This window comes from Ambystoma mexicanum, chromosome 5p (genome assembly GCF_040938575.1).
Source record: "Ambystoma mexicanum isolate Mex_15411 chromosome 5p, UKY_AmexF1_1, whole genome shotgun sequence".
Lineage (NCBI taxonomy): Eukaryota > Metazoa > Chordata > Amphibia > Caudata > Ambystomatidae > Ambystoma > Ambystoma mexicanum.
Window position 1 is genome coordinate 755,859,991 of NC_090930.1, and position 288,358 is coordinate 756,148,348.

Genomic DNA, 288,358 nt, shown 5'->3' on the forward strand with positions numbered 1-288,358 from the left:
AGCAGCCGGCCTGATAACACTAATTAAACAAAATGGTAAAATGTCCATGCTTGAATCAACCAATCCTAACCCTTGGATTCAAACAACCATAAATCAATATAACCTAGAAGAAGACCCACCGAAAACGAAAGAGAAGGTTATAGGAATCCTCAACCTATACTGGAAGCCAGCAGCAATAGAAACGGCCTCATTCATAGATACAGTCTCAACAAACATTGACGAGACACGCCTAAAATATCCAAATGCAGACATTATAACATGCGGGGACTTGAATATACACCTGTTCACTAAGGAAGGCACAACCCTTGCAAGACAACAACAAACTACTAAAGCGCATCTCTGGACAAAGGAAACGGAGAAGAAAGAATTAATAGTTATTAATGAAAAAACAAATGAGTTTCTTTTCTCACAGATCGCCGAGCCAGAGTACACTGGGGAGACAACTTCTCTGGTCCCATCTCAATCTTATTTGGAGTTCCCCAGGGTGCCAGTCTCTCACCCATGCTTTTTAACTTATATGTGCATACTCTGTGTGACATCTTGGTGGAAACAGGAGTTTTGTTCACTAACTATGCAGATGATACACAGCTCATAATAGAGCTAGAGGGCTTCCATAGCATAGACAGCGTAAATATCTCACAAATATATATCAAAATCAATGACTGGATGCAATCAAACTGGATGTGTCTCAACGATTCTAAAACGGAACTTATGCTGTTTGGGTCCAGTCGCCTTTTAGCTAAATTGGGGGTGGAGTACAAGTCATTCCAGATTAAGGTGGCCATAATCTCAGTATCTAACCAGGTCAAAACCTTGGGTATGATGATGAACTCTTCCGTTAACTCAGAAGCACAGGACAACTTCCTGCGTAAGAATACAGCCTATCACCTGCGGCTCATGAAGGCCATTAGACCCTTCCTAAATTAAAACAATATGTCCACCATTGCTAGGGCTATCGTGTTATCTAGGCTTGACTATGGTAATGCCCTTCTTATTGTTGCTCTCGCCAAAGACTTGCACAGCTGCCAAGTCATCCAGAATGATGTTGTGAGTCTGGTAAAATATCTCACGAGAAGAGACCATACTACCATGGCCAGAAGATCTCTTCACTGGCTTAGAGTTGAGGGGAGGATTAAGTTTATATCCCTGACTCTCGTGCACAAATGTCTCTTCAGAAAAGCCCCCAGCTATCACAAGATGAGCCGCCTGGTACCCTACACCCCGCAGAGACAGTTGCGCTCGGCTGAAAAGAACCTGCTAGTAGTGCACAAATATAAACTTAAGTCAGCCATGGGTAGATATTTTGTAGTGCAGGCAGCTCAGTTATGGAATTCCCTTCCCACGACCTTGAGAATGGAAGAGAATCATCAGAAATTTCGAAAATTTTTGAAGACCCCCCTCTTCAAGTAATTTCTAACTCTCAGCTATTTAGCTCTTTCGGCTAGACTTTGGAGGCGCCCGTTAGATAGTTTTTGTTTGTCTTGTCAATGCGCCCTGATGCCTGCAGGTTACCGGCGCTATAAATGTTTACATTACAATTGACAAGTCAGCCCCTAAAATGACATGGAAAAGCATGAAAACAAAAGCGATCCTTGACTATATATATGTTTCAAATAATATAGCTACAAATTTGATAAAATGTACCAACACGCCAACAACAACCAGTGACCACAATAGAATTACAATTCTATGGAATGAAAGAATACGAACGAGCGAAAGAATCAAACTCCCAAATCTGGAATTGTATAGCGGAACCACCTGACTAAGAATTGCAGAAACAAAGCTACCTAGTCTGGTGGTCCACGCTAAAACCCTACTAAGACAATAGGAAGCCAATTTGGACTACACAGACATTTTCAAACCATTTATTTTCACATCTAAAACAAACCCGAAGAACAAAGTAGTGCATCAACACGCATACAACACAATAATTGCTTTGAAGAAAAAACAACTAAGGAAGAAGCTGCGATTATTAAAGCACATCTCCTTAATTGTGTCCAGTCAATTGGTCGAAAAAAAACTGGTCGACTGCAATTTGGTCGAAGCAATTTGGTCGAAAACCAAATGGTCGAATTTTTTTTTTTATTTATATATTTATTTTTCGGGTTTTCGTTTAGTAAAAAAAAGGGGTTTTTAGAGAAAAAAGCGGGTTGGGGGGGGCCCCCCAAAAAAATTTAAAAAAAGGGTTAAAATAAAAAAAAAAAAATCGACCATTTGGTTTTCGACCAAATTGATTCGACCATTTGTCTGGTCGACCAATTTTTTTCGACCAAATGTCTGGCAACCCTCCTTAATAACAACAGCAATTGCAACTCGCAAATTAAAACAGCAATACTCTAACTGGATTAAATCCATGAAAGCAGAAATGCGGCAAAAAGATTCCGAGAGCATGCTTAATGCATTAAAGAACCGAAACTCTAGAAATGTATGGGCTTTATTAAATCAAAACGCAAACGAAACAGAAAATATGATACAAAATGTCTCTGAAGAACAATGGGTATCTCACTTCTCCTCTTTATATAAAGCTCTGACTATAACAACCACTCAGACAAGGGATATAAAATGGGACATCTCTTGGGACTATTCAGAGATTCTATCCAAAATTAAAAAATTGAATCCTTCACGAGTCCCAGGCCCAAATGCAACAAGCAATGCCCTCTTAAAACAACAACCAGAAATTTGGGCGGAAATTTGCCAAGAAATATTTAAAGCCATCATGAGACACAATGAGATCCCGCAAACTTGGAAAACAGCTGTCCTTGTCCCAATATACAAAACTGGACTAAGGAACCTAGCGGTAAATTACTGACCTATTGCAATACTAGACCCTCTTGGTAAGGTATTTGCATCACTCGTCCTACAGAAATTAGTGAACTGGGCAAAAGAAAAGGGAAGAATAGACCACAGACAAACTGGTTTTACTAAAAATGTGGGGACAAATATTAACCTCCTAATACTAACAGGCCGATTCATGGAATCAACGTGTGCCGAAAAAACGGCGCACGCGTGCGAAAATGTGCGATTCGCAGTGAAATAGCGAAAATGCAGTGCAAGTGCGATTATCGCAGTGCAAGTGCCATTATCGCACAGAAAACATCGCACATCTATTCATGGAAGTCTGTGCACGCGCAAAATGTGTAATGTGCGCTGAAAACGTGCGCGGCGCACGCTGGCGCACAGGTCATCGAACGCCGTGCGATAAGGCCACAGCGAATTCGCACATAGCGCGGCGCACATAACAAAAGTAGGCATAACACGGGGCGTTACACGCAGAATGGGGAACAACTCGTGAAAATGTGGGCGTCACGGGGGAAGTACAGGAGGCAAGTGCGCAGAACTCCCACACGCTCGCCTACAACACGTATTCATGGAATCGAATAGGGAAAAACAGCGCACGGCCAAAGACACGCACAGGCCCATACATGTCCGCCACACGAAAGCAGGCGGTAGCGTCCCTGCGCAGGAAAAAAATGTGCACCAAAGTTCTACACGCGCGAGAAGTACCACACGCGATCGGGCCTGCGGGAGCGTGTGCGTGTATTCCAGGGGTGCGCGAGAAGGCCCACACGCGATCCGGCCCGGGGGAGCGTGTGCTTGTATTTCAGGGGTGCGCGAGAAGTTCCACACGCGATCGGGCCTGGGGGAGCGTGTGCGTGTATTTCAGGGGTGTGCAAGAAGTCTCACACGCGATTGGCCTGGGTGCGTGCATTTCAGGGGCTCACGGGTGTTTTCACATGCGATTGTCCTGGGCGCGTGTATTTCAGGGGTGCGCGAGAAGTTCCACATGCGATCGGGCCTGGGGGAGCGTGTGCGTGTATTTCAGGGGTGCACGAGAAGTTTCACATGCGATTGGCCTGGGTGCGTGTATTTCAGGGGCTCACAGGTGTTTTCACACGTGATTGTCCTGGGCGCGTGTATTTCAGGGGTGCGCGAGAAGTTCCACATGCGATCGGGCCTGGGGGAGCGTGTGCGTGTATTTCAGGGGTGCGCGAGAAGTCTCACACGCGATTGGCCTGGGTGCGTGTATTTCAGGGGCTTGCGGGTGTTTTCACATGCGATTGTCCTGGGAGCATGTATTTCAGGGGTGCGCGAGAAGTTCCACACGCGATCGGGCCTGGGGGAGCGTGTGCGTGTATTTCAGGGGTGTGCGAGAAGTTCCACACGCGATCAGGCCTGGGGGAGCGGGGTACGTGTATTCCAGGGGCTCGCGGGTGTTTTTACACGTGATCGGGCCTGGGGGAGCGGGGTACGTGTATTTCAGGGGTGCGCGAGAAGTTCCACACGCGATCAGGCCTGGGGGAGCAGGGTACGTGTATTTCAGGGGCTCGTGGGTGTTTTCACACGCGATCGGGCCTGGGGGAGCGGGGTACGTGTATTCCAGGGGCTTGCAGGTGTTTCTACACGCGATCGGGCCTGGGGGAGCGGGGTACGTGTATTTCAGTGTATTTCAGGGGCTCGCGGGTGTTTTCACACACGATCGGGCCTGGGGGAGCGTGTGCGTGTATTTCAGAGGTGCGCGAGAAGTTCCACACGCGATTGGGCTGCGTGCGGGTATATCAGAGGTGCGTGCGAAGTTTTTCACGCGATCGGGCCTGGGGGGAGCGGGGTACCACTCACCGTCTGCCTTGCGTGTAGAAGAACGCGTAGCCAACACCCGCTGTGAAATAATAGCGTGTGAAACCCAACGGATGGAAAACACACGCACCGCACGAAAAGCACGTACAGAGCAGTGTAAAGGCACGCGGGATCTCCAAGCCCTGCCAGGGCAAAGCCCGTGCGCGAAACGTCACAGACGCAATTACGCTGTAAGGTCCTTTGGTCCAATGAATCGCGTAAGCGTGCTGACGTGCTTACGCGCTAAGCCCCTTTCCTCAAATTTCACGCTGACGTGCAGGATTTTCACGTGCCAAATCACTCCGTATCAAGCTGGCCACGCGAAAACACACGGAAGACCACGCCCAGAAGGCCGAATTACTGCCCGCCAGTGCCCCGAGCAGCCTCCCACGTGCCATCTGCTGCTGCCTGCTTGCCTGCCTGCCTGCTGCCACCGTGCCCTGCCATTTGGTGCCTGCACATAAGCCATCTGCAGGGGTCCAGTTGCTGTGTCCACCCCTGCTGGAACAGAAGACTCCCGACTCGGATAACATCGCTCCACAGACCAGCCCCAGGACCCAGTTGCCCACCCACACCTGCCCCTGGGGTTGCCATGTCGGGCACATCAACATCTGGCACCAGTGGCAACCCCCGGCCAGAGGGGCAGAGGGGCACCAGCTTCACTGCCACCGAAGTTGGTGTCATGGTGGAGCAAGTCCTGGGGCAGTATGATGCCCTCTTCGGATCGTCCCGCGCCAACAAGGAAGGACGGGAGAGAATCTGGGCTGACTGTGTGGTTGCCATCAACGCGGAGGGGGTGGCAACCCAAACCATCCAGAAGGTCAAGAAGCGCTGGGATGACTTGAGGTCCAAGACCCTCATAAAGGCCCGGCGCCTCGTGGAGGGGGGCCGGGGCTGCATGAGTTCCATCCAGATGAGGGTCCTGGAATGCGTACACCCAGCGCTGCACGCCCAGGTCCTTGAGAGGGAGACCCGTCTGGAGTTGAGCGGTAAGTGGCCAAGCATTGCTGTGTGAGACAGGGCATGTTGCAGTGTGCTGGTTGTCTGATACTTGCCTGTATGTGTGACATAGGCCATGTACGCATGCATGTGTGCAGGGACCTCATGGTAATGCATGTGCGACCAGTAATGTGTGAACCGCACGGTTGTTGCATGTGTTTAAATGCGACATGGGGAGCCCTATGCAGATTGTACACATGAGAGCATGGCAGTCTCTGTTCCTGGACATGGGTGGGGGTGAGGGATGGGTGCTGATGCCAGGTACATATATGGTATCCATGTCTGTGTGTCTGACCTGCGTGTCTGTGACTTGTGAATGCCATGGATGCATGACACATGTCTGTGACAATTTACAGATTCACTGATGCAGCCTAGTCATCCTTGTATCCACTGTGATTGGGGTGTACGGGGCCAGATGGATGTCACTGAGGTGAAGTGTGTGCATGTGATAGGCATGACCCATGATGCATGTGAGTTCCATTACATTGTATGTTTCGAGAGTCCATTGGGCATGTATGGAAATGTCCATGGAATGCACCATGACTGTCACTGTGTGTGTTTTGCCTGGACTGACAAATGTGTTGTGGAGGGACATGATGGAAGTGTACTTTGACAGTGGCACTCATCTGATATTGCTTCCTATCTAGGCGACCATTGTACAGTACCATGATGCTTGTGTTCTATGTCTCCCTCTATGCAGCGGCTAGTGAAGAAGAGGGCAGAGACGGCGCTGTGGAGCAAGGCGGCGGGGATGCCCCCACGGCTGCAGCGGAAGGGGTGGGTGAGCCCCCACAGGGGTCTGCTACAGCGGAAGATGGTGAGGAGCCATCCAGGTTGGTGGTTTCCACAGAGGAGGAGGAGGCCGCCACTGAGGCGCACATGGGGCCTGGTGGGGGCATCCCTGCTGGTGCAAGTGGTGCAGTCCAGGGGCAGGGGCAGGAGGCAGCACAGGTCACCGTGGAGGGGCCTGTGCATGTCGCTGTCCCTGACCCTGTGGGTGCACCACCATGCACCAGCAGGGATGCCCCGTCCCAGGCCCGTCAGCAGGTAGAGGGGATGTCCATGTCATCTGACTCCCCTCCACCTGCAGACGAGGGGACCCCTGGCCGTATGGAGAAGGTCCTGATTGGGGTCGCGATGAGCACGGCTGTGATTCGTGATGACGTGCGTGCTTCCCAGGAGGAGCATGCACGTCATCACGAAGAGCACCGTGCCGACGTGGCCCAATTGGGATTGTCCATGTTCGGGGGTTTCCTGCATGTGTCGGCCAATCTGGCGGCCCTCTCCTCCTCTGTGGAGACTATACGCCAGTCGTTCTCCTTGCTGTCTTCCGGCCCAGATGCCACCAGGGCCCCCTGTGGACCTGCCCTGACCAATGCAGCCAGCTCGGTGGGGATCCCATCCCTGCCACAGTCGGGAGTCAGAGGTCCAGCAGGGGTGGACACCACAGCAACTGTACCCCAGCAGATGGAGGATGTGCCGGCATCATCAGACAGGGCACGTGCACGACGGCGTCGGTGGATTCCATCAGCCTGGATGCCGTCGTGCTGGCAGAGGCAGTGGCGTCGGATGCAGCAGCGGAGTCAACGTGGGAGGCATCATGGCTCGGGGCCATCAACATCGGAGGGGCAGGCATCGGCCGGAGGGCAGGAGGACCCAGGACGGGAAGTGTCTTCCGTGTGGCAGCGGTTGGGCCAGCATATAGGTGCGGAGCGGCGACGGGCGGAAGAGGCGCGGCTCACAATGGTCAGGGCGGAGAACTCCATGCGGAGGGCCCTGAGGTGGGCCGAGTGCCTCGAGGCAATCCGCAGGGGGTTGGAGGAGGAGACGGCGTCGTCCCTGCGGACCCTCGGGGCCATGGAACAGGACTGCCTCCGGGACATCGAACAGGAGTTCGATGATGCCCTGGCCCGGAACACTACGGAGTGAGCCGCTGGACTTGCCCGCCGCCTTTGTATATAGTTATATAGTTAGTGTTAGGTTTCCTTTAATATTTTTTTTTTATTTGGTTGCGATTGGGCAATGCGCCACATTTTTGTATATAGTTCAGTTTTTAGTTAGTTGTCATAGTTAGGTTTCATTTGGTTGGGCTCATGGACCCGGGATTATCGTGTAAATAGTTCTTCAATGGATTCTTTTATTTTTTGGATTTTTTTCATCGCCATGGAGCAATGGTTTTTGTTTATCATTTACACTTGGATTACTTTTCTGACTGTGACTTTGGCACCATTCATTTTGATTGTGCTGTGTGTTTTTGTTTTTTTCATGGACATTCATCTTCTTTTGGTTGTTTTGCTTTGTGGTTTTTCTCATTTCATTTCCATTCAAGTTGATTTTCAATACATTTTTATTTTCATCCTTCAATGTGTCGTATCATCTCATTGCTTTCATGCATGTCATGTTGGGTGTTTTAACATTCACTTGCAGCCATTGTGTGTGACAGACATGTGTTCATTTGCATTATTTACATTGGGTGTGTAACATGTAATTGCCTTTGATTTGTGGGTGGATGTGATAGTTGGTTGGGCCTTTTGGCAGGGGAGGATGGCCATTACGGACATGATTGGGGATTGTTGGGACACAGGTGCAGGGGGGCATGGATGGGACATGGGCGAGGGCCTGGTGGAGGGTGCCCCTGCACTGCTGGGGGGTGGGTGGGTGGGGAACATGAGTTGGACATGGGTGGGGGCCTGCTGGCAGGTGCCCCACAGTGCTGGGGGGTGGGGGGGTTGGAGACATGAGTTGGACATGGGTGGGGGCCTGCTGGCAGGTGCCCCACAGTGCTGGGGGGTGGGAGACATGAGTTGGACATGGGTGGGGGCCTGCTGGCAGGTGCCCCACAGTGCTGGGGGGTGGGGGTGGTGGGGAACATGAGTTGGACATGGGTGGGGGCCTGCCGGCAGGTGCCCCACAGTGCTGGGGGGTGGGGGGGTGGGAGACATGAGTTGGACATGGGTGGGGGCCTGCTGGCAGGTGCCCCGCAGTGCTGGGGGGGTGGGGGTGATAGACATGGGTGGGGGCCTGGTGGAGGGTGCCCCTGGTGGCTGGGGGTGCAGGGGGACATGCGTTGGTGGGCAGTAGTGCAAGTTGACATGTGGGTTGGCTGGGGGGCATGGCCATGGTGGATGGGGTGCCTGCAGGACATGTGCAGGGTAGGCCCCTGTGGTGTGAGCCACCTGCAGGGGCCGTGGAGGGTGTAGAGGGAACACCTGGGAGGACCCACACGTGCAATTCACGTGTGGTGCTCCCCGCGCACCCCTGTAATACACGTACCCTGATGAAATTGCGTGTGGTGCTCCACGCGCACCCCTGTAATACACGTACCCTGATGGAATGGCGTGTGAAACTTCCCGCGCACCCCTGAAATACACGCACGCAGCCCAATCGCGTGTGAAACTTCCCGCGCACCCCTGAAATACACGCACGCAGCCCAATCGCGTGTGAAACTTCCCGCGCACCCCTGAAATACACGCACGCAGCCCAATCGCGTGTGAAACTTCCTGCGCACCCCTGAAATACACGCACGCAGCCCAATCGCGTGTGAAACTTCCCGCGCACCCCTGAAACACACGCACGCAGCCCAATCGCGTGTGAAACTTCCCGCGCACCCCTGAAATACACGCACGCAGCCCAATCGCGTGTGAAACTTCCCGTGCACCCCTGAAATACACGCACGCAGCCCAATCGCGTGTGAAACTTCCCGCACACCCCTGAAATACACGCACCCAGGCCATTCGCGTGTAGAACTTCTCGCGCACCCCTGAAATACACGCACACGCTCACCCTGGCCCGATCGCGTGTGAATCTTCTCGCGCATTCGTGTTCCCGACACCCGTAATACGCATTCCCCGCTTTTGCCAGTCCGGTAAACTGATACAGTGTTGGCACAGCCCTTTGCAATGGTTTTGCGATCTTGATGGCTTTTCCTTGCGCAAGGGCATTCTTGGGGGCGTAACTGGCGCTGCTGCAGGGTCGCTGCGCCACTCTGCGCCACGTCTGCTTTTGGAGGCGAGAATCCATGAATACGCTGTGCACGGAAATTGATTTTATCGCACGCGGCTGGCGCAGACATTCGCACGGGCACGCTGTGCGCCAGCCGCGTGCAACACTTTTGAGAGGAATTACATGAATCGGCCTGTAAATCTTCTGAAATGAGAAGCTATGAGAGAAAAGACAACGACATTAGCTGTATTTGTCGATCTTGAATTGGCCTTTGATTCAATTAATAGACATAAATTATGGAAGAAATTAACAGCTTGGGACTGCCCGAATGACATTCTACAGCCAATCATCGCACTGTATAAAAATACTTCCATCAAGGTTTGTATCTCGCAAAGAGAAGATTTGACTACCAGAATATGGACAGCAAATGGACTAAAGCAAGGATGCCCACTCCCTGCAACATTGTTTAGTTTATATATTTCAGATCTGCCCGAATACCAAGCTACAATGGAAACAAACCCTCCGAGATTAAATCAAACAAAAGTCAGACATATAATCTACGCAGATGACATAGTATGTTTCGATAAAACAAAAATAGGACTACAGAGGACTATAAATCATCTAATGGACTATGCAAAAGAAAATGACCTTAAAATCAATGGGAAAAAAACAAAAGTTATGTCACTAACACGAAAATACAATAAAAACTAATGACATTCCCTCTGGATGGAAAAACAACTAGAAATAGTGGCAAACAAAATACTTGGGTCTCGTAGTAAATCAATCCGAAATCGAAAAACAGTGGACGGATAAAATGAAAGAGAAAGCCTTATGCCTAGCACGACAAGGCAAGATGCTGCATGGTAAATATGATAACATTCTACGCTAAAAAAATAATGGCAATATTAACATATGGATCAGAGTCCCTGATTAACGCACCACAAGGAATCTGGAATCAGTTAGAAGGTACAATCTGGCGTAAAATACAAGCCCCGCCTGCCTCTTTTCCAGCGCCTCGCACACGGCACGAGCTAGACCTTCAATCCATTGAAGCAGTTAGAAAATGGAACTCCCTTAATTTTTTCAGGAAAACTCAAACAATTGAAAAAATACCAGTGATAGATATACTACGAGACAGAAATCTCGCAACAAATGCAACTGTACTAAAACAATGGAAACAAGCGTGTAGTAAACTATTAGAACGAGAGGACATACAGCTTGACATGTTGCTAAATCAGCCACAGAAAGCTAAACTGGTACTCCAAAGAAATGACTGGATCAAAACAATGGCGATAAAGGCATCAGACAAACTTTCTCTAACAAGTAATATCGACATAAGATCACTGCATCAAATTTCAGAATAGCTGAAGACATTTCCCGTCAAGAACATTATAAATACCTTCCTAAGACTCGGACTGAATATCCTACCAACAAGACAAAGACTCGGAATGAGAAAGCAGATACCTGAGGACTCCATGTTCTGTCAATTCTGTAAATATAAAAATGAACTCGAAACTTTACATCATATAATCATGAAGTGTACAGTACTAACAGAACAAAGGAACCAATGCAGAGATAGATGGTTACACCCTGCTCACTTAGATCCCGAACAAAGATGGACAATGATACTAGCAGGAAACAACACAAACAGGGTAATTCATAGAATTTCGCAGAAAAGTTTCGCAAGCGGCTGGCGCAGAGTGTCCGCGTGCGATTGTCTGCGCCAGACACGTGCGCTAAAACCGATTTCCGCGCACAGCGTATTCATGGATTTTAGGCTCCCAAACCAGCCGTGGCGCAGAGAATCGCAGCGACCCTGCAGCAGCGCCAGTAACGCCCCCAAGAACGCCCTCGCGCAAGGAAAATCCATCAAAATCGCTAAATCATCGCAAAGGGCTGCGCTAACCCTGGACCAGTTCACCGGGCTGGAAAACAGCAAACGCCAAGCGGGGAACGTGTATTTCAGGGGTGCGCGGGAAGTTCCACACGCGTTTGGCCCCGTGCAAGCAGGGTACGTGTATTCCATGGGTGCGCGGGAAGTTCCACACGCGGTTTCAGCAGGGTACGTGTATTCCAGGGGTGCGCGGGAAGTTCCACACGCGATTACAGCAGGGTACGTGTTTTTCAGGGGTGCGCGGGAAGTTCCACACGCGATTGGGCCAGTGCGAGCAGGGTACATGTATTCCATGGGTGCGCGGGAAGTACCACAAGTGATTTCAGCAGGGTATTCCAGGGGTGCGCGGGAAGTTCCACACGCGATTACAGCAGGGTACGTGTATTTCAGGGGTGCGCGGGAAGTTCCACACGCGATTGGCCCAGTGCGAGCAGGGTACGTGTATTCCATGGGTGCGCGGGAAGTTCCACACGCGATTTCAGCAGGGTACGTGTATTCCAGGGGTGCGCGGGAAGTTCCACACGCGATTTCAGCAGGGTACATGTATTCCAGGGGTGCGCGGGAAGTTCCACACGCGATTTCGGAAGGGTACGTATATTTCAGGGGTGCGCGGGAAGTTCCACACGCGATTGGGCCAGTGCGAGCAGGGTACGTGTATTCCATGGGTGTGCGGTAAGTACCACACGCGATTTCAGCAGGGTACGTGTATTCCAGGGGTGCGCGGGAAGTTCCACACGCGATTCCAGCAGGGTACATGTATTTCAGGGGTGCGCGGGAAGTTCCACACGTGATTTCAGCAGGGTAAGTGTATTTCAGGGGTGCGCGGGAAGTTCCACCCGCGATTGGCCCAGTGCGAGCAGGGTATGTGTATTCCATGGGTGCGCGGGAAGTTCCACACGCGATTTCAGCAGGGTACGTGTATTTCAGGGGTGCGCGGGAAGTTCCACACACGATTTCAGCAGGGTATGTGTATTTCAGGGGTTCTGGGGAGTACTACTCGTGAATTGGCCGTGTGGGTCCGCCCAGGTGTACGCTCCACAACATCCACGGCCATGCAGGCAGCCCACACCACGGGGGACTACCCTGCACCCCTGCTCATGTCCCGCAGGCAGCCCATCCACCATGGGCATGCCTCCCAGCCAACCCACATGTCACCTTGCACTACTGATCAACAATGCATGTCTCCCACCACCCCCACCCCCCAGCAGTGCAGGGGCAGCCTCCACCAGGCCCCCACTCATGTCTACCACCACCCCCACCCCCAGCCACCAGGGGCACCCTCCACCAGGCCCCCACTCATGTCTCCCACCACCCCCACCCCCCAGCCACCAGGGGCACCCTCCACCAGGCCCCCACTCATGTCTCCCACCACCCCCACCCCCCAGCAGTGCAGGGGCACCATCCACCAGGCCCCCACTCATGTCTCCCACCACCCCCACCCCCCAGCAGTGCAGGGGCACCCTCCACCAGGCCCCCACTCATGTCTCCCACCACCCCCACCCCCCAGCAGTGCAGGGGCACCCTCCACCAGGCCCCCACTCATGTCTCCCACCACCCCCACCCCCCAGCAGTGCAGGGGCACCCTCCACCAGGCCCCCACTCATGTCTCCCACCACCCCCACCCCCCAGCAGTGCAGGGGCACCCTCCACCAGGCCCACACTCATGTCTCCCACCACCCCCACCACCCAGCCACCAGGGGCACCCTCCACCAGGCCCCCACTCATGTCTCCCACCACCCCCACCCCCCAGCCACCAGGGGCACCCTCCACCAGGCCCCCACCCATGTCTCCCACCACCCCCACCCCCCAGCAGTGCAGGGGCAGCCTCCACCAGGCCCCCACTCATGTCCCCCTGCACCCCCACCCCCCAGCATCCAGGGGCACCCTCCACCAGGCCCCCACCCATGGCCCGTATCACCCCCACCCCCCAGCCACCAGGGGCACCCTCCACCAGGCCCCCACTCATGTCCCCCTGCACCCCCACCCCCCAGCCACCAGGGGCACCCTCCACCAGGCCCCCACCCATGTCCCCTATCACTCCCACCCCCCAGCAGTGCAGGGGCACCCTCCACCAGGCCCCCACTCATGTCTCCCACCACCCCCACCCCCCAGCAGTGCATGGGCACCCTCCACCAGGCCCCCACTCATGTCTCCCACCACCCCCACCCCCCAGCCACCAGGGGCACCCTCCACCAGGCCCCCACCCATGTCTCCCACCACCCCCACCCCCCAGCAGTGCAGGGGCAGCCTCCACCAGGTCCCCACTCATGTCCCCCTGCACCCCCACCCCCCAGCATCCAGGGGCACCCTCCACCAGGCCCCCACCCATGGCCCCTATCACCCCCACCCCCCAGCCACCAGGGGCACCCTCCACCAGGCCCCCACCCATGTCCCCTATCACCCCCACCCCCCAGCAGTGCAGGAGCACCCTCCACCGGGCCCCCACTCATGTCCCCCACCTGCCCACCCCCCAGCAGTGCAGGGGCACCCTCCACCAGGCCCCCACTCATGTCTCCCACCACCCCCACCCCCCAGCAGTGCAGGGGCACCCTCCACCAGGCCCCCACCCATGTCTCCCATCACCCCCACCCCCCAGCCACCAGGGGTAGCCTCCACCAGGCCCCCACTCATGTCTCCCACCACCCCCACCCCCCAGCCACCAGGGGCACCCTCCACCAGGCCCCCACTCATGTCTCCCACCACCCCCACCCACCAGCAGTGCAGGGGCACCCTCCACCAGGCCCCCACTCATGTCTCCCACCACCCCCACCCCAGCAGTGCAGGGGCACCCTCCACCAGGCCCCCACTCATGTCTCCCACCACCCCCACCCCCCAGCCACCAGGGGCACCCTCCACCAGGCCCCCACCCATGTCCCCTATCACCCCCACCCCCCAGCAGTGCAGGGGCACCCTCCACCAGGCCCCCACTCATGTCTCCCACCACCCCCACCCCCCAGCCACCAGGGGCAGCCTCCACCAGGCCCCCACTCATGTCTCCCACTCCCCCACCCCCCAGCCACCAGGGGCACCCTCCACCAGGCCCCCACCCATGTCTCTACCACCCCCATCCCCCAGCAGTGCAGGGGCAGCCTCCACCAGGCCCCCACTCATGTCCCCCTGCACCCCCACCCCCCAGCATCCAGGGGCACCCTCCACCAGGCCCCCACCCATGGCCCCTATCACCCCCTCCCCCCAGCCACCAGGGGCACCCTCCACCAGGCCCCCACCCATGTCCCCTATCACCCCCACCCCCCAGCAGTGCAGGGGCACCCTCCACCAGGCCCCCACTCATGTCTCCCACCACCCCCACCCCCCAGCAGTGCAGGGGCACCCTCCACCAGGCCCCCACTCATGTCTCCCACCGCCCCCACCCCCCAGCAGTGCAGGGGCACCCTCCACCAGGCCCCCACCCATGTCTCCCACCACCCCCAGCCACCAGGGGCAGCCTGCACCAGGCCCCCACTCATGTCTCCCACCACCCCCACCCCCCAGCCACCAGGGGCACCCTCCACCAGGCCCCCACTCATGTCTCCCACCACCCCCACCCCCCAGCAGTGCAGGGGCACCCTCCACCAGGCCCCCACTCATGTCTCCCACCACCCCCACCCCCCAGCAGTGAAGGGGCACCCTCCACCAGGCCCCCACTCATGTCTCCCACCACCCCCACCCCCCACCCACCAGGGGCACCCTCCACCAGGCCCCCACCCATGTCTCCTATCACCCCCACCCCCCAGCAGTGCAGGGGCACCCTCCACCAGGCCCCCACCCATGTCTCTACCACCCCCACCCCCCAGCAGTGCAGGGGCAGCCTCCACCAGGCCCCCACTCATGTCCCCCTGCACCCCCACCCCCCAGCATCCAGGGGCACCCTCCACCAGGCCCCCACCCATGGCCCCTATCACCCCCTCCCCCCAGCCACCAGGGGCACCCTCCACCAGGCCCCCACCCATGTCCCCTATCACCCCCACCCCCCAGCAGTGCAGGGGCACCCTCCACCAGGCCCCCACTCATGTCTCCGACCACCCCCACCCCCCAGCAGTGCAGGGGCACCCTCCACCAGGCCCCCACCCATGTCTCCCACCACCCCCAGCCACCAGGGGCAGCCTCCACCAGGCCCCCACTCATGTCTCCCACCACCCCCACCCCCCAGCCACCAGGGGCACCCTCCACCAGGCCCCCACTCATGTCTCCCACCACCCCCACCCCCCAGCAGTGCAGGGGCACCCTCCACCAGGCCCCCACTCATGTCTCCCACCACCCCCACCCCCCAGCAGTGCAGGGGCACCCTCCACCAGGCCCCCACTCATGTCTCCCACCACCCCCACCCCCCACCCACCAGGGGCACCGTCCACCAGGCCCCCACCCATGTCTCCTATCACCCCCACCCCCCAGCAGTGCAGGGGCACCCTCCACCAGGCCCCCACTCATGTCTCCCACCACCCCCACCCCCAGCCACCAGGGGCACCCTCCACCAGGCCCCCACTCATGTCTCCCACCACCCCCACCCCCCAGACACCAGGGGCACCCTCCACCAGGCCCCCACTCATGTCTCCCACCACCCCCACCCCCCAGCAGTGCAGGGGCACCCTCCACCAGGCCCCCACTCACGTCTCCCACCACCCCCACCCCCCAGCAGTGCAGGGGCACCCTCCACCAGGCCCCCACTCATGTCTCCCACCACCCCCATCCCCAGCAGTGCAGGGGCACCCTCCAACAGGCCCCCACCCATGTCTCCCACCACCCCCACCCCCCAGCCACCAGGGGCTGCCTCCACCAGGCCCCCACTCATGTCTCCCACCACCCCCACCCCCCATCCACCAGGGGCAGCCTCCACCAGGCCCCCACTCATGTCTCCCACCACCCCCACTCCCCAGCCACCAGGGGCACCATCCACCAGGCCCCCACCCATGTCTCCCACCACCCCCACCCCCCAGCAGTGCAGGGGCAGCCTCCACCAGGCCCCCACTCATGTCCCCCTGCACCCCCACCCCCCAGCATCCAGGGGCACCCTCCACCAGGCCCCCACCCATGGCCCCTATCACCCCCACCCCCCAGCCACCAGGGGCACCCTCCACCAGGCCCCCACCCATGTCCCCTATCACCCCCACCCCCCAGCAGTGCAGGGGCACCCTCCACCAGGCCCCCACTCATGTCTCCCACCACCCCCACCCCCCAGCAGTGCAGGGGCACCCTCCACCAGGCCCCCACTCATGTCTCCCACCACCCCCACCCCAGCAGTGCAGGGGCACCCTCCACCAGGCCCCCACTCATGTCTCCCACCACCCCCACCCCCCAGCCACCAGGGGCACCCTCCACCAGGCCCCCACCCATGTCCCCTATCACCCCCACCCCCCAGCAGTGCAGGGGCACCCTCCACCAGGCCCCCACTCATGTCTCCCACCACCCCCACCCCCCAGCCACCAGGGGCAGCCTCCACCAGGCCCCCACTCATGTCTCCCACTCCACCACCCCCCAGCCACCAGGGGCACCCTCCACCAGGCCCCCACCCATGTCTCTACCACCCCCACCCCCCAGCAGTGCAGGGGCATCCTCCACCAGGCCCCCACTCATGTCCCCCTGCACCCCCACCCCCCAGCATCCAGGGGCACCCTCCACCAGGCCCCCACCCATGGCCCCTATCACCCCCTCCCCCCAGCCACCAGGGGCACCCTCCACCAGGCCCCCACCCATGTCCCCTATCACCCCCACCCCCCAGCAGTGCAGGGGCACCCTCCACCAGGCCCCCACTCATGTCTCCCACCACCCCCATCCCCCAGCAGTGCAGGGGCACCCTCCACCAGGCCCCCACTCATGTCTCCCACCACCCCCACCCCCCAGCAGTGCAGGGGCACCCTCCACCAGGCCCCCACCCATGTCTCCCACCACCCCCACCCCCCAGCCACCAGGGGCAGCCTCCACCAGGCCCTCACTCATGTCTCCCACCACCCCCACCCCCAGCCACCAGGGGCACCCTCCACCAGGCCCCCACTCATGTCTCCCACCACCCCCACCCCCCAGCAGTGCAGGGGCACCCTCCACCAGGCCCCCACTCATGTCTCCCACCACCCCCACCCCCCAGCAGTGCAGGGGCACCCTCCACCAGGCCCCCACTCATGTCTCCCACCACCCCCACCCCCCACCCACCAGGGGCACCCTCCACCAGGCCCCCACCCATGTCCCCTATCACCCCCACCCCCCAGCAGTGCAGGGGCACCCTCCACCAGGCCCCCACTCATGTCTCCCACCACCCCCACCCCCCAGCCACCAGGGGCACCCTCCACCAGGCCCCCACTCATGTCTCCCACCACCCCCACCCCCCAGCAGTGCAGGGGCACCCTCCACCAGGCCCCCACTCATGTCTCCCACCACCCCCACCCCCAGCAGTGCAGGGGCACCCTCCACCAGGCCCCCGCTCACGTCTCCCACCACCCCCACCCCCCAGCAGTGCAGGGGCACCCTCCACCAGGCCCCCACTCATGTCTCCCACCACCCCCAACCCCAGCAGTGCAGGGGCACCCTCCACCAGGCCCCCACCCATGTCTCCCACCACCCCCACCCCCCAGCCACCAGGGGCTGCCTCCACCAGGCCCCCACTCATGTCTCCCACCACCCCCACCCCCCAGCCACCAGGGGCACCGTCCACCAGGCCCCCACTCATGTCTCCCACCACCCCCACCCCCCAGCAGTGCAGGGGCACCCTCCACCAGGCCCCCACCCATGGCCCCTATCACCCCCACCCCCCAGCCACCAGGGGCACCCTCCACCAGGCCCCCACCCATGGCCCCTATCACTCCCACCCCCCAGCCACCAGGGGCACCCTCCACCAGGCCCCCACTCATGTCTCCCACCACCCCCACTCCCCAGCAGTGCAGGGGCACCCTCCACCAGGCCCCCACTCATGTCTCCCACCACCCCCACCCCCCAGGGGCACCCTCCACCAGGCCCCCACTCATGTCTCCCACCACCCCCACCCCCCAGCAGTGCAGGGGCACCCTCCACCAGGCCCCCACTCATGTCTCCCACCAACCCCACCCCCCAGCAGTGCAGGGGCACCCTCCACCAGGCCCCCACTCATGTCTCCCACCACCCCCACCCCCCACCCACCAGGGGCACCCTCCACCAGGCCCCCACCCATGTCTCCTATCACCCCCACCCCCCAGCAGTGCAGGGGCACCCTCCACCAGGCCCCCACTCATGTCTCCCACCACCCCCACCCCCCAGCCACCAGGGGCACCCTCCACCAGGCCCCCACTCATGTCTCCCACCACCCCCACCCCCCAGACACCAGGGGCACCCTCCACCAGGCCCCCACTCATGTCTCCCACCACCCCCACCCCCCAGCAGTGCAGGGGCACCCTCCACCAGGCCCCCACTCACGTCTCCCACCACCCCCACCCCCCAGCAGTGCAGGGGCACCCTCCACCAGGCCCCCACTCATGTCTCCCACCACCCCCACCCCCCAGCAGTGCAGGGGCACCCTCCACCAGGTCCCCACCCATGTCTCCCACCACCCCCACCCCCCAGCCACCAGGGGCTGCCTCCACCAGGCCCCCACTCATGTCTCCCACCACCCCCACCCCCCATCCACCAGGGGCAGCCTCCACCAGGCCCCCACTCATGTCTCCCACCACCCCCACCCCCCAGCCACCAGGGGCACCATCCACCAGGCCCCCACCCATGTCTCCCACCACCCCCACCCCCCAGCAGTGCAGGGGCAGCCTCCACCAGGCCCCCACTCATGTCCCCCTGCACCCCCACCCCCCAGCATCCAGGGGCACCCTCCACCAGGCCCCCACCCATGGCCCCTATCACCCCCACCCCCCAGCCACCAGGGGCACCCTCCACCAGGCCCCCACCCATGTCCCCTATCACCCCCACCCCCCAGCAGTGCAGGGGCACCCTCCACCAGGCCCCCACTCATGTCTCCCACCACCCCCACCCCCCAGCAGTGCAGGGGCACCCTCCACCAGGCCCCCACTCATGTCTCCCACCACCCCCACCCCAGCAGTGCAGGGGCACCCTCCACCAGGCCCCCACTCATGTCTCCCACCACCCCCACCCCCCAGCCACCAGGGGCACCCTCCACCAGGCCCCCACCCATGTCCCCTATCACCCCCACCCCCCAGCAGTGCAGGGGCACCCTCCACCAGGCCCCCACTCATGTCTCCCACCACCCCCACCCCCCAGCCACCAGGGGCAGCCTCCACCAGGCCCCCACTCATGTCTCCCACTCCCCCACCCCCCAGCCACCAGGGGCACCCTCCACCAGGCCCCCACCCATGTCTCTACCACCCCCACCCCCCAGCAGTGCAGGGGCAGCCTCCACCAGGCCCCCACTCATGTCCCCCTGCACCCCCACCCCCCAGCATCCAGGGGCACCCTCCACAAGGCCCCCACCCATGGCCCCTATCACCCCCTCCCCCCAGCCACCAGGGGCACCCTCCACCAGGCCCCCACCCATGTCCCCTATCGCCCCCACCCCCCAGCAGTGCAGGGGCACCCTCCACCAGGCCCCCACTCATGTCTCCCACCACCCCCATCCCCCAGCAGTGCAGGGGCACCCTCCACCAGGCCCCCACTCATGTCTCCCACCACCCCCACCCCCCAGCAGTGCAGGGGCACCCTCCACCAGGCCCCCACCCATGTCTCCCACCACCCCCACCCCCCAGCCACCAGGGGCAGCCTCCACCAGGCCCTCACTCATGTCTCCCACCACCCCCACCCCCCAGCCTCCAGGGGCACCCTCCACCAGGCCCCCACTCATGTCTCCCACCACCCCCACCCCCCAGCAGTGCAGGGGCACCCTCCACCAGGCCCCCACCCATGGCCCCTATCACCCCCACCCCCCAGCCACCAGGGGCACCCTCCACCAGGCCCCCACCCATGGCCCCTATCACTCCCACCCCCCAGCCACCAGGGGCACCCTCCACCAGGCCCCCACTCATGTCTCCCACCACCCCCACTCCCCAGCAGTGCAGGGGCACCCTCCACCAGGCCCCCACTCATGTCTCCCACCACCCCCACCCCCCAGGGGCACCCTCCACCAGGCCCCCACTCATGTCTCCCACCACCCCCACCCCCCAGCAGTGCAGGGGCACCCTCCACCAGGCCCCCACTCATGTCTCCCACCAACCCCACCCCCCAGCAGTGCAGGGGCACCCTCCACCAGGCCCCCACTCATGTCTCCCACCACCCCCACCCCCCACCCACCAGGGGCACCCTCCACCAGGCCCCCACCCATGTCTCCTATCACCCCCACCCCCCAGCAGTGCAGGGGCACCCTCCACCAGGCCCCCACTCATGTCTCCCACCACCCCCACCCCCCAGCCACCAGGGGCACCCTCCACCAGGCCCCCACTCATGTCTCCCACCACCCCCACCCCCCAGACACCAGGGGCACCCTCCACCAGGCCCCCACTCATGTCTCCCACCACCCCCACCCCCCAGCAGTGCAGGGGCACCCTCCACCAGGCCCCCACTCACGTCTCCCACCACCCCCACCCCCCAGCAGTGCAGGGGCACCCTCCACCAGGCCCCCACTCATGTCTCCCACCACCCCCACCCCCCAGCAGTGCAGGGGCACCCTCCACCAGGTCCCCACCCATGTCTCCCACCACCCCCACCCCCCAGCCACCAGGGGCTGCCTCCACCAGGCCCCCACTCATGTCTCCCACCACCCCCACCCCCCATCCACCAGGGGCAGCCTCCACCAGGCCCCCACTCATGTCTCCCACCACCCCCACCCCCCAGCCACCAGGGGCACCATCCACCAGGCCCCCACCCATGTCTCCCACCACCCCCACCCCCCAGCAGTGCAGGGGCAGCCTCCACCAGGCCCCCACTCATGTCCCCCTGCACCCCCACCCCCCAGCATCCAGGGGCACCCTCCACCAGGCCCCCACCCATGGCCCCTATCACCCCCACCCCCCAGCCACCAGGGGCACCCTCCACCAGGCCCCCACCCATGTCCCCTATCACCCCCACCCCCCAGCAGTGCAGGGGCACCCTCCACCAGGCCCCCACTCATGTCTCCCACCACCCCCACCCCCCAGCAGTGCAGGGGCACCCTCCACCAGGCCCCCACTCATGTCTCCCACCACCCCCACCCCAGCAGTGCAGGGGCACCCTCCACCAGGCCCCCACTCATGTCTCCCACCACCCCCACCCCCCAGCCACCAGGGGCACCCTCCACCAGGCCCCCACCCATGTCCCCTATCACCCCCACCCCCCAGCAGTGCAGGGGCACCCTCCACCAGGCCCCCACTCATGTCTCCCACCACCCCCACCCCCCAGCCACCAGGGGCAGCCTCCACCAGGCCCCCACTCATGTCTCCCACTCCCCCACCCCCCAGCCACCAGGGGCACCCTCCACCAGGCCCCCACCCATGTCTCTACCACCCCCACCCCCCAGCAGTGCAGGGGCAGCCTCCACCAGGCCCCCACTCATGTCCCCCTGCACCCCCACCCCCCAGCATCCAGGGGCACCCTCCACAAGGCCCCCACCCATGGCCCCTATCACCCCCTCCCCCCAGCCACCAGGGGCACCCTCCACCAGGCCCCCACCCATGTCCCCTATCGCCCCCACCCCCCAGCAGTGCAGGGGCACCCTCCACCAGGCCCCCACTCATGTCTCCCACCACCCCCATCCCCCAGCAGTGCAGGGGCACCCTCCACCAGGCCCCCACTCATGTCTCCCACCACCCCCACCCCCCAGCAGTGCAGGGGCACCCTCCACCAGGCCCCCACCCATGTCTCCCACCACCCCCACCCCCCAGCCACCAGGGGCAGCCTCCACCAGGCCCTCACTCATGTCTCCCACCACCCCCACCCCCCAGCCTCCAGGGGCACCCTCCACCAGGCCCCCACTCATGTCTCCCACCACCCCCACCCCCCAGCAGTGCAGGGGCACCCTCCACCAGGCCCCCGCTCATGTCTCCCACCACCCCCACCCCCCAGCAGTGCAGGGGCACCCTCCACCAGGCCCCCACTCATGTCTCCCACCACCCCCACCCACCAGGGGCACCCTCCACCAGGCCCCCACCCATGTCCCCTATCACCCCCACCCCCCAGCAGTGCAGGGGCACCCTCCACCAGGCCCCCACTCATGTCTCCCACCGCCCCCACCCCCCAGCAGTGCAGGTGCACCCTCCACCAGGCCCCCACTCACGTCTCCCACCACCCCCACCCCCCAGCAGTGCAGGGGCACCCTCCACCAGGCCCCCACTCATGTCTCCCACCAACCCCACCCCCCAGCAGTGCAGGGGCACCCTCCACCAGGCCCCCACCCATGTCTCCCACCACCCCCACCCCCCAGCCACCAGGGGCTGCCTCCACCAGGCCCCCACTCATGTCTCCCACCACCCCCACCCCCCAGCCACCAGGGGCACCGTCCACCAGGCCCCCATCCATGTCTCCCACCACCCCCACCCCCCAGCAGTGCAGGGGCAGCCTCCACCAGGCCCCCACTCATGTCCCCCTGCACCCCCACCCCCCAGCATCCAGGGGCACCCTCCACCAGGCCCCCACCCATGGCCCCTATCACCCCCACCCCCCAGCCACCAGGGGCACCCTCCACCAGGCCCCCACCCATGTCCCCTATCACCCCCACCCCCCAGCAGTGCAGGGGCACCCTCCACCAGGCCCCCACTCATGTCTCCCACCACCCCCACTCCCCAGCAGTGCAGGGGCACCCTCCACCAGGCCCCCACTCATGTCTCCCACCCCCCAGCAGTGCAGGGGCACCCTCCACCAGGCCCCCACGCATGTCTCCCACCACCCCCACCCCCCAGCCACCAGGGACAGCCTCCACCAGGCCCCCACTCATGTCTCCCACCACCCCCACCCCCTCAGCCACCAGGGGCACCCTCAACCAGGCCCCCACTCATGTCTCCCACCAACCCCACCCCCCAGCAGTGCAGGGGCACCCTCCACCAGGCCCCCTCTCATGTCTCCCACCACCCCCACCCCCCAGCAGTGCAAGGGCACCCTCCACCAGGCCCCCACTCATGTCTCCCACCACCCCCACCCCCCAGCCACCAGGGGCACCCTCCACCAGGCCCCCACCCATGTCCCCTATCACCCCCACCCCCCAGCAGTGCAAGGGCACCCTCCACCAGGCCCCCACTCATGTCTCCCACCACCCCCACCCCCCAGCCACCAGGGGCAGCCTCCACCAGGCCCCCACTCATGTCTCCCACCACCCTCACCACCCAGCCACCAGGGGCACCCTCCACCAGGCCCCCACCCATGTCTCCCACCACCCCCACCCCCCAGTCACCAGGGGCACCCTCCACCAGGCCCCCACTCATGTCCCCCTGCACCACCACCCCCCCCACCATGGGCAGCCTCCACCAGGTCCTCACAATCCCCAATCATGTGCGTTATGGTCAGCCTCCACAGCCAAAAAGCCCTACCAAGTAACCCATTCACCCACATGGAAATGGAAATTACACGTTACACCCCCAATGTTCATAAAGCTAATGAACCCATGTCCGTCACACACAATGTTGCAATTGAATGGGAAAACACCCAACATGACATGCATGAAACCAATGAGATGATACCACACAGTGAAGTATGAAAACAAAATTGTATTAAAAAAAATAAGAATGCAAAAGAAGTGAAACAAACTACAATGGCAATGAAAAAAAGATAAGCTGCATGTCCGTTTTAAAAAATAAAAACACCAAATCCTAATCCAAAAAAATGTTGTCCAAAGTCAAATGAAAAATAAAATCAATCCAATGAAGAACTATGTACAAAACTTCCAAGGGTCCATGAGCCCAACTGAACAAAGGAAACCTACAAAAAACCCTAACTAAAATGCAACTATATACAAAAAGTTGAGCAGTGTCCGTCGGCTCCAAATCATAAGAACAAACAAATGAAACCTAAAACTAAAGAACTATATACAAAGGCGGCGGGCAAGTCCAGCGGCTCACTCCGTGGTGTTCCGGGCCAGGGCATCATCGAACTCCTGTACGATGTCCCGGAGGCGGTCCTGTTCCATGGCCCCGAGGGTCCGCAGGGACGACGCCGTGTCCTCCTCCAACCCCCTGCGGATTGCCTCGAGGCCCTCGGCCCGCCTCAGGGCCCTCCGCATGGAGTTCTCCGCCCTGACCATTGTGAGCCGCGCCTCTTCCGCCCGCCGCCGCTCCGCATCTATGGCGTGGCCCAAATGCTGCCACACGGAAGACACTCTCTGTCCTGGGTCCTCCTGCCCTCCGGCCGATGCCTGCCCCTCCGATGTCGAAGGCCCTGAGCCTTCATGGCTCCCACCATGTTGCTGCTGCTGCTCTGCCTCTGCCCGTGCACTGCCTCCTGCTGCCTGCACATCCTCCGCCGGCTGGGGTGCAGTCGTAGATGTGGCCACCCCTGCTGGACGTCCGACTCCCGACTGTGGCAGGGATGCCTCCTCCACCAGCCTGGCCGCACCGTCAGAGGCAGCTCCACAGGGCACCCAGGTGACTGATGGGTGGGAAGATGGCACAGAGGACGACTGGCGCGTATGGGTCCAGTTCAGGAGGGGGTCGGAGCAAGCCCCATCAGACGGAGGAATCCGGCCTGGGTGACCTGTCCCAGCAGGCTGACGTGGTCAACGAGCCATTCGAGATGACGTGCAGTCTCTCCATGAAAAGACTGCAGGTCACCTCGCATGGCCCGTTGACGCAACACCACACCAGCCAGGACAGGCTCAACCCAGACCTGGATAGCCACGTCCGCAGGCAGAGGAAGGCCAGTTGACGTCAGCTCATCCCCTGCCTGAAAACGGGTCTGGACGTAGGCATCCCTGCTGGTGCAAGATGATGCAGGGACAGGATCGGGGACAGGATTGCACACAGGCACCTCCGCGGCGGCCTGTGCTGCCTCCTGTCCCTGGTCCTGCACTGCACCACTAGCACCAGTGGGATCCCCACCTCCAGACCCCGTCTCTGGTGCTTGCACGGCCTCCTCCTCCACCAAACCCCCCACCAACCTGGATGACTCCGTGCCATCTTCCCCTGTTGGGCCCTTTGGGGTACCAGCTGCCCCTTCTGCTGCCGAGGAGTCCAACTCCAACCTCCGCCTCTTGGACCTCCCCCCGGCAGCTGCGGCCTGGGACGCGGCAGCGGACTCCTCACTCCCCGACGAGATGACAACACGGGAGAGGAGACGGGCCTTGCGTCTCCGGCTGGCGGTGGGATCCACGCCGCTGTGCTCCACAGCACCTTCTCCGCCCTCTTCATCAGTTGACGCTGCAGACAGGGAGAAACAAAACACAGGCATCAGGGCACTGTACAATGGACACATACACACATGACAGTTGCACATGAGTGGCATTGGCAAACCTCAGACATGTCATCACAATCCCCAACACACATGTCATTACAACTCGCACACATGAGCCATACCACAGCCATATCGCAACTGCCACCACCATCCCTACACATACAACAGCATGAGCAGCCAAAGGTGAGCCCAACATCACATGCAACACAGGAAGTGCACCACACATGTACACACACCACCACACTTGCATGCATGTGTACACCTCTGCCAAGTGTCGCACTGTTCAGACGGGCATCCATGTCACATCTGCCAATCAGGCTTGCACATACCGCTGTCACATGCATCCATGTTGCATCACTGTTGCACCCTTGTCAAATACACACACATGCACATGTACACAGTGCTGATACATGCAGCCGAAAACAACATACATGCGTTACATCACGGACATGTCTACTTACATACACATTCATCCAAACATGTATGCCCACACAACTGCATTTGGCATGCAAGCCTACACACACAAGCACCATCCATGTCTCACACATTACAGCCCTCGCATGTGTCAGCCCCACGGCCCTGTACACCCCCAGCCATACTCGATCCCATACAAACAGATGTGCAACCTGCACACTACCGAATAATCACCACACGCACTGCTCACAATCAGGATGCATGTACACTCACCGCTCGACTCCAGACGGGTCTGCTTCTCTAGGACCTGGACGTGGAGCGCTGGGGATATGCGTTCCAGGACCCTCATCTGTTCTTCCGACAAGTGGCCCCGGCGCCCCTTGGCATCCGCTGCCTTCAAGAGGCGCCGGGCCTTGTTCAGGGTCCTGGACCTGAAGTCCTCCCAGCGCTTCCTGACATGTTGTAAGTCGCGGGCTGCCACCCCCTCCGCGTTGATGGCAGTCACGATGTCAGTCCAAATCCGAGTCCGTCCTTCCTTGTCGGCGCGGGAACTTCCGAAGAGGGCATCATACTGCCCCAGGACTTGCTCCACCAGGACACCAACTTCGGTGGCACTGAAGCTGGTGCCCCTCTGCCTCTCTGGCCGGGGGTTGTCAGTGGTCACAGATGGTGTTTGCCCCGACATGACAACCCCAGAGGCAGGAGTGGGTGGGCAACTGGGTCCTGGGGCTGGGCTGTGGAGCGATGGAATCCCAGTCGGGAGTCTTCGGTTCCAGCAGGGGTGGTCACAGCAACAGCACCCCTGGCTGATGTGCAGGCAGCAAATGGCAGTGCACGTGGGCAGCAGGCAGTCAGGCAGCAGCAGATGACAGTTGGGAGCGTGCTCGGGGCTCTGGGGGGCAGTAGTTCGGCCTTCTGGGCAGGAGCGTGGTCTTCCGTGTGCATACGCGTGGCCAGCTTGATACGGAGTGATTTGGCACGTGAAAAATCTGCACGTCAGCGTGTAATTTGAGGAAAGGCCCTTAACGCGTAAGCGCGTCTGCACGCATACGCATTTTCATTGGACAGAAGGCCCCTCAAGCGCAAGCGCCCCTGTGACGTGACGCGTACAGACGTGCATGCGCATTTCAGCGCGCGTGAAAAACTGCACGTCCACGTGTAATACGAGGAAAGGGCCATGCACGTATGCACGGCAGCACGCATATGCGATGTCATTGGACCAAAGGCCCTTAGCGCGCAAAGGCGTCGCCAGCGTATGCGCGTCTATGAAGTCATGTGCACGTTGAATTGGGCACACGTTTGAAAATGTTGCGTGTTAAAAAAATGAAAGACACGTCCGAGTGTCAAAGCGTGTAATTGGTGGGAATGGGCCTAGCGCGTACACGCGGCAGTGACAAAGCGTGTAATTGGTGGAAATGGCCCTAGCGCGTACACGCCGCGTAAGTGACGCTGGACGTGTGGGCCTGTATAAATGGTACGTGTAGAACACCATTTCCTTGTATGTGCTTTTCGTGGAGAGCGAGTGGGTGAATTCTGTACTTCTTGTCGTTTCACACGCGATTTACTTCATGGCGTTTCAAGTTCGTATTCCCTGTTACCTCTGACAGCTTTTTCTCTTTTTTCTCTTTTACTGGTTTACCTGGGCCTGTTCCCTCAAACAGTGTTCCCTTCTACTGTTGTCCTGTCTCCTCAGACAGCGTACAAATCTTCTTTTGGCGGGGGTGTTGCCAACCAAACGCGCTCCTTTTTCACGCTCTTTTACCTGGCAGACGGTGAGTCACGCACGTATCTAACATCTGTGCTTGCCCCGTGTGTAGCCTACCCCTTCAGCGGTCATTCTAGGCTGCGTGTGACACGCATACGTTCATTCTTGTGTTACTGGGTGCCACAGCGTAGTGCAGGTTTTTCTTTCTGCACACGTGGTCTAGGAGGGGTTGCGTGCACGTCATCTCCCTTTTTTGGGGCTCCTGTGCGTAGCGTGACCCGTCATCTTTCCCCAGGGGTTACATTCAGCCTTGCTAGAGCACTAGGGTACAATTACCATCTGGTACCCAACCCCTTTGACCCCCAATTGCCCAGGACAATAGTTTACAGCCACTCCCATACGCACATTAACATCAGTGCCATGGCTGGGAGGCGAGGATTCCGTAAGGGTGGCAAAGGTGGAAGAGCCACAAGTGGTGGCCGTGGTGGATCCGGTAGGGGACGTGGTCGTTACTTGCAGGGTGAGCCTGTCCCCCCAAGTGTGGAGGACCAGTCAAGGGCACCCATAACCCCCCCCTCCCATTGAGGCTGATGTGGCTGACACCATCCATGCTCAGCCCTTGTTGGACCAGCCCATTGTGGCACCAGACCTGGCTGACTCCATGGCTGACTTCCAGGTCAGCAGGCCTATGACACGTGCGCTGGTGCACGTTGATGTCATCATGCCACGTGCATCTGGGGCAGCAAGGTCATCTGCTGCCCCAAGTAGGCAGGGCGGAGAGGCTGCAGGGGCAGCTGCGGCTCCATCCACCCCAGCTCTCACACACCCAGCCAGGACAGTGTCGGTCCTAGTCCATCCTGCTGACATTTCCCCTGACACCATTACACTTGAGCCAATGCCTGCACCAACTCCCATGCTGAGTGTGCAATCCCACACTCCTGATACAGAGTCCACCAGGGCTCCTGCCCCTAGTGTCCAGAGCGGCGCAGGACACTCAGGATCACCACCACCTTCCAAGCGGAAGAGGAAGAGTGCTCGTCCGGCACAGGCTGATGCCCCAGACATGGCTACACAGTCCGGCCCGTCGAGGAAGCCCAGCTTCACGGATGACGAACTGAATGCACTTGTCGAGTATGTGTCCGCACATGATAACGATATGGTCATTGTTGCAGGATCCAAGACCACACCTGCACAACGCCAGGCACACTGGCAGACCGTTGCGGACATCGTAAGTGCCCTTGGAATCGTGAGGCGCACAGCCAATGATTGCTATAAGCGCTGGAATGACCTAAAGCGCAGGGCAAAGAGTAAGCTGGCCTCAAGTCATGCCGCAACTCTAGTGACTGGAGGTGGGTCTCCAGTAGTAGACATGGAACTCACTCCACATGAGTCAGTCGCTGGGACCTACGTCACGGAGGAACAGATCCAAGGCGTGGGAGATCTGCCTGATTACGAGGCATTGTCCGGTGAGTGCACATGCATGTGTGTGTCATCCATGTGCATGGTGTGTGTGTGAGGGCTTCTGTTTGTGTGCCAGGTGAGAGTGTGTGCGCCTGAGTCGTATGGGTCAGCCATGTGCTTCATGCAATACATCCTGCGCAGCTGCATTTGGCCATAGCAGTATCCCTTCTGCCAACAGTAGACATCTAGCCCAACTGCACGCCAGTTGCCCTTGAAGTGTCACCTTGCCACAACATTGTTGCTTATTTTTCACTGTTCATTCAGTCAGATTGTTTGCATTCCACCACTTTTACTAGGCATTTCGCAGTCCTCTAGTCACATGTCTGACATGGCTATGGTAAAGTGGAGTGACTTTGTTACCTGGATATCATTTGTTCACACATGTCCCTGTGCAATTGGACCATTTTGGACTGGCAGCTCCAGGTGAAAAATCTGACCTGTTTGAATTAGAAAAGCTATTACATGCGGGAACTGGACTGAATGAATAGGTGCTGCCCTCCTCTCCATCTTCACTCAATAGCAATGGTACATGCCATCTGTGTGATGGCATGTGTGTTTCACCTGGCAATCACAGGCCAATGTGTGATGCCACTGCCAGGCAGCATGCAGAAAATGTGTTCATCTTCCATCTTGGTGTCATCAATGTGTGCCATTTGCCTCCCCTTCATACGCAGTGAGGGTGCATGCATGGGAGGGTTTTAGTCATGTCGGACATGTGTCAATCAAGTACTGGTTCTCTTGCTTCTCAGCGCTCATTGTGTGCCATGGTGCTAATGCCTGATTCCATTTCTTTGTTTTTATGTCTTTGCAGGGGAAGACGCACCTGATACTGCTGGGTTTGTGGAGATGGTGCAGACCCAGGAGGGGTCAGAGGGCCGACCAACCACCAGTGAGGGACGTGGTGTGGTGGTGGGTGAGAACCCACAAGTGCTGCAGGTCGTGCTCTCAAGGGGTGTCTCTGGCTGCACCTCCCCCGAGCTGTACTCAGGTGTTGATTCGGATGATGAGACCTACGTGCCGTCGCAGGTGAGTGTTCCAGGGAGGGATTCTGTTCTGTCTCACCCACCTGCACCAGGGTCAGAACCCTCAATGGGGATGTCAGTGTTGGCAGCTACGCCTTTGGTGGTTACGGATGCAGGGTCACACTCCGCGAGATCTGATCCTGTTCCTGGGCCAGCAGATCAGAGGGGGAATGCAGTCCTGTAGCCTCAGGCAGTGCCGGCACAGCAAGGCGCAGTTCGCCTTGCCCCAGACAGGTGTGGTGTCCGCCGACGTGGTGGCCGTACGCCACCTGGCAATACCGCATGGGAGCAATCCATTTACGGTATGGCAACCCAACAGGCAGCATCATCTGAGATGATGGCTCAGGCCATGGATAGGGTGGCCACTTCCATTGTCCCCCCTTGAAAGGCTGATGGAGCGACTACAGCAGGCAACCGACTCCATCTGCCAGTCACACAGGGAGGACATGTTGGCGTCCAACAGGGACAGGCGGGCGGCACTGGCGACTCTGCAGGAGGCCATCTCCATAGAGTCCCAGGGCCACAGGGAAGCCCTGAGGCAGGAGCTCCTTCACCTCAGGACGACTCTTGTTGAGCTTGAGGCTTCAACACACCAAAGGACAGAACAGCAGCTGAAGTGTCTCACCCGTACGCTCTCAGCTGAGATGCAGGCAACGAGGGCGGAGGTCCGGGCATCCCGTGAGTTGTTGCATGGGGACCTCCGCACACTCATCCTCCAGAACGAGACCTACCACACCCGCATGCTTGCAGCCATGGAGGAGCAGACTAGGGCCTTGCGTGGGCTGCCTCGCATAGTGCAACCACCTCCGGATGCAGCTGCACAGGGTGATAATAGCGACAGCAATGATACTCCCACAATAGGGTAGCCGTGTGGGCCATGAGCCCATGGAGGTGTTTTTTTTTCCCAGGATCCACACAGGTGGGTTTTGGTGTGCACCCTGTCCTCGGACCTCCTGGGTGGCCTCCCAACCCCCCCGGGCCCATCAATGGCCATTTTTTATTTTTTTTTATTTTTATTTTTATTTTTATTTTTAATTCTTTTTTCCCCAATTTTTTTGGGACAATTTGTTGCCTTCCGTGGTTCCTGTGGGCATACGCTGCATTGTGGCTGGGCACATGCAGGCTTGTCATGTATTTGGTTCAGATGCTTGGGTTTGAGTCACACACACCCCTCCTGCTTCCCGTTTCCATGGGCTTGCAAATGGTGTGCCCAAGTGACATTGACGTACATGGTGACATTGGACTCCCACTACATGTGTGGGTAGTCTAGTCAATACTGTGTATACATTCCTAGTGCATATTGCTGTTGTGTTGTACACTGCATGTTGCATTGATGTGTAACTCATCATCTGTGTCTACCTCCCAATTTGCAGGTCCCTTCCTCATGTCTACACAAGGCCCTCTAGTTTGGAGATGGGGTCCATGTTGGCAGCAGTGCACCTACAACTCTACATGGCGCCAACACTGCACAGTTGGTAGTGGTGGGAGTGCAGGCATTTCCAGGTGGTGAGACTACTAATTTATTACATTTGTGATGTCATGTTAATGGTAGTACCTGCTCAAGTTTGTTGTTGGTCCTGCATTACTATGAGCATTTCAGGTGTTGCAAGTTTCAATTAGGGACACTGTACATTGTGACACTAGTGTCATGTTGTGGGGATTACTTTGTTTACCTGCAAATAGCATGACATGGCACGGTGTGTCGTGTGGCGGTGTTGGGGATGGGTTGGCTGACATGGCACTGTCCTCTTGTTGCATTTTGCAAGTGGGTATTCATTTTAGCTGCTTGTATGTGTTTCTTCACAAAACTGCATTGGTGATGTCTGTGTGGGTAGGGATGCACACATTGTAACACTTCCAGGTGAACAATCTCAGGCTGATATGGTTTTCACGGTTGATTCTCCAGACATTCAGGATCAGTGTCAGGTTGAGTCATCATTGATTGTCAGATGGAATGTACCAGGGCAGTGTGCACTCCACAGGGGTGTGATTTCTATGTGAAGTAATTAGCCACTAGCTGTGTACGGGCTGCCTCCCCCCGTGCCCTTTCCCCTCCCATGCGCAGCGGCTGTGTATGTGGTTGGGGATGTGGGGCCACCACCATGTCCACGGCCAGGCCCCGGCGTGTTGCAATGTTGTGCAGGACACATGCTGCCACTATGATCCTGCACACTACTGGGGGAGCGTACAACAGCTGCCCGCCAGAACGGTCAAGGGAGTGAAAGCGTGACTTTAGCACTCCAAATGTGCGCTCCACTATGCCCCGGGTTGTAATGTGGGCTGTGTTATATCTTACCTGGGGTGGCGTGGTGGGGTTCCGAATTGGCGTCATCATGTGGGGGCTGAGAGGGTAGGCACTGTCCCCTGTGGAGGTGGTGATTGGTATCATTGGTGGGGTTGTGACCTTGCTCAGTATCTGACATGCATGCATGTGCAGTGGCATTCATACTCACCAAGCAGCCATGTATCGCCATGCCGCCCAGCTTCTAGGTCCCGGCTTAGGGTGGACATTTGGTAAATGAAGCTGTCGTGGGTGGACCCGGGATAGTTGGCATATACTGAGGTGATGATTCCCTTGGCATTACATACTACCTGCACGTTGATGGAATGCCAGTGCTTGCGGTTCCTATAGATGTGCTCTGATGCCCTGGGGGGACGTAGAGCCACATGGGTGCAGTCGATGGCACCTAGCACTTTGGGGAATCGTGCCACACCGTAAAAATCCAGGGCGGCAGCATGCCTTTCTGCAGGTGTTATGGGCAGGTATATGTGCCTGCGGACTGATGGGCGTGCAGTGATGATGTTCAAGACCTGGTGTAGGCAGCGTGACTGGGTGGCCTGTGATACCCCACCCACTATGGCACTTGTCCGCTGAAATGATCCAGTGGCTAAGAAGTGCAGTACATTGAGGACCTTCTCCAGGGGGCTGAGTGCTTGGGAGCACAGGGTGGGTGATGTGAAGTCATCCTCCCACTCACTCACCAGGTCCAGTATTATGTGTGGTGGAAACCTGTACCTCCCATACACCTGGTCATCAGGCATCCCGAAAAGGCTGGTTCTGGGTGTGAATATTCTGGCCCTGACTATCCTCCTCCTCCTCCTTTGGTAGCCCACGCCCACTGCTGCTAGGAACGGTATGTTCATCCTGGGTCTGAGCTTGTTATTTTGTTAGCGCGCAAATGTATGCGTTGCGCGTGTTGTAGGCGAGCGTGTGACCCGCGCACCCCTGAAATCCAGTACCCAGTCCAATAGCGTGTGGAAATTCCCGCGCACCCCGGGATACAGGTACGCTGACGTACTTGCGTGTGTAAGTGCCCGCGCACCCCTGTTATACACGTACATAGGCCAATCGCGTGTACGCGCACTTTTGTCCAATTACACGCGATGACACTCTGACGTGCTGTCCATTTACACGCGATGACACTCTGACGTGCAGTCTTTCCACGTGTGCTCTGTCATCACGTGCTGTGTGGGAAACACCCGTGCAGGTCACGTCACAGACGCGCTTACGCGCTGAGGGCCTTTGGTCCAATAGAATCGCGTATGCGTGCTGACGCGCTTACGCGCTAAGGGCCTTTCCTCGAATTTCACGCTGACGTGCAGGATTTTCACGTGCCAAATCACTCCGTATCAAGCTGGCCACGCGAAAACACACGGAAGACCACGCTCCTGCCCAGAAGGCCGAATTACTGCCCCCCAGTGCCCCGAGCAGCCTCCCACGTGCCATCTGCTGCTGCCTGCCTGCCTGCTGCCACCGTGCCCTGCCATTTGGTGCCTGCACATCAGCCATCTGCAGGGGTCCAGTTGCTGTGTCCACCCCTGCTGGAACTGAAGACTCCCGACTGGGATTACCTCGCTCCACAGCCCAGCCCCAGGACCCAGTTGCCCACCCACACCTGCCTCTGGGGTTGCCATGTCGGGCACTTCCACATCTGGCACCAGTGGCAACCCCAGGCCAGAGGGGCAGAGGTGCACCAGCTTCACTGCCACCGAAGTTGGTGTCCTGGTGGAGCATGTCCTGGGGCAGTATGATGCCCTCTTTGGATCGTCCCGCGCCAGCAAGGAAGGACGAGAGAGGATCTGGGCCGACTGTGTGGTTGCCATCAACACGGAGGGGGTGGCAACCTGCGACGTCCAGAAGATCAAGAAGCGCTGGGAGGACTTGAGGTCCAGGACCCTCGTGAAGGCCCGGCGCCTCGTGGACGGGGGCCGGGGCCGTATGAGTTCCATCCAGATGAGGGTCCTGGAACGCGTACGCCCAGCGCTCCACGCCCAGATCCTTGAGTGGGAGACCCGTCTGGAGTTGAGCGGTAAGTGTCCAAGCATTGCTGTGTGAGACAGGGCATGTTGCGGTGTGCTGGTTCTCTGATACTTGCCTGTATGTGTGACATAGGCCATGTATGCATGTATGTGTGCAGGGACATCATGGTAATGCATGTGCGACCAGTGATGTGTGAACCACATGGTTGTTGCATGTGTTTAAACGCCACATGGGGAGCCCTATGCAGATTTTAGACATGAGAGCATGCCAGTCTCTGTTCCTGGACATGGGTGGGGGTGAGGGATGGGTGCTGATGGCAGGTACATATATGGTAGCCATGTCTGTGTGCCTGACCTGCGTGTCTGTGTCTTGTGCATGCCATGGATGCATGACACATGTGTGTGACAATGCACAGATTCACTGATGCAGCCTAATTACCCTTGTATCCGCCGTGTTTGGGGTGTATGGGGCCAGATGGATGTGACTGAGGTGAAGTGTGTGCATGTGATAGGCATGACCCATGATGCATGTGAGTTCCATATCATTGTATGTTTCAAGAGTCCATTGGACATGTATGGAAATGTCCATGGCATGCACCATGCCTGTTACTGTGTGTGTTTTGCCTGGACTGACCCATGTGTTGTGGAGGGACATGATGGAAGTGTACTTTGACAGTGGTACTCATCTACTATTGCTTCCTGTCTAGGGGACCATTGTACAGTACCCTGATGCTTGTGTTCTTTGTCTCCCTCTACGCAGCGGCTAGTGAAGAAGAGGGCGGAGATGGCGCTGTGGAGCAAGGCGGCGGGGATGCCCCCACGGCTGTAGCGGAAGGGGTGGGTGAGCCCCCACAGGGGCCTGCTACGGTGGAAGACGGTGAGGAGCCATCCAGGTTGGTGGTTTCCACAGAGGAAGAGGAGGCCGCCACAGGGGCACACATGGGGCCTGGTGGGGGCATCCCTGCTGGTGCAAGTGGTGCAGTCCAGGGCCAGGGGCAGGAGGCAGCACAGGTCACCGTGGAGGGGCCTGTGCATGTCGCTGTCCCTGACCCTGTGAGTGCACCACCATGCACCAGCAGGGTTGCCCCGTCCCAGGCCCGTCCGCAGGTAGAGGGGATGTCTATATCACCTGACTCCCCTCCACCTGCGGACGAGGGGACCCGTGTCCGTATGGAGAAGGTCCTGATTGGGGTTGCGATGCGCGCGGGTGCAATTCGTGATGACGTGCGTGCTTCCCGGGAGGAGCATGCACATCATCACGAAGAGCACCGTGCCGACGTGGCCCAATTGGGATCTTCCATGTTAGGGGGTTTCCTGCATGTGTCGGCCAATCTGGCGGCCCTCTCCTCCTCTGTGGAGGCTATACGCCAGTCGTTCTCCTTGCCGTCTTCCAGCCCAGAGGCCACCAGGGCCCCCTGTGGACCTGCCCTGACCTATGCAGCCAGCTCGGTGGGGATCCCATCCCTGCCACAGTCGGGAGTCGGAGGTCAAGCAGGGGTGGACACCACAGCAACTGTACCCCAGCAGATGGAGGATGTGCCGGCATCATCAGGCAGGGCACGTGCACGACGGCGTCGGTGGATTCCATCAGCCTGGATGCCGTCGTGCTGGTAGAGGCAGTTGCGTCGGAGGCAGCAGCAGAGTCAACGTGGGAGGCATCATGGCTCGGGGCCATCAACATCGGAAGGGCAGGCATCGGCCGGAGGGCAGGAGGACCCAGGACAGGAAGTGTCTTCCGTGTGGCTGCGGTTGGGCCAGCAGATAGGTGCGGAGCGGCGGCAGGCGGAAGAGGAGCGGCTCACGATGGTCAGGGCGGAGAACTCCATGCGGAGGGCCCTGAGGCGGGCCGAGTGCCTTGAGGCAATCCGCAGGGGGTTGGAGGAGCAGATGGCGTCGTCCCTGCGGACCCTCGGGCCATGGAACAGGACCGCCTCCGGGACATAGACGAGGAGTTTGATGATGCCCTGGCCCGGAACACTACGGAGTGAGCCGCTGGACTTGCCCGCCGCCTTTGTATATAGTTCTTTGGTTTTAGGTTTCATTTGTTTATTCTTATGATTTGGAGTCGACGGACACAGCTCCACTTTTTGTATATAGTTGCTTTTTTGTTAGGGTTTTTAGTAGGTTTCCTTTGTTCAGTTGGGCTCATGGACATTTGGATATTTTGTACATAGTTCTTCATTGGATTGTTTTATTTTTTAATTTTATTTTTTCTTCTCCATGGAGCAATGGTGTTTGGATTTTATTTTTTTTTCTGTCGATTGATTTCATTTTTAATGTGACTTTGAAGTACATTTTTTTTGGATTTGGTGTTTTTCATTTTTTGGGACGGACATGCACCTTTTCTTTTTTTCATTGGCATTGTAGTTTGTTTCATTTCATTTGCATTCATATTTTTTTAATACATTTTTGTTTTCATACTTCACTGTGTGGTATCATCTCATTGGTTTCATGCATGTCATGTTGTGTGTTTTCAAATTCATTTGCAACCATTGTGTGTGACAGACATGGGTTCATTTGCTTTATGTACGTTGGGGGTGTAACAGGTAATTTTCATTTCCATGTGGGTGAATGGGTTACTTGGTAGGGCCTTTTGGCTGTGGAGGCTGACCATTACGCACATGGTTGGTGATTGTGAGGACCTGGGTGCAGGGGGACATGAGTGGGGGCCTGGTGGAGGCTGCCCATGGTGGCTGGGGGGTGGGGGTGGGTGGGAGACATGAGTGGGGGCCTGGTGGGGGCTGCCCATGGTGGCTGGGGGGTGGGGGTGGGTGGGAGACATGAGTGGGGGCCTGGTGGGGGCTGCCCATGGTGGCTGGGGTGGGGGTGGTGGTAGACATGAGTGGGGGCCTGGTGGAGGCTGCCCCTGGTGGCTGGGGGGTGGGGGTGGTGGGAGAAATGAGTGGGGGCCTGGTGGAGGGTGCCCGTGGTGGCTGGGGGGTGGGGGTGGTGGGAGACATGAGTGGGGGCCTGGTGGAGGCTGCCCCTGCACTGCTGGGGGGTGGGGGTGGTGGAAGACATGAGTGGGGGCCTGGTGGAGGGTGCCCCCGGTGGCTGGAGGGTGGAGGTGATAGGGGACATGAGTGGGGGCCTGCTGGGGGCTGCCCATGGTGGCTGGGGGGTGGGGGTGGGTGGGAGACATGAGTGGGGGCCTGGTGGGGGCTGCCCATGGTGGCTGGGGGGTGGGGGTGGTGGTAGACATGAGTGGGGGCCTGGTGGAGGGTGCCCCAGGTGGCTGGGGGGTGGGGGTGATAGGGGACATGTGTGGGGGCCTGGTGGGGGCTGCCCATGGTGGCTGGGGGGTGGGGGTGGGTGGGAGACATGAGTGGGGGCCTGGTGGGGGCTGCCCATGGTGGCTGGGGGGTGGGGGTGGGTGGGAGACATGAGTGGGGGCCTGGTGGGGGCTGCTCCTGGTGGCTGGGGGGTGGGGGTGGTGGTAGACATGAGTGGGGGCCTGGTGGAGGGTGCCCCTGGTGGCTGGAGGGTGGGGGTGATAGGGGACATGAGTGGGGGCCTGGTGGGGGCTGCCCATGGTGGCTGGGGGGTGGATGGGAGACATGAGTGGGGGCCTGGTGGAGGCTGCCCCTGGTGGCTGGGGGATGGGGGTGATAGGGGCCATGAGTGGGGGCCTGGTGGAGGGTGCCCCTGGATGCTGGGGGGTGGGGGTGCAGGGGGACATGAGTGGGGGCCTGGTGGAGGGTGCCCCTGGTGGCTGGGGGGTGGGGGTGGTGGGAGACAAGAGTGGGGGCCTGGTGGAGGGTGCCCCTGCACTGCTGGGGGGTGGGGTGGTGGGAGACATGAGTGGGGGCCTGGTGGAGGGTGCCCCTGGTGGCTGGGGGGTGGGGGTGGTGGGAGACATGAGTGGGGGCCTGGTGGAGGGTGCCCCTGGTGGCTGGGGGGTGGGGGTACAGGGGGACATGAGTGGGGGCCTGGTGGAGGGTGGCCCTGCACTGCTGGGGGGTGGGGGTGGTGGGAGACATGAGTGGGGGCCTGGTGGAGGGTGCCCCTGGTGGCTGGGGGGTGGGGGTGTTGGGAGACATGAGTAGGGGCCTGGTGGAGGGTGCCCCTGGAGGCTGGGGGGTGGGGGTGGTGGTAGACATGAGTGGGGGCCTGGTGGAGGCTGTCCCTGCACTGCTGGGGGGTGGGTGTGGTGGGAGACATGAGTGGGGGCCTGGTGGAGGGTGCCCCTGCACTGCTGGGGGGTGGGGGTGGTGGTAGACATGAGTGGGGGCCTGGTGGAGGCTGCCCCTGCACTGCTGGGGGGTGGGGGTGGTGGGAGACATGAGTGGGGGCCTGGTGGAGGCTGCCCCTGGTGGCGGGGGGGGTGGGGTGATAGGGGCCATGAGTGGGGGCCTGGTGGAGGGTGCCCCTGGATGCTGGGGGGTGGGGGTGCAGGGCGACATGAGTGGGGGCCTGGTGGAGGGTGCCCCTGCACTGCTGGGGGGTGGGGGTGATAGGTGACATGAGTGGGGGCCTGGTGGGGGCTGCCCATGGTGGCTGGGGGGTGGGGGTGGGTGGGAGACATGAGTGGGGGCCTGGTGGGGGCTGCCCATGGTGGCTGGGGGGTGGGGGTGGGTGGGAGACATGAGTGGGGGCCTGGTGGGGGCTGCCCATGGTGGCTGGGGGGTGGGGGGGGGTGGTAGACATGAGTGGGGGCCTGGTGGAGGCTGCCCCTGGTGGCTGGGGGGTGGGGGTGGTGGGAGACATGAGTGGGGGCCTGGTGGGGGCTGCCCATGGTGGCTGGGGGGTGGGGGTGAGGCCGGGAGACATGAGTGGGGGCCTGGTGGGGGCTGCCCATGGTGGCTGGGGGGTGGGGGTGGTGATAGACATGAGTGGGGGCCTGGTGGAGGCTGCCCCTGGTGGCTGGGGGGTGGGGGTGGTGGGAGACATGAGTGGGGGTCTGGTGGAGGGTGCCCCTGGTGGCTGGGGGGTGGGGGTGGTGGGAGACATGAGTGGGGGCCTGGTGGAGGTTGCCCCTGCACTGCTGGGGGGTGGGGGTGGTGGGTGACATTAGTGGGGGCCTGGTGGGGGCTGCCCATGGTGGCTGGGGGGTGGGGGTGGGTGGGAGACATGAGTGGGGGCCTGGTGGGGGCTCCCCATGGTGGCTGGGGGTGGGGGTGGTGGGAGACATGGGTGGGGGCCTCTTGGAGGCTGCCCCTGGTGGCGGGGGGGTGGGGGTGATAGGGGCCATGAGTGGGGGCCTGGTGGAGGGTGCCCCTGGATGCTGGGGGGTGGGGGTGATAGGGGCCATGAGTGGGGGCCTGGTGGAAGGTGCCCCTGGATGCTGGGGGGTGGGGGTGCAGGGGGACATGAGTGGTGGCCTGGTGGAGGCTGCCCCTGCACTGCTGGGGGGTGGGGGTGGTGGGAGACATGGGTGGGGGCCTGGTGGAGGGTTCCCCTGGTGGCTGGGTGGTGGGGTGGTGGGAGACATGAGTGGGGGCCTGGTGGAGGCTGCCCCTGGTGGCTGGGTGGTGGGGGTGGTGGGAGACATGAGTGGGGGCCTGGTGGAGGCTGCCCCTGGTGGCTGGGGGGTGGGGGTGGTGGGAGACATGAGTGGGGGCCTGGTGGAGGGTGCCCCTGGTGGCTGGGTGGTATGGGTGGTGGGAGACATGAGTGTTGGCCTGGTGGAGGGTGCCCCTGCACTGCTGGGGGGTGGGGGTGGTGGGAGACATGAGTGGGGGCCTGGTGGAGGGTGCCCCTGCACTGCTGGGGGGTGGGGGTGGTGGGAGACATGAGTGGGAGTCTGGTGGAGAGTGCCCCTGCACTGCTGGGGGGTGGGGGAGGTGGGAGACATGAGTGGGGGCCTGGTGGATGGTGCCCCTGGTGGCTGGGGGGTGGGGGTGGTGGGAGACATGAGTGGGGGCCTGGTGGAGGGTGCCCCTGGTGGCTGGGGGGTGGGGGTGGTGGGAGACATGAGTGGGGGCCTGGCGGAGGCTGCCCCTGCACTGCTGGGGGGTGGGGGTGGTGGGAGACATGAGTGGGGGCCTGGTGGAGGGTGCCCCTGGTGGCTGGGGGGTGGGGGTGATAGGGGACATGAGTGGGGGCCTGGTGGGGGCTGCCCATGGTGGCTGGGGGGTGTGGGTGGGTGGGAGACATGAGTGGGGCCTGGTGGGGGCTGCCCATGGTGGCCGGGGGGTGGGGGTGGGTGGGAGACATGAGTAGGGGCCTGGTGGGGGCTGCCCCTGGTGGCTGGGGGGTGGGGGTGGTGGTAGACATGAGTGGGGGCCTGGTGGAGGGTGCCCCTGGTGGCTGGGGGGTGGGGGTGATAGGGGACATGAGTGGGGGCCTGGTGGGGGCTGCCCATGGTGGCGGGGGGTGGGGGTGATAGGGGCCATGAGTGTGGGCCTGGTGGAGGGTGCCCCTGGATGCTGGGGGGGGTGGGAGTGCAGGGGGACATGAGTGGGGGCCTGGTGGAGGGTGCCTCTGCACTGCTGGGGGGTGGGGGTGCAGGGGGACATGAGTGGGGGCCTGGTGGAAGGTGCCTCTGCACTGCTGGGGGGTGGGAGTGATAGGGGACATGAGTGGGGGCCTGGTGGGGGCTGCCCATGGTTGCTGGGGGGTGCGGGTGGGTGGGAGACATGAGTGGGGGCCTGGTGGAGGCTGCCCATGGTGGCTGGGGGGTGGGGGTGGGTGGGAGACATGAGTGGGGGCCTGGTGGGGGCTGCCCATCGTGGCTGGGGGGTGGGGGTGGTGGGAGACATGAGTGGGGGCCTGGTGGCGGGTGCCCCTGGTGGCTGGGGGGTGGGGGTGATAGGGGACATGAGTGGGGGCCTGGTGGGGGCTGCCCATGGTGGTGGGGGGGTGGGGGTGATAGGGGCCATGAGTGGGTGTCTGGTGGAGGTTGCCCCTGGATGCTGGGGGGTGGGGGTGCAGGGGGACATGAGTGGGGCCTGGTGGAGGGTGCCCCTGCACTGCTGGGGGGTGGGGGTGATAGGGGACATGAGTGGGGGCCTGGTGGGGGCTGCCCATGGTGGCTGGGGGTTGGGGGTGGGTGGGAGACATGAGTAGGGGCCTGGTGGGGGCTGCCCATGGTGGCTGGGGGGTGGGGGTGGTGGGAGACATGAGTGGGGGCCTGGTGGAGGGTGCCCCTGGATGCTGGGGGGTGGGGGTGCTGGGTGACATGAGCAGGTGTGCAGGGTAGTCCCCTGTGGTGTGTGCTGCCTGCAGGGGCCGTGGAGGGTGTACAGGGAATACCTGGGAGCACACAGCCAAATTGCATGTAGAATTTCCCGCGCACAACTGAAATCCACATACCCTGACAAATCGCGTGTGGAACTTCCCGCGCACACCTGAAATCCACTTACCCGGCCAAATCGCGTGTGGGACTTCCCGCGCACCCCTGAAATCCACGTACCCTGACAAATCACGTGTGGAACTTCCCGCGCACCCCTGAAATCCACGTACCCGGCCAAATCGCGTGTGGTACTTCCCGCGCACCCCTGAAATCCACGTACACGGCCAAATCACGTGTGGAACTTCCCGCGCACCACTGAAATCCACGTACCCTGACAAATCACGTGTGGAACTTCCCGCGCACCCCTGAAATCCACGTACCCGGCCAAATCGCGTGTGGAACTTCCCGAGCACCACTGGAATCCACGTACACGGCCAAATCGCGTGTGGAACTCCCCGCACACCCCTGTAATCCACGTACCCTGACAAATCGCGTGTGGAACTTCCCGCAAACCCCTGGAATTCACATGCCCTGCCAATTCGCGTGTGAGACTTCCCGCGCACCCCGGTATACACGCACACGTATTTTTTGTCAGCGGGTGTCCGTGTTTGTGGGTACCCCTTTGCACGTCATTTGTCCTGGAGGGCCACAGTATGGGACATTCATCATGGCAGTATATAGGTGCTATTTTCTCCCGCACCTTTTGGCACACATTTCTTACAGGCGCAGAGACGCTACCGCCTGCTTTCTTGTGGCGGTCGTGTTTGTGCCTGTGCGCTGGTTTGAGCGTGCGCTTTTTTGCCCTATTCTATTCCATGAATACGTGTTGTAGGCGAGCGTGTGGGCGTTCTGTGCACTTGTACCCTGTACTTCCCCCGTGACGCCCACATTTTGGCAAGTTGTTCCCCATTCCGAGTGTTACGCCCCGTGTTCCACCTACTTTTGTTGCGTGCGCCGCGCTATGTGCGATTTTCGCTGTGGCCTGTGCGATTTTCGCTGTGACCTGGCGCACGCAGTTAGATGGCCTGTGCGCTAACGTGCGCCGCGCACTTTATTATCGCACATCCGATGGTTTTCTCGCGCACGGCCTTCCATGAATCGATGTGTGCTGCTTTTCGTGCGATTTTCGCAATTGCACTGCGATTTTCGCTATTCCACTGCGATTCGCACGTTTTTGGCCACTTGCGCCGCGCTAATTATTCCATGAATCGGCCTGAAAATGTATTACTACAATCATCAAATTCTGGGAAGCAATTACCGACAAAGTTCCCGAAATCGAACAATAAGAAGATGGTCCCCTTCTAGAGAAAAAGGAAGACCAATAATAGTATCTAAGAAGATCTAAACAATGGAGCAGCATCTACTGCATTTTGTGATTCTTGTTTTTTCTTCTGTACTCTGTTTGTTTTGCCCTGTAGAATTCTTCTTTTTAAAAAGTATATGTAGATGTCTAAAAACATTTTAATAAAAAAAAAAAATGATCTTAATATTCTAAAAGTGTTAAAGCCTTTTTAAACATGGAAATATAGGGCCTAATCACGAGTTTGGTGGCAATGCCATGATAATAATGCCGAACTCAGTTACTGTTACCACCACTCGGTCACAAGGCATTACATTAGAAATGTGGTATGGAAGTGTAAATCCCTATTTTTGGAGTTCATAGAACTCCATGAGGATTTTCAACAGATTTACAGCAAGTGATAACACTGCACTGTAAACCTGCCAAGTTTTGGAGGTAACTTGGAGATCGACTTACCTCTATCATGTTGCCAGATGTAAATGCACAACTTTAACCCCAAACCTGTAGTACTGGGGTGCAGAAATATAGCCTTAAAGTGGTGGTTGGGTCTTATTGAAATATACAACACATGCTGTTTGTCAATGAGAAATAAATGTATTGTTGTGTGAATGAATCTCAATGGTAAAAGGTAGCATCTAATTGCACATTAATGGTAATACGTGTTCATTTTTTTGATTCAAACGAAAAGGGTAAAATAAGAAGAAAATATGTCTCTTGTATTAAGTGTATATGAAAGAAAATGAGCAAGGTCATGGGGTACCTGACTGATAAACGAGAAAAGACCCCACTCCTATCGGGGTATCACTCACTCTTGACAAAGAAGAATCTGGAAAGAATAAATAAAGTACTGCAGTTGGATTTTAATGAAACTGCAGTATAGGTTGATAAATACACTTGACTGGGCACACAGTCAGTGACCGCGGACGCCGACGCTTCGTGTAGCAGCCTTCCTGTCAGACACCGCCGGAATGGCCATCTAAAGGATCTCACTGGTCCTACAGTGTACTAAAGACACTGCTTTGAGCTGACTTTCAGCGCACCGAAGTCCCGACTCCACAAGATACTCCCGTGTTTGGAATATCCTGTCCTGATGAAGGCCATACCATCAGAGGTTAACCTTGCTCATCCTTCTGGCCGAAACACAGTCGTGTAGACCGTTATATTGTTTTTTGTTGTTCTTGTTCAACTCTACTTTGTTCAGACGTGCTCTTGTTGATTGCCAAATGTTATCACTTCGCTAAATCCACTGGCATCCTTCCCAAGGATCCTTCAGTGGATGTGTATGCATTGTTAATACGCGGCAACTAATCAGCATTTGCTTCATATCATAGTGGTTATTGTACCATATTTGTGGAAATACCTTTGTATCTTGTGTAGAACCCAGTCAAGTGTATTTATCAACCTATACTGCAGTTTCATTAAAATCCAACTGCAGTACTTTATTTATTCTTTCCAGATTCTTCTGTGTCAAGAGTGAGTGATACCCCTGATAGGAGTGGGGTCTTTTCTCGTTTATCAGTCAGACACCCCATGAACTTGCTCATTTTTTTCATATATGCTATTACCAACCTGGGCAGAGCAAGGCATTAACCAGGTGCCCTTTTGTTTAACTCTTGTATTAAGTGGAAAATATTTTCTATGAAAAGATATTTATGTAAAAAATAAGACTTTTATATTCAACACTGGATGAGCAATTTAATAAAACATGTTGTAACCTTTTTTGATACATAACACTATAGTAAATGTGTATGTTTATTATAACCAGAGGTCATAGATGAGGAATGGATGATGTATGTGGTTGATTCCTTTTTTGAAAATAATGTACTAAGTCTGTCCCTAGAGAGTGGAATCAATGGGTTACTGCAATTGAATCCGTTTTTTATTAGATTGAGGTAATGGAATTACTGCCATGTGACCAATGGTTTTACTGAACCACTGTACTCGTAATGAGGCCCTTTAGCGTTTTTTAACTGTGTCCATTTCCCACTTTATTTTCTGTTTTTATCTTCTGGCCTCTTTTTTGTTACAGTACATTTCTGAGATATTTTCTCTATTGTGTGGTTTAATGTCTACATGATAATTAATAATAATTAACTGATGAGGCTGGGTGTGGGAGTAAAAGAAACATCATTTCTTTTGCACGGCTTTCATTGCATATCGGGATGGCATGAGATTTCCCAGAGGGTATTTCATCACTTTTGTGTGGGTGAATTATTGTACAGTGTCACACACGACCACACAATTTGGTAAATGTGCTGATTCATGAATTTATTTGATTAAAAAAAACAAAAGAACTGTGTTTTAAGGAGATGGGAGGGCGGCCCATAGTGATGCAGGCACTGGGCAGGCATAGTGGACGCATGGGCACGCATCTATCTATCTCACTCTCAAACAAATTCAAAGTGGCACACTTGAATGAGCTACCTGACCAGACAACTGACTATTAAGAGTGGCAATGTGGTTGATTCCAAAATGACCGCCGACACAAGGTAGTCGTGTCGAAAGCTGCTCCCTAGCCCATGTTCGGTTTCTGGCAACCCCACCACCCCCAGAGACTGTAAAGGCGGAGAATAGGAGGAGTTTACCCCCCCCCGAACGGACAGGCATCCTCCGGGAAGGAGATATCACAGCAGAAGAGCAGGCAGATACGAAGCACAAGAAGCTGACCTTAGACAGCCGTGCAACGTAGGAGGGAGAATGCGGAGTGGACAGATAGGAAGAGGCAGCACCCCAGTGGGAGTGTAACGAGGACCCAGGGGCCCCTGACAGGGCCCCTGAGTAGTGAGAGCACCGGAAGGAGGAAACGCACCAGCCCCGGCAGGAAAAGAGCCGCGGGACCCAGGCGAACAGGGAGCAAGTGCCAGGGCGGTGCTCCCCGCAGAGAGGAAGAAGTCCAGACGTGGTGGGGCCAGGCGGGGAACTTGACGGACCTAACGTCCAAGCAAGGAAGGAAAGAGAACCAATACCCAGAGGACCCGAGAACGGCCGCCAGAACCAGGAGAATGAAACCCAAGGAGCAGGCAGAGACTCCGGAGCAGCAGGGAGACGGAGGCGAGAGGTCGGCCTCACCGGGAGAAGAGAAGGAGCGCCTACCCATGTGGAGCGGGGGCAACCCAGACGAGGAGGAGAAGGTCTGAGGGACAAAATCGAGAATGCTGGATTGAGGGACGTTTGGAGAGCAGTAGAGGGACAAAAGGAAGGTTACACATTCCTATCAGGGGTGCACTGTACGCAATCCAGGATTGATTACATTTGGGTATTGCCCCGACTAGTGCGGAGGGTAGAAGAGGTGGAATTGGGACCCCTGGGGATAGCGGACCACAAGGTGGTGTCAATGCAACTAAGGAGAAGGCATGTAAATCGGGGGTATGGAAATGGAGGCTCTCAGAGGAGCTACTGAGGGACCCAGTGATGGGGGAGGAAATAGAGGGGAATATCAAGACGTATTTTGAGCTCAATAGGAAGCACCAGGTGGGACGCCTTCAAGGCAACCATGTGAGGGGAGTTTACAGCCTTAAAGACACGAAGAGAGAGGGAGTTGTAGTCCCTAGAGGCACAACTCTTGGGAGAAGTGGAGGAAGCGCACTGGAAGGTGGAGGACTCACCCTCAAGGAAAACGCTTAGAGTATACAGAAGTGCGGTTGGGCATCTGGAGGTTTGTGCAATGTTGTTTGTGAGGCAGAAATATTATACCAAAGGGAACAAAGCAGACACACTCCTGTGGAGGCTCAGGGACACAACACAATAGTAGCCATAAATGGCGAAGGGGGAGAGTGCCTATCCCGTACGGAAGTGATCCAGGAACGGATGGCCAGGAACGGATGGCCAGGTATTATGGCACCCTCTACACATCACAGAACCCGCAGACCCAGAGGCAAATCTACTTCCTAGGAAACATACACCTAACCAGGATATCCACACAGGAACAGGAGGAGGTAGGGCAGAAAATAACAGAGGAGTAGGTGAGGATCACAATTAGGCAGATGCCCCCGAACAAGGCCCCGGCCCCGGACGGGTACACGGCCGCCTTCTATAAATGGTATGTCCACATATTAAGCCCCATATTGGCACATCTATTCAACACTTTTAGGAAAACCGGACACATAACAACATTCATGGAGGAAGCAAAAATGACCCTCATACCCAAGGACAACAAGGACCCCACGGATTGCACATTATATAGGCATATCGCCCTCATAAACATAGACACCAAAATATTCTCACCAAAATATTAGCAAAAGGCTTGGAAGGCTATTTTCCCTTATTGATTCATCAAGACCGGACAGGGTTTGTCCTTGGCAGAGAAACAGCAGACAACATTAGAAGAGTGGCACACTTGCTCGAGAAGACACTGAAAACATCCACCCACCAGTCCTCCTAGCATTAGATGCTGAGAAGGCTTTTGACCGGGTGTAGTGGCCGTTTCTTTTCAGGGTGATGGAGAGAATGGGCTTAGGAGGAGACTTTCTTAAAATGGTACAAGCTAACTACAAGAACCCAAGGACGTGCCTCTTGGTGAATGAATCCATGTCCCGTCCTATCGCCCTGGGTAGAGGGACCAAGCAGGGGTGCCGCTCTTGTACATGCTGTATTTGGAGCCCCTTTTACAGACAATATGGGAGGATGGGGAGATTCAGGGTATCACATTTGGGGCCACTCAACATAAAATTGCAGCGTTTGCCGACGACATGTTATTATCTCTCACTAAATCCAAGGAGTCGTTAGAAGCCTATAGACACCTATTGGCGACGTAGGGGGAAGTATAGGGGCTGAAGATCAACCAGACTAAGTCTGAACTTCTAAACCTCTCGCTGGGCAGGGAGGAAGCCAGGGAATTGAAAATAACATCACCTTTTAGTTGGAGCCCTGGGTGGATCAAATACCTAGGTGTCAATATTAAGCCATCCATACCGGAGTGGTATGTCGCCAACTACCCTCCCGCACTAGGCGTAATAAGGAAGGAATATAGGAAATGGAGGAATCTCAGGGTCTCATGGATGGGCAGAATTGCAGCACTGAAAATGGTCATGCTCCCGCAGCTGCTATACTTGTTTCAGGCAATCCCACTGGCGGTACCCCCAGGCTTTTTTAAGGAACTAGGTAAGGCAACCATGGACTCTATTTGGGAGGGAAAGAGGCCACGAATTAGCAGCCACCTTCTGATGGTGCCAATAAAGCAGGGAGTTTTCGGTTATCCCTTCCAAACCAGTCTACAGCAGACCCTATTTTTAAGGTTTTTGGTCACAAAGCAACTTGCTTTGATTCTCTCCCGACATTGTCTAACTGTCTACTACACTGTTTTTGACTAATATGAAGCAATACTTAGCCAAACTGTGCGGAGGAGAAATCATACCACACAATTGCTCATGTGTGTTGTAAACACACTACACAAACTTCTTATGTGTGTTTTTGAATTCTGAATGTATCTCTACAAGACACTCTAGAACTCGGCTTTCTACTCACCTGAAAGTGTGCTATTCACTGTCTGCCTGTTACAAATGTACATGCACCTTTTGAAAGTTAAATGTACAGAACACTTGAATAACCTGTGATTGATTTAACACAAAGTGTTTGTTTATTTGTTTACTTGGTGATTTGTTCATTTGCTTATTTGCTTTCCATTTTAATACCTACATGTGTGGCCTAATTAAAATAAAGGCAACAGTAGTTTCTCTCCAGTAGTTGGATCATTACCTCTTTTTAGTAACGCATACTTGACAAGATGTATTACTACTAAACCTTGGAGGTTTTTTGAATAATCACTGCAACAAATCATTGCAGTTTGCAAACACTTGAGGACAGGACCACCCCCTCGTACAAAAGAAAGCAGGGAGGACTAGCACTTCCCAACTTTCAGCAATATTATGAGGCAGAAAAGCTGAGGGTGATACAGGAATGGTTTTCGCAGAACGAGGAGAAACACTGGACCCAAATGGACAGGGAGGTAGCCCAGCATTATTTGAGAGGTCCTGTGGCTCCCGCGTCATCTAAGGCCAAAACATATCTACATGAGTGCGATCACTAAGGCACTAGCAGACACATGGGACAAAGTGGTAAAAAAGCAGGGAATCACAACGTTCCCGACACCATTCACCCCAATTTTTCAACACAAAGAGTTCACACCGTGATTAGAGAGGTGGGCCGTCGAGAGGTGGAGAGAGGGGGGGCTGCAGGACGATCAGGGACATTTTCCAGGAGAATAGAGTAAAATCCTTCAAAAAATGAAAGCAAGACTTTGGGCTGGGGGAAGGGGAGATACTTAGATACTACCAGTTGAGACACTGGGTAATGAATGGTAAAATTAGGGCAGCGGCAACCCACCAAGTCAACCCTTTTTAGAGGTTCCTATTGACAAACGATGGAACCAAGGGGCTCATTTTGAATTTACCGCAGAGCACATCTGGTGGGAATGTCCCAAGATAAAACCATTCTGGAAGGAGATTCACCAGGCTCAGGTACAAGTTTTCCGGGAGGGAGCTGTAGGGGATCCCAAGCTGGTCCTGTTAGGAGTGAGAGGTACGGGAATAGAGGTGGAAGGAGGGGGATGAGACGGGGCAAGAGTGGTGATAACGCTGGCAGCAATGGCCCTCATAGCTCAGAGATGGAAAGAGTTGAATATCCCGACAGAGCAGGACTGGCTACGGAAGGTATGGGAGCTGATAGCACTAGAATGGGACTCATATGCCATGAACAATAACCAAGGGTAATTTGCAATGGAATGTGGGGAAACGCTGGGGTTCCTGAAGGCAGCCTACAGGATCCAATGGTGCCCACAACAAATGAAACTTCTGGACTTGAAGTAACAGCCCCCGTGAGGGTCACACCACTTCCAAACGAGGAAAGCATGCTGTCGGCCAGAGGGACGGGCAGGGGGGAGGGAGGGGAGTGGTAGGAAGGGGGAAATTTACCATGTTGTAAAACAATAAAAAGATGTTTAAAACAAGAAAGAAAAGAGTGGCAATGTTTGGGACACATTGTATGATTCTGCTGGTGCAGGAAGCCAACCTCTGATGCATGGTGTACAACATTGATTTTAGAAGTGACAAATAACTTCCCAAAGGTTCTGCACTCTAAAAGTGTAAACTGACTGCACACACTAACCATAGAAGACAAGGAATCGACGCCACAGGCAGGTGTTGAACTTACAGAGTGTATATAATGTAGCGTGAGTGGGAAAAAGCCTGAGTAAGGAATGTATGTGAAATGGCTCTGTGGGTGAAAGAAGGGCGTGTTCTAGGATAGGGTGGAGGAGTAGTAGTCAGAGATACAATAGTGTATAGGGAGGAGTGGTAGGAATGTGGGTGGAAGGGTTGAAGAAGTGTGGAAGGAGGAGCAAGAATAGTGTGGGAGTAATACTAGGAGTAGTGCGGGAGGATTAATAGTAGTTTTGGAGCAGTAGTAGTTTTGAATCCCTTTCAGTCTGGCTTTAGGCCTTCACATGGAACTGAAACAGCTATTTGCCAGTCTAGAATGACATCTTGAAATCTGCCGATGAGGGTTCCCTCACCATGTTAGTGCTGCTCGACTTGTCAGCAGCTTTCAACACGGTAGACTGTAAAATACTATTATATAGACTATCCAGTGTTGCCCATGTGTAGAAGAACTCCCTGAACTGGTTCACATCATTCCTAACCAATATGTCAAGATTGGACCTTACTATTCTAGTTCCAGACCGGTCACCTACTGGGTTCTGTGAGAAACCAAAGGGTGTCTAACCTGCTAGTCCCAGGGGATCTGTTTCTCAGGTGGCCAGGGCATGACCACCGCCTTTGGATCCAGACTGTCGGGGTGGGCCATTGCGGGAGGATCACCTGGGTGAGTGGTCTTCCTCCCTTTCCCGTACCCATGATCCTCCGTATTTCATAGGATTCTCCAATATCCCAACTCCCCCCCCTTTCCACACAAACACTGCGCCGAGGAAGAGGGCGACTGAGAGTAACAATGCTAACTCTTACACTTTGCATTGGACATGTCCCGCTAATTGGGTCAGGCGAAGTCAGGCACTTGACTCTTAAGTGCATACATCTGAAACCAATTAGCTCTCCTCACACGGATAAAAGGCAGAACGTAGAAACACAATCTGAGCAAGGTGGAACACGAGTACAAGCAGAACTTCCGGGCAAAGGCAAACCTACTGGAGCAGAACAGCAGACCAAGGGACGGGAGCCGTGGGTGGAGAATCCCAAGAGTTCCCTGCAAGAGGTTGTTGCCTACAAAAACCAGCGAACGGCACGTGGAGAAAGCTGAGTCCCAAACAAGACAGCTGCATTGTGTTTCAAGGATGCCAGAGACCCTCCCGTGTGAACGTCAGACTTGGGGGGGGGGTGAGCTCAAGCCGGTGGTACTAACCTTGACTCGAGAATCAAAGCAGCACAGAACAGAAAAGAAACACACACAGCGGGTGAGTTGGCAAGCGACATGAGAGAACAGTGTGTGCTAAAGAAAGATTGAAGTAGCAACATATTTTTGCACAATTGAAGGCTGCATGCGTGTGTATGAGACGCGAATAAAGGCAGACCTGCGAATGCACCTTGTAGAAATGATAGCTGTAAAGTCAGCGATACTGACTAAAGGAGTGATCCGGCAAAAGGAAGTAGCCCACTCAAAAGTCTCAGTGAAAAGTGAGAAGTTTGTAGCGATAAAGTGAATGAACTGTAAAAGCGAGGTGATTGAAATTGACCCTGAGAAAAGGTGTGAGTAAAAAGGTGAACGTTGACTTAGGTGCATAATATAGTGAACTACCCAGACCACAAAGCACTGGGGAAAATTATATAGGAGCATGAGTTGCAAGCTGAAAAGTCAAAGTGATCCTGCAGAGGTCTGAAGAAAAAGCCATGTACATTCGTAAGTCTTCGACATCAGGAAACGGTCCGAGCCCATCAGAAGGAGACCGAAGGTATAATAAGTTAGGGTAGGGGAATCCCTAAAGGAGGTGAATGAACCTTGGGGAAGGATACCCTTGCAAGTGTTTTGTCTGAGCCGAACTGAGGGAGACCGATGCATACGATATAGGGCAGGCATTAGGTTTTTATTAGTTTAGGCCATTTTGATATGTCGGACTCAACTAGGACTGTTTTATTTATTATTTGATGGTTGAGACTACTCCCATCTTAGCTATGGGGCAAAGTGGGGGTTTCTCCAACCCCATTGAAACTTTAATAAAGGTTTTACAAATTGTACCTTTTGCGTCAGTGTCATACCATGCCTCCCTTACTGTTCTACAGGGCTCGGCCCTATCCCCAATTTTGTTTAGTATATATTATATATTTTCAAACCCTCATTGTGATTTTTTTTTCTAATTTTTTTATTGTTTAATCAACATAAGATTTTTACAATATGGTGTTTCGGTCATTTTATTTTCTGAGTTAGTTTGAATCACATGTTTCGTTTGAGTTTATTGTTTGTATAATGTTGCAGCAGCATTTCCGATAAGTCATTGTTTTCTTTTCAGAAAATTGTCCACAATGTGTTCTAGAATTTTTGCTGTGGCGATTTGCCAGCTGATTCTATCGCCTCCTATGAGCCGACACCATCAGGTTTCTTCCTCTAACAGTGTGTCCGTTCCTATCACATGAGATAGGTAGCATTGTCTTATTACACTTGTCGCCCGACAAACCATCAGAAGATGACACATTTTTTCTTGTGGTTGAGGTGATATGTCGTGACAGAATTGGCAACTTGATGATTATGCAAGACTTCTAATATGCAAAATTTCATTGGTTTAGGCGTGCTGTTAGTATCAAATTACGTGCCCATCTGTTTGGGAATTTCTTCATGTAATTTTGCAATTCGTTCAGTTTTGTTTGTGTTGATGGGTAAGTGTGAGGTCAATTTTTGTTTGGCTGCTATTTCGGTCGTCTTTGCCCAGTCTAATTCCTTGATATTGCGCAGTACTCTACATGGATTATGTATAAATTCTTCTTCATCTGAGGCAATGGTATCAAGTAAGAGTTTGTTTTCCTTTTGCCAGGTTGTCAACATCTCACATTTGCCAATGTCCATCTCACGCTTAATCATTTTGAAGATTTTGTTACTGTCAACCGTTCTGCACTTCCTGTATAGCATTATTGAGTTGCAACTCACGGTGCACTCCAGGGATTGAAGACTCAATTCCCGCCTTATTGCGACTCCTGATGTTGAGTTCAGCAGCTTAAGGACCAGTCTCCAGAATGAAGCTTCTAGTTTAGGCCAGAGGTTCTTAGGAATGGTCGGAATGGCTTCCGTGCCATACGTCACCGCGGGCACCACCTTCATTTTGTAGAAATGAATTGTCAGAGTTAACGAAAATGTACCGAATTTTCTATCTATTGCTTTTGCCTGAGCTGCTAGTTTTTTGATCTTTTCGTAGAGAACTGATTGCGTGATGTTTTCATGTTTAGAACTGTCCAATTGTACTCCTAGGTATTTGAAGTTTTGGACTATCTCAATTTTTGTTTCTCCCAGATGACATTTTGTGTCTTCGGTTTTCTTTTTGTTTTTGTGCAGAATCATGACTTTGGTTTTTTCTTTGTTAATTTCAAGAAAGTCTGTGAACATCTGTGTAGTGTAGAAGACCATTAAGTTGCCGCTGCAGTCCGATTGGTGTCTGATCGAATAATGTTAGATCGTCAGCATAGAGAAGTCATCCAATCGTTGTATTTCCAGTTTTTGGAGGGAATGCACGAATCGACTCTGCACTCTCTTGGAGGTCCCCAATAAAGGCCAGAAATAAAGATGAGGCCAATGGGCATCCCTGTTTGACTCCACGTGTGGTAGGGATTTCTGCCGACAAGTCTCCTTCCCGACTAAGGTGCACCCTCACCAAGGTGTTGTGATGTAGGGCCTGAATTGGAGCTAAGATATCTTCTGGACAGTTGCAATCTTTCGATACCGTTGAACGCTTCAGTGAAATCTACGAACACAACGAAAAGACGTTGTCTGTGTTTTAAGGCTTTACTTTTCAAAATGCTGAATGTCAAGATGTTTCCGGTTGTTCCAGCGTTTTTCTTAAAGCCTGCTTGCAGATGATCGTTGCAGTTTGCTGAGGCGGCCCAGGTTTGAAATTAGGGAAATCCGTAGACCTTTCCCATAGCATCAAGCAAGGCTATTGGCTGGAAGTTCTGGGGGTCTTTTATGTCCCCTTTTTTATAGATTGGAATTATCGTCGCTGTTGTCCATGATGTAGGCAAGGATCTTGTGTCTGCACATTGCCAGAAGATTGCACTCAGCAAGTCAGCCCATTCTCTGGTGTGCGCCTTAAGTTCAAAGTTAGTAATACCGTCGGGTCCAGGAGCCCTAGAATTTTTCAACTTTTTGACTACCTCCAAGATGTCTTCTTTGTTTTCAAGGTTAATCCAGTTTGTGATGTTGTATTGAAAATCTTCGGTGTCCTCAGTCGTGACGGATTTAAACACTTAGGCAAAATGATTATCCCAAGTGTTCGGGTTGATGTTATTTGGCATTGACTTTTCCAGTGGAGCGTCAATGGCTCTCAATAGGGACCAGAAGTCTCTCGCGTTGTGCGTGATTAGAGCTTTTGTGATGTCTTCTGCATCCATCTGATATAGTTTGTTTCAATGGGATCTTGCCCGTGCCTTGTACTGTTTTCAGGTCTTTGGCTTTTGCATTTTCTTCTGGTGTTAGTTGATTATTTTTTGCTATCCTCATGGCTCTTCTGTATTCGTGTCTCCTTTAAACTAGTTCTTTGTGGTAAACATGGTTTTTTTATAGTTCCTGCGGCTTTCTGGCGTGTTTTTGGTTGATTATATGCCGCTAACCGTGGTTGGTAGTCAACTGCTTTGATTTGTTAAAACTGAGACTTTGCTTTATATTTTAATGTCAAGTCCTTGATTGCTGTTTCACTCAGTTTGAGCCGCGATCCTTGAACATTGGTCTCAATTTGAGGGCCTGTTCGAAGGTTTCTCTTGCCTGGAATTAGCCAGCATGCCTCCAGTCGATTGTGGTCACTGGCGATTGAGCGCTGAAGGTTAAACGAGACTGTGGCATGTAACAACCACTGGGAGACAAAAATGTAATTAATTGTTGCAACCGAGTCTGCTCGCTCCCAATTTGGTATTCTGTTTGGTTGTTGGAAGGCGTCATCAAGATTGTGCAGATCTCGTGATTGGGTCAAGTTGAGCCATGCTTTACCTCGCTGTTCTGCCGGAGCGTACTGATTTTTTGTTCGGCTTCTTTTTTGAGTTTTGCAGACTGCGTTTAGGTCACTGCATATCAGTAAGAAGGTCACCAATAGCGTAGCCATTGACTCGTCAATTAGTTCTTCACACAATGAAATGAATGTTTCTTCACTGATGGCAGCTGGGTTCCAGTAGGTGTTAACGATTACTGCTGTATTTATTTAATGCATCATTTTTGTTATTTTCTTGTTTCCAGGTGATGGTCACTGCCAAGATTGATAGGTTTGCAATTAGTGTTGTTTCTATGGATATCCCCCATCCGTTGCGACATGCAATCATGAGGCCTGAAGTGGGTCGTCCTAGGTGTCCTTTGGCTGCGGGGGCCAGTATAATTTGGTAACCTTCCATGGTCGGTGGCTGTATTACCCAGGTCTCCTGGAGACATATGATGTCGTATTCACCCAGGTTTACCTCTCCCGGGACAGTCAGATGGGAGTGTCCTTGTGTGTTCCACGAGCATAATTTCACTTTGCAGAAATAATCCGCTTCTTGTTGAGTCGACGTTGTCTTGTGATCTCTGTTTACGGATTGCTATTTTCTTCGATGCATTGTGAGCGCTTTTGGTAGCCAAGCCCAGATTCCTTGTTTATTGTCTGTGTTATTATTTGGTTCTTGTTGAGTTGACTGTTCTGTACTGTTTGAGTGATGGTTCTTGTTGCTACACTCTTTGTTCTTTTTATACTCTGTTCTCTTTTTCTTCGATTGGTATGTGAGATATTGATTGCATTCGTACTTTTTGCCTTTGTGGCTTGGTCTTGGGTATTTTTTTGTACAGTTGACGTGTTAGTGGTCTCCGCGTTGTTGTCACGCTTTTCCGTGGTGTGCTCTTTTTTATGTCTTTTTGTTATCTTGGTCCTCTCATTTTTGTCATAATCGTTCTCACATTCTGTGTATTTGTCGCTATCCACGTTAGACCTGTTTGTCTCTTTCTTTCCTGTGTGACCATCTTCATTCGTTGTGTCTTCCAAATTGTAGCCAAGACTGTGGATTTCGTATTTGCTTTTCAGGATCAATTTGTATATTGTAGATGATCCAATGTGTAAAAGTGTTGCCGCTCTGCGGTGGTCATGCCAAGGTTCAACAATGAACAGGTCTTCAGAGTTTATGGCCTTCAATTTAGAAATTTGGTGATGTATCGACAGTACTGATCTTCTGTTTAATATGAGATCATTCTTATTACTGGCTCTCTGTTCCATTCTAACTGTCCATCTTATTTCTTTTCTTTTTGCACTTAGTTTATCATAAACCTCTGTTCTTGATCTGTAGTGAATTTTCTGTGCCACTCTCGGCAGTTCTTGTCTAGACCTCTTTTCTGTTTTTGACCCTTTTCTCCATTCTGAGCCAGTTTTCCCATTCCTTTCCACTGTGATTTTCCCTTCGTCATTGGGTTGGTGTTGTTTTTCGTTTGTTTCTTGCTGCAGGTGATTTGTTTGCGCTTGGTTCTTTTTATTCCGGCTATGGTTCGTTTTATTAGTTAGCCGTTTGCATTTTTCTTCCAAAGTTTTGAAATCTCTTTCGTGAATTGCATTTGTTTTTTTTTCCTTTCAAGATTGGAATTACTTCAATGTCCGGTGAATGCGTTTGATTCTTGTCTTGTGATCTTGCCTCAGGTGTCTTAGTTTGCAGTGCTTCGTTGTCCGAGTACACGCTGATGTTCATTAGTGTGTCATCAATGAAAAACTCTGCTTCTGATTTTGGAGAATCGGATCTTGATGGTTTTTTTGCGATTCTCATTTGGTTTGATCTGCTGATCCTTACTAGTTGTTGTGTTTCGATCAGCATTTGTTTTTGATGTTCTTGTCATTGATGGTTTAACCTGAGTATTGGGCTTGCTTCCCGATTGATCATTGTCCTCATACATTGATGTTTTAATGTTTCCTACAGCTGTCTTCCTCTTTGGATTCATTTTTTCAAATATTGAATATGCCGGCTCGTGCTCCTCCATATCGTTCTTGCTGGTTGCTGCTTTTTTGTCTAAAACTAGTACCACCGTGGGAGTGTTGGTTGAGGCCCCCATTTTGTCATTTCCCATGCTTTCAATGCAGGCTCTTGTGGCCTTTGGATCTGGCACAGGTGGCGTTTTGCTGTCAATGGTTAAGTCGATGGAGGCTTTCGTTTGTGAACCTGAGTCTTTGGTTTCAGGAGCAGTGAAAAAAGTTTTTTTTGTGCACGGCTTGCTTTGCCATTTTTGCTGTGATTCTGTCCATCAGGTGAGTCGCAAATTTGTCGTTGTGTTTTCATAAGTGTTGCTTTCTTCCTTAGCGGAAATATAGCCTTCTAAATGCGTCACTTTGGACAGGATCAAGGCTCGGATGGTTAGTTGGTCTTTCACTGTATCGTTGATCGCCTCATAGAGTTTACAAAAGGGAGCAAGGGCTATTGTTATTGCAGACATAATGCTTAACATGTCCATCTTTTTTGTCAGTGTTTCAGGGATAGTGGACGTGGTCTGCGTAGTGAGCACCTTTCCTGGAGTGTGTGTCAGATTGCTGGCTCTTCTTCTCTGCGTTTGGAACTGATTAGTGGCACTGTGCACCTTATAGGTTGAGTTATTGGCAGGAAGCTCCAGGGAATTCCTCCTCTTGCCTTGGGTCTTGGCTTGTGATTCTAGTTCTTCCAATATTGATCTTCCACTAGGTGCCTCTGTGACTGTGGGACTTTTCTCTGCAGATGGGTCCTCCTCTGACAAAATTGTTGAGGAGGCCACCTTGTTGCAGTTTTCCTTCTCGGGGTATTGTCCTGTGTTTAACTGCTTGTCATAGAGTGACTGGGATCTGCCCGCCTGCAAGTTGGTAGTTCACTTACGATTGCTGGTTGTTGGTCTTGTAATTCTACTCCGGGAATGGAAATGGCCTTTTTAGCTTCAGATGGCGTGTATTTTGTGATTTTCTTGGCGCCTACAGAGCCGGCCTCAGCATTGTTCGTTGTCTTTGGCGAATTCTGCTGTGGCAGTATATCTGGGCAGATTTCATTGGCAGTCTCGATATTATGAAAATGTACTATGTTTTTTGCTGGCCATGTATCTACCAGTCTCACGTCTTAATGTTTGTGCGGATGTCTGCAACTCTAGCGCGCCCAGTTGTTCATAGGTTGTAACTGGGCCACTATCAAGCTTGCGTTGTTTTGTGCATGGAAAGTTTTCCTTCACCGCTGCAAGCATTTCGACATTTGAGAGTTCTCTAAAGTCCTTGTTCTTTGTGGACAGTTGGGCTTGAAAGAAGTCGGTTAGAATCCGCATTGCAATGGGCTTTTTAGAGCCTGCGGACAGCGTGGTGGTATTTGCTGCGCATTTTTAATTTTGAAGTTGTGACCTTTTGCAAGCACTGTCTCGTTCATCATGAGTAAGGCCATGATCGTGTTTCTCACTGTCCTCCCTGGATCTCTTTTTTGTATTTTGTGTTAATGTGGAGTCTGATGAGGGCAGATCATGTAAACTCAAGACTCCAGCTGAACTTTTCTGTGTGTTACCTGTTTCTTGTACGTTCAAGCCGTTTATACCGGCGTGCACCTGTGCAGTTATTGTGAGACAGGCCGCCTGACCGCCTGTCTGAACAAGTCTATTCTCAGCCTGCTCTGCTTCGGCTACAGGCGCCACGTGACCTCTTATCTCTGATGCATGCTCGAGGCTGTTACCGCCGCCCGCCCCTCGCTCTATCTCCTCTTCAGGAGCGAAGCGCAGAACTGCCAGCGGACCCCCTGCCGCGCCCCTCCAACGTTCGCCGGCAGAATCCCTGCAACTGGCTCACCACCTACCTTGCCAACCGCCGCGCCAGCTTGATCCGCCCTCCCTCCGGAGGACGCCAGTAAGGCGGACACAGCGTCGCAAAGTTGTGGGGCCAGAGCTAGTGCGCATGAGTCTCGTTGCGCCGGCAATATAGACAGGGATCTCGCTTGTGTAGCCTGTGTGTTAGTTAGAATTCCTTCTCCATTGGCAGGTGAGGTTTGACACTGTGGTTTCCCCCCATCCGGTCTCAGACGAGAACTTCTAAGACATTGCCCGTCCTCCTCTTCATGACCTAGACTGGAGGACACATTTCTTGGAGCCTTTGTTGACATTGTCTCTGATCAGATGGATGGTTGTGAGAGGTGCGTGGGTATGTGAAATTGGTCGATCCCCGCTCTTCTATACTGTATCAGGGTTTTGGACTCTCATTCAAATCATACAGCTTACCGTTTTGCTGTTTTATTCAGTCAGGTACGGCAGTCAGTGTTGGCGATCTGCACGAGCTGTTGTGTTCTTGTGAAGTGCTTCTGGTCGTCTTCAGGGCTCTGACCTCTAGCACCCTCCCGCACCCGACGGACCACGACAGACCAATTTTCGCCCACTTTCCACGCTGGAAATGCTGTTTAGTAGTCTCTGCTGTACTCAGTAGAGCTGAGCATCTGCCTCTGTGTCAGGCCAACCGGCAGCCGTCCACGCCGAACAGCCAAACAGCAGCAGCCCTTTTCGCTCCAGGGCTTATCGCCGCAAGGGCTGAGGGCTGTCTGATTTATGGTGGTATGCTGTGAGCGTGAGCGTGCTCTGTCAGCTGATCAGCAGATCCAGGGATTTGAGTGAGTTAAAGGAGCCACTCCTGCTGAGGCTTCCGTGCAGTAAAAGTTCCAAGTAGAAAAACAATGCTGTTCAGCTTTCCCAGCTTTCCATCCAGCACACGCAGTTTACAGCCAAACAGCAGCAGCCCTTTTCGCTCCAGGGCTTATCCTTACTGTGACTTCTTAGCAATGCTCCGCCTTTTCATCGTACGTGGGTGCAGCTACACTACCAGTGTATGCAGGTGACACGCAGATATATGTGCATGTTACGAATTCCCTTGAATCACTTCAGTCTGTTGCTGATTGTGCATTGGAAGTTAGAAACTGGATGCAGGCAAACAAACTACAGCTAAATCCCTTCAAAACCGAGGTTATTCTTCAGGGCCCCAAAAACATCTTGAACACCCAATCCAAACTACCTGCTCGCCCTATGCTGTTTGATCAGCCAACTTCTTTTGCCAGCCAGATAAGGAATCTGGGATGTATTTGGCAATCAAACATCGACTTTGGCCAACATGTAGGAGAGACCATCAAGACTAGCTACTTTTTGCCTTCATTTCCTACAACCTATTCTTCATTTCCTGCCAAAAGATGATCGACCCGTAGTTGTGGGCTATATGATTAAAACTAAATTAAACTATGGCAGTTCCATCCTGGCCAGTATTTCGTCAACACGCACGGCTTCAAAAAGCACAAAATGCCACCTTGAGGCTCCTTTTTCAGATTCTGATATACTCACCCATTTTCCCATACCAAAGAAAACTCCACTGGCTACAAGTTCCACAAAGAATCCCATTCAAGACTCTTGGCCATGTTATTATTTTTATTTATTTTATTTATTTATTTTTTACATTTATAAAGCGCACAAAGCAGCCCTTGGGCACCATGGCACTGTTACAGGCAGAGCTTTCCTTATTTACATGAAGAAAAACAAAAATGAGGAAGACATAAGACATAAGGTTTGCGGTTACAGTGAACCAATACAATACCAGTGACATTGGGGGGAGTGAACATAAACAGGGACAGAAAAGTGAGGTATGCCTTAAGGAGGGGGCTGATATGGAGTTAGCAGAGAGTCAAGTGAGGGAATTTAATGGTTATGGGAATTTGGTAGCTTTAACAATATTAAGTGCCGACTTGCTCCTGCTTACCTTACGGCGAAAGTTATCCTTCGTTCATCCTGTGCCCTAGGTTCTTCTGACCAACATCACTTAGTAGTGCCTGTTCCTCATTTTGTCCATAGAGGGGCCAGATGCTTTTCAGTTCTGGGTCCCCGCCTATGGAACTATCTCCCTCTCAAACTCTATCTATCCCTGTTTCAATTTACTTATCTGTACAATATGTGCCTAGTAGCAGTTTAGTCTGCCTGGTTCTCCCTCTACTGGAGATATGTACTTGACAAATAACTAATAACGAACAGTAGAGTGGGAGGCGTAGGAGGAGGGTTAACATCCAACGGTGGAGTGCAGAGTGGAGGAGTGAAACAACAGAGAGACAGAAGTGTAGTGTTGAATAGTCAGGGAAACAGATATAGAGTAGGAACAAAGTGAATCATACGGAGGATTTGCAAGGGACGATCCCATTCCCTAGTAGAGCACTAAACTGTGGTGAGAGTAGAGAAAGTTAGAAAATCCCAGAAGGAGGTAGTGCCCTTGCATTTGGGTCAAATGTTGTTAGTCTAAGCAGAACCTAGGCAGTGTGGTCAGCATATGATAGCACTAACTGGGGTTACGGATGCCTGGGTTAGGGAGAACATTTGTGGGCAGACGTGAGAGAGGAACAGCACAACAGCCACTTCTCAAACCCCTTTTCCAGCTGGTGCCTTTGAATAAACAACCTGTATACCTGTGGCGCTGCCCGATGACAGGCCTGCGCGGCGGCGTGACGTTTCACGCCGCCGCGCTAAGCATAAATAAAGGGGGCGTTCCCGGCCGCAGGAGAGCGACCGGGAAGCCCGAACACGAAGGACTGGTGTCTGTTGACTCCTTCATGTGGCGGGGGCTTACGGGACCGCGTGGGGGCTCCGACCCGCCCCCAACAGTGGCGACGAGCGGTGAGGGAGACCCGGGCCCGGTGGTGTAATCTACGGATGATTAATTTTTCAAAACGAAGCAGAACGGATTTTCGTTTCGTCTCATGCCGGGTCGCGGGACGCACACGCGGCCGGCGGCCATTTTGTTTAGAGGCCGTGAAACTTCACGAGGCTCCGGTTTGGAGCGTGGAGTTACGACCGGCCTAATTTTTGGACGCATTAATAGCAGGAGGTATACCCTGCGCGCCCATGTCTGATTTGTGGATTTTAACCTGATTTTGGGTCTTTTACGTCGTGTGAAAGCCAGGAGAGGACTGATATGACAGGGCCAATCCACTACTTTTGGCTCAATTTTTGGAACTTCTAAGTCCATTTTGGATAGCGGCAAGGTGGATCCACGGTGTTCTTTGTCCCCTTCATTATCAGAGTGCCGTGGGTTTTTTCTTCTTTGTCCTCTTCATCATCAAGCTTGGCTGCTCTGGATAACTGTGTCTTTTGGACATCCACTGGTGCCTCATCCGGATATCTCCCCGTGTTGGAACTGTGTGTGTACCCGGGAAGGAGGGGTGAGTCGCACTGTGTCGGTGGGTGTCTGAGTTGCGGCCCTCAGGACAGGAGGTGGGGGTGCCTGTGCGCTCAAGCCCATGGGCGACTCTGAGGATTCGGACAGTGGTGGTGCAGCAGCGTCCCTCCCCCGCGATCGTGGCCAGGCAGTGGCTCAACAACAGGCCGCCCTACCTCCGGTGATTCAAGTCCTTGCAGGACAGCCACCTGGACAACCGGGTTTTCCCATTATGGCTCAAGCAAGAGCACCCGAGGCCCATGCCGCCTTGCAGCCGATTCCGTAATTCGATGCGTCGGGCCCACCCTCGAGCATGGGGCCCCGATGGAGAAGATGGGTGAGTCGCCTCAACATGTATTTCATGGCTGCTCAGGTGACGGATGATGACAGCAGAATTGCCACCATGCTGTATTCGGCAGGGCCGACAGTCCAGGAGATATTTGAATCGCTTGCTCCTATCAACAACTCTTATGATGCGGCCAAGGCGGCCCTCCTCGCACACTTCCTTCCCCTTGCAAACGTGGACTATGAGAGGTTCGTCATGCTCTCGGCGAAGCAGAAGGAGGAGGAGACGCTGGACACTTTTTATGGTCGCCTATGCCGCCTCTCCCTCGGCTGTGCATGGGGGGATGCAGACGACATGATACGCACCATGCTAATCCAGGCATGCTCCTCCGGCAAGTTCAGGAGGCAAGTCCTGAGAGAGCCGGGCCTCACGCTGCCCCGCATTCTGGAGCTGGGCAGGTGCCACGAGGTAGCAGAGGCACGAGCCAACAAGATGGAAGCTGGGTCTCGGTCAGTGAGGTCGGAGGAGGTGTGTGTCGTGTGGCGGGGTGGCCGAGGAGTGAGACGCCCGGGTGGAGGAACCCGAGACAGGGCTGGAAGAGCCGGGGAGTCGTGCCAGAAGTGTGGGTATGACCTCCCTCACATGGCAGAATGCCCGGCGGCTGGAAAAACCTGTGGGAGGTGTGGACTGGCTGATCATTTCTCGAGAGTATGTCGGGCAGCCATGCCGGTGATGGTGCCGAGAGGTCAGGCACGGACATGGGCTCCGCGCCAGAGCCAACAGCCCAGTATTGCCCAGGTAGAACAAGGGGAAGTTGAGTCCCATCCGGAAGGAGCCGAGGAGGAAGACGAGGAGAACATCTTTTTCGTCTCAAGCGTGGGAGTACTCAAAGGAAGAAGCCGGAGACAGCCGAGATGTATGGTCGAGATCAACCACTCCCCAGTCCCAGTGCTCGTTGACACAGGCGCCTCTGTCAATGTGATGGCCAGAGGGCATTATGACTCCTTCAAACCCCTTCCAGGTCTGGTCGCACCGAAGGCCCGCATATTTGCTTTTGGTGGTCAGGAACCGCTACCGCTCGACGGTGCCTTCGTGGCAGACGTGGAACATGCTGGCTCACAAATCAAGGCCCGATTTTATGTGACCCCGGTGAGCAGCAATACCCTGCTCAGTTGCGCAGCTGCGGAGGCCTTAGGTATCGTCAGCTTTGCATACTCTGTCCACCTGGAGGACATTAATGATCTCCTCGACAAATATGCTGCACTCTTCAGTGGGATCGGAAAGATGATCGGGGAACCAGTTCGATTACACATCGATGAGTCAGTACAGCCCATCGCATTGAAACACCGACGAGTACCTTTTCATTTAAGGGAGCAGGTCGATAAGGAGCTGGACAATTTGGTAAGCCTGGATATCATCGAAAAGGTTGAGGGCCCAACCCCCTGGGTGTCCCCGATCGTGGTGGCCAGAAAGCCCAAGCAACCTGACTCGGTACGCATTTGCGTGGACATGAGGCTCCCCAACAAGGCGATCAAAAGGGAGCGCCATCTTACTCCAACGATCGATGATATCATTGCTGATGTTCAAGGGGCTTGAGTGTTCTCGAAGCTGGACCTCCGAGCCGGGTATCACCAGGTCGTCCTTCATCCAGAGTCCCGGTACATAACAACATTTACCACCCACCGGGGACTTTATCGATACAAGCGGTTGAGTTTTGGAGTATCGTCTGCCGCTGAAGTGTTCCAAAACATCATCAGGGGCGCCCTAGCAGATCTAGAGGGCGTCCTCAACATCAGCGATGATATTCTGGTGTTTGCCAAAACCGAAGTGGATCACATGAAGAGGCTCGAGAACACTCTGAAACGACTTCAATCATTGGGCCTCACCCTGCACAGGGAGAAGTGTGAGTTCATGCGCCCCTCTATTGAATTCTTTGGTTTCATATTCAAGGAGGGGGGAGTGTCGCCAGACCCGAAGAAGGTGCAGGACATCAAAGCGGCATAGGCCCCCGAGTCAGTGACGGACGTGAGGAGCTTCCTGGGGATGGTAACGTATTGCGTGCGGTTCATCCCAAACTTAGCCTCAAGATCCTAACCACTCCGGTCGCTGACCAAGAAGGAGTCACCATGGCATTGGGGCCCTCTTGAACAGGCCGCCTTTGAGGACATTAAGGGTGCCCTCACAACGGGAGATACTATGGCGTTTTTCGACCCCGCCTTGGAATCGGAGATTGTGGTTGATGCGAGTCCGTTCGAGTTGGGGGCAGTGCTGACTCAAGTGGACCGCAGCGGGACTATTCGACCTGTGGCATATGCGAGCAAAGCGCTCACCGAAACGGAACAGAGGTACTCCCAGATCGAGCGGGAGGCCCTGGCAGTGCTGTGGGGCTGCAAACATTTCCGGCTCTATGTCTTGGGACGTCCAGTGACGGTGGTGACTGATCACAAACCGCTGCTTCCGATTCTTGTGGGCTCATCGTCAAAGCCACCAGCTAGAATTGAGAGGTGGATGCTCGCCCTCCTCGAGTACTCAGTCACCCTGGTATATAGGCCGGGGGCCAACAATGCCGCGGACTACCTGTCTCGTCATCCGGGAGTAGGTGGGGGAGATGGACATGACACCTGCGGAGAAGAGGCGGACAGTTATGTACGAATGGTCGTGGAGGCGGCAACGCCAAATGCGATGTCCCTAGAGGAGTTGGAAGCTGCTGCGGCCGAGGACGAGTGTTTTCGAATCTTGAAGGACACAATGCACAACGGGTCCTGGAAATCCGTCCTCGGAGCCGTGTCCGGGCGCACCCAGGAAGCCAAAACAGCTCTGGAGCAGTTGTGGAAGGTGAAGGAGGAGTTGTCGTTCTCCGACTCAGGGCTGTTACTACGGGGTGACCGTATCGTCATTCCACGGTCAAAGGTGAGCGATGTGATCAGTCTCGCCCATCATGGACATCAGGGCCCTGCTAAGACCAAGGCCCGGCCCCGCTCGAAAGTCTGGTTTCCGGAGTTGGAGAAAAGGGTGGACGACTTCGTGGCGGCCTGCGTATGGTGTCAGGCGGCCTCTCCTCTGCAACGAGAACCTGCAATTGAGGCAATGCCCCGTGGCACGAGGCCCTGGGAGATCGTCCACGCTGACTTTGGCTCAACATCAGTGGGCACTCACTTCCTGGTGATAGTCGATGAACACTCGAGATACCCGGAGGTTGAGTTCGTCGAATCGGTGGCTTTTGAGCATGTGGTGGTGGCCATGGAGAAGATATTTGCGGCCCATGGTTTCCCCCACACTCTATGCTCTGATAACGGATCGCCCTTCCAAAGTGAGCGGTTCTCCGAGTTGATGGAGAGCTGCGGAATACAACACAGGAAGATCTCCCCCCCTGTGGCCCCGCGCAAACGGGGACGCTGAGAGACTGATGAGGACCCTGAATAAAACATTCCGAATTGCTCAGGGGCAGGGGCAATCCTTACAACGCGCCCTCTATCAGTTTCTGCGGGTGTTACGCACCACCCCACATGCCGCCACGGGAGTGGCACCCGCAGAGGCGTTATTCAAGAGGTGCCCCAGGGGACTGCTGCCGGAAGTGGGGAAGAAAGAACCAGGGGTCATCGATAGTCCGCGGGTGGAGGCTGAAAGACGAGTCCAAACGGAACAGGAGAACCTGCGCAGGGGTCTCCGACCTCAAAGACTGGAACCGGGAGATGAGGTCCTTATCCGTAATCGACACCCTCACGGGAAGCTATCGCTCCCCTATGAACCGGAGCCATTGGATGTAGTGGCAGTGAAAGGATCCATGGTGACGGCCTCGGATGGACGGTCGGCTGTCACCCGAAACGTGAGTTTCTTCAAGAAACTGGGTGATTCACGAACTGAGACCCCACCCGAACCTGATCCACCAGACATGCCTGCTGACGGAGGTCTCTGGGACGAAGGACCCGAATCCCCAGTCCGGGGAGACGCGGCAGAAGGACGTCACGTGCCGGAGGTAGGCCGGAGGTACCCCCAGAGGGCTGGGCGAGGGAAACCTGCCTACCTCAGCGAATATGTTGTGGGACGTTTGATTAGTGAACTGGGGTGATAAGATCTGGGTGGATGACATTAAAGGGGTTTTTGTTGTGGGTGTGCAGTAGTGTTTATGTTAGATGTGTGGTTTTCCTGGTTAATAAAGTTACTGTTAATCTATGTTCGTGTTCCTCCCGGAAAAGTAGGAGTGTGGCGCTGCCCGATGATGGGCCTACGCGGCGGCGTGACGTTTCACGCCGCCGCGCTAGGCATAAATAAAGGGGGCGTTCCCGGCCGCAGGAGAGCGACCGGGAAGCCCGAACAAGAAGGACTGGTGTCTGTTGACTCCTTCATGTGGCGGGGGCTTACGGGACCGCGTGGGGGCTCCGACCCGCCCCCAACAATACCCTGTGCTATATCTATATTCAAACCCCCTGCACTGCTTCAAAGAATCTGAATGTTTTTTGTACCATCTGTGACAACAAGCATTCAGCATCCTGTGTGTTTGGTGACCTTTTTACGTTTCTTCTTCATTATTATGTTGATGCAGGGTCATTGTCTGTAGGTTGTAGGTAAATATATAGCCTTTGAATTAACAACCAAATCCCTTTTCCAGCTGGTGCCTTCCAATTAACAACCTGTATACCCTGTGCTATATCTATATTCAAACTCTCTGCACTGCTTCAAAGAATCAGAGCGGTTTCTGTACAATCTGTGACAACAAGCATTCAGCATCCTGTGCGTTTGGTGACCTTTTTACGTGTCTTCTTCATTATTATGTTGATGCATGGTCAAGACATTTTAGAACACCAATCACTTCCCTTTTCTCCTCGGTTGTGATATATTTATTAAAAGCTGCCATCCCAGTCTCCTTGCAAAGCCAAAATTACTCACATCAATCATAGCACACAACAGCACGCCTGTATAGCTCATACTGCTCGCCTAGCAATGGAAAAGGTATGTTAAGGCCTGATGGGCTGATATGTATAAGAAGATAACACTGTTGTCATTGTTGTCTGTAGGTTGTAGGTTAATTTACAGCCATTGACTACTATTTGTTCCATACAAACACACTGTAGAGGTGGGAAAGGTGGGAATACTTCGATCAATGTGTCACCTTCAATGCTTATTTAATCAATTTCTATCTAAAATTAATGCATCAATACTTTTGTCTTGGACTTTATTTCTATTTCCAACATAATTCTAACCGTGAATCAGGTCCTATGTCTCTATTTTAAACTAATGCAGTCAGACAATTCTACTTTGGTTTAAAAAATAAGGGAGGCAACAATTTGTTGGTCCTTGAAATCTTTGTCTATGTTCTTGGAGGACTGTGAATGTTCCTTAATAGAGATCGAGTTCTGATAAGCAACACAGGCCGCCTATGTACCCACCTTCTGACAGCAGCCAAAACCGCGCTAGCCAGACTTAGGAAAAATCAAGAGGGCCCCTAAATCCCACTATGGTGGACAAAGTGCTGGGACATTGTAGTAGCCGAAAAGATCACAGATCCGATCAGGGAACTTGAAACCATTCCATAACGCATGGGCCCCATTCATGGACTAGCAGTAAAATTCCCAGCTCTCACTCGAAGGCCCCCAATGACCCGCTGGCTGGAATGAGCCAGGTGACTATAAGGTATTACCGCACTGACTGTTCATACCTCCATGAGCCTGCACTCTACCACAGACCTGAACCCCTAACATGAGACTTCCCTAAGAGTGTGCTAACTGTCGTATTTCATATGTATACATGCAATGTCTGATGTCTTTGTTATTCTAAAATGCTAATAAAATGTTGAGTTGAAAAAAAACAAGAGATTGAGATGACTCACGAATCGGATCCATCTATTGTAAAGAAAAGATTGTCTGCTAAAGACAGAAGTGATTCCTTGGATCATCTTAAGAACTTGGTCTTATTTAAAGGATACGTTTATCATATGGAATTGTCTTGATCTTCTCTTGCTCCCAACCGTATACATTTTTTAAAAATATATATTTCGCAGACTTTACTCAGGTAACATGTCACTGCACAACATTGTTCCACCATAACATATTATATATTTAACGGCCCTGCACCCTCAACCCTCCCATTTCCCAACAGCCCACCCTAACCCCAACTAAACGGTATCTTAACCACGGATTATAGTCTTCCTGGGCTTGCAGGAGTTTCTTGCACCAATTCACAATTTTAAGCATCTGGTCTCTTTGCTTTCTTATCCGACTCCCTTAAGTCTATCCCTTCCTGCACCTTAACTGGCGTCACCAGAATTTCAAGGAGGTTTCTCATCCGGTGAGACAGAATTTCAGGGAAGTGTGTCTTCCGGTGTGCTGAACAGTGCATGTACCAAAGCATTCCAGGTTATTACATCCTCTGAGGGCTCCATTCTTCCCATTTGGATGGCTCCATACCACACAGCCGCCTATCCTATGGACCACCTCCTAAGATCCTTCCACCCTCTGTTCATACATGGACTGTCTCTTGACTTCCATGACATGGTAAGCCTTCTTTTTGCTAATATCCAGACAAGGTCTATCAGTCTTCTCTCTGATTTGGTTGTTTTGGGGCGTGCGTATATGCCAAGGAGGCAAGATTCTGGTGTCCATGTGCATCTAGTTATACCCCTTTTCTTAGTCTAAGTTCCATTTCCCAACCATATGTACTCAAGACCACCTTGTCGCTCTTTTCGGGTAAGGTTGCTCAGATTAAGGCTAAACTGTTATCCAAGCCTTGAGGTTTTGATCCTTGCATTGGTCTGGAGTGTCGCACATGTAGGCTATTTAAAACCAATCAAATCAAATCTTTGTCCCATTTAATTGTATATTGTAATGCCCTCCAGCTCATTTCATTTTGGTTGCTTTTTGTCTCGGCAATCAGTTTTTCTTCCAGGGAATCTATGGTCACGATTAATGAGCAATTCTTATCTATCTTACTCTACTGCTCTTGAACCCTTTTTTAGCTGAAATCAGTGATCACATGGGGACATCCCAGCATTAGTGAAATCATTTTTGGAGTATGATTGATTAATTGGGGATCTACCACGAGGAAAAATTGTGAAATTAATATGTATGAATTAATATTGTGTTTGTCTTTTCATATCTACTTTTATTGTTATTTATGTATTTAACTACACAGGTTTAGGAATTTGTTCATTTTGTGAAAGATTTCTATGGAAATCATAACACAATAGCATAGAGGTTTGAAATAAAATGTTGTTGAGTGGCTTCTTCCGTGAACTGTTCAAGTCCTCATATGTGTGAGTTCAAAATCTAACGCTACTGGATGTTCCTCATTCTACAGGATGGAGAAAGGTCGGCTACCATACATGGAGACCAATAGGGCAACATCCAGTAGCGTTAGATTTTGAACGTACATGTGTGAGGACTTGAACAGTTATGCGGTTTTACGCCTGCAGGCTTAAGTGCATAATAGAGATATAAATAAATATGGCAGACTACACTCACAACAATACTGAAGAAATACGCCCATTGCACACAGACAGGCAGATCATGTCCCTGAGGATGGACACCGCCCGAAATGCATTGCACCTAATTGCATGCTTTCTGCCTGGGCTAGAACTTTTGTATTTGTGTTTATTTTCTAAAAACATATCTCTTATGAATATAAAGGAATGAGACACTAATGACTTGAGTATTATATTTAATGAAATAATGCATGTGTTTACTTGTGGGGTCCTTGCAAGTACCCGACCAACCAATCAGGAGCCAGTGCTGATTTCAACTTGGCCCTCAGTGCAAAGGGGGCATTTTTGGCTACAGGAATACAGAATAGAATTTCAACACTCTAACATTTACAGTAACATATGTGGTGCTCACTCATCCTTATATCTTGACTTTGTTCAACCAACCGATCACACTGGTTAATATATACGGACCTACCAAGTATAGTCCTGGGTTTTACTCTCAGGTACAGACAACATGCGCACCTTATTATGTGTTATTTTTACTTTTCATGGTGGCGATTTTAACCAAGTTTGGTGACCCACTATCGACAAATGCCTAGCCTCATCATCCATCAAAAGGTGTTCTTGTTTTTGTGTGACCATAGGCTGATTTGAAATACTTAGACGTACTGAGATCTCTCCAACCGAATATGACTGACTTTACCTTACAGTATGTGGTTCATTCCAAAACAGATAATGCATAGCATGCGCCACCCTACCTATTGGTCTAAATGACCATGGAGGTTTGTCCTGAAAGGTGATTTCTGTCTCCCGCACAAGGACAGGAGCCCTCCCAAGCTGGAGACTAAACTTAACATTGCTTGAATAGCACAACAATATTGAAAGACTAACTGATGTACTGCAACATTTTTGCAACACCGTTAGAGACGGGCATGCTACCTTTACTACCTTTAAGGACACTTTTAAGGCTTTTCAGTGAGGATCATGCATGCCTACATGCTCTTCTAAACTGTGCATGCTGAAACAGGATGAAACACGTATCGTGTGGGAGATAAAGGATTCAAAACAGACCCACAAAATAGCATGTTATTATACTCAAACTTGTATACTCCCTAGAATAAGCAATTACCAGTAGGAGATTATAACTGCTAGAGAAAAGGAATATTTTTATTTTGCGAGATGATCACAGAAGTTCTATACTGAAGGAGACAGACTGCTTAAAATCATGGCTTTTGCCCTGAAACACAACAAGTTAGGGTATTTTAACAGATCAGAAATACTGAGAGGAAGTTAGTTTCTAGAGAAAAGGAAATCATTCTTCTAATATAGCAGCAGAATAACGCACTGGAGCAGCAGACTTTGCACGGACACGCACAGAGGCACCCTCTTTTTGTGTACTTTTGGCATGGCACTGGTGCACCCAATACACACAGCCACTGCACAGACGTGATTGCAGCCAGCACATAAAGTAGCAGGCACTTTGATGTGACAGGCATGGCCAAAACGAGGTGAGCAGGAAGAGCCAACGGTTATCCTAAATGTGGTGCACACCATGGAATTGTTGCTAAATGCTAATAAAAGGAGATATTTAGCAGCAACGACACAGGAACCATCGCCCACTCCACCAGAGAGAAGCCAGTACAAGGGACTAAAATCCAGTAATAATAGAAGGAAATACCACTGTCCCCAAAAGAGATCAGTGCGGTAAAATCCATTATCAACCTATAGAGGCAGATCAAAGGAACAGGAAAAGAGACAGGAGTGGGCAAAGGCAAAGTGTTTTTCTGTGTCCCACGGGACCCGCACATCCAAAGTCGGCTAAGCACAACTCCAGTCTGTGCTTGCTCCACCTCCATGACTCAAATCTACAGGCTTCCTGGCTCTGACAACTTGCACATTGACCTTAAACGTAATCTAGATTCAAATTTAGATGATTACTAAAGCAAAATGTAATAAATTAAAAAAGCAAGAAGGGTAACATCCTTTTAAACTTAAAAGCCTGATGTGTGTCCATATTTGGCATTGGAAAACATCAGATATGTTAACTTTTTATGAATGAACAGTAGTTGCAGGACTCTGGCTACTTTCCAATCACAGCTGCATGGCTGCTCAGGTTGCAAGCAATCCCTCATTGTCAGTTCAGCAAAGTTGATGCGGTCAAGACAGCGCTGTAACCACCTTAAGAGCTATAAATGTCCAAAGGAAAGCCAGAGGGGTGACAATGCATAGATTGCAGTGACAGGGCGTGGAGGGGTAATAGGGTAAATACATTTTCAAAATAATTGTGCAATATAATTTACATAAGAGGTGTTTGGTAAGATGAATTTCAGTACCTGGTGAGGAGACAGGGCAATTCCCCATTAAAATTTCCTGGTGGAGTATTTAACTATCCAGTAAGTACGCTCAGCAAGGTAAGTGTCTGTCTGCAACCTGAGGTCATAGGTTCGGTTCTCGGCAGGACTGACTCACCTTTTCATCGTTCTGAGGGTATGAAAATGAGTACCATTAAAGCAGGGTGAATCCAGCATTATGTGGCATGTAACAACCTGATTCTATTGTTTATTACTATAATAAAATCAGTGGCCAATATGTTCTCAATGTTTATTGTATGCATCAATTTTGTGCTGTGACCACAACAGCTTTCTTGAGAAAAGTCCTATATTTGCAGAAGCAACAGAAATGTCAGTATCAAAGTTATCCGAATACAATTAAACACAGGCAGTTTTTACTAGTAAAATATTCATGTAAAAACTGAGTTTGAATGCATACGTTTTGTAAAAATAATACTTGTTTTTGAAAGTTCTTGCATTCCAATCAAACATTCTCTGGGCTCATTTAAAGTCAGATGGTAGTCTTGAATGATGTGACTGATACACTTTATGACCAGTTGCAGAGGTACAATGATCTGCTTGCCATTCGTGAAGTGACATCAGATCTTACACAAAATGGGTATGTTCAATTTGTAAAAATGCAAGAAATCACCATTTTGAATAAAATGAGTTTAAAATATGGTATAGCCATTTGATGAAAACATGACCACATGATGTATCACGTGACAGTTGTATTCCCACTGTAGTTGCTACTTTACGCAAAGGACATTCATTTGTCTTTAAAAACATCTCCTAACAAAGAATGCTGCCCATTTATTGATGAAAGCAGGAGGGTGAGTGGAAAGTGCTAAGGACTGCAAATAAATAGCTTTAAAATAAGAACACACACAAATCCCAGCAGGTCGAGGTACAATCAGTTATTTATGGCCTTGGTTTGCAGAGTGAATGGAAGGCAGGCAATCATTATTCAAGAAGAACTATTTAGCACATGGCGTCATTCCTCCCCTCCAATGTAGATTTTGGGCACCATTGACAATAAATAACAATGTTTAACACACACTGGGCCCGATTTACAAAAATGTTTTCAATGGGGCCTTTGCATGTAAAAATATTTTTGTAAATAAGTCACATGATGTGGTTTAAGTTGTTTAGTCACTGATATGGCATTTTGATTAATTTACACTGCCATTTTTCCAGCAGGCGTGCAACATATTTACCACGTTCTCTGTCTTAGTATTCCAATATGGGTTTATTCCACTATGCTTGCATTGCTCTACATTACATGACATGTTTTCACATCAAAAACACAGGACCACAAATACCAGAATGTAATGAGATCTTTTGACATCTGATATGGGAGAACTTGCGACATCTTTAAAGTGAGCTATGGAATCTACCATTAAAAGACTTGACGAGCCACCACACAGGGCATATGTGATAATGCCCTATGATGTTAGGCTTTGTTAGACACATATATGTTGGTTGTTATTCATTACGCATTATTCATTATGCAAATCAAATGTGAAGTCATACGAAAATGTAAACAGGTTTTTCTACCTATGAAAGAGACAGACATGGGCAGAGTCGGAACATTACAAGTAGCCAATTAGTGGCTCTGTGATTTCGTATCTGTGCATTGCATATGCATAGCTCTGTGAATTCAATACATAAAAAAGGAGCAGGGATGTCTGAGATGTTCCTCTCAAGCTATCCATTTTTCCTGCTGCAGGTATATTCACGCATGTTTTGTGATCACTGCTTTAGTCTTTCTTGTGCTGCTTGTGGGTTAAAGGATAACTGCAATGGCAATTCACAGAGACATAACTAGGAGGCTGAAACACTGCACTAAGCATGAAAATAACACAATTGGCGGGTGGGATATTAATGACCAGAACAAATTATTACAGTTTGGATTTGTTACTCATTTACGCAGGAATATACTCAGCCATATTACAAGTTTGGCTGCATTTCGGCAATAAATCTGCTGAAATACCGCCAAACTCTATTGCTGTTACCTTCACTTGTTCCTGCGGATTTACATCAGGATTACAAGTGTGGTGTAAATCCCCATTTTTGGAGCCCGTAGACCGTGGGGATTTTGGCAGGCTTACCATGATCAGTAATTCAGCTGCAGTGATTCTCCGAATTTTTACAGGAAAGGTGCAAGATTTACCGACAGATTTTTGCTGGTGGTAAATCCTCCACTTTTTCTCCAAACTCGGAATTCGTCAATGCGCTAATGATGGCTGTAATTCTTTTTTGAATTTTTTTATTTTATTTGTGTGTATAGTTCCATGAATTTTTACACAATATCAAAGTATACAAAAAATAAATGTTAATTTTTCCGATCTTTCATAATCAAGAATCAGTTCATTGAGGGTCGCTTTTGTGCATACATATACGGTAATTTATAGTCACAGTTCATAGGAATAATTGGGCTCACCACTGTTTACTAGACACCTAATTTAACAGGCCTATCTAGTTTGCCACTGCCTAAAACTCCCTTCCAAACCCAAAAAAAAGCTATTTGTACTGAGTTGTGATCTGAATTGAGACAATATGACCAGAAAAAGTCGCTTTTGATTGTATCATAATTAAGCCACTAAGGAACCAAACAGGGTCAAATATACAATGGGCCAAATTCTTGATATTCCGTCAGAATATGGTGGGCAGTTTCAATTTGGCCCAATTGTTTACAAAGGCGGCATATCCTCGCCTCACGAGGAATGGCGAGTTCAAGTCCCACAATTGCCAAACCTGGAAGTTTCTTTATTCTCAGAAGTAATACAAATGTGCGCAGTGTGGGGGAGGGACATAATTTCAAATAGCCCTGTGCTTCTTTGTATCTATAGACTATATACGGCATCTCTTCTTACTGCCAAAAAAGGGGTGGTTTACCGCACTGACAAACTCGTGAGTGCCACTGTGCCTGCAAGAGAATGCATGAACTGCATGCCAAAACCTACTGGCGGATTAACAAACAAATAATAGCCTCACACATATATTCTGCCATCAAAACATTCAAAATATTCATACAAGAAATATAGACTGGAGAGTATTGGGTCACTGGTAGCACACACATCTATCTTGTTCAACTTAAAAAGGAACAAAATAGGATTTAAAATTGCTGCAGTGCTATAAAAAAGGTTTGTGATTAGTAAGTTCACAATATGACAGATCCCATCATGGTACGTCTGGGAGCACTTTATACAACTAATGTATTAATTGCAGAAAACACAGAGCTGGACTTTCACTGGAACACTGAACGAATAGCACCTAATGCACATACCTCAAGCAAAATACCAAAAAAAGTGAAATTGGTATTTTATTTTCCATAAATATATAGTTCTTGCCCAGGGATTATAATACAAATAAATAAATGTGTAATTTCAGGATACATCACAGATTCCAAACTTTGTATATATTTTACTAAACTGATCGAATGTTTGTTTGTTTGTTTATTATTTATAATGCGCCGAAAAGCCTGAGGGTAACAAGGCGCAGCAGATACAAGAATTTGCAAGACTTAGTTACAGACAGTAAAATATATACAAGTATGAACACAGTAATAATAGCAATAAGCGTTAAATATAAACATATGTACAATTAACAGTTGTGTATCCAGAGTGACCAAGTGAAGGTGGGAGACAAGAGGTCCTAGATGATAGCTGTCTTAAGCCAAGACATCAGCTTTGAGCGGAAGTTTTGGTAGGGTAGGTCCATTCTAAGAGTGGGTGGTAGGGAGTTCCATAGCTTGGCCGCTTTCACTGGGAAGCTATTGCCACCTATAGTTGATCGTTTGTAAGACGGGACGGAGAGGCAGTCTCTGTATGCTATCCTAGTCAGTCTCATGGATGTTAGTCTATGAAATCTGTTGATCAGAGAGGTAGGGGCCGCATTGTTAAGGGACTTATGGGTTAGTGAGGCAGTTTTTAAGGAAATTTTGTCTATGATGGGAATCCAATTTTGTTGCTTGCTATGTATTGTAATGTGGTCTCTTCTTGAGATGCCCAAGGCCGCTCTGAGTGTGTTGTTCTGGAGAGTTTGTAGCTTGCCAGTGACGGCCTTGGAGGACCCAAGATAGAGGGCGTTACAGTAGTCCAAGCGGGAGAGTATAAGGGCTCTGGCCAGGGTCAGACAGCTAGCCTCGGATAGAAAAGGTTTGGCTGTCCGGATCAATTTACAAGTATAGGACGTGGAGGAGGCTAGTGAGTTCACTTGTCTGCTAAAATTGAAATTAGAGTCCAAGTAAAAGCCCAGTGTTTTGACTTCGTGTCCAACCCTGATGGTATTACCATCAATTATAAATGATGAGTATGCCAGGCTCAGTTTCTTTAGGCTAGCTTTGGTGCCCAGTGTGATGAGTTCCGTTTTATCATCATTCAGGCATAGACCGTGAGTGGCCATCCATGCCTGGATGATGATGTAAACCCTATTCACCAAGGCCAAATCCTTTGCATAATCTCCAGAAAGTGGAAGGAGGATCTGGGTATCATCTGCATAATTAGTGTAGGTGATACCGAGATGATCCAGATCGTCGAAAAGGGGCTTGGTAAATATGTTGTACAGTGTAGGGGAGACACAGGAACCTTGAGGCACACCGCAGGTGATCGGTATGGGGTCTGCCGCGTCTGTCGGCGAAAAGACCCTCATGGTTCTGCCATCAAGGAAGGATCTGATCCATGTAATGGCCTCGGGGGAGAAATGGGCAGCCGTGTGGAGGTGGGTGCAGAGGACCGAGTGATCGACCAAGTCGAATGCTGCGGATAGGTCAAGGAGGAGGAGTAAAGCTGCTTGACCATTGTCTTTGAGCAGATCAATCTGTGTTTTAAGGTCGATGAGAGCTGTCTCGGTCCCATGTTGGGGTCGGAAGCCTGATTGTCTGGCTCCTAGCAAGTGGTGATCCTCCAGGTGCTTCTGTATTTGTACATAGGCGACCTTGTCCAGAATTTTCAGAAGGAATGGTACCGTTGTTATAGGCCTATAGTTAGTAGGTATTGCTGGGTCAAGAGTGTTTTTTTTTAGTAGGGGTAGTACCCAGGATTGTTTTAAATTAGTTGGGATGGAACCGGTGGAGAAGGAAGCGTTGATTAGCTTAGTGATAAATGGGGAAAGGTCACGGGCAGCATCTTTTATGAGCGGTGCTGGGCATAAGTCTCCCTGGCAGTTAGAAGGCTTTAATGACAGGATGATTTTTTCCACTTCGAGTATGGTCACTTTGGTAAAGTTAAATCGTGAATATTCACTTGTGGTCCGCTTCTCAGGTGGCTTAGACAGGGCAGGATTGTTCAAGGAGGCTTTTTTACAGGATATTTTATTTTGTAGCGTGGCGATTTTGTTGGCTAGGGCATATTGGATGTCGGTACACCAGTTCTTGTCTTTTATGCAGGTGTCTATAGGAGCTATGGGGGTTTCTACTTCTTTTAGAATCGAGAATAGTTCCTTTGTGTTTGAGCTGGCTTGGGAGATGCGAGAGTCAAAGGAGGTACGTTTTACAAGGAAGATTTCTTTTTTGTACAGGGCCGCTAGTTTGGTGAATTTAATTTTGTTGGCTGCTGATGGGTCTTTTTTCCAGATAGATTCGCAGTGTCTTTTTTGTTGTCTTAAGTTTTTAAGGAAAGGTGTGTACCAGTTGTTAAGGTGGGTTTTGGACTTGCTTGGCCTGAGTTTGAGAGAGGCAATTGAGTCCAGGGAGGTAGACATGATTTTATTATATTCCTCAACCAAGGTTTCAGGGTCCAAGTTGTCAGGGAGTGAGTTAAGTGTGGGGAGTAGGTTGGGGATAAGTCTCTCCACAGTGATACTCTTTTTGTTTCTCGTAAGAGTAGATGGTGCCCTGCACGGTAATATGTGTGGAGGTCTAGTAGTGGACAACACAAACGATACCAGGTAGTGGTCAGTCCAGGCTAGGGGTGAGATGTCAGTGACGTTGGCTAGGCAATTGTAGTCGGCTACCCAGTCTAGTATTCTGCCCTTGTCATGGGTAGGTTTTAGGCTTCTTTGAGTAAATCCTAATTCGGTGAGGGTGTTCAACGTGGTGATGGCGGCTTGGTCTTCAGGGTCATTAAAGCCCATATTGAAGTCTCCGAGGGTGAGGATCTGTGTGGCGTTTTTTAAGTTAGTGGATAGGATAGTGTTAAGATCCTCATCGAAGGTGCCTAAAGGACCTGGGCGGCGATAGATCAAATGGACGTTAAGGGTTTGAGTATTTGTGATGGGGATTTTAGCTGAAAGTAGTTCGCAGGATGTGGCATTGGTGGGGGTAGCTAATCTTATTGGAAGGCTACATTTGTGAATGATGGCAACACCGCCTCCTCTGGAATTGGGTCGGTCTTGTCTCAGGATGGTGTAGTTCTCTGGGATTGCTAGCATCAGCATAGGTCCTGCTGCCGGGTGGAGCCAGGTCTCTGTGATGGCAAGGAGGTCCAGGTCTTCACTGATAAGTAGGTCTGCGATTTCAGTTGCGTGAGCTACTAGTGATCTGGCGTTAATTAAAGCTCCCTTGATTTGGGGGCTCACTAGAGGTGCAGTAGGGGCCGACAGTTTCTGAGGGGGTTTAGTGTTTTTCTGGATGATGGGAGTAGTAGGGTCTTTAGTGGGATAGCTCAGAGATATTTTGGGTCTGTAGTTGTCAAGGCTAGTGAGAGTGGATTTGGATCTTTTATTAGTAGGCATGGAGCGGGCGAGTGGCTCGTAAATTTTGGCTAGTCTAGCTCTGAGTTTTGTGTTCCTGACTACAGTGGGGCACGGGAGGCTGATCATAATTGCTAGAGGAGCCTCAGTTGTTGTTGGCGGTAAATTGATTGAGGAATTGAAATTAGGTGAGGTTGTGTACATGGTAGTAGGGAGTTGAGGTGGCATGTTGGATAGTATAATGGTAATTAAGAAGAATAGGGGGCTGGCAAGGTAGTTACTAAGCAGGGGAGGCATGCTAGTTAGTGGCAGGAGTGCGTGAAAGCGACCTTAAGGCACAGCACAATTTTAGAATGGTCTGAAAGCGGCCTTAAAGGCACCACACAATTTTAAATGGTCTGAGAGCGACCTTAGGCACAACACAATTTTAGATGGTCTGAAAGCGACCTTAAGGCACAACACAATTTTAAATGTCTGACAGCGATCTTAAGGCACAACACAATTTTAGATGGTCTGAAAGCGACCTTAAGGCACAACACAATTTTAAATGTCTGACAGCGATCTTAAGGCACAACACAATTTTAGAATGGTCTGAAAGTGACCTTAAAGGCACCACACAATTTTAAATGGTCTGAAAGCGACCTTAAGGCACAACATGCTAGTATGCACAGAGCTGTATCTGGATTTGAGCAGCAAGGTAAACTACCGTGTACATGGCCACATCTAAATTCAAATCAGTGCGGGCAGCACAAAGCAGCACAGTTAAACTAGTGTGCGCATGACAGTATCTAGAATTGGCCAGCCAGGCAAGCTGTAGTATGATGATGAGTTAGTACAGGCATCACAGTAAAGCTAAAGTGTATGGGGCCCCATTTGGGTTTGGTTAGCAAGAAGTACTCAGTTAGATGGTGCACAAGAAAGGCAGCAATGCCTGAATTAGTTTAAAAGTGCATTGCAGGAGGTGATGATATGGTGCAAAAGTCATCTACTGCAGAAATTATGTAATTTTGTTGCAGGGACTAAGCAGGTAGAGTCAGTCTAATGCAGTAAACTGTATTACAGAGTTACCTTGGTGGTCATGTGTGGGAGAAGCAGGGGTTCTGGCAGACGGCAGAGTAGGCAGGTAACAGGCATGGAAACAGGAGATGGCCTTGGTAGCTGTGGGCCTTGGGTGAAGTGGGCCGGCTTCGCCTGCCGCCGCCCAATAGTAGGACAAGTAGGCTGGGGCAGCCAATCAGGAGGCTTGCTCGAGCCTCAATAGGCAGTGCAGGTACACATCAGGAAACGGTCGGCCATTTTGAAGCTGTGGAGTGCCTCATGTGCTTCAATGGCGATTTTCTTGTAAAGGACAGCCAAATGGCTGTAAACAGGCAACGGATTTCCCTGGCTTTGCTTGGGAAATGATTCGCTTCTGCTGCTCAGGCGGATGCAATATATTAAAATAAAATGCGGTCGAGGCGGCGCTATGGAGCGGCGCTTACCAGAATTTGGGCAATAGGCTGGAGGGCTTGTTGCAGGATGCCCGCTGCTCCTGCAGGTCGGGATCCGGTCCTAGGAGCTCCAGCTCCTGTGCTGTGTTGCAGGGCACGAGTCCAGGCATGGAAACAGGAGATGGCCTTGGTAGCTGTGGGCCTTGGGTGAAGTGGGCCGGCTTGTGCAGGGTGAAAACACACAAGCAAAACAGTAGACAGGCCGTTGCTCAGACAGAAAGGCTGCCACTGGGTGAGAAGCAGAGGATCAGGAGTTGTATTTCAACATGCTGACTCAGAATACAAAACATAATTGGTGATTAGACAAAGCGCCATTTTAGTGATGGGAGTCACGTGGGCAAGTGAATAAAGAGGCATGAAAAGACAGCCAAGGGCAGTTCCCGCTCAGACAGCAGAGCCAACGTGTCCGTGTCTGTTCATTGCGCGCCTGCCTGCGCCGCGCTCCACAAGACCTGCAGGCCCGGCCCCCGACCACGGGCCGCACATCACACTGGCGACCAGGTGGAAGATGCATGACTACCCAACACGGCCCCCCCACCCAGCTGGTCAAGACAGACCTGCACGCAACATGCTCCAGGCACATCTACGGCCCGCTGACCAGTGTCACGCCCTTCCCCAGAGGTGCCTGAGCAGTTGCAACACGTCGGCTGATGACGGAGCCAAGGCGAGTCATAACGCTCCGTCGCCGGACCCCAGGGATCCCCAGGGCCTGCTGATTGGAACCGCGCCCTTCCAGCCAGGTGCCTGGGCGTCGGCGGAGAGATGTCAGAAAAAAAAGATACAATTCAACACACAAAGTAAGTGTGCCAGCAGCGCTGCATGGGCTTAAGCGACATCCCCACTGCTCTGTTCCCATGTCATCCTGCCGCCCACGGGCCCAATATCAAGGCCCAGCAAGCATGTGGGACACACAAGCACATTAAAGCCCTGCAAGCGGCAACACACACAGATAAAGCACCGGGGGACCACCATGAGCCCAAGAATATGCCCCGGGCCACGTGTTCATGCGGTGATAGCAAGACACAGTGGTCGAGCTACAAAAAGGCCCTCAGAAGCACTCCAAAGCCTGGACAACACAGTGGGCACACCCACAGCAGGCGGCCAGCTCACGACTCGAAGCTTATGGAGCTTTCACTCACACCATACACACAGCCAGGGACACGCAAGAGAGCCCCAGCCCAAGAACATCAATAGTGCACAAGCAAGGAGGCACAGCAAGCATAATCCAGACACCCCGGAACATGGCGGACGGCCCCACAGCAACACCACAGAGATAACAAGGCCAAAATCCCCACACCAGCACATGGCTAGACACCACGCAGGGGACCTTCATGCAACCTTTTCAACCCTTCGTGCCCCGCCCAGGACTCTGCTGGGAGCTATGGATCCAGCAGTTTGAGTTGAGAATCCTGACACGAGATATCACCAGCGAGGAGAAGAGAGCATTCATCATGCTCAATTTGGCCACCATGGCCCTTCAACTATTTAATGCACTCCCGAACCGGGGCACAGTAGACGACTACGAGACAGCAAAAGGTGTCATCACCAAGATGTTCAAACCCAAAGTCAGCCCTGACTTTGAAAGGTTCAAAATGAGCCAAGCCAGACAGCGCCCCAGGAAAACATCGACGACTTCCACAGCCGACTGCAGGAGATGGGCCTCAGCTGTGACTTCCCGAACTAAGATTTTGCAGTGAGACAACAAGTAATACATGGACTATCCTCAGACAAGCTCTGACGATCCACCCTATCGGAGACAGACCTGCCACTAGACATCATCCTGTCCATGGGATGACTGCAGGAAAGGACCGACGAACACGTGTCAAAGATGGAGCAAATAATCAGCCGTTTGCCGCTGGACACCGAAACACCACACAACAGCATGACTACATTCAACGCCCTACAGCAGCACAGACCCCGACAAGGACAGCCAGCCACCCGGCCGAAGGCCTGCCTTTGGTGCGGCAGACAGCAGCATAGAGGTGAACCCTGCCCGGCATACAGCACAACACCCCACAAATGCGGGAAGGTAAACCATTATGCATTGGTGTGTCTGAGTTCCCAAAGAGCCAGGGATCACTCGCCCCGGAACAACACCCTGGACTGGAAGGATGACGCAATACCTCGCAACACGCCACCAGGCCACTCAAGAGAGCATGACCGCCATCAGTGGAGACAAAAGAGAAATGCCAGAGATACCAAAAAGGACGGGCCTGGCCGATTGAGCGAAGACGACCAATCAAGCAAGGAACAATCCCCAGGCCTCACCAACAGACACCGTAACCCACAGAGGGAGAAAATACACATGATATCCACTGTCAAATGAACACACAGGAAAAACTCCAACGACAACAGGTCACGCCGGAGCTGCACTGTAGCAGTGGGTGAGATCCCCATGAGGATGATGATGGACACAGGGGCCACAGTAAACGTAATGCCCACCACCAGGTTTGACAAGCTTGAGCCAAGACCCCTCCTACGGCGACAACCCGTACTACTGTATGCATATAGCTGCAAAAGCCCCTCCCAGACTGCTCTCACACACCACGGGAAGAGCTGCAAATCTATCATCTGTGTTGTGAACGCAGGTATCGAAACCCTGCTCAGCTGCCCCACAGCAGGGCGACTAGAACTCATAGTTCAGATTTGCAATCCAGTACAAGGAAATAGATCACCTGCTGGCAAAACACTGCAAGCTGCTTGACACGTCACATGCCTAAAAGGAAGATCCGTTAAGCTCCACATCGACCCGACGATAGAGTCACGGGCAGTACACCGGAGAGTCCCCTTCCACATGAGGGCAGCGCTTGAAGCGGAACTGAGCAAGTTGGAAGACCTCCGGATCATAGAGAAGACAACTGGCCCTACCCCATGGGTATCACCCATGGTGGTAACAGCAAATCACAAGCAGCCACAGGAAGTGCGCACATGCATCGACATGCGCCTACCGAATGCAGCCATAGGCAGTGAAAGGCACATACACCCACAATTGACGAACTAATTGTTGACCTGACAGGCGCCACCATCTTTAGCAAGTTAGACCTACGATCAGGCTACCATCAAATTCTCCTGGCAAAGGAGTCACGCTATATCACAACGTTTTCATCGCACCTGGGGCTGAGGAGATACCGTCGTCTTAACGGCATATTGTCAGCCACCGACGTTTTTCAACATGAGATCCGAAAGGTGCTCCAGGACCTGCCAGGAGTCACGAATGTCAGTAATGACATCCTAGTGTACGGCAAGACCAAAAAATAACACAACGACCGGCTAGCAGCCACCCTCCAGTGACTTGAAGAGTCAGGCCTAACATTACACGAGGAAAGGTGTGAATTTGGGAAGTCCATACTGAGCTTTTTCGGCTATGTCTTCAACGAAAGAGGAGTGTCACCAGACACAGGCAAAGTAGAAGACATCAAAAATGCACAAGCCCTGACTACAGCCACAGAAGTCAGGTGTTTCCTCGGTATGGCGACATACTGCGGGCAATTCATCCCCGACCTGGCCACCATTGCCAACCCCTCTGAGAACTCACAAAAACAAAGTCAACCTGGGAATGGGGAGAGGCCCAAGAAAAAGCCTTCCAGAGAATTAAAAACTCGCTATCCAGCGATGCAAACATGGCATTCTGGGGAGGGGCCCAAGAAAAAGCCTTCCAGAGAATCAAAGACTTGCTATCCAGCGATGCCACCATAGCATTCTTCGACACAAAGCGCACAACAGAGCTACTGGTAGATGCCAGCCCAGTAGAACTTGGAGCAGTGCTCACCCAAACAAACAGGGATGGAACCATTGTCCCTATCGCATTTGCGAGCCGGCACTCACCCCGACCAAGCAGAACTACGCACATATCGAAAAGGAGGCTCTAGCCATCATATGGGGCTGCAAGCACTTCCATGTGTACCTCCTGGGGTACCCAGTGAAAGTGTTAACAGAGCACAAGCCGCTAGTCCCCATATTCAAAGGCTCAGTATCACATCGACCAGCCAGGATTGAGCACTGGATGCTTCAACTGCAACAATGTGACCTAGAGGTACAATACCGGGCCAGAGCCAACAACCCAGCAGACTTCCTGTCACGGCACCCCCGGCCCGCCACCACCATAGAACAAGAGGCAGCCAAAAAGACAGAAGAGCATGTCTGTCAGGTCATAGCTTGTGCCTAGCCAAGAACCATGTAGATTGACAAAATCATGGAGGAGACAAGCAAAGAACCCTGCTTACAACTGACAAGAAAGGCAGTTCTATCCGGCTAATGGAAAACGTTTCTAACTGCCGTCACCCAGAAGACGCTCCAAGCCCAGGGAGATGATACAAGCCCTTTTTGGCATCCGTCACAAGTTGTCCATATCACTGGAAGTACTCAACCTCAAATGCCATTTCATAGTGCTGCCAGTCAGTCTCCATGAGCGGGCCCTCAAGCTAGCACACGAAGGCTACCAAGGGATCGTAAAAAAAAACAAGCATTCCTCAAATCGCGCGTATGGATGCCACAAGTGCAGCAGAAGGTAGTGGCCCTAGTTGAAACCTGCACAGCCTGCCCAGCGACACGTCGGCCAGGACCCCCTGAACCCTTGGCATACACCCGAAGAAGCAAGTGCTGCTGGGATGCCATAAGCATTGACTTCTGCGCCAACGAAACATACCTCCTAGTAGCCATTGACGAATACTCCCGGTACCCAGAGGTCGAACCAGTTGCCTCACCGGACGCGGCTTCAGTCACCACCGCGCTGGAGAAGATGTTCGCAATACATGGCATACCTTTCTCAATGAAAAGTGACAAAGGCCCTCCGTTCACAAGCAAAGAATTCAAACAATTTATTGACAGCACCACCACATCACCCCATACTGGCACCAGACCAATGGCGACGCTGAAAGATTTATGGCGTCCATCAACAAATCAGTAAGAATCGCAAAAGACAAGGGACGACCATGGCTGCCCAAACTTTACAGATTTCTCCGGACATACCGGCAGGCCCCGCACTCAGCTACCCAAGTCAGCCCAGCGGCCTTAATGTTTTGAGACCCCATTCAAACAGGACTGCCCCTGCATCACTCATGGAGAACCCCGGCAGTAGACCTGGAACAAGTTGAACGCCGAAGACAGGAACACAACACCTGAGAAGATAAGACCCGACGGGTCATCCCAAGTGACCACTAAGTAGGAGATACAGCCCTTGTAAGAAACAGATAACAAAAAGGAAAGATGTCCCTCCAGTTCGAGTCACAACCCTGGACCATCACACACCGTGAACACTGTGTAGTCACTGCCACGAGAGGGCTAAAGACTGTGACCCGTAATGTGTTGCACTTCCGTCAGACCCCTCCAAGTCCAGGGAGAACCAGGAGGAACGCCGCCCGGCAGCAGAAAAGTCACTACCTAAAGGGAGGCGAGAAGACAGACCACCCAGGGACATACTAACAGAGGACAAAGACCACAGTCAACACCAAACCTCTCACCCCACAGCGAGAAAGAGAAGAATGTTACTCACTCCAGAAGCGATTATTACCTTCCACACGACTTCAGGGGTACGTCCTGAATGGTATCTACACCCAAGCGAAAGAGAGACACTCCCGAACTGATGAGCACCCAGTGGAGAGGAGAACCACCGGAAAAGAAAGAAAAACCCATTGTTACATTACCCTGTTGTATGTTTGTTTTCCTCTAAAATTGGAAAAGGTTGTGATGTCCATGTGATCTGAGTCACGTGGGGAAGTGAATAAAGAGGTGTGAAAAGCCTGCCAAGGGCAGTTCCCGCTCTGACAGCAGAGTTAACGTGTCCGTGTCTATTCATTGCGTGCCTGCCCGTGCCGCGCTCCGCGAGCCCTGCAGGCCAGGCCCCCGGCCACGGGCCGCACATCACAAATAGCACCAGAAATCTCCAGAAATTAAATGGTCCTCGGTTTTGCAAGATCTGAAGAGGAGGGCCCAAGAGATCCTCATCCTTTTTGAGGAAACATTGGTCCTTAATCCTATGAAAACCAAGAAACCCCATTTAACAACAGACTGGATTGGGACAATAGACCAAATGAGGGCATAGTCTGTTTCAGCCTCCTTCTCTCCATGCAACAAGAAGATGGGCTATCTCCTAAAATACTTGTTGAAATTCCCTGATAGCAGGATGAGGGGGAATTTCTGGAGAGTTTGCCTCAAAATGATTCGAATAGGATCAGTTGTCGCTCGTTGGGGGTCCAAGGACAGCATAAAATTGTTATGAATGTGTGGACCCAAAAAAACAGACAATCGAGCACCTATTAAAATGTGGTAGAGGGATGTGGGAGGCCAGACAAAAATATCTTATGCATTTCACTGCCTCAATTGACTGTATGCCCTCTTTGATGTTTTGGGAAAGAATGATCGCGAGTCATCAAACAGCTTTGACAATCAATGTATTAAGAGTTCTCCAACACTCAGAGTTCTGTCAGTCCGGATCTTGTTAAAGCTATACTCTGAAGACTTGGTTAAGTGTAAATATGATGTAATGAATTCTAAATATTTTTGAATTAACTATTGAATGCATACATTGTATTTTAATTAACTGTGTTTGTGAAAAACCTAAATATGGTTGTATCACAATAAAAACATGTTTTTAAAAGAGATATTGTTAAACGACCACTTACTGGGCTTGCAGCTACACCTTTTAAAAGTGCAATAAAAAACTAAAAATACAGCACTGCTAAAATACAAGGCAGAAGGTTCAAGTAAAAGCAAATGTGGTGTCACATTTATAACCAAATATTTTGTTATTGCCCATAAATTGCTGAGTAAACCTGCAGTCAGGTGCTTGGAGTTTTCTAAAAGAGAGATCCAGTTTTTAAGTGATCTTTTACTTTTCTATCAACATAAAAAAAGAAAAGATGTTGTAATTTAGTCTTGTCTTGTATGTCACTGGCCTGGAGTGCTTGATGTCAGAATGTTGATGCATGAATGCAGCTCAGGAGAATGTTGGGTGGATCTGTGAGTGAATGCTCTGAGTGTGTCAGTTGGCGGCCTGAGCTGGAGTGTGAAGGATGGCCGGTGGGTCTGCTCTGTAACTAGGTCCTGTCTTCTGACTACTGTGCCACTGTATATACCTACAAGAGAAACTGGATTGATGTACATTTATACCTATGTAAATAAAGCTACCTACAACAAACCCAATGACTCCACAGCAGGTCTGTGTCTCGAGTCCCAGCTTTATTACCACCAAATATATTTCATAACAATGGTGACGAGGAAATCTGGTAATTAAAAGAAAAATACAGGAGAAGGACAGATGGAGTGAAGCTGCAGCAACAGGAGAATAAGTAAGGAGAGCTGTGGGGGGTGGGAGGGAGCAGCCACTAGGGAGATCCATCGTTCCCCCGTGACTTTGATAAATCCATCCTGCCCAGTTGAAAAAGTGAAATTGTTGCAGAGGATTCCCTGGGAGGGAGGCCCCCACCAACATACATGCCTCAGGGATCCCCACATTAAAGGAAGAATATATGCTTTAGCGTGAGTCAAGAACCAGCTTCTGTATCAACTAATCAACGTGTCTGAATTTGTAAGGGGGGAGCACATGTCATGCCTTTAAAAAAAAAAAAGGGCAAAGTGACTTACTAGATATGGCCTCCAGTGGGAGCTGCAACGTCTGTTGGTAAAATCCTGCATTTGTAATGGGAGGCGTGTTTCCCCAGCTGGATGTCAGTTTAAAAGGGAGAACTAAAATAGGAAAAAAAGATGCCAGTGCAGCTCGGCGCCTGAATGTGTTTTGTTTTCAACTGAAATCATTTACAGAATGCTCAGTATGCGGTGGTGGTGAAATGGATGCTTACTGTGATTTAGAGCACTGTTTCCGAGTGACAGTTGATTTCAGAGGCCCTGTGTTGGTCCGACCTGTCCGTTGTCATTGTATAAATGACCACCCCCCGACTCTCCTTCCCTACCTCTCTCCCCCCAAATCCCCTGCCCCCTGCCTCCTCTCTGAAAGCCCTTCTCCTCCACTCTCCCCCTGACTCTCCTTCCCTACCTCTCTCCCCACAAACCCCCTGCCCCCCATTCCCCTCCCCACTTCTTCCCCTCCCCTCCCTCCTTCCCCCTCCACCCCTGACCTCAAATCAGACCCTGAAACCACCAGGGGGTGTTGGAGGTCACCAGGGGGCTCCCCCCCTTCCCTTCCCCTCCCTCCTTCCCCTTCCCTCTCCTCCCGCTGACCTCAAATCAGACATTGAAACCCTCCTCACCTACCTCCTCTTCCCTCCCCTCCCCCCTCTTCCCCTCCTTTTAAGTAAATTGTTCTACATACTGTATCATTGGTTTGTCTCATGTTTGTATATATGCTTCTTTCTTTGTTGAACCTTGTTGTTATACTGTAAAGCGCTTTGGAGTAAAGCGCTATATAAACTCAATAAACATAACAACATAAATGATGATGACGTGTATGGAATTGGTGATGAACGGAATGCAGACGGCGTAAGCTTCTGGAGCAGTCGGTTTTGTCCTGCAACTAATGATGAGGCTATTGGAGTTAAGGACCTTTAGAATATGTGCAAACGTGACGTGCAGCGTCATGAGGGAATGAAGAAATAAAAATAAAATAAGAAAACATTTCATCCTTTGAACTGTAAAGGATCTACGTCAGAGCGGAACCATTTCCAGTGTTTACTTTGTGCGCATATAAACACTGCTTGCGTATAAAAAGAGTCAATCATCACAGTGAATTAATGTTTTCTACAGGTGGCGGTTAAGAAAGTTACTTTCGGTTTTGGAAGTATATTAGCGGACATCTGTAAAACGAGCCTCATTAGGCTGAGGACAAAAGTGATTTGACTTTTAACATATGGAAGTTTGAATTTTATGAGTGCAGCTGTGACAATTAACAGAAGTGATGTTTTTACTTGCAAACATTTACAATAATGTTTTTGGTTGAGGTGATATGAGTGTCAATGCATTGAATTGTGTCGAAGTATGCCATCAGTAAAAGGCATATTATTATGGTTAAATGCAAAAGAAAGATGATAATGTGTATGCATATAATTGGTGTTATGCAAAGTTTTTTCATGTAATTATAAGAAGAATGGTGCTGTGCTGCATATGTTTGAGGTACATTAGGATTGTGCTAGCCCTGATGCTTAAGGATAGAATCAGATTAAAAAAGCAAAGCAGCCAAACCCTCTCCCACCCCATTGCATTCACCAGCAGGAAGTCCCACTCCTTCCAACTTCCCTTATTAGATCACTTCCATGGTTACAAAAATATATGTCAATCACCACTTTGTTGAGAATGATACACTGCCACCTGGTTGCAAATGCTGTTAATTACACTTTAAATTCACAACAGTTTTGAAATCACTTAGTAAAAATGTTAACGAATAAAATGCCACAATGGAAACAGAACTTTTGATACAAAACCTTTGTCACTTATGTTAATATTCTAAAAGTGCTAAAGCATTTGTAAACATCACAATGGAAATATGGGCCTATAATCACAGGTTTTGTGGCAATCCCATGGTAAATTTGTTGAATTACTACCAAACTCAGTTACTGTTACCACTACTCGGTCCCAAGCCATTACATTGGAAATGTGGTATGGCAGTGTAATTCCCTATTTTTGGAGTTCACAGAATTCCATGGGGATTTTCAACAGATTTAGAGAGTGATAACACTGTTCTGTAAATCTGCCAAGTTTGGAGATCGACTTACATTTAGCATGTTGCCCCACTTCAACCCCAAACCTGTAGTACGGCGGTGCAGAAATGTGGCCGTAAAGTGGTGGTAATGGAATTACTGCCAAGTTACCAATGGTTTTACCGAACCACTGTACTCGTAATAAGACCATATAGCGTTTTTTAACTGTGTCCATTTCCTACTTTATTTTCTCTGTTTTTATCTTCTGGCCTCTTTTTCCTTACAGTGCATTTCTAAGATATTTTCTCTATAGTGTGGTTTAATTTCTACATACTTAACTGATGAGGCTGGGAGTGGAAGTAAAAGAAACATCATTTCTTTTGCATGGCTTTCATGACCAGAGTTGCATATGGTGATGGCAGGAGATTTCCCAGAGGGTATTTGCCCGCTTTTGTGTGGATGCACTAATGTACAGTGTCACACACGACCACACAATGTATCTCTCTCACTCTCAAACAAATTCAAAGTGGCACACTTGAAAGATCTGCCTACCCAGACAACTGACTATTAAGAGTGGCAATGTCTGGGCCACATTCGATGAATCTGCTCATGCAGGAAGCCAACCTCTGAGGCATGGTGTAGAACACTGATTTTAGAAGTGACAATTAACTACCCAAAGGTTCTGCACTCTAAAAGTGTACACTGACTGCACACACAAACCAGGGAGTGAGCGGCATGTGACCATAAGCGAATGCCGAAGGCCAAGGTTGAGCAGACCACTGCAAGTAGCCGGAACGGGACAAATGAGGGACGAACGGCATATCTTGAAAGCGGGGAGGCCTTGAAATATCATACATCCCGCAATGGGGATAAATCGCTCGCATCCCAGCTGGAAGTAACCCTTCAATGGACTATCAGAGACTGGGTCGCAGACCGGACAACTGGTGGGAACCAGGCAAAGAAGGGCCCGACAATGTATTTAATAGATCGGGTAGGCGGTTGCTCAATGTATGGAATACTGTCCCTTGCTGTTTGATTCCTTGACGATTAACTGTGTTGTATACTGTTTAAGAAAAATAATAAAAACAATTTCAAAAAATGTAGTGTGACGGGAAGAGACAGAGTAAGGAAGAAATGTGAAATGGATGTGTGGTTGAAAAAAGGGTGTGTTCTCAGAGAGGGTGGGGGAGTAGTAGTCAAGAGATGTAGTGGTGTATAGGGGTTCCATGTGATAAAATCGCGGCAAAAAATGTTGTGGTTACAAAATATCGCAGCAAAAAAGCTGTGGTTTTTGCGCTGCAATGCATGTAAAGGCTGCAGGGGACACCCCCGCAATCCCCAGACCCATTATACCATTTAAAGGGAACGGGGGACACCCCAGCAATTCCCGCTCCCCTTAAATGGTATAATGGGGCACACCTTTACCAGGTCAAACCATGGCATTTTTACCGTGATTCTTTTTTACCGCAACATTTTTGCCGCGATTTTATTACCTGATACCTGTATAGGGAGGATTGGTAGCAATGTGAGTGGAAGGGTAGGAGTAGTGTGTAGGAGTAGTGTGGGAGGAGGAGCAGGAGTAGCGTGGGTGGAAGAATATAGTAGTTTTGCATCCCTTTCAGTCTGCCTTTAGGCCTTCACATGGAACTAAAACTGCTATTTTACCAGTCTGTCATGACATCCTGAAATCTCCTGATGAGGTTTCCCTCGCCATGTTAGTGCTGCTCGACTTGTCGGCAGCTTTCGACATGGTAGACTTTGAAATACTGCTATCTAGACTATCCAGTTTTGCCCATGTGTACAAGAACTCCTTAAACTGGTTCACATCATTCCTAACCAATAGGTCCCAACAGGTCAAGATTGCACCTTACTATTCTGGTTCCAGACCGGTCACCTGCTGGGTTCTGTGAGAAACCAAAGGTTGTCTCACCTGCTAGTCACTCTCTCAGGTGGCCAGGGCACGCCATCGACTTTGGATCAAGACCATGGGAGTGGACCAGTGCGGGAGGATCCCCTGGGCAAGGGGTCTTCGGAGAGTGGGGGTGAGACAGCCGGTGGCGAGACAAGGTATTCCTCCCTTTCCCGTACCCATGATCCCTCTTATTTCATAGGATTCTCAAATATCCCAACTCCCCCGCCCCCTTTCCACGCAAACACTAAGGAAGAGGGCAACTGAGAATAACAATGCTAACTCTTGTACATCGCATTGGACATGTCCTGCTAATTGGGTCAGGCAAAGTCAAGTCAGGCACTTGACTCTAAGTGCATACATCTGATACCAATTAGCTCTCCTCACACGGATAAAAGGCAGAACGCAGAAACATACTCTGAGCAAGGTGGAACACGAGTAAGAACAGAAATTCTGGTGCAAAGGCAAACATACTGGAGCAGAACAATGCACGAAGGGACGAGAGCCTTAAGTGGAGATTCCTAGGAGTTCCTGGCAGGAAGTTGTTGCCTCCAAAAGGCAGTGAACGGCACGTGGAAAAGACTGAGTCCCAAACAAGAAATCTGCATTGTGTTTCAAGGATACCAGGGACCCTCCCGGGTGAACGGCAGAGTTGGGGAGGCGAGGTCAAGCCTGTGGTACTAACATTGACTCGAGAATCAAAGCAGCACAGAACACAAAAGAAACACAAAAGAAACACACACCGCCGGTGAGTTGGCAAGTCGACGTGAGAGACCGGTGTGTGCTAAAGAAAGATTGAAGTAGTAACATATTATTGCACAATTGAAGTCTGCACATGTGTGGATGAGACGCAATGAAATGCAGGCCTGCGAATGAATCTTGAAGTAACAATAGCTGTAAAGTCAGCAATACTGTGATCGGCGAAAGGAAGTAGCCCACTCGAAAGTCTCTGTGAAAGGTGAAAAGTTTGTAGCAATAAAGTGAATGAACTGTAAAAGCGAGGTGATTGAAATTGACCCTGAGAAAAGGGGAAAGTAAAAAGGTGAACATTGAACTTTGGTGCATAATACAGTGAACTACCCAGACAAGGAAGCACTGGGGCAAATGATATAGGAGTGTGAGTTGAAGGGGTCCTACGGAGGTCTGAAGAAAAAGCCACGCACATTTGAAAGTCTTCAACATCAGGAAACGGTCTGAGTCCAACAGAGGGAGACCAAAGGTGTAATAAGTTAGGGGAAGGGAACACCTAAAGGAGGTGAATGAAGCTTGGGGAAGGGAACCCCTGCAAGTGTTTTGTTTTAATGCGAAAGGTCTGAGCCTGACTGAGGGAGACCAACATGAACATTTGACTGTAAGAGGTCTGAGCCCGATTGAGGGAGACTCATGTGAACTTTTGCTTTAAGAGGTCTGAGCCCGGCAGAGGGGGACTGACATGAACTGTTTGGTTAACTGTGTTTAAAAATTGGAAAGCAGAACTTTAACGTGGAAGGCAAAGTGTGCCTCGATACACGTCTTGAATTGCCTTAATGTTAAGAGCCTGAATCAGCCTGAATCAGAGTGTGTCATCTTGCCTAAATGGACAGCCCTACTACTTGCTGTGCAACGTGGGGAGGAGAGCTGACTCAGCCACATTTATTCTTTACATCTGAACACTAATTTTCCTTTGCATACATATTCTCCTTTTCACGCTTTCGTATAAGCTATAGGACAGGCATTCATTTTTTGTTAGTATAGGCCATTTTGATTTGACAGACTCAACTAGGACTGTTTTATTTATTATGTGATGGTTGAGACTGCTCTCATCTTAGCATTAGGGCAAAGAAGGAGTTTCTCCAACCCCATTGAAATTTCAATAAAGGTTTTACAAATTGTATGTTTTGTGTCATGTGGAGAGTGGAGGAGTGAAACAACAGAGTGATCGAGGTGTCATGTAGAATAGTCAGGGAAAAGGAGATAGAGTAGGAGTAGGAACAAGGTAAATCATACAGAGCTTTTGCAAGGGACAATCCCATTCCCTAGTAGAACACTACCCTGTGGTGTGGCCTGCGAGCATGTGAGGAAGATGTGTCGCTGCGGAGCTCTCCTGCCAGATCCTTTTAAAGATCCTGATTTTGACATGCAGAAGGTGAAATGCCGGCGTGAGGTGCCTGAGATAGAGCGGCAACAGGCATTTGGGCAGAAGCGGGGCAAAATCAAGTTAAAACGGCACGCGGCGGAGGAGAGGAGTGGAGGTGGGGTGATCTAAAATGGCAGAGATCGCAGCGGAGCAGTGAAGAAGGAGACCCGGAGTGACAGCATCATGAGTAGTAGAGAAAGTTGGAAAATCAAAGGAGGCAGCGAGCTTGCTTTTAGTTCAAATTCTGTTTGTTTAAGCCAGAACCTAGACATTGTGGTCAGCATATGATAGCACTAACTGGGGTTACGGATGCCTTGGTTAGGGAGAAGATTTGTGGGCAGACGTGAAAGAGGAACAGCACAAGAACCACTTCTCAAACCCCTTTTCCCGCTGGTGCCTTCAAATTAACAACCTATACACCCTGTGCTGTATCTATATTCAAACCCCCTGCTTCAAAGACTCAGAGTGGTTTCTGTACCGTCTGTGACAACAAGCATTCACCATCCTGTGTGTTTGGTGACCTTTTTTCTGCTTCATTATTATGTTGATACATGGTCATGACATTTTATAACACCAATCACTTGCCTATTCTCCTCGGTGGTGATATATTTACTAAAAGCTGCCATCCCAGTCTCCTTGCAAGGCCAAAATTATGCACTTCAACCATAGCACACAATAGCACGCCTGTATAGCTAATACTGCTCGCCTAGCAATGGAAAACATGTGTCAAGGCCTGATGGGCTGATACGTATAAGAAGATAACACTGTTGTCATTGTTGTCTGTAGGTGAATATACAGCCAGTGACTGACATTTTTTCCATAAAAATACACTGTAGAGAGGTGGGAATACTTTGATCAATGTGTCACCTGCAATGCTTATATAATCATTTTCTATTTAAAATTAATACATCAAGGGCCTCATTACACGGATGGCGGTGGACCAAGGTGCTTTTAGCACTTTGGTCCATGCTGGTAAAATACCGGCACCGCCTTGGTGGAAAGGGGAATTACCGCCCTATTCCAAGGTTGGTGGGGCGGTAATTCCCCCTTCCCCCATTGTCCTTCCCCATTCCCATTTTTGCCCCATAGGGCTCTATGGGAATGGGGAAGGCGCTAATTAGCTCCCTGGTCCCTTTGTGGGTTGGTTTTTAACGGCTGCAAAAAGCAGGCGTTAAATTCCCCAACCCGCAAATGGACCTCGTAGTAAGGTGGTAAGGGTAAACCCTTACCGCCTACCTTGTAATGAGGCCCCAAGACTTTTGTCTTGGACTTTATTTCTACTCAGTTCTATTTTCTTCCTCCCGATAGTATGTACTTTTAAAAAAAATATATATTTAGTAGACTTTTCTCAAGCAACACGTCACTGCACAACATTGCTCCACCATAACATATTATATATTCAACGACCCCCGGGGCGTGGCCTGCGAGCATGTGAGGAAGATGTGTCGCTGCGGAGCTCTCCTGCCAGATCCTTTTAAAGATCCTGATTTTGACATGCAGAAGGTGAAATGCCGGCGTGAGGTACCTGACATAGAGCGGCAACAGGCATTTGGGCAGAAGCGGGGCAAAATCAAGTTAAAACGGCACGCGGCGGAGGAGAGGAGTGGAGGTGGGGCGATCTAAAATGGCAGAGATCGCAGCGGAGCAGTGAAGAAGGAGACCCGGAGTGAAAGCATCATGCAGCCGTGAGGGAGCAGGGCAACATAACTGCAGCTGGTCCGTCTCCGGTCCTGAGATGCACAGTGAGAGCGTGGCTGCAAAGCGGCGAGCGGGGGTTGGAGTCGACCCCTGAATTGTGAAGCAGATCAGGTCTGGCACGTCAGCGGTCTTGTGGGAACCCGGGCCCCCAGCAGTGAACAACAAAGAAGCCCGGACCTCTACTATGGTGGGCGGCGGCCCCATAACGTAGAACTAAGGGCAATCCCCCCACACGGCCGTGGCACCCGAACCGCAGCCCGACTAACATAAGGCATCCCAAACACGAGCAGACTGCAGGCAGCACACGCAGCTTCCCTCCGGTGAGCTGCATTTGCACGGAGAGGGGCCGCCAGGAACACAGGTCACCAGCTGAGCACCCCTAGCACAGTGGAAGCAAAAACACACACTCCAGCACACAGTGGGCATCACAGAGCACAGACTAGCCCGAGACAACCCGCGACTTTGTTCCCCATGAAGCATCACAAATCACAGAGACATCCATACGCGCAAGCATGCTGACATCTCAGATATAACGGTGCCCCACAGCTTGCACTGTGGGGGAGGGCCTGCATGCACTCATGAGCCCAGATTACTCACGGCAAGGGCTGTTGTGTGCAACTAAAAGCGTATCAGGCCACGGCAAAGCCTAAACCAATCACCCCAGAAGAGACCGACTCTTGTAGGGGCACAGAGCGACACGAAGTGCTGGAAGAAAGTGGGGACAGTCGCTAAGGACTACATGAGACAAGCAAGGAACAACCAACCCGCTGAGAAACCCGCACTGCGCCAATCCTACCTAAGCAGCAACAAACACAGCAGCATTAACCAGGCACATCCAAAAAACTAAGTGCCAAGAGCCACTGGGGACATACAACTGACACAAAGCAGCCCATATCCAACCATCATATGCCGGACGGACAGAGAAAAGTGGTAACACACCAGAAAAGTACTCCGGGGCCTCCTAGACAGGCCACGATGGACAATTATGCCAGGAATGCAGACCCACTGGGGGACCCTCAACAAGGGGAAAAACCACCTGAAGATGCCGTAGTGGAAACACAGCAGACATCAGACCAACAGGCGGTCCTGGAAGCTGTTGCAGCCATGCGCGCCTCAATGGAGACACACATAGGGGAAATCAAATGTGACGTGGGCCTGCTACGCCAAGACCTATGAAACCTGGCCGGCAGAGTAGGTGTAATGGAGAAGACGCTCACGCAGACAGTAACCAAAACCAAAAATCTGGAGAGCACTGTAAAAGAACTGACCTCCCAAGTGAAAACGCTTCAGGAACATGCCGAAGATGCGGAAGGCAAGGCGCGCCGGAGCAACATCTGAATTCTGGGCCTCTCGGAAGGTGCATAAGGAAGAGACCCAACAGAATTCTTGGAGAATCTACTCCTCCAAGAAATAGGTCCAGGCAACCTGTTTCAAGGCTTCACAATAGAGAGAGCTCACAGGGCTCTCACAAGGAACCCCCCGCCAGGGGCCCCACCAAGGCCCATCATAGCGAAAGTGCTCAATTTCCAGGACAAAGAAAAGATCCTCACATTCTCAAGGCTTGGCAGCACAATCCAAAGAAACTCGTCGACCCTAGCCATCTACCCGGATTATAAGATACAAGTTCAGAGGAAGAGGGCACAATACATACCCACGAAAGAGAGATTGCGACAACAGAACCTAAAGTACATGCTCCTCTACCCGGCCAAAATGAAAATACTCTACAACGGCAAGTCCTGGTTTTTTGATACCCCCGAAGAAGTCAACTCCTGGATGGATGATCACAATCTAGGCCATCTACCAGATAAGAAAATGAACAAACCAGAGAGGAACAATACACAAAATTGAGGCACCTTCCCTCACCAATTCACCTGATCGCCGGCAGCACAAACAGTAAACACGGCAGGACCTGACTCCGTGACCGAGTTCAGTTGAACAGAACAAGAATCAACTATCCACGAGCAAACCAGAAAACGGGCGCACAGCAGATGCATGCGCCTGGTGATGCTCCCAGTCGATCCTGCGGGAGATAGACATCTCACCAAGTTGATATGAACTAAGGACAAATCTGTGTCCACCCACCGATAACCCTTGTCTACGGGCAAAGGTGGTTGTTATGTCCACCTTGCGTCCCGCTACGTGGTGACGCAAGGCGCCCAAATAAAGGCCCTGCCCCTGCGCCGCGGAGGCAGTTCAGGGGCAGGACAGCAACACTAAAGGTGTCCGTGTCTTTACTTTTAATTTTAAAAACATGTTGTCATTCCTCCTACATATTCCATGATCCACGTGCAACGTCGGATTGGCTCTGCCGCATGGCCACACGGAACCAGAGTTACCCTGCACCACGCAGTGGAAGTTTGAATGGGGAGAAGGCGATCCACCACGCCCAGCACGTGGAAACACGCAAGGAAAGTCGAGGACTCCCACAGGGGCACACCAAGGTGAGACATCGATCCCCACACGTGCGCAGTTGGCTTTTCAAACATGGCACAGGCACATCCACCCCCAGGCCTGGTACGCCATCCAGACTAGCCGCAAACCTGTCGTTGTCCACGCCGCAAGCTCGCCCACAAGGGGGCTCATCAGTGACCCCTACACTGACCCATCATCAGTTGGCCCAAGATGGCAATTGTGGCTAGATAGGTTTGAGATGGCAATGGAGTGTAAAGACATTACCACTGCGAGGAAAATTAGGTCGCACCTATTGCTGAATGTGGGGGATGAGGTATTACGCATTTTCAATTCACTAACCATCAATGACGGCCTTGATCCCTATCAGCAAATGAAAGACGCCCTAACGGCCCATTTTCTGCCCCAGCTCAATCCAGATTACGAGACATTCATATTCTGCACAACCATCCAGCTTGAAGAGGAGACGTTGGACGCCTACCATACCAGGCTCCGGAAGCTTGCAATCTCGTGCGAGTTCACGGACATAGAGAAGGAGATCAGGCGACAACTCATGAACTGAATCCATTCCGAAAAACTAAGGAGAATGGTGCTGAGCGAGAAGGGCCTTTCCCTGACCCGAATCCTTGAACTGGGCCGACAGAGGGAACTAGCACACGCCAGGGCAGCACACATGGGCACGACCCTCCAGAAACTACAGCCGGCCCTCACATCGGCCACCATGGCCCAGATCACGAATCGCCAGCCTACAAGGGATGAGACTGGTGGAGACTACACACACCCCAGATGGCAGCCCCGAAACCCAGGACCCACGGAATGTGGGTGGTGCGGAGGGCCTCGCCACGGAAAGCGCAACTGCCCGGCTCAGGGCACCACATGCAGCTCATGTGGCAGGAAAGACCACTATGCCAAAGTATGCAGGTCGTCAGGCATGCAACAGCAGACACCGCAAGCATCCCAGGACAGGAGTGAGGGAAAGAAAAAGAAACAGGCCAGCGCCCGGCGGATCGAAACCACAAACTCCTCCAAAGAGGAAGAAGGTGATGACACAGCACATGCCCAACAGGAATCTGCGAATGAGCAGTGGAAGAAAGGAAGGAAAGTTTACCTGGTGTTAGCCCTCAACTACGGAAACAACCGCACCAAAGAGGAAGTTAAGAAGACAAAAATGCCAGGTAGCGATCCAGAGCCAAACCGTTCTAATGACCATAGACACCAGAGCCTCTGTAAACGTGATGCCACTGAACACATTCAAGACACTACAGCCCCAACCTGGCATGAAAACAACTGACACGCTACTATTTCCATACGGGTGTAAGACCCCACTGCCCATAGTAGGCAGGTTCCGAACCACCATCAGCCACGGAGAAAAGTCACTGCAATCGAAAATCTACGTGGTAAATGCGGGCATCGAATGCCTCCTGAGTGGAGATGCAGCAGAGGACCTAGGGCTGGAAAACTTCATTTGCGAAGTGACCGACCCACAAGAAGTCGAGAACGTGTTGGAGAGATACCCAAACCTACTCAAGGGAATAGGATGCCTAAAGGGAAAATCGATCAGGCTACACATCGATGAGTCAGTCCAACCGAGAGCAGTGCGACACAGAAGGACACCGTTCTGCAGCCAAGTGGAAAAGGAGCTAAGGGCACTGGAGAAAGCGGGCATCATCGAGGAAGTGACGGGGCCCACGCCATGAGTCTCTCCCATGGTTGTTACAAAGAAGCCAAAACAACCCGGGAAGGTCAGGATATGCATAGACATGAGGCTACCCAACGCAGCAATCAAGCGGGAGCGCCACATCACCCCAACCCTGGATGAGATAGTGGCAGACCTCACTGGGTCCAAGATTTTCTCAAAGGTCGACCTGAATGCCGGCTAACACCAGCTGAAGCTACACCGGGACTCCCGGTACATAACTACATTTTCAACTCACATTGGCCTACGCAGGTACAAGTGCCTGAGCTTTGGAATCTCCTCAGCTGCCGAGGTCTTCCAGCAAACAATACAGGAGGTGATCCGAGACATACCATGAGTATTAAACGTCAGCGACGACATTCTGATTCATGCCAACAACAAAGAGGAACACATGAGAAGACTACACATGTTGCTCAGCAGGTTAGAGAGCGCAGGCCTGACAATACATAAAGAAAAATGTGAATTCCTGAAGGACGAAATATCATTCTTTGGGTACACGTTCAATGGCACAGGCATCTCAGCGGACCCCCAAAAAGTGGCAGACATCCAAGCTGCTACACCCCCCACCACGCCAATGGAAGTGCGCAGTTTTGTAGGAATGGCCACCTACTGTGGGAGGTTCATCCCAAATATGGCCACGCTCTCGGAACCCCTTTGAGAACTCACAAAAGCCAGAATGAAGTGGGAGTGGGGACCTGCCTGCCAAGAGGTGTTTGAGCACATTAAAGCATCACTATCAGCTGACACTACAATGGCCTACTACGACCTAGCACTTCCAACTGAACTGTACGTGGACGCCAGCCCCGTGGGCTTTGGGCAATTCTCATACAGGTGACAAAAACGGGTGAGCAAATGCTGATTGCCTATGTCTCCAGGTCGTTGACACCAACGGAGCAGCGATAGTCCCACATCGAAAAAGAGGCGATAGCCGTACTGTGGGGTTGCCGCCATTTCCACCTGTATCTGTACGGCCGGAAATTCAAAACCTACACAGATCACAAACCACTGCTCCCCATCTTCACGGGCACCTCTTCTCACCCCCCCTGCCCGGATTGCCAAGTGGTTGTTGCACCTCCAACAATATGACTTCGAACTGGCGTACAAGCCAGGCAGTGGCAATCCGGCAGACTTCCTGTCAAGACACCCAAGAGCGGCAACTCCAAAGGAAATCCACGTAGCAGAGGAGACGGAAGAGCACATCTGCCAGGTGATACACACCATGATGCCTCGAACGATCAGTCTAGAGTACATAGTAGAGGCCACGCAAAGGGAACCTATGCTGCAATCTGATAAAGAACACGATCATCTCAGGGGAATGGAGGTCGTTCCTACGGAACATCCACAATAAAACAGCAGAAGCCAAAGAATTCCTCACGGGGATCTTCGCGATCCGGCAAGACCTATCCATCACGGAAGAGGGACTCATCCTACGAGGAACCCGAATCACAGGACAAAGTCATAGCGTTGGCACATGAAGGCCACCAGGGAATAGTACGGACCACAGCTCGTATAAGGCACCGGGTGTGGTTCCCCCAGATTGATGGAAAAGTCGAGCGGCTGGTCAGCACCTGCGTCCCATGCCAAATAATAGGGCCTCCGGCCACTCCAGAGCCCATCCAATCGGCGGTGCGAGGGTCCGCCAGATGGGACGCCATAAGCATAGACTTCTGCAAAATACAGGAAGGCATCCACCTACTGGTGGCGATTGATGACCACTCCAGGTACCCAGAGGTCGAGATTGTCAACTCCACGGCAGCAGAGGTCGTCATACCCGCGATCGAGAAAATGTTCACAACACATTGATTACCAAGAACAATCAAGAGCGACAATGGCCCACCTTTCACAGGGGAAGAATTCAAAAAATACCTCAATGAACTCAACATCCGATATCACCACATAACGCTGCGATGGCCGCAGGCAAACAGCGATGTGGAACGCTTCATGCGGACAATTAACAAGGTGCTACGCCTGTCACGTGTGAACGCCAGCCCATGGAAGGTGGACTTATACCGATTCCTATGGAATTACAGGGTTACACCCCACAGCACGACAGGAATACCGCCGGCAGACCTAATGTGCGGCACAGTTATCAACTCCTCCATAGCACATCACCCGAGCAGGTGCCCAGACACGTTCAACCACGAGCGCACCGAAACAAGGAGGACAGGAGCAACAAGAGGCGTGCCAGGCAGTCCGACCACCAAGTCAGTGATCAAGTGGTCATGGTGAGAAATCCGTCCAAATCCAAACTGGACACCCGCTATGGCGCAGTGCCATGGACAATAAGTGAATGCCATGGCACCATGATAACTGCAAAAAAGGGGCAAAGACAAGTAACGAGAATTGCGTCATGGTTCAAAGCAGTGCCAAGGAATTTGTGGACAGATGGCGAATGTCCCCCAGAAGAAGATGAGAATCCGCTGAGGGACGAGGGACAGGAAAACCCACGCGATGGAGAAAGCATGGACGAAGGAGCCGAGGAACCGTGGAGCGAATCAGAACCGGGTGAGCAGGACAATGAAGGTGAGCAACCCGAGGTGACACAAGGGGCCATACCGTGGGGAGGACGATATGGTTTAAGAGCCAACACCCGGCCCCCAGCCAGACTCAGAGACTATGGGCCTCATTACACGGTAGGCGGTAAACCATGGTGCTATTAGCACCATGGTTGCCGCCGGTACCATACCGGTACCACCATGGAGGAAAGGGGAATTACCACCCCATTCCAAGGTTGGCGGAGCGGCAATTCCCGCCTTTCTCCATGGCCCTTCCCCATTCCCATTTTTGCCCCATGGGCCATAATGGGGTAGGAGCTAATTACGGTACTGCAAATTGCGGTACCGTAATTAGCACCAAGGTCCCTTTGCGGGTCCCAACTTTAACGGCTGGTCTACACCAGCCGTTAAGGTCGGGTCCCGCAAAGGGACCTCGTAGTAAGGCGGTAAGGGTTAACGGTCACCGGTACCCTTACCGGTGACCGTTAACCCTTACCGCCTTCCGTGTAATGAGGCCCTATGAGTGGTAGAAAAACCCCTACAAGTGACTTAATAAAAAAGGGGACAGCCCGTTGGCTGAGATATGTGTATTTGTTTATTGTTGAATTATAATAAAGGAGGAATGTTATGTCCGCCTTGCGTCCCGCTACGCGGTGACGCAAGGCGCCCAAATAAAGGCCCCGTGCCGCGGAGGCAGTTCCGGGGCAGGACAGCAACACTAAGGGTGTCCGTGTCTTTACTGCTCCTGACGGAGCCGCGCAGCGAGGCCCACCCACGCGGGCCTACTTCTCCCTGCTTCCCACCGACGCATCGGCAGGAATCGGGGGCCCAACAGTGGTGAAGCCTCGACGGAATCACACCGATGGGCAAACAGTCACAGAACAAAAGAAGCCGTTCACAAATCACTAATACATTTGAATGGGGACCACACGCTGAACCCCCCCCCCGGCTGAGAAACAGGGAGGAGAACATCCAGAGAATAAAGAGAAAGGGACCATATGAGAACCACGAATTCCACACCACCAAACAGGTGGCCAGGCGCATAGCAAGAAGAAGTACCGACCTATCATGGAAATCCAAAGTCAGGGAGAAGTTGGAGAAGTTTAGAGTTTAGAAAGTCCACTTTTAATGGCAGAAACCCTGAGAATAGCCACGTGGAATGTACGAGGCTTGAATAACTTTGTCAAGAGCATGCGAATCCTGTCCTACCTGCCCTACTGCAGGAGACCCACTTTACACCAAACAAACAAAAGACTGTCCTCAGTAAATGGAAAGGGAAGGGGTTTGGCTCAGCCTACTCCAATTATGCCAGGGGTGTTCTCATATGGGTAGCACCGGGGACAGGATTCCGACCACTCCATAGCTATGCAGATAAGGAGGGACGGGTTCATAGACAAATTAGAATTTTGTATCATAAATACCTATGCACCCAATCACAATGCTGCTGCTTTCTATCGCTCACTGTACCCTATTCTAGCCCCATACAGAGACGCACATTGGATCTGGGGGGGGGGCTTTAATTGCGTCCTAGATCCCGCAATGGACAGATCGAACCACACAAAGGTATCCCACTCACCCTCGACACAGGCCTTGCTATCACTAACCAGGGACCTGAATTTACAAGAGACATGGAGATGGCTGAATTGCACTAGTCGTGAATACTCATTCTACTCTGGATTACACAACTCCTACACGAGAATAGATTACATCTTCACAGGCAGGGAACATCTTGGAAACGTGATAGGGGTAGGGGCAACCTATGAAGGAAGAACATTATCGGATCACTCCCCCATGATACTGCAATGGGTCCTCACAGACTGCCCCAAGCCTATCCCTACCAGGAAGCTTAGAGCAGAAGCATTACGAGACACAGCCTTTCGGGAACAGCTGAGGTCTCAATCAGAACTGTACTTTGAATTAAATTCAGGCAGCGCAACAGACACCAGGGTTTAGTGGGAGGCATACAAAGTGGTCATAAGGGGCGCGGCAATAGCCACGGTGGGGGGCACCCAGAAAACCCTAGAAAACCAGATCTCTGCGATAGAGACAAAGATTAGAGACCTAGAACAAAGTGAAAACCGAGGAACAGACACCGAAAAGGCCCTTATGCAACTCCGACTACAATGCATGGAGCAGTGGGAAAAATTGGGAGATCGTAGCTTTCGGAGATACACAGAAAAGATACATGGTCAAGGAGATAAACCTGGCAGATTACTGGCCTGGTTGGTCAAAGGTCTGGAAGGAAAAGCAGAGATTGGAGAAATCATAGATGACACAGGACAACTGAGGAGGTCGCAGAGTGAAATTAACTGAATCTTCGAGAACTTTTATGCCAAACTGTATGAAGATACCTCCCACACCAATAAAGTTGAAATCCTTGAGACCCTAGAGGATATTGGGCTGCCGACTCTTGCTGCAGAGCAGCGGGACATGCTTGACAGCCCCCTCACACTAGTGGAAATTCAAGAGGTCATAACCTCACTACCCACGGGCAAAGTGCCCCGCTGCGATGGACTACCCTCTGAATTTTATAAGGAATATGCAGACATAATGGCACCACGGCTACTGCAACAGGCATATGAAAAGGGCACCCTACCGGAATCAATGAAGCAGGCACTCATAATACCCCTTCTGAAGCCTGGCAAAGACCACACAGCATGCAAATCTTATCGACCCATAGGACTGATCAACCAAGACATGAAGATGCTCACTGCAATCCTAGCAGATCGCCTAAAGAGAGTGGTCACCACGCTTATCCATCCGGATCAGATGGGCTTTGTACCGGGGAGGGCCACGACCACCAACTTTCGACGCCTACAGGAGATCATTGCGGACACAAACACCAGAACTGACAACTGGGCGGTAGCTGCCCTTGATGCCATAAAGGTATTTGACTCTGTAAAATGGGAGTGGCTGTTTCCTACACTAGAGCAGTACGGGATAGGCCCCGGGTTCATGAGGTGGATCAAGATGCTGTACACGACACCAACAGCCCGAGTGCGAACTGGGAAACACATCTCAGGCCCATTCCGGATCTCACGTGGGACTAAGCAGCGATGCCCACTTTCACCTCTTCTCTACATTGTGCGCTAGAACCCCTAGCCATATACATGAGGGACATGTTCCGAGACAAAGGGTTGCTTATCAATGGAGTCACACACATCATATCCATCTATGCAGACGACATTCTCTTATACATACAAAACCCAGAAGACAAGCTGGGATCATACCTTAAGGTGCTAGACAACTTTGCACGCCTCTCCGGGATAGCCATCAGCAGAGAAAATCATGCCTGTTTCCTCTTGCAGGGTGGGCGGGACACACAGTGGAACAACTCCCATGCCTAGAACTAAAATGGAACAGGCGCACGTTTCGCTACTTAGGTGTGAACATTCACCACTCCCGAGAAGATACACACAAAGCTTATACACAACGTGCCAATATAGACACCTCCATTCAATTCTGGGAGAAGCTGCCCTTGTCAGTAGCGGGCCGAATATCCCTCGTAAGATGATTGTACTACCTAGACTACTGTACCACCATTGCAGAAACAGCGGTCTGGCAGGAAGCATTGCGCAACGGAAGAAGAGAGAGCTCCATTGACATGATGACATGGAATTCGATACTACAGGACATGTTTGTCTCCCCTGTTGACAAATCTCCATAAATCAAAAATCCTGGTACAAATCTGTGCAACAAAGGAAGCATAGGACACTGGAACCACGTCGCCACCAGATGGATGCTGACATGAAAAACACCCAGAGCAGGAAAAACTGGACGATGAATAAACCTGTGACAGTTGAAGTAGCATGTCCAAGTTAGGACAAGTTTCACTAACGCTGGGTTTGGGGGAGGTGGGCGGGAAAGTTGGAGGACGTTAAGACATGCAATATGGTTATGGTATGGTGATTCATTAAACTGTAAAACTAATAAACATGTTTAAAAAAAAAAATATATATATATATATATCCCCCACAACGCTCCCATTTCCCAACATCCCGCCCTAACCCCAACTAAACGGTATCTTAAACAAAGCTTATAATCTGCCTGGGTTTGCAGGATTTTTCTTGCACCCGTTCACAATTTTAGCATCGGGTCGCTTTCTAATACGACTCCCTTAAGTCTATCCCTTCCTGCACCTTAACTGGCGTAAGCATGATTTCACAGAGGTTTGTCATTCAAAGAGCTGAACAGTGCATTTATCAAAGCATTCCAGGTCATTACATCCTCTGATGTTTCTGTTCTTCCTATTTGGATGGCTCTATACCACACAACCGCCTCTGCTATGGAACTCCTCCTAAGATCCTTCCACCCTCTATTTATACATGGACCGTCTCTTTACTTTCATGCCATGGCAAGCCTTCTTTTTGCTAATAAACAGGCCAGGTCTATCAATCTACTCTCTGATTTGGTTGTTTTGAGGCATGCGAATATGCCAAGAAGGGAAGCTTTTGGTGTCCATGTGTGTCTAGTTATACCCCCCTTTCTTAGTCTAAGTTCCATTTCCCAAACATATGTACTTAAAATCCCTTGTTGCTCTTTTAGGGTAAGGTTGCTCCGATTTAGGCTGAACTACTATCACAGCCTTGAGGTTTTGATCCTTGCATTGGTCTGGAGTGTCGCACATGTAGGCTATGTAAACCAATGAAATCAAATCTTTGTCCCATTTAATTGTATATTGTAATGCCCTCCAGCTTCACTGAACACTTCATTTTGGTCGCTTTTTGTCTCAGCGATCAGTCTTTCTTCCAGAGAATCTATGGTCACGATTAATGAGCTCTTGTTATCTATCTTATTCTACTGCTCTTTTAGCCTTTTTTAGCTGAAATCAATGATCTCAAGGGGACATCCCAGCATTAGTGAAAACATTTTTGGAATATGAATGATTAATTGGGGATCTACCACGAGAGAAGATTGTGCAAATAATATGTATGAATTAATATTGTGTTTGTCTTTTCAAATCTACTTTTATGGTTATTTATGTATTTAACTACACTTTTTTTAATTAGTTCATTTTGTGAAAGATTTCTATGGAAATCATAACACAAAAAAGGTTTGAAATAAAATGAAATAAACAGTTGTGAGTGGCGTCTGCCGTGAACTGTTCAAGCCCTCATCTGTGCGAGTTCAAAATCTAACGCTACTGGATGTTCATCATTCTCCGGTTTGGCTTCCATAGATGGAGAGCAATAGGGCAGCATGTAGTAGCGTTAGATTTTGAACATAGACGTATGAGGTCTTGAACAGTCTGCAGGCTTAAGTGCATATTAGATGAATAAATAAATAAAAATGGCAGACTATACTCACAACAGTACTGATATGCCCATTGAACACAGACAGGCAGATCATGGTCCCTGAGGATGGACAGCGCCCAAAATGCATTGGACCTAATTGCTTTCTGCCTGTGATAGAAAAATTGTATTTATGTTTATTATGAATTATTTTCTAAAAACATATCTCTTGTGAATGTAAAGGTATGAGACACTAAGCACTTCAGTATTATATTCCATGAAATAATGCATTTATTTATTTGTGGGGTCCTTCCAAGTACCTGACCAACCAGTCAGGACCCAGTGCTGATTTCAACTTGGCCCTCAGTGCAAAGGGGGCATTTTTGGCTACAGGACCACAGAATAGAATTTCAACACTCTAACATTTTCAGTGAAATATGTGGTGCTCTCTCAGTCCTTATATCTTGACTTTGTTCAACCAACCCATCACACTGGTTAATACGTATTTACCTACCAAGGATAGTCCAGGGTTTTACTCTCAGGTCCAGACAACATGCACACCTTATTATGTGTCATTTTTACATTTCCTGGTGGCGATTTTAAACAAGTTCGGTGACCCACTATCGACAAATTCCTGGCCTCATTATCCATCAAAAGGTGTGCTCTTTTTGGTGTGACCATAGGCTGATTTGAAATGCTTAGCCATATGGAGAACTCTACAACCAAATATGACTGACTTTACCTTTTACTTCCACCCGCATAGAACATACCCACAATTAGCTATGTGGTTAATTCCAAAATGGATAATGCATAGCATGTGCCACCCTACCTATTGGTCTAAATGATCATGCACCCTTTGTCCCCAAAGTTGATTTCTGTCTCCCGCACAAGGACAGGGGCCCTCCCAACATGGAGACTAAACTTAACATTGCTTGAATAGAACAACAATATTGAAAGGCTAACTGATGTACTGCAACATTTTTGGGACACCAACGTTAGAGACGGGCATGCTACCTTTGTAGGCAGTGCTGCGGAGGGCGCACCCTGCAGCTCAAAAGCGCGGACAAGTAACCTGGGGGGGGCAAGGAGGCCACAGAGGGATGGGAAGACCACATGCTGCAGATGCATGGTCAGCCCCATACCCTTCCCCTCTCACCCAGCTACAAAGAGACAGACAGGAAGAGGGCCATAGCAGGGGGATAAAGCACATTACAAGAGGTGCTAACTGCTGTTGGCGCCGCCGGCCGGGGGTGTGGAAAGCTGCCCCCCCACACACACATGAAGTGCCTAGGGCTAATCTAACAAGATATAAGGAGCGGCCTGAGCAGCAAGAAACACAAAATCCGTGGTGCCCTGCACGGAGCACCACAAGTCATCTGCATACGCAGAAGACTTTTTCTTTTTGAAACATTGGCCTGTTTCACATTTGCGCTTTTATCAGCGTGTAAAAGAATGTGAGCTTTGCCTCGCTCTGTTGTTTTTCCATTTGAGTACAGGCGAGAGATTTGCTTTTAAAACAGGATTGTGAGCTATGCTGTCCTCTGTTTACCCACATTCTATCCGTGGGATAAGAAACACGTTTTTCTTTCACCTTACTGCCCATTATATATTACATTTTCTTTTACCTTACTCCGCATTATATATTTGGAGTAAGAAGCACGATTGCTTTTAGCTTACTGAGCGTCAGTCTCATAAGCCGCAATCCAACCAGACCATGCTTGATCGTGCCAGCAGAGGAGTAACAGCAGGGAACGCGACGGCAGCAGAGAGAAGCCAACGAAGGAAGCTGTCAGAGAGCCGAAAGAAGCGGAACAAAAACTAACTTACCAAAGGACCAGCAAAATCAGGGAGCCGCTTGCCGAAAGGTCGGGTGGCAGTGGGCGGAGCCAAGCTCACGGAGAGAAAGAGCCGGCCAGGGTTGACAAGGAACGCAGAGCGTGAAGCGACGGTGAGCATGAAAACATTTTTTCCAAGGTAACGAGGCATTTCAAAACCTTGCTAGCTAAGCAGGAAAGAGTGGGTTGGGGACATACAGGATCTCAAAAGCCGCGCTACTGTAAGGGAAAACGTTTTTCACATGGAACAAACCACAAAGACAGCATTAATTAATAAGCAAGTGTTGTTTGAAGGCTGGAGATGACACGCAGAAACAGTGTGGGGGAAAATAGATTTGTTAGCAACAGAATTTTTGAAGCAATAAAACGATGTGTGGAGTCTAGTATACTTTCTCGCATAAACAATGAGCAACACGCTGGTCTTGGAGGCAAGACCACTCAGAGCAATGTACAACACACAGGTCTTGGAAGCAAGACCATGCAGAGCAACGTGTGAAGCTATAGGACGAACCTAATATATTTCTTGCATAAACAAAGTGCAACACGCTGGTCTTGGAAGCAAGACCACGCAGAGCAATGAAATTAGAAGCAATAAGAAAAGCCTAGTACAGAAAAGAAAACGAAAAGGGCATCCCAAAAGAAGTCAAAACTAATGCAATGGGCTGACAAGGCCGAGCACTTACATGGCTCATAGGTAACGAAGCGCCTGGAAAGTGAAGCACAAATTACTTATAGCAGCACTGCGCACGCAGTGCAGAAGGCGTGAAGATTTCGTTTAACAGTGCCATGCAAAAGCATCCGGGCAGTGAAGGTAGAAGATGTTGTGAATAAGTTATATAGAAGAAAAGGGCTCTCAGAAACAACCCAGTTTATAGCAATTATAAATGAACAGACGCACAAAAGGCGCGCTAACAAAAGGCAGAAGAAACAGCATAAGAGGCCTGGCTCGGGTAACCCACCATAAATTTAAAGTGGTACTCCCAATGATGAAGTCAGTGCATGGACCTCCAAGGTAACAGGCGCCATCATAGTGCGCAGTGCAGACAGACAGTCTGACTGACAAGGTGCAGCATGCAAAAGAAGGCTGCAGCAACTCTTTTGACAGAAGTCGTTGTAAACAATAGCGAAAAGAAGATTGAAAGTAGGATGGGCAAAGGCAGGAGGCATGTGCAGGCTACCATAGAGAGTGATGGGCAAATAACGACACCCCCTCGCCCCCACAGTGCAAACTGGAGAAGTTCGTTTTGGACCAATGACACAAGGAAAATGCTAACACGACATATAAGTACAAATAACTACAGGCATTTAAGAGCATGCAAACAAGAGTTTGAAGGGTTTTTTCAGATAGGACAACTTACAAAGAACAGAAAATATGAACAAACATCCCCCGACAAACAGCATCGTTAACAGGGCAACAAGACTTCAGGCAACGGAAAGCATAATTCGCACGGATTAGCAGTCAGAAGTGCAAACCAATGGAGGCACGGGGGAGTGAAACAAGACGAAATACATTGCCAATGAGCGAGGGGCGGAAGATGACAATAAGCATTTCGCAAACATAGTGCACGCTGAGGAAATAAACAGCAGAGTTATGCAACGCAAGTACGAACGAGAGAAGATATGTCGGTCACAGCACTGCGCACGCAGGGCAAGAGTCGACGGCAGAGAGAGGAAAGCAGTGGAAGGAAGCTGCAGAACAAATCAGGCTAATAAATCAGGGGAGATTGTCGGTTACCAGGAGCGGCGAACTCACAGCTAATCCGAACCAGCCAGTCATACGCCTACATTAATACTTGGAATGCAGTACAAAGAGTTGGGCTGCAGTGATGGTGAACAGCATTTTCTACCAAAAACCATAACAGAAGGCAGCTACAGCATCCGCAACAAGAGAACAAACACGAGCCAAAGGTTTTCCAAACTAACAGGGGAACAAAAAACCACAGAGGAATCCAGTCAGACAATGGAGTGCAAATAAAGGGAGAACCCGAAAGAAGGGGCCTACATTTCACACAGCACTTCCGAAACGGAACACAGCAAAAATAAATGTCTGCGTACGCAGAATAAGGAAAAGAGCCATACAAACGGGGTTAGAACACTGCACATTGTGTTTGTTCAATTAAGGAGAACCTGATAGAAGGGGGACCCAGTTCACACAACACTCCATAAGGAGCACAGAAAAAGTAGGCGGGATGCACAGAATTCCATATGTAGTACAACAGGGGCACCGAACGATGCAGTGGCAGTCCGACAAGGGAAAATGAAAACCAGCATGACACCCGGCAGTCATAAGGCGTTGGTGAGCCAAGAGGGTAACTAACCAATTATAATAGGGGCCCAAGCCCACCAAAAAACACAGATTTTTCTTTACATCCCGATCTACGGGTACAAGTCCAGGTGGGCCCGGGAGAAAGGGTTTCTCCTCAACAGGGTACTAAAGCATCTTTACAAGCTCTGCCCCCGCACACACAAGATAAACAGGAAGAGGGTTAATGGCCAACAAAGGGCACAATAAGGTGCAGTTTGGCTGCCGGTGCTGACCAGCCAGGGGCAATAGAAAGCCCCCACAAATATACAGGTTTAGTCCGGGGCGAAGGTACGGGCGAAGGGAGCCAAAGGGAAACGGGAAAGCAAGTCACCAGTTCTCCACAGGTAGTACCGCAAGGAGGTAGAGAACTGGCCCAGGGATAGTTAAGAGAGGCCGATAGATATCATAATAACAGGTACTAAGGGATAGTAGTGGAAGCAGGTCAGATAGTGCAGCGAGACACAGGCAAGACGGAACTCAGCTTTTCATTCCTGTTTAATAATAAGCAGCACACAGATACTGGGAGTTTTTCATAGCGCAAGATAAAATACAAATTATTATGGGTTTAGGCGCAAGCTTACCCAGATGACAAAATGTAATAAATGTGCACAACCCAGCAGCTTAAGAAAGTGGCACAAGGGGAGGTGGTCACACCGCACATAAACAAGCAGGGGTTGGGTCTAAACAGGAAATCGAGTCACTTACCACCAAGCAGCCAAATAGGGCAGTGGCAAAGATAGACTTAAACAACATAGACGTTATGACGAAAACCCAAGGAAACAGCGTTAGAGCAGAAATGATAGGAAGCTAAATGGGTGAAGAAGTACTGTAAAGACTACACCAAGATTAAAAGGGACACGCAGACATCTATATATTGTGATGAAAACACAAAAGGCGTAGCGATTATAATTAACCCTCATCGGGAACATTGCACAAATGCGCAACAGTGGAAGTGTTCCTTCCAAAATCTGTGGTCAAGAGAGACGAGAATGGGTATGCCAAACAAACCTGCCCACTACAAGTAAAAGCTGGACAACAGCAGATGGGGGTGGGAATTTGTTCCAACCCCAACGCTGACAGGAATAAGCAGGGCGCTTAAGATAGGACGCAGAAGCACTGTAGGGTAGGAAAATACCCCAAAAACTACACATTTCAGAGTGGAAGGGGATAGCTCAGAGGCAACATGGTTGCCCGAAAACACAGTGATGGGGCATAACATAGGCACGTCGCCGAGCTTACGCTCAGAAACCATTCATGGGTAGTTAGGCGCATTATAACTAAACAGTAATTATACAAATAAGAAGTTAGGGACTACTACCATGACAACTACCATGAAAGAGAAAAATTAGTAAAGAGACCACACATAACGGTAGCTAGAAGTTTAGCGGAATAAGGTCCAACCGAAACCCTCAAGACACCGATAAAGTCTGACGGAGAGCTTTAGGAAATACTACGCAAGGGGAAAAACAAGTAAAGAGTCACTTCACAGACGATGACAAGTCAGATAAAGGTATCTAGAAGTTTAGTAGAATAAGGGCAGCAAAAGTATGCAAGATACCGTCATAATACCTGCAGAAGATCTTTAAGAAATAGGTATGGCAACAACAGGCCAATGCCGGACGGCCGAGGGCCAAAGGCTACATGTAGCAGGGACCCTGAAAACGGGGTTATAGTAACAGGGGGCTTGCTGAGACGGCATTGGTAAACACCACCCAGCGCAATATAACAAGTTGCTGAAAACGGTACTACTAAAAGCTAAGATTAGTGTGATGGGGGATCGCCAAGAAGACATTGGAAAACAGCACCCAACGCAATACAGTAAGTGGCTGAAAACAGTAATACAAAAATTAATAGAAGGTTAGAAATAGTACAAAGTCAAACTGGGGCAGACCGAACCCGCTGCACACGTATAATGGGCGCACGGAAAGGGTACAGAAAAGTTGTAAAGCCCGCAGAACGGCGATAGGACCCTGTTTTAGTGGTTTAGAAGGGGAACTACAATAAGTTTAATGCATAGAGGGTTCCCAGAACCGTATGAAACAGAAACGGTTAGAGCAAGATTTGCCATGGCATATGGGGAGACATGGGATAGCCAATTTTAAACAAACAGGATGTCAATAAAAAGCAGACACCCGAGCAGGTGCAAAAGAGAGCTCAGCATATATGGGTTAAGACCACACAAAACTATAGACATAGCAAACAGCAAGAGCGATAAAAAGGGGGGGGGACAATTGCTCCACCAAGGGCGGCATGCACTCCCGCTTGAGCAATACCAGGTAATGACAAAACCCTGATAATGGGGCAGTTACCGGACAAGGGAATGGACGAGTTTCATTCAGAATTGGCAGACAGTCTGACCGCAGGTAGAGGTAGATGAGCAACTTTTGGGGGGAACCTGGAAGGCTGGTAACCCATCCAGGTGTGGCAGCACGGGCCAGGGGGCACAAACCTGGACCTCGTGCCAAAAAGTGTATATTACGTATGATATGGTTATTATTATTATGACTATTATATTGCGTAATATTACATAATGTACAATAAAAAACCACAGCCTTTTTATTGCCAATGCTTACACAATGTTTCAGTGATCATTGGGCAAAACACAATATGGGTAACAGTTGGCAACATTTTGGCTCCACTGGTAATTGGCAGCGATGCTGAGGGGGCACCCAGCAGCTCAAAAGCACAGGAAAGTCACCTGGGGGCAAGGAGGCCACAGGGGGATGGGCAGAACACATTCTGCAGACGCATGGTCAGCCCCATACCCCTCCCCTCTCACCCAGCTATAAAGAGACAGGCAGGAAGAGGGCCATAGCAGGGGGATAAAGCACATTACCATGTGCTACACCCACACAAGAGAGAACTGGAAGGCAGGAAGTAATAGTAGGCGACCCAATGGTCACCATGGGGTGCTAACTGCTGTCGGCGCCAGCCGGCTCGGGGTGCCGTAAGCCACCCCCACACACATGCAGTGCCTAGGGCTAATCTAAAAGGATATTAGGAGCTGCCTGGGCAGCAAGAGACACATCCCTTGGTGCTCTGCACGGAGCACCACAAGCCATCTGTGTACGCAGAAGACTTTTTCTTTTCCCAAGCACCCACCCACCCAAGAAAAGAAGGAGAAAAGGGGAGAAGAAAAGAAATACAGGGCAACGAACAGGGCCCATGTTGTCGCGGGAAGAGGAAGGCGGCACGGGCCAGGGGGCACAACCCTGGACCTCGTGCCCAAAAGTGTACATTATGTATGATATGGTTATTATTATTATGATTATTATGTTGCGTAATATTAAGTAATGTACAATCAAAAACCACAGCCTTTTATTGACAACACTTACACAATGCTTCAGTGATCATTGGGAAAAACACAACATGGGTAACAGTCGCCAACATCTTGGCTCCACTGGTTACTACCTTTAAGAACACTTTTAAGGCTTTTCTGCGAGGATCATGCATGCCTTATAAACTGTTCATGCTGAAACAGGATGAAACAGGATGAACCATGTATCATGTGGGAGATAAAGGATTTAAAACAGACCCACAAAATAGCACGTTGTTATACTCAAACTTGTCTACTCCCTAGAATTAGCAATTACCAGTAGGAGATTATAACTGCTAGAGACAAGGAATATGTTTATTTTGGTAGACAATCACAGCAGTTCTGTGCTAAAGGAGACAGACTGCTTAAAATCATGGCTTTTCCCCTGAACCACATCAAGCTATGATATTTTAACAGATAACAAACACTGAGAGGAAGTTAAATGTCTAGAGGAAAGGCAATCATAGTTCTAATATAGGAGCAGAATAACGCCCTGGAGCAGCAGACTTTGCAAGGACACACACAGAGCCAACCTCTTTTTGTGTACTTTTGTGTACTTTGTGCACTGGTGCACCCATTACACACATCCACTGCACAGATAAGTAGCAGGCAGTGTGATGTGATGGCACGGCCAAAAGGAGGTGCAGATGAAGCGGCAATCGTTATCCTAAATGTGCCGCTCCCCTTGGAATTGTCGCTAAATCCTAATTAAAGGAGATATTTAGCAGCAATGGCACAGGAGCCATGGCACATTCCACCATAGAGAAGCAAGTACAAGGGACTAAAATCCTGTAATAATAGAAGGAAATAACACTCTCCCCAAAAGAGGTCAGTGGGGTAATATCCATTATCAACCAATAGATGCAGATCAAAGTACCAGGAAAGAGACAGGAGTGGGCAAAGGTGAAGTGTAGTTCTGGGTCCCACGTGGCCCGCACATGCAAAGTCGGCTAAGCACAACTCCAGTCTGCGCTTGCTCCACCTCCATGCCTCAAATCCATGGACTTCCTGGCTCATACAACTTGCACATTGACTCTAAACGTAATCTAGATTCAAATATATATGATTACTAAAGCAAACCTTCATAATTTAAAAAAGCAAGAAAGGTAACATCCTTTTCAACTTAAAAGCCTGATGTGTGTCCATATTTGGCTTAGTTGCAGGCTACTTTCCAATCACAGCTGCATTGCTGCTCAGGTTGCATGCAATCCCTCATTGTCAGCTTAGCAAAGCTGATGCGGTCAAGACAGCGCAGTAACCAACATTAATAGCTATAAATTCCCAAAGGAAAGCCAGAGGGGTGACAATGCATAGATTGCAGTGACAGGGTTTGGACGAGTAATAGGGTAAATATGTCTTCAAAATAATTGTGCAATATAATTTACATAAGAGGTGTTTGGTAAGATAAATTTCAGTACCTGGTGAGGACACAGGGTAATTCCCCATTGGAATACCTTGATGAAGTATTTAACTATTGTGCAAATACGCTCAGCAAGATATGTCTGTCTGCAACTTGAGGTCATAGGTTTGGTTCTCGGAAGGAATGACTCACCCTTTCATCATTCTGAGGGTATGAAAATGAGTACCATTAAATGGGGTCATTAACAGAGATTAGTAAAGTGCTTAGAAGCCGGGGGAATCCAGCATGATGTGGCATGTAACACCCTGATACTATTCTTTATTACTATAATAAAATCAGTGACTAATATGTTCTCAATGTTTATTGTATGCATCGATTTTGTGCTGTGACCACAACAGCTTTTTGAGAAAAGTCCTATACTTGCAGAAGCAACACAAATGTCAGTATCAAAGTTATCAGAATACACTTGAACGCAAGCAGTTTAAATGCATACCTTTTGTGAAAATAATATTTGTTTTTGAAAGTACTTGCGTTCCAATCAAACATTCTCATAGCGACTGATGCACTTAATGCCCAGTTGCAGCGGTTCAATTCTCTGCTTGCCATTCGTGAAGTGCCATTTTACACATTTTATCAATGTGGAGATTAACACATTTTACACAAAATGGGTATTTTCAATTTGTAAAAATGCAAGGAATCACCATTTTGAAAAAAAATAGTTTAAAATATGGTATAGCCATTTGATGAAGACATGATCACATGATGTATCACGTGACAGTTGTATTCCCACTGCAGTTGCTACTTTACACAAAGGACATTCCTAGCCCCAGCATGCTGTCCATTTATTGATGAAAGCAAGAGGGTGAGTGGAAAGTGCTAAGGACTGCAAATAAATAGCTTTAAAATAAGCACACACACACATCCCAGCAGGTCGAAGTACATATAGTTTTTTATGGCCTTGGTTTGCAGAGTGAATGGACATCAGGCAATCATTATCCAATGTAGATTTTTGGCACAATCTACAACAAATGACAATGGGGGTCATTACGAGTTGGGCGGTAAGTAGCGGTCATTACCGGCATGGAGCAACTACCGTGTCCGTGCTGGCAATAGACCGTTAAAAGCGGCCTATTATGAGTACACGGGCACAAGCTTTGCGCCATGCCGGTAATGACCCCACCGCCATGCCGTAAAAGGGCTAAAAATCTCCCTTTCCGGCATAGTACGAAGTGCAAATAGCTCCACCGGCATCCAAGCCATCGGCATTAGCGGTGACCGCTAATAGCAGTCACCTCTAATAGCGGTGACCGCTAATGAGCGGAACCGGAAGTAGCGTCATGGCACAGGAACGGGAAAGAGCACGGCGGACATCTTTAAAAACACAATCCATTGCCTTCCATCACAACCAGGAGCCATCTGACCCCCAGAACTCTGCCACACCTCCACCACTACCTGCTGCATCTTACCATGCCGAAAGCAGTTAAAAAAGCACAGATCGCCTGCGCAAGGAGCACTTCTCCCGAGAGGAGTTGACCATGCTGGCGGAGACACTGCAAGAACATGCAGATGTGGTGTTCTCCACCGACATGTCCCGACCTGCACTGCAGCGCAAGAAGCAGATTTGGGCAGAGGTTGCTCAGAAAGTAAGTGTCGCTGGGACCACACCCCGCACTCCTAAGGATGTCCGTTGTGGTGTCACCAGTCTCGTTGCGTTTAGAGGACGAGTCATCTGTCTGTTGCCATTAATTAGTGGGCTGTGACCCACGGGAAGTTAAGGGGCGGGGTTACCGCCCGACCGTTAGTTCGAGATACGCAGTTGATGAATAAAGACTTGTTGCACCCCAGCTCTGTGTCGGCTCATCTTTAGTGATGTGTTGCATGAGTGGCATGACAGCGTGAGGCGGTCCACGTACCAGAACATCACATTGGCGACGAACCGGACACGAAGTACCACCGTGCCTGCCATCTCGGGCCCACTGTGTATCACTCGGCGCCGCTGGTTGCGCTGGGCCCCATCCTGCTGGGATCATCCAGAGAGGTGGGTGGAACGTGAAGGCGTCCTCACACTGTGCTCACCACCCGAGGCTTCGGCACACATACCTCCGGCGGGTGGAGCAAACTGTAAAAGCTCCCGTGCAGTGATCCATCCAGGCGGTGGAGAGTGAACGTCCCCCGCCAACGGCAACGAAGCAAAGAAACCCGACCTGTGCACGCGTGTGCACGGCGGAGCACTGGCAGGTGGAGCAGCAACTCCCTGCTCACATTCCGGGCGGTTGAGAAGCACTGGCCTCCCGCCGACAGCAACGACAAAAGAATCATTCAGGAGACGAGCGGTGGAGGCCTCACAGTCTTCGCTGACACGCGGCACAGTGCCCCCATCTTTTTGGCGCGAAACGTCGCAAAACACAGAGCGGAAAGAAGTTCACGAGTCACCAACATCTAGTGCAGCGCCCTTAACCAGCTCCACTTTCATCCAAACCCGACGAAACTTCTCTCCAGCACATTTAGCAAAAAGAAAGGCACGAGTGGCGACAGCTCATGAGCGGCTTGGAAGGAGAGTCACTAACCGTTCCAGTGACTCCAGCCAGACCAGAACACCGGAAAATGACAGACAGCCTTCTAGCTCAACTACCAGCAAATTTCAATCTCACAGACACCGGCACCCTTGGATCTAGATGGAAAAGGTGGCTGAGGGACTTTGAAGTGTGCCTAAAAGCAGCTGGCCCACTGGAGGATGAACAGAAGCTCAACCTCTTAAACAATGCGGTAGGGTCAAACGTGCGAGACATCCCAGAAGAAATACCTGAGAACAACATAGATACATACACCAAATTGAAGACAACGCTCACTGAGTACTTCACACCCCACACCAATGTGGACTACGAACGACACGTTTTCCACACCACAAAGCAAAACAAAGGGGAAACCATTGATGCGTTCGTCATGAGACTACGATCAAAAATGAAACACTGTGATTTCAACAATTACTCCAATGACGAGGCCCTCAGGTCACAAATCATAGTGGGCTGCGAGAGCGCTGACTTCCGCAAACGACTACTGCAACAGCCACGCAACCTAGAGGAAATTCTACGCCTGGCGCGATCAGATGCTGCTCTCGCGGCTCAAGTAGAGGGCCTGGACGACATAAAGATCACCCATGGAAAACACGAAAGCCTCCACAGACTAGAAGGGACTGCAAGAAACAACAGTGACCCCTTTTGCTACCGGTGTGGACACAAATGCCCTCACGAAAGAACATGCCCAGCAATGGTTCAGACCTGCTCCGCGTGTGGCGGTGAAAACCATTATAAGGCCGTATGCTTCATATTCCGCAGCAAAATGAGAGGGGCAGGAAGAAGTAACAAACCCACAACAGAACCGGAACAAAACCAGCTGCCACATCACCACCGGACCACGCACTAGCCCCAAGATCAAACGCGCCACAGACACTACGAAGAGCCACTGGTAAGGAGACAAGACAAGGATTGGAAGGACAACACGACCACACCTTCCAAGACAAGGAGAAGATCCCGGAGGTACATACGATGTCTCATCGAGCAGTCACAATCTGACAGTGTGTCAAGCGCTTCATCGGACAAGAGAGGCCGCCGACCCGAAAAACAACAAGAAACATCGCAGAAAAAGGGATACCTATATGCCCTCGGAAACAACACGGCAAAAGAACATAGCCCAATACTCAGGATACAGGTCAACCAAACAGCAGCCGAATTTCTGATAGACACAAGGGCAACCGTAAATGTAATCAGCGAGGAAGTCTATGAAAGTATACCAAACGCCCCCCACATCCAGCCAGCACGAGCACTCATCTACCCATACTGCTCAAAGACCCCCCTAGCATGCAAAGGATTCTTCATTGCGTTGTGCCGATACAAAGAACATGAAAAAAAACATCCCCATGCACGTGTTAGAAGCGGCCACCGAGAGCGGATGCATACTGAGCTATCAGGCAGCCATAAAAATGGGACTCATCCACATATTATATCGCCTCATGGTACACAAATATCTAGACCCAACGGCAAGCATTGACCAAGTCTTCCCGTCACTATTCAAAGACCTTGGCAAGTTGAAGGACAAACAGATCGAGCTCCACATCGACACCAGCGTCCCACCCATAGCACAACACTACCGGGGAATCCCCATCAACATCCAAAAGCAAGTTGAAAATGAACTGACCAAACTACTGGATGCAGACATCATTGAGCACGCCGAAGGCCCCACCCCATGGGTCTCCCCCATAGGACCCGTACCTAAAAGAGACTCCTCTGACATTCGAATATGTGTGGACATGAGGAGACCAAATGAAGCCATTCTGAGGGAACGTCACCAAGCCCCACGAATTACAGATATGGTACACATCCTGAACGGGGCGACCGTGTTCTCCAAACTCGACCTAAACAAAGGGTACCACCAGTTAGAACTCTGCAAGAGGTCCCGATATATAACAACGTTCGCAACCCACCTAGGGCTCTTCCGATACAAGCGGTTAAGCTTCGGGGTGTCCTCCGCGGCGGAAATTTTTCAAGCAGAAATTCACAACGTCATCAAGCACGTGCCAAATTGCTTGAACTACAGCGACGACATACTGGTCTTCGGCCAGAATCAAGAACAACACGATGACATGCTAATGAGAGTATGTATGGCGCTAGAAGACGCACGGCTCACACTAAACAAGGAAAAATGCGAGTTCCGCAAGAGAACACTTTGTTTTTTTGGTCACATATTTTCCGAGAAGGGCATGACACCAGACCCATAGAAAGTCAGCACGCTCCGAGAAGCGGAGCCACCCACCACCACCTCAGACCTCAGATCATTCTTAGGACTCGCAAGTTACTGCACAAGATACATACGAGACTTTGCCTCTATCAGTGAACCTCTCAGAGCTCTCACCAAGCTCAACACAGAATTCGTCTGGTCACCTCAATGCCAAAAGGCTTTCCAGATCATCAAGGACCGCATTTCCAATGCCAGGAACATGGCATATTTCGACCCCAAGAAAACAACGGAACTCATTGTTGATGCCAGTCCGTGTGGCCTAGGTGCCATCCTGACGCAACTGGGTGACAAAGAAGAGAGCGAAAAGCACATAGTATCATACGCCAGTCGAAGCCTCTCCAAAACTGAACAAGCCTACTCTCAGGCGGAGAAGGAAGGTTTGGCAGTGGTCTGGGCCTGTGAACATTTTCACGTGTTCCTGTATGGAAAACCTTTTGTGGTTGTAACGGACCATCAGGCTCTCACTTTTCTATATGGCAACCCTCAGGCAAAAATGCTGCCCAGAATAGCCCGATGGGCACTTCGACTACAAGATTACCAATTCACCATCACACACAGACCAGGGAAAGAACAAAACCCTGCAGACTTCCTCTCACGGCACCCAAAGGAAACATGCGGGCCAGAACCCTCCATCGCTGACCAGTTAGCTCGAGAATCCAACACCGACCAAGGAATATAAACCATACGGAGGTGCCTAGAAACGGGACGATGGAAACACGCTAAACAAATCCGAGAATCGATGAATGATGACACTAAACAAGACATCACCTGCTTTCTGGCTGTGAAGGAAGAACTGGCAAAATCAGATGAAGGGCTACTGTTGAAAGGCACCAAGCTCGTAATTCCGCGGAGCCTGCGACGGAAAGTACTAGAGCTGGCCCATGAAGGACACCGAGGGATAGTGTCTACCAAGAGGATGCTAAGGCAAAAACTATGGTTCCCCCAATTAGACACCTCAGTGGAAGAACTACTGCAAGACTGCACTACGTGTGCCCTAGTAAAGCCCCACACATCACCTGAACCCTTGGACATGACTGCACTGCCAGAAAGCACTTGGGAGGAAATAGCTGTCGACCACTTCGGACCCATGGAAGGGGGAAAATACATATTGGTGGCGGGGGACGAATACTCGAGATATCCCGACCTGCAGATAGGCCCGTCCACATCGGCTCATCACACCATCCCAGCCCTAGATCGAATGTTCGCAACCTACGGGGTGCCCAAGGTAGTAAAGTCCGATAACGGACCTCCGTTCACTGGACAAGACTTTCAAAGATTTGCGGAATACATGGGTTTCTGCCACAGGAAAGTAACACCCCTGTGGCCACAAGCAAACGGGACAGTCGAAAGGTTCATGAACAATGTTAAACGCACGACTCAGATTGCACGCATCACAGGAGAACGTGTCCAGAAGCTGTTATACCAACAAGATTACAGAAACACCCCACATAGCACCACCGGGAAAACACCATCAGAGGTGATGTTCGGGCGAACAATTAGGACACGACTACCACACATAGCGGTTGAGGAGGATCAATATAAAAGGGACACCGAAATGAGACACAGAGACAAACTCATGAAAGAGCACATGAAGAGGGCTGCTGACGCCACTCGCAGGGCCAAGGAGAATGACCTGACACCAGGAGACCTGGTTGTGGTCCGCCAACCCCAACAGCACAAAAACAGGGCACCATTCAGCGAAGAACCTCTCATCATCGTCAAAAGGAAGGGATCACTCATCACCGCAGAAGGAGACAGCAGATCTGTAACACGAAACTCATCTCACTTCAGGCGAGTGCCCGGAATCCCACCCTCAGGTGACATGAGCAGGGATGGCACCTTCTCTCAATGGGACGCTCCCTATGAAGGAGACAGAGAAGACTCTGAAGGTGACCCGGCGTCAGGAGCCGAGACTGGCTCACCAGCGAGACTGGAATGTCGACCCCAGAGAACAAGGAAGAAACCACATCGTCTCATTGAAGAGATGAACTGAAAGCAGGACTAAATGTTTAGTGGCGGGAGGGTGTGGTGTCGCCAGTCTTGTTGCGTTTAGAGGACGAGTCCTCTGTCTGTTGCCATTGATTAGTGGGCTGTGACCCATGGGAAGTTAAGGGGCGGGGTTACCGCCCGACCGTTAGTTCGAGATACGCAGTTGATGAATAAAGACGTGTTGCACCCCAGCTCTGTGTCGGCTCATCTTTAGTGATGTGTTGCATGAGTGACATGACAGCGTGAGGCAGTCCACGTACCAGAACATCACATCCGTAAGCGCTGGGACGATCTAAGTTTACACGTGCGGAGCACCCTCTCTGCCAAACACAACCTGGGGATGGCGACAGGCGGAGGTGCGGATTCCCCCATCAAGTTGCAACCATGGGAGGAGATCTGCACCAGCACCATAGGGACGGAGGCAATTGAGGGAGTGGGGGACATGGAGCGAGGAGCCCCGTCATCGGCTGATGCAGGTAGGTGTCCCAAATGAAACAATGCTAATACCAACACGATGATGTCCACCTGAACTGACAGTGCAATGATGTAGAGCAGGGTCCACCAGACACATTTGTACAAGACTGCCTACAGGCAGTGCACAGCATCATCTTGTCCACATGCATAATGCACCCCATATGTGTTTCAACCCAGACGCTTCCATGCATCACCCACCCAAAAGCCAAGCAACCCATATGTCACTCCCCCAATATCAATCAACTGCCATTCAATATGAATACAGCTACCCCAATGCATGCCTGATGCCTGAAGACCCATCACTAACCCTCTCCCTCTATTGATCCCCCACAGGCACGCATTCAGACAGTCGTGACGAGGACACTAGGGAGGATGATGCCACACCACAAAAGAAGGCCAGGGGCAAGGAGGGAGAACACCGCCCCTCGACTTCATGGGGTAGAGGCCAACCTGCACCACTGCGGAAGGGCAAAAAAAAAACAGAGGCTGCAGCACCAATGTGCACTACGGCCACCACAACAGCACCCACACCAGCCACCAGCACCCAGGAGCCAGTGGCAGAAGGCACTGCATCGGCTGCCAGCAGCACAGTGGGGGAGACAGCTGCGACAGCAGCGGTGTCAGACGAAAGAGGCAGATGTTCAGCCGCATGGCGCAACTACCGCCACAGGCCCCCTGCATTCACCACAGCCCCTGCACAACAGCAGCATGCACGGGCTGTCTCCTGGGGATTCATGGCCTGCCAGTTTTAGCCCCACGCCAACTGTGCATGAGGAACAAACCATGTTGGAAACCCCTCACACATCCACCACTGTTCCAACCAGCCAAGAGGGGATCAGGGCTATTCAGAATCGCCAGGAGGAGCTGACAGGGCTGTTGACACAGCACATCAGGGAATGTAGCCGGGCAAGGGATGACATTAGGGAATGTGCTGCATCCCTGAAAACAGCAATTGAGACCACCTCGAAGGACATTTGCGGCGAATTGGCAGCAGTGCAGCAGGTCCTCTCCGAAATGCTGGCAGCAATGCAGGCCATGCTTCCGCCACAGTTGCCAGAACAACCTGGGATATCTTCCAATGCAAGCTCAACTAGGACCAGCCCCGTGCGTAGGTCTGGCCGGAACCTGCGCAGATTGGACAGGGGTGCACCTGGTGCTAGAAGAGGGAGACGGTTGTAGGTACAGCCAGGCATACTGTTCCGATGTGGACTAATGGTGCACACCAGTGCACACCATGTGTGGGGAAGTCAAGGGGGGAGGAGGTGGGGGGAGAGGGCGTGTGGGGGAGTTGAGGGGGGAGGGAGGAGAGGGCATGTGGGGGAGTTGAGGGGCAGGGGGGAGAGGGCATGTGGGGGAGTTGAAGGGGGTGGGGGAAGAGGGTGTGTGGGGTGGAGGGCTTGTGCACTTTGTTATATTTCTTTAATACACCTGTTGGGAAATCATAATTCACATGTGCGGACATTGCTTATTGTGTACGTGTGCTTTATTGGTAAACAGTCTACAGTGTCCTTGTCCCTGACACACCCAGTGCCCTGAGTGCCACCTCCATGTCACACTCCCTGTCCGTGTGCTAGAAACATTGGTTGATCAGAGTCTGATGCATGGCACGTCCCTCGTGTGCATCGCTGCCTCTCTGAAGTGCAGCCCCATCTCCACCCTCCTCATCCTCATCGTCAGGTGGTTGCAGTTCAGCGTCAGGGGGCAGAGGCACATTCCGTCTGATGCACATATTGTGTAGCATGACACATGCCATGACGATCTTGGCCACCTTCTCATGGCCGTACAGGAGTGCGCCACCAGACCTGCTGAGGCAGCGAAACCGTGCCTTCAAGAGGCCAAATGTCTGCTCAATCACCACACGGGTACGTGTATGCACACGATTGTAGTCCTCCTCATGCCTGTTCTGTGGGTCCCGGACTGGGGTAAGGAGCCACCTCTTTAAGGGATAGCCTGCATGTGGGCAACAATGTATATGTGTAAGTCATCACATCATATGGGACCTGTATCAATGACACCATAGCATGCATTTATTTCCTGATTGCAACCACATGTCCATGCATGAATGGAGACACACAATGTGACTGCTATGTGCGTATTCCTCTTATGGACAGGTGTGCGTGCCATCGTCTAGTGGGCGCAGGGGGGTCATATTCCTTGTGAGTGCTCATGCACTCTGTTAGTCCAGGTTGTTCCCATGATCTGGCTGATGAACAGTCATTTGTATGCTTTCATCCTGTCACCGTTGATGGCAGCCTCATGATGATCTCACTATGCACAACAAATGGTGACATGCAGTTTTGTTGGACCTCTGTGTCAGTGTAGTGGTGTATTAATGTATTTGGCCCTCATGTGACTCCTTTGTATGCAGTAATGGAGGACTGTCCTTTCTCCTTTTTCCTTTTTCCTTTCTGTTGATGGTATTTGGTGCTGTGTATTGGCTATACTAATTGCTTGTAGCTGCATTGTGTTGCGAGGGATACGGTCTATTTGAGTACAGTGCACATGTTGATGGCTATAGAATGGTTGTAACACTGCATCATTTACATTGTAGGGCAGCTTACATCTTGCATTATGTGGTCAGGTGTCAGGTCCGGTCTGGCCTGCTTTGGGGTATGAGCATGGTCCATTCTCTCAGGCACTCGCAGCCAGGTGAAGTTTGCATCTCCCCCCCCCCCATCTCAGCCAGGTGAAGTATGCATCTCCCCCCCCCCGCATCTCAGCCAGGTGAAGTATGCATCTCTCCCCCTCATCTGAGCCATGTGAAGTATGCATCTCCCCCCCATCTCAGCCAGGTGAAGTATGCATCCCTCCGCCCCCGATCTCAGCCAGGTGAAGTATGCATCTCTCCCCAATCACCTACCCACATCGCATTTCCATGAGCCTAACATGCAACTCACCGGGAAGCCAGGATCTATGCCCTGCATGTCGCTCCATGTAGCGTGGTGTCGTGGGGTTCTACATGACCATTGAATCATGGGTTGATCTGGGGAATCGGGCACAACAATGTGTGATGATCTTGTTTGAGTCACATACCATTTGCATGTTGATGCAGTGGTATAACTTACGGTTGCGGTACGCTACCTCCATGGCATGTGGGACCACCAATTCCACAAGCGTGCAGTCGATAGCGCCAATGCAACCAGGGATGCCGGCCAGTGAATGGAAACCAACCTTGGTGTTTGAGATCTCCTGGGCTGTCCGTGGTAAGAAAATGTGGTCGCCTGTGTGCTTCAGGAGGGCATCAAGCACTTGGTTCAGCGTACGTGAGAATAATGGTTGTGATATGCCATACATGTGCCCCACTGTGTGCTGTTAGGTGCCTGTGGCCAGGAAGTGGAGCACAGACACTACCTTCAGTAGGGGTGGGATGGCGGTGCATATTTCAATCTGGCTGACAATGTCATCACGTATCATGTCCACAATGGTGGTGATGGTGTCCCGGGTTCAGATGGTACAGGGTGTGGATCTGCTCAGGGGTTAGGTTGTATGGACTGGCTCTGATGCGAGGGATTGGGGGCTGCCTGCGTGGTACCACTGGCTGCACTGGTGGGGCATGATGGGCCTGCCTAACCCTCATTCTCCTCCTGCGTCTCCTTTGTGCTGCTTGTTGTTGTTGTTGTTGTTGTTGTTATTGTTGTTGTTGTTGTAGCTGGAGTTCCACTGCAATTATGTCCTCCAGCCCCAGCATTGCTAGTAGTATGGGAATCATTTTGGTGTGTGACTTGGTCTGGGAAGGGGTGCGGTGTGCTCCTTTTTTGCTGGCCTAGTCTATATTTCCTCCACCTGTGCTGATTGTGTGCACCTGTGGCAGTTGGGAACACTGCACATGGCCGTTTACGGGTGGTCTGCGATACCGGTTTTTGCTCCATGCCGGTAAGGTACTTTTCAGCCTTCAGTAGGCCATTATTTGCATGGCCGCCTGACTTGTGATGTCCTCCTGTTTACGCCATGCCGGTATTGTTGACACGAAGGGTCGCGTGCCCGCGCCCATGCCGCTATTAGAGGCACCGTTAATTACGATGCCGCTAATAGCGGATTGGCGGGTCATGATCGTCCGGAGCGGTAAGCGATGCCGGTAATCCTTTACCGGCATCGTTATTCACTTACCGCCCGGGTCGTAATGAGGCCCAATGTTTAACACACACTGGGCCCGATTTAGAAAAATGTTTTCAATGGGACTTTTGCATGCAATAACATTTTTGTAAATCAGGCACATTATGTGGGTGTAGGTTGCTTAGTCACTGATAGGGCATTTTTCCAGCAGGCGTGCAACATATATATATGTTCTCTATATTAGTATTCCAATATGGGTTTATTTCAGTATAACCCCACTATGCTGGCATTGCTCTACATTACATGGCATGTTTTCACATCATAAACACAAGACCACAACTACCAGAATGTAATGAGATGCTTTGACATCTGACACGAGAGAACTTGTGACATCTGTAAAGTGAGCTATGGGTTCTACCATTAAAAGACTTGAAGAGCCACCACAGAAGGACATGTGTCATATGCCCTATGCTTTTAGGCTTTGTTAGACACATATATGTAGCTTGTTATTCATTATGCATGATGCATTATGCAAATCAAAAGTGAAGTCACACGAAAACGTAAACAGGTTTTTCTACCTATGAAAGAGGCAGACATGGGCAGAGTAGGAACATACCAAGTAGCCAATTGGTGGCTCTGTAATTTAACTGTGCATTTCATAGCTCTGTACAATCAATACATAAAAAGCAGCAGGGATATGTCCGAGATGTTCCTATTAGGCAGAATCACATGCAGTACCCTTTTGAGAACACTACACACAATTAAGACTACAGTTGTAAGAACAATCTCACCTTTGGTACAAGCCTGTACTACACAGTTATGTGGTAGTAGTGGCTGAGCAGCCAGACTTCTCTCAAGAGGGATGTGAGCAGTACAAGATGTTACACAAAGGACTTGCAATCACAGTAGTTCAAGCAAACCCTTACTCAAGGTTTCTTGGTAAAAGAATATACATTTATTTACACATTTAGTTAGAAAACATTCCACTAGTAAGAAGCAGCTTAATATCACACTATAATACACAACCAATACGTTTCTGACCAAGTTTGGCTCCCCTGAAGTGGGAGCAAAATGGCACTTCAGTAACTTTCAAAAGGGGTAGAAAGACAAAGGATATAAGAATCAAAACACAATTACTTTCAGAGGCAGGGCAAATAATCTCAGTTCACTACAAGAGGCAATTCAATTCAATAGGCCTGGGCCAAAGTCAATGGTTCAGTGTCTTGGATAGGATAGCACAGTCTGGTAGTAAACGGTTAAGACTTTGCCAATGTTCTTAGAAGTAGTTTGCTAGAGAAAGAGTTATATGTCGGGTTAGGAGCGAACAAGACTCCAAAGTTGGGAAACTTTCACAAACTTTCACCGCGGCAGAAAGGATTTCCACACCGCGTTTGCACAGTACCTTATGAATGAAGAAAAGCTGTAGCTGAGGCAGTTGTTCCTGGCAGTTCCTGTAGATCTCGCTGATCCAGCTTCAGTCGAGGGGACAAGAAGGAGGACGTCGGGAGGTTCCTGCAATGCCCAGTGAAGAAGCCACAAGCTTGGCTAAACGTCGGTTTAAGTTGTGAGTGCCTTAAAGTCCACAAACTGGTATCCTTCTCACTGGCTATCCGATTTTCAACAGTACTCTGAAGAAAATTCGACCAGTATGAAGGCGGTGTCCACGTGGCTTGCGAGTTGGTTGTTCCCACCAGCTCAAGGGAAGAAGTCGTCCTTGAAGGGGCTTCTCTGTCGAGGGAGTTTCAGGCAATTCGGACCTGCAGCAGGGCTTCACCAGGCAAACCAACGGTCCAGGAGTTGCAGCAGTCGTCTTCCTTCAGCTCGTCTTCGGTTCTTTCGTTCCAGTGGTCGACTATGCTTCCAAGTCCCAGAGACTTGCTTTTAAACTGTTTTCTCCCATTCATTCCAGCCTAGCTGTCACTCGCCCAGCAGGGTAGCTGTCCTTGCCGGACAGTCAGCCAGCCAATCACACCGGAGTGAATTCAGGTTTCCTAGGAGACTAAGCACAGGGAGTTTCGGGCACCTCCCTCACATCCTGTCCAACCCAGACACTCAGGCACCAGAGGAGGGCTTCAGCACTAAAGCCCACCAAAGGCCATCGAACAAAGGGTCCAAGTCTGGTTTGGCACTAAGAGATAAACACTAGAAGGACCTTTCCTAAAAGAAACGGCAAAAAAAGATGACAGAGTCAGTTTTTGCAGAGGGGTCTTGGGCGCCATATTGAAAAAGATGGCTAACCCGATTTTTAGCTACCGGTGTTCGTGGTCGGATAAAATCATGGTAGTTTGTTCTAAAACCACTGACTTCAGCCATTTCAAGAGGAAAGGATAATATTTGACTGTTACATGAGTGTTTAGACACAGGGTATGCTAGGCAACCCCTCTGGCACTCTATAGGAAGATAATTTGTGCTGGGTCTATGAATTTAAAAAGACTAGCAAAATCAATTTAACTTTACATGCACTGGGAGACAGTAGTCAATCCCAGAGAAGGAATTTAGACCTTGGGAAGACATCCCTGTGCCACTGCAATGAAGGTGCTGTGTGACACACAAGAAAAAGATGATGCCTATGGAGTTTGTCTAAAAACTTCATATCCAAAGAACACAAAAGTAAAACACATAAAAATACATGAAAGAGTGGGAAAAAAAGGCTCACACTGCAGGTAAAAATTGAAGTCCTAGAAATCCAGCAAAGTTGCTGGGGGTCTCAAAAGGTAAGGGAAATTAGCACATTCTTGAGAATTCTCCCTAACACTCGTCCCCCCCCCAGACTAAGGGACAGGAGGATTTAATCCACTCCTGGATGAATCTCCTTACTCCAGTCGGTCAAACATCCTGGAGAGAGCATTTCGGTGGTGACACCCAGACCTGTGTTCAATGGAAAAATCAAACCCTTGCAGGCTGATTGACCATCTCAGTAGTTTAGGGATTTTCCCTTTCATTTGCATCAACCATCTCAAGGGTTGGTGGTCAGTCTCAATCACAAATGTAGATCCATACAAGTATGGTCTAAACTTCTTCAGTGACCACACAATAGCAAAACATTCTCTTTCAATGGTTGACCACCTTGATTCAGGTTCCTTCAGCTTCCTGCTGATGAAGCAAATGGGGTGCTCCCTACCTTTCTCATCCAGCTGACTCAGAACTGCATCTATACCTGTATTGGAAGCATCTGTTTGCACAATGAAGGTTTGGTTGTAGTCAGGAGCTCTTAAGACTGGAGCTTGACAAAAGGCTTTCTTAAGGCCTTCAAATGCTTGAGTGCACTCCTCATTCCACCTGACCTTTTTGGAAATTTGGGTGAGGAGATCAAGCTATGGTCCCATAGTTCTCTATGAAGTTCCTATAGTAAACAGTGAGGCCTAGGGAGGCTCTGACTAGGGTTTGAGTAGTAGGGGTGGCCCAGCTTTGTACAGATTGTACCTTGCTAGGCAATTGCCTGATTTCACCTCCTCCTACCTTGTGTCCAAGGTAGACCACTTTACTCTGACCAATTTAACACTTACTTGCCCTTATGTTCAGATGGGCCTGCTCAAGAGCCTGCAAAACATATCCTAAGTGGTCAACATGTTCTTTCCAAGTAGGGCTGAACACTGCAATGTCATCCAAGTATGCCATGCAGAAGTCCTCCATCCCATTCAGAACTTGATTAACCATCCTTTGGAAAGTTGCAGGTGCATTCTTTAGTCCAAAAGGCATTACCTTAATCTGGTAGAGGCCTGCTGGGGTGGAGAATGCAGTTTTCTCCTTGACGTGGTCGGTCAGTGCTATTTGCCAATAGCCTGAAGTGAGATCAAATGTAGTGAGGTACTTGGCTGAACCAAGTTTGTCTACCAGTTCATGTGTCCTTAGTAAAGGATGGGCATCAGTCTTTGTGACTGCATTAAGAGCTCTATAGTCCACACAGAATCTCAACTCCTTGGATCCTGCCTTTGGCATTAGTACAACTGGACTAGACCATGGACTGGTAGAGGGTTCTTTTACCCTGAGATCAAGCATCTTGTTGACCTCTTCCTTTATGTGGGTTCTTACATGATCTGACATCCTGTAACATCTGCTTTTAACAGGTAAACAGTCACCAGTGAGAATATCATGCTGGCCCCAAGGGGTCAAGCCTAGTGAAAGTGAAAACATGGAGGCAAACTGATTTAACAGAAACTTGCACTCTGTCAGGTAGAGGTTCACTCTCCTCCTCCTCTTGAGCTGAAGCTAGAAGCAAAGCTCCCACTTCTGGTTTTGAGACATAAGCTTTTAGACAGTATGTGTGAAAGACTCCTGGAGCCTCCTCAGGATTGCCTAAGTCCACCAGATAGTTGGCCTCTCCAAGTTTGCCCACAACCTTGAAGGGTCCTATCCATTTGTCCTGGAAGGCCCTCTGCCCTGTAGGTACCATAACTAAAACCTGCTGGCCTTGAGTACACTCAACCATGTTGGTCTTCTGGTCATGCCAATGCTTCACCTGAGCCTGACCTGCTTTTAAGTTAACTGATGCTTCTGCCATCATGTGTGACCTTCTCCTCCAGAGAACTATCACATATTTAGTGACTCTCACTGGCTTGGGGGAATGAGCACTCTCCAACACTTCCTTAATTATGGCCAAGGGAACTCTAACTGGATGGTAATAGAGAAGCTCAAAGGGACTAAATCCAACTCCCTCCTGAGGGACTTCTCTATAAGCAAATAGAAGGCATGGCAGTAGAAGGTCCCACTTTCTTCTAAAGGGCTCCTCTAAAGCACCTATCATGCTCTTCATTGTACAGTTAAACCTCTCTACCAATCCATTCATCTGTGGATGGTAGGCAGTTGAGAACTTGTAAGTCACTCCACAGTTTTTCCACATGGCCTGCATGTAGTGGGACATACAATTGGATCCCCTGTCAGAGATGACACCCTTGGGAAAACCTACCCTGGTAAAAATACCAAGTAGGGCCTTAGCAACAGCCTGAGCTGTACTAGTCCTCATAGGTATTGCTTCAGGATACCTATTAGCATGGTCTACTACATCAGGATGAACCTGTTGCATGAAGAAATTTGAGGGTCTAAGGGACCAAGAATGTTGATTCCTACCCTCTCAAAAGGGACTCCCACCACCACCACTGGGAGAGGCACCAAGAGTGTCACATTCTTGGCTCCACTCTTGCCAGATGTCTGACAAGTGTGACAGCTCCTACAGAATGTATCTACATCAGACCCCAATTTAGGCGAGTAGAAATAAAGAGAAAGCCTTAGTCTTCTTGAAACTCAAGTGACCAGCCAGAGGAATCTCACGGGCTAACTGTAGGAACTGTTGTCTGCTTTCCAGGGCCACTACAAGTCTTCTGTAGTCCCCTGGGATAGACCCAGTTGGTTCACTGTAGAAGAGGCCATCTTCCCAGTATAACCTATGCTTCCCTGGCTCTTGCCCTTCCAGCTGGGAAGCTGCCTGTTGGCGAAGACCTTCAAGAGTAGGACATTCTCTTTGACCTCTGCTGAAGTCTGCCCTACAGGGTCCACCTTCTGCCAGTAAAGACTGCAGCTCAGGATGGTCTGCAGGATCCAGATCTCCAACAGGAGTAAGGTCCTCTTCCAGCTCTGATTCCTCAGCAGCTAATTCAACCACACTAGGTTGTTCCTCACACTCAGCCTCAGCTGGCGGAGGAGTCACAGGTGTGACTTTGGACAGTCCTCTCGGGGATGTCCTTGTAGGTAGCACAGGAACCTCTTTGAGGTTTTAGGTTTCCCCTTTTCCTCCTTTTTCTTAGAAATGTCAGTCAGTACGTCCTGTGGGCTGGGGGTTATAGTTTCCTCTATACTTTCCCCTTGAGAGGCTCTTAAGGTACTCTCTATGGCCTTTCTTGTCTGCTCCTGTTTCCTTTTACTGGGAAGCCTGGGTTTCTTGATACAACTCCAAGAGTTTTTAAGTCATTCCCCAACAGGACTCTCCCAGGTACGTCACTCTGCACACTAACAGGTATCTTGACCGTCATGTCATTGCACTGGATGAGAGCTGGTAACTGTGGAAGCATTTGGACAAGGCATCCAGCAAGCTTAGTGAGGTGCTTGGGTGCCTTAGCAACATCCTCTAACTTGAAAAAAAGATTCATCCACTACAGTAATGCTGGCCCCAGTGTCTCTGATGGCAGTGGTCTCCTGACCATTTACAAGAACACTGTCTTTGCAATACTCTTTAGTATTGTCTGGGATGGAATTTTAGACATCTAAGTTCCGGTATTCCCACAGACCCAGGGACACTAAAGAAACACTGGCTGGGACTTTCATGGGTTCCTGAGCCAGTAGGTGAAGGTTTCCACTTGCCATTTGTACTTCTTCCTCTGGGGAGAAGGCAAAGCAGACCGTGTGGAACCCTGAAGGTTTACCCTTACATCTGGGATCCCCTTTCACATGGTCAGTTGATCCACACGTATAACATTTACCAAATGTCTTTATGAATGAGGGTTTGGTATGACCTCCCTCTGGTTTAGCACCAGAGGTTTCACTAGCCTGATTCGGTTTCCCAGGGGGCTTACCATTCTTATGTTTGTGGCCCTCTTTTGGATTGGAGGTTTTGGAATTCTCTTTGTTATCTTTCTTGTGCTGCTTTCCCTCATCCTTCTTCTGGGTTGCCCCAGAATCCTTGTGAGTAGCCCTGTTGGCAACCCACAAGTCAGCAGCCTTTGCTAACTTCTTTGGATCAATTTCCTTAGGGTCAGCCAAGTGCTGTCTCAGCTCAGTAGAGCAGGCATCATAGATAGATTCTAACATGAACAGATTTCTCATACCTTCATAACTCTGTAACCCTTAACCCAACCATCTAAGTCTTTCAAACATTCACACACCCAGGTAGCCCAAGGGGTACCATCATGCTTTTTGAGGGTTATAAACCTCTTAAGGTACTGGGAAGGAGTTTTCCCAAACCTAGCTATTAAAGCTGGTTTCACACTTTCATACTCCATTCTGTCTACTTCTCCCATCTCCATTACAACATCAGATGCAACTGGGGGTAGCCTAGACAAAAGCCAAGGAATCAGCTGATTGCCTGTAATTTCCTGAATCCCATGGTTATATTCAAAGGTTGCCAACCAATCCAAAATATCAATCCAAAATATCAAGCTTAACCTCATACATACTTACTGCATCTTTGGGCATGCGAGGCCTCTTAGGACTGGAAGACCTAGAAGACTCTGGGAGAGAACCATTCTCAAGAGACTATTTCTTCATTTCAAGAGCATGTTGTAATTCCATTTCCCTTAGTTTAAGTTATTGATGTTTACTTTCAGTTTGGGCTTGGATTCTTTTGAATTCTAACTCAAGTTTCATCTTCTCAAGAGAGACACATTTCTGGACTCAGTATTGGACCTGATAGGGCCCCTGTGGCAAAAGGTTGAGGCCTAAGAGCAGGTAGAGGTACAGTAGATTGGGAATTTATCCTATTTCCCTAAGTTGTGTCATTTTTACATTTGAGTACCCCAGGAGCAGTGTGACAATCAATGGGCTAATAAAAAACTGTCTATCCCATTAGATGACACATGGTTCGGTTTGAAGAGAAAAATTGACTCTCTTCACTTTCCTGGGTTGACTCTCTTTTCCTTTCCCTGGTTTTACTGGTAGTCTCTTCCGATTTAAGCCAATCGGGAAGAGAGTGGGTTGGGACTCTCAAGGTTGAAAGTATTACATATCATAGAAGTGGTAATTTTACTCTTATTCTGTTACTAGTAGACAGGCTTTGTAACACCGCAACCTAGTCAAGAGTGCACTTTAGGCAGGGATAGCACCCTTGTTTCGCTCTATCCTTCTGTCTTCAGCCACAACCTTGTTCTATTCGCCTTATGAATAGATCTGAGTCCACCCCACAGTAAAATAAATAAAACCTTCTCTTTGGGTTTTCAGGTGGTTGCTAGTAGCTTTTACACAGTTGTGTGTTGCCTAACCTTTTGTGTGAATAGAGGTACAGTAGGGCCTACATCTTGAGACTCTTCTGTCTCTTCTAACTCATCAATAACATTTCAGTTGGACTCTAAAACATTACCATCCTCATCATCATTACCACATTTTCATCAGACGTAGGTACAGCAGACCTATCTCTTTGACTTTGACATTCCAACAACTTTTCTATCCATTCATTATTTTTGCCTTTAACAGTGAGGTTCCTAGATTTACACATTTCTCTCAGTTGATCAACTGTTAAAATGACTAGGGTCTCCTGTCTGTAGCTATCCATATCAGGTATAATAAAACAATTGCTTTCCTATTGGTGCTTAGCCTTGTGAGGGTTATTTGAACAAAGGCAAGAGCAGCACTCTCAATGTAACAACTATACTTTATCCTCACCACTTGCCACCAGTGTTAGGCAGAATTACATGCTGTACCCCTTTGGGAACACTACACACAATTAAGACTACATGTGTAAGCACAATCTCACCTTTGGTACAAGCCTGTAGTACACAGTTATGTGGTAGCAGTGGCTGAGCAGCCAGACTTATCTCAAGAGGGATGTGAGCAGTACAAGATGTTACACAAAGGACTTGCAATCGCAGTAGTTCAAGCAAACACTCAAGGTTTCTTGGTAAAAGAATATACATTTATTTACACATTTAGTTAGAAAACATTCCACTAGTAAGAGGCAGTTCAATATCACACTACAATACACTACAGTACACAACCAATAAGTTTCTGAACAAGTTAGGCTCCCCTGAAGTGAGAGCAAAATGGCACTTCCGTAATTTTCAAAAGGGGTAAAAAGACAATGGTTATAAGAATCAAAACACAAATACTTTCAGAGGAAGGGCAAATAATCTCAGTTCACTACAAAGAGCCAATTCAATTCAATAGGCCTGGGCCAAAGTCAATGGTTCAGTGTCTTGGATAGGATAGCACAGTTCTGCTAGTAAATGGTTACGTCTTTGCCAATGTTCTTAGAAGTAGTTTGCCAGAAAAAGAGTTACATGTCGGGTTAGGAGCCAACTAGACTCCAAAGTTTGGAAACTCTCACAAACTTTCACCGCGGCAGAAAGGATTTCCACACCGCGTTTGCACAGTACTTTATGGATGAAGAAAAGCTGTAGCTGAGGCAGTTGTTCCTGGTAGTTCCTGCAGATCTCATTGTTCCTGAGCTTCAGTCGTGGGGACAAGAAGGAGGACGTCGGGAGGTTCTTGCACTGCCCAGGGAAGAAGCCACAAGCTTGGCTAAACATTGGTTTTACGGTGTGACTGCCTTAAAGTCCACAAACGGGTATCCTTCTCACTGGCTATCCAGTTTTCAACAGCACTCTGAAGAAAATTCGACCAGTATGGAGACGGTGTCCAGGTGGCTTGCGAGTTGGTTGTTCCCACCAGCTCAAGAGAAGAAGTCGTCCTTGAAGGGGCTTCGCTGTTGAGGGAGTTTCAGGCTATTCGGACTGGCAGCAGGGCTTCACAGGTTAAACCAACGGTCCAGGAGTTACAGCAGTCATCTTCCTTCAGCTTGTCTTCGGTTCATTCGTTCCAGTGGTCGACTCTGCTTCCAAGTCCCAGAGACCTGCTTTTAAACCGTTTTCTCCCATTCATTTCAGCCTAGCTGTCACTCACCCAGCAGGGTGGCTGTCCTTGCCGGACAGTCAGCCAGCCAATCACGCCAGAGTGCATTCAGGTCTCCTAGGAGACTAAGCACATGGAGTTTCGCGCACCTCCCTCACATCATGTCCACCCCAGACACTCAGGCGCCAGAAGAGGGCTTCAGCACTGAAGCCCGCCAAGGGCCATCGAACGAAGGCACCAAACCTGGTTTGGCGCGCAGTGATAAACACTAGAAGGAACTTTCCTAAAAGAAACAGCAAAAAAAGATGACCAAAGCCTGTTTTTGCAGAGGGGTCTTGGGCGTCATATTGAAAAACATGGCTCACCGATTTTTAGCTACCGGTGTTCGCGGTCGGGAAAAATCAAGGTAGTTTGTTCTAAAGCCACTGCTACCAGCCATTTCAAGAGGAAAGGGTAACATTTGACTGTTACATTTGTGTTTAGACACAGGGGATGCTAGGCAACCCCTCCAGCACTCTATAGGAAGATAAGTTTGTGTTGGGTCTATGAATTTAAAAAGACTAGCAAAGTCAATTTAACTTTACATGCACTGGGAGACAGTAGTCAGTCCCAGAGAAGATATTTAAACCCTGGGAAGTCTGAAAGACATCCCTCTGCCATTGCACTGAAGGTACTGTGTGACACATAAGAAAAAGATGATGCCTATGAAGTTTGTCTAAAAACTCCATATCCAAGAACACAAAAGTAAAACACAACAAAATACACGAAAGAGTGGGAAAAAAAAGGCTCACACTCTTTCCAGGTAAAAACTAAAGTCCTAGAAATCCAGCAAAGCTACTGGGGGTCTCAAAAGGCATGGAAAATTAGCACATTCTTTAGAATTCTCACTAACAGTTCCTCTCTCGCTATACATTTTTCCTGCTGCAGGTATATTCACGCATGTTTTGTGATCACTGCTTTATTCTTTTTTGTGCTGCTTGTGGGTTAAAGGATAACTGCAATGGCAATTCACAGAGACATAACTAGGAGACTGAAACACTGCACTAAACATGAACATAACAGAATTGGCAGGTGGGATATTAATGACCAGAACAAATTATTACAGTTTGGATTTGTTACTCATTTACAGAAGAATATACTCGGCCATTCAACAGGTTTGGCTGTATTTCGGCAATGTATCCGCCAGAATATTGCCAAACTCTATTACTGTTACCATCACTTGTTCCTGCGGATTTACATCAGGATTACAAGTGTGGTGTAAATCCCCATTTTTGGAGCCCGTAGTACCCTGTGGGGATTTTGGCAGGCTTAGCATGAGCAGTAATTCAGCTGCAGGATTTCTGGCAATTTTTAGAGTAAAAGTGGAGGATTTATAATTCTTTTTTTAAAAAATTGTTAAATTCATTTGTGTGTGTAAAATTCAATGACTTTTTACACAATACCAAAACATACAAAAAATAAATGTTAATTTTTCCGCTCTTCCATAGTATATTCATAAAAAACATAAATTAACAATTTCATAATCAAGAATAAAAACAATATAAAATAACATCAGTTCATTGAGGGTGGCTTTTGTGCATACATATACGGTAATTTATAGTCACAGTTCATATGAATAATTGGGCTCACCACTGTTTACTAGACACCTAATTTAACAGGCCTATTTAGTTTGCCACTGGCTAAAACTCCCTTCCAAATCCAAAAGAGTGCAATTTGTACCGATTTGTTATTTGAATTGAGACATGACCAGAAACAGTTGCTTTTGATTGCATCATAATTAAGCCACTAAGGGACCAAGCAGGACCAAGCAGTTTCATATACAATGGGCCAAATTCTTGACATTCTGTCAGAACATGGTGGACAGTTTCAATTTTGCCCAATTTGTTAAAAAGGCGTCATAGAGTTCAGGTTCCACAATAGCCAAAACTGGAAGTTTGTTTAATCTCAGAAGTAATAAAAATGTGTGCAGAGTCGGGGAGGAACATGATTTCAAATAGCCCTGTAGTTCTTAGTATTTATAGACGATATAGGGCATCTCTTCTTACTGCCAAAAAAGGGGTGGTTTACCGCACTGGCAAACTTGTGAGTGCCACTGTGCCTGCAAGAGAATGCATGAACTGCATGTCAAAAACTACTTGCGGAATAACAAACAAATAATGGCCTCACACATATTTTCTGCCATCAAAACATTCAAAATATTCATACAAGAAATATAGATGAGAGTAGTGGGTCACTGGTATCACACACATATATCTTGTTCAACTTAAATAAGAACAAAACAGGATTTAAAATTGCTGCAGTGCTATAAAAAAGGTTTGTGATTAGTAAGTAAACAATATGACAGATCCCATCATGGTACATCTGGGAGCCCTTCAGACTACTAATGTATTACTTAATGAATAGCACCTAATGCACATAACTACAACTGAAGCAAAATACCAAAAAGCTGAAATTGGTATTTTATTTTCCCGTGAATATATAGTTCTTGCCCATGGATTATAATACAAATAAAATAATGTCTAATTTCAAGATACATCACAGATTCCAAACTTTGTATATATTTTACTAAAGGGATCAAATGTGCAGGGTGAACACACAAAAGCAAAAAGCCACTCAGACACTGGGCGAGAAGCAGGAGTTTTCTTTCTACACGCTGACTGAGAATACAAAACATGATTGGTGATAAGACAAAGCATTATTTTATTTATAGCACCAGAAATCTCCAGAAATGAAAAATTGTTAAACAAGCGCTTAAAGGGCTTGCAGCTACAACTCTGCTCATTCAGGGTAAAATGTATGCCCAAATCCAGATACATACAAAAGCTAAATGTTAGACATATTGTATGTAATACCACACACCTTACACTTCACATCCAGTAAATGAAAAGATCACAGAAGAGTAGGGTGTTGTATCCTTATTCCCACCTTCCTACTTAAGCTGTAACCAATAAAGAAGCATTTACCTTTTATAACCCTGGCTCCCTGGAGGTTCCTGTGTGTGCTGCTTGTAGCGACAAGGATATAAGAACCTGAGAAGGTGAGACAGTGAAGGAGAAGTGGAGGAGAAGCCTTATGACAGCACCCGTCAGGAGAAACGCTGGGCTGGTGAGTTACTGCTGGAGAAGGAAGTTGGTGCCGACTGTGGAGATGGCCGTGTGTCAAGATGTGCGTCCCGTGGACGCTGCGTACCTGTGTTTCCTGAAGGCTTGCGTGCTGGGGTCGCCAGGACGTTGATCGTAGAACGAAGGATGACAAGGTAACGCCAAGAACCGGCCCAGATCCCGTCCTGATTTGCAGGATTGAAAAAGGGTCCGTTTCCTGACGCCACAGATGGACACCTCCCTGGATTTACGTGGCGCCGGAACAGTGCGAGCACTGATCAGGGAAGGTCAGTAGATGTTTACAGCAAACTTGAGTGCGTTGTTATTTCTGCAGAGACTCTCTCGAAGATGGTGGAAGAGGACTGCCAAGATCGTGGAGTGGCAGCAACTGCAGGAAGCAGAAAAGGCAGAGTAAGGCACCGATGAGGCACTGGTACCCAAGCACAAGGCAGAGAAGAAAGCAGGCAAGGGAAGGTGGGCACGTTGGAGGGAAAAAGAGGCAGGTAGGGACCAGGAACACAGACCAGGAGCTGACCAACCCAACCCAGGGAAGCCAGACCACCAACCAGGGAACCAAACCAACAGGACAGGAAGGCAGGGGAACAGGAAGGAAACAAGAAGGTAAACGGAGTAACCAAGTAGAACAAGGTAATCCAGTAGCGAGCGGGAGGTCAGGACCAAACCGCGTTGAGACGCGGCGAGTACAAGACCAGGAAGTTCTTTTATAGTGACTCGGCGTGGAAGCGAGGCTTGACCCGCAATCCGAGTCGGCGCATGCGCGGAACCAAGATATTCCTAGAAACGAGGCTTGAACCACAAGCCCGTTCCCTGCCGTTTCCGTGTAAGAGCGCATGCACCCCAAATGAGCGAAGACGATACCGCGGGTATAACCGCCAGGCATCTCCCCGCCCACAAGGATACGGACGTTTCCGTTCCCGGGTGAGTGTCCTAACACCATGCTCCCTCCCAGAAAGACCAGGGGCCCCCGGTTTACAAGGATGGCGCAAATAGAACTCTCGCACCAAACGAGGAGCATGGACATTCCCAACAGGTTCCCAAGTGCGGTCACAAGCCGAATACCCCACCCAATCCACCAAGAACTGCAATTGACCCCGATGGAAACGAGAGTCACAGATTTCCCGGACCTCATATTCAGGAACACCCTGTACCTCAATGGCCGCAGGACGGGAGCCCGAACGTCCATAGGGGTCATCCAGATAAGGTTTAAACAAGGAGACATGAAAAACGGGATGCACCCGCCAAGATGGGGGCAGTTCCAGTTTGAATGCCACCGGGGAAATCTGTTTAGCAATTCGAAAGGGCCCTAGGAAACGGGGAGCAAGTTTCATGGGTAAGTTGCGAACAGGTAAGTTCTTGGAAGAAAGCCACACCTTCCCTCCAACCCCAAATGCAGGTTCAGGGGTACGCCTCCTATCTGCCTGAGCCTTCATGTCCTTACGTGCCTTAGCCAGGGTACCAGTCGCCTGAGTATGCAGTCTTCGGATCTCCTGAATCAGCTGATCAGCAGAGGGAACCGTGCTTGGTCGTACAGGAGCAAATGGAAAAAGTCTTGGATTGAGTCCATAGGAACAAAGAAAGGGGCTTAATCCCGTAGCAGAATGGATAGAGTTATTATAAGCCACCTCAGCTAAGTCCAAATGCAACGCCCAGTTGGTCTGAGAGGCGTTGGAAAAGCAGCGCAAGTACTGTTCCAACATCTGATTGGTCCGCTCCGTCTGTCCGTTGGATTGCGGATGATAGCCGGAACTGAGTGCCCGATGTATGCCCAGGTGACGACACAGCTGCTTCCAGAAAGATGAGATGAACTGGGAACCACGGTCCGAGATGATCTTATCGGGTAGTCCATGTAACCGATAAATGTCGTGCAGAAATGCTCGGGCCATGGAACTTGCAGAGGGAATTTTCACAAAGGGAACAAAATGAGCCATCTTGGAGAAACAGTCAACCACTACCATTATGCATGTGAAGCCTTCGGAAGGTGGTAGTTCCACTATAAAATCCGTGGCTATGGTATGCCAAGGATATGGTGGTGTCTCGGTTGGTTGGAGTAGACCGAGCGGCTTCCTTCTGGGTATCTTTACTTGGGCACATACCGGACAACATTCCACGTATTGTTTAATCTGTTTAGCCAATCCTGGCCACCAAAACTGTCTGGCAACAAGCTCTTGAGTTGCATGTATGCCCCGATGGCCCCCAACCTTCGAATCGTGGAATGCTTGCAAAATGGCCGTCCGAAGAGAGTCGGTAGGTACATACAGTCTCCCACTGAAGAAGAGCAAGCCCTCGTTTTCACTAACTTGGGGTAATTTCAATAGTTCAGTTCTGTAGGGGTCTGCCAATGTTTCTTGTAAGAATGTATCCAGACAATGAGACACGGAAAACAAAAAATGTTCTGGGGCTATCAGTAACTGATTCTGGCTGTCTTGCTTGATGTCTTCGAAAGAGCGAGACAATGCGTCTGCTTTCAGATTTCGAGCACTGGGTATATATGTGATTGTGAAATCATAATGTGAAAAGAAAAAAGCCCAACGGGCCTGACGGGAATTGCGACATTGAAGAGATCGTAGGTACTGTAAATTTCTATGGTCGGTACGGACCTCCACAGGAAATCGGCCTCCCAAAAGGTGATGGCGCCATTCTTCAAAAGCTAATTTGATAGCTAAAAGTTCTTTCTCGATCACTGCATAATTCCGTTCGCTTGACGTTAATTTTCGGGAAAAATAAGCCACTGGGAATTCAACATCAGATTGCGGGTCCTTCTGTAGCAGAACAGATCCAACGGCGAAACTCGATGCATCTGCTTCCACAATGAATGGTCTACTGTCGTCGGGATGATGTAGAATGGGAGATGTGCTGAAAGCTTCCTTGAGACGGTCAAACGCCTTAGTAGCTTCTTCATTCCACTTAAACAATGTCTTATTGCTGGTTAAGCTGGTCAAAGGAACTGTGAGATTCGAGAAACCTGGTATAAAGCGCCTATAGAAATTGGCGAATCCAAGGAATCGCTGAAGAGCCTTCACATCATTAGGTTGTTGCCATTCTTGAATTGCCCGCAACTTGGTTGGATCCATTTGTATGCCAGAACGGTCAATCACGTACCCAAGAAACTCGATCTTGTCTTGATTGAAGAGGCATTTCTCAGACTTGGCGTATAAATGGTTCTGACGTAAACGACTGAGAACTTCTTTGACATGTAAAATGTGTTCCTTCTTATCTCTTGAAAAAATCAATATATCATCCAGATATACCCATACTGAAATTCCGAATAAATCTGAAAATACATCATCCATCAAACGCTGGAAAACGGCTGGGGCATTGCATAGTCCGAAAGGCATTACACGATATTCATAGTGCCCCAAAGGTGTCTTAAAAGCCGTTTTCCACTCATCGCCTGTCTTGATTCGTACCAGATGGTATGCCCCTCTTAAATCCAACTTAGAAAATATACAGGCAGAGTGCAAGGATTCCAGGATGTCACGTATGAGAGGCAACGGATATCTGTCCTTCCGAGTAAGATCATTTAACTGCCGATAATCCACACAGGGACGTAAAGTGCCCTCCTTTTTCTTGACGAAAAACAGCGGAAATCCTGCAGGGGACTTGGAAGGAGTGATATAACCTTTCTGAAGACAGTCGTTTAAGTATTCTTGTAAGGCTGTTCTCTCTTGTGGAGATAAGGAGTATACTCGTCCATGTGGAATCACAGAATTAGGCAACAGATCAATGGCACAATCAAAACTTCTATGTGGAGGCAGAGGAATGTCCCCTGGTTCCGAAAACACAGTAGAGTAGTCCGCATATTCAGATGGTACAGTAGATATCTGGCATACATGAGATATTCCATTCACCTCTGTCTGTGTGGCAGTTGTGGATGTCCCAACAGATAACCCAGAAGAGGAACAATCCAGTAAACAACGATCTGAATTAAATGTCAGTGTACGGGTTACCCAATCAACCTTAGGGTTGTGATACAACAACCAAGGTAAACCCAACACGATCGGATAAGATGGTGACTTAATAACATCCAGAGATATCTTTTCCTGATGTTCATTGATCCACAACTGCAGAACTCCGGTGTGATGTTGAATGGGACCAAAAGACAAAGGCGTACCATCAATGACCTCAATCGGTGTAGCTTGATCTTTCTTAAGTAGAGGTATCTGGTTCTTCTTGACGAACTCAACATCGATATAATTGCCAGATGCTCCGCAATCTAGAAGACCCAAGATTGAAGTCGACTTGTCCTGCCACAGTACTTTAATTTGGAGTACCAAAAGGGGTGCGGGCGACATGGGCAGTAAGAAACCATCGGTATCCGGAAGGACTGGTTTAAATGGTGGGCCTGTCATTGCCTTCCTTATACATGACAGGCCTATTAGTTTTCCGACTTCTTGAGTGGTCGTAACTGACAGGTACCCAAATAGTGCCCGGAGGCACCACAATACAGGCATAAGTTCAAGTCCCTTCTTCGTTTCTTCTCCATCGCGGACAAAGGCCCTCTGAGCGCCCCCAATTGCATGGGTTCCGGACCCGTCTCAGATCTACTTGAAGCACCGGCAGGTAATGGAAAAGACCTGGAGTACGTCCTCTCCAACCGACGTCTCTCTCCCTTCCGTTCAGCCAAACGGTGATCGATTCGAAGAACCTGTTCCTGTAATACCTGTAGGGTATCTGGTTCTGGAATATGAAGAAGTTCATCCTTATACTCCTCCCTCAGGCCTCGCCGAAAAAGCGTCTTTTGTGTTACTTCAGGCCATTGAGAATCCGCCGCCAATTGACGGAACCGACCGATGTATGTGATCAGATCACTTGAACCCTGCTTCAAATCCATCAATTGATTCTGTGCAGTAGCGGCCAAATTAGGCGACTGGAACACTTCCAAGAACGCTTTCTCAAAGGCAGCAAAATCACTCAGAACGGGACTGTTTGAAGATACCAAAGGAGCTGCCCATGCTAGCGCATTTCCGGTTAGATTCCCTAGGATATACCCAATCTTCGCTTTCTCATCAGTGAAATGGGAAGACCGGAACAAAAAATGAATCCTGCAATGATTACAAAATTCGGCCACTTTTCTAGAATCGCCATCAAACTTCATGGGTGTCGTCTGTGCCAAGGCAGAATCAGCCTGAGTTGTGGTGCCAGTCCTAAGCACCATCATCTGACGTAGTGTCTCGTTTTCTAGGCGAAGTGCTGTCATCTCAGCCCTTAAAGATCTGATTTCATCTCTAAGATCAGAGGATTCCTCCATATCTGGGTCCGAATCAGTTAGGCGTCTCAATCTGTCAAGATGTGCGTCCCGTGGACGCTGCGTACCTGTGTTTCCTGAAGGCTTGCGTGCTGGGGTCGCCAGGACGTTGATCGTAGAACGAAGGATGACAAGGTAACGCCAAGAACCGGCCCAGATCCCGTCCTGATTTGCAGGATTGAAAAAGGGTCCGTTTCCTGACGCCACGGATGGACACCTCCCTGGATTTACGTGGCGCCGGAACAGTGCGAGCACTGATCAGGGAAGGTCAGTAGATGTTTACAGCAAACTTGAGTGCGTTGTTATTTCTGCAGAGACTCTCTCGAAGATGGTGGAAGAGGACTGCCAAGATCGTGGAGTGGCAGCAACTGCAGGAAGCAGAAAAGGCAGAGTAAGGCACCGATGAGGCACTGGTACCCAAGCACAAGGCAGAGAAGAAAGCAGGCAAGGGAAGGTGGGCACGTTGGAGGGAAAAAGAGGCAGGTAGGGACCAGGAACACAGACCAGGAGCTGACCAACCCAACCCAGGGAAGCCAGACCACCAACCAGGGAACCAGACCAACAGGACAGGAAGGCAGGGGAACAGGAAGGAAACAAGAAGGTAAACGGAGTAACCAAGTAGAACAAGGTAATCCAGTAGCGAGCGGGAGGTCAGGACCAAACCGCATTGAGACGCGGCGAGTACAAGACCAGGAAGTTCTTTTATAGTGACTCGGCGTGGAAGCGAGGCTTGACCCGCAATCCGAGTCGGCGCATGCGCGGAATCAAGATATTCCTAGAAACGAGGCTTGAACCACAAGCCCGTTCCCTGCCGTTTCCGTGTAAGAGCGCATGCACCCCAAATGAGCGAAGACGATACCGCGGGTATAACCGCCAGGCATCTCCCCGCCCACAAGGATACGGACGTTTCCGTTCCCGGGTGAGTGTCCTAACACCGTGTCAATGGTGAGACTGTTGCAGGAGGCCATGGCACCAGAAAGCATGTGAAAGCAGCTAGTGGCCCATCCATGTGCAGGAAGAGTATCGGTCCCTGATGGGTATATGGGGGCTGTGTGGCAGAAGGAATTTGCCACTATTGAACAGCTGGCGTATTGCTGAAGATCCGAGCACTGTTGCACTAACATGGAGTGGAGGCTCTTTGGACTTGTGTTCCCTGAGAAAGAACAATTCACATGGAGGTACTGAAAAAAAAGAAGAAAATTGCAACTGGGTGTCTTTTGGAGGGTCCCTGTGGGGCCTTGGGTGGCGCGCGCCCATTGTGCTCCCTGCGTTCCAGCCGTGTCGTTGACTGGAACGCATAAAACGCCATTGTTCCGGTGCCTGGAGCTCTGGAGCTGTTTTAGACATGGGAGGTTGCATTGGAGGAAAGGCCGTGAAGTCGTGGGCCAAGGCCAACGTGATGACAGACATGAAGCAGCGGACAGATTGCGGACTGCCTAATAAGCTGGGAAGCTGCGAGGTACTGTAATAATTTTGCTCATCTCTGCGGCATCTATGGGAAACATGGTACTTGATATTTTTGCCTGGCACTTCAGGAACAGCTGGAGTTGTGTTTTACGGAGCAGAGCACACCACGTGTTGCCAGAGATAATTCAGAGCACAGGGCAGATGAAGTTGAATTGTGATAAATGCTCTAATAGACAGTGCCTGGGCGCAGACGGCACATTAACTCGCAGAGCTCAGGGCTTTGATGTTGATTTGTGATTGGAGTGGTGGACGTAAGAGATTACTTCCTGCTGCAACATTATGGAAACAAAGCCTTTTGGGAATGGGAAAATTTGATTTGGTAGCAGGTGTCGGTTTTCGGTAATATTGAGGCGTGTTAATGTCTGTTGACATGTTTATCAGTTAGAAGAACGTTTATATTTAAATTCTGCAAGGTGGCGTACAAAATGGGGAAAATAATGCATTTTAAAGTTAATTGTTTGAAACACATGCCGAATTATGGGTTTGGGAGGTGAATTTAAGTATTGGGATGCAATGTTAGCATGTATGAGTGCCAGTGAGCAGCATGTGTTGTAGGTGAATGCATTTTGGGGAAATGCACAGTAGAGTTAGAATTTCATATATTAGTAATGACAATTAATGAAACGTTTTGGGAGAGCACAATTATGTAAAGAATTTTTTAAAAAAAATTGAAATGTCCACAGAATTAGATGATGCAATTTTGCAGGGATGTTCTTTGATGAATTTAATTTGCGCCCAGCATGGTGATTGATCACCACCATGGCTGGTAGTGCAACACACCCCTGATGTAGTTTATAGTGTGCATTTGTGAGTAGTGCGTGATGTGTGTTGTGGACTGTGTGTTGGAGTTTTGCGTATGTGAGTGCGAGTGTAGTTGTAGCTGTGTTGTGGTGCATAGAGGCGCACAGGAGGTAGTAGAGATGTAGTTGTATTTATGTAGCATGTGGTGTAGTAGTAGTACACAAGTGACCCATTTGAGTGTGGTTATTTGAATTTTGCACGTGTGTTGGAGTTACATGCATGTTAATGGGTTTTGCGTCCACCCTGTGGGCAGGTGTGGTTGCCGGTTGTAGTTTAAAAACCTTCGGAGGAACTCATTTTGAGGAGGTAGGACACTTTATTCTGAGTGCTCCTAGGAGTTAAACCTTTTGCTTTACGGTAGTGGTGTAGTCGCCAGGGCATTGGGCCCATGTTGTTGACACTGATGCGTTGTAGGTTATCGCACATGCACATTTGGTTTCCTCACGGTTCAGGTTAGAAATGTTTTTTGGGAGTGAAGTTCACACTCCTGGGAGGTTCTTCTATGGTGCCAGGCAATGCTTTGTAGGGGAGTAGTAGAATTTGTAGGCTTGCCAGTTGATTTTGTCTATAAAAAAAAATTATTTTCAGGGTGGCACACAGAGTTAGTGTTTTGAGTGTGGTGTGTTGGGAAATCTCTGGACTAGGCCGGTGTGAACCAACCGGTGTGAACCATACTAGCAGTTGTTTAAAGATGTGTTCTAAAAGTTTGGAGAGTTTAGTAATGCACATATTTTATTTCCATCTTTTATGTGCGTCTAGACTATTTGTTTGCAAATACATGGTTTTGCAATGCACACATTTTTTTCATCTATTGTGTGTTTTGGAGTTTTTCGGGAATTTTCAGCAAGATATATTTTTCATCTTTTCAGCATTTGCACATGAATTTTCCCTGTTTTCGCATGGTTGTGTCTGTGCACCTTTTTAGCACACCACGGCCCTCATTACGACCCTGGCGGAGATCGTGGTGCAATATGCACCATGGAGCACGGCGGAAAGCTGCCGATACCGCCATGGGGGTTGGCGGATTTACCGCCCCATTCCGACCTTGGCGGGGCGGTAAATCCCCATTCCCCATTTTACCCTTCCCCATTCCCATTTTTGCCCCATAGGGTATAATGGGAGTGGGAAAGGCGTTAATTACGCCACCGTAAAATACGGTGGCGTAATTAACAACAAGGTCCCGTAGCGCCATGGATTTCTCCGCCCGGAAAAACCAGGCGGAAACCGCTCCATGGCGCTACGGGAACTCGTAGTAGGGCGGAAGGGTCCGCCGCGAATACCGCTGGCGTAAACCCACTCCGCCAGGGTCGTAATGAGGGCCCACGTCTTTTGTGGTTGTGTAGTGTTTTATTTGTGACCTCTGTATTGTTAGTGGCTGTCCTATCATGTTCTTGCTTATTTTATGTGGAGAGAGGTGGTGGTGCTGTTTGGTGGTGAGATGGTTGGTGTTTAGAGTTATTTACTAGGTTAGCGATTGTCAGACCTTTTAGTTGTTTTCCATGTGTTGTATTGATTTTGGATGTAGGTAGGTGTTGCCCGCTGTGCAGTTGACGGTAGTGTCCTGCAATAGGGGTGAGGTTGTGCCTGGAAGTGGCTGGTTCAGGGTTTGGGTGTGGCAGGCCCTTACGGAAGGAAGTAGGTTTTGTTTTGAGGGTTTTGGTTTGTTAGTGGGATTTGCTCAGAGAGAGCAGATTGTGCTTGGGGGTGGCAGCCCCAAGTTCCTGGGGTGAAGACCAGGATTAAAGGTGTTTGGTTTTCTCGAGGGTTATTTTCTTTGCACATTAGATAGTTTTTCCTTGTGGTTTGTAAGGAGGGGATGGTGTTGTATCCCAGTAACTCTGTATGGTTTACATCTGGTATGAGAGCTGTGGGTCTGTGAGTGGAGCTTGGAATGCTGTGTGAGGCATGGAAGGTGGTGAGTGAGAGGGTTCCAGGTTTGACCGTTGGGCACTTGCAGGGAGAGAGCCAAGGGCAGAGGCAGCATGCTATTGATCTCCTTATTCTCACCTTCCTACTTAAGCTGTAACCAATAAAGAAGCATTTACCCTTTATAACCCTGGCTCCCTGGTGGTTCCTCTGTGTCCTGCTTGTAGTTGATACCACCAGAAGATACATCATAGGGCATGTATGATTTTAAAAGTACTATGAAAAACTAAAAATACAGCACTTCTAAAATACAGGGCAGAAGGTTCAAATTAAAAACAAACAAATTGTCACGTTCATAACCAAATCTTTTGTCGTTGCTCATAAATTGCTGAGTAAAACGGCAGTTAGGTGATTGGAATGTTTCTAAAAGAGAGATCCAGTTTTTAAGTGAGCTTTTCCTTATCGATCGACATTAAAAAAGAAAAGATGCTTAAGGATTGAATCAGATTAACAAAGCAAAGCAGCCAAACCCTCTCTCAGCCCATTCCATTCACCAGCAGGAAGTCCCACCCCTTCCAACTTCCCTTATTACATCAATTCCCTGGTTACAAAAATGCATGTCAATCTTCACTTTGTTGAGAATGAGATACACTGCCACCTTGTGGCAAATGCTGTTAAACTTTACATTCACTACAGTTTTTAAATCTCTTTTTAGAAATATTAACAAATAAAATGGCACTATGGAAACTGACTTTTGATGCAAAACCTTTTTTGCTTATCTTAATATTCTAAAAGTGCTAAAGCATTTGTAAACATCACAATGGAAATATAGGGCCTAATCATGAGTTTGGTGTCAATGCCATGGTAAATTTGTTGAATTACTGCCAAACTCAGTTACTGTTACCACTATTCGGTCCCAAGGCATTACATTGGAAATGTGGTATGGCAGTGTAAATCCCTATTTTTGGAGTTCATTGGATTCCATAGGGATTTCAACAGATTCATAGCGAGTGATAACACTGCACTGTACATCTGCCAGGTTTTGGAGGTAATTTGGAGATCGACTTACCTCTAGCATGTTGCCAGATGTAAATGCACCACTTTAACCCCAAACCTGTAGTACGCGGTGCAGAAATGTGGCCTTAAAGTGGTGGTAATGGAATTACTGCCATGTTACCAATGGTTTTACTGAACCACTGTACTCGTAATGAGGGACTATAGCGTTATTTAACTGTGTCCATGTTATGTTGTGAGTTGCTCTTGTTTTGTCTCACTGGCCTTGAATGCATGCTTATAGAATGTTGGTGTATGGATGATGACAGCTCAGGGGAATGCTGAGTGAGCGTGATGTATGAGTGTTCCAGAAATGTCAGTTGGGGGCCTGAGCTGGATCGATGAGGATGGCTGGTGGGTGGCTTCTGTATCACTGGATGTTTACCTTAATCTACTTCCCATGTACTATGTAAATACCCCACAAGTAACTGGAGTTGTGTATATATGTACTTATGTACAATAAAGACACTTGGAATACCATCATGGCTCCACAGCTGGTCTGTGCGTGGAAGTGCACATCAATCCAGGGTATTTACTACAGTCCATTTCCCACTTTATTTTCTGTTTTTATCTTCTGGCCTCTTTTTTGTTACAGTGCATTTCTGAGATATTTTCTCTATTGTGTGGTTTAATGTCTACATACTTAACTGATGAGGCTGGGAGTGGGAGTAAAAGAAACATAATTTCTTTTGCATGGCTTTCATGGCCAGAGTTGCATATCGTGATGGCACGAGATTTCCCAGAGGATTTTTGGCTGCTTTTGTGTGGGTGCACTAACGTACAGTGTCACACACGACCACACAATTTGGTAAATATGTGGATTCATGAATTTATTAGATTAAAAAAATGAAAAAACTGTGTTTGAAGGAGATGGGAGGGCGGGACACAGTGATGCAGGTGATGGGCAGGCATAGTGGATGCATGGGCACGCATGTATCTCTCTCACTCTCAAACAAAATTCAAAGTGGCACACTTGAATGAGCTGCCTGACCAGACAACTGACTATTAAGAGTGGCAATGTGGTTGATTCCAAAATGTCCACCGACACAAGGTAGTCGTGTCGACAGCAGCTCCCTAGCCTGCGTTCCGTTTCTGGCAACCCCACCACACCCAGAGACAGTAAAAGCAGAGAAAGGGAGGCGTTTACCCCCCAGAATGGACAGATATCCTCCGGGAATGTGATATAACCACAGAAGAGCAGGCGGATACGAAGCACAAGAAGCCGTCCTGAGGTAGCCGTGCAATGTTGGAGGGAGAACGTGGAGTGGAGAGAAAGGAAGGGGCGGCACACCAGCAGGAGTGTAACCAGGACCCAGGGGCCCCCAACACGGCCCTAGAGAAGTGAGAGCACCGGAGGGAGGCAACGCACTGGAGGGAGGCAACGCACCGGCCCCGGCAGGAAAGGAGCCACGGGACCCAGTCAAACAGGGAGGAAGAGTCAGGGCGGTGCACCCCGCAGAGTGGAAGAAGTCCGGGCGTGGCGGGGCCAGACCGGGACCTTAGTGGACCTGACGTCTGAGCAAGGAGGGAAGGAGGACCAAGGCCCAGAGGACCCGAGAACGGCTGCCAGAGCCAGGAGAGTGAAACCCGAGGGGAAGGCAGAGACTCCAGAGCAGCAGGGAGCCGGAGGCGGCAGGTCGGCCTCACCGGGAGAAGAGGAGGAGCGCCTACCCAAGTGGAGAGGAGGCAACCCCGAGGAGGAGAAGAGCCCCGGCCCCCAAACGGAGGAGGAGAAGAAGAAAGACTCCACAAAGGTGGGTCCCTGGGAGGTGAGAAAGCAGCTCGAATTGAGGATCAGATGCAGGCCCTCCGGGAGGGGAAACCCCCCAGCTGGAGCCACGCACAGTGGGGCACACAGGAGCACACAAAGGAGCGGGTAGCCCACACTAGGATGCCAGGGAGCAAAGGCGGGCCCCTGCATACAGAACCAGATCCATAAAGCTAAATCAGTCCCCTCACACGGAGCGGGAGCACCAGGACAGCGAGCAGGAAAGGCGAGGCACTGAACTATCCAAGAAAAGATGGGGTAGCAGTGGCAAAGAGGCACGGGCAACAAAGAGGCTGAGGATCTACCACAGGAGTGGAGGGGAGCAGACCTAGAGGATGGGGCAAGATGCAGCGAGCGTCCCCCCGAGAGGGGCAGACAAGATCTACGTGGCAACAGGCGACCCCCTACAGTGAGCTCATGCCCAGGCCACCCAAGGAGTCTGAGGGATAGGAGACGGTGAAAACACAGTGCAAGTCTGTAACAGGAGAGCAGGAAGGCCCGGAGCCTAGGGGCAGTAACCCTCACGCAAAGAGCATGAGGGAGAAAAGGGATCCCAAAACGCCACCAGGTGAACTCAAGCCCGGACGGGGCTAATGGCACGTCAACACGCCAGCACACCCTGAAATCTGCAAAGAGGAAGGAGGCCTAAACCTCCTGAAAGATGCAGACCAAAGCGCTTGGGCGGCTGGGGTAAAGGAACCATCCAAAACCGACTCGGGGACAACAGCAGGTTAGCCGGAGAGGACCCAGCAAACAGGGAGAAGACAGAGGCGCCTGTGGCGGGTGACACTGCAGAGGGGGGACAAGGTAGGGCACCATAGGAAACAGACAACCTCAGAGCCCCACAGAGAAGAGCGGGAATGAAGCCCACAGGGCGACAGCGAAGAGTTCAGCCCCCACTAAGGCCAAGGGGACAGAGCATCAGGCATTTTGAGGAAGGGGATGCAAAAGCACAGGACTCAATGACTTCAAAGGCGAAAGCCCGCCTGGCAAAAGCATGCACAACTGGTGGAGAGACCCCGGGCACCCTCCCCACTCTGTGGCCAGTGCAGGAAGCGAGAGCAGGGCAAGAGAGCCACAGACCATCAGAGGGAACGGACGGACGCTGAGACGGAAGAGGCCAGCACATTAATGACAAAACAAGATTTTCGTGCTGAAATGCAAGCGCTACAGACTACCTAAATTCAGCACTAGGGGAAATGAGGCACGAGATGGGCCAACTAGGGGAACAAACTGACCTGCTAGAAAGGGGGCTCCAGGAGGTTGACAAGGAGGCCACAGCGAACAGCGAACAGCGAGGCCATAGAACGCCTCAATGTAGCCACGCAGAATCTGGAGCTAAAGCTGGAGGACCTAGAAAACAGGTGAAGGAGAATTAACATCAGAATAAAGCGACTCCCGGAATCAGTAATCAGTAATGGATGAGCATGCTTTAAAATAAAGCCCACCAAGAATTTAGAAAAGGGGTGGTGGCTGAAAAGTCTTAACAACGGGCACAGGGACATGGAGTAGAAAATATGATGGAACCAGAGGGGGGACAAGGTAGGGCACCATAGGAAACAGACAACCTCAGATCTCCACAGAGAAGAGCGGGAAGGAAGCCCACAGGGCGACAGCAAAGAGTTCAACCCCCACTAAGGCCAAGGGGACAGAGCATCAGGCATTTTGAGGAAGGGGATGCAAAAGCACAGGACCCAATGACTTCAAAGGCGAAAGCCCGCCTGGCAAAAGCATGCACAACTGGTGGAGAGACCCCAGCACCCTCCCCACTCTGTGGCCAGTGCAGGAAGCGAGAGCAGGGCAAGGGAGGCACAGACCATCAGAGGGAACGGACGGACGCTGAGACGGAAGAGGCCAGCACATTAATGACAAAACAAGATTTTCGTGCTGAAATGCAAGCGCTACAGACTACCTAAATTCAGCACTAGGGGAAATGAGGCACGAGATGGGCCAACTAGGGGAACAAACTGACCTGCTAGAAAGGGGGCTCCAGGAGGTTGACAAGGAGGCCACAGCGAACAGCGAGGCCATAGAACGCCTCAATGTAGCCACGCAGAATCTGGAGCTCCAGCTGGAGGACCTAGAAAACAGGTGAAGGAGAATTAACATCAGAATAAAGCGACTCCCGGAGTCAGTAATCAGTAATGGATGAGCATGCTTTAAAATAAAGCCCATCAAGAATTTAGAAAAGGGGTGGTGGCTGAAAAGTCTTTACAACGGGCACGGGGACATGGAGTAGAAAATATGATGGAACTAGAGGGGGGACAAGGTAGGGCACCATAGGAAACAGACAACCTCAGATCCCCACAGAGAAGAGCGGGAAGGAAGCCCACAGGGCGACAGCAAAGAGTTCAACCCCCACTAAGGCCAAGGGGACAGAGCATCAGGCATTTTGAGTAAGGGGATGCAAAAGCACAGGACCCAATGACTTCAAAGGCGAAAGCCCGCCTGGCAAAAGCATGCACAACTGGTGGAGAGACCCCGGCACCCTCCCCACTCTGTGGCCAGTGCAGGAAGCGAGAGCAGGGCAAGGGAGGCACAGACCATCAGAGGGAACGGACGGACGCTGAGACGGAAGAGGCCAGCACATTAATGACAAAGCAAGATTTTCGTGCTGAAATGCAAGCGCTACAGACTACCTAAATTCAGAACTAGGGGAAATGAGGCACGAGATGGGCCAACTAGGGGAACGAACTGACCTGCTAGAAAGGGGGCTCCACGAGGTTGACAAGGAGGCCACAGCGAACAGCGAGGCCATAGAACGCCTCAATGTAGCCACGCAGAATCTGGAGCTCCAGCTGGAGGACCTAGAAAACAGGTGAAGGAGAAGTAACATCAGAATAAAGCGACTCCCGGAATTAGTAATCAGTAATGGATGAGCATGCTTTAAAATAAAGCCCATCAAGAATTTAGAAAAGGGTGGTGGTTGAAAAGTCTTAACAATGGGCAAGGGGACAGGGAGTAGAAAACATGATGGAACCAGTAAGGGCGGAGGAACCCAGGCGGAGGAACCCGAGGGGAGGCAAGGGGGATCCAGAAGTCGAGGGGGCATGGGGACCCATCCCGAAGTTGGGGTTTGGGATTGGAGGGTGGGGGAAGAGGAGGGGCAGGGGAGGGCAGCAAGGGGCCTGCAGAGTTAGTGTTGAAGGAAGGAGGGACCAGGGAAAGGGGAGGTGGTGGACCACGAGGCCGAAAATAGGAGACACGGGCAAAAAAAACAGGAAAGGCCAGAAAGGGAGGGGGCAACACAAGAGAGAAAAGGTTCAGAACTGCAGGGGGGTAACCAAAGGCATTGAACGGACCGCAGCAGGTTCAAGTGGATGACACATAATGTGAGAGGGCTCAATTGCCCTCTCAAACGAAAGAAGCTAGAGAGATTCACAAAGGTAACAAGTCCGGACGTCTTAACATTACAGGAGACCCATCTCCTGAAAAAGGACCATGGGCGATTTAGGATTAGAGGCTTCTCCCAGATTATCCACGCGTCGGGCCAGCCAACGAGGGCCCGACGTGTTGGCCGGTATAGACTTCAGAATAGAGGACACACAAAGGGACAAAGGAGAATTCATGGAAACGGAGTACACTGTAGTATCAGCATATGCATCAAACACAGGTCAAGAATGCATTCTAGGCGAGCTCCTAAATGTTGTGGAAGAGTTTGCAAAGGGATACATAATGCTAACGGTGGACCTCAATCTAGTTTAGCACAAAAAGAGGAACAGGCTTATCAGGGAGAAAAATTTGAGAACGTTTGAGAACGTGGAACTGAGGGATGTTTGGAGAGCAGTAAAGGGACAAAATGAAGGTTGAACATTCATATCAGGTGTGCACTGTACGCAATTCAGGATTGATTACATTTGGGTGACGGCCCGACAAATGGGGACGGCCCGACAAATGGGGAGGGTAGAATAGGTAGAAGTGGGATCCCTGGGGATAGCGGACCACAAGGTGGTGTCAATGCAACTAAGGGGCAAGGCGTGCAAATCGGGGGTATGGAAATGGAGCCTCCCAGGGGAGCTACTGAGGGACCTAGTGAAGGGGGAGGAAATAGAGGGGAAAATCAAGACGTTTTTGGAGCTCAGAGAGAAAGCACCAGGTGGGATGACACCAAGGCAACCATGAGAGTGGAGTTCATAGCCTTAAATGCACGAAGAGAGGGGGAGTTGAAGTCCCTAGAGGCACAACTCTTGGGAGAAGTGGAGGAATCAAGCCAGACGGCCACAGTCTCACCCTCAGCGATTGGGCATCTGGAGGTCCGCAGAACCAAGAAAGCTTAAAGTGCGATGTTATTTGTGAGGCAGAAATATTATGCCAAAGTGAACAAAGCAGACACACTTCTGGGGAGGCTCAGGGACAGAACACAATAGTAGCCATAAAGGACGAAGGCGGAGACATCCAGGAACAGATGGCCAGGTACTATGGCACCCTCTACACATCACAGAACCCTCAGACCCAGAGGCAAATCAACTTCATAAGAAACATTCACCTACCCAAGATATCGACACCGGCACAGGAGGAGGTAGGGCGAGCAATAAAAGAGGAGGCGGTGAGGATCACAATTAGGCAGATGGCCCCGAACAAGGCCCCGGGCCCGGGCAGTTACACGGCCGCCTTCTATAAAAGGTATATGCACATATTAAGCCCCATATTGGCACATCTATTCAACACTTTTAGGACAACCGGACACATAACAACATTCAAGGACCCCACGGATTGCACATCATATAGGCCCATCGCCCAATATTTAACAAAATATTAGTGAAAAGATTGGAAGGCTATTTTCCCTTATTGATTCATCAAGACCAGGAAGGTTTTGTCCATGGCAGACAAACAGCAGAGAACATTAGAAGAGTAGCACACTTGGTGGAGAAGGCACGGAAAACGTCCAAACCGGCGGTCCTCCCAGCATTAGATGCTGAGAAGGCTTTTGACTGAGTGAGTGGCCGTTACAAACTACAACAATTCGAGGACCAGCTCTTGGTGAATGGGTCCATGTCCCATCCTATTGCCCTGGGCAGAGGGACCAAGCAGGGATGCCCGCTCTCGCCGCTTTAGTACGTGCTGTATTTGCGTCCCCTTTCATAGACAATAAGGGAGGAGGGGGAGATTCAGGGTATCATATTTGGGGCCACTCAACATGAAGTCACGGCGTTCGTTGACAACATGTTATTATCTCTCACTAAACCCAAGGAGTCGTTAGAAGCCTGTAGACACCTATTGGCGACGTTCTTGGAAGTATCGGGGCTGAAGCTCAACCTACTTCTAAACCTCTCGCTGGGCAGGGAGTAAGTCAGGGAATTGAAAATAGCGTCACCTTTTCGTTGAAGCCCCGTTGGGGGATCAAATATCTAGGGGTCAATAGTAAGCCATCCATACCGGAGTGGTACATCGCCAACTACCCACCCGCACTAGACGTAAATAGACGTAATAAGGAAGGAATATAGGAAATGAAGGTATCTCTGGGTCTCATGGATGGGCAGAATGGCAGCATTGAAAATGGTCACGCTCCACGGCTGCTATACTTGTTTCAGGCAATCCCACTGGCGGTACCCACAGACTTTTTTAAGGAACTAAGGAAGGCAACCAGGGACTCTATTTGGGAGGGAAAGAGGCCACAAATTAGCTGCCACCTTCTGATGGCGCCAATAAAGCAGGGAGGACTAGCGCTTTTGGAATTTGCTGGAAAGTCGCTGTTTAGCTGGGGAGAACACTTGGAGCTGCAAGAGTTAACATGAAGTAATTGGAAGCCACACCCATTACTCCCAGAAGCCCTACTTAATCAGCGAGCGTGCGCCTTTGCGAGCGCGTGCTTTTGGAAGTCGCTGTAAAGTCGCTGTTTAGCTGGGGAGAACACTTGGAGCTGCAAGAGTTAGCATGGTACGGAGCAGTGCAACCCAGCGTTTCCTGAAAAGAAACTAGATACTAAGCAGACTTTCCATTGTGAACTTTTAAGTAAAAAAGTATACTAGAATTTAACTATCCTTATATTCATTTTATTTTAGAAGTAATTGGAAGCCACACCCATTACTCCCAGAAGCCCTACTTAACCAGCGAGTGCGTACTTTTGCGCGCATGCTTTTGGAAGTCACTGTTTAGCTGTTCAGCCGTTTCAGTGGCTTCAGGGGGTAGGGGCAGTAAAGTATTTCCCTTTCGGTCGGTCATTCTGATCGCCTTTATTCACTTAACGAACTTGAGCTGTTACTGACACCGACATGCCTTGGAAGTTGTCTTGGAAGGAAGTGAGTGACTCTAGCCCTGTTGCTAGCCCTGTGGCTTTATATGAAAACGTGCCTGGACGCTCGAAATGTCACGACATGAGAAAGTGCTAAAGTAATGTGGTGCTAATGTATTATTGAGCCGTCAGCAAGTAGGCAAGTAAGATACACGGAACTCAGCACTTGAAGACAAAAGAGTGTCCTGGTATTGCAGTCAGTGCTTTACACCGTTCTGTGAGGGGTTGTGATGTGTAAAGCGTTATGTTGCTAAGCAGCACATAGCGTAACGAGGAGATTTGGCAATTGGGATACTTGTAGATTGGCAAATTGGTATTTAGCATACCAACCAGTACTCTGGTATTAGAAACTTTATATATGTCTAAATGTGCAGTCCTATAAGCAAAGGTGCGTTCTGCCAGTCGTGAATAGGTCATTAAGTGATAGGGGGTCATTCCGAGTTGGGCGGTAAAGGAAAAACGATGCCGGTAAAGGATTACCGGCATCGTTTCCCTTTACGGCCCATTCTGACCCACCAGACCGTTATTTACAGCAGCGTAAATTACGAGGCTGTAAATAGCGGTTCAGTGGCGCGCGCCTGACACTCCATACCGAAAATAGCGCCATGGCGTAAACCGGAGCTGATCCAAAGTAAAGCGGACATGGAAAAAACGGCCTCCACAAGGCCGCAAAGTACCTTACCGCCATGGAGTAAATACCGGCATCGCCGAGAAGGTGTTAAGAACCATGAGCAGTGCTTCAAAGAGGCACAGGTGCACTCAATCAGCACAGGTGGAGGCAATGGAGTCTGTCACAGCACAAAAGGAGCACACCCACACACCACACCCCCTCCCACACCAAGATGATACCAATTGTAGCAGCATTCCTGGAGCTGGAGGCCCTGCTTGCAAGGCAGCAACTACAACAACAGCAACAACAACAACCACAGCCCCCACCACAGAGGATACACAGGAGGAGAAGGAGGGTGAGACAGGCCCAGCATGCCCTACCGGTGCAGGCACCATTACCACACCGGCAGCCCCCAATCTCCCGCATCAGAGCCACCCCCTTCAACCTCACACCAGAGCAGATCCACACCCTGTACCGGCTTGACCGGGACATCATTACCATCATAGTGGACCTGATACATGACGAGATAGTGAGCCGCATAGAAATATGCACTGCCATCCCCCCTCTACTGAAGGTAGTGTCTGTGCTCCACTTCCTTGCCACAGGCACCTACCAGCATACAGTGGGGCACATGCATGGCATTTCACAGCCCATATTTTCCCGGATACTCAACCAAGTGCTGGATGCCCTCCTCAACCACACAAGGGACTACATATCCCTACCACGGACTCCCCAGGAGATATATGACACGAAAGTTGCCTTCCATGCACTGGCAGGCATGCCAAATTGCATAGGTGCCCTCAACTGCACCCACGTCGAATTGGTGGTCCTGCATGCCATGGAGGTGCCGTATCGTAACCGCAAGCAATACCACTCCATCAACGTCCAGATGGTGTGTAATGCCAGTAAAGTCATCACACATTGCAATGCCTGATACCCCGGATCAACTCATGACTCCTTGGTCCTGCGGAACTCAACACTACCACGCTACATGGAGAGACATGCTGGATGACGTACCTGGCTACTTGGTGAGTAACCTGAATGGGCCATGGCAGTGCATTGGGGCTGTGAGTAGGTTGTCTGCATACTCCACCTGTGTAGGAAAGGGGGGGAGATGCATACTCCACCTGTGTGGGAAAGGGGGGGGGGGAGATGCATACTCCACCTGTGTGGGAAAGGGGAGGGAGATGCATACTCCACCTGTGTGGGAATGTTCACGCCAGTGCACGATGTGCACCTCACAGAACACTGTGCCCTAAGACAAGTGACACGGCACATGACCACTTAACCACACAGTGCTGAATCCGAGGCGACACCTAACACTACATGACCAACAGGAAACCTGGCCAAATACCACAACACATGCACCACTCATCGGCGGCCCATACACACCGTAAGGGCATCCTGCACCATGCAGTGCAATAGCACCATGTCGCTGACTCCTGCATCACAACACACAGGACAGTCATCCCTGGGAGTGCATAGAAGTGAGTCTAACAGGGATCCCACAGCGTGTCACTGGTCCGGCACCCCCATAGGATTGCTGCAAGTCACCATGGTAGGGATCAGTGCAGAATGACGAGTATGCTACCAACTACAGCCAACACCCCCCTGTCACCAAATCTCACGCATGAGATCAATGAATGCAGTCCAACACTGCTGCATGCATATACGATGCACATGCAACAAGACGTGAGTGCACACCATGACCCATCAGGAAGAAGCCCTCCATCATTCCATTGCACAGGACACATACCCGGGCCAGTAATGGGGTGACTGTATCCTGGGACATGTGTGCATGGCCAGTAATGACCTGCTGCCATGTAAGACTAGTACAGTTCTGCACCATGAATGTACAAACACTTACCTTCATTCCACTCTCATGCAGGTGATGCCGGCTACCCTTTGAAGCCGTGGCTCATGACCTCGGTCCGCAACCCACAGAACAGGCACGAGGAGGACTACAATAGATCCCATACCCGTACACGGGTGGTGATAGAGCAGACCTTCGGCCTGTTGAAGGCACGATTTTGGTGCCTCAGCCGGTCGGGTGGGGCACTCATCTACAGCCACGAGAAGGTGTCCAAGATCACCATGGCATGTGTAATGCTGCACAACATGTGCATCCGTCGGAACGTGCCAATGCCCCCTGACGTGGAACTGCCACCACCAGATGATGATGAGGGGGAAGAGGAAGGAATGGCAGGACAGCATCACGGTGCCGATGCACAGGAGGGACGTTCTGTGCGGCAATCATTGATTGGACAATATTTCTGACTCACAAGTCCGCTGAGGGTGTGAGGATGACAGGACATTGGGCACTGGGTGTGGGGATACATGTACACCATGCACTGTGAGACATTAAAGGACACATGCACAATGATCAATGTCCACTCTGTTTCTTAGGGATGATCAACCAGTGTATTGAGTAATAATGTTCAAATGTGTACAACAAAACCTCCACCCTCACCCCCCTCCCCCCCAACTCCCACACACACCCTCACCCCCCTCCCAGTCCCCCCCAACTCCCACACACACCCTCACCCCTCTCCCCCTCACCCCCAACTCCCACACACACCCTCACCCCCTCCACCTCCCCCCACAACAACCCCACAATAGTCCCATTGGTACAACATAGTCAACATGTGTGTGCCAGCATGGTCAACGTGCACTCCCAGAGCCAGGGGGATCCATGTCGTGGCGGCGCAATGTACGCAGTGAGCGTCGGACCGGGCTGGTCTGCGTGCACGAGCTTTGGGAGGGTGGGTCCACCCGCTCGGGCTGTGATGTGGGGTGTGCTGCCTCCAGGGCATCTGCGATCCGGCCCAGCACCTCGCAGAGCCGGTTTGTGTTCGCCGTGATGACCTCGCCCAGAGCCTGAAGGTCATTGTGCCACTCCAACCTAGAATCACGATTGTCCCTGATGAACTCCTCAATGAGGCCTGTGAGGTGCTGGGAGGGCAATACATCCGTGGCCGATGTGGCCGATGTGCTTGGCAGGCTTGGTATTGGGCCTGCAGGCCTTTCCAGAGTGTCTGCAGGGGAAGTGGATTCAGGACAGGCAGGTTGTAATCCTTGCCCTGTGAGCCCTGGGGTGTCACTCTCCCCGGAGTCGCTGTGTGCCACCTGGCTGTATGATGGTGTGTCAGGGGTATGGGCAATGTCATTGGTATCCTCCGCGTTGGCTCCGGAAATTGATGGTGGACTGTCTGGAACATCGAGGAGGCACATGGCTACATGCTCCCCAGCCACACTGGATTTCTCTGAGTGCAGCGTGGGGCACGTGTCCAGCGGCACTGCAGGCATGGGTAGGGGTGCAGGTGGGGGTTGTGCACCCTCCATGGGGGTTGCAGGAGCAGGTGGTGTGGCTTGTGTTTTTCTCCTGCTTGCAGGTATACATTGGCCCCTGCCTCTGCCCCTGGAGGTACTGGCCCGGGGTGCTTTCCTGGTCCTCGCTATCAAGCCCGCTGCCTGTGGGGGGGAAGAGAGAGACGGCATGAGCAATGATTTGGGTGTCAGCATTAGTACATGCCTATGGTATCACAATGGGATTGCAGCGTTTTGTGGACATTTGGGTGGTGAGTGGGACAGTGATCTGGGCTTGGATGCTAAATGCATGCAGATGTCTGGGTCACACATGTTGGCGGCGTACTGTGATGACTCACATTCACAGTGTTTACAATCACTGTCCCGTGTGCCTCTTTGTGTGGTATGGGCCATATGGGTTACAGCCTTGCACCTGACATCAGACTGGGTCCCACTTGTTACGGCATGATTTCATTGGGGGGGGGGTTTGCCCAACCATGACGTGACACCTTGCCCAGCCCTTGGCAGTGACTTACATTACGAATGCATGTTCTGTCTTGAATCATGACACTCACCTCCATCAGCGGATGACGCTGCACCGCACTCCATTTCGCCAACCCCTTCTATGGCTTCTGTGCCCATCATGGCCGCGCACGTTTCCTCCCACGGCATAATTTTGATGGGGGAACCTGGCCCTCCTCCTGTCTCCAGGGCCTGACTTCAGTTTGCCGAGAGGATGGCCCGCACCCGGAGACGGAGGTCATCCCACCGTTTCCGGCAATCCTTGGTGGTGCGGGGGGTGTTTCCTACGGCGCTCACCCTCTGTGCTACCAAGGCCCAGATCTCTTTCTTCCTGACGACGGTGGGCCTACGCATATCACTGCTGAATACAGTGTCCGCATGTTCATGCAGGGTGTCTACCAGTATCTGGAGCTCATCCTGGGTAAAGCGCTCCTTTCTTATGCATGCGGCCCCCTTTTTTAGTGCTTTAGGCATGATGCTGGTCTCGAATGCCAATTTCTCTCTTCGGTATATGCCTCCGGGTCCTGTATGGAGAGGATGGCAATGAATTGTGATTTTAAAGATGGCCGCCGTGCTCCTTCCCGTTCCTGTGCGGTGACGTTTTTTCCGGTTCCGTTCTTTACCGGTGACCGTAAATAGCGGGGACCGCTATTTACGGTCACCGCTGATTACTCCATGTCGGTAGTGTTATGTACGGTGCATTTGTTGGCGGTAAGGGCTTTGGGGGCACTTTTGCGGCATGGCGGTAACGTTCATTACCGGCATGGCGGTAAGCGCGTGCTCGCAAAGTCAGAATAGGCCGATTTTTACAGTCTAGTGCCAGCACGGAAACGCTCTTAACGCCATGCCGGTATTCCCCTATTCTTACCGCCCAACTCGGAATGACCCCCATAGTAATTAAAGTAATCACAGCAATAACAACAGACTGAGACATACCCCTAAATAGTGCTGGCCACTGCTTGTTCCTTGTCTTCTGACTTGTGCTGCTGCCGCTAACCACTAGCTACATAGTATCCTTTAGCACACCTGTTATTTCCCAAATAACTGGGTAAACATTGTTCTCATGATTTGTAGCGTGGTGTTAGGTGACCGCTATTGTCAACCTCTGGTCTTATGGCGAATTCAGGTCTGTCTGGTATTTCGTCTACCAGGTATATTGTATATTTTATATGTAATAAATTAGAGAAATAGACACAAGTAAAAAATAAATAAATAACAACACACAAAAATATACAATTATAAATGTACCTTTTACTCTATCATGAAGTGTCAAGCCATGGGTGAGACAAAGGGGGAGGTTAGCCCGCATAAGGTGTTGCGTGGAAGGCGTATATGTCTCCCAAAAATTATTACTAACACCAAAACATTCGGTATATCCTGTAAACAGTTAACAGTATATTTTCCCCAAACAATAGTACCGGATGGGCAACTTTACAATAAGTCTGCGAGAGAATTGGTAGTCGACCTGACAAAAGAATTGGGTTGTGTAAGTTCCAAATTACTAGACGATGTAATGTTTGTTTTTTTAAAGTTCCAGACCAGTGAGTTGAATGATCATTATGAGCCCCAAGAATGTGTGAAAGATCATCCATGTAATAAATCCGAGGATATAATATCTAGTAGTAATGGTGGACTATTAAATTAGCAAATGGCGTATGACAAAGATTGTACAACTACCAGATAACAAGAGGTAGAGTGTGGCAAGTCAGTCTCTTTGGTAGATGGAAGTACATACAAAGTACAGGCGATGGTACATAAAGCGAGACAGAGTGCCATCCACCACACCAAAAACTGCCTTGATGTGGGCAGCAGTGATCTAGAGGAATCAGACATAGAATACCTCAGTAACATAATGGAGTTATCGGCTTCCGAAGTGACATCCACCCCAGGAATTGTGAAGGGAATGTCCGCACAGTTTGGTAGCCTTTCTATGAACACTCTTCCTAATGTTAACCTAATGTGTAAAGTAAATCAAACTGATAGACATAGTGATTCAATGTTTGGTACATCAGTGTTTGGTTTTTCGGCAACAATGTGAAGAATGAGCAGGTTATATCTAAAGCCATTGCTGATCAAAGTGATAGAACAGATGAAAGTGCTAATGACAAAAGCATGTCTCCTGATGATATGTTCAATGCATTTGAGAATCTGTTGAAAACATTGATAGCCAAATGTGAACGTTTGGAGCAAAAAATTGACAAAAATTGGTGTGCTATTGTTACATACAAATTCTAACCTGATTCAGAAGACCATCTGAAATCGTAGTATGTGTACATTCCCGAGTAGATTTGGAGGGCAAACTGTATCAGCATCAGATATGGTGGTTGAGCTAGACCCTGCAGGCTTGAATGAATCTTAAGTAATAAGCTTCAGACAAAAAAAGGTTAAAAAAGCAAAAAGTACATGTAAAACGTAATTGATCATCAACAAAACAAGCCTTCATGTATAGTAATATGGTAAAACTATGCAAATATACAAAAACCACCAAGATTGTGCCAAATTTAATGGTGAATTCCAAAGACGGCATACAACCAGGTGGGACAATGCATCAAATTTCCGCATGTTGGCTATGTTGAAAATACCATCAAAAATATTTGCACGTGTATTGTTGATCGAAATTAATACGTGGATTACTGCGAAAAAAATTCTGCCTCCAAATCAGATAGATTTCCGGGCAAAATCCAGTACAACACACAACCTTTTTTTAATAGCATCTGCGATAGAGCATGCTAGAGCTAATAGAGAATTAAACTTTATATGGTGCCTATAGCGACTTCTCAGCTGCCTTCGATACGGTCCAGAGAAACTGTCTTTGGCGTAAGCTGAGTAATTGGAACATACCACAAGGTCTCTTGAAAATATGGAGGCTTTTGTACAATGATACTAATGTCAGGATCCGCCTCAATGCTAAGGAGCGATTGTCAGGACTAATGCCCACAAGTATCGGAGTAAAACAGGGCTGCATAGTCACTGCCATCTTATTCAATCTGTACTTGGCAGACATGCAGGAAGCGTTTGCTAATACTCTGGCAAATCCCATTAAAATAAGCTCAGTCATCATGGGTTGGTTGGCATACGCCGATGACCTGTTGATCCTGGACTATCCACTGAAAGGCCTGCAGAATATGCTAGACCCATTGGCTATATATTCCAGAGACAATGGGCTAGGCATAAATATATCAAAAAGTAAAATAATGTTTTTTCCTGTAAACAAATCCTCAAAGAAATACGAGTGGAAAATAAATAACATCACGTTAGACCAAGTAACAACTTTTAAATATCTCGGTATCATCATTGACGAGAGATTGAGTAGAGAAGCACATTGGGCAGCTGTTAAAGACCGCTGTATGCTGGCAAATAATGAACTGAGTGTATTAATTGGGAAAAATGTAGGTTACTCTGCCATGGCAATACTGACGTTGTACACAGCTAAGTGAGGGCTATTTTAAAGTATGCCATTGAAATTTGGAGACATAAGTATGGTAAACGTTTAGTGGCCTTTGAGACCAAAATTTTACGCCAGCTATTGCGACTCCCTCAGAGTGTCAATCGAATATATTTATCTAGAACTGGAATTAACAGGTATAAATGCAGCCTACATAAGCCAATTAGTAGTATTCTTTTATGACTTGTGCACTCTTCAAACTGAGATGATCTTAGCACCCTATGTTCAAGCACTTATGAGTTTAGAGAGAAGGCAGTCCCATGGGTTAATTCGTACCCTGCAACTCCTTTATAGGCAATGGACAGTGGCTGACTCAACTCAAAACATATAGCCAAGAGACATATATGAACGCACTTGCAGTTAAGACTAATAGTACTTTGTATTGTGCTATTAGGGCTATGCGCAGGCATACACCTGAGTATCTTAAGGCTTACCCTAGCGTGAGAACATTTTGCACGTATCTAATAATGAAATTTAACGTCTCAGAAGCGCTAGAGACAAAGGGTGCAATAGGCCTCAGTCGCGCTAAATGATGTTGCCGATTATGCGGCATTAACGTGATGGAATCACTTCAACATCTGATTATTAATTGCATAAGTTTGAAATCCCTTTGTTTTAAATATATTAAATCTTATTGTAATACTGTTGACATGAATATTTTAGATGCCATATGGGAGACTTTCCTTATAGGCGATGATATCAGTTTGATATATTTTATAGTGTCATTTTATTTGAACATGTTTGAGATTTTTAAATGTTTTGTATAGTGTTAATACAAATCCTTTTTTAGTCATGGTATTTATGCTATTTGAACCGAATTTTAAACATGTAATGTAATCAGATGTAATGTGGTAAATATTGGCTAAAAGTATATCAATAAAATCTTGAAATCTTGAATTCCAAAAACGGCATACAACCAGGTGATATACAACCTGTAGTAGTGCATGCCGTTAATAGTGGTAGGCAAAATGGCACTAACCCGGCAGTGTCAGATGCACAGCAGGAAATCACAAATTTATCAACTTAAGGGGTCCATATGTTATTATCAGGTATGACCCCAGAAAAAGACGCCCGTGGTAAATCCCTGGCCCATTCGAAGACCCAAAGTACTCTACTACACCTATGGCCTGCACAAAATAACACCTCTGTAACTATACCTGTAAGAAATGACGATAATGTCAAGGCATCAGATAATAGTATCCAGGTAAAAGCTCCTCACATGTCCTTAGTATGTAAAGAGGATAATCAGAAGCCAATAAATAGAATTTTGATCCTTTGTATATTATATTCTGTAGTACCTCTAAGAACTATTACTACACGCAACATAAAGATTGTCGATCAGGTGGAAGTAGCCAATGAGTATATCACTAATGTCTGGTTTACCTGAGAAACCACCTTCGGATATGTGATGAACTATGAATTTGACCTGCTAAAACTGGGTTATTTATGTCAAGTGGTGTGAATACAGACTATTAAGCAACGTCCACAAAAGCATCTGAACATTTGCCCACAAGTCAGTATTCCACGGGTCACACCAGTGGGTCTTTTTACAGTGGGTCGGGATGATGGATTTGGTAATGGTACCACTGGTAACAAGAAAGTAATAGATGTAACTATGAATGTGACACCATCAGTAAATATAAGTAGAGAAAACAGGCTTGATATACAAGATTCAACCAACATTGGGTATTGGCAGTGGCTTCCTTTAGCCTTTAAGTCTCACTTTACCTCGGAGCATCGATTATGTCAACCGCCTTTATACCTGGAACACCAGGGGACATGCTCATCTATTTTATACTGAAGGCTTAGTAACTGAACTAGATAAACTATTATTTTGGCCACTACAGGAGACCTGGTGCACCGATAATATTCAATTTGATGGGCGTTGCACAAATCAGCAACTAGCAGAGAAGGGGCCTAAAGGGAGACCCAAAGGTGGATTAATGATATTGGTAAAGTCGCAGTGGGTAGTAACTATGAAAGGCAAATCCACCGCTTATGTATTGGCTGCAATGCTATCCTGCCAAAAGGTAGAGATATTACTAGTAAATGTCTACGACCCGCCGAACATGAAGGCTACCAAAGAAAACATCAAAGTGGTAGACAATATCCTCAATCTTTACGGGCATAAATACCCAGTGTGGACTGTGGGTGATCTAAACGCAAAAATTGGCATAGTAGATAGCAGCCATGACTATTTGAATAAGTATAAGTCAAAAACTATCACTCAGGGGGAAACGAATAAACAAGGTAAAGAATGGGGTAAGATGATGTTAAAACATGGTCTTTCTATGTTGAATGGGCGTACTATGAGTGATGCCAAACCAGCGTACACACGGGTTGATGGACGATCCGTCTCTACAATCGGCTATGTAATTGCCAATACTAGTGGTCATACATACATACTTGACATGGGCATTGTTAGTCGAGATGAGAGTGACCATTTCCCATTATGTGCACTCCTGGCCCTTCCTAAAGAGAGTAAATCTGCTCTGAACTATGATAAGAATGGGCAGATATATATATATGAAGGAGAAAATCGCATTATGTGGCACACAACTAATTTAGACAAAGCAAACATGTTGGCAACTCAGAGACTACCTGTGTTCATAACTGAGGGTCGCCCGGTTTATAATAACAGTAATAATGGGATTATTCCCAAGTTCAGTGCAATGGTGGGAGCTATCAGCGAACTTGTGCAGGAGAGAAGGACATACAAATCTCTTCTGGAACAATCTAATAATGTGAGGCATGGCAGAATTGGTAAAGATAAGTGTATTAGCAAAGCAAAAAAGATCCTGCAGAATGAAATTGCGTTTGCAACTTCCTGGGGTCTTATTGGGTTTCCCTCGAGACTTGTATAAAATCCATCAAAAACTCTTACAGACGCTGGCTTCGAGATCATTTGTTTAGCAGTGAAGTCGAGCGTTGGAAAGAAATTGCTCGTCTTGCACAGTCACGCAACTCGACAGGCATATGGGAAGTGATCCGCAGTGCTAGGAAGAGGGAGCTAACCATAAATTGCTTCACAGAAAAAGTATGGACCTCCCACGTAGCATCTACACTAGGAAGCAAAGAATGCAATGGCAAGACTTTTCCATTAACCCCTAATAGATGGCATTGCAAGGCTTCAGATTCTAATGTTACTGAGATCATTGCACACTTAAACAACTCACTGGCTGCTGGCCTGAATGGGGTGTGCAATAATCTATTCAAATTGGCCCCTGAATTGAGGGCTACTGCCCTGCTTATGCTCTTTAAAGAGATAGGCGTGCTTGGTGTGATACCAAAATCTTGGAATGTTAGCCACATTCTTACAGTTTATAAGAAAGGGGCATGGAATGATTCTGGTAACTTTAGAATGCTAGCAATGCTAGATATTCCATCTAAAATATTCGCACAGGTCTTTTTATTAGAGCTAAACGAGTGGATTAATGCTAACAATATACTGCCAATAAATCAAATTGGGTTTAGGAAAAGGTCAAGCACCACATATAACCTGGTCCTATTGACCTCAGCGATTGAATATGCCTGGAAAAGGAGAGAGTCGAGCGTATACTGCTCTTTCATAGACTTCACTGCAGCATTCGACTCGGTCCTTAGGAATCGCCTTTGGAAGAAGTTAAGTGAATGGAACATCCTGCTGGGCTTGTTAAAAATGTTAATGCTCTTGTATTCTGACACTTCGGTAGCATTAGATTAGATGCAAAAGGAAAACTGTCTGGCCTGATACCTACATATTGCAGTGTTAAACAGGGCTGTATGGTTGCAGCTACCCTTTTTAATTTATATTTAGCAGATATGCAACAGGCATTTGTGTTACCATCCACGTACCCCATAAAAGTTGGCACTACCTTGATAGGCTGGTTGGCGTATGCCGACAATAGGATGTTGTTGGATTGCACCCCTGCAGGCCTACAGAAGATGCTGAACGCACTAGCTGACTATTCTAAATTAAACGGGCTCACGATAAATATTAGTAAAAGTAAAGTAATAATCTTCCCAGTGAAAAAATCCAAACAAAATGATAAGGTTTGGTTTAAGAATGATGAAAACCTTGAACAAGTTCACCATTATAATTATCTTGTCATCATAGTAGACGACAAACTAAGATGCGAGAGACAATGGCTTTCAATTAGTGAAAAATGTAAAGTATCGGCCAGTGCATGTGATCAGTGCCTTTATTTGGAGAAACAATGGCTATCCAGCATACACTATCTTAATGTTGTATACAGCAAAAATTCGAACAATGCTCATGTATGCCATTGAAATCTGGGGACACAAACATGTCACAAACATGAGGAAACATGAAGCTATGCTGTTGCGCAAGCTAATGCGGTTACCAAAATGTATACCCACTGAATATTTATATCTTGAGTTCGACGTGAAGTGCATTGAGTTTGAATTTATTAGAAGACTTGTAATGTGTTATGCGAATCTTACCAACTTAGAAAACGATGCAATTGTTGTTTCATACATGGAGGCTTTTGAGCAAATGGAGAATAGTAAATCAATGGGTACACTTGGCAAAACTCAAACTACGTACACAAAATGGGCTTTTGGCTTTGTCCAAAATCCAGCATATAATGTTCATCGACAGTTCAAAGGTAGGCTAAAGAAGAAGTTGGCTGTAGTCTGTCACGAGTGTTGTATTATAGAACTAGCCACGAAATCCCACAGTGGCTATTACTGCCAATATAGGCTTCAACGTGAATCAAAACCAAAATATATTATGGCCTATCCTAGCCTCAAAATATTTCGTTTTTATCTGTTGATGAAATTTAATAAAAGTGAAGCTCTAGAAACAAAAGGTGCGCAATTTGGTTTACCTAGATCTATGCGCATGTGCCGTTTATGCAGCAATGAGACAACAGAGTCTCTTGAACACTTGATGTTATACTGTGATAGTATGTTGGAACTGCGATTTAAATATCTTAAATCTTTTGATAATACGTTAGATATAAATAATCTTTCCAATATATGGCAACATTTCATGAATGCCGATGATTGCCACATTATTTATTATATGGTTTTATTCTATTTACAAATTGTGGATATTTTTAATTGTTTTTAGCTATCCTCCTCGACTAATATTGTGTTAATCATAGAGAACTTTAGAATGAATTTATAGTGGTGTTCACTCTGTATTATAGTAAATTTTACGGTTACTAGAAATATTAACCATTGGTCTGTGTATTATCCGAAGAGTATTTTAAAAGATGATGATATTTAGGGAAATTAAAGTTTTTAAATTGTGATTCTTAATATTGGTAATACTGTGGAGGCTGTAATAATGTATTATGCAATTGTAATTTTTTAGATTTTGTGTTGTCATTGTTTTGTAATATCTGTTGTATATAGACAGCCTTCTGGCTATAAGTATATTAATAAAAAACCTGAAAACCTGATAAAGCAGGGAGGACTAGCGCTTCCCAACTTTCAGCAATATTATGAGGCAGCACAGATGAGGGTGATACAGGAATGGTTTTTGCAGAACGAGGAGAAACCCTGAACCCAAATGGGCAGGGCGGTAGCCCAAAATGATTTGAGAGAGGTCCTGTGGCTCCCGCGTCACTTAAGGTCAAAACATATCTACATGAGCAAGATCACTAAGGCACTAGCGGACACATAGGACAAAATGGTCACCATTCACCCCAATTTTTCACAACAAAGAGTTCACACAGGGATTAGAGAGGGGGGCCTTCGAGAGGTGGAGCGAGGGAGGCTGCAGGACGATCAGGGACATCTTCTGGGAGAATAGAGTTAAATCCTTTCTAGAATGCAAGCAAGACTTTGGGCTGAGGGAAGGGGAGAAACCTAGATACTACAAGTTGAAACACTGGGTAATGAATGGTGAAATTAGGGCAGCGGCAACCCGCCAAGTCACCCTTTTGAGAGGTTCCAATTGACAAACGATTGAACGAACGGGCTCATTTCGAATTTATACAGGCTGCTGGACGGGGCCCCTGGCCAGTGAGTATGGCCATACATGACCAGATGGGACCAGATGGTGGGTAAAGAGATCACAAGGGAGGAATGGGAAAGGCTTTGGAGAAGGATCCCTAGGGTGACAAAGGCAGTACAGCTCCGGGAAGCATGTTACAAATACATATTCGGAAAGCACTACACCCCATCCCATCTACACAGCATCTACCCAGAGGTATCCAAGAACTGCTGGAAGGGATGTGGGGAGGAGGGTACCGCAGAGCACATTTGTTGGGAATGTCTCAAGATAAAACCATTCTGGAAGGAGATTCACCAGGTACAAGTCTTCAGGGAGGGGGCTGTAGGGGATCCCAAGCTGGTCCTGTTAGGAGTGAGAAGTACGGGAATAGAGGGGGATAGAGGACATGAGACAAGGCACGAGTGGTGTTAACGCTGGAAGCAATGGCCCTCATATCTCAGAGATGGAAAGGGCTGAATATCCTGATGGAGCAGGACTGGCTACGGAAGGTATGGGAGCTGATAGCGCTAGAATGGGCCTCATATGCCATGAACAATAACCTAGGGAAACCCCTGGCCTTCCTGAAGGGAGACTACAGGATCCAATGGTGCCCACAACAATTGAAACTTCTGTACTTGAACTAACAGACCCTGTGAGGGTCACACCACTTCCGAACGAGGACAGCACGCTGCTGGCCAGAGGGGCGGGCGGGGGGGAGGAAAGGGGTAACTTTACCATGTTGTAAAACAATAAAAAGATGTTTAAAAAAAGAAATAAAAGAGTGGCAATGTTTAGGACACATTTTATGATTCTGCTGGTGCAGGAAGCCAACCTCTGAAGCATGGTGCACAACACTGATTTTAGAAGTGAAAATTAACTGCCGAAGGTTCTGCACTCTAAAAGTGTACACTGACTGTACACACTAACCATAACAGACAAGGAACCGACGCCACAGGCAGGTGTTGAATTTACAGAGCTTATATCATGTAGTGTGAGAGGGGAAGAGACTGAGTAAGGAATGAATGTGAACTAGCTGTGTGGGTGAAAGAAGGGTGTCTTTCAGCAGAGGGTTGAAGAATAGTAGTTAGAGATGTAGTAGTGTATAGGGAGGAGTGGTAGCAATGTGGGTGGAAGGGTTTGAGTAGTGTGATGTGGAAGGAGGAGCAAGAGTAGCATGGGAGGAAGAATCGGAGTAGTGTGGGAGGATTAATAGTAGTTTTGGAGCAGTAGTAGTTTTGCATCCCTTTCTGTCTGGCTTTAGGCCTTCACATGGAACTGAAACAGCTATTTTACCAGTCTGTCATAACATCTTGAAATCTGCTGATGAGGGTTCCCTCACCATGTTAGTGCTGCTCGACTTGTCAGCAGCTTTCGACACGGTAGACTTTGAAATACTGCTATCTAGACGATCCAGTTTTGCCCATGTGTACAAGAACTCCTTAAACTGGTTCACATCATTCCTAACCAATAGGTCCCAACAGGTCAATATTGGATCTTACTATTCTAGTTCCAGACTGGTCACATGCTGGGTTCTGTCAGAAACCAAAGGGTGTCTCACCTGCTAGTCCACAGAGATCTCTCTCTCAGGTGGCCAGGGTACGGCCATCGCCTTAGGATCCAGACCCTGGGGGTGGGCCAGTGCGGTAGGATCACCTGGGTGAGGGGTCTCCCTCCCTTTCCCGTACCCATGATCCCTCCTATTTCATAGGATTCTCCAATATCCCAACTCCCCTCACCCTCTTTCCACACAAACACTGGGCAGAGGAAGAGGGGGACTGAGAGTAACAATGCTAATTCGTACACATCGCATTTGACATGTGCCGCTAATTGGGTCAGGCGAAGTCAGACACTTGACTATAAGTGCATACATCTGATAGCAATTAGCTCTCCTCACACGGATAAAAGGCGGAACGTAGAAACACACTCTGAGCAAGGTGAAGTACAAGTAGGAACAGAACTTCCATGGCAAAGGCAAACCTACTGGTGCAGATCAATGGACCAAGGGACGAGAGCCGTGGGTGGAGAAACCCAGGAGTTCCCTGCAGGAGGTTGTTGCCTACAAAAAGCAGTGAACGGCATGTGGAGAAGGCTGAGTCCCAACTAAGACACCTGCATTGTGTTTCAAGGACGCCAGCAACCCTCCCGGGGGAACGTCAGAGTTGGGGAGGTGAGGTCAAGCCTGTGGTACTAACCTTGACTCGAGAATCAAAGCAGCACAGAACAGAAAAGAAACACACAGTCGGTGAGTTGGCAAGCAACGTGAGAGACCGGTGTGTGCTAAAGAAAGATTGAAGTAGCAACATATTTTTGCACAATTGAAGGCTGCATGCGTGTGGATGAGATGCGAAGAAAGGCAGACCTGCAAATTAACCTTGTAGTAATGACAGCTGTAAAGTCAGCAATACTGAGTAACGGAGTGGTCCAGCAAAAGGAAGCAGCCCACTCAAAAGTCTCTGTGAAAGGTGAAAAGTTTGTAGCGATACAGTGAATGAACTGTAAAAGCGAGGTGATTGAAAATGACCCTGAGAAAAGGAGAGAGTGAAAAGGTGAAAGTTGAACTTAGGTGCATAATAAAGTGAACTACCGAGACCAGGAAGCACTGGGGCAAATGATATAGGAGCGTGAGTTGCAAGCTGAAAAGTCAAAGTGGACCTGCAGAGGTCTTAAGAAAAAGCCACGCACATTCTAAAGTCTTCAACATCAGGAAACGGTCCGAGCCCAACAGAGGGAGACCGAAGGTGTAATAAGTTAGTTCAAGGGAACCCCTAAAGGAGGTGAATGAAGCTTAGGGAAGAGAACCCCATCAAGTGTTTTGTTTTGATGTGAAAGGTCTGAGCCCGACTGAGGGAGACCGGCATGAAGTTTTGGCTGTAACAGGTCTGAGAACGACTGAGGGAGACCGATGTGAACTTTTGCTTTAAGAGCTCTGAGCCCGACAGAGGGGGACTGACGTAAACTGTTTGGTTAATTGTGTTTAAAAATTGGAAACCAAAACTTTGACGTGGAAGGCCAGGGGGGCCTCGATCCACGTCTTGAACTGCCTTTGTGTTAAGAACCTGAGCCAGAGTGTGTCATCTTGCCTACAGGGCCCGCCTTACTACGTGCAGTCCAGCAACGCCACATTTACATACGCCGACTCATGGAATTAATGTGCGCTGAAAATTTCTGCACAAGCGTGCGAATCACAGCGCAAGTAAGAAAATCGCATCGAAACCCACGCACATCGATTCATGGATGTGCGCTGAAATCCTGTGTGGCGCACGTGGGAGCATACTTCATCAAACAGCACGCGCTACGCGCACAGCGAAAGCGCACATAGCGCGGCGCACACAACAAAAGTAGGCGTAAAACGGGGCGTAACACGCAGAATGGAGAACAACGCATGAAAATGTGGGTGTTACGGGGGAAGTACAGGAGGAAAATGCATGGAACGCCCACACGCGCGGCTACAACACGTATTCATGGAATCGAACAGGGCTAACGTGTGCGTCAAAAAAGACGCGCTAATCAGGAAACACGTACGCCAGCAGGAAGCAGGCGTACGTGGACCTGCGCATCATAAAAGTGCGCGCAAACAACAAACAAGCTCAGACGCTACGATGAATATACCGTTCCTCGCAGCAGTGGTCGTGGGATACCGCAGGAGGAGGAGGAAGATAGTCAGGGCCAGAATTTTTACACCAAGGACTAGCCTTTTTGGGATGCCTGATGACCAGGTGTATGGGAGGTACAGGTTTCTACCTCACATAATACTCGACCTGGTGAGTGAGTGGGAGGATGACCTCACATCACCCACCCTGTGCTCAATGTACTGCACTTCTTGGCTACTGGGTCATTTCAGCGGACAAGTGCCATAGTGGGGGGTATCAAAGGCCACGCAGTCACGCTGCCTACACCAGGTCTTGGCCATCATGACTGCACGGCCATCAGTCCGCAGGCACATATACCTGTCCAGAACACCTGCAGAAAGACAGGCTGTTGTCCAGATTTTTACAGGGTGGCACACTTACCCAAAGTGCTAGGTGCCATTGATTGCACCCATGTGGCTCTACATCCTCCCAGGGCATCAGAGCACATCTATAGAAACCGCAAGCACTGGCATTCCATCAACGTGCAGGTAGTATGTGATGCCAAGGGAATCATCACCTTAGTATATGCCAACTATCCCGGGTTCACCCATGACATTTTCATATACAGAATGTGAACCCTAAACCGGGACCTAGAAGCTGGGTGGCATGGCGATACATGGCTGCTTGGAGAGTATAAATGCCACTGCACATGCATGCATGTCAGATGCTGAGTAATGTCACAACCCCACTAATGATCCCCCAGTAGTGTGCAGGATCATAGTGGCAGCATGTGTCCTGCACAACGTTGCAACACACCGGGGCCTGCCGGTGGACATGGTGGTGCCCCCACATCCCCAACCACATGCACGGCCACTGCGCATTGGAGGGGAAAGGGCATGTGGTGAGGCAGCCCATACGCAGCTGGTGGCTAATTACTTCACCTAAAATCACACCCCTGTGGAGTGCACGCAGCCCTGACACATACCAGCTGACAATCAATGATGATGACATAAGGGACAGTCAACTGTCACAACCATACCAGCCTGAGATTGGTCACCTGGAAGTGTTACATTGTGTGCATCCCTACCTACCGAAAGACAACCAATGCTGTGTCATTAAAAGACATACATTCATGCTGCATGAATGACTACCCCCTAGCAAAATACAACATGAAAATAGCGCCATGTCACCCAACCCCTCCCCATCTCTGCCACCCAACACACCATGGCATGTCATGCAATGTGAAAGGAAACAAAGCAATGCACAAGACCTGACACACAAGTGTCACAAAGTGCACTGTCCCAAATGGAAACAGCCCACAGACAATATGCTCCCAGTAATCAATAACAAACAGCACACATGACCAAATACTTACCACCAACACAACACAGCATGAAACATTGCAAAAACATGACAGTACAAAGTCAAAGTAGTGGTAGTCTTACATCCTGAATAAGCCATCACATCGACCCCTTCCAACTGGAGAGTGTTGCTGCCACGCAAATGTGTCAGTGTACTGCATACAACATGAACTCCATCTGCAAAGGAGACGGCCTTGTGAAGACATGAAGAAGGTACCTGTGAATTTTGAGGAAGACATGGATGCATAAGCACATATCAATACACCATGCAGTGTTCAATACAACAACAATACCCACTAGGGATGTCCACACAGTATTGACTACAGACTGCCCACAAAGCTCATGGGAGCCCAATGTAATCATGTACGTCACTGTCACTTGGACACACCCTTTGCAAGCCCATGGAAATGGGAAGCAGGAGGGGTGTGTGTGTCACAAACCCAAGCATCTAACCCAAACTCAGGACAAGCCTGCATGTGCCCAGCCGGAATACACAGTGGATGCCCACGGGAGCCACACAAGGCAACACACTGTAAAAAAAAAAAAGAAAAAATTTAAAAATGGTCATGTGGGGGGTGGGGGGGCACCCAGGAGGTTCAAGGACAGGGTGCACACCAACACCCACCTGCGTGGATGTTGCAAGAAAAAAAAATACCTCCATGGGCTCATGGCCTGCACGGCTATGCCATTGTGGGAGAACTGCTGTCGGTCTCTTCACCCTCTGCTGCTGCATCAGGAGGTGCTGGTGCTATGGGAGGCAGCCCACGCAAAGCCCTAGTATGGTCCTCCATAGCAGCAAGCATGCGGGTCTGGAAGGTCTGATTCTGGAGGATGATAGAGCGGAGATCCCCATGCAGCACCTCACCGGTTGCCTGCATTTCTGCATGCATGGCCTCGCATGATGCCCGGATCTCCTCACGAGTTGCCTGCAGCTCAGCTGAGAGCAAACGTGTGAGCTGCTCCAGCTGCTGTTCTGCCCTAAAATTTCGGGAAGCCTCAAGTTCAATCAGAGTCTCCCTGACGTTATGGTGTTCTACCCTCAAGACTTCCCTGTGGCCCTGTGACTCTATTGATATGGCTTCGCGCAGAGTCTCCAGTGCCGCCCGTCGGTCCCTGTTGGACATCAACATGTCTTCCCTGTGTGATTGGCAAATGGAGTCTGTTGCCTGCTGTTGTTGCTCCATCTGCCTGAGGCTGCAGGACTGCATTCCCCCTCTGATCTGCTGGCCCAGGAACAGGATCAGATGTTGTGGAGTGTGACCCTGCATCCGTAACCGCCAAAGGCGGACCTACCAACACTAACATCCCCATAGTGGGTTCTACCCCTGGTGCAGGTGGGTTGGAGGACAGAACAGAATCCCTGCCAGAAGCACTCACCTGCGGCAGCACATAAGTCTCAACATCCGATTCAGCACCTGAATAGAGGTCTGGGGAGGTGCACCCAGAGACACCCCTGGACAGTATGGTCTGCAGTAACAAAGGGTTTTCACCCACCACCACACCACATCCTCCACTGGTGCCCGGTCGTAGCTGAGATCCCTCCTGGGTCTGCACCATCTCCTCAACCTCACCAGCATCAAGTGCATCATCACCTGCAAAACATGAAATACATCAAATGGAAACAGGCATGAGCACCATAGCACACACATAGGCCTGACAAGACAGAGATCCTGTACATGATTTACACATGTCCCACATGACTATAACCCTGGCATGCATGCACTGTCAATGAGTTGGAAGGGGAGGCAAAAAGCAGACACTGAGGACACCAAGATGGAAAAGCAACACACTTGCTGCATGGTGGGTAGCACTGGCATAACACATTAGCCTGTGAGTGGCATGTCCAATACACATACATGACACATGCCAGCACACAGATGGCATGTAGCATAGGTATGGTACATTAGACAACTACAGTGATATGTCAGTGAATGAGTACTGTCACCCATCCATGTGAGATGGACATGATGAGATGAAAAATCCTTAATAGTTTGGCAAAATATGCATGTGCCACACACTGCAACACATCCAGTGTACAATAATACAGTGGTTGTAGGCAGATGTACACATCAATGGTTGGTCACTTTAACATGACAGGAAACAACTATCATGTTCCACATGCAAACAGGCCCTAACAATAAATGTGAGCAGGCCAATACTCTCTCGGCCTGAATGGTCTAATCATTCACATAACCAGGTAACAAATGTGGCCCAATTTGTGGTGTAATCAATGACAGAAGCATGACACATATGTGGCATTAGGGCTGAAAAATGCGTAGCAAAAATGGGAGAATTGAAACAATCAGCCTGAATGAACACTGAAAAAATCTGAACAATGTTGTTCCAAGATGACAGTTCAAGGGCAACTGCAGTAATGTGGCACTAATTGGCTACTGTGGGCAGAAGGGATACTGTCATACCCAAATCCAAGGCACGTGAATGTATTGGAGGAAGCACATGGGTGGCCCATACCACTCTGGAGTACACACCCTCAACTGGCACTCAATCAGATCCCGTCACCCAAACAACATACACATGGATTACACACACATGCATGGGCCCTCACCGGACAATGTCTCGTAATCAGGTAGGTCTCCCACGCCTTGGATCTGTTCCTCTGTGACAAAGGTTCCAGCAACAGACTCATGTTCAGTGAGTTGGTTGTCCACCGCCAGTCACCAGAGTAGAGGCATGATTTGAGGCCAGCTTGTTCTTTGCTCTGCGTTTCAGGTCATTCCACCCCTTGTAGCAATCATCAGCTGTGCGCTTCACAAATCCAAGGGCACTAATGTGGTCCGCAATGGTCTGCCAGTGTGCCCTACGTTGACCAGGTGTGGTCTTGCACCCTGCAGTCACCACCATTTTGTGGCTATGTGCCGACACATAGGCCACAAGTGCATTAAGTTTGGCGTCATTAAAGCTAGGCTTCCTTGACGTGCCGGAGTGTGTGGCCGTATCTGGGGTCTCAGCCTGTAGTGCCAGAGCACCCTTCTTCTTTTTCAAAGGTGGTGCAGATCCTGAGTGGCTTAAGTCGCTCTGGTCAGTAGGGGCAGAAGCGCCGGTGGACTGTGTACTAGGAGTGTGCGAAGGCACAATGGCCATAGGTCTTATTGCAGGCATTGGCTGCAGGGTGATGTTGGCTGGGGCAACATCGGTTTGATGGACCTGGACCGACACTGTCCCGGCTGGGAGACTCAGAGCCGGGGTGGATAGAGCTGCAGCTCCCCCTGTAGCCTCCCCACCCTGCCTACTTGGCGCAGCAGATGACATTGCTGCCCCAGATCCACGTGGCCTGGTGACACCAACTTGCACCGCCACACGTGGCTTAGACTTGCTGACCTGGAAGTCAGCCTGGGAGTCTTCCTGTGCCGGTTCAGGTGCCACAATGGGCCGGTCCAACAAGGGCTGAGCTTGGATGGTGTCAGCTACGTTTCCCACAACCATGGGGGGGTGGGGCATGGGTGTCACTGATTGGTCCTCCACACATGAGGGTCTAGGGGCACCCTGCAAATCCTGGCCACGTCCCCTACCATGCCCACCACGCCCACCTTTTGAAGGTTGGCTACCTTTGCCTCCCTTACCGCTTGGTCGCCTCCCAACCATGGCACTGATGTTGTTGTGCATATGGGAGTAGCAGTAAACTATTGTCCTGGGCAATTGGGGGTGAAAGGGGTAGGGTACTAGATGGAATTCGTACCCTAGTGCTCTAGCAAGGCTGTCTGTGACCCCTGGGGGAAGATGATGGGTCACACAACGCACAGGCACCCCGAAAACAAAAATGAACATGCACGCAACCCCTCGTAGACCACGTGCGTGGAAAAATGAACCCGCACTACGCTGTGGCACCCAGAAACACAAAAATAAGCGTACACATAATACACGCAGCCTACAATGACCTCTGAAGGGGTACGCGACACACAGGGCAAGCACAGTTGGTAAATACGTGCGCGACTCACCGTATGCTTGGAAAAAGAATGTGAAAAAGACACACGTGTGCGTGTTGGCAACACCCCCGCCAAAAGAAGAATTGTACGCTGTCTGAGGAAACAGGACAAAAGAAGAAGTGAACGCTGTTTGAGGAAACAGGCACAACAAAAAAATAGAATGCTGTCAGAGGTAACAGGAAGTACGAACTTGAAATGCTGTGAAGTAATCGCATGTGAACAGACAAGAAGTACAAAATTCACCCACTCGCTCTCCACGAAAAGCACGTACAAGTAAATGGCGTCCTACACGTACCTTTTAAACCAGCCCACACGTACAACGTCACTTACGTGTGTATGCGCTAAGGCCCTTTCCTCCAATTACACGAGCTGACACTCGGACGTGCAGTTTCTGCACGTGTACGATGAACATACACCCGTGTTGAGGGAAACGCCCTTGCGCGTCACGTCACAGATGCGCTTACGCGCTAAAGGGCCTTTGGTCCAATGAATTCACGTATCTGCAGCGTATTCACGTGCTGATTCACTATGCACCCGTCACGAGGGAAACACCCGCGCATGTAACGTCACAGAAGCGCTTACGCGCTAAGGCCCTTTCCTCGAATTACATGCAGATGTGCAATTTTTTCACATGCCAAATCACTCCGTATCAAGCTGGCCACGCAACAACACACGGAAGACCACGCTCCTGCACAGAAGGCCGATTTAATTCCCCCAAGAGCCCCGAGCACGCTCCCACCTGCCTGCCTGCTGCCCACGTGCCGTGCTATTTGCTGCCTGCAAATCAGCCATCTGCAGGGGTGCAGTTGTTGTGACCACCCCTGCTGGAACTGAAGACTCCCAACTGGGATACCATCGCTCCACAGCCCAGCCCCAGGACCCAGTTGCCCACCCACACCTGCCTCTGGGGTTGCCATGTCGGGCACAACACCATCTGGCACCACTGGCAACCCCCAGCCAGAGAGGCAGAGGACCACCAGCTTCAGTGCAAGGGAAGTTGGTGTCCTGGTGGAGCAAGTCCTGGGGCAGTATGATGCCCTCTTTGGAAGTTCTCGTGCCGGCTATGAAGGACGGACCAGGATCTGGATGGACATCGTGACTGCCATCAACGAGGATTGCAGTCCGCGACATCAAACATGTCAAGAATCGCTGGGAGGACTTCATGTCCAGGACCCTCAACAAGGCCCGGCGCCTCTTGAAGGCAGCGGATGCCAAGGGGCGCCAGGGCCACCTGTCCGACCACCAAATGAGGGTCCTGGAACGCATAAGCCCAGCGCTCCACGTCCAGGTCCTTGAGAGGCAGACCCGTCTGGAGTTGAGCAGTAAGTGTGCATGCATACTGGTTGGACGCTGTGCATGTCGTGGTGTGCCAGTAGTGTGCAGGTTGCAAATGTGTTTCTGTAGGGCCATGTATGGATGTGTATGTACAGAGGCGTGAGGCTGACACATGCGAGTCCTCTCATGTGTGAAACACATGGATGGTGTATGTGTGGGTAATCATGCAGGCCAAATGCAGATGTGGGAGCACACATGTTTGAATTACTGTGTATGTATGTTGGCATGGTTGTGGTGTCACACATGGATGTTGGTTCCAGCTGCATGTATCTGCACTCTGTACATGTGTATGTGTGTGTATTTGACAAGTGTGCAACTGTGATGCAACATGGATGCATGTGGCACTGACATGTAGAAGGCTGAATGCCAGATGTGACATGGATGGCGATCTCATCACTCTGACAGTTGGTGGACATGTACACATGCATGTAAGTGTGTTGGTGCGTGTGCATGTGTTGTGTACTCCCCGTGTTTCATGTGACATCAGGCTCACCTTCGGATGCTGATGCTGTTGTATGTGTATGGATGGTGCTGCCTGGTGCAATATTGCTGTGGAATTGCTCAGGTGTGTGAGTAGAAATGACATGTGTGTTAGGGAGTGTGATGCCATGTCTGAAGTTTGACACTGCCACTCATGTACAACTGTCATGTGTGTATCAGTCCATTGTACAGTGCCCTGATGCCTGTGTTCTATCTCTCCCTGTCTGCAGCGTCAACTGATGAAGAGTGCCGGAGAGGGTGCTGTGGAGCAAAGCGGCAGGGATCGCACCACCAGCCGGAGACGCAAGGCCCGGCTCCCCTCCCAGATTGTCATCTCTTCATAGAGTGAGGAGTCTGGTGCCGCGTCCCAGGCCGCAGCTGCCGAGGGTAGGTCCAAGAGGCAGAGGTTGGAGATGGACTCCTTGGCAGCAGAAGGGGCAGCTGAGACCCCACAGGGTCCGACGGAGGAAGACGGCAGGGAGTCATCCAGGTTGGTGGGGGGTTTGGAGGAGGGGGAGGCCGTGGAAGGGACACACACAGGGTCTGGAGGTGGGGATTCCACTGGTGCCAGTGGTGCAGTGCAGGGGCAGGGACAGGAGGCAGCACAGGCCGCCGCAGAGGTGCCTGTGTGTTATCCTGTCCCTGATCTTGTGACTGCATCATCTGGCACCAGCAGGGATGCCTATGTCCAGACCCGTTTTCAGGGAGGGGATGGGTGCACAACAACTGGCCTTCCTCTCCCTGCGGGCGTGGCTATGCGGGACTGGGTTGAGCCTGTCCTGGCTGGGATAGCGTTGCATCAACGGGGCATGCAAGGTGACCTGCAGTTTTTTCGTGAAGACACTGCACGTCATCTCGGATGCCTCTTTGACCACGTTTACCTACTGGGACGGGTCACCAGTGCTGGATTCCTCCGTGTGCTGGACCTTCTTGCGACCCCCTCCTCACCTGAACCCCCTACGCGCCAGTCATCTTCCATGCCCTCTTCCCACCCATGTATCACCTGGGTACCCTGTGGAGCTGCCTCTGGCCCAGCGGCCAGGCTGGTGGAGGACACATCCCTGCCACAGTCGGGAGTCGGACATCCAGCCGGGGTGGCCACCACGACACTTGCACCCCAGCCGGAAGCCAGGGCGCAGGCGCAGCAGCAACATGGTGGGAGCAATGATGGCTCGGGGCCTTCAACATCGGAGGGGCAGGCATCGGCCAGAGGGCAGGAGGACGCAGGAATGCAAGTGTCTTCCGTGTGGCAGCGGTTGGGCCACGCCATAGATGTGGAGCGGCAGTGGGTGGAAGAGGCACGGCTCACAATGGTCAGGGCGGAGAACTCCATGCGGAGGACACTGAGGCGGGTCGAGTGACTCGAGGCAATACGCAGGGAGTTGGAAGTCAACATGTCATCGTTCCTGCGAACCCTCTGGGCCATGGAAGAGGACCGCCTCCAGGACATTGAGCGGGAGTTCGATGATGCCCTGGCCCGAGACATCAAAAAGTGAGCCGTCGGACTAGCCCGCTGCCATTGTAAATAGTTAGATAGTGTTAGGTTTCATTTTGGTTTTCATTTTTTTGGGGACGCTTGGACAATACCCCACATTTTTGTATATAGTTCTTCATTAGTTAGTGTATTTTTGTAGGTTTTATTTGGACAGTTGGGCTCATGGACCCAGGATTTCATCCTTGTAAATAGTTGGAGTGTGGATTTGTCGGCATTTTCTTTTTTGATTTTTCCATGGAGCAATGGATTTTACTTTTTCATTTCTGTTTGGATTTGCTTTGTTGGAAGGAGACTTTGGAGACATTTTTGATTTCATATATTTTGGATTCGGATTTCCTTTTTTTATCATTATGTGACATTCTGCATCGTTTTCCTTATGTCCATTATTTGTTCTTTGAATTTCTTTCACCACATTTTTTGTTCAATACATTTTTTCCCGTACTTCAATGTGTGGTATTCTCTCATTGGTTTCATGCATGTCACGGTGTGGGTTTTCACATTCACTGGCATCCATTGTGTGTGTGTGACGGACATGTGTTGATGTACATACATGCCATTTGGGTTGTTTCATGTAATGGGCATTTCAATGTGGGGTGCTTGGTTGGTCATTTGGGCAGGGGTGGCGTGCCGTGGGATTTTGGTGACCATGAGGGCCATGATTGTGGGTCATGTTGACGTGTTGGGGGGAACATGAGTGGGGGCCTGCTGGCAGGTGCCCCTCACTGCTGGGGGGTGGGGGTGCAGGGGGACATGAGTGGGGGCCTGCTGGCAGGTGCCCCTCACTGCTGGGGGGTGAGGGTGCAGGGGAACATGAGTGGGGGCCTGCTGGCAGGTGCCCCTCAATGCTGGGGGGTGAGGGTGCAGGGGGACATGAGTGGGGGCCTGCTGGCAGGTGCCCCTCAATGCTGGGGGATGGGGTGCAGGGGGACATGAGTGGGACATGAGTGGGGGCCTGCTGGCAGGTGCCCCTCACTTCTGGGGGGTGGGGGTGCAGGGGGACATGAGTGGGGGCCTGCTGGCAGATGCAACTCAATGCTGGGGGGTGGGGGTGCAGGGGGACATGAGTGGGACATGAGTGGGGGCCTGCTGGCAAGCGCCCCTCAATGCTGGGGGATGGGGGTGCAGGGGGACATGAGGGACATGAGTGGGGGCCTGCTGACAGGTGCCCCTCAATGCTAGGGGGTGGGGGTGCTGGGGGACATGAGTGGGACATGAGTGGGGGCCTGCTGGCAGGTGCCCCTCACTGCTGGGGGGTGGGGGTGCAGGGGGACATGAGTGGGGGCCTGCTGGCAGGTGCACCTCAATGCTGGGGGGTGGGGGTGCTGGGGGACATGAGTGGGACATGAGTGGGGCCTGCTGGCAGGTGCCCCTCACTGCTGGGGGTGGGGGTGCAGGGGGACATGAGTGGGGGCCTGCTGGCAGGTGCCCCTCACTGCTGGGGGGTGCGGGTGCAGGGGGACATGAGTGGGGGCCTGCTGGCAGGTGCCCCTCAATGCTGGGGGGTGGGGGTACATGGGGACATGAGTGGGACATGAGTGGGGGCCTGCTGGCAGGTGCCCCTCACTGCTGGGAGGTGGGGGTGCAGGGGGACATGAGTGGGGGCCTGCTGGCAGGTGCAACTCAATGCTGGGTAGTGGGGGTGCAGGGGGACATGAGTGGGACATGAGTGGGGGCCTGCTGGCAGGTGCCCCTCACTGCTGGGGCGTAGGGGTGCAGGGGGACATGAGTGGGACATAAGGGGGCCTGTTGGCGGGTGCCCCTCACTGCTGGGGAGTGGGGGTGCAGGGGGACATGAGTGGGGGCCTGCTGGCAGGTGCCCCTCAATGCTGGGGGGTGGGGGCCTGCTGGCAGGTGCCCCTCACTGCCGGGGGGTGGGGGTGCAGGGGGACATGAGTGGGGGCCTGCTGGCAGGTGCCCCTCAATGCCGGGGGGGGTGCAGGGGGACATGAGTGGGGGCCTGCTGGCAGGTGCCCCTCACTGCTGAGTGGTGGGGGTGCAGGGGGACATTAGGGTGGGCCTGCTGGCAGGTGCCCCTCACTGCTGGGGGGTGTGGGTGCTGGGGGACATGAGTTGGTGATCATATTGCAAGGTGACATGTGGCTTGGCTGGGGGGCATGCCCATGGTGGATGGGCTGCCTGCGGGACATGACCAGGGGTGCAGGGTAGTCCTGGTGTGGGCAGCCTGCAGGGGCCGTGGAGGGAGTAGAGGGGACACCTGGGAGGACCCACACTGCCAATTCACGTGTGGGACTCCCCGCGCACCCCACTGGATACACGTACCCCGCTCTGACAGCGAAATCGCGTGTGAAACTTCACACGCACCCCAGTAATACACGTACCCCGCTCACACAGGGCCAATCGCGTGTGAAACTCCCCGCGAAGCCCAGTAATACACATACCCTGTTCGCACAGGGCCAATTGCGTGTGAAACTTACCGCGAACGCCAGTAATACACTTACCCCGCTCGCACAGGGCCAATCGCGTGTGAAACTTCCCACGAACCCCAGTAATACACGTACCCTGCTCGCACAGGGCCAATCGCGTGTGAAACTCCCCGCAAACCCCATGTACCCCGCTCGCACAGGGCCAATCGCGTGTGAAACTTTCCGCGAACCCCAGTAATACACGTACCCCGCTCGCACAGGGCCAATCACGTGTGAAACTTCCCGCGAACCCCAGTAATACACGGACCCCGCTCGCACAGGGCAAATCGCGTGTGAAACTTCCTGCGCACCCCAGTAATACACGTACCCCGCTCGCACAGGGCCAATCGCGTGTGAAACTTCACGCGCACCCCAGTAATACACGTACCACGTTCTCACAGGGCCAATCGCGTGTGAAACTTCCCGTGCACCCCAGTAATACACGTACCCCGCTCGCACAGGGCCAATCGCGTGTGAAACTCCCCGCGCCGGGGTGTACATGTATTCGGAGGGGTGCGCAGGGAGATTTACATGCGTTTTCGTGGTTGGGGGGCTGTATGCTGGTCCAATGGCCTGTGCGCTGTGTACGGGATTTGTGCGCTGTGCATGTCGCACTGCGAGGGTTTGGGGGCGTAACTGGTGCTGCTGCAGGATCGCTGCGCCACTCTGCGCCACGGCTGGTTTTGGATGTTCAAATCCATGAATACGCTGTGTGCGGAAATTGATTTTGGCGCACGCGGCTGGCGCAGACTGTCGCTGGCACAGACTGTCGCACGCGCACACTGTGCGCACACTGTGCGCCAGCCGCGTGCACCACTTGTGCGCTGGATTCTATGAATTACCCCCTAATTCTTTATATTTGAAAACTGACTTTCCTTTGCATACATATTCTCCTTTTTACACCTTTTGTATAAGATATAGGGCAGGGCAGGGCAGGTACCTTTTGTGTCAGTGTCATACTTGTGATACCATGCCTCACTTACAGTTCTACAGGACTCGGCCCTATCCCCAATTTTGTTTAGTATATATTGCCAACCCCTCATTGTGATTTTTTCAAAATTCAAGCTACACTACCAGTTGTATGCAGATGACACGCAGATATATGTGAGTGTAACGAATTCCCTTGAATAACCTCAGTCTGATTGTGCATTGGAAGTTAGAAACTGGATGCAGGCGAACAAACTACAGCTAAATCCCTCCAAAACTGAGGTTATTCTTCAGGGCCCCAAAAACATCTTGAGCAGCCAATCCAAACTAGCCGCTTGCCCTATGCTGTTTGATCAGCCATCCATTTTGACAGCTAGATAAGGAATCTGGGATGTATTTGGCAATCAAACATCTACTTTGGCCAACATGTAGGAGAGACCATCAAGACTATATACTTTCGCCTTCATCTCCTACAACCTATTCTTCATTTCCTGCCAAAATATGATCGACACGGAGTTGTGGGCTCTATTATTAAAACTAAATTAAACTATGGCAGTTCCATCCTGGCCTATATTTCGTCAACTCACACAGCTTCAAAAAGCACAAAATGCCACCTTGAGGCTCCTTTTTCAGATTCTGAAATACTCACTCATTTTCCATACCAAAGAAAACTCCACTGGCTACAGGGCCAACAAAGAATATCCTTCAAGACTCTTGGCCATGTTATTATTTTTATTTATTTATTTTATTTATTTATTTTTTAAATTTATAAAGCGCACAAAGCAGCTCTTGCGCATCGTGGCGCTGTTACAGGCAGAGCTTTCCTTACTTACATGAAGAAAAACAAAAATGAGGAAGACAAAAGACATAAGGTTCACGGTTACAGTGAACCAATACAATACCAGTGACATTGGGGGCAGTGAACATAAACAGGGACAGAAAAGTGAGATATACTTAAGGAGGGGGGTAATATGGAGTCAGCAGAGAGCCAAGTGGGGAAATTCAATGGTTATGGGGAGTTGGCAGCTGTAACAATATTAAGTGCTGACTTGATCATGCTTACCTTACTTCACAATTTATCCTTATGGTTCACCCTGTGCCCTAAGTTCTTCTGACCAACATCACTTGGTAGTGCCTGTTCCTCATTTTGTCCATACAGGTGCCAGATGCTTTTCAGTTCTGGGTCCACGCCTATGGTACTATCTCCCTCTTAAACTCTATCTCTGTTTCAATTTACATATCTGTCCGATCTGTGCTAGAAGCAGTTTAGTCTGCCCGGTTCTTCCTCTAATGAAGATATGCACTTGACAAATAACAAATAACAAACAGTAGAGGGGGAGGAGTAGGAGAAGGGTTAACATCCAAGGGTGGAGGTGGAGAGTGGAGGAGTAAAACAACAGAGAGACAGATGTGTAGTGTAGAATAGTCAGGGAAAAGGAGAAAGAGTAGGAACAAAGTGAATCATACAGAGCATTTGTAAGGGACGACCCCATTCCCTAGTGGAACACTAACCTGTGGTGAGAGTAGAGAAAGTTAGAAAATCCCAAAAGGAGGCAGTGAGCTTGCATTTAGGGCAAATTGTGTTTGTTTAAGCCAGAACATAGACAGTTTGGTCAGCATATGATAGCGCAAACTGGGGTTACGGATGCCTGGGTTAGGGAGAAGATTTGTGGGCAGACGTGAGAGAGGAACAGCCACTTCTCAAACCCCTTTTCCAGCTGGTGCCTTTGAATAAACAACCTGTATACCCTGTGCTATATCTATATTCCAACTCCCTGCACTGCTTCAATAAATCAGAGGGTTTTTTGTACCATCTGTGAAAACAAGCATTCAGCATCCTGCGTGTTTGGTGACCTTTTTACGTTTCTTCTTCATTATTATGTTGATGCAGGGTCATGACATTTTCGAACACCAATCACTTGCCTCTTCTCCTCGGTTGTGATATGTTTATTAAAAGCTGCCATCCCAGTCTCCTTGCAAGGCCAAAATTACTCACATCAATCACAGTACACAACAACACGCCTGTATAGCTCATACTGCTCGTCTAGCAATGGAAAAGGTGTGTCAAGGCCTGATGGGCTGATATGTATAAGAAGATAACACTGTTGTCTGTAGTTTGTAGGTAAATATACAGCCAGTGACTACTATTTGTTCCATACAAATACACTGTAGAGAGGTGGGAGTACTTTGATCAATGTGTCACCTTCAATGCTTATATATTCAATTTCTATTTAAAATGAATACATCAATACTTTTTTCTTGGACTTTATTTCTACTCAATTCTATTTCCAATATAATTCTAACTGTGAATCAGGTCCTATGTCTCTATTTTAAATGAATGCAGTCAGACAATTCTACTTTGGTTTCAAAAATAAGGGAGGCAACAAATTGTTGGTCCTTGACATTTTTGTCTATCTTCTTGGAGGACTGTGAATGTTCCTTAAAAAAAGATTGAGATGAATCACGAGGGAGGTTTGTCATCTGGTGAGCTGAACAGTGCATGTACCAAAGCATTCCAGGCCATTACATCCTCTGAGGTTTCTGTTCTTCCTATTTGGATGGCTCTATACCACACAGCCGCCCCTGCTATGGAACATCTCCTAAGATCCTTCCACCCTCTGTTTATACATTTACCGTCTCCTGACTTCCATGCCATTGCAAGCCTTCTTTTTGCTAATATCCAAACCAGGTCTATCAATCTACTTTCTGATTTGGTTGTTTTGGGGCGTGCATATTTGCCAAGAAGGCAAGATTCTGGTGTCCATGTGTATCTAGTTACACCCCCTTTTCTTAGTCTAAGTTCCATTTCCCAACCGTATGTACTTAAGACCCCTTGTCGCTCTTTTAGGGTAAGGTTGCTCAGATTAAGGCTGAACTGTTATCCCATCCTTGAGGTTTTGATCCTTGCATTGGTCTAGAGCACTGTTTCCTCTAAGCTGTGCACATGTGCGCTTGCCCAGCTTCCTTCTGGGTGCCGCTCAGTTGAATTTTAGCAGCGCACACAGACAATTTCCCACCTTTTCAGAAATTAATATGGTACAAGCCACAGCAGTTACCTGGCATATGCTTTCTCTCAAAATAAAGCTAAATTGTACTAACTAGTCTTGATATTCTGGTCCAGCCTATTTACATTACCCTGCTATGCAAGCATGGCCCTAAAAACCTGAAATACTCCCAAAACTAGTAGAATCAATGTTGAGAGCGGGGAAAGTAGCCCTGGCCCAAAACTGGAAATACAAGGTCACACCATCAACCAATCAACTGATGACGAAATTATGGGACATCTATACATATGAAAAACTGGTGGCGATGGTCAATGACTGCGTTGAGACATTCACCCTTGAATGGGGTACCTTTATGTTGAAATGAGGGTCCGAAAGTACAGGCCTGTGACGGGTTCCCGGTGTAAGAAAGAGTGCCTGCACTCAAGCCCCCACCAGGGGAACTTGAATTTAGGAGTCAATTAGTAGAACCCTTGCCTAGAAACCTGTGTGCCAACTGTGCCTAACTGTGCATTTATGTTCTTCTGTCACCTGGTTTGGTTGACCTGTAGTTTTTTTATTTTTTCTACTGATTGTATGAGGTGAGGGGTAGTGGGTAAGAGGGTGGGGATCGGGTAAAGATGTGGTTTTCTCTCATGTTGACCTATTGTGCTTGTACATCTTCTCAAAATGCTAATAAACATCAACGTTTTTTAAAAAACTGAAATAGACTACACCATCAAACAAGAAAAAGTAGCTCTTTGAACATACTAAGATATGCCTGCACACATTAATCAAAGAACCTTCCCTCCCCACCCATGACTCCTATACTTGACTACCACACTTGTACCTTATGACTCCAACTTCCGCCCATGCCCATATTTAGATATTACTGAACAATCTTGAATCTGCCTAATGTGGCTACTGTGGCTCTGCAAAAGGTTACCAGACTTGTACCTACATCCACCTGTCTTATGTTTTCTGTAATATTAACAACAATCAAGCACCACAATTTCTGTTACTCATGATCCTTAGTAAAAGTATCATCCACACTATGTAACTGAACTGTCAGCTCAAATATTGGATAGTGACTGTCAGTAACCAGGCTACTTGGATGTGAAACCTCATCCCATGCTTCCTATGCTTTTGTACATATGTCACATGCAGGCTTTGAATTAGTACCTTTGCAACGCAATATAAAACTCAAATACTCATTTGCCTTTTAAGGATTTAAGTAGGCAAATGTCATGCTCAGTGTCTCCTACTTTAGCACTACTAGCATTACCCTATAGGTGAAGGGCAAGATTGCATTATCATTTACTTGGCCTCCAAGAGACAATTGGTATGGACTATTTCTGGCATTACTCGTACATAGTATCAGAAAAACGGATATTCAGACAGCTAAAATGCTTTTCGCACAATCTGCATCCTTTCCAGGTTTTCAGACTTGCATTGAGCATAGACCATAACAAATGATATGGTAACTCGCTGCTATAGAAAAACGTTTTTGTCTGAGCACTTGTATAATCCTACAGAAGAATATTAGGGCAGGGTATGTTGTAAACAATCTTGCATGCACTGCACAATACTTGTGAATGTGCAGAATTGTTACATTTTGTTAAACTGCACATAATATCAACGTGAGGCTTTAAATATGTTTTGCTTGCAAAATATTGTGGTTATGCAAATATCCCAGTGAGTGTTTTACTGCTGCAATTCCTCACTTTTTACAAAGCCCTGTCAACCAGTATTGAAGCCAGGAGCCGTGGAGAGGTACGGGCGGAAGGGGGTTTGGAGAGGAGGGGCACAGGAGGATGAAGAAGAAATCAGCAACTTTCAAAAACCAAGTCAGACGTTTCGGCAGTATAGTACAGTGAAGGAAATGTGTTTGCTAAACTAAAGGAAACTCTAGTAACCGTCTAGGAAATGGCACCTTATGTTTCTTTCTGCTCAGCTATTGAGGGCTTACCAATATAACCATGTGTCCTGCGTTTATTGCCTTGAGCATCCCCATGCATCTTGTTTAACTGATAACTGTGAATTGCAGAAGAGGGGTCCCTAGTTACAAAAGAAGGCACTCAATCTGATTGACCTCTGAGCATTGCTGCTATTAACTTAAACTGCAAATATATGTAATTTTCTTCAACAGCCCCATAAGAAACTAGTGAATTTTGTGTAGGCGTTGGTGAGTAAGGAAGGGTGTGCAACACTATAGGCTGTATTATGTACTCTGTTATTTCAATTCCTATATCAGGGTTACAAGCAGGGCTCTGAGAAGATGTTACTCCATACTTGGTGTTAGGATGTGCTGTAACATTCTGATCAGCAGCCCCTCCACATCGTTTAGTGGGAGGTCCACCTTTGCGGTCCCAGGGGCAGGAAGTGACGTTGGGCTAGGGAGGGGGGCGGATGCGTGGGGGAGGCAATTTTTGTTAACACACAGTCATTAAAGTAAGACATGTCTTCGGAGCCCTGTGTCCCGCATATCATTGTATGCATGAATGAGTGTGCAAGCTGTGTGACTGAGAGTTCCACACTTGGAATCGTGGAATCAAATGATTTTTCATTGAGTAACAAAGTAACTAGCTTTCTCAGTATGGATACTTTATGCTTCTTAAACGTTCTTTCCCCTTAAAATGCCTCTTGAGATTGGGCAGTAATATTATTAGTGTTCCTTCCTATGCAACTGCCATGCTGGTCCCTGACTAGAAATTATCAATGGAGCTTTGCATGTAGAAGCAGGTGGTAGACTCCTTTATGTTCATTGTTTTGCATCTTTGTTGAGCACATTTTCTTGTTTTGGTTCCATGTCTTAAAATTGCTGCAAAAATACAGTCAATACAAAATATTGTTGCAAAAATGCTGTGCTTTTTTGTCCCACAATCATGTAAAGGATGCAGGGGACACCCACGGAACCCCAGGACCCATTATACCATTTAAGGGTTGCGGGGGAAAACCCTGCAACCTCAGCTCCCCTCAAATGGTATAATGGGGTACACCTTTACCGGGTCAAACCACAGCCTTTTTGCCGCAATTCTTTTTACCGCCGACATTTTTGCCGCAATTTTATTACCTGATACCCCTGTTTTTGTGGAGCAAAAACTGATGGTGTATATATGCCTCTTAGCTGAATGGCTGATTTTCAGTAAGTGTTGTCACAGCTCTGTTCACAGAACAATATAATGTTGATGGTTGGCAGAGGAACAAGAATTTCTGATCCTAATATTCTGTGGAGCTGTTATTTTGATTTAGTTATCATCCTTACAATAATTATGAGAGGCACGTTCTCCTGGCTCTTTAATTACTTAATTTAAGTGGCACATAAACTCCTATTGAAATGCTTTCGGACACATTCCTTTTAGTTGTCGTTATTGCTTTTGTAAACATTGTATCCTGTACGAATCTTTTGACAGTCACCTCAGTTACAACAAGTGATATTTGTTTTTTATAATACATATGAGGGTTTTACCAATGACAGACACAATTCTGCATTGTCGGTGAGCAGTGTCAACAAATGAATAGCCACAAGTAAACCAATTGTTTATACTGAGCATACAATGCTTTTTGTACACTTATTTTTCTCTGCATAGGAGTACTTTTGTGAGGTTCTGTGGCAGACCTTCAAGTCTTGAACTGGTTGATGAACTCTCTTTATAATCACATATGAAATGTTTGTTTTTGTGTAGCCTATGTTTGAGAAAAGTGTTTAGGAAGCACCTTTTACACTTTTTTATAAAGGATTACAGTGGTTGGGTGGGGAAATTCTCTTCCAAACATTGTTTCGGAGATTATAGCTCACTAACTGTGCATGCTCACAAAGTGGCTTACCTCATTAGTTGCGCACATGGAAAATAATGTGTGCACGAAAGCCAACCATTTCCTCACTTAGGGAAAATAATTACAGGGAACATTGGTCTGGAGTGTCGCATTAGTAGGCTATGTAAATCCAATCAAATCAAATCTTTGTCCCATTTAATTTTATATTGTAATGCCCTCCAGCTCCAGCGAACACTTCATTTTGGTCGCTTTTTGTCTTGGAGATCAGTCTTTCTTCCAGAGAATCTATGGTCGCGATTAATGAGCACTTGTTATCTATCTATCTATCTTACTCTACTGCTCGTTTAGCCTTTTTTAGCTGAAATCAATGATGTCAGCATTAGTGAAATCATTTTTGGCGTATGATTGATTAATTGGGGATCTAGCACAAGGGATAGTTGTACAATTAATGTGTATGAATTAATATTGTGTTTGTCTTTTCAAATCTACTTTTATGGTTATTTATGTATTTAACTACACTGTTTTGTGAATTAGTTCATTTTGTGAAAGATTTCTATGGAAATCATAACACAAAAAAGATTTGAAATAAAATAAAATAAACTGTTGTGAGTGGTGTCTGCCGTGAACTGTTCAAGCCCTCCAGGATGGAGAAAGGTTGGCTACCATACATGGAGAGCAATAGGGCAACATGTAATATCGTTAGATTTTGAACGTACACGTATGAGGACTTCAACAGCCTGCAGACTTAAGTGCATGATAGATGAATAAATAAATAAATACAAATGGCAAACTACACTCACAACACTGCCCGAGATGCATTGGACCTAATTGCATGCTTCCTGCCTGTGCTAGAAAATGTGTATTTGTGTTTATTATGAATTATTTTCTAAAAACGTATCACTTATGAATATAAAGGCATGAGACACTAATGCCTTGAGTATTATATTCCATGAAATAATGCATGTATTACTTGTGGTGTCCTTCCAAATACCTGACCAACCAGCCCGGAGCCAGTGCTGACTTCAACTTGGCCCTCAGTGCAAAGGGGGCCTTTTTGGCTACAGGACCACATAATAGAATATCATTTCAACACTCTAACATTTATAGTAACATATGTGGTGCTCACTACTCCTTATATCTTGACTTTGGACAACCAACCCATCACACTGGTTAATATATATGGACCTACCAAGTATAGTCCCGGGTTTTACTCAGGTGCAGAAACACGCACACCTTATCATGTGTAATTTTTACATTTCCTGGTGGTGATTTTAACCAAGTTCGGTGAACCACTATCGACAAATGCCTGGCCTCATCATCCATCAAAAGGTGTTCTCGTTTTGGTGTGACCATAGGCTGATTTGAAATACTTAGACGTATGGAGATCTCTCCAACCGAATATGACTGACTTTACCTTTTACTTCCACCTGCATAAAACGTACTCACGATTAGCTATGTGGTTCATTCCGAAATAGATAATGCATAGCACACACCTCCCTACCTATTGGTCAAAATGACAATGTACTGTTTGTCCCCAAAGTTGATTTCTGTTTCCTGCACAAGGACAGGGGCCCCGCCAACCTGGAGGCTAAACTTAACATTGCTTGAATAGCACAACAATATTGAAAGACTAACTGGTGTACTGCAACATTTTTGCGACACTGGAATTAGAGACGGGCATGCTACCTTTACTACCTTTAAGGACACTTTTACGGCTTTTCTGTGAGGTTCATGCATGCCTACATGCTCTTCTAAACTGTGCATGCTAAAACAGGATGAAACACGTATCATGTGGGAGATAAAGGATTTAATAGCACGTCATTATACTCAAAATTGTATACTACCTAGAATAAGCAATTGCCAGTAGAAGATTATAACTGCTAGAGACAAAGAATATTTTTATTTTGTTAGCCAATCACAGCAGTCCTATGCTGAAGGAGACAGACTGCTTAAAATCATGGCTTTTGCCCAGAAACACAACAAGCTAGGGTATTTTAACATATAAGAAATACTGAGAGGAAGTTAGTGTTTAGAGAAAAGGAAATCATTCTTCTAATATAGGAGCAGAATAACGCACTGGAGCAGCAGACTTTGCAAGGACACGCACAGAGGCACCCAGTTTTTGTGTACTTTTGGCACGGCACTGGTGCACACATTACACACAGCCACTGCACAGATGTGATTGCAGCAAGCACATCAAGTAGCAGGCAGTGTGATGTGACAGGCACGGCCAAAAGGAGGTGCACTGTTATCCTAAATGTGACACACACCATGGAATTGTCCCTAAATCCTAATAAAAGGAGATATTGTTCATTGGGGAGTAGGGGGTGGGCAGGAGGGGGAAGGGAACTGGAGTTGGAAAGGGATCCCGGATCCTAACCTCCCAAGAAACCAAGACTCTAGCAACACAGACATCCATATACAAGGCAGAAATACATTTCAATGGGCGGGCACACAGAAACATTGGGGAGGTAAAGTTCCTGAAGACATGGGCAGCTAACTCCAATAGTGAACTTCATGGGGTTGGATAAAGAAAGTGAAATCCGAATTGTCACGTGGAATATCCAGGGCCTCAAATTTTCCTGGAAGCGTAGATCAGTAGAAAGCGGACTCAACATTCTGGCAGGGGACATAGTAATTCTCAAGGAGACACATTTCCTATCCACGGATGAGAATCGAATTAGATTCAAAAGGTTTAAAAAGGTGTACTTCACCACCTTGGGAGAGAAAAAGAGGGCGGTACCCATTTTACTCAGTAATGAAATCCCATTAACGAATATCACGGTAAAAAGAGACCCTGAGGGCAGGTATGGCCTATTGAAAGGACACCTCCTAGAACAACCGATCACGATAGCCGGGATATACAGCCAAAACACAGCCCAAAACAAATTCTTACTAGAGCTAATCCCAATTCTGCTGACTTTCACAAAAGGTTACCCCCTCATTGGGGGAGACTTTAATATGGTCCCAGACCCACTGAAAGCCAAAACCCTTCCCCCATCAAAGTCAGACTTCGCCCGGGCCTTATGCCTAGCCAAACTCCTTAGGGAGACGGGGAGAGTAGATGATTGGAGACTGGAGAATATGGAGTCTAAAGACAGCACCTTTTACTCCAATGCACATGAAGGCTTCTCGAGGATTGACTTACTCCTGGTCACGAGCACCCTGTTCCCCTGTCTCGGGAAAATAGAAATACACAGGCGCCGATTCATGGAATAATTTGCGCGGCGCAAGTGGGCAAAAACGTGCGATTCGCAGTGGAATAGCGAAAATCGCAGTGCAAGTGCGAAAATCGCACGAAAAGCAGCGCACATCGATTCATGGAAGTCCGTGCGCGAGAAAACCAGCGGATGTGCGATAAAAAAGTGCGCGGCGCACGTTGGCGCACAGGCCATCAAACAGCGTGCGCCAGGTCACAGCGAAAATCACACAGGCCAGAGCGAAAATCGCACATAGCGCGGCGCACGCAACAAAAGTAGGCGGAACACGGGCGTAACACTCGGAATGGGGAACAACTTGCCAAAACGTGGGCGTCACGGGGGAAGTACAGGGCACAAGTGCGCGGAACGCCCACACGCTAGCCTACAACACGTATTCATGGAATAGAATAGGGCAAAAACGCGCACGCTCAAACCAGCGCACAGGCACAAACACGACCGCCACAAGAAAGCAGGCGGTAGCGTCTCTGCGGCTGTAAGAAATGTGCGCCAAAAGGTGCGCCAACAAATAGCACCTATATACTGCCATGATGAATGTCCTATACTGTGGCCCTCCAGGACAAATGACGTGCAAAGGGGTACCCACAAACACGGACCCGCTGACAAAAAATACGTGTGCGTGTATACCGGGGTGCGTGGGAAGTCTCACACGCGATTTGGCCGGGTACGTGGATTTCAGGGGTGCGCGGGAAGTTCCACACGCGAATGGGCCACTGCGAGCAGGGTACGTGTATTACATGGGTGCGCGGGAAGTTCCACACGCGATTCCATCAGGGTACGTGTATTTCAGGGGTGCGCGGGAAGTTCCACACGCGAATGGGCCAGTGCGAGCAGGGTACGTGTATTACATGGGTGCGCGGGAAGTTCCACACGCGATAGTCCCAGTGCGAGCAGGGTACGTGTATTTCAGGGGTGCGCGGGAAGTTACACACGCGATAGTCCCAGTGTGAGCAGGGTACGTGTATTTCAGGGGTGCGCGGGAAGTTCCACACGCGATTCCATCAGGGTACGTGTATTTCAGGGGTGCGCGGGAAGTTCCACACGCGAATTCTGCAGGGTATGTGCATTTCAGGGGTGCGCGGGAAGTTCCACACGCGAATGGGCCAGTGCGAGCAGGGTACGTGTATTACATGGGTGCGCGGGAAGTTCCACACGCGATTCCATCAGGGTACGTGTATTTCAGGGGTGCGCGGGAAGTTCCACACGCGAATGGGCCAGTGCGAGCAGGGTACGTGTATTACATGGGTGCGCGGGAAGTTCCACACGCGATAGTCCCAGTGCGAGCAGGGTACGTGTATTTCAGGGGTGCGCGGGAAGTTACACACGCGATAGTCCCAGTGCGAGCAGGGTACGTGTATTTCAGAGGTGCGCGGGAAGTTCCACACGCGATTCCATCAGGGTACGTGTATTTCAGGGGTGCGCGGGAAGTTCCACACGCGAATTCTGCAGGGTATGTGCATTTCAGGGGTGCGCGGGAAGTTCCACACGCGAATGGGCCAGTGCGAGCAGGGTACGTGTATTACATGGGTGCGCGGGAAGTTCCACACGCGATTCCATCAGGGTACGTGTATTTCAGGGGTGCGCGGGAAGTTCCACACGCGAATGGGCCAGTGCGAGCAGGGTACGTGTATTACATGGGTGCGCGGGAAGTTCCACACGCGATAGTCCCAGGGCGAGCAGCGTACGTGTATTTCAGGGGTGCGCGGGAAGTTACACACGCGATAGTCCCAGTGCGAGCAGGGTACGTGTATTTCAGGGGTGCGCGGGAAGTTCCACACGCGATTCCATCAGGGTACGTGCATTTCAGGGCTGCGCGGGAAGTTCCACACGCGAATGGGCCAGTGCGAGCAGGGTACGTGTATTACATGGGTGCGCGGGAAGTTGCACACGCTGTTCCATCAGGGTACGTGTATTTCAGGGGTTCTGGGGAGTACTACACGTGAATTGGCCTTGTGGGTCCTCCCAGGTGTACGCTCCACAACCTCCATGGCCCCTGCAGGCAGCCCACACCACGGGGGACTACCCTGCACCCCTGCTCATGTCCCGCAGGCAGCACATCCACCATGGGCATGCCCCCAGCCAACCCACATGTCACCTTGCACTACTGATCAACAATGCATGTCTCCCACCACCCCCACCCCCCAGCAGTGCAGGGTCACCCTCCACCAGGCCCCCACTCATGTCCCCCTGCACCCCCACCCCCCAGCATCCAGGGTCACCCTCCACCAGGCCCCCACTCATGTCTCCCACCACCCCCACCCCCCAGCAGTGCAGGGGCAGCTTCCACCAGGCCCCCACTCATGTCTCCCACCACCCCCACCCCCCGGCAGTGCAGGGTCACCCTCCACCAGGACCCCACTCATGTCCCCCTGCACCCCCACCCCCCAGCATCCAGGGTCACCCTCCACCAGGCCCCCACTCATGTCTCCCACAACCCCCACCCCCCGGCAGTGCAGGGTCAACCTCCACCAGGCCCCCACTCATGTCTCCCACCACCACCCCCACCCCCCGGCAGTGCAGGGTCACCCTCCACCAGGCCCACACTCATGTCCCCCTGCACCCCCACCCCCCAGCATCCAGGGTCACCCTCCACCAGGCCCCCACTCATGTCTCCCACCACCCCCACCCCCCTGCCACCATGGGCAGCCCCCACCAGGCCCCCACTCATGTCTCCCACCACCCCCACCCCCTGGCAGTGCAGGGTCACCCTCCACCAGGCCCCCACTCATGTCTCCCACCACCCCCACCCCCCGGCAGTGCAGGGTCACCCTCCACCAGGTGCTCACAATCCCCAATCATGTGCGTAATGGACAGCCTCCACATCCAAAAAGCCCTACCAAGTAACCCATTCACCCACATGGAAATGGAAATCACATGTCACACCCCCAATGTTCATGAAGCTAATGAACCCATGTCCGTCACACACAATGGTTGCAATATAATGGGAAAACACACAACATGACATGCATGAAACCAATGAGATGACACCGCACAGTGAAGTATGCTAACTAAATTGTATTAAAAAAAATTAAGAATGCAAAAGAAAGAAAAATAACTACAATGTGAATGAGAACAAAAAACATGCATGTCCGTATAAAAAACTACCAAGTGTCCATGAGCCCAACTGAACAAAGGAAACCTACTAAAAAAAACTACCTAAAAATCAACTATATACAAAAAGTGGAGCAGTGTCCGTCGACTCCAAATCATAATTCGAAAGAAAGGAAACCTAAAACTAAATAACTATATACAAAGGCGGCAGGCTAGTCCAGCGGCTCACTCCGTGGTGTCCCGGGCCAGGGCATCATCGAACTCCTGTTCGATGTCCCGGAGGCGGTCCAGTTCCATGGCCCTGAGGGTCCGCAGGGATGACGCTGTGTCCTCCTCCAACCCCCTGCGGATTGCCTCGAGGAACTCGGCCCGCCTCAGGGCCCTCCGCATGGAGTTCTCCGCCCTGACCATTGTGAGCCGCGCCTCTTCCGCCCGCCGCCGCTCCGCACCTATGGTGTGGCCCAACCGCTGCCACACGGAAGACACTCTCTGTCCTGGGTCCCCCTGCCCTCCGGCCGATGGCCGCCCCTCCGATGTTGAAAGCCCCGAGCCTTCATGGCTCCCAACATGTTGCTGCTGCTGCTGCTCTGCCTCTGCCGGTGCACTGCCTCCTGCTGCCTGCACATCCTCCGCCGGCTGGGGTGCACTTGTTGATGTGGCCACCCCTGCTGGACCTCCGACTCCCGACTGTGGCAGGGATGCCTCCTCCACCAGCCTGGCTGCACCGTCAGAGGCAGCTCCACAGGGCACCCAGGTGACTGATGGGTGGGAAGATGGCACAGAGGACGACTGGCGCGTAGGGGGTCCAGTTGAGGAGGGGGTCGGAGCAAGCCCCATCAGACGGAGGAATCCGGCCTGGGTGACCTGTCCCAGCAGGCTGACGTGGTCAACGAGCCATTCGAGATGACGTGCAGTCTCTCCATGAAAAGACTGCAGTTCACCTTGCATGGCCCGTTGACGCAACGCCACACCAGCCAGGACAGGCTCAACCTGGACCTGGATGGCCACGTCCGCAGGCAGAGGAAGGGCAGTTGACGTTAGCTCATCCCCTGCCTGAAAACGGGTCTGGACGTAGGCATCCCTGCTGGTGCAAGATGATGCAGGGACAGGATCGGGGACAGGATTGCACACAGGCACCTCCGCGGCCGCCTGTGCTGCCTCCTGTCCCTGGTCCTGCACTGCACCACTAGCACCAGTGGGATCCCCACCTCCAGACCCCGTCTCTGGTGCTTGCGCGGCCCCCTCCTCCACCAAACCCCCCACCAACCTGGATGACTCCGTGCCATCTTCCCCTGTTGGGCCCTGTGGGGTCCCAGCTGCCCCTTCTGCTGCTGAGGAGTCCAACTGCAACCTCCGCCTCTTGGACCTCCCCCCGGCAGCTGCGGCCTGGGACGTGGCACCGGACTCCTCACTCCCCGACGAGATGACAACACGGGAGGGGAGCCGGGCCTTGCGTCTCCGGCTGGCGGTCGGATCCCCGCCGCTGTGCTCCACAGCACCTTCTCCGCCCTCTTCATCAGTTGACGCTGCAGACAGGGAGAAACAAAACACAGGCATCAGGGCACTGTACAATGGACACATACACGCATGACAGTTGCACATGAGTGGCATTGGCAAACCTCAGACATGTCATCAAAATCCCCAACACACATGTCATTGCAACTGGCACATATGAGCCATACCACAGCCATTTTGCAACTGCCACCCCCATCCCTACACATACAACAGCATCAGCAGCCAAAGGGGAGCCAGACATCACATGCAACACAGGAAGTGCACCACACATGTACACACACCACCACACTTGCATGCTTGTCTACACCTCTGCCAAGTGTCGCACTGTTCAGACGGGCATCCATGTCACATCTGCCAATCAGGCTTCCACATACCGCTGTCACATGCATCCATGTAGCATCACTGTTGCACCCTTGACAAATACACACACATGCACATGTACACAGTGCTCATACATGCAGCCGAAAATAACATACATGCCTGACATCACGGACATGTCTACTTACATACACATTCATCCAAACATGTGTGCACGCACAACTGCATTTGCCATGCAAGCCCACACACACAAGCACCATCCACGTCTCACACATTACAGCCCTCGCATGTGTCAGCCCCACGGCCCTGTACACCCCCACCCATACTCCACCCCATACAAACAGATCTGCAACCGGCACAATGGCGAATGATCACCACACGCCCTGCTCACAACCAGGATGCATGTACACTCACCGCTCGACTCCAGACGGCTCTGCTTCTCTAGGACCTGGACGTGGAGCGCTGGGGATATGCGTTCCAGGACCCCCATCTGTTCTTCCGACAAGTGGCCCCGGCGCCCCTTGGCATCCGCTGCCTTCAAGAGGCGCCGGGCCTTGTTCAGGGTCCTGGACCTGAAGTCCTCCCAGCGCTTCCTGACATGTTGTAAGTCCCGGACTGCCACCCCCTCCGCGTTGATGGCAGTCACGATGTCAGTCCAGATCCGAGTCCGTCCTTCCTTGTCGGCGCGGGAACTTCCAAAGAGGGCATCATACTGCCCCAGGACTTGCTCCACCAGGACACCAACTTCGGTGGCACTGAAGCTGGTGCCCCTCTGCCTCTCTGGCCGGGGGTTGTCAGTGGTCACAGATGTTGTATGCCCCGACATGACAACCCCAGAGGCAGGAGTGGGTGGGCAACTGGGTCCTGGGGCTGGGCTGTGGAGCGATGGTATTCCAGTCGGGAGTCTTCGGTTCCAGCAGGGGTGGTCACAGCAACAGCACCCCTGGCTGATGTGCAGGCAGCAAATGGCAGTGCACGTGAGCAGCAGGCAGTCAGGCAGCAGCAGATGGCAGGTGGGAGCGTGCTCGGGGCTCTGGGGGGCAGTAGTTCGACCTTCTGGGCAGGACCGTGGTCTTCCGTGTGCTTACGCGTGGCCAGCTTGGTACGGAGTGAATTGGCACGTGAAAATCCTGCACGTCAGCGTGAAAACCGAGGAAAGGCCCTTAGCGCGTAAGCGCGTCAGCACGCATACGCGAATCCATTGGACCAAACGCACTCAGCGTGTCAGCACGCATACGCGAATCCATTGGACCAAAGGCCCTAAGCGCGTAAGCGCGTCTGTGACGTGACCCGCACGGGTGTTTCCCACACACCACGTGATGACAGAGCACACGTGGAAAGACTGCACGTCAGAGTCTCATCGCGTGTAATTGGACAGCACTTCAGAGTCTCATCGCGTGTAATTGGACAAAAGTGCGTGTACACGCGATTGGCCTATGTACGTGTATATGAGGTGTGCGCGGACACTTACACACGCAAGTACGTCAGCGCACCTGTATCCCGGTGTGCGCGCCAATTTCCACACGCTATTGTACTGGGCACTGGACTGGAGGGGTACGCGGGTCACACGCTCGCCTACAACACGCGCAACGCATTAATTTGCGCGCTAACAAAATAACTAGCTCAGACCCAGGATGAACATACCGTTCCTAGCAGCAGTGGGCGTGGCCTACCAAAGGAGGAGGAGGAGGATAGTCAGGGCCAGAATATTCACACCCAGAACCAGCCTTTTCTGGATGCCTGATGACCAGGTGCATGGGAGGTACAGGTTTCCACCACACATCATACTGGACCTGGTGAGTGAGTGGGAGGACGACCTCACATCACCCACCCTGTGCTCCCAAGCACTCAGCCCCCTGGAGAAGGTCCTCAATGTACTGCACTTCTTAGCCACTGGATCATTTCAGCGGACAAGTGCCATTGTGGGTGGTGTATCACAGGCCACCCAGTCACGGTGCCTACACCAGGTCTTGAACATCATCACTGCACGCCCATCAGTCCGCAGGCACATATACCTGCCCAGAACACCTGCAGAAAGGCATGCTGCCGCCCTGGATTTCTACGCTGTGGCACGATTCCCCAAAGTGCTAGGTGCCATTGACTGCACCCATGTGGCTCTACGTCCCCCCAGGGCATCTGAGCACATCTATAGGAACCGCAAGCACTGGCATTCCATCAACGTGCAGGTAGTATGTAATGCCAAGGGAATCATCACCTCACTATATGCCAACTATCCTGGGTCAACCCACGACAGCTTCATTTACCGAATGTCCACCCTAAGCCGGGACCTAGAAGCTGGCCGGCATGGCGATACATGGCTGCTTGGTGAGTATGAACGCCACTGCACATGCATGCATGTCAGATACTGAGCAAGGTCACAACCCCACCAATGATACCAATCACCACCTCCACAGGGGACAGTGCCTACCCTCTCAGCCCCCACATGATGACGCCAATTCGGAACCCCACCACGCCACCCCAGGTAAGATATAACGCAGCCCACATTACAACCCGGGGCATATTGGAGTGCACATTTGGAGTGCTGAAGTCACGCTTTCGCTCCCTTGACCGTTCTGGCGGTCAGCTGTTGTACGCTCCCCCAGTAGTGTGCAGGATCATAGTGGCAGCATGTGTCCTGCACAACGTTGCAACACGCCGGGGCCTGGCCGTGGACATGGTGGTGCCCCCCCATCCCCAACCACATGCACAGCCGCTGCGCATGGGAGGGGAAAGGGCACGGGGGGAGGCAGCCCGTACACAGCTAGTGGCTAATTACTTCACATAGAAATCACACCCCTGTGGAGTGCACACTGCCCTGGCACATTCCATCTGACAATCAATGATGACTCAACCTGACACTGATCCTGAATGTCTGGAGAAAGAACCGTGAAAACCATATCAGCCTGAGATTGTTCACCTGGAAGTGTCACAATGTGTGCATCCCTACCCACACTGACACCACCAATGCAGTTTTGTGAAGTTACAAATTCAAGCAGCTGAAATGAATACCCACTTGCAAAATGCAACAAGAGGAGAGTGCCATGTCAGCCAACCCAACCCCAGCATCGCCACACGACACACCGTGCCATGTCATGCTATTTGCACATACACAAATTAATCACCACAACATGACACTAGTGTCACAATGTACGGTGTCCCTATTAGAAACTTGCAACACCTGAAATGCTCACAGTAATGCCGGACCAACAACAAACTTGAGCACGTACTACCATTAACATGACATCACTAATGTATAATATTATGAGTCTCACCACCTGGAAATGCCTGCACTCCCACCACTACCAACTGTGCAGTGTTGGCGCCTGTAGAGTTGTAGGTGCACTGCTGCCAACATGGACCACATCTCCAGACTAGAGGTCCTTGTGTAGACATGAGGAAGGGACCTGCAAATTTGGAGGTAGACACAGAAGATGAGTTACACATCAATGCAACATGCAGTGTACAACACAACAGCAGTATGCACTAGGAATTTATACACAGTATTGACTACAGACTGCCCACACAGCTCATGGGAGTCCAACGTCACTGTGTAATTCACTGTCACTTGGGCACACCCTTTGCAAGCCCATGGAAACGGGAAGCAGGAGGGGTGTGTGTGACTCAAACCCAAGCATCTGAACCAAATACATTACAAGCCTGCATGTGCCCAGCCACAATGCAGCGTATGCCCACAGGAACCACGGAAGCCAACAAATTGTCCCAAAAAAATTGGGAATAAAAGAAATAAAAATTAAAATAAAAAAAAATTAAAATAAAAATAAAAAATGGCCATTGAAGGGCCCGGGGGGGTTGGGGAGGCCACCCAGGAGGTCCGAGGACAGGATGCACACCAGAACCCACCTGCGTGGATCCTGGGAAAAAAAAACACCTCCATGGGCTCATGGCCCACACGGCTACCCTATTGTGGGAGTATCACTGCTGTCGCTATTATCACCCTGTGCAGCTGCATCCGGAGGTGGTTGCACTATGGGAGGCAGCCCACGCAAGGCCCTAGTCTGCTCCTCCATGGCTGCAAGCATGCGGGTGTGGTAGGTCTGGTTCTGGAGGATGAGTGTGCGGAGGTCCCCATGCAACAACTCACGGGATGCCCGGACCTCCGCCCTCGTTGCCTGCATCTCAGCTGAGAGCGTACGGGTGAGACGCTCCAGCTGCTGTTCTGTCCTTTGGTGTGTAGAAGCCTCAAGCTCAACAAGAGTCGTCCTGAGGTGAAGGAGCTCCTGCCTCAGGGCTTCCCTGTGGCCCTGGGACTCAATGGAGATGGCCTCCTGCAGAGTCGCCAGTGCCGCCCGCCTGTCCCTGTTGGACCCCAACATGTCCTCCCTGTGTGACTGGCAGATGGAGTCGGTTGCCTGCTCTAGTCGCTCCATCAGCCTTTCAGGGGGGACAATGGAAGTGGCCACCCTATCCATGGCCTGAGCCATCATCTCGGATGATGCTGCCTGTTGGGTTGCCATACCGTAAATGGATTGCTCCCATGCGGTATTGCCAGGTGCCGTACGGCCACCACGTCGGCGGGCACCACACCTGTCTGGGGCAAGGCGAACTGCGCCTTGCTGTGCCGGCACTGCCTGAGGCTGCAGGACTGCATTCCCCCTCTGATCTGCTGGCCCAGTAACAGGATCAGATGTCGCGGAGTGTGACCCTGCATCCGTAACCACCAAAGGCATAGCTGCCAACATTGACATCCCCATTGAGGGTTCTGACCCTGGTGCAGGTGGGTGAGACAGAACAGAATCCCTCCCTGGAACACTCACCTGCGACGGCACGTAGGTCTCATCCGAATCAACACCTGAGTACAGCTCGGGGGAGGTGCAGCCAGAGACACCCCTTGAGAGCAGGACCTGCAGCACTTGTGGGTTCTCACCCACCACCACACCACGTCCCTCACTGGTGGTTGGTCGGCCCTCGGGCCCCTCCTGGGTCAGCACCATCTCCACAACCCCAGCAGTATCAGGTGCGTCTTCCCCTGCAAAGACATAAAAACAAAGAAATGGAAACAGGCATTAGCACCATGGCACACAATGAGGGCTGAGAAGCAAGAGAAACAGTACTTGTTTGACACATGTCCCACATGACTAAAACCCTCCCATGCATGCAGCCTCACTGCGTATGAAGGGCAGGCAAATGGCACACACTGATGACACCAAGATTGGAGATGAACACATTTTCTGCATGCTGCCTGGCAGTGGCATCACACATTGGCCTGTGATTGGCAGGTGAAACACACATGCCATCAGACAGATGGCATGTACCATTGCTATTGAGTGAAGATGGAGAGGAGGGCAGCACCTATGCATACTGTCCAGTTCCCGCATGTAATAGCATTTCTAATTCTAACAGGTCAGATTCTTCACCTGGAGCTGCCAGTCCGAAATGGTGCAATTGCACAGGGACATGTTTGAACAAATGATATCCAGGTAACTAAGTCACTCAACTTTACCATAGCCATGTCAGACATGTGACTAGAGGACTGCGACATGCCTAGTAAAAGTGGTGGAATGGTAAATATCTGACTAAATGAACAGTGCTAAATTTTGCAACAATGTTGTGGCAAGGTGACACTTCAAGGGCAACTGGCATGCAGTTGGACTACATGTCTACTGTTGGCAGAAGGGATACAGCTATGGCCAAATGCAGCTGCGCTGGATGTATTGCATGAAGCACATGGATGACCCATACGACTCAGGCGCACACACTCTCACCTGGCACACAAGCAGAAGCCCTCACACACACCATGCACATGGATGACACACACATGCATGTGCACTCACCGGACAATGCCTCGTAATCAGGGAGATCTCCCACGCCTTGGATCTGTTCCTCCGTGACTTAGGTCCCAGCGACTGACTCATGTGGAGTGAGTTCCATGTCTACAACTGGAGACCCACCTCCAGTCACTAGAGTTGCGGCATGACTTGAGGCCAGCTTACTCTTTGCCCTGCGCTTTAGGTCATTCCAGCGCTTATAGCAATCATTGGCTGTGCGCCTCACGATTCCAAGGGCACTTACGATGTCCGCAACGGTCTGCCAGTGTGCCTGCCGTTGTGCAGGTGTGGTCTTGGATCCTGCAACAATGACCATCTCGTTATCATGTCCGGACACATACTCGACAAGTGCATTCAGTTCGTCATCCGTGAAGCTGGGCTTCCTGGACGGGCCGGACTGTGTAGCCGTGTCTGGGGCATCAGCCTGTGCCGGACGAGCACTCTTCCTCTTCCGCTTGGAAGGTGGTGGTGATCCTGAGTGTCCTGCGCCGCTCTGGACACTAGGGGCAGGAGCCCTGGTGGACTCTGTATCAGGAGTGTGGGATTGCACACTCAGCATGGGAGTTGGTGCAGGCATTGGCTCTAGTGTGATGGTGTCAGGGGGAATATCAGCAGCATGGACTAGGACCAACACTGTCCTGGCTGGGTGTGTGAGGGCTGGGGTGGATGGAGCCGCAGCTGCCCCTGCAGCCTCTCCGCCCTGCCTACTTGGTGCAGCAGATGACCTTGCTGCCCCAGATGCACGTGGCATGGTGACATCAACGTGCACCAGCGCACGTGTCATAGGCCTGCTGACCTGGAAGTCAGCCATGGAGTCAGCCAGGTCTGGTGCCACAATGGGCTGGTCCAACAAGGGCTGAGCATGGATGGTGTCAGCCACATCAGCCTCAACGGGAGGGGGGGGGATTATGGGTGCCCTTGACTGGTCCTCCACACATGGGGGGACAGGCTCACCCTGCAAGTAACGACCACGTCCCCTACCGGATCCACCACGGCCACCACTTGTGGCTCTTCCACCTTTGCCACCCTTACAGAATCCTCGCCTCCCAACCATGGCACTGATGTTGATGTGCGTATGGGAGTGGCTGTCAAATATTGTCCTGGGCAATTGGGGGTCAAAGGAGTTGGGTACCAGATGGTAATTGTACCCTAGTCCTCTTGCAAGGCTGATTGTAACCCCTGGGGAAAGATGACGGGTCACGCTACGCACAGGAGCCCCAAAAAAGGGAGATTACGTGCACGCAACCCCTCCTAGACCACATGTGCAGAAAGAAAAACCTGCACTACGCTGTGGCACCCAGTAACACAAGAATGAACGTATGCGTGTCACACGCAGCCTAGAATGACATCTGAAGGGGTAGGCTACACACGGGGCAAGCACAGATGTTAGATACGTGCGTGACTCACCGTCTGCCAGGTAAAAGAGCGTGAAAAAGGAGCGCGTTTGGTTGGCAACACCCCCGCCAAAAGAAGATTTGTACGCTGTCTGAGGAGACAGGACAACAGTAGAAGGGAACACTGTTTGAGGGAACAGGCCCAGGTAAACCAGTAAAAGAGAAAAAAGAGAAATATCTGTCAGAGGTAACAGGGAATACGAACTTGAAACGCCGTGAAGTAAATCGCGTGTGAACCGACAAGAAGTACAGAATTCACCCACTCGCTCTCCACGAAAAGCACGTACAAGGAAATGGTGTTCTACGCGTACCTTTTATACAGGCCCACACGTTCAACGTCACTTACCGGCGTGTACGCGCTAGGGCCATTTGCACCAATTACACGCTTTGTGACTTATGCGTGTACGGCCATTTCCACCAATTACACGCTTTGTGACTTATGCGTGTACGGCCATTTCCACCAATTACACGCTTTGTAACTTATGCGTGTACGGCCATTTCCACCAATTACACGCTTTGTGACTTATGCGTGTACGGCCATTTCCACCAATCACACGCGATGAGACTCTGACGTGCAGTCTTTCCACGTGTGCTCTGTCATCACGTGCTGTGTGGGAAACACCCGTGCGGGTCACATCACAGACGCGCTTACGCGCTGAGGGCCTTTGGTCCAATAGAATCGCGTATGCGTGCTGACGCGCTTACGCGCTAAGGGCCTTTCCTCGGTTTTCACGCTGACGTGCAGGATTTTCACGTACCAAATCACTCCGTACCAAGCTGGCCACGCGTAAGCACACGGAAGACCACGGTCCTGCCCAGAAGGCCGAACTACTGCCCCCCAGAGCCCCGAGCACGCTCCCACCTGCTATCTGCTGCTGCCTGACTGCCTGCTGCCCACGTGCACTGCCATTTGCTGCCTGCACATCAGCCAGGGGTGCTGTTGCTGTGACCACACCTGCTGGAACAGAAGACTCCCGACTGGAATTCCATCGCTCCACAGCCCAGCCCCAGGACCCAGTTGCCCACCCACTCCTGCCTCTGGGGTTGTCATGTCGGGGCAAACACCATCTGTGACCACTGACAACCCCCGGCCAGAGAGGCAGAGGGGCACCAGCTTCAGTGCCACCGAAGTTGGTGTCCTGGTGGAGCAAGTCCTGGGGCAGTATGATGCCCTCTTTGGAAGTTCCCGCGCCGACAAGGAAGGACGGACTCGGATCTGGACTGACATCGTGACTGCCATCAACGCGGAGGGAGTGGCAGTCCAGGATTTACAACATGTCAGGAAGCGCTGGGAGGACTTCAGGTCCAGGACCCTGAACAAGGCCCGGCGCCTCTTGAAGGCAGCAGATGCCAAGGGGTGCCGGGGCCACTTGTCGGAAGAACAGATGGGGGTCCTGGAACGCATATCCCCAGCGCTCCACGTCCAGGTCCTAGAGAAGCAGAGCCGTCTGGAGTCGAGCGGTGAGTGTACATGCATCCTGGTTGTGAGCAGGGCGTGTGGTGATCATTCGCCATTGTGCCGGTTGCACATCTGTTTGTATGGGGTGGAGTATGGGTGGGGGTGTACAGGGCCGTGGGGCTGACACATGCGAGGGCTGTAATGTGTGAGACATGGATGGTGCTTGTGTGTGTGGGCTTGCATGGCAAATGCAGTTGTGCGTGCACACATGTTTGGATGAATGTGTATGTAAGTAGACATGTCCGTGATGTCAGGCATGTATGTTGTTTTCGACTGCATGTATGAGCACTGTGTACATGTGCATGTGTGTGTATTTGACAAGGGTGCAACAGTGATGCTACATGGATGCATGTGACAGCGGTATGTGGAAGCCTGATTGGCAGATGTGACATGGATGCCCGTCTGAACAGTGCGACACTTGGCAGAGGTGTAGACATGCATGCAAGTGTGGTGGTGTGTGTACATGTGTGGTGCACTTCCTGTGTTGCATGTGATGTCTGGCTCCCCTTTGGCTGCTGATGCTGTTGTATGTGTAGGGATGGTGCTGGCAGTTGCGATATGGCTGTGGTATGGCTCATGTGTGCCAGTTGCAATGACATGTGTGTTGGGGATTGTGATGACATGTCTGAGGTTTGCCAATGCCACTCATGTGCAACTGTCATGCGTGTATGTGTCCATTGTACAGTGCCCTGATGCCTGTGTTTTGTTTCTCCCTGTCTGCAGCGTCAACTGATGAAGAGGGCGGAGAAGGTGCTGTGGAGCACAGCGGCGGGGATCCGACCGCCAGCCGGAGACGCAAGGCCCGGCTCCCCTCCCGTGTTGTCATCTCGTCGGGGAGTGAGGAGTCCGGTGCCGCGTCCCAGGCCGCAGCTGCCGGGGGGAGGTCCAAGAGGCAGAGGTTGCAGTTGGACTCCTCGGCAGCAGAAGGGGCAGCTGGGACCCCACAGGGCCCAACAGCGGAAGATGGCACAGAGTCATCCAGGTTGGTGAGGGGTTTGGTGGAGGAGGGGGCCGCGCAAGCACCAGAGACAGGGTCTGGAGGTGGGGATCCCACTGGTGCTAGTGGTGCAGGACCAGGGACAGGAGGCAGCACAGGCGGCCGCGGAGGTGCCTGTGTGCAATCCTGTCCCCGATCCTGTCCCTGCATCATCTTGCACCAGCAGGGATGCCTACGTCCAGACCCGTTTTCAGGCAGGGGATGAGCTGACGTCAACTGGCCTTCCTCTGCCTGCGGACGTGGCCATCCAGGTCCGGGTTGAGCCTGTCCTGGCTGGTGTGGCGCTGCGTCAACGGGCCATGCGAGGTGACCTGCAGTCTTTTCATGGAGAGACTGCACGTCATCTCGAATGGCTCGTTGACCACGTCAGCCTGCTGGGACAGGTCACCCAGGCCGGATTCCGCTGTCTGATGGGGCTTGCTCCGACCCCCTCCTCAACTGGACCCCCTACGCGCCAGTCGTCCTCTGTGCCATCTTCCCACCCATCAGTCACCTGGGTGCCCTGTGGAGCTGCCTCTGACAGTGCGGCCAGGCTGGTGGAGGAGGCATCCCTGCCACAGTCGGGAGTCGGAGGTCCAGCAGGGGTGGCCACATCAACAAGTGCACCCCAGCCGGCGGAGGATGTGCAGGCAGCAGGAGGCAGTGCACGGGCAGAGGCAGAGCAGCAGCAGCAGCAAGATGGTGGGAGACATGAAGGCTCGGGGCTTTCAACATCGGAGGGGCAGGCATCGGCCGAAGGGCAGGTGGACCCAGGACAGAGAGTGTCTTCCGTGTGGCTGCGGTTGGGCCACGCCATAGGTGCGGAGCGGCGGCGGGCGGAAGAGGCGCGGCTCACAATGGTCAGGGCGGAGAACTCCATGCGGAGGGCCCTGAGGCGGGCCGAGTGCCTCGAGGCAATCCGCAGGGGGTTGGAGGAGGACACAGCGTCGTCCCTGCGGACCCTCGGGGCCATGGAACTGGACCGCCTCCGGGACATCGAACAGGAATTCGATGATGCCCTGGCCCGGGACACCACAGAGTGAGCCGCTGGACTTGCCCGCCGCCTTTGTATATAGTTCTTTAGTTTTAGGTTTCCTTTCGTTCTTATTATGATTTGGAGTCGACGGACACTGCTCCACTTTTTGTATATAGTTGATATTTAGGTAGGTTTTTTAGGAGGTTTCCTTAGTTCAGTTGGGATGATGGACCCTTGTTATTTTTGTACATAGTTCTTTGTTGCATGGAGAGTTTTTACATTTCACTTTGGACAACATTTTTTTGATTTGAATTTCCAGTTTTGTGTTTTTATGCGGACATGCAGCTTATTTTTTCACATTTACATTGTAGTTAGTTTTCTTTCTTTAGCATTCGTAATTTTTTTCAATACATTTTTGTTGCCATTGTTCACTGTGTGGTTTCATCTCATTGGTTTCATGCATGTCATGTTGTATGTTTTCCCATTCAATTGCAAAAAATGTGTGTGACGGACATGGGTTCATTAGCTTCATGAACATTGGGGGTGTAACATGTGATTTCCATTTCCATGTGGGTGAATGGGTTACTTGGTAGGGCTTTTTGGCTGTGGAGGCTGACCATTACGCACATGATTGGGGATTGTGAGGACCTGGTGGGGGCTGCACATGGTGGCAGGGGGGTGGGGGTGGTGGGAGACATGAGTGGGGGCCTGGTGGAGGCTGCCCCTGCACTGCTGGGGGGTGGGGGTGGTGGGAGACATGAGTGGGGGCCTGGTGGAGGGTGACCCTGCACTGCCGGGGGGTGGGGGTGGTGGGAGACATGAGTGGGGGCCTGGTGGAGGGTGACCCTGCACTGCCGGGGGGTGGGGGTGGTGGGAGACATGAGTGGGGGCCTGGTGGAGGGTGACCCTGGATGCTGGGGGGTGGGGTGCAGGGGGACATGAGTGGGGGCCTGGTGGAGGTTGACCCTGCACTGCTGGGGGGTGGGGGTGGTGGGAGACATGAGTGGGGGCCTGGTGGGGGCTGCCCATGGTGGCAGGGGGTGGGGGTGGTGGGAGACATGAGTGGGGGCCTGGTGGAGGCTGCCCCTGTACTGCTGGGGGGTGGGGGTGGTGGGAGACATGAGTGGGGGCCTGGTGGAGGGTGACCCTGCACTGCCGGGGGGTGGGGGTGGTGGGAGACATGGGTGGGGGCCTGGTGGAGGGTGACCCTGCACTGCCGGGGGGTGGGGGTGGTGGGAGACATGAGTGGGGGCCTGGTGGAGGGTGACCCTGCACTGCCGGGGGGTGGGGGTGCAGGGGGACATGAGTGGGGGCCTGGTGGAGGGTGACCCTGCACTGCCGGGGGGTGGGGGTGGTGGGAGACATGAGTGGGGGCCTGGTGGAGGGTGACCCTGGATGCTGGGGGGTGGGGGTGCAGGGGGACATGAGTGGGGGCCTGGTGGAGGGTGACCCTGCACTGCTGGGGGGTGGGGGTGGTGGGAGACATGCATTGTTGATCAGTAGTGCAAGGTGACATGTGGGTTGGCTGGGGGGCATGCCCATGGTGAATGGGCTGCCTGCGGGACATGAGCAGGGGTGCAGGGTAGTCCCCCGTGGTGTGGGCTGCCTGCAGGGGCCGTGGAGGTTGTTGAGCGTACACCTGGGAGGAGCCACACGGCCAATTCACGTGTAGTACTCCCCAGAACCCCTGAAATACACATTCCCTGCTGGTATCGCGTGTGGAACTTCCCGCGCAGCCCTGAAATACACGTACCCTGCTCGCACTGGGACTATCGCGTGAGGAAGTTCACGCAAACCCCTGTAATACACATAGCCCGCTCCCCCAGGCCCGATCGCGTGAAAAAATTCACGCGAACCCCTGAAATACACGTAGCACGCTCCCCCAGGCCCGATCGCGTGAGTAAGTTCACGCGAACCCCTGTAATACACGTAGCACGCTCCCCCAGGCCCGATCGCGTGAGAAACTTCACGCGAACCCCTGAAATACACGTACCCTGCTGTAATCGCATGTGGAACTTCCCGCGCACCCCTGAAATTCACATACCTTGCTCGCACTGGCCCAATCGCGTGTGTAACTTCCCGCGCACCCCTGAAATACACGTACCCTGCTCGCACTGGAACTATCGCGTGTGGAACTTCCCGCGCACCCCTGAAATACACGTACCCTGCTCGTACTGGGACTGTCGCGTGTGGAACTTCCCGCGCACCCCTGAAATAGACGTACCCTGCTCGCACTGGGACTGTCGCGTGTGGAACTTCCCGCGCACCCCTGAAATACACGTACCCTGCTCGCCCTGGGACTATCGCGTGTGTAACTTCCCGCGCACCCCTGAAATACACGTACCCTGCTCGCACTGGGACTATCGCGTGTGGAACTTCCCGCGCACCCCTGAAATACACGTACCCTGCTCGCACTGGGACTATCGCGTGTGGAACTTCCCGCGCACCCCTGAAATACACGTACCCTGCTCGCACTGGGACTATCGCGTGTGGAACTTCCCACGCACCCCTGAAATACACGTACCCTGCTCGCACTGGGACTATCGCGTGTGGAACTTCCCGCGCACCCCTGAAATACACGTACCCTGCTCGCCCTGGGACTGTCGCGTGTGGAACTTCCCGCGCACCCCTGAAATACACGTACCCTGCTCGCCCTGGGACTATCGCGTGTGGAACTTCCCGCGCACCCCTGAAATACACGTACCCTGCTCGCCCTGGGACTATCGCGTGTGGAACTTCCCGCGCACCCCTGAAATACACGTACCCTGCTCGCCCTGGGACTGTCGCGTGTGGAACTTCCCGCGCACCCCTGAAATACACGTACCCTGCTCGCACTGGGACTGTCGCGTGTGGAACTTCCCGCGCACCCCTGAAATACACGTACCCTGCTCGCACTGGGACTGTCGCGTGTGGAACTTCCCGCGCACCCCTGAAATACACGTACCCTGCTCGTACTGGGACTGTCGCGTGTGGAACTTCCCGCGCACCCCTGAAATACACGTACCCTGCTCGCCCTGGGACTGTCGCGTGTGGAACTTCCCGCGCACCCCTGAAATACACGTACCCTGCTCGCACTGGGACTGTCGCGTGTGGAACTTCCCGCGCACCCCTGAAATACACGTACCCTGCTCGCCCTGGGACTGTCGCGTGTGGAACTTCCCGCGCACCCCTGAAATACACGTACCCTGCTCGCCCTGGGACTGTCGCGTGTGGAACTTCCCGCGCACCCCTGAAATACACGTACCCTGCTCGCCCTGGGACTGTCGCGTGTGGAACTTCCCGCGCACCCCTGAAATACACGTACCCTGCTCGCACTGGGACTGTCGCGTGTGGAACTTCCCGCGCACCCCTGAAATACACGTACCCTGCTCGCACTGGGACTGTCGCGTGTGGAACTTCCCGCGCACCCCTGAAATACACGTACCCTGCTCGTACTGGGACTCTCGCGTGTGGAACTTCCCGCGCACCCCTGAAATACACGTACCCTGCTCGCCCTGGGACTGTCGCGTGTGGAACTTCCCGCGCACCCCTGAAATACACGTACCCTGCTCGCCCTGGGACTATCGCTTGTGGAACTTGCCGCGCACCCCTGAAATACACGTACCCTGCTCGCCCTGGGACTATCGCGTGTGGAACTTCCCGCGCACCCCTGAAATACACGTTCCCCGCTTGGCGTTTGCTGTTTGCCAGCCCGGTGAACTGGTCCAGGGTTAGCGCAGCCCTTTGCGATGATTTAGCGATTTTGATGGCTTTTCCTTGCGCGAGGGCGTTCTTCGGGGCGTTACTGGCGCTGCTGCAGGGTCGCTGCGATTCTCTGTGCCATGGCTGGTTTGGGAGCCTAGTATCCATGAATACGCTGTGCGCGGAAATCGGTTTTAGCGCACGTGCCTGGCGCAGACAATCGCACGCGGACACTCTGCGCCAGCCGCTTGCGACACTTTTCTGCGAAATTCTATGAATTAACCTGACAATCTGATGATTTCCGACCACGCTCCAGTATCAGCTGATCTACTAATAAGAGGGTCCCCTACTCCACCACCGAGATACTGGAAGTTAAATGACGGTATCCTATTAGACAAGACCATTAAATCGGATGTAGGAGATACATTATCTAACTATTTCAGAGAAAACACAACACCAGGCACGTCCATAGAGACAATCTGGGAGGCCATGAAACCGGTGGTGAGGGGAACACTCATCAATGCGGCCGCTGAGCAGAATTGGATCTCTAAGATCCAAGCATCTACCCTAGAGTTGAAGATCTCGACACTGCAGAGGGAGTTAAAAGCACACAGATCCACGGGAACTGAAAAATGCTAAAATAGCCCTGGAAATCCATTGGGCAGACCGTGCAGCGAAAACCCTAGCATACAAGAAGCAATTCTATTATAATAAGAGCAACAAAGCCAACCGAATCCTGGCTTATAAGCTGCAGAGGGTATATAAAAGGAACAACATAGCTCGGCTACTTGGGGAGGATGGCAAGGCCCGATATACAGACACTGAAAAGATGGAAACCCTAGTTGCCGACCACAGCGCTATTATGGCAGGTCCATCGATGCTTTCTGGGAATCAAACCCATCCCTGACAGTACCGACAGTCTATCAGAACACCTCACTAAACCCCAGCTAGATTCTCTAGAGGTCCCAATATCGGCTGAAGAAATAGCAGAAGCTATCAAAACCCTGGAAAACGCAGCCCCAGGCCCTGACGGGCTTACTGCTAAATTTTACTAAACCTACGCACAGGTACTGAACCCACAACTCGTGCTCTTGTTCAACTCCTTTCTCTCAACTGGGAGGGTTACATTATTAATGGGGGAATCTCTTACCATACTAGTCCATAAACCAGGGAAAGACCCCGAACAGGCGGCCTCCTTCAGACCAATAAACCTGATGAACTACGATGGAAAGATCTACTCCAAGGTTCTGACATCCAGACTGAAAAGATACCTCCCAGACATAATAGCCAAGGATCAGACAGGTTTCATACCACGGTGGGGAACATTTGATGACTTCAGATGCACACTAGACCTCATTGAAAGTACCAATAGAATAGGGGAGAAGCTACTGGTAATCTCATTGGTTGCCCACAAGGTATTTGACTGGTGGAATGGGGGTTTATCAGACACGCACTTATACACCTGGGTTTTAGCCCCAACTTTGTGAAATGGACAATGGCAAACTACCAAATCCCAACCACACAACTGCGGGTTAATGGTATTAGGTCAGAGAAGATACCCATAATGAGAGGTACACGACAGGGCTGCCCGTTATCACCCCTGGTATTTGCCTTATCCATGGAATCTTTTGCATAGAGGATCCGACAACATCCAGGAATATGTGGACTCACAGTGGGGGGTAGGGAATAAAAATCAGCACTCTACACTGATGATGTTCTGTTAACTATATCTCAACCAGGTGCATCTTTGAAACATCTATCGGAGGAGCTCGAGGCTTTTGGGAGGGCATCTGGATTCACGGTAAACTATGACAAATCCTCGGCATTAGACATTAACCACACAAAGAAAAAAAGGGAAGATCTTAACCACATACTCACAATCCATTGGGCAGAGAGTGTGTTTGGCTATCTGGGGTCCAGATCCCCAAAAACCACACACACATCTACCAATGTAACTTCTCGAAGCTGTTTAGGGATTTGCAGAAGGATTTGGACCTTAGGGGTAAACAGGAGATCTCTTGGCTGGGTAGATTAGCAGCAATACAAATGAATCTGATACCCAGACTGATATACCAGTGTGCAGCACTATCGACTGATATACCAGTGTGCAGCACTATCGACACATATACCAGATAACGATCTGAGCGCACTGCAGAGATCTATTTTAAAATTCATCAGAATTAAACGTAATTGTACTCAAGACAATGAAATGGATACACACATGGAGACAGCAACTCTCAAATTTCAAAAAAGGTGGTATACCAAGAGCCAACTGAATGAAGCACTAGCTAAAGCGAAACAACGAAATCGCAAAGACATACTACAGAATAAAACAAAAGATGATAAAGTAAATAAACAAGAAAACAAAATGAGATTTGTAACCACTTACAGTACGGACAACAAGCCCCTGAGGAAAATTCTAAACAAACATTGGAACATACTCACATTGGACAATGACCTCAAAGATTATGTTGAAGAATACCCCCTCATTACATACCGGAAAGCCAAAAACCTCAAACAAATCTTATGTCCATCACACTTCACACAAGGCATACCATCTAAAGGAAAAGTTCAATTATGGTCACAAGACAAACTCAAATGATTCTTTAAATGTGGCCAATGCAATTACTGCAAAAACGCAGAAAATGGCAAAAAGGAAATTAGTTTACCTAATGGAAAAACGCATACAATCATGGATTTCATGAGCTGTAACACAAGTTATACCATCTATGCGGTTAAATGCATATGGACTAAGATCTATATAGGCAGCACAGTAAGGCCTCTCAAAATCAGAATCTCAGAACATTTGCGTGCTATCAGAAACAGAGACAGCAGATACCCTCTTGGAAAACATTTTGCACTTGAACATTTACAAGATGATATAGATGGGATAAGATTTTTTGGCGTTGAACAGGTCAAAATTGGACAGAGAGGAGGTAATAGGGAGAAGAAACTCCGTCAGCATGAAGCAAAATGGATTTGTATTCTAGACTGTTGTAATCTCGGTCTAAACTTTGACAGAGAAATGGGACACTTTATTTAGAGCAAGAGAGTTACCAAGAGTCCATAATGTTCTTTGCAACTCAATGTACTATGACTTAGTTAAACAAAGCACAAGAAATGACTTACCATCATGATCTGTAAATATTATAAATATTACCAGCGCTCAGATCATGGAACAAAACTAGTCACACCATACACATGCAACAAACCAAACCACAATATATATACTTTCATGCTGAAACACGAAGAGAATTCTGCTATAGGGTCCATAACAACATCAATCCCGATCCAAAATGGCGATCGGGACACACGCGATTGCGTCTGGAGTGTGATGACGTCATCACGTTGCATCATGACGCTCCAGACGTAACATTTAGAGCGGCCATTTTGAGGAATGCATCGGACAATCGTATCCGATGCATCTCCTCGAATTTGGGTTGCCACAATGCAGAGCAGAAGTATTTCAAGCCCAAGGTGAGCAGCATAATACCAATGCCATAGAAAATGCATAATGGTTTAGCTATATAATGTTAGCAAGGCAATCTATTTAAATCGAATTTCGTTCACTATTACTTTATAGAAAACCAGTGACAAAACGAAATACTATCTATATATGGCAATGCTGTCAACAAACAAATGAACTTAGGAAGTACAAACAAAACGAAAGCACTGCTCAAGTAAGTAAAGAAATCAATGCAATTATTGAATGGCACTGGGTATTAAGCGCACAGGTGAAACCAACACTATGGTTATTTTTCTTGTTCCCTTTCCCTTAGCCCAATTGTAATAACGGCATCAAGACAGGCATTAATTCAAATCCCTCCTGAAGAACCATACAAACCAAAGTATGGAGAAACACGTGTAGAGGGTCATACTAAAGGGCAATTAAAGACTATAATTCCAACGATGTGAATGAAAATGAATCTATACATTTTCCAACATTGTAACAAATGGAATATATGCAAAAAATAATGAAATCAATTACTTTGAATTATTCTTTGAATACAACAATTATTTGGAGCGCAAAGTGGAGTGTTTGTGGTTCTTTCTTTAACATGTTATTCTGACATTGGACAGTCGCAATGTCTCCAGACCCACATGCAGCAAACAAATAGCGTAACAAAAGTATAGAGAATACCAACAAAAGTATAAAAACATTTACAAAACCAGGGTAGCTCGCTACAGATGCTTCAGACTGAACTTTCTTCAAATTACCCTTATTTACAAAGCAACAGAAGCAGAGCACCAGGGAATACAAAATCTAAAAAACAAACAAAATGGAACAACGTTTCAGACAAAGGGAACAAGAAGCAGAACATCTATTTTCGGGTGTATCTCCAACAAATAAAGAAAGGGATGCATCACAAATCAAATCTCTCAAACAGGCATTTGAGAAAATAAAATCATTATCTAAAAAGTAACTTTCCCGGTGGTGGGAAATATCCACAATGGAAAAATACCTAAAAGTGGGAAGAATACCTAGAGGACTATGAATCTGCATCTTCCAGAGTTTGAAGAGGAGGATGTAGAGGATCTTAGAAATTGGGAGGAACTTTTAATAACAACATCGAAAGAAATGATTCACAGGATAATCATGTGCACTAAAAGAATCCATGCAAAACTGATGGAAGAGATAGAAGGAATCAAAAAAATAATAGAGGATCTTTACCTTCCTGAAGCCACCTTTAAAAACTATCAAATAATGGATGAGTATTTAAGCAACTATGAAAAAGAAATTAAAACAAAAAAGCAGCAGGCATTTCAGCGTGATGCAGTGGATTATAAATTTAAACGTGTTTACACATTTCAGAACAAATTTAGAACACGACCATAAACTAGACAACAGCCCAGAAAAACAGCGGCTCCCACAAAACAGCCTCAGGAAACAACTTCAGAATCATCAGAGCCAGATAGTGAAAGTGAAAAATCTACAGAACCTCTGGAAGAGGAAACTGCAACACAGGAAAACACAACATACTCTTTATTAGAGGAATACCAAAAACACAGGCAAGCAAGAGCCTATCCTCTCTGCCAGAGCACATAATTATTAGGAAATCAACAAATACAACACAGAGACACAAATGGTGGCCAACCAAGAGGGGCAGGAGGGGCAAGAACAGAACACACAAGAGACAACCAAAAAGGAATGCTAACAAGATCAAAAAATCCCAACCAGAAGAAAATTTAGTTCTCAATCTTTCAGATATGGAACTTTCACAAGAACTGAACACAGCACTAAATAAAGGGTTATCCTTCAGTCCAACTAACAGACTGGATTTTTTCCAAACAAATGTGGATCTCTACAAATTCAGTAGATTACTCAAATTAAAAAAATATTTTGCAACCTCCATCCAAGGCAATAAACCACAAATACTGAAACCTCCGATATCACAGCTCACGATACAATATACAGAACACACAGTAAGCTTACTCAACATTGGAGAAACAGAAGAAAGATATACCATGGAATCTCTAGTAACAGACCTCAATATAGATACAGGACAAACAGTATCATCCAAACTCAAATCAAAATCCTCTTTTACTCTGCATACCATTATGGAGAATAAAATAGACATATTTACACCAGCAGTGGAAAAAGACCTAAGAAAAGCTTATACACAGAACAAACAAGACAAAAGGAAGCATTATAACCTAACTAAGAAAGAAAGAACTGCAATTTTGGATCTCAGCAAAAATGATAACATCACAATAAAAGAGGCCGATAAAGGAGGCAAAATAGTACTTCTGAATACGCATGACTACATCAAAATGGCAGAAAAACATCTGAATGACTCAACATGCTACACAAAACTCAAAGATAACCCTTTACCTACAATTTTGAAGAATGGAATCAGATGATTACTGATTGGTATGAGAATGGCTTCCTCACAGAAGAAGATTTGGAGTTTTTGAAATCTAAACACCCGGTCCTTGCCACAATCTATTTTCTATCAAAAATACATAAGAGTTACACAACAATACCTTCCAGCAGACCAATAATTAATGGAATCGGTGCATTTACAGAACCCATCTCAGCATACATTGATTGTTTTCTAAAACCTCTGGTAGCAAATCTAGCATCATATGTACAGGACACTAAACACATTATTCAACAGTTGGAACACATCAATTGGGAAGAAAACTATAGACTAGTCACTTTTGATGTCAGGGCCTTCTATACTAGTATACTACATTTGAAGGGTATGGAAACAACGGAATACTTCCTGAAAGCCAGATCAATTTCATATCTAGAACAGAACATAATACTCGAAATGCTTAATTTTGTCCTGCATAACAATATATTTGTGTTCAACAACATCATCTACAAACAATGCCAAGGTACCGCCATAGGGGCCAAATTCGCACCTTCCTGTGCGAACCTGTACATGGGTAGCTTTGAACTGAAGCATGCATGGCTGCATAAAGCATTCACTGAGGATAACAACATCATATTTTGGGGCAGGTACATAGACGACATGCTAGTCATATGAAATGGAAGCAAATCAACATGCAAGAATACCACAGATACCTCAACAACAACAACTATAATCTAAAACTAACAATGGAAGAAAGCACTAATCAGATCCACTTCCTGGACTTGGAACTCTATATCGAAAACAGCAAAATTCAATCAACACTATATACGAAACCAACCTCAGGTAACAGTATTCTTCATGCCAACAGTAACCATCCGCCACATACAATAAAGAACATACCCTATGGAGAATTCATCAGAATTAAACGTAATTGTACTCAAGACAATGAAATGCATAAACACATGGAGACAGCAACTCTCAAATTTCAAAAAAGAGGATATACCAAGAGCCAACTGAATGAAGCACTAGCTAAAGCGAAACAACAAAATCGCAAAGACCTATTACAGAATAAAACAAAAGATGATAAAGTAAATAAACAAGAAAACAAAATGAGATTTGTAACCACTTACAGTACGGACAACAAGATCCTGAGGAAATTTCGAAACAAACATTGGAATATACTCACATTGGACAATGACCTCAAAGATTATGTTGAAGAATACCCCCTCATTACATACCGGAAAGCCAAAAACCTCAAACAAATCTTATGTCCATCACACTTCACACAAGGCATACCATCTAAAGGAAAAGTTCAATTACGGTCACAAGACAAACTCAAATGATTCTTTAAATGTGGCCAATGCAATTACTGCAAAAACGCAGAAAATGGCAAAAAGGAAATTAGTTTACCTAATGGAAAAACGCATACAATCATGGATTTCATGAGCTGTAACACATGTTATACCATCTATGCGGTTAAATGCATATGGACTAAGATCTATATAGGCAGCACAGTAAGGCCTCTCAAAATCAGAATCTCAGAACATTTGCGTGCTATCAGAAACAGAGACAGCAGATACCCTCTTGGAAAACATTTTGCACTTGAACATTTACAAGATGATATAGATGGGATAAGATTTTTTGGCGTTGAACAGGTCAAAATTGGACAGAGAGGAGGTAATAGGGAGAAGAAACTCCGTCAGCATGAAGCAAAATGGATTTGTATTCTAGACTGTTGTAATCTCGGTCTAAACTTTGACAGAGAAATGGGACACTTTATTTAGAGCAAGAGAGTTACCAAGAGTCCATAATGTTCTTTGCAACTCAATGTACTATGACTTAGTTAAACAAAGCACAAGAAATGACTTACCATCATGATCTGTAAATATTATAAATATTACCAGCGCTCAGATCATGGAACACACCTAGTCACACCATACACATGCAACAAACCAAACCACAATATATATACTTTCATGCTGAAACACGAAGAGAATTCTGCTATAGGGTCCATAACAACATCAATCCCGATCCAAAATGGCGATCGGGACACACGCGATTGCGTCTGGAGTTTGATGACGTCATCAAGTTGCATCATGACGCTCCAGACGTAACATTTAGAGCGGCCATTTTGAGGAATGCATCGGACAATCGTATCCGATGCATCTCCTCGAATTTGGGTTGCCACAATGCAGAGCAGAAGTATTTCAAGCCCAAGGTGAGCAGCATAATACCAATGCCATAGAAAATGCATAATGGTTTAGCTATATAATGTTAGCAAGGCAATCTATTTAAATCGAATTTCGTTCACTATTACTTTATAGAAAACCAGTGACAAAACGAAATACTATCTATATATGGCAATGCTGTCAACAAACAAATGAACTTAGGAAGTACAAACAAAACGAAAGCACTGCACAAGTAAGAAATCAATGCAATTATTGAATGGCACTGGGTATTAAGCGCACAGGTGAAACCAACACTATGGTTATTTTTCTTGTTCCCTTCCCTTAGCCCAATTGTAATAACGGCATCAAGACAGGCATTAATTCAAATCCCTCCTGAAGAACCATACAAACCAAAGTATGGAGAAACACGTGTATAGGGTCATACTAAAGGGCAATTAAAGACTATAATTCCAACAAAGTGAATGAAAATTTAATGTATACATTTTCCAACATTGGAACAAATGGAATATATGCGAAAAATAATTAAATTAATTATTTTGAATTATTCTTTTAATACAACAATTATTTGGAGCGCAAAGTGGAGTGTTTGTGGTCCTTTCTTTAACATGTTATTCTGACATTGGACAGTCGCAATGTCTGCAGCCCCACATGCAGCAAACACATAGCGTAACAAAAGTATAGAGAATACCAACAAAAGTATAAAAAACATTTACAAAACCAGGTTAGCTCGCTACAGTTGCTTCAGACTGAACTTTCTTCAAACTATCTTAAAATTCGTTTGGGGGCGGGGGTAAGAAACCCATAATAGCAAGTAACATAATTCTGCAAGTCCGAAATGGAGGGGGACTGGGAATTCCTGATGTGTCAAGATACAGGCGGTAGGCACAACTATCCCACGCGTTCGCATGGAACCAGACCATAGACCAACCTCTTTGGAAATTGATAGAGGAGGCTTCTCTCAGCAACGCAAAACACTGTGACAAACTGGAAAGCAGCTGCCCGGAAATGACGATGTACGGGGACCTTAGGCCCACTCACACCAATATGGGACAATCCAGAGTTCTCACCAGGACTCCATACCCAAAGCTTTGTTACCTGGAAGGAGGGGGTCTCTGGAAAATCTCCGACTTCTTAGAGGGGGGTAGCCCACTCACATTCGAAGGTTGCAAAGAAAAATTTAAAATCTCAGAAAGGGAACGGTTTCATTATGCCCAGATCTGTCACTGGATATCCCAAAGAATATTCAGGGACAGGGGTGCCAGAGAACTAACAGCACTAGAACTGAGATTAACATCGGCCACCCCAAAAGGGAAAACCTCCATTCTGTACCGCCTCCTGCATAAATCAGACCCCACAACTAAAGAAAAATACTTGCTCAACTGGGAGAGAGACCTTGCGCGCACAATAGACATCGAAACCTGGGGCAAGATCTGGACCAGACTACACAAAAGCATCCAATGTGTCATAAACAGAGGAAGTTACAAAGTCTGCTACAGATACTATACCACACCAGAACAACTGCACAGATCAAACCCAGACATTCCTTTAGGCTGCTGGAGGGGGTGCATTCCCTAGGGAACACTGTTCCACTTACTATGGGCCTGCCCGAAAGCCATGATCTACTGGAAAGGGGTGCTGGAACAGATAAAATCAATCACAGGCCTTGCAATTCCCTGGGATCCGGGGAACATACTTCTGGGAGATCTCTGTGAAGGGATACTTCCAATGTCGGGGCATATGGCACGCCTGTGCACTCACCTCCTGACAGCAGCCAAAATAGCACTGGCGAGGCTTTGGAAAAACCAAGAGGGCCCTTAAACTCCGATGTGGTGGTCAAAGTGCTGGGACATTGTAGTGGTGGAAAAGATCACAGCCATCCGCGCATGGAATTTCAACACTCCTTCCGAAAGGTATGGGCCCCAGTCATGGACTACGTGTAAAAGTATCCGGGACTCACCCGAAGGCCCCAACTAACCCACTGGCTACAATGATTTGAGAGGATGGGGGGAAAACGCCACCCCTAGTGCCCAATTCCCCGGAGCATACTTTCCCGGCCCAATCCTAACTTCCCAGAGAGTAATTCTGCTAGCATGATGCTAATGGTGTGTAATGTATGACTATAATACACTAATCTGATTCTGTGTAAATACTAAAAATGATTAAAAAAATATCTAGTTGAAAAATAAAAGGTGATATTTAGCAGCAATTGCACAGGAGCCATGGCACACTCCACCAGAGAGTAGGCATTAGAAGGGACTGAAATCCAGTAAGAATAGAAAGAAATACCACTCCCCAAAAAGAGATCAGTGGGGTAATATCCATTATCAACCTATAGAGGCAGATCAAAGAACCAGGAAAAGAGACAGCAGTGGACCAAGGTGATGTTTTGTTGTGTGTCCCACGTGGCCCGCACATGCAAAGTCGGCTACGGACAACTCCAGTCTGTGCTTGCTCCACCTCCATGCCTCAAATCCACAGACTTCGTGGCTCTGACAACTTGCACATTGACCTTAAACGTAACCTAAATTCAAATTTAGATGATTACTAAAGCAAAATTTCATAATTAAAAAAGGCAAGAAAGGTAACATCCTTTTCAACTTAAAAGCCTGATGTGTGTCCATATTTGGCATTAGAAAACATCAGATATGTTAACTTATTATGAATGAACAGTAGTTGCAAGACTCTGGCTACTTTCCATTCACAGCTGCATAGCTGCTCAGGTTGCATGCAATTCCTCATAGTTAATTCAGCAAAGTTGATGCGGTCAAGACAGAGCTGCAACCAATCTTTAGAGCTATAAATGCCCAAAGGAAAGCCAAAGGGGTGACAGTGCATTGATTGCAGAGACAGGGCATGGAGGGGTAATAATTGTGCAATATAATTTACATAAGAGGTGTTTGGTAAGATGAATTTCAGTACCTGGTGAGGAGGCAGGGAAATTCCCCATTAAAATACCATGATGGAGTATTTAACTTTTGATTAAGTACGCTCAGCAAGATAAGTGTATGTCTGCAACCTGAGGTCATATGTTCAGTTCTCGGCAGGACTGACTCACCTTTTCATCTTTCTGAGGGTATGAAAATGAGTACCATTAAATGGGGTCATTAACAGCGATTAGTAAAGCGCTTAGAAGCAGGGGGAATCCAGCATGATATGGCATGTAATACCCTGATACTATTCTTTATCTATATAAATAAAAATGTAAATGTTCGTTTGTTCAAAATCTTAAATCTCAGAAATATTTTCACCGATTGCTTTGAAATTTTGACACAACGTTGCATTTGAATAGGCACATGTTTACATATACCTACTATACATAGCTGTCACACCTGTGACAGGTAAAAACATGCTTTTTCTGAAAAACAGCACCATCTGTTGGACGTAAAAGCAACACACGCTATACTAAATATTTTACTGAAAAACAGCGCCGTCTGTTGGACGTAAAAGCAACACACGCTAAACTGAATATTGTACGATTCCATTTCAATGTTTCTGATTTAGAATGGCTCAAATACGTGCCGAGGAAGGAAGCAGCAGATCGACGTGCAGCCAGACTTCAGGATGCACGGTTGCGAGCACAGCAATCGCATTCTGCAGCTTCAGATCTGCTTCGTTCTCAACAGAATGAACGTGACATGCTGAGAGTGGCTGAAAGACGTAAAGGAGAAACTGCAGATCAGCGTCAAACACGACTCCGTGCTCAGCAATCACGTGATTACAATTGCCTTGCATTCTGGTACAACCCTGATTATTAAAGTTTGAGCCGGAATGTTTTCATCAGCACCATGAGTGTGTCCTTATTGCAAGGCTCTGAAATTTAATGGAGAAACGAAAGGAATGTGTTGTGCCACCTGGAAAATTAAACTGCCTCAACCTGGAGAACCGCCACAGCCATTAAAAACTTTGCTTGCCGGATATACCGCTGAATCAAAGCATTTCCTATCTAACATCAGGAAATACAACTCATGCTTCCAAATGACATTGTTCGGCGCAGAAATCGTAACAGCTCAATTCACGCCAACTTGCGTTTGCAATCACCATCAACAAAGCTCAAGGCCAATCGTTAGAATTGTGCGGTTTAGATCTAGACACAGATTGCTTCTCACGTGGACAATTATATGTTGCGTGTTCTACAGTCAGCAAACCAGACAATCTCTATATCTGCACAGACAATGGAACAACAAAAAATATTGTATAACCACAAGCATTGTGAAATTAAACATATTAGAAACGTGCACTTTCTCTTTTCTTTCTTTTCCATTTAACCATACTGAGCCACAGCAACGCGTGGCCGGGTATAGATAGTTACTATAATAAAATCAGTGGCCAATACATTCTCAATGTTTATTGTATGCATCAATTCTGTGCTGTGACCACAACAGCTTTCTTGAGAAAAGTCCTATATTTGCAGAAGTAACAAACATGTCACTATCAAATTTATCAAAATACACTTAAACGCAAGTAGTTTTTGCTAGTTAAATATTCATGTAAATACTGAGTTTGAATGCATATGTTTTGTGAAAATAATACTTCAATCAAACATTATCTGGGCTCATTTAAAGTCAGATGGTAGTCTTGAATGATGCGACTGATACACTTTATGCCCAGTTGCAGCGGTACAATGATCTGCTTGCCATTCGTGAAGTGCCATCAGATTTTACACAAAATGGGTATGTTCAATTTGTAAAAATGCAAGAAATCACCATTTTGAATAAAATGGGTTTAAAATATGGTATAGCCATTTGATGAAAACATGACCACATGATGTATCACGTGACAGTTGTATTCCCACTGTAGTTGCTACTTTACACAAAGCACATTCATTTGTCTTTAAAAACATCTCCTAACAAAGAATGCTGCCCATTTATTGATGAAAGCAAGAGGGTGAGTGGAAAGTGCTAATGACTGCAAATAAATAGCTTTAAAATAAGCACACACACACATCCCAGCAGGTCGAGGTACAATCAGTTATTTCTGTCCTTGGTTTGCAGAGTGAATGGAAGGCAGGCAATCATTATTCAAGAAGAACTATTTAGCACATGGCGTCATTCCTCCCCTCCAATGTAGATTTTGGGCACAATCGACAACAAATAACAATGTTTAACACACACTGGGCCCGATTTACAAACATGTTTTCAGTGGGGCCTTCGCATGTAAAAACCTTTTTGTAAATAAGTCACATGATGTGGGTGTAAATTGTTTAGTCACTGATATGGCATTTTGATTAATTTACACTGCCTTTTTTCCAGCAGGCGTGCAACATATTTACCAAGTTCTCTATATTAGTATTCCAATATGGGTTTATTCCACTATAACCCCACTATGCTTGCATTGCTCTACATTACATGACATGTTTTCACGTCATAAACACAGTACCACAACTAACAGAATGTAATGAGATGTTTTGACATCTGACACGGGAGAACTTGGGACATCTGTAAAGTGAGCTATGGGTTCTACCATTAAAAGACTTGACGAGCCACCACAGACGACATGTGTGATAATGCCCTATGATTTTAAGCTTTGTTAGACACATATATGTAGCTTATTATGCATTATGCATATCAAATGTGAAGTCATACGAAAACATAAACATATTTTTCTACCTATGAAAGAGGCAAACATTGGCAGAGTAGGAACATACCAAGTAGCCAATTAGTGGCTCTGTGATTTCGTATCTGTGCATTGCATATGTATAGCTCTGTAAATTCAATACATAAAAAAGCAGCAGGGATATGTCTGAGATGTTCCTCTCACGCTATCCACTTTTCCTGCTGCAGGTATATTCATGCATGTTTTGTGATCACTGCTTTATTCTTTCTTGTGCTGCTTGTGGGTTAAGGGATAACTGAAATGGCAATTCACAGAGACATAACTAGGAGACTGAAACACTGCACTAAGCATGAAAATAACACAATTGGAGGGTGGGATATTAATGACCAGAACACATTATTACAGTTTGGATTTGTTACTAATTTACGGAGAAATATACTCAGCCATATTACAGCTTTAGCTGTATTTAGGCAATATATCCGCCGAAGTACCGCCAAACTCTATTACCGTTAACTTCACTTGTTCCTGCGGATTTACATCAGGATTACAAGTGTGGTGTAAATCCCCATTTCTGGAGTCCGTAGTACCCCGTTGGGATTTTGGCAGGTTTACCATGAGGAGTAATTCAGCTGCAGTGATTCTGCCAATTTTTACAGGAAAGGTGGAGGATTTACCTCCAGTTTTTGCTGGCAGTAAATCCTCCACTTTTTCTCCAAACTTATTTTATTTGTGTGTATAGTTCAATTAATTTTTACACAATATCAAAGCATACAAAACATAAATGTACATTTTTCCAATATTTCCATAGCATATTAAAAAAACATAAATTAACAATTTCATGATCAAGAATAAAAACAATATAAAATAACATCAGTTCATTGAGGGTTGCTTTTTTGCATACTTATACAGTAATTTATAGTCACGGTTCATAGGAATAATTGGGCTCACCACTGTTTACTAGACACCTAATTAAACAAGCCCATCTAGTTTGCCAGTGGCTAAAACTCCCTTCCAAACCCAAAAAAGTGCAATTTGTACTGATTTGTTATATGAATTGAGACAATATGACCAGAAAAAGTTGCTTTTGATTGTATCATAATTAAGCCACTAAGAGACCAAGCAAGGTCATATACAATGGGCCAAATTCTTGACATTCTGTCAGAACATGGTGGGCAGTTTCAATTTCGCCCAATTTATTACAAAGGCGGCATATCGTCGCCTCACTAGGAATGGCGAGTTCAAGTCCCACAATAGCCAAAACTGGAAGTTTGCTTATTCTCAGAAGTAATAAAAATGTGAGCGGTGTCGGGGAGGGACATAATTTCAAATAGCCCTGTGGTTCTTTGTATATATAGACTATATAGGGCATATCTTCTACTGCCAAAAAAGTGGCGGTTTACTACACTGACAAACTTGTGAGTCCCACTGTGCCTGCAAGAGAATGCATGAACTGCATGTCAAAATCTACTGGCGGAATAACAAATAACAGCCTCACACATATTTTCTGCCATCAAAATGGTCAAAATATTCATACAAGAAATATAGACGGGAGAGTATTGGGTCATTGGTAACACACACTTCTATCTTGTTCAACTTAAATAATTAAATAAGAATAAAATAGCTGCAGTGCTATTCAAAAGGTTTGTGATTAGTAAATTCACAATATGACAGATCCCATCATGGTACATCTGGAAGCCCTTCAGACAACTAATGTATTGATTGCAGAAAGCACAGAGCTGGACTTTCACTCAAACACTGAATGAATAGCACCTAATGCACAGAATTACAACTCAAGCAAAATACCCAAAAAGTGAAATTAGTATTTTATTTTCCCATAAATATATAGTTTCTTGCCCATGGATTATAATACAAATAAATAAATGTGTTATTTCAAGATACAACACAGATTTAAAACTTAGTATATATTTTACTAAACTGATCGATGTGCAGGGTGAATACAGAAAAGCAAAACAGTAGACAGGCCGTCACTCAGACAGAAAGGCTGCCACTGGGCAAGAAGCAGAGGATCAGGAGTTTTATTTCTACATGCTGACTCAGAAAACAAAACATGATTGGTGATTAGCCAAAGCATCGTTTTGTATATAGCACCAGAAATCTCCAGAGATGAAATATTATTAAACAAGGGGTTACTGGGCTTGCAGCTACAAATCTGATCATTCAGAGAAAAATGTATGCCCCATTCCAGATACATAAAAAAGCTAAATGTTAGCCATAGTGTACGTAATACCACACACCTTACACAAACATATCCAGTAAATAAAAAGATCAGAGAAGAGTAGGGCATATATGATTTTAAAAGTACTATGAAAAACTAAAAATACAGCACTGATAACATACAGGGCAGAAGGTTCAATTAAAAGCAAATGCAGTTTCACATTTATAACCAAATCTTTTGTCGCTGCTCATAAGTTGCTGAGTAAACCTGCAGACAGGTGCTTGGAATGTTTCTAAAAGAGGAATCCAGTTTTTAAGTGATCTTTTCCTCATCTATTAACATAAAAAAGAAAGGATGCTTAAGGATTGAATCAGATTGCAAATGCAAAGCAGCCAAACCCTCTCCAACCCCAATGCATTCACCAGCAGGAAGTCCCACCCCTTCCAACTTCCCTTATTACATCACATCCCTGGTTACAAAAATACATGTCAATCACCACTTTGCTAAGAATGAGATGCCATCTGGTGGCAAATGATGATAATTACACTTTACATTCTCTACAGTTTTGAAATCACTTTTAAAAAATGTTAACAAATAAAATGCCACAACGGAAACAGAACTTTTGATGCAAAATCTTTTTAGCTTATCTTAATTAAGTGGCAGGCTATTATGCAAGTCTATGCGAAAAGGACAAGCATACTCGTCCTTTGCACTTAAGGGGTTGATATTCAAAACGTGCTAAAGCATTTGTAAACATCACAATGGAAATATAGGGCCTAATCACAAGTTTGGTGGCAATCCCATGGTAAATTCGATGTATTACTGCCAAACTCAGTTACTGTTACCACCACTCGGTCCCAAGGCATTACATTGGCATTGAGGTGTAAATCCCTATTTTTGGAGTTCATAGAATTCCATGGGGATTTTCAACAGATTTACACAAGTAATAACACTGCACTGTAAATGTGCCAGGTTTTGGAGGTAATTTGGAGATCGACTTACCTTTAGCATGTTGCCAGATGAAAATGCACCACTTTAACCCCAAACCTGTAGTATGGCGGTGCAGAAATGTGGCCGTAAAGTGGTGGTAATTGAATTACTGCCAAGTTACCAATGGCTTTACCGAACCACTGTACTTGTAATGAGGCCCTTGTTAGGAAAGATTTCATATTTGAGTGTCATTTTCCTTCCATGGGTCAACCCCCACATTTTTTGCTGCTGTTTTACACCTTGATCTAAACTTTGCCAGAGAAGCGCAGCCCTCAACCGCACTCCTCTGGGCTTTCGCTCACTTCTTATGGGGAAACTGGCATGCCCTTAAAACAGTCAATACTGGGAGACTTTGTTTCCCTTAGTCCTTTCCTCATGTTGCAGCTTTTGTTCAACATGTAACAAGAGTGCAATGTAACTTACTTTACCGCACCCTTTGGTCTCTAGTCATTCCAAAGGCCCTAGAAACTCTTGCTGGACTTATTATGAACTGTGCAGGTGTGTCATGGACAGGACTGGTGACAGCTATCGTTTATCTTATGTTTTGAACCCTTTTTTGCCATCTTATCCACACTTACCGCATTTGGCACGAATAGGTGGCCTGGCTCCAAAATAGCCATGCCACGAGGTTCTTTGTCCTGTCCTTTGGCCATCTTGCCCCTTCACCTTCACCTTCCTTATTTGGTCATGCACTTTCCTGCGAAACCCAAAGCTTTTGCGGGCTTCTGCATGCCTTGTGTGTGTGCCTCCAGGATGTGGGCTGGGATGCCTGTTCCCAATACACATCCTGGGTGGCAGAGAGTCTGGAGTGTCCTGAATGCCTGGGACCACTGTGGTCCGTGATTGGTCCACGTATGGAGTGAGTGTTTGTGAGCAGATCTCCCTTTGGGTCCTCAACGTTTTGGTGCGAAGGAAACTTTGGATAAGAGGAGGCCGAAAACACCACTACCATGTCGATCTCCTGAGTTCACATGAACAAAGGATAAGGAGCCAAGTATCCTGCAACAAGAAGCCGATTCGAGGAACTGCTGGTGACCCGCTGGAAGGTTTGGCACCCTGAGCCCGCTGTCGTCCTGCGAGACCCCTCTGCATCTGATCGTCCTAGACGGTCTGCGAAGGCGCTTTGACCCATTGGAATAGTGGGAGCAACTATTCTCGGCACCTTCATCAAACCCTGCAAGTAAGCCTCTTCGGAAGTGTCCCTGGGCCAACCAGTGGGCTGACAAGCTTACGCAGGACGTTTGCTTTGTCATCGCTGCAGTTTCAAGGAAGCCCTAGAAACTTGGTATACTGCTTGCTCTGTGTCCACAGCACCCTCACAACGAATTCCGTACACTTGGCATTCCCAGGTCTGAAGTGAGACGAGTGCGCCTGGAGTAAACGCGGTTACCGTGTTGCCCTGCTGTGGCAACGACCTGTGCAAGTTTCACTGCACTTGTGACCCTCTTGACCCTGAAGCCTGCTACCGCAGAAACTACACGGTGTCGAGACGTCCTGGTTGTCGCATCCGAACCTGCCAGCGAAGTGGACTGAACTGGCGAAGTCTGGGTCTGCCTGCGTCGGGGACCGGTGAGTAGTCCATACCCCAACCAGTGGCCCCTCGTGCAGGAGCCCATTTCTTTTCTGCCGCTGTTGCAAAATAGCGACTCTATCCCGCACTCTCAACCTGCCTCTGCCCGCAAGTGGAGGTCCTGCTTGAAGGTTGGGGACTTGTTCTTCATTGACCTTATCCGCCTTCCTGAGTTGCTAGTGACCCTTGAAAAGACCCTATTTTGTCCAGTGGCACAAACGTGTGCATGTACTCTTGTGCATAAGGCTCCTCTCTTCGTAGGGCTTGGACTGCCTCTTAGGGGTATTCTTGATGCGGAACTGGGTCTAAAGATTACTTGCACTACCTGTTTTCTTCCCCATCTAGGTGGTCTACATATTTCGTGCTTCTTAATCCATTAGACCCCCCCTGGTCTTGTATGTATATCGTGTTGATTGTGATGTGTTGGTAAACTTCAGTATTATTGTGATTTTTCGCTATGGTCTATATTACAAAGGCCTTGTAATAAATGTGTCTATATTTTTAATATAACACCTGTCTGGAGTTATTTGTAAGTGTCCTTGCTTTGTGTGCTCATTGAGGTCTTTCAGTCACCCTCACCCCTCTTGAGACTTATGGCCTCATCACGACTTTGGCGGTAACCCTTAAATCCAGCGGTAGCGCTATTACCGCCGGATTTAAGGGTCCGCCGAATCAGGGCTTCGGCGGATTTCGCCCCAGCTCTGTGATGGGGGGAAATCCGCCTAAAATTCGTGCTATTACCGCCGGCGGGAAATCCGCCGGCCGTATTAGCGCGAAGATTCCCCATCTAGCCCAATGGGGAATGGGGCATTCCCGAATGGGCTCAGTGGGGAATGGGGACTTACATTACCGCCAAACACGTGATCCGGCGCTATTAGCGCCGGGTAGTTCAGCGGTAGGCCTAATACCGCCCACGCTAATAGCGTTATCGTTAACGCCCAAGTCGTGATGAGGCCCTAGTCTTGACCACCTGCCATAGCTACCCTGATTGGTCTGGCTTGTCCAGAGGTTACCCTGTTCCAAGAAACTAGGTTGGCCTTCTGAACCTCTGCCCCTCCAGGTCAGAGTTCAGAAATCCATCTTAACAAATTGATGTACAGCGGTGGGATAGGACTGAAGGAATCCAGTGTTGCGCACGAGCGAAGGCATTTCGAGTTATTCCCACCAGGACACATAGTGAATTGTTGTAGTATAACTTTTAAAAGGCCATAGTCCTATCTAACAGTATGGAAACAAGTACCTTGTTAACTTTAAATGCTTCGAAATCCAACACATTAAGAAAGATGTGTGCGGAGAGAGGTGAAGTGTCTCCTCTGAAGGCACAGAAGTAGAAATGATCCACAGAATCATGGACTGGCAAGAAGCTGAGTTTAGAGCTATAGCTTCCGAGGACAGTGCAGAAGGAGGTGGGACTGCTCTCACTGGTAGAACTGATGGTTCTACCGCTGCATTGATCCACAGCGACCATGAGGACATGGAGGATGTAATGTCGAATGTTTCCTCTGCCAGTGCTGATGGGGAGGCCATACTTAAATTCAAGAAACAAGAGCTACTGTTTAGGCAGAAGGAGCTTGAGTTCAACATGGACAAACTAAAGATAGAGCAGGCAGAAAAACAAAAAGACAGGGATCACCAGTTGGAACTGGCCAAGCTTCAAGTTACCAATGGATCCAAGGGTCCTGGACATGGGTCTGGGGCCTCTTCTCATCCAAGGTTTCCAAAAGATCTGCTCAGTGTGTATGAGGAAAAGAATGACATTATGGACTGGCTGAATACATTTGAGTATGCATGTGAAGTTCAACAAGTTGACAATGCTGATAAAATTGCCTGGTTACTTAGCAGACTACATCAATCTGGCTGCAGTGCCATTATGGAAATGTCGAAAGCTGAGAGAGCAGATTTTGCAATGTTGAAGCAAACTCTCATCTTAAAGTTTGGAAAGACTTCTGCCCAATACTTAAAAAGATTCAGAGAGTATAAGAAAAAAGAAGGTGGTACTTGGGTATTTTATGTAACTGAATCCTTAAAAAACTTGACTGGCTGGGTCGAAGGTTATAAGGTTACTACCTTTGAAGGTATGATAAGTCTTGTCATGCTGGAACATATTTTTGCATCTTCTTTCCCTGTCCTTAAGCAGCATTTGGCCGATTCAAAGGAGATAGATCCTAAGAAGCTAGCCATTGCAGCAGATTTATCGGTGTCACATCGAGTGTCCCATAAGGACAAGACTCATCATGGTAAGCAGGAGGAAGGGAAAAAGTCCAAAGAAAAGGAGGGTGGGGAAACTGATAAATCTTCTTCCCAAAAGGGCCACAAAAAGAAAAATAAGGGTAAGACACAAGAGAACTCACAGGGTAGTGGAGGTCAGCCTCCGAAACAGAACTCTGGTTATAGTAAGCCTCCCTATGTGAACAGACCCAATGAATCTTGTTTTGCTTGTGGAGCGACTGACCACGTGAAAGGGGATCCCAGATGTAAGGTCAAAAACTTGAGGGTCCACTCTGCTAATCTGGCCTTCTCCTCCTACGAGGAAGAAGAGATTACCGGAGCATCCTTCTCCTCAGACTCCTTCCCCAGTGGGATAGAAGCTGAGGTAGTTTTAGTTTCCCTGGGTTCCTGGGAGCCTAAAGTCTCAGAGGCTTATGCTAGGATTCCAGATAACACCAAGCACTACTTTAAGGACAGTGTGCTGATCAATGGAGTAGATACTCCAGCTCTTAGGGATAGTGGGTGCAGTCGAACTGTAGTGGATTCTACCTTGGTAGACCCAGAGGAAGTTGCCAGAGCTACTCTGATGCCCAATAAGTTGGCTGACGGCCCACCTCTCATATTCCCAGTAATACCTGTAAATCTTACTATCAATGGTACAGCAGTCAGGATTCCAGTGAGCATTCAGAGGAGTGTTCCAGGAAAGGTCTTGTTGAGCAATGATCTCCGAGCTTTAGGGCTTGTGGGAGACACTGCTGACACACCCTGCACAAGGTCTCAAACGAGGGCAGCACTGGCCAAGACCAATGCCCTGCCCCAGCCAAAGGGGAAACCCAAGGCTAAAGGAGTCAAAAAAGTAAAAACAGGGAAAGAAAATATTCCCCCTAACTCACCTAACACTGAGGGGGAGGTAGTTGGTCAGTGGGATAGAAGCTGAGGTAGTTTTAGTTTCCCTGGGTTCCTGGGAGCCTAAAGTGTCAGAGGCTTAGGCTAGGATTCCAGATAACACCAAGCACTACTTTAAGGACAGTGTGCTGATCAATGGAGTAGATACTCCAGCTCTTAGGGATAGTGGGTGCAGTCGAACTGTAGTGGATTCTACCTTGGTAGACCCAGAGGAAGTTGCCAGATCTACTCTGATGCCCACTAAGTTGGCTGATGGCCCACCTCTCATATTCCCAGTAATACCTGTAAATCTTACTATCAATGGTACAGCCGTCAGGATTCCAGTGAGCATTCAGAGGGGTGTCCCAGGAAAGGTCTTGTTGAGCAATGATCTCTGAGCTTTAGGGCTTGTGGGAGATACTGCTGACAGACCCTGCACAAGGTCTCAAAAGAGGGCAGCACTGGCCAAGACCAATGCCCTGCCCCAGCCAAATGGGAAACCCAAGGCTAAAGGAGTCAAAAAAGTAAAAAGAGGGAAAGAAAATATTCCCCCTAACTCACCTAACACTGAGGTGGAGGTAGTTGGTCAATCGCCCGGACCTGACGAGGAGGTGGTGATGCCTGAAGCATTTGACCCCAATGACCATCCTGAACTAAAAGATTTTTTAGTAGAAGGTGGTCCGGACAGGGAAGAATTCAGTAAAGGCAAACGTGAGTGCCCATCTCTGGAAGGCCTAAGGAGACAGGCCTGCTCCCAGCTTGAGGGTGTACCTCCTGGGAAGCACCAGATTTATTGGGAAGGTGGGCTTCTGTATAGTGAGCCTACAGAGTCTACAGAAGGAGACCATAGGAGGTTGGTGGTTCCCCTTGCTGTACGACCCTTCCTCCTGCAGCTGGTGCATGAAGTGCCCCTTGCTGGTCACCTTGGTATTAAGAGGACCAAGCAAAGGTTATCCATGCACTTCTACTGGCCCAAGATGGGGGTGCAAGTAGAATGTCACTGCAGGAGTTGTGCCTCCTGCCAGTTATATGGTAAGAGTGGTTCAACAATCCAAGCTCCATTGGTACCAGTCCCAGTTGTGGGGGTACCATTTGAGAGGGTAGGGATTGACATTGTTGGTCCCCTTGACCCCCAAACATCCTAAGGCAATAGGTTTATCCTGGTGCTAGTCGACCATGCCACCAGGTATCCTGAGGCCATCCCATTGAAAACTGTGACTGCCAAGTCAGTTCAAAAGCTTTACTTGGCATCTTTACGGGGGTTGGCTTCCCTAAAGAAGTTGTGCCTGACAGAGGCAGCAACTTTATGTCAAAGTATATGCAGGCTATGTGGAAGGAATGTGGGGTCACCTATAAGTTTTCTTCTGCATTCCACCCCCAGACCAATGGTCTGGTGGAACGGTTTAACCGGACCTTGAAAAGTTTGATTGGGGCTCTGGAAGAACCTCAAAGAAGAAAATGGGATCTTCTTTTACCATGCTTACTGTTTGCCTACAGAGAGGTACCACAAGAGGGAGTTGGCTTCAGCCCCTTTGAACTTCTGTTTGGTCACCCTGTGCGAGGACCTTTAGCCATAGTCAAGGAGGGATGGGAGATGCCCACTCCCCCATGACTACCAACGTAGTAGACTATGTGTTAGGGCTCAGAAAAAGGATGGTACTCCTAATGGGTCTGGCTAGTGACAAGTTGAAGGCAGGACAAGCTCTGGTGAAACATTGCTATGACCAGAAAGCTTCCCTCATTAACTTTACACCTGGTCAGAAAGTCCTGATCATGAATCCCATAAGGCCTAGGGCTTTACAGGATAAATGGTCAGGCCCTTACACAGTGGTGGAGTCATTGGGTGAGGTCAACTAGTTAGTAGACCTTGGCAGGCCGGGACAGGCTCCAAAAGTGTTCCATGTAAATAAGCTGAAGGCTTTCATCCCAAGAGTTGAAATCGCAGCACTGCTATTGGTTTCAGATGTTGAGGAAGAGGTGTCTGAACCTCTTCCTGACCTATTCCAAAGCAGTCCTTCAGATAACTCCATTGAGGGTGTCCGAGTGGCCCCTCACCTGACTTCTGATCAGCAGGCTGAGGTGAAAAGTTTGCTTATCAATGATGCTTATCAATGGTCTAGTAGACCCAACTGGTGAGTGTTGTGTCCCAGAAAATTGTTACTATGATCTTGTTACTCCTATTAAATGGTACATAGGAAAAATGGGGGCAATGAATTACTATGTTGATATGCTATCTATCACTTTTCAATACCCAGTTGATTCACTAAATTATGTATCGACTTACCCTCATGGGGCTTGGCAATGTGGCCATCATATTGTAAGTAGTTTCGCCAGTTGAAAAGACCGAAATTTCTGGTTTAAAAAAATGTCTTCGTGCGGCCAGAGTCAAAAGTCACTGCAATTCGATAGATTGGGTGTCTCTGCGACTGTAATCTACAACAGAAGAGAGATAGACAGAAACAATTATATATACAAAAAAGTTCCCGAAGAGCTATTAATATGAAATAGCTCTAACAACAAATGCTGGTTCTAACCAGTGCTAATCGTGCGCTCTAGGCGGGATCTACATGCCGTGAGAAACTGTATTTCGTCATGTAACTTTTTACCTGTTTGGAATAAAGCTGCTTTTAAGTTGGCCGGTCTTGATAAAAAATTCTTCTCCTTCAGGCGGCAGGTGTTAGTTTACTAACGCTAGTAATGAGAAGCCTGATCTCTGCTTCCCGACGATCTCCGGAGTGAACGTAGTTCGCCGGAAGGACAACTGGCACCATATTAGGAGTCCTAGAGTCAGAATCAAAGTCTCTCTTTTATTTTTGTTCACTGGAATACACTGGTAGAGCCCGAAAATCTTCAGGACTGTGTTCTTTCTAAAAAAACAGCCATCACTGCAACAGAAGAATAGTGCGGGAGATGTGTTATTGCATAGATAGTCTCGCTATGATCATGCGAGACAGAAAAGCCTAGTGTGTGGGAAAAATGTAGACAGAGGCACCATCTCTAAAGTGGTGAAGTGAAAATAAGGTCCTATCTTAGTTTCTGTGAGCCCAGCAATCCAGACTCACCGGTAAAGCCGGCCAGACCCAGAAAAAGGACTTTTAACCCAAGAGAAATTAAAAATTTAGACAGGGTTCTGTTCATATCATCTGTTTAAAATATCTCATCATGCCATTGGATACCCAGGAAAATAAATACTCTTATTTGGAAATGAGACCACACCATTAGTCAGTCAAAGTATGCTTGTACACCCCCTTCCTTGGGCTAGTGGCTGCTTGTGGCCCGTGGTTAGTCTGTGTTGTTAAATCTGTATGGTCATCTCATATCCTCTGTCATTCAATGGCTTCATTCAGTCCCTTCTTATCACTTTGTGTAAGAAAGATGAGTTTTTGTTCTTGCGCAAAAAGGATTTTGTTTTTGATGTTGTGGTTTGCACCATGTATTGTCATCAAGATGATCCATCTAAAGTCTTCACAGCCATGGTTCTGCTTGATAAAGTGTTTGACCATGGGTGCAAGTACGATTTTATTTTTTATACAGCTTTTATGTTCAATAATTCTGGTTTTAGTTTTCCTGTTGGTCTTTCCAATATATATCAATGAACATGGGCAAGTAATCATATACACGCTGTATTCAGAATACAATTTGAGAAAGATGTTTGCTTCCAGAGCCTTTTGGTGCCGATGTCTATCTCCTTAGACTTTGTGGTGATTTTACATACTACACAATGGCCGCATGGGAAGTGGCCAATCAATGGATCCAGTCCCCATGCTGTAGTGATATTGGGTGTTATAGTAGGCCTCGTTTTTAATTTACTTGGACTAACGCAATTACCTATGGTGGTCGATTTTTTATATGCAAAGTTAGGCATCGGTAGTTTACTAGTCGACTGTTAAAAAATGTTCAATTTGTTTTTGATTATTATTAGCTGCCCTTTTGGCCGCTCTTTTGATTTGTTTTTTAGGGAAGTAAAGCAGATTAACCTGCTCTTAATTTGTTACTCAATCTCTTTGCTTCATCTTCATATGCACTCTTCTGACTGCTATTCCGTTTAAGTCTCAGGAATTGCCCATAGGCAGATTGTCTTTGAGATGCTTGATATGGTGGCTCTGATAATGTAATAATGAGTTTTTATCAGTGGGTTTATGAAAAGGTTTAACAAGCAACCCACCCGATGAATGATAGATAGTAAGATCTCAAAAATCAATAGCTTCTCTCTTAATAGTCATAGTGAACTGTAGATGTCTATTACATTGATTCAACCAGGTGAGGAAACCGTTAGCTTGTTCCTCTGTCCCTTTCCATATCAAGAAAATGTCGTCATTGTATCTAGCCCACGACAACAGCTGTAGTACAAATGGATGGTTCGTGTATATAAATCTCTTTTTAAAAAACTCAACGTATAGATTTGACAAACTGGGTGCCATAGTGGCACTCATCGCGGCCCCTTCTATCTGTTGGTAATACATCCCCTGGAATTCGAAATACTTCCTGGTTAACGAAACTTCGATACACCAGAGTATGAATGATGTTGGAACTGGATCATTATCAAATCATGCCAATAGAAAATATTCGAGTGTTTCGAGTGTTTCACGCTGTGGGATGTTAGTGTATAGCAAGATAATATCCAGCCTAATCAGATAGTGATTGAGAGGATCAAAAGGAAGATGTTCACATTTTCGAATGACATCTTTTGTATCTTTTAAAAAGGACTGCATCTTGGTCACATACCCTTTCAGGTAGTGATCTGCAAATTTTGAGAGGGGCTCAAGCAAAGAGTTTATTCCTGCCACTTTTGGGCGGCCTGGCGGATTGGTTAAGGTTTTGAGGACTTTTGGCAGACAATAAAAACCATGGGTGGTTGGGTCTGGATTAGTCAAGAACTCCTGTTCTTGTTTACTTATACAGCCTCGTTCATTGGCTTTGGTTGCTTTCAGTTCAATCATCGCTTTTAACTCCTTGGTAGGGTCTTATGATAATTTTTTATGGTACCTGTTAATATCCAGTTCAGTAATGCATTCTTTGATGTAACTAGAACGATTCAACATCACAATGCCTCCTCCTTTATCTGCTTTTTTTATTGCTATACTCTCGTTATTTGCAAGGGAATTTAACGCCTCTTTTTCAATTTTACTTAGATTGTTAAAAATAGGAATTCTTTGTTTTTCTAGTTTTTCACCTTCAGCCAGGACCTTCTTCTCAAAGATCAAAAATTCAGGAGAAAAAGAATAAGAGGGTGGACAGAACGTAGAGGGCGATCTTAACCTTGTATGGTTAACCATAGGTGACGTGCCGGGTATATCAACCTGATCTGAAAAACGTATCTCTCTCACTTTCAAACAAATTCAAAGTGGCACACTTGAATGATCTGCCTGACCAGACAACTGACTATTAAGAATGGCAATGTTTGGGCCACATTCTATGATTCTGCTGGTGCAGGAAGCCAACCTCTGAGGCATGGTGTACAACACTGATTTTAGTAGTGTCAATTAACTACCCAAAGCTTCTGCACTCTAAAAGTGCACACTGACTGCACACAATAACCATAAAAGAAAAGGAGCCGATGCCACAGGCAGGTGTTTAACTTACAGAGCTTATATCATGTAGTGTGAGAGGGGAAGAGACAGAGTAAAGAATGAATGTGAAATGGATGTGTGGGTGAAATAAGGGTGTGTTCTAGGAGATGGTGGAGGATTAGTAAGAGATGTAGTAGTGTATTGCGAGGAGTGGTAGCAAGGAGGGTGGAAGGGTAGGAGTAGTGTGGGTGGATGAGGAAGAATAGGAGTAGTGTGCGAGGATTAATAGTAGTATTGGAGGAGTAGTAGTTTTGCATCCCTTTCAGTCTGGCTTTAGGCCTTCACATGGAACTGAAACAGCTATTTTACCAGTCTGACATGACATCCTGACATCTGCTGATGAGGTTAGGCCTTCACATAGAACTGAAACAGCTATTTTACCAGTCTGGCATGACTGCTCAAATCTGCCGATGAGGGTTCCTCACCATGTTAGTGCTGCTCGACTTGTCGACAGCTTTCGACACAGTAGACTTTGAAATAGACTATCCAGTTTTGACCATGTGTACAAGAACTTGTTAAACTGGTTCACATCATTCTTAACCAATAGGCCCCAACAGGTCAAGATTGGACCTTACTATTCTAGTTCCGGACCGGTCACCTGCTGGGTTCTGCAAGAAACCAAAGGGTGTCTCACCTGCTAGTCCCTAGGGATCTCTCTCTCAGGTGGCCAGGGCACTGCCATCGCCTTTGGATCCAGACCCTGGGTGTGGGCCAGTGTGGGAGCATCACCTGGGTGAGGGGTCTTCGGGGAGTGGGGGTGAGGCAGCCGGAGGCGAGATGCGGTATTCCTCCCTTTCCCGTACCCATGATCCCTCCTATTTCATAGGATTCTACAGTATCCCAACCCTCCCCCCCTTGCACACAAACACTGGGCCGAGGAAGAGGGCGACTGAGAGTAACAATGCTAACTCTTACACATCACAATGGCTATGTCCTGCTAATTGGGTCAGGCAAAGTCAGGCACTTGACTCTAAGTGCATACATCTGATACCAATTAGCTCTCCTCACAAGGATAAAAGGCAGAACTTAGAAACACACTCGTAGCAAGGTGAAACACGAGTAAGAGCAGAACCTCTGGGGTGAAGGCAAACCTACTCAAGCAGAGCAACGGACCAAGGGATGTGAGCTCTGGGTGGAGAATCCCAGGAGTTCTCTGTAGGAGGTTGTTGCCTCCAAAAGGCAGCGAACGGCACGCGGAGAAGGCTGAGTCCCAAACAAGAAAGCTGCATTGTATTTCAAGGATGCCAGCGACCCTCCCGGGTGAACGGCAGAGTTGGGGAGGCGAGGTCAAGCCTGTGGCACTATCCTTGACTCGACAATCAAAGCAGCACAGAACAGAAACGAAACACACACAGCCGGTGAGTTGGCAAGCGGCGTGGGAGAGCGGTGTGTGCTAAAGAAAGATGGAAGTAGCAAGATATTATCGCACAATTGAAGGCTGCGTATGTGTGGATGAGACGCGAAGAAAGGCAGACCTGAGAATGAACCTTGAAATAACAATAGCTGTAAAGTCAGTGATACTGAGTAACAGGAATAGTCCGGCGAAAGGCAGTAACCCACATGAAAGTCTCTGCGAAAGGTGAAAAGTTTGTAGCGATAAAGTGAATTAACTGTAAAAGCAAGGTGATTGAAATTGTCCCAGAGAAAAGGGGAGAGCAAAAAGGTGAATGTTGAACTTTGGTGCATAATACAGTGAACTACCCACACTGGGGCAAATTATATAGGAGTGTGAGTTGCAAGCTGGTAAGTCAAAGTGGTCTTGCGGAGGTCTGAAGAAAAAGCCATGCACGTTTGAAAGTCTTCGACATCAGGAAATGGTCCGAACTCAAAAGAGGGAGAGCGAAGGTGTAATAAGTTAGTGGAAGGGAACCCCTAAAGGAGGTGAATGAAGCTTGGGGAAGGTAATCCCTGCAAGTGTATTGTTTTGATGACGAAAGATCTGAGCCCAACTGAGGTAGACCAACGTTAACATTTGGCTGTAGCAGGTCTGAGTCCGACAAAGGGGGACCGACGTGAACAGTTTGGTTAACTGTGTTTAAACATTTGAAACCAAAACTTTAATGTGGAAGGCCAAGCGTGCTCGATCCACATCTTGAACTGCCTTTGTTTTAAGAGCCTGAGCCAGAGTGTGTCATCTTGCCTACAGGGCCCACCTTACTACGTGCTGACAAGGTGAGGAGGAGAGCTGACTCAGCCACACGTATTATTTATATTTGAACACTGACTTACCTTTGCATACATATTATCCTTTTCACACTTTTTGTATAAGATATAGGGCAGGCATTAGGTTTTTGTTAGTATATGCCATTTTGATTTGAAAGACTCAACTAGGACTGTTTTCATTTATTATTTGATTGTTGATCCTACTCCCATCTTAGCTATAGTACAAAGTAGGAGTTTCTCCAACCCCATTCAAACTTCAATAAAGGTTTTCCAAATTGTATATTTTGTGTCAGTGTCATATTTGTGATACCATGCCTCCCTTACAGTTCCACAGGGACCGTCCCTATCCCCAATTTTGTTTAGTATATATTTTCAACCCCTCATTGTGATTTTTTCAAAATTCAAGCAACACTACCAGTTGTATGCAGATGACACAAAGATATATATGCGTGTTATGAATTCCCTTGAATCACTTCAATCTGCTGCTGATTGTGCTTTGGAAGTTAGAAACTGAATGCAGGCGAACAAACTACAGCTAAATCCCTCCAAAACTGAGGTTATTCTTTTGGGCCCCAAAAACATCTTGACCACCCAATTCAAATTACCTGCTTGCCCTATGCAGTCTGATAAGCCAACTTCTTTTGCCAGCCAAATAAGGAATCTGGTATGTATTTGGCAATCAAACATCTACTTTGGCAAACATGTAGGAGAGACCATCAAGACCCTACTTTCGCTTTCATCTCCTACAACCTATTCTGAATTTCTTGCCAAAATATGATTAACACTAAATTAAACTATGGCAGTTCCATCCTGGCCGGTATTTCGTCAACAACTGCCAGGCAATAGAGAACCCGACCCCGTGTTCCCTGCAAGTGCTGCTGGTGGCATTGACCGGGGAAGATGCACAACTGAGGAAAATGATCCACAGACATTGGGAGCCAGCGGGAATCGCAACAATGGGAGACATATGGCAAGAGGGAGAAATAAAGGAATTCAATGCGCATGGGGAAGAAACGGCCTACACCGGGGGCAGCATGTTACCTATACCAGATTGGTAAGGCGAGTAAGGGAGACATGGTCAGAAATGATGGTAGAGGAACAACCCGACATGGCCATCAGAACATTATATGATATCACAGAAGGAGGGCATGAGGCTTCCCGAATCTACGAATTACTGATGTCCAGAGTGGGAAAGGAAGCGACACAGCCGAGGCAGGACTGGGTGGAAGAAGTAGGGGATCCAATGACGGACGGGTTGTGGGAGCGAGTCCAGGGGTACCATAAAAAAGTGTCTAGTAATGTGAGGCTACAACAAATACAGTTATATGTAACGCATAGAGCATATATGGCCCCGCCAGAGAATTTCCCGATTCAAAAACACAGCACGACAAACATGCCCCAAGTGCGGAGAAGAAAATGCGGGGTTGATGGCATATGTTTTGGGCATGCCCGGAAATTGGGAAGTTTTGGAGTGAAGTGGCCCACCGATTGAATGAGAAAGGGATCAATCTGAATGTGGAATCAGTGTGGGCATGCATGGTGGGGAGCTTTCCCAGACCGCGCCAATTGAAACATGTTAGTAAACTTAAAGATTTTGCTTATATACTTGCCAAGAGTAGAATTGTCACGGGGTCGAAAGCATGTCATAGACCCAGGATAGAGGTCTGGTGGAAAGACCTCTGCAAATGGACTGAAGCAGAAACAGTAGTATGGAGTGAAGCGGACAATAGGGGTGTTGGGGGAAGAAGCGGAAACCCTGACGGCCTGGAAACACCTGGTGGCCACACTGTCAGAGCCCTGCCAGGGTGGCCCAGGTGATGATTCCTCTGAGATCACAGATGAGGAGACACCTCCAGATGACAAAGACACGGAGGGCGATGCGGGGTAGGCTCGAGTTGGAGTGTGGGATAAGGGTAAGCAGTAGATACTTAAAATGTTAACATTAGGTTAAATGCTATGATGGTGCACTGCAAATGTTGTTGGATGTATTGTTTATTGCTGTGTTGTAAAACCAAAAACCAATAAAAATCGTTTAAAAAGAAAAAAAAACGATCTCCCTCTCAAACTCTATCTCTGTTTCAATTTACATATCTGTACGATCTGTGCCTAGAAGCAGTTTTGTCTGCCCGGTTCGCCCTCTACAGGAGATATGCACTTGACAAATAACAAACAGTAGAGTGGGAGGAGTCGGAGAAGGGTTAACATCCACAGGTGGAGGTGGAGAGTGGAAGAGTGAAATAACAGAGTGACAGACGTGCTGTATAGAATAGTCAGGGAAAAGGAGATAGAGTAGGAACATGGTAAATCATATAGATCATTTGCAAGGGACAATCCCATTCCCTAGTGGAACACTAACCTGTGGTGAGAGTTGAGAAAGTTAGAAAATCCCAGCAGCAGGCAGTGAGCTTGCTTTTAGGTCACATTGTGTTAGTGTAAGCCAAAACCTAGGCAGTGTGGTCAGCATATGATAGCTCTAACCGAGGTTACAGATGCCTGGATAAGGGAGAAGATTTGTGGGCAGACATGAGAGAGGAACAGCACAAGAACACTTCTCAAACCCCCTTTCCAGCTGGTGCCTTAGAACGAACAACCTGTATACCCTGTGCTGTATATATATTCAAACCCCATGCACTGCTTCAAAGACTCAGAGCGGTTTCTGTACCATCTGTGACAACAAGAATTCAGCATCCTGTGTGTTTGGTGACCTTTTTACGTTTCTTCTTCATTATTATGTTGATACATGGTCATGCCATTCTATAACATCAATCACTTGCCTTTTCTCCTCGGTTGTGCTATATTTACTAAAAGCTGCCATCCCAGTCTCCTTGCAAGGCCAAAATTACTCACATCAATCATAGCACACAACAACAAGTCTGTATAGCTCATGCTGCTCACCTATCAATGGAAAAGGTGTGTCAAGGCCTGATAAGAAGATAACACTATTGTAATTGTTGTTGTGGGTGAATATACAGCCAGTGACTGATATAAAGGATATGTTTATCATATGGAATTGTCCTATTCTTCTCTTGCTTCCCAACCGTATATACTTTAAAAAAAGTATATTTATTAGACTTTTCTCAGGTAACATGTCACTGCACAACATTGTTCCACCATAACATATTATATATTCAACAACCCCCCACAACCCTTCCTTTCCCAACATCCCACCCTTACCCCAACTAAACGGTAGTTTAACCACGGCTTATAATCTGACTGGGTTTCTAAGATTTTTCTTGTACCTGTTCACAATTTTAAGCATTTGGTCTCTTTGCTTTCTCATAAAACTCCCTTAAGTCTATCCCTTCCGGCACCTTAACTGGCATCAGCAGAATGTCAGGGAGGTGTGTCATCTGGTGAGCTGAACAGTGCATGCACCAAAGCATTCCAGGTCATTACATCCTCTGAGGTCTCCCTTCTTCCCATTCCACTGCTATGGACCACCTCCTAAAATCCTTCCAGACTCTGTTCATACATGGACCGTCTCTTGACTACCATCCCATGGCAAGCCTTCTTTTTGCTAATATCCAGACGAGGTCTATCAGTCTACTCTCTGATTTGGTTGTTCTGGGGCATGCGTATAGGAGCTGCGTGATATTTCCGTCGCAGAAAAATCTGCGACGGAAATGTTTGCATGGGAAATGTATGCACTACAAATGTTCGTACATTTCCCATGCGAACATCCAATAGAAAACTATACATACATACATACATACATACATACATACACCCAAAGCACACCCACAACACACACCCACCACCCTTCTATCTTTCCTTCCTTTGCGCTTTGTCCCTGCAGCACCGGTTCCCTTTAACTTCGGTGATCGGGAACCTGCGCCGCAGGGTCCTTTTCTTTTTTTTCTTTTGTTTTTGGGCAGCTACAGGGGTTTCCCCCGCAATCACTATACTGACACCCTCCCAGCCCCATACCAACCCCACCCCCACCAAACTTTTGGTAGTTAGAACTTTTTGTGGTGTGTGTTTTAGGTCTTTTGGTGGGGTCAGTAATTTTTATTCAGACATTTCGTCTGAAACCTGCGTATATGCCAAGAAGGCAAGCTTCTGGTGTACATGTGCATCTAGTTATAAACCCTTTTCTTAGTCTAAGTTCCATTTCCCAACCGTATGTACTTAAGACCCCTTGTCGCTCTTTTAGGGTAAAGTTGCTCAGATTAAGGCTGAACTGTTATCCTAGCCCTGCGGTTTTGATCCTTGCATTGGTCTGGAATGAGGCACATGTAGGCTATGTAAAACCAATCAAATCAATCATTTGTCCCATTTAATTTTATATTGTAATGCCCTCCAGCTCCAGCGAACACTTAATTTTGGTCGCTTTTGTCTCAGCGATCAGTCTTTCATTCAGAGAATCCATGGCCACGATTAATGAGCACTTGTTATCTATCTTACTCTACTGCTCGTTTAGCATTTTTTCACTGAAATCAGTAATCTCATGAGGACATCCCAGCATTAGTAAAATCATTTTTGGAGTATGATTGATTAATTGGGGATCTACCTTGAGGGATAATTGTGAAATTAATATGTATGAATTAATATTGTGTATGTCTTTTCATATCTACTTTTATTGTTATTTATGAATTTAACAACACTGTTTTATGAATTTGTTCATTTTGTGAAAGGTTTCTATGGAAATCAAAACACAATAAAGGATTGAAACAAAATGAAATAAACTGTTGTGAGTGGTGTCTGCTGTGATCTGTTCAAGTCCTCATATATGTGTGTACAAAAGCTAACGCTACTGGATGTTCGTCATTCTCCAGGATAGATGGTGAGCAATAAGGCAACCTCGAGTAGCGTTAGATTTTGAACATACACGTATGAGGACATGAACAATTGAGTTTTGATGCCTGCGGGCTTAAGTGCATAATAGATGAATAAATAAAAATGGCAGACTGCACTCACAACAGTACTGAAGAAATACGCCCATTGAACACAGACAGGCAGCTCATGGTCCCTGAGGATGGACCTAATTGCATGCTTTCTGCTTGTGCTAGAAAATTTGTATTTGTGTTTATTATGAATTATTTTCTAAAAACGGATCACTTATGAATATAAAGTCATCAGACACTAATGACTTGAGTATAATATTCCATGAAATAATGCATGTATTTACTTGTGGGGTCCTTCCAAGTACCTGACCAACCAGTCAGGACCCAGTGATTTCAACTTGTCAAAAAACGGTCTGCCACTCAAAGATTGCGCCACACATAAGTTTTTTCAACAAACACAAAAAGCCCTTTATTCCTTGATTACACGTGTTTTCGGCTGCTCAAGTGCCTTTGTCAAAGCAAATAGGGCATTAACAAACGACCAATCATATTCTGTGTACAATATTGTGTGAGCATATTCATATGTTAAACCCCACAGAAGAACAAAAAGAACGGAGGGTTTGTAATTTTGAAAATTATTTCACATAATTTGAAGAGTAAAACATTAAAATCATAAGAATTACACCCAAAAAACATGTAAACAATGGTATTTGTCAATCATTACGAACAACCATGAGACAAAAGAGGAGAAAATAAAATTAAAATGAAAATAAAAAACAGAAATAAAGAGAGAATATTTTAGCATGATTATTATTAATTTGTTCATTTTTACATTATTTGCTCCTAGTTTAAAAAACCTCTTTATTTACTTCCGTTTATAAAGCATCTTCCATTTGACACTCTCCGTTTATGCAATAATAAAAATAAATATAAATATAAATAATAATAATAAATATAAATAAGCACACCAAATACATCCTCTGGAAGCTCAGAGGTTGACTCGGAATCAGAGAAAGAAGGAGTAGAAGGAGAGGTACTCCAAAATGACAAATCTAAAGACAAAAACCAAAAACCAAAAAAGTGCTGGCTTCTTAAATCAAATAAGGAGGTACAAGAAAGGAACGAGATTGGGAAACCAGAAACAAGTTCATTTTCAACTACCAAATGCACCAACCAAGAATACTCCTACCCAAGGAGGAGAGGAAGGAGGGGGGTTGTAGACACAGGCAACCCAGACGCGCTGGAGGATTTTCGACGCCTAACGCGGGCGGTTTTTTGATTTTTGTCTAACCAAGGAGGTAGGGGATTGGTTCCTCCAACAAATGCCACACAGATGTGACATGGCTGAAAAGCCTTAATATTTAAATATAAGGTTGCAAACAGAAGAGGTTGTACCAACACAGATCCCAACAAAAAAAATCTAATTTCAACTTGGCCCTCAGTGAAAAGGGGGCATTTTTGGCTACAGGACCACATAATAGAATAGAATTTCAACACTCTAACATTTACAGTAACATATGTGGTGCTCACTCATTCTTATATCTTGACTTTGGACAACCAAACCATCACACTGGTTAATAAATATGGACCTACCAAGGATAGTCCAGGGTTTTACTCTCTGGTCCAGACAACATGCGCACCTTATTATGTGTCATTTTTACATTTCCTGGTGGCGATTTTAACCATGTTCGGTGACCCACTATCGACAAATACCTGGCCTCATCATCCATCAAAAGGTGTTCTCGTTTTGGTGTGACCATAGGCTGATTTGAAATACTTAGACGTATGGAGATCTCTCCAACCGAATAGGACTGACTTTACCTTCTACTCCCACCGCATAAAACATACTCATGATTAGCAATGTGGTTCATTCCGAAACAGATGATGCATAGCATGCGCCACCCTACTGATTGGTCTAAATGACAATGCACCGGTTGTCCCCAAAGTTGATTTCTGTCTCCCCCACAAGGACAGGGGCCCTCCCAACCTGGAGACTAAACTTAACATTGCTTGATAGCACAACAACATTGAAAGACTAACTGATGTACTGCAACATTTTTGTGACACCAACGTTAGAGATAGGCATGCTACCTTTACTAGCTTTAAGGACACTCTTTTCCATGTTTGTCCATGCATTTGTACCCAATATCTCCTCCAATCCAATCTTCCGTGTTAATTCAATGCCAGCTGGTTCACTCTATCCCCAATTTAGTCAATGACAGCTTTTTATTGTGACCTCGAAACCTAAGTGTCATGCTGTCAGGCCTCTTATTCCACAGTCATATCTATGCAGTCTGAAACCAGAATGGCAGGAACTCAACGCTGTACCAGGCGGGTCTACCTCCCTGAGGGGTCATGCTCCAGCTTATGCAAAGTCATTTGAGGCGTAATACCCTTCCGCTCACCTCAGCAAAAAATGGCTGATGTTCCAAGATGGTTAGAGCTCCACTTCGTATCTCCCATAAGCCAACTGGGGCAGCACATGGGGGTGCGGTCACGCCACTTATGTCCATGCCAGTTCTTGGGTGTAGAGCAGTACCGCGGGACGCGACTCTCAGACCCCCTTCCACTCGTCCTCCGGCAGCAAGGTTTGACGCAAGGGCACATCCGCTGGCACCGGGAATGCCGAGCAGGTGGATGAGCTCTCCAGATCGTCTTTAGCAGATCATCTGTTTTCACTCTGCTCTGCCAGCCATCCTGGTTTAACAGAGGAGCAGCCTTTCATTTCGGTACGCACCACTCATTGGCGATCCATCAATGGCTGCAGATTTGTGTGTCTATGCTGGTGTCTCGCTAGAGCATGAATCATGACTCGGCGCTGTCCATCTGTTTTGTCCTCCGACAGCTCTGGCCACAAATCAACAAACCTGAGAGCCAGTTGCAATCTTCGAAATCATAGTTTCACAGGGTGTGTAAGGAGGAGCCTGTACTTATGCTGCCACCTTAGTCCACGCCAAAGCCCTTTTTAATGTTTATACTAATTATATTTATGAGATCATATGTGATAAAGTCCTCGGAGTTGGGCATACGTGCATCCCCCTTTAAACATACACAGCCGACTGTGTCCGATTGGCAAGGATGCCTAAGGCACTGCAAACACACCACCTGAATGATATGATCGTGGGCACATCATTTAATCTTACTGTGCCTGAAATGCCAAAAATGAAAGTCTTTAGAGTTGATTGTGCTTGCATTATACAAAAAGCCTCACATACAATTACCAGACTCTAGTATACCATTGACAAAGCAAATATTTATGGGGTGTTGATATTCAACATGGCTTTTTTATTCCAATGTACTCCCCATGCCAAGACATGTTTGTTGTTTTCCAAATCAGTGTGTCACCCTGAGAATTATCGTTCCAGGTGGTGTTGCTGACAATTCATTAAATAAAACTGATAAAAAGATAAGTTATTATCTATAGTGATGCTTCAATTGAAAGCAGCATCATCATATAGATACGATAATGACTGTGAATATTGTTTTGCAATATTGTCTACGTTGCTGTATCTATTAATTATTTTTAAGTACTTTAATTACAAGTTGATAAAGGCAGCTTCAGTTTATCTTTAGATGATTTTATTATTTTTCAGCAAGGTTACAGTGTAGATTTTGAGGTGCAGGGATTTATTTTACTGTTTCAATTTGAGCACTATATTTTCGTCTAGAAAATAAACTGATTAGCACAGTATCAACAAAGGGTGGCTCTGGGTAATTGTGCTAGTCTGAAAGTAGTATTCTATTATCAAAAGTACATAGATAGACTCCAAGTATCCTTCAATATAGGTTCAAAAAGATAAGTACCTTGATGTGCTCAATAGACTGCAATTTATTATTTCAGTGTTCATCCAAAATTAAGTCTTTCAGCCTACACGTGTTTCGACAAACCTGTCTTTGTCAATGCGAGGTTGGTTTTAGGCTAAGGCCTGGATGCTGAAATTAGGAGATCTTGTAGCTATAATGAACGTTTTCTTAGCTTGAATATTTCAAAATTAACATTTTTCGGTAGGATTAAATAGATTGACTCAAACTGAATAGTTTAGAATTGCCCATTGGCTGCTTTTGAGTATATACCCCTGAATGGGGGACCGGGCGACCTGAATTATAAAGAGAAGACAAAGCCTTGACAAAGTGTCAGATGTGTTCTCTACACCCTCTAAGCCCAAATCCAACCCCTCCTCCTCCCCTGAACCCTGATGTGATCCTTGAGTCTTCTTCTCCTTTTTCTTCCAAATGGCTCCTTTTTTTTGTAGAGATAAGGGGCCTCATTACGACCCGGGCGCTAAGTACCAGTCATTACCGGCATGGCGCAATTACCGTGTCCGTGCTGGCAATAGACCGCTAAAAGCAGCCCATTACGAGTTCGCGGGCACAAGCTTTGCGCCATGCCGGTAATGAACTCACCGCCATGCTGCAAAAGCCCGAAAAATCCCTCTTTCCGGCATCGTCTGTAGTGGAAATAGCTCCTCCGGCATCCAAGCCATCGGCATTAGCGGTCACCTCTAATAGCGGTCACCTCAAATAGCGGTAACCGCTATTAGCGGTGACCGTAAATACGCGGAACTGGAAGTAGCGTCTTCGCACAGGAACGGGAAAGAGCACGGCGGCCATCTTTAAAAGCACAATCCATTGCCATCCACCACAACCAGGAGCCATCTGACCCCCAGAACTCCAACACACCCCCACCACTACCTGTTGCAATTTAGGATGCCAAAAGCTGTGAAAAAAACAGGAGATCGGCTGCGCCAGGAGCGCTTCTCCAGAGAGGAGCTCACCATGTTAGCAGAGACACTCCAGGAACATGCAGATGTGGTGTTCGCAAACAACATGTCCCGCCCAGCACTGCAGCGTAAAAAGCAGATTTGGGCAGAGGTCGCCCAGAGAGTCAGTGCTGTCGGCCCCACACCCCGCACACCCAAACAATGCCGTAAGCGGTGGGATGACCTACGTCTACGTGTGCGAAGTATACTCTCCACCAACCAAAACCTTGGGATGGCGACAGGTGGAGGTGCGGAGTCGCCCATAAAACTCCAACCATGGGCGGAGATATGTGCCACCACCATAGGCACCGAGGCAACATAGGGAGTCGGGGACATGGAGCGAGGAGCCCCGTCATCAGCCGATGCAGGTAGGTGTCTCTAATTAAACAATGCCAATACCACCACGATGATGTCCACCTGAACTGACTGCAATGATGTAGAGCAGGGTCCACTAGACACATAAGCACAAGACTGCCTACAGGCAGTGCAGAGCATCACCTTGTCCACATGCATGATGCACCCCATTTGTGTTGCAACCCAGTCACCTCCATGCATCACCCACCCAAGAGTGAGGCAACCTGTATGTCACTCCCCCCAATGTTAATCATCTACCATTCCATATCAATGCAGCCACCCCAATGCATGCCCGATGCCCGTAGACCCATCACTAACCCTCTCCCTCCTTTGGTCCCCCACAGGCACACATTCTGACAGCAGTGATGAGGACACCGGTGCCACACCACAGAAGAAGGCCAGGGCCGAGGAGGGTGAACACCGCCCCTCAACCTCAAGGGGTAGAGGCCAACCTAGAGCACCTTGGAAGGACAAGAAAAACACAGAGGCCACAGCACCAATGTGCACCACGGCCCCAACAACAACACCCACACCAGCCACCATCACCCAGGAGGCAGTGGCAGAGGGCACACCATCGGCTGGCAGCAGCACAGTCGGTGAGACGGCTGCCACAGCAGCCATAGCTGATGACGAGGGCAATGTACAGCTGCATGGCCAAACACCCGCCACGGGCCCCCTCCACTCACTACACCTATCCCCATGCAGCGTGGTGGACGGCAGCATGCACGGGCTGTCACCTGCAGATTCATGGCCAGTAAGTTTCAGCCCCACACCAACTGTGCCTGATGACCAAATCATGGTTCAAACACCTCACACTTCCACCCCAGTGACAACCACCCAAGAGGGGATCCTGGCTATACAGAGGCGCCAGGAGGAACTCACAGGGCTGCTGACGCAGCATATTACAGAATGTACCCATGCACGGGATGACATCAGGGACAGTGCTGCATCGATAAAAACAGCCATCGAGTCCACCTCAAAGGACATTTGTGCGGAACTTGCAGCAGTGCGCCATGTCCTCTCAGAAATGGTGGCAGCAATGCGGGACATGCATCCACCACAGTTGCCCGGACAATCAGGACCATCATCAACTGCCAGCTCTACTAGGACCAGCCCTGTGCGTCGCTCTGGCAGGAACCTGCGCAGATCAGACAGGGGGGCACCTGGTACTGGAAGAGGGGGAGGGCAGTAGGCACAGGCATGCACACTAGTGCCATGTGGACTACTGGTGCGCACCACTGCACACCATGTGTTGGGAAGTCAAGGGGGGAGGGGGGAGAGTGTGTGTGGGGAAGTTGAGGGGGGAGGGGGAGAGGGTGTGTGGGGGAGTTGAAGGGGGAGGAGGGAGAGGGTGTGTGGGGGAGTTGAGGGGGAGGGGGGAGAGGGTGTGTGGGGTGGAGGGCTTGTTCACTTTTTCATAATTCTTTAATACACATTTTGGTGACTTATGATTCACATGTGTGGACATTGCTTATTGCGTACGTGTGCTTTATTGGTGAACAGTCTACAGTGTCCATGTCCCTGACACACCCAGTGCCCCGAGTGCCACCTCCATGTCACACTGCCCGTCCATGTGTGCTAGAAACATTGGTTGATAAGAGTCTGACGTATGTCACGTCCCTCCTGTGCATTGCTGCCTCCCTGAGTTGCTGCCCCATCTCCACCCTCCTCATCCTCATCGTCAGGTGGTTGCAGTTCAGCGTCAGGAGGCAGGGGCACATTCCGTCTGATGCACATATTATGTAGCATGACACATGCCATGACGATCTTGGCCACCTTCTCATGGCGGTACAGGAGTGCCCCACCAGACCTGCTGAGGCAGCGAAACCGTGCCTTCAAGAGGCCAAATGTCTGCTCAATCACCCCACGGGTGCGTGTATGTGCACGATTGTAGTCCTCCTCGTGCCTGTTGTGTGGGTTCCGGACTGGGGTAAGGAGCCACCTCTTCAAGGGATAGCCTGCATCACCTGCATGTGGGCAACAATGTATATGTGTAAGTCATGACATCATATGGGACCTCGATCAATGACACCATAGCATGCATTTATTTCCTGATTGCAACCATATTCCCATGCATGAATGGAGACACACAATGTGACTTCTATGTGTGTATTCCTTATGGACTGGTGTGCGTGCCATCATCTAGTGGGCGTAGGGGGGTCCAGTTGCTTGCGAGTGCTCATGCACTGTGTTAGTCCACGGCGGTTGTTTCCATGATCTGGCTGATGTCCGGTAATTTGTATGCTTTCATCCTGGCACCGTTGATGTCAGCCTCATGATGATCTCACTATGCACAACAAATGGTGACATGCAATTCTGTTGGACCTCTGTGTCAGTGTAGTGGTGTATTAATGTATTTGACCCTCATGTGACTCCTTTGTACGCAGCAATGGGGGACTGTCCTTTCAGTTGATGGTATTTGTTGCTGTGTATTGGCCATAGTAATTGCTTGTAGCTGCATTGTGTTGAGGGGGATACGGTCTGATTAGGTACAGTGCACATGTAGATGGCTATGGAATGGCTGTGACACTGCATCATTCACATGGTAGGGCTGCTTACATCTTGCATTATGTGGTCAGGTGTCAGGTCCAATCTGGGCTGCTTTGGGGTATGAGCATGGTCCATTCTCTCCGGCACTCGCAGCCAGGTGAAGTATGCATCTCTTCCCCCCACCCCCAACTCAGCCAGGTGAAGTATGCATCTCTCCCCCCCCAACTCAGCCAGGTGAAGTATGCATCTCTCCCCCCCCCCCAACTCAGCCAGGTGAAGTATGCATCTCTCCCACCCCAACTCAGCCACGTGAAGTATGCATCTCTCCCCAAATCACCTACCCACATCACATTTCCATAAGCCTTACAGGCAACTCACCAAGAAGCCAGGATCTGTCCCCTGCATGTAGCTCCATGTAGCGTGGTATTGTGGAGTTCCGCAGGACCATTGAATCATGGGTTGATCCGGGGTATCTGGCACAACAATGTGTGATGATATTGATTGAGTCACATACCATTTGCACGTTGATTGAGTGGTATAGCTTACGGTTGCGGTACGCTACTTCCATGGCATGTGGGACCACCAATTCCACATGGGTGCAGTCGATGGCGCCAATCCAACCAGGGATGCTGGCCAGTGAATGGAAACCGACTTTGGTGTTTGAAATCTCCTGGGCAGTACGTGGTAAGTAAATGTGGTCGCCTGTGTGCTTCAGGAGGGCATCAAGCACTTGGTTCAGCGTACGTGAGAATAATGGTTGAGATATGCCATGCATGTGCCCCACTGTGTGCTGGTAGGTGCCTGTGGCCAGGAAGTGGAGCACAGACACTACCTTTAGTAAGGGTGGGATGGCGGTGCGTGTTTCAATCAGACTGACGATGTCGTCATGTATCATGTCGACAATGGTGGTGATGGTGTCCCGGTCCAGACGGTACAGGGTGTGGATCTGCTCAGGGGTTAGGTTGAATGGACTGGCTCTGATGCGAGGGATTGGGGGCTGCCTGCGTGGTGCCACAGGCTGCACAGGTGGGGAATGCTGGGCCTGCCTCACCCTCCTTCTCCTCCTGTGTCTCCTCTGTGCTGCCCGTTGTTGTAGTTGTTGTTGTTGTTGTTGTTGCAGCAGTTCCAGTGCAATCATATCCTCCAGCCCCAGCATTGCTAGTAGTATTGGATCCATTTTGGTGTGTGACTAGGTGTGGGAAGGGGTGGGATGTGCTCCTTTTGTGCTGGCCCAGTCTGTATTGCCTCCATCTGTGCTGATTGTGTGCACCTGTGGTAGTTGGGAACACTGCACATGGCCGTTATCGGGTGGTCCGCGATGCTGGTATTTGCACCATGCCGGTAACGTACTTTTCAGCCTTCAATAGGGCGTTATTTGCATGTCCGCCTGACTTGTGATGTTCCCCTGTTTGCGCCATGCCGGTATTGCCGCCATGATGGGTCGCGTGCCCGCGCTCATGTCGCTATTAGTGGCACCGTTAATTACGGTCCTGCTAATAGCGGGTTGGCGTGTCCTAATCGTGCAGAGCGGTAAGCATCATAAGCGGCATCGTTTTATACTTACCGCCCGGGTCGTAATGAGGCCCAAGGTCTGCTCCGAGAGGTAGCCACTGTGGAAGCTGATAGGCAACAGCTGTCTGCTGGCTCCTCTCTCGGGACAAGCCCACAGAAGGGGAAAAAAGCCGGATGTCTAAAAAAAAACACCAACAGAGATCCGGTGTGTTGGAGGAGATCGGATTCAGAGATGGAATGTGTGATCTGGAAGACCGCATATACTGTACAAGCAGCTTACCGGTCTGCGAAGGTGTTCCATTAAGCAAGCGGGCAGCAGGTGGAACTCCGGAGGAGCGGAGGGTACAATAAGGTCGTCCGGAAAGGACCAGTAGGGTTGGGTAGGCGGAAACAGGGTAATATAAAGGGGCACGGAGGAGGGACAGAAAACGGGAATCAAGGGAGAGAAGACTAGGGAAAGAGAGGAGGGAGACAGGAGCGGGACAGGAGGAGCAGCACCAATAAAGGGAAATTGCACGGGGACGTACAGAATGGACAGGTAGAAAGCACACGTAACGGAGGATAGGCAGCGTCTTCACCGAAGGCAAGGAAGGAACTGCGGTTGCAAGCAGCGGCCGCCGGAATCAACAGGAAGTTAAACCTTCCGGCAGCCGTACACCTCAACCACTAGACCGAGGAGTGAGTTGGGTCAAGAACGTAACGGAACGCTTAATGGCGCCTGAGCCGCCAGCGATTCCACAGGCGTTGGGAAGCCCAGCGCGTGACACAAAGACAAGTTTTGTCGAAACACGTGTAGGTTGAAAGACTTAATTTTGGATGAACACTGAAATAATATATTGCAGTCTATTGAGTAAATCAAGCTACTTATCTATTTGAACCTATATTGAAGGATACTTGGAGTTTATCTATGTACTTTTGATAAAAGAATACTACTTTTAAGGCTACCGCAATTACCCAGAGCCACCCCTTGTTAATACTTACCTAATTTGTGAGGTCTAGAGTAGGGCCTCTTGGCTCCGGGTGTGCAGCCAGCCTCACCACACTTCTAGGACATCAATCGCACTAACAGTCGGATCTACTCATATGAATTTATTTGGTTAGCACAGTATATTGAACTATCAACAGACAATGGAGTGAAGGTGTGGAATAGTGAGTACTGGGCATTCCAGAGAGAACCGCTGGTGAGGACTTGGAGATGGGAACCGGATGTAGAAGGATGTCTACCCCCTTCTCTCCCATGTAATCAGCTACCTGAGATCTGAGTAATAAAGTAAATTTCCTATTTGTACTTACTTGACTATGCGTTGTCCCTGCCTGCTGGCTGACTTTCCAGATGTTCCCTGATGTTCCAGAGGATAAGGGAATGTTGCCAGGTGGGGTCTTGTGTTGTACAGGATGGCATAGGGAGATATATTTTGCTCCTGTTTCTGCTACCTGCTCACACTGAAAAAGCCTTCTTTTTTTTTCAACAAGACTGTTTATTGATATTTTGCAGACAAGTAAATTGCTGTATACATTATTTGAGTCATAATGCAGTGAGAAACAACAAACAAAATGCAAAACATGATCTCCGGAGAGGTAAACAAGAGCGAAGGGGAATGTCAGGGGAGATCATGGGAGGGAAGGTAGCTTCAGTTTAAGGTTGGGGAACATCAGGAGCTGTCCTTGGGGTCCTCAGTGGGTTGAGCCACTGTGGTTCGGTTCCAGTTGTGGGGGGTGAGTGCTTCGGGCGACGCATTGCTTCGGCCCACGGTGAACTTGCAGAGGGCCTCCAAGGCATTGCCAGTGGGGGCATGGTCAGTTTTCTAATCCTCTTTCACCATCCAGCGGAGGGACAGTGGCTGCCTAGCCACTCCAGGGAACTGTTGAGCGTAGTCTAAGAAAGGGGCCCAGATGCTATAAAACTTGCTTCTGTTCCCAAAGCAGAGGTCAGTGATCTTTTCAGCTGCCACAATATCCCAACACTTTGACCATGACATGGGGTCGCTGGCCCTCGGGGTGTTTCCACAGCCTTGCTATTGAGATTTTTGCAACTGTAAGCAGGTGAGTGCAGAGGTCCGCCAACCGTCCAGTCATCGGGAACTGTCCCTCGCTCGTGTCACCCAACAAAAGTATGCCCGGGTCCCAAGGGATCGAAAGGCCAGTGATTAGTTTAATCTGCTCCAGGACCTCTTTCCAGAACCAGACTGTTTTCGGGCAGGACCACAGAAGATGGAATAGTGTCCTGGTATCCGTGCAGCCTCTCCAGCAGTGCAGTGGAATGGCAGGGTTACACTTGTGTAGGACCTCCAGTGTCAAGGACCATCTATAGCAGACCTTGATTGCACCCTCCTTGTTTGTAACACATTTGGAACTCTTTTGGGCCCTCGTCCAGATGCGGCTCCAGCTTGCCTCGTCCAGTTCTCTGCCTATGTGTCGCTCCCATCGCGCCATGTATCGCTCCTTTGAGTCGAAGGCCCCTCTGTCCAACAGTTTATAAAAGGTTGATATTTTCCCCTTAGGTGGGGTCAGCGTCAGTGTACGCTCCAGCGCCGTGAGGTCACTGCTTCCATGCGTCCTCATCGGGTCCTGGGACAACCAGTGCCTAAGCTGGGCATGGCGAAAACGTTCGCTTTCCAGCACATGAAACTTCTCCTTGCAACCCTCGTACGTAAGTAGAGTGCTGTCTGTGAAGAAGTCCGCTATGCGCCTCAGACCGCCTGTCTTCCACCTGGTGAAGTCGTTCGGCTCCAACCCTTGGATGAAATCGGGGTTCTCCTAGACTGGGAAAAGCGGGCCTACCATGTTCCTGCAGTTCCATTTCCGGGCTGCCCTCCTCCAGCACTCCGCCGTGTTCCTGGTCGCCGTGAGGGGACCAGCGTTTGTGGGGTTTCTGGGCCGAGCAATGTGTGGAAAAGAGTCCAGTGGGTAGCGGCTCCAGTCTTCCTCCAGCTTCAGCCAGCAGGGTTTGTTGGTGTCTGCTTGCCACGTAATTGCCACTGAAAGTTGAGCCGCTAGGCCGTATCTGTCCACCTTTGGGGCACCCAGGCCTCTGATTCTAGGGCTTCGGAGCATGACCCTCCTCATAATGCGTGACTCCCCCCTCCCAGACGAATTTCAAAATATTTGCTTGCAATTTCTGCTTGTCTTTCTTGGGGATGGACATCGGAAGGGCCTGGCAATGGAACAGCAGTTTGGGTACCAGGTTCATTTTAACTGCCGTGATCCTCCACGTCCAGGATATCTCCTGTTTTTGCCAGCAGGACAGATCCGCCTGCAGTTCTTTGAACAGGGCTGGGAAGTTCACCTTTTAGGTCTGCTCTATGTTTTTGGGGTGCCGAATGCCCAGTTAATCAAGGTGGGTTCTGGCCCATGGGATGGGGAAGCTGGCCACCAGGGAATCCAGGGAATCCAGCAAGGCCCTAGGGATGTTGATGCCCAGAGCTGTCAATTTCGAGAGGTTGATGGTGAAACCTGATGCTGCTTTGAAGCTGTCCAGTTCTTCTCTGAGCTTCACAGAGAACTGGGAGGAAATTGCCTAGCATTTCGGTGCTGGACTGCCCCTGACTGCACGCCCACCCCCCAGCAGTCAGGGGCACCTGCCATCAGGCCCCCACTCATGTCCCCCTGAGCCCCCACCCCCCAGCAGTCAGGGGCACCTGCCATCAGGCCCCCACTCATGTCCCTTTGCACCCCCACCCCCCAGCAGTCAGGGGCACCTGCCAGCAGGCCCCCACTCATGTCCACTCCTACACGAAATAAAGATGCACAGTCATGGCCCACTTCTACACCAAAAAATACCACATCACGCCACCCCATTCTTGAGACGCAATGATTTCCCAATCCAGCCCACACTGACATGCCTATCTCAAGACACAAACCAAAACTCAACTATGTACATCAACACATGTCCATCACACACATACACTGGTTGGCATTGCTTGTGTAAACCCACAATTTCACATGCATCAACCCAATGAGCAAATCCCACACATGGAACTAAAATATGAAAATGTATTATGTACATAAATAAATAAATGAAATGAAAGCATACCAAAATATCAAACATGAAATGAAAAGCATGTCAAAAAGATGAGTGAATGAAAATGATAAGCAATGCAAAAAAAATTGAAAGAAAAACAGTCCAAACTCTCCCTCCACCAACGCAAATCCCAAAAAAGGTTAAAAAAAGATATCCATTGTTTCATGTTCATAATGATAAATAAAAATGCGAAATCAATCCATAGTCCAACTATTTACAATACATTGTCCTGAAAAAAAAAACATTACTCCATGTCCATAATGAAAAAAAAAAATCCAAATGAATCCATGATGTAACTATATACAATCCATTGTCCAAAATAAAAATCCATTAATCCATGTGCAAAAATACCCAAAATAAATCAATCCATTGTCCAACGATGTAAAGGGTCCATGAGCCCAACTAAACAAATGAAACCTACCTAAGAAACTACCTAAAAATATAACTATATACAAATGTGTGTGGCATTGTCCATTGACCACAAATAAAAGGAAAAAGAAAAGGAAACCTAACTCTAAAAACTATTTACAATGGGAGCGGGCTAGTCCGACGGCTGACTTTTGGATGTCCCGGGCCAGGGCATCATCAAACTCCTGCTCAATGTCCTGGAGGCGGTCCTCTTCCATGGCCCCGAGGGTTCGCAGGGACAACGACATGTTCTCCTCCAACTCCCTGCGAATTGCCTCGAGGCACTCGGCCCGCCTCAGGGCCCTCCGCATGGAGTTCTCCGCCCTGACCATCCTGAGCCGTGCCTCTTCTGCCCGCTGCCGCTCTGCATCTTTAGCATGGCCTAACCGCTGCCACATGGAAGACACTTCCAGTCCTGGGTTCTCCTGCCCTCTGGCCGATGCCTGCCCCTCTGATGACGAAGGCCCCGAGCCATCATGGCTCCCACCTTGTTGCTGCTGCTGCTGTGCCTCTGCCTATGCCCTGGCTCTTGCTGCCTGCACATCCTCCTCCGGCTGGGGTGCAGTTGTTGATGTGGCCACCCCTGCTGGACGCCCGACTCCCAACTGTGGCAGGGATGTGTCCTCCACCAGCCTGGCCGCAGGGTCAGAGGCAGCTCCACAGGGTACCCAGGTGATACATGGGTGGGAAGATGGCATGGAGTACGACTGGCGCATAGGGGGTTCAGTTGAGCACACGCACGCGATTTCATTGGACCAAAGGCCCTTAGCGCGTAAGCGCGTAAGTTACATTACGCGCACGGCCGTTTCCCTCATAGCATGTGATGACAGAGCACACGTGGAAAAACTGCATGTCCGAGTGTCATCGTGTGTAATTGGAGGAAAGGGCCCGCATACACGCGTATCTGACGTGTACATGTGGGCCGGTTTAAAAGCTACGTTTAGGACGTCATTTCCTTGTAGGTGCTTTTCGTGGAGAGCGAGTGGGTGAAATCTGTACTTCTTGTCGTTTCACACACGATTACTTCACCGCGTTTCTAGTTCGTACTCCCTGTTACCTCCGACAGCTCTTTTCTGATTTTTGGTTGGGCCTGTTTCCTAAAACAGAGTTCAGTTCTCCTTTTGTCCTGTCTCCTCAGACAGTGTACAACTCTTCTTTTGGCGGGGGTGTTGCCAACGCGCACACGTGCGTATTTTTCATGTTCTTTTTCCAGGCAGACGGCGAGTTCCGCACGTACTTAGCAACTGTGCTTGCCCCGTGTGTCGCATTCCCCTTCAGAGGTCATTGTAGGCTGCGTGTATTACGCGTACGCTTATTTTTGTGTTTCTGGGTGCCACAGCGTCGTGCGGGTTCATTTTTTCGCGCACGTGATCTACGAGGGGTTGCATGCACGTTCATTTTTGCTTTTGGGCTGTCTGTGCGTTACGTGACCAGTCATCTTCCCCCAGGGGTCACAGACAGCCTTGTTAGAGCACTAGGGTATGAATTCCATCTAGTATCCTACCCCTTTGACCCCCAATTGTCCAGGACAATAGTTTACTGCAACTCCCATACGCACAACAACATCAGTGCCATGGCTGGGAGGCGACCAAGCGGTAAGGGAGGCAGAGGTGGCCGACCTTCAAAAGGTGGGCGTGGTGGGCACGGTAGGGGACATGGCCGGGATTTGCAGGGTGCCCCTATACCCCCATGTGTGGAGGAACAATCAGGGACACCCATGCCCCCCCCATGGTTGAGGGAAATGTGGCTGACACCATCTCAGCTCAGCCCCTGTTGGACCAGCCCATTGTGGCACCTGACCTGGCACAGGATGACTCCCAGGCTGACTTCCAGGTCAGCAAGTCTAGGCCACGTGTGGCGGTGCAAGTTGTTGTCACCAAGCCACATGGATCTGGGGCAGCTATGTCATCTGCTGCCCCAAGTATGCAGGGTGGGGGGGCTGCAGGGGCAGCTGCAGCTCCATCCGTTCCAGCACTGACTCTCCCAGCCAGGACAGTGTCAGTCCAGGTCCATCAAACTGACGTTCCCCCTGCCAACATTACCCTGCAACCAATGCCTGCATCAAGACCTATGGTCATTGTGCATTCCCACACTCCTACTACCCAGTCCACCGGTGATTCTGCCCCTACTGACCAGAGCGGCGTAAGCCACTCTGGCTCCGTTTCACCTTTAAAGAAGAGGAAGAAGGGTGCTCTGGCACGACAGGCTGAGACCCCAGACACGGCTACACACTCAGGCACGTCAAGGAAGCCTTGCTTTAATGACGCAGAACTTAATGCACTTGTGTCCTATGTGTCGGCACATAGCCACGAAATGCTGGTGACTGCAGGGTCCAAGACCACAACTGGTCAACGCAAGGCACACTGGCAGATCATCGCCGACTGCATAAGTGCCCTTGGATTTGTGAGGCACACAGCTGATGATTGCTACAAGCGGTGGAATGACCTGAAACGCAGAGCAAAGAACAAGCGGGCCTCAAATCATGCCGCTACTCTGGTGACTGGCGGTGGGTCTCCACAAGAGGACAACGAACTCACTGAACATGAGTCTGTTGCTGGGGCCTTCGTCACAGAGGAACAGATCCAAGGTGTGTGAGAACTACCTGATTATGATGCATTGTCCGGTGAGTACCCATGCATGTGTGTGTAATGCATGTGTATGTTGTTTGGGTGACGGGTTCTGATTGAGTGGCAGATGAGGGTGTGTGTGCCTGAGTGGTATGGGTCACCCATGTGCTTCATCCAAAACATTCAGCGGCCTTGGATTTGGGTGTGACTGTATACCTTCTGCCCACAGTAGTAATTTAGTGCAACATTACGGCAGTTGCCCTTGAAGTGGCATCTTGCAACAACATTGTTTGTATTTTTTCAGTGTTCGTTCAGGATGATTGTTTCAATTCTCCCACTTTTGCTACGCATTCCTCAGCCCTATTGTCACATTTGTGACATGCTTCTGTCATTGATGAACCCCACATTGGCCCACATGTGTTACCTTGTTAGGTGAATGATTTGACCATTCAGGCTGATTGAGTATTGGCCTGATCACATACATTTTTGGGGCCTGTTTGAATATGGAACATGATAGTTGTTTCCTGTCATGTTGAAGTGCACAACCATTGATGTGTACATCGGCCTGCAATCACTGTATTTTTGTACAGTGGATGTGTTGCAGTGTGTGGCACATGCGTATTTTGTCACACTATGTATCATTTTTCATCTCATCATGTCCATCTCACATGGATGGCTGACAGTACTCATTCACTGACATATGGATGTACTTGTGGAATGTACCATGTCTATGGTACATGCCATCTGTATGATGGCATGTGTCATGTATGTGTATTGGACATGCCACTCACAGGCCAATGTGTGATGGCAGTGCTACCCAGCATGCAGCAAATGTGTTGCTCTTCCATCTTGGTGTCATCAGTGTCTGCCTTTTGCCTCCTCTTCCAACTCAGTGGCAGTGCATGCATTGGAGGGTTATAGTCATGTGGGACATGTGTAAATCATGTACTGGTTCTGTAGCTTGTCAGGCCTATTTGTGTGCTATGGTGCTAATGCCTGTTTCCATTTTTTGTCTTTCATGTTTTTGCAGGGGATGACGCACTTGATGCTGTTGAGGTTGAGGAGATGGTGCAGACCCAGGAGGAATCTCAGGCACGACCGGGCACCAGTGGGGGACGTGGTGTGGTGGTGGGTGAGAACCCAATCTTGCTGCAGACCATTCTGTCCAGGGGTGTCACTGGGTGCACCTCCCCAGACCTCTATTCAGGTGCTGATTCGGATGATGAGACCTATGTGCCGTCGCAGGTAAGTGTTTCTGGCAGGGATTCTGTTCTGTCCAACCCACCTGCACCAGGGGTAGAACCCTCTACGAGGATGTCAGTGTTGGTAAGTCCGCCTTTGGCGGTTACGGATGCAGGGTCACACTCCACAACATCTGATCCTGTTCCTGGGCCAGCAGATCACAGGGGGAATGCAGTCCTGCAGCCTCAGGCAGTGCCGGCACAGCAAGGCACAGATCGCCTTGCCCCAAACAGTTGTGGTGCCCGCCGACACGGTGGCCGTACGCCACCAGGCAATATCGTATGGGAACAATCCATGTACGGTATGGCAACCCAACAGGCAGCATCAGTTGAGATGATGGCTCAAGCAATGGAGAGGGTGGCCACTTCCATTGTCCCCCCTGAAAGGCAGATGGAGCAACTACAGCAGGCAACAGACTCCATTTGCCAATCACACAGGGAAGACATGTTGGCGTCCAACAGGGATCGACGGGCGGCACTGGAGACTCTCCGCCAATCGATATCAATAGAGTCCCAGGGCCACAGGGAAGCCCTGAGGGTAGAACTCCATCACCTCAGGGAGACTCTTGTTGACCTTGAGGCTTCCACTTTCTTGAGGACAGAACAGCAGCTGGAGCGGCTCACACGTTCGTTCTCAGCTGAGATGCAGGCAACTCGGGAGGAGATCCGGGCATCACGTCAGGTGCTGCATGGGGATCTCCGCACTATAATCCTCCAGAACGAGACCTTCCACACCCGCATGCTTGCTGCCATGGAGGACCATACCAGGGTTTTGCGTGGGCTGCCTCCCATAGCACCACCACCTCCTGATGCAGCAGAGGGTGATGAGAGCGACAGCAGCAGTTCTCCCACATTGGCATAGCCGTGCAGGCCATGAGCCCATGGAGGTGTTTTTTTTTCCCAACATTCCCAACATCCACACAGGTGGCTGTTGGTGCGCACGCTGTCCCCGGACCTACTGGGTGGCCTCCCCCCCCGGCCCCCACATGGCCATTTTTGATTTTTGATATTTATTTACAGTGCGTTGCCTTGTGTGGCTCCCGTGGGCATCCACTGTATTCCAGCTGGGCACATGCAGGCTTGTCCTGAGTTTGGGTTAGATGCTTGGGTTCGTGAGACTTGCAAAGGGTGTGCCCAAGTGACAGTGAATTACACAGTGACGTTGGACTCCCATGAGCTGTGTGGGCAGTCTGTAGTCAATACTGTGTATACATTCCTAGTGGATACTGTTGTTGTATTGTACACTGCATGGTGTATTGATATGTGCTTGTGCATCCATGTCTTCCTCCTAATTTGCAGGTTCATTCCTCATGTCTTCACAAGGCCGTCTACTTTGGAGATGGAGTTCATGTTGCAAGCAGTGCACTTACACATTTGAGTGGCACCAACACTGTACAGTTGGAAGGGGTCGATGTGCTGTCATAATCAGGTTGTAAGACTACCACAACTTTAACTTAGTACTGTCATGTTTTTGCTATGTTTGAGGTTGTGTAGCTGCATTGTATTGTCGGTAAGTATTTGGTCATGTGTGTTGTTAGTTCTACATTACTGGGAGCATATTGTGTGTGGCCAGTTTCCATTAGGGACACTGTACTTTGTGACACTTGTGTCAGGTTTTGGGGATTGCTTTGTTTGCTCTCACATAGCATGACATGCCATGGTGTGTTGGGTGGCGGTGCTGGGGAGGGGTTGGGTGACATGGCACTGTTGTCATGTTGTATTTTGCAAGGGGGTAATGAATTTAGCAGCATAGAAGTGTGTCTTTTGATGACACAGCATTGGTGGTGTTTGTGTAGGTACGGATGCACACAATGTAACACTTCCAGGTGACCAATCTCAGGCTGGTATGGTTGTGACAGTTGACTGTCCCTTATGTCATCATCATTGATTGTCAGCTGGTATGTGCCAGGGCTGTGTACACTCCACAGGGGTGTGATTTTAGGTGAAGTAATTAGCCACCAGCTGCGTATGGGCTGCCTCATCCCGTGCCCTTTCCCCTCCCATGCGCAGCGGGCGTGCATGTGATTGGGGATGTGGGGCCACCACCATGTCCACGGGCAGGCCCCGGCGTGTTGCAACGTTGTGCAGGACACATGCTGCCACTATGATCCTGCACACTACTGAGGGAGCGTATAACAGCTGCCCGCCAGAACGGTCAAGGGAGCGAAAGCGTGACTTGAGCACTCCAAATGTGCGCTCCACTATGCCCCGGGTTGCAATGTGGGCTGTGTTGTATCTCACCTTGAGTGGCGTGGTGGTGTTCCGAATTGGTGTCATCATGTGGGTGCTCAGAGGGTAGGCACTGTCCCCTGGGGAGGTGGCGATGGGTATCATTAGTGGGGTTGTGACATTACTCAGTATCTGACATGCATGCATGTGCTGTGGCATTTATACTCACCGAGCAGTCATGTATCGCCATGCCGCCCAGCTTCTAGGTCCTGGTTTAGGGTTGACATTCTGTAAATAAAACTGTCGTGGGTGGACCCTGGATAGTTGGCATATACTGAGGGGATGATTCCCTTGGCATCACATACTACCTGCACGTTGATGGAATGCCAGTGCTTGCGGTTTCTATAGATGTGCTCTGATGCCCTGGGGGGACGTAGAGCCACATGGGTGCAATCACTGGCACCTAGGACTTTGGGGAATTGTGCCACCCCGTAGAAATCCTGGACGGCAGCCTTTTTGCAGGTGTTCTGGGCAGGTATATGTGCCTGCGGACTGATGGGCGTGCAGTCATGATGGCCAAGACCTGGTGTAGGCAGCGTGACTGCGTGGCCTGTGACACCCACTCACTATAGCACTTGTCCGCGGAAATGATCCAGTGGCCAAGAAGTGCAGTACATTGAGGACCTTCTCCAGAGGGTTGAGTGCTTGTGAGCACAGTGTGGGTGATGTGAGGTCATCCTCCCACTCACTCACCAGGTCGAGTATTATGTGAGGTGGAAACCTGTACCTCCCATACACCTGGTCATCAGACATCCCAAAAAGGCTAGTTCTGGGTGTGAAAATTCTGGGCCTGACTATCCTCCTCCTCCTCCTGCGGTATCCCACGACCACTGCTGCTAGGAATGGTATATTCATCCTGGCGTCTGAGCTTGTTTGTTGTTTGCACGCACTTTTATGCTGCGTGGGTCCACGTACGCCTGCTTCCTGCTGGCGTACGTGTTTCCGGATTAGCGCGTCTTTTTTGGCGCACGCGTTAGCCCCGTTCGATTTCATGAATATGTGTTTTGAACGTGCGTGTGGGCGTTCCGTGCATTTGCCTCCTGTACTTCCCCCGTGACGCCCACATTTTCACACGTTGTTCCCCATTCCGTGTGTCACGCCCTCTGTTCCTCCTACTTTTGTTGTGTGCGCCGCGCTATGTGCGATTTCGCTGTGCGCGTAGCACACGCTGTTTGGAGACGTGTGCGCCAGCGTGCGCCACGCAGAATTTTGGCACACATCTTGGGATTTACACGTGCACGGACTTCCATGAATCGCTGTGCGCGGGTTTTGCTGTGATTTTCACACTGGCACTGCGATTCGCACGTTTTCGCATGCCGAAAATCTCAGCGCACATTAATTCCATGAATCGGCCTGCCATTGCGAAAAAAATGGTTGAGAGTTATGCATTCCGCCGTGCAAGTGCAAGTGCATTCAGGAGAAGTGCACGGGAAGGGGATGGAAGGGGCAACAGGAGTGGACAGTGCTGAATGAGGGCCCGGGAGGGAAGTGCTAAGGGAAGCCAAGGAGGAGAACTTCAGGCTACGTGCTGGTACAGGTGACTCGTGGCAGTACGCACATTTGTAATTTTTGTTTTTGATTTTACCTTAGTTTATGTATACCAGGTACAGTGTTTTTTTTTTTTAATAGCATTGATTTACTGGATCTTTATGGGAAAACCTGCTATCAAGCACAATTGGGAGCATTGCAAATGTGCAGCCAATATTATTTAATGTCACTTTCTTGATATTTTATTGGTGATGGTAAAAAGACCCCACTCGCCCTGGGATTTGTCCCTTGTTTAAATTAATCTATTGCTGTAAAAACATCTGTATCTCCCAGAACATTGTATATCTACTGTTGCATAAATATATGATTTGTTAATACACCTGTAACAGAAATGACCACATTTTCTAGGCACTACAGTAGTAGGAATGTATATCTCTAACCAGACAGTACCAGACCAGCACCAGATTCAGTCACTGCAGGGCTCTTAAGAACCTACAAAGCAGGTCTGATGGCCACTATGGTGCTGATATTGTGTTATACACTGTTTTTGGGGCTGCAAAACACCAGATACCAAAGTACTGTTCTAGGTGTCAATACCAAGACATTTTCTTGGGTTAATTATCGTTTTAGTTTCAATTTATAAATCACTGATAGAGGCAATGCTGATGGTCCCAAATGTCCCAAATGTGTGAGTGCTAAACCAGAAGGTTTCAACTATTGCACCACTTCAGCCAAATAGAATTCTATCATGAACACCAGCAGAGTTTTACAGACTAATTACCATATTCAGCTTCAACTTGCACTCACAAGCGTTGAATCTTAAATGAGGCCTCAATCTTGAGTAGTTTAGCCTGTCTCATTTTCGCCATAATAAAGCTTTTAAAGAGCACACGCTTGTCGAGCATAGTTGAGCGTCAAGGGGCTTTGACGGAGGGTAAACCACGCTTTGTGAAAGTACTTGAAATTCTTGGTGCATTGTTGGAAGATAACATGAAAAAACATCACCCGTCTTGCAAAAAAGGTACACCAGAAAAATATTGTCCAAAGAGGAAAGGGTTAGCAAAAGGAAAACTTGTAGTGAAGGACAGCAGGTAGAAGAGAGAAAAGCAGGGAGGTCAAGTGTGGCAAGCGATAGACCTGATACTGTGCTTAATGTTGGCAATTTAGCAATCCCACACATGTTTGCAAATGAAAGACCAGGCATTTTGCTCGATGTACTCAATTAAATAATCCAACATGTGTTTTAACAATAGTATTCATTTGCTGAATTCACAAAGAATAATTTGTTCCTTTTATTGATGTATCTACATTAACAATTATATAGCTCAAGCAAAAAGTACCTGTTCTTCGAACGGGTTCTGAAGACCGGCATGACAACAACTCATCAATTGTTGAAAATCAATGATCCTGTGTGTCACTGTTCCTATTCGCTTATGGCTTGATGTGCTTCGATGTGCTTTGCACCCTGAAGTAAATTGCACTGAGAATGGGTGCGTGCGGCTGGCTGACATACGCCAGAGCAGATGTTGGGGGAGGTGAGAGTTGGTCTGCTGCTGCATACTGGGACCTACTGTGCTCTGTCCCCACTTATTACCTCACCCTGGCATAGTGCAGTTTGTTGTGGTGTATTGCACTGCAAATATCTCAAAAACTGTGCATCCTAGGGCCTTGAAACATGTTTTTGGGACCTCAAGTTTTGTTCCTCGTGTCAAGACCGGCCCTTCTATGACCGCATTGATGTTTCGCCGATTTCAGGCAACCATCTCATGTGAAGGTGCTGAAATCCGGTGAAGGGGGTGGAGTGTCCAGATATGATGTAGCCAGTAATGTCCGCAGGGTCCTAACGTGTAACTAATCAAAATTTGGTGCAGATTGGTTAAACTGTGTGGAATTGTATAAGGAACAACGCTTTGCCAAGCCACAAACCCATAAACAAGTTCTGACTTTTATAAATATAGATTGGCAATGTATGCATCACTCTATGATGCATCATTAAAGAAATTATTAATTATCTCATTTTACTTTCTCTCTTTGTGTACAACTACTATCTCTCGTGAACATTGGGGCACCTGGTGAAGGTGCTAGGGTGCTGTGGGCAGCGCAAGCCTTGTCAAGCTCCTGCATTCCAGCCTTGCCGTTGGGCTGGAACACACATAAAACTGGCCCGACTCCATTAGGTCTCCGAACACTGAGAATTGACACTAGAAGAAAGGATGCTTCAACGTGGGATGCATGATGACTCATGGGGAACTAAGGTGGTTTATCTCAACATGAAGCTTTTAATTTGCTGTTACTGCGCCGGATGTGGTTTAAATAGAATAGGGTGCAGCTTAAATAGAATAGGGTGCAGCAGCCTGATGAGAAACTTGATGAGTGAGCGTTTATCCGATGTGCAACGGAACGATCGTAGCAGATGTGAGTCTGAAAATAGAACAAGGTACTGTTTGTGTTGAGGCTGTGCAGGGAGCAAGATGTGTTTTGCCGAGATGTATGTCGGGCAGCAGCCCTGACAGGTTGAGATGCTGGAGAGAAAAAAGTGATTACCAGCGTTTTCTTATGGAGTTTATGTGGCAGCGCACTCAAGTGGAAATGCTCATTACAATTAATGTTTGAATAATGTTGCTTTACAGTTGGCTGCCAAGGAAAGTAGAGCACATTCATTTTTTTTAAGCAACAGCATATGAGACGTTCTGTGCATTGGTATAGTCATGAAATTTGAAGTTATTCATTGCTACAATGAATTTAAATGTAAAAGTAATGGTTGTCGGAAAAATGTAAAGCATGCTTCACACTTTATTTTTAAAGATACAACACCTAACGAACATTTATTAATGGGGTTTTTGCAACATTCCATTTGTTGTGTTATGAGAGCTGGAGATTTATATATCATGATGATGAATTTAAATGGAGATGAATAGTTTTTTATACTAACTGCAGCATATGAGTGCATGTGCGTGTATGGATTGTTAATTTTAGGTGATGTGTATAAAACAGGATGGGAAGTGTATACCGTGTTGATTAGCAGTGAAAGTTAATGCTGAATTAAATAATGAAGTTGCTTATTATTGGACGTGATTTAGAGAAATGTGCACAGAAATTTAGAAATGTTTTTTGCACAGCATATTTTCTTAAATCATGTTTTTCTTAAATTAGGAAATTTAGTAATTTCCTATGGGATGTTTAGAAATGTATCTTTGAAATTCAAGTAAGTGCACACTTTCGGAATGGTGCTTGATCTCCACCATTTTCACTTAGTGTCCTACATCCCTAGACTTTGGTGCATTTATATCTGCAGAGGGGATATGTATTGAAGTGTATGTTTTTGATGGAGATGGGTGTGTTCATGAGGAAGTACCGAAATTGATCGTTTACAATTGATCGTTTTACCTTTTTGGAACTACAAATTGATTTCCTTTTTTACCTTCTTCACATTTGACCTACTTAACCTGAATATGAGGGGCGGGGGTGTTCCCGGCTGCTCAGGTTCAGGTAAGTAGGCCAGAAGGGGGTTGCAGAGGTGTCCCCCGCATCTTTTTAACAATGGGGGCGGCGGACAAAGATTGCTATTATCACCTACCTTTTTTCTTTCTCTTTCTCAGTGTTATCGTCCTTCATGCATTTTAGGTTTTTTATCAATATTTTCTGCATTGAATTCCCCTAAAAGGATCATGCTTGCCGATAAAGATGAATTATTACTTATTGCGAATGTACTTTTAAAGGAGCATTTTTAGAAACTGTGAAGGTGTTTCTACACTCACATTATACTTTTAAAAGTGTTAATGATGGCCCCAGAATGTTACTTTTACATGATGTGAAAAGTGTATAGAGAAATGTGGTTCATTGAATGACACCATCACCAGGACAGCTTTTGGTTCTGAATTTACCAGTGTGTTGCTGGTTGCACATACTATACATGAAGGGGGATAATGTTCTGCCATTTGTTTTGTTTGTCTTTTCTGGGCTCAAGTAAGTAAGGAGAGGGGGCATTTTAATAAATTGCGTACAATATGCTGCCAGCGGTAGAACAAATGTAAATTGTAAATGTGTCTTCACGCAGATTTCCAAATGCCAGTTTAATTAAAGGTATGATATGCTTTACAATCAACGATAACGTGCATTCACAATTAAAATATACTATGCACGCTGACGATCTGTTGATTGGATGGTCAGATGGTCAGATTGCCCGCAAGCTGTTCACTTGCGAACAATTGTAATACAAACAAATCCTATACATGATGTATTTGGAGGGAGTGTTGAGTGTGTATCTTGTGGTGTGACATGCGTGAGTATTGGTTGTAGTAGTATGTGCGTGTTTAGGAAGTAGCACGCATGAAGTTATAGGTTGTTACCCACATGCTGACCAGGTGTGGTGCCATAGTTTAAACCTGTGAATTTATTGTTTGCTCGAGTTGTGTAGAATTATGGGACTCAACTGGAGTTGTAGCGAAGTGGAGAGTTTATAAGTTACATGGCAGGGCAAAGTGTCTGCTGAGATTTCCTGGAGACTAATTAAATATGTGGTTTACACGTCATGTGCGGTGAAGGGCCCCATAAAAGGATAGGGTGTGAGGTAGGAAGTATAGTAGGTGCCCACATCTGTCTCCAGTGCAGTTGTTTAATCCCTTAGAATGGTGTTTTAGGAGAAATGGTTGTAGCTCCTAGCTTAAGGTCTGTGTAATGCCAGGTTGTGCCTTTTGAGTGTTGGGATAGACGTTTTGGAACACCTTATTTTAGATTTAGCTGAGCAGTATTTGGGGCACACTAGAGTTGTATGCCGTTGGCATGTGGTCATGGTATGACCTGTTGAAGTGTTGACACTGGCAAGTGATTTTAGTGGAGTATATGTTTATTTACCAATTTAAAAACTAAAATGTTTGAGCAAGCACTTATTTTTCACCTTTTTGTGCTAGCGTGCAGTCTTCGCACAGTATTTAGAGTCTGTTCATACCCTACGCACCACACTTTTTGTTGTTGCTTTACTGTTTTATGTGCTCTTTGTTTTGTGAGCCACTTTCCTTTTTTTTTCATTACATTTGTGTGTTGGAGAGAGGTGGTGTTAGCGGTAATTACTGGTGGTGTTCATTTGTTGTTTCTGAAGGAGTGTGAGTTATTTTGAAACCTCCATGTGTTTGTGATGAGTTCTTTGTGAAGACTCTTGAGTATTTATGAACGATAGAGTGGGTGCTCGTAATGCAGACAGGTGCTCTGTACTGTGGCTGAGGTTTTGCCTAGATGTGGCAGGTCTAGGGTTTGGGCGTGAGCACGTGGCAAGCTCTTACGGAAGGAGCAAGGTTTTGTTTAGGTGGTTCTGAGTGTAAGTGAAGTCTAATTGCTCTCTGGGAGCAGTCTGCGCTCGGGGGTGGCAGCCCTGAAGTCCTGGGGGGCAGACCAGGACATAAGGAGTTGTAGTTCCTCGGTTTGCTGTTTATCCTCATGTACATGTGGAGAGTATTTGTTTTCTTCTTTTTTTTTTCAATACAACATTTTATTGGCATTTTAACTTATGGCAGTTCAACAGTCATTGTGTATATTACAGAATACATGACATCACATATTGGTATAGAGGCTTAGTAGTTTATTGGTGGGGGGGGTGGGCGTTGATTCTGGGCTGGGAGGCTACTTAGTCCGGGGAGGGAGGAGAGGGGGATGATAGCGTTGCTGCTGTGGTGTCATGCAGACTCTCGAGTCATCCCAGCCAGCGGGTGAGTGGGGTCTACGGGAGAGGGTTGGGAACTGTGCTGTAAAGTCCATAAACGGGTCCCAGGTGTTCTGAAAATTGTTTAGATTTCCTGCTCGTAGGGCTGTAATCTTCTCTGCAACTACTGTGTCCCAGCATTTTGCCCACCATAGCAGGATTGACGGGCCAGTGTGGTTCTTCCAGAGCCGTGCCATGGCAATTTTTTCAGATGTTAGGAGGTCTGTGCATAGGCAAGCTATATGTCCTGTAAGGGGGAGTTCCCCGTCCCCTGTGTCCCCCAGCAGGACAATCCCTGGAGATTGCAAGGCCTGTGATTGCTTTTATGTGGTCTAGTACTTCTCTCCAATAGTTCACTGCTTGCGGGCATGTCCATAAGTGGAACAGAGTCCCTTCGCCTTTACAGCCCCTCCAGCAGGGAGGGATGTTTGGGTTGGCTTTGTGCAGCTGCGTGGGGGTGATGTAGTATCTATAACAGATCTTATACCCACACTCTCTGTTGGTGATGCATTGGGGGCTTTTGTGGGTTCTCGCCCAGATCTTGTTCCAGGTGCTCTCGTCTATTGGTCGCCCCAGGTCCTTTTCCCAGTTGATCATATATCTCTCTTTGATTTCTGGGTCATGTTTGTCCAGAAGCCGATATAGTGTGGAGACCTTCCCTTGACTGTTCTTTGTGATAGCCAGTGCCGTATTTGAGAATATCTGAATCGTTCCTCTTCTGGGATTTTGAATTTGGTCTTGCACTCTTCGAACGTAAGTGGGTTGCCCCCTACTATGAAGTCTGAGATTGTTCGGAGGCCCCCTTCTTGCCATGCGGCAAAACCCAGAGGTTGGAGTCCTGGTGAAAGGTCTGGGTTACCCCATACCAGTTTCAGGGGGCCTAGGGTTCCTGTGCATCACCATTTTCGTGCCGCTGCTTTCCAGTTTGACACTGTGTTGTGCGTTGCTTTTAGGGGTCCTGAGTTCAGTATGTGTGGGAGGTCGATTAGGTGAAGATTTGCACCATGCTTCTTCCTGTTTCCAGTATGGTGGGTCTGATGCTTGTGTCCATGTGAATGCATGAGCTAGTTGGGCCGCCCATCTGTATGTGCCTCGGGTCATGATTCGTTTTGCTATTAGGGCTCTTCCCCCTCCCCCCAGATGAATTTCAGTATGGATCGCTGCAGGCTGATTAGTTTGCTCTCTGGGATGTGTACCGGTAGTGCCAGGCAGTGGTAGGTTAGCCTGGGGATCAGGTTCATTTTTATTGCCGCTACCCTGCCCAACCATGAGATCTCTTTCTTGTTACAATGGTGTATGTCCCTTCTAAATTCTCTGAATAGTTGTGGGAAGTTGCTTTGGTATATCTGGGTATGCGTTTTGGGGATGCGTACCCCCAGGTATTGGATTGCTCCTTTCGGCCCATGGGATAGGGAATTTGAGGAAGGGTTCTTCTTTCCGCTTCTTTGTGATGTTGATTGCTAGTGCGGCTGATTTGTCGTAGTTCCCCTGAAACCCCATGCTCTTCAAAACGCTTCTAACTCTTCTCGTAGGTGGTCTAGGGAGGTGCTTGGGAGTGTTATTGCTAGGAGGACGTCATCAGCATATAATGCTGCTTTGTGTTCCCTGCCCCCCACTGCGATTCTTTGTATATTTGAGTTTTGTCTAATCCTTCCCGCGAAGTCCTCCATAGATAGTGCGAATACCATGGGAGAGAGTGGGCACCCCTGGTTTGTTCCCCGGGGGATGGCTATGCTTTCCGATCTGTTCCCATTTGTTCGCAGCTGGGTTGTTGGGGATTGGTAATTCGCCATTATCCATGTTGTGAAGTTATGGCCAAACTCCATGTGTTTGAGTGTGTTCTTAATGTAGCCCCAGCCTACCAGGTCAAACGCTTTGTGGGCGTCTAAGGATATGACCATAAATTCTTCCTTCTGCCGTGTGGCACTCTCAATGAGGTCTAGTGTTCTTCTGATGTTATCGAACGTGCTCCTCCTGGGGATGAACCCAGTTTGGTCCCTGTCTATTAGGTCTGGGAGGACCTTCCCTAGTCTGGCGGCCAGGATTTTGGAGTATATCTTCCCCTCTAGGTTCATGAGCGTTATTGGTCTGTAGGATGTTACCTGTTTTGGGTCTGTCCCCGGTTTAAGGACCAGTATGGTGATTGATTCCCCCATTGACTTGGTGACCTTCCCGGATTCTAGGAATTAGTTAAATACTCGGGTAAATTGTGGGGCTATTGTCTGTGCGAATGAAGAATTTTGCCGTTGGGCCTGGGGCTGTGTTCTTCAGGGACTTGATAGGTTCCCCCACTTCATCTATCGTTATTGAGGTTTCCAGGGATTCGAGCTGCGGTTTCCAGGGATTCGAGCTGGGGTTTCATGGGGGCCTCTCTGAATGGTTGTAGGTACTGCCTGCTCAGGTGTTGGTCCTCAGGTTGGGCAGGCGAGCCAGTCATGATTGTTTTGTGATGGGCTAGGAGGGCACTCATCTTACCCGTGTCTGTGTATCGGGTTATGCCGTCTTTCCCAGTGATGCAGACTATATTGTTCCTTATGTGTATCCGCTGTAGCTTATGGGCATCCGCTGTAGCTTATGGGCGAGTATTGCCTTGTTGCTTTTGCTGTAGTAAAACTGCTTCGTGTAAGCGAGAGCTTTGGCCGATCAGTCCGCCCAGTGTATTTCTTGTGCGACTCTCACTTTCTTCAGTTCCCTCTCTTTCCTAGTGTGGTGGAGTTTTAGACGTTTCTCTATATCGGATACTTTTAGCTCCAGGGCGGTTGCTTGGATCTTGGCGATCCGGTAGTGTTCAGCTGCTGCGCTTATTAATGTTCCCCTGACTCCGGTTTTCATGGCTTCCTATATTATTCCGATGGGCATATCAGGGGTTGTGTTTTCCTTAAAGTAATTTGTCAGAGCGTCCCTTACCTCTGTTTTCATTACCTCATCTAGGAGTATGGAACAGTTCATCCTCTAGTACCTCGGAGGAGATGCTGGTAGCCCACTTATTGCTAGGTATGCTGATAACAGGGCATGGTCTGAGATCATTCGGAGTGGATTTGTATATTTCTCCAGTCATGAGAATAGGGTCCCTGTGACCACTAAAAGGTGAATCCGAGAGTGACCTTCGTGGGCATCAGAGTAGAAGGTGTCTGTCCCCACTATTCGCAAGCCTCCATGCGTCTATTGTTTCTGTTTCTCGCATTAGCCTGGCGAACGTTAGGGCTCGGGTGTAGTCCAGGTTGGATGTTGGGAGGGTTTTGTCTGCTAAGGGATCTGGGACCATGTTAAAGTCCCCTTCCATGTGAAGGTGCCCTGCGGTAAATGTTACCAGTGTTGGGGTTAAGTTCAGTAGGAATGTGTCCTGGTGTTCGTTGGGACAGTAAATCCCTGCTATGGTGATGGGCTGTTCTGAGATATATTGTTAGGCAGAAACCTGTGCAGTTCCCTTAGGTACCACTGCAAAAGACTTAAGACTACAGGTGTTTGGCAGTAAACCCACTTGGTAGTAGTCTGTACCACACATATTCACTTGGTAGCTGTGGCTGAGCAGTCAGACTTCCCTCAAGAAGAGTTAGGCAGTATATAGAGTATACACAATAGGTACAGAGATACAGTATCACAAGCAAACACTGACCAGAGCTTTGGTGTAAAAGTATATAGTTATTTATTTAAAGACGCACTTGTAAATTACACTAGCACAAAGAGAAAAGTAAATTCAGCACACAGTCACTATTATATATATACAACCCTAATTACTTATTAGACAAGTCTTAATGAGAAACGCCACTTATTTTCAGACAGAGGTGAGCGCTTAACATAAGATGGCAATTCTAATAAGTTATTAAAAAGGGAGGGAAAAAGGCAGAGTTATGGAAGCACACAAATTTCAATACTTTCAAAAGAACCACAGTAAGGCAGGACAGGCAGAGTTCTACTGGAGAGCAAGGAAGTCAATTGCAAGGCCCACTCTTGGAGAGAGCAAACAGAAGGGGTCCAGGTTCACACAGTGGGGTTATGCCCAAAGAGTCTTGTAGATAGTTCGCACACAAAGAATGAAATTAAAGTCAGGAAAAGTTAGCTAGGTTGTCCCAGGCCAGCCCAGGTTAGAAAGTCGAGGCTTTACTGTCACCCCGAACGATCTGTCGCAAGGAAAGCCAGGCGGGACACAGTACCTTAAGTGTGAAGGAAGCTCCAGCAGGGGCAGTTGTTCCTGGCAGCGGGTGCAAGTCAGTGTTTCGTCCAGAGGAAGAGGAGGCCTCGCCGTGGAGGAAAGATGAAGGTCGTTGCACTGCCAGGGAAGAAACCAGCCGCAGAGTTCTTCGGCTAAAAGGTACTACCCTTCTCTTCGTGGTAGTGGTAAGCTGTGGTATTCCGGTTGCCTGAGTGCTTGGCACGGGCAAGGCGGCCACGAGATGCTCCAGGAAGGTGAAAAGAAGGCAAAACTGGTTATCCCCACCAGTCAAAGGAAGAAGGCTCTCCGGACGGGAGATCTCCTCTGTCGTCGGGAAAAGTGGTGAGACGGTTGAGCAGGGCTCCAACGGTGGTGTCGTCGTTGCAGGTCGGCTCAGCTTCTCCCTCCTCGGATTCTTAGGTCATGTGGCGACTTCTGAAGTTCCAGTCCCCAAAGCCCTGCTTTTATGCAGCAAACCTCCATTCATTTAGCCTACATGTCAATCAAACATGCTAAGTGGTGAGCCGGCCGGCTCACCACTTGGGCCAATCACACAAGAGTGCGACTTGAGTTGCCAAGGTAACTCAGTCCAGGGTGCCTAAACCCCCTCCCACACCCCCTGTAGTACCCAGACAGAGTGGCACCACTTTTGGAGGCTTCTGTGGAGAAGCCCACCAAAAAGTGGAACAAAGGGCTCGACTTGGGTTGGAGTCACAGAAGAGAACACAAACGCCATTTTAGAATCGAGTTCTGGCAAAAAATACCAACCGGTGAATTAATATTAAATAAATAAACCGGCGGTATGTTCGAGGCTATAAGAATTAAATAATTAAAGTTGGTAGGGCTCGAACAATGGGAAAATCCCATAGAGATATATTTGCGGTCGAATATAAAAAGTAGCATCCACTGCCACCAGCCAAAACTCGATCAGGGGGGACGGAGACGTGCCCCCTCGAACAACAGACCCCGGGGCAATCGAATTTCCCCGACCAGTACGTCCACAATATGATGGTTTGTACTGGTTTCTGTTCATAATTTGGGACTAGTAAAGCCAATGGTGACTTAACATGCCCTGGGAGACAGTAGTCAGTCCCAGGGTATGGAGTCTAGGTTTGGGGGTCGCTACAACACCCCTGGGTTACAGCACAGAGGGTGCTGTGTAACCCACATCAAAAACACATGAGACGCTATGGAGTAAAAGACTCCATAGCCCATAAAACACATGGAAAGACAAAGGAACACCTCAAATAATGTGTAAGAGTGGGAGTAAAAGAGTCTCACTCTTAGCAGGAGAAAAAAATAAACCCCAAAAATCCAGCAAAGCTGCTGGGGGACTCACTAGGTTTGGGAAATTAGCCTTTACAGAGAATTCTCCCTAACACTCGCCCCCCCAGACTAAGGGACAGGAGGATTTAATCCACTCCTGGATGAACCTCATACCTCTAGTCGATGACATACATCCTAGAGAGTCCATCAGCATTTTGATGGTGACACCCTGACCTGTGCTCAATGGTGAAATCAAACCCTTGCGGGCAGATTGACCATCTCAATAGTTTTGGATTTTCTCCCTTCATTTGCATTAACCATCTCAAGGGTTGGTGGTCAGTCTGAATGACAAAAGTAGAACCATACAAGTATGGCCTAAACTTCTTCAGTGCCCACACAATAGCAAAGCATTCTCTTTCGATTGTTGCCCACCTTGTCTCAGGATCCTTCAGTTTTCTACTGATGAAGCAAATGGGGTGCTCCCTACCCTTCTCATCCAGCTGGCTAAGGACTGCACCTATACCTACATTAGAAGCATCTGTCTGCACAATGAAAGTTTGGTGATAGTCAGGAGCTCTCAATACTGGTGTTTGGCAAAGAGCTTTCTTCAGGTTTTCAAAGGCCTGATATTGCATTCCTCATTCCATTTGACCTTCTTAGCGAATTTTGGAGAGTAGATCACATTCAGTGGAGAAGCTATGGTCCCATAGTTCTCAAAGAAATTCCTGTAATAAACAGTGAGGCCTAAGAAGGCTCTCATCTGGGTTTGAGTAGTAGGTGTTGTCCAATTTTGCACAGCTTCAATCTTACTGAGCAAAGGCCTTATTTCTCCACCTCCTACCTCATGCCCAAGGTAGACCACTTTACCAATTTGGCATTTACTTGCTTTTATGGTCAGATTGGCCTGTCCAAGAGCCTGCAAAACATACCCTAAGTGGTTCACATGTTCTTCCCAGGTTTGGCTGAATACTGCAATGTCATCCAAGTATGCCATGCAGAAGTCCTCCATCCCATTCAGAACCTGATTCACCATTCTTTGGAATGTAGCAGGTGCATTCTTCAATCCAAAAGGCATAACCTTAAATTGGTATAAGCCAACTGGGGTAGAAAATGCAGTCTTCTCCTTGGCATGGTCTGTCAGGGCTATTTGCCAATAGCCTGATGTAAGGTCAAATGTGCTGAGGAACTTGGCTGAACCAAGTCTATCCACCAACTCATCTGTCCTTGGCAAAGGGAGGGCATCAGTCTTGGTGACTGCATTAAGAGCTCTATAGTCCACACAGAATCTCAATTCTTTGGATCCTGCCTTTGGTACTAACACAACTGGGCTAGACCAAGGACTAGTAGAGGGCTCTATTACCCCGAGATCAAGCATCTTCTTGACCTCCCTTTGATGTGGGTCCTTACATTTTCTGATATTCTATATCCTCTGCTTTTGACTGGCAGACAGTCACCAGTGAGTATATCATGCTGTCCCCAAGGGGTCAAGCCTGGTGAAAGTGAGAACAGAGAGGCAAACTGATTTAACATGTCTTTGCACTCTTCTTGTTGCTCAGGTGTCAGATTTGAAGAGAGATTTACTCCTTCAATATTTTCGTCCAAGGGTAAGCCTCTGAGGAGATCAGGTACAGCTTCACTCTCTTCTTCCTCTTCTGTTGAAGCTAGAAGCAAGGCTCCTACTTCAGGTCTGGAGACATACGCCTTTAGTCGGTTGGTGTGGAAGACTCTAGGAGCCTCCTCGGGATTGCCCAAGTCCACCAGATAGTTCACCTCTCCAAGTTTACCCACAACCTTGGAGGGTCCCATCCATTTATCTTGCAAGGCCCTCTGCCTTGTTGGGATCATAACTAGAACTAGCTGGTCTTGAGTGAACTCAACCATGTTAGCCTTCTGGTCATGCCAATGCTTGACCAGAGCTTGTCCAGCTTTCAGGTTATCACTAGCTTCTGCCATCATTTGTGACATTCTCCTTCGGAGACCTATCGCATAGTCAGTCACTCTGACTGGCTTGGGGGAAGGAGCACTCTCCAACCCCTCCTTGATCAGGGCCAATGGACCTCTGACTGGATGGCCATAGAGAAGTTCAAAGGGAGAATAACCTACTCCCTCCTGAAGGAATTCCCTATAAGCAAAGAGAAGGCATGGCAATAGGAGGTCCCACTTTCTTTTAAGGGCATCTTCTAAAGCACCTATCATGCTCTTCATGGTTCTGTTGAACCTTTCTACCAACCCATTTGTCTGAGGGTGGTAGGCGGTAGAGAACTTGTAAGTAACTCCACAGGTTTTTCACATGGCTTTCATGTAGTGGGACATATAATTTGACCCCCTGTCAGAGATTACTTCCTTAGGAAACCCAACCCTGGTAAAAATACCAAGGAGGGCCTTAGCCACAGCCTGAGCTGTAACAGTCCTCATAGGAATTGCCTCAGGGTACCTAGTAGCATGGTCTACTACAACAAGGATAAACCTGTTGCCTGAGGAGGTTGGGGGATCAAGGGGACCAACAATGTCAATCCCTACCCTCTCAAATGGGACTCCCACAACTGGGAGAGGCACTAAACGTGCCACATTCTTGGACCCAACCTTACCAGAAGTCTGGCAGGTATGGCAGCTCTTGCAAAACGTATCTACCTCAGCCCCCACCTTTGGCCAATAAAAGTAGAGTGAGAGCCTTTCCTTGGTCTTCTTGAAACTCAAGTGACCAGCCAAAGGAATCTCATGTGCCAGTTGCAAGAACTGTTGTCTGTTTTCTTGAGGTACTACAAGCCGCTTGTAGTCTCCAGGTGCAGACTCCGTTGGTTCACTGTAGAAGAGCCCATCTTCCCAGTGCAACCTATACTTCCCAGGCTCTTGCCCATCAGCCTGAGAAGCTGCCTGTTGGCGAAGACCTTCCAGAGTTGGACATTCTCTCTGTCCTTTACTGAAGTCTGCCCTGTTTGGTCCACCTTCTGCCAGTAAAGACTGCAGCTCAGGATGGTCAACAGGATCCAGATCTCCAATGAGTTCCTGGCCTTCCACTAGCTCTTCTTCAGAGTCTAGTTCCACCATACAGGGTCGTACCTCCCTCTCAACCTCAGCTGGAGGTGGAGTTACAGGTGTAACTTTGGACAACCTGGGGGAAGTCCTGGTTGGAAGCACTGGAGTGCTTGCTGTTGGCTGTTTCTTGGAAGTCTTGGGTTTCCCCTTTGCTTCTTTTTGTTCAGTGATAGAAAGTTGTAACTCCAGTGGAGTAGGAGTGATCTCTTTCTTCATCATCTCCTTAGGAGTACCTCTCATGGTTCTCCCCCTTGCAGGTCTGGTGAGCTCCTGTAACCTTTTACTAGGAGGTCTGGGGGTATGTGACACTACTCCAAGAGTTTTCAGGTCATTTCCCAACAGGACTCTTCCTGGTACCTCACTTTGTATGCTGACAGGTAGCTTCACAGTCATGTCATTACACTGGATGAGAACTGGTAATTGGGGAAGCATCTGCATAGGCCCTCCAGCTAACTTGGTGAGGCATTTGGGTGCCTTAGCAACATCCTCAGCCTGGAAAAAAGATTTATCCACCACAGTTATGCTGGCCCCAGTGTCCCTAGTGGCAGGAGTCTCCTGACCATTCACCTGGACACTGTCCTTATAACACTCTTTAGTATTATCTGGGATAGAGTTATAGACATCTAAATTCTGTTGTTCCCACAGACCCAGAGACACTAAAGAAACACTGGCTGAGACTCCAATGGGTTCATCAGCCAGTAGTAGAAAGTTTCCACTTGCCATTTGTACTTCCTCCTCTGGAGCGAAGGCTAAGGAGACAAGTTGGACCCCTGAAGGTTTACCCTTACATCTGGGATCTCCTTTCACATGGTCAGGCGAGCCACAAACAAAGCATTTACCAAATGCTTTCTGGAATGGTGGCTTGCTCTGACCTCCTTCTGGTTTACCACCAGAGGATACACTACTCTGATTTGGTTTCCCTTGTGGTTTACCCTTATTGTTCTGTTTGGGGCCCTCTTTGGGATTGGAATTATTAGAATTCTCTTTGGAGTCCTTTTTTGGCTGTTTCCCCTCATCCTTTTTCTGAGCTACCCCAGAGTCCTTGTGAGTAGCCCTGTTGGCAACCCACAAGTCAGCAGCCTTAGCTAGTTTTCTGGAATCTAATTCCTTTGAATCAGCCAAGTGCTGTCTGAGCTCAGGCGAGCAGGCATCATAAATTGACTCCAACATCACAAGATTCTTCTTTCCCTCATAAATGTTGACCTTGTAACCCTTAATCCATCCCTCTAAGTTCTTCAAACTTTCACTCACCCAGGTAGCCCAAGGGGTACCATCATGCTTTTTGAGGGTCCTAAACCTCTTAAGGTACTGAGAAGGGGTCTTCCCAAATCTAGCTATCAAAGCTAGTTTCACACATTCATAATCCTTCTTATCCTCCTCTCCCAACTCCATTACCACATCAGTTGCAACAGGGGGGAGCCTAGGGAACAACCAGGAAAGTAACTCATTTCCTGTAATGTTCTGGAGCCCATGATTATATTCAAACAAACTCAACCAATCCAACACATCCAACTTAGGCTCATACATACCCACCAACTCCTTAGGCATCCGGGGTCTTTTGGGACTAGAACTCCTAGAGAATTCGGAGAGGGAAGCACTTTCCACAGACAATTTTTTCATTTCTAACTCATGGTTGAGCTCCATTTCTCTGAGCCTTAGTTCTTGGTGCCGTTGTTCTGTTTGAGCATTAATTCTTTTGAATTCTAATTCAAGCTTCATTTTTTCTAGTTCCATATATTGAGGATTAAGTGTGGGACCTGGTAAGGGTCCAGTAGGTACAGCTGGCAGGGCAGGTAGAGGCCCAGGGGAGACAACTCTATCATCTTCCACCTACTCTTCTGCTTCTGACTCAAAGTTATCAATACTAACATTCATATCAATATCATTGCTGTTATCTACAGTTGCTGGAGTGG